We start from the raw sequence: 210,878 nt of genomic DNA, 5'->3' as shown, positions 1-210,878 counted from the left end.
AAAAAAACTAGATTAAACTACTAAGAATTCTAAAAAAGTTTAACCTTTAGCATCTGTTTATTATTCTCATTTTAGATTAACATTGAGCAAGGGAAATTGACTTGAATACATTAAGTTGGCTGAATGCAAGAGTTTTTTCATATATTTGTATGGAAATTTAGCTGTACTTTCATGGTTCATTGTAAAATTACAATTATAAATAGATAACATAGCTTTGCTTTATGGATTAAGAAAGGATAAATTAAAAAATATTTTGATAGAGAAAAAGACTACCAAATCTGAGTTAAATTTTCAGATTAATGGTTATTCAAATTATATGGTGCACATCGTTTGGTTGGTCTCTTACTTGATATAAAGAATTTGCATAAAATAATGTTTCAAAGAGAACCTAACAGAAAGCATATTTTAACTATTTCATATTAAGTTCTTAAAAGTCTTCAAGTTTTGGAAATAAGTATAGTTGATCTGTTACTTGACTGGAAGTATAGTAAAGGATTGGCCTAAATTAACGTTTCAAAGACAACCTACTAGAAAGCATGCCTGCTCTATATTAGGTACTCTCATTTTGTTACTGTGTATTTGTAAAAAGTGTACAATTCTTGAAAATAAATATTGTTGACTGACCTGTTATTTGGTTAGGTGTATTATTTGAAAGTGTTTGATATAAAATAATGTTTTAGAGATAACCTAATAGAGAGCACATTTTGCCTATTTTATGTTCGGATCTCAAAAAATGTACAAATCTTTAAAATAAATATGGTTGGCCTGTTACTTGGTTGGGTGTATAATAAAGGATTAGCATAATCTGTTGATCCAGAAAATATGAAATAACAAACTTTATATGGTGCCACTTACACCAGGGAGACAGAGATTAATCTACACACCTTGTTTCCCCCAAAAAATATTTAACCCAGTCAAGACAGAAGATTATATAACAGAATATGTGAATAGGTAAATATAAAGTCCATTGTCTTATCCCTGTGTTTTTGTTGTAAACAAGAATAAGCAAAAACATCCAGAAATATGGCCTAAAGCCGTCCCAAGATTTTAATTTAGAAATAAAATAGCCAGAAACCTCCCAAGACCCCCATACATTCGAAAAATAAACCCTATAATATAAAGTAGTAATGTTTTTTGTCTGTTTCTTAAAAGCGACCTGATTTTAGTACAATTGCTAATCAATCTAACTTTGGTATATAAATTAACCTATCATTTTTTTGTAATTTCACCTAATTTTATGTTCTATAATTACGTTTTAAAGATAGATTTTGTCAAGAAATACAATATACATATAATAGACGATAATATGATCTAAAATGCGTATGTAAAAATAAAAAGTATATAATACATACATTATTTGAAGGAGACATAAAAAAATCTAGAAACATAAATCAATTCAAAATTTTATCAACATGTTTTTAAAACTTGTTAAAGCTCCAAGTGCCAACCAATGCAAAGCTGTAGCATTCCAACAATTTCAGTGGTTAATGTCGACTGGCTGATATTTATCGACACAAAGTTTTCTAATCACACCATTGACTATCGTATATGTAAACTGCATGGTATGAAATAAAAGTTGCCATGGCTGATATATTATTAAAATACTAATGTTCTTATGTTTGTACATGTAACAAACTATTGAAAGGGTATAGAAACGCAATTTCATATGTAACTTACATAACTGTTGGCTAAGCTCCTTTTTTATAGTATTCCAAGAAATGTGGTCAACAAATAGCCTAAAACCAATTTCAATAAATAATAAAATAGCTAAATACCATCCCTGAGTCTTTCCCTAAAATGAAGAACTCAATCGGTTCAGGGGTTAGCGTGATCATAACGAACAAACTAAAAAAACCTTTATAATTATACAGCTGGATTGTCCCTTAACCATGGCTAGTTGCTCGCTGGTATAGTATTTATATTTCATGTATTTTACTTTAGAAGATTACATTGCACGCACTATAAAAAATTTAATTATGATTCATATTTCAACAAAATATATTAGTATTAGTAGTGGGTGTATTTAAAGATCTTGAAAAAGTAGCAATTTATCTGATCAACCCTTAGGTAACGAGTAACTTAATTAAAGATTTAAGGGTGTCTTAAAAGCGAAATGGATATACTGTATACATATGAGAAAATTAAGTAAGTTTTTTTATTGTTTTAAATCGCTTTGACCTCAATGTTCACAAAATTGATTAAAAAAGAACACTTTGAATTTAATAAAGCATTTGATAATAAGTAATAATATAATGTAAATGAAGGTAGGGGACATTGTACTGTAAATTATACTGGTTTACAAATTTTTATAAACATGCTCTCTCATTGGTTGGTTGGGTTTTGGCGTTTTTTCTAAATCTTGATAGGTTGGTTTCAAAACAGCAGTTTCTAAACTCTTCCATCAGTAATTTTAGATTATTAAAGGGGTTAATTTGTTCATTGTTATTGAGGTCAATATTCTAATGTCCATAATTGTATCCCCAATAAGTCCACAGGATTATTTGGGACAAGAAGAACCTGTTTGATTATAACCTGGAGGACTAAATTTTCCTATGACCGACAAATGTTTTTTAGAGGCTATAACATTTTGGACAATAAATGTATATCAGTATAGTGTTTTCGGCATTTTTTTTTAGCAAAATGGCTGTGTTGATATTTCCGACGCTATTGGCTAATATTCAATTAAAAGTCAGCACAGGGTCCTCACCCCGTTAACATACAGTTATTTAATCCCTGTTCCCTCTATTCTTTTACTTTTATCTTTGAACTAATATTCTAATGCTATTTTAAGAACTCTTGTTACATTCTGGCATATCTCATTTTGAGTAAAGTCATATGTTGATATGATAACAGCATCAAAATTCAACAGTTTTAAAAATATCTTTATCAGAACTTAGATTTATCTTTAAGAGTGCTCACTGTTAGTGTATATTTACACATAAACTGAAATAGTCAACTACACACACGCACACATACACATACACACAACCCAAATGTATGCTCTTTATATATTTCATTTCACATACACGTATGTTTTAGTATTATTTATCTATCTTTTGACGGACGAACGACATTCTGTTTTTCCACAGGTGGTAAAAAATTACCCTTGACGAAAATAAATTAGTGTAGAATTTTGGACAATGCTAGGTTGAACCAATCATTCACTTTTTTCGTCAAGAAGCTCACAGTGATTTTTATGAGGCGTAGTGACACTTTACAATAATTTCATAGTATGTAATCTTATTACATATTTTTTTGTCTATAGCTTAAAAGTTTTATAACCACTGAACCAATTCAGATTACCATTGCGTCCCTAGATGAATTTAGGCTATCAATTTAAGATTTGAGTCTTTTTATGGTTTTAGTCTATTATCTTCCCTCCTTACACCTTGGAACACAGAGCTTCTAGATGCTAGGGGAGCAACCTCTATTTTTTCTTAATTGTTGCTAATTTTTTTTTTTACAAAAAAGGTTAAGTGTTTGCAAAATTGTGAAAAATAAATGGGTCATTTTAACTGCAGAAAATATAATCACATAAATTTATGGTTTCATAAGCAATAATCCGCTGATACAAAAAATTTATTCTTTTCATGTTGGCTCTGTTAGGCCGATGGCCCGGGCCATCCAAAATTGATTTATAGATATTATTTTTCATCACGGTTCAGAACCAGTTTCTATCCAGCGGATAGGAATCGGATTTGTAGCCGTAGTTAACAAGTATATATTCCCTTTAGCAAACCATTTTGTATATTGTATATATATGCATAGTATATTATAATCAAGAATAATACCATGAGGACTTTTCATGTTATAAATCATTAATAAGGGTGTGCATTCATCCCAGCTAATAGTGTGACATCTACAAATTAGCAAACAATGCCAACACTGGGTATTATGTTGAAATTAATTGAATATAGTTTTTAAATGTCAGGGATAAAATTTTTTTTTCTCATTTCTCATAATTTTATTACTGCTGTCTCTTATTCTTTTATATAAAATAGTGAGGTTTTTGTCTGAATTTTAAGATTCCAATGAACTGATACTTCTTTCCTTTTTAGGGATGCTTCACATGGATCCCAGGATAGTTTTAGACTCTTACTCCATTTTACAGGAACCAGAGAGATAAGACTATGGACAATAAACTAATGTACATTCGTTGCGTAGATTTAAATTATTTATTGAAAAGTTTGAGCAACGCAAGTTTTAACTAACCAATCAATATTCTATAAAAGTATCTAGAATACAATTAACAACCCAATGTCTCCTCCCCCCTGGGGAAAGTACTAATATTAGGAACAAACATTTTTGCTTACATGTTAGAACACTCTAATGATAACCACTCTTACTATATTTATTATTCACTTTTTCTTACGTAGTAATCATTAGGGACTCAAAATATAAAGGCATTTTTCTCCAAAAGAAAAACATTTTCGCCTTTGTATAAAAGCATTTACAATTTACATTTCGTATTAAACAAATGCTATGTAATTTTGTCTCTAAAATGATAGGTAATTTTTTTACTTGCGAAAAGATTTCTGACAAAATATTTTTTTATGAAAATTTCCCTTTAAAATTAAAAGATTTAATTTATTTCTAATATTTTAAAATATTTTGACATGAATTTAATAATTTTAAAATTAATACTAAGAACAGATTTAGATATACAATAATGTTATTAGTTTTATTTAATGAACAATTGTTTTCAGAAATAGACTTTATTCATCTAAAGAAATTTTAGTTCTAAAAGTATTTATCATTTTAGGTTTATAAGTTTAGTTTTTAGGGTAAAAATATTCCGTTGCTTTTGAAAACAAAGAATATAATGTTTAGGGCTTAAAATTTTGTTGGCAGTAGAAACATAAATGGGCGATAGGAACTAATTCCCAGCTCCCCAAAACAAAGTATTTTGTACATTTTATAATCATAATAAATAATTAAAAATTCATATAAAGCTTCCTATAAATAGGAATTAGAAGATTAGTTGAATTAAAAAATCTCGAATTTATTTATGTTGACAAGGCGTTTAATGTTAACTAATAAATAAAAAGTCTAACAAATACCGAAAAATTATATTAATAGTAGTAAAAGTTCGCCCCGGGCCTCTAGGGAAGGCTGAAATAAGGAGGGTTCAGAAAAGTAACCTAAAGCCATACAAAGACATTTATATTATCGTTCTAATCACCTTTGTTTTACGATATTTCCTCCCCCATTATGTTGCTTGAAGGTTTAGTCCTCTTTTATCTTTAAATATATCGGAATATTTTCTATAAAACAAGGATGCATTTAAACATTTTGAAAAACTGCATAAAGACATACTTACATTTTCAGGATTTGATAATGGAGATGCTTCGCTTACAACATTGTACACAATGCCATCGAAGGTGATTTGACTTTTGTGTCAGAACCTGAATTGGGACATAGTGCATTTCATTACCCTAGGTTAGGTAACTTCATTTCACTTTACAATAAAATCTAAAATGCAGCCGTTTTTGCAGGAGGTACCATTTTCTGTGAATATTTTAGAGGAAAATTAAACAGTTTTTAGTTAATTTCTACTTCTATTTTCAACTGAAGAAAAAATCCTTTTGTCTATATACAGAATCATTGTTGTTACTTAATCTTATCAAAAAAAAAATTTAAAAACCAACCCATAAAAGCCGATTTTTCATTTTGTTCAATATGGGTAAAATAAAAATATTACCATCTCCAAAGGGTTAAAATCAAAATTTCAAAGCTCTAGAATGTTGTTCATCGAAAATAAATAGCAGTTTATAAGGACTTTTTGCATCCATCTTCTCATTTAACAGGGAAAAAAACCAAAAATAGAAGCTATTTTTTCAGTGTTGACATAAAAAAAGCATTTGATTAAAAATATAAATAAATTTTTTTTTAAAAAGTGCAAAAAAGTAATACAGACTATTCAGTCTTTACCTCTGACATTGAAATAGATGTAAAAAAAGGTCAATTTAGTATAGCAGCCAATTAAAATAAATTTTCTTATGGAAATTCTCATCAGAGCATTACTGATAAACCAAGGTCTTATTGGATAACATACTAAATGCTCCTTTAAGAATTTGTATTCTATGAGAAAATCATATTTTCAAGTGACTAGCTATTCCCAGAGTGAGAGATACCAATGTTTATTACACTAGTCCTTAAATTTTTACAATCATGTTTCTTATTCGTTGGTTTAACAACTTTGAGGACTTTTTTAATTTGTTAGTTTATTAGGTTGACTGTTCAAACGTTTCAACCACTAATCTTAAGCTCCAAAGAAGGTAGTTTTGTGTTTCAATATTGGGGATGTACATCAATTTATTGGCCTTTGTCTTATCCCTTTAGATCCATGAGTTGTTCTACCCTTTGACTTTAGGGCGATATTGATCTTGAAAATAGTCTAAAACCACACCAAAATAAAACTGAAACCAAGTTGGACCAGCGATTTCCGAGAATTTTGGATACAGACAAAAAAACCTTAGTACTGTATGTATATTAGAATGACAAGATTGAATGTTTAATGTCTATTTTATAGGTAAAATTGTCTTTTTAACTCACGCTCTCTTATACTCCCTCTCTCTCTCTTTGTTTCTCTGTCTCTTTCACTCTCTATTCAAGGGTGATAAAAGGGAAATGCAGTTTTTCATAAAATGTTGTTTCATGGGGTTGTATACATCCCCTTCTGCACGCTTATGATCCAAAATATTGCAGACTATATTGTAAAATACCCTTTTTCCAAAATGATCATGTTTATGGGTTGCACTTGTTTCTGAGAGAAGGCATTTCCCCTACTTTTACTATAAATACTACTCATCTGACATAGTAGCAGTAGGTCTTTATTTTGTCTTTAGTTATGAAATTTGATTCGTACCTTTCTCTACCATGTGCATGTGGATGTTGCATCAGATTTTCGTGTACTCTAATAAAGTAATTCTCACAGCCAGCTAAAGTTATAATACCCCTATCCACCCCCTGGATGAACAAACTATAATAAACGAGGTACATATTAGCTAGATAAATTGGCGACAAAGTTTCCCTTGTTAATATATACATGTATTCTATATACATTGCTAAAGTAAACCCGTTTAAAAAAAAAGATAAATGGACATTGGAATTATAGAGTAGCTTCACTACTAATAATGGATATATTATTATTTGGATTTCCATGTTCTCTAATAAGGCTAAATTAACATTTCCCCCTCTACCACATTTATGTCCTCCCCTCTTTCTGGATGAACAAACTGACCAATACATTGGTTTCATGTTAGCAAGCTTAATTGACGACAATTTCCCCCTGTCATAATATCCATGTATATTCTACATCCATTATTAAAATTTCTAAATTATGTTTATTTGGGATTAAGTCGGACAGAAAAACATTGTTTTTAATCATATTATGTAAAACTAGGGGATGCACTACTAGCATCTAGAAGCTTTTAATGCTTTTAATTCAAAGGGATGGGGAAATTCCTAAAATCATTCCAGGACCAGGTAAAAGCAGTTAGTGAAAGGTTAGTAGAATAAAACCTTCCATCACATTTTCTACCGAATCCAACTTTTGAAGAACATAGTTTAAATTAAGCGACACTTTTTAAGTTCGAAAGTATAAACAAGAATTATTTATAAAACAATCTACATTTCTAATTATATACTGCCATGCTAGTCATATATATGTCAAGATAAAATTCAAAAACTTTTTTATTCTTTATTTTAATTCTTTAAAGATTAAATAGATTCTACTTTTTAAAAGCTACTCTATAATTTGAAATGTCCATTTGAAAACATGATTTTCTTACAGAATACATTTATAGAATACAGAATACATAGAATCTTTTTACAAAGGAGCATTTAGTATGTTATCTAATAAATCCTTGGTTTATCAGTAATGCTTTGGTGAAAATTTTGTAAACAAATTATCATAATTGTCTGCTATAATAAATAGATTTTTTTACATCTAATTAAATGTCAGAGGTAAAGTTGAAAAGTCTGTATTACTTTTTTGCACTTTTTAAAAAAAAATTTATTTATATTTTTAATCAAATGCTTTTTTTATGTCAACACTGAAAAAATAGCTTCTATTTTTGGTTTTTTTCCCTGTTAAATGAGAAGATGGATGCAAAAAGTCCTTATAAACTGCTATTTATTTTCGATGAACAACATTCTAGAGCTTTGAAATTTTGATTTTAACCCTTTGGAGATGGTAATATTTTTATTTTACCCATATTGAACAAAATGAAAAATCGGCTTTTATGGATTAGTTTTAAAATTTTTTTTTTGATAAGATTAAGTAACAACAATGATTCTGTATATACACAAAAGGATTTTTTCTTCAGTTGAAAATAGAAGTAGAAATTAACTAAAAACTGTTTAATTTTCCTCTAAAATTTTCACAGAAAATGGTACCTCCTGCAAAAACGGCTGCATTTTAGATTTTATTGAAAAATGAAATGAAGTTACCTAACCTAGGGTAATGAAATGCACTATGTCCCAATTCAGGTTCTGACACAAAAGTCAAATCACCTTCGATGGCATTGTGTGTACCTTGTTGTATTAGGAATAAGTATTCTGGTAGCAATTATAGAGTTGCTACTCTTTCTAAATCCTACCAAACTGTTATAGGAATCGTCATGCAAAGTTTAAAGTCGATAGGACAATAGGACATCTCTAAATTAACAGAAAGAGCTCTCAGTTTCGGATGGACTTACATACCCTAATTATAGAAAAGCTTCGCTTTTAAAAATTATCATATTGTGAAAAGATGAAAAATAATAATATTCATCCTTTAAAACATATTTTCACCTGGGGCCATTTTCAGATAAATATTCTCTTCATCTTTAATAACAATAATAGGTAGAATCACTTACAAATATTACAGTGTAACTATCTTCAAAGTATGCTATATAGGTTAACCTATCTATTTAGATTTTTTAGTAGAACAGCTATCCTAAAAAACTAAATAGGAGGCTCTGTAATTTTATTTAAAAATTATAAATTGTCTATGAATTTTCATTACCAATGCCATTAGTTAATATTGATGCACTATAGTTATGAGTTTTTGTATAAACCACTTCCAACATAGATAAAGAAATGTACAGAAATAATAAAATATGGTTTAGAAATGATAAATTATAAAAAATGAGAGTGAAATATAAATAAAAGAGAGAAATGAATGAAGAGAGAGAAGCTAATGAATATTTGATCAGGCCTGTTGGAAACACATCAGATATAAAGTACAAGAAAGAGAACCACAACAGGACGTGGGCCGACTAAACTACAAAGCAGGGTAGGTGAGAGAATTACGAATTAACTGAGGCTATCTTCGCTAGAGGGCGGCTCAACCTGTTAACCCCACTGTTTCTGGTGGCAACTGAATGGTAAATGTCCCGCTCAGATATATATACAACCAACACTGTGGCTCTGGCTCCGGGACTTATCCCACAGAGAGAAATGTCTGGGACACTCTTTCTCTGAGCACTCACACACACACACACACACGCACACACACACAGAGACCAACATAACAATTTTAGAGAGAAAGAGACGTGTTGCTCTAACCACCATTTTCCCCTGGTTAAACACACCCACCTTTAACAATATTCAGGATAAACATATTTTTTTTACCGTTTACCAAAAACTATTTTCACCTTGGGGATAAGATTTTCACTTTGAGGAAGAAAGGGTGATAATTAACTCTCTAATATTTTTTATGGGGGATAAAAAAAATTTCGGATGGGAATTATCCTAAATTTACCTAATTCGTTTTGAACGCTTTGAACGATTTCCTTGGTGGGAAACAGTAGTTAAATTGTTTATGGGTAAAATTCTTATGGCAAATGAGAAAGAGGTAGGTAAAAACTTTTATAATTCCACTTAATTTGTGGTGAGTTACTTAACACATCCTTTGAACATCCCATAGCTGTGTGACCGGGTTATCCTATTATATAAAGTAGTAAGCGTTTTTTGTCTGTCCCAAAGGATCTCGCTAACCGCTGAACCGATATTGTTCTCCTTTACAGCGAAGCTTCTTATAGGTCCTGGGAAGGTTTTAAACTATTTTTGGATAGGGTGTCTTCACCCCCCTCCCCCCCCAAAAAATATATTTTTAACTCTATTTATATTAAGGTCGACTTTTTCTCCTCCTACCAGTGCCCCTAGAGGCTTTTAGGGGCGTAGCCGCTAGTCCTTATACTAAAGTAACAGGATGTCTGTGTGTGTGTTTGTGTGTCTCTACCGAAGGATCTCGCTAACCGATGAACCGATCGGGTTCTCCTTAACAGGGTACCTTCTCATAGTTCCCGGGAATGTTTTTAACTATTTTGGGGGAGGGTACCACCACCCTCCCAGAGAAATCACAATAAATCGAAATTTTTTTCTCTCAAATAGAGACTCCTACGTAACATTGCAAAATATTGTAGAATATTGATAGAGACTCCTTCAAAAAATTTTTTTTTAAATCAAACATTTAAAGTGCCACTAGAGGCCTCTAGGGGGCGTAGCCGCTAGTAAAATAATATTTCAGCTCTACCATAACATTTATTTTCAATGTAATTCCATATTGTTCCTGTTCAGTTTTAAAAGTCTTTTGAGTGATTGTAAGATAAAGTAATTAAAAGAAATTTCTTCATTTATTGGAAAAAAAGGGATTTTCTCTGTTAAAAAAACAAGAAGATTGAAAATAAATAAATATACAAATCAACATGTGGTTTCTTCAAAAAATTGTTGAGGCTTGGTGTGATTTTGACTGGGTGAGTGCTACACCCTCTCACCCACACCCACACCCACTGGTACATACACATCCACTCTTAATGATTCAACCGCCTTTTTTCTTTGCATCCTCACACACTCACTGGGCGTGTGTGTGTGTTTGTGTTGTAGGGCCGGGCCTCACACCTTACTCTAACCCATCACATACCTCTGGAACCCTACCTAGGGAAGGTTCTAGGAATTTTCTATCCTCTAGTATAACATTAAGATAACATATTAGGGACATCCACCAAATCAACAGTAATTCTACAGGTCCATATTCTCAAAATCAACTTAGATAAGGCCCTAGCTATCTGAAACCATATTCTACTCTTTCAATTCTCTCTGTTTATCTATCTATTTTTAGATTCAAATATTTTTCTCTCTTTCTAAGTATCTATCTATTTTGGAGAAACCAAAACTGTGATTCTCTCTCTCTCTCTCTCTCTCTCTCTCTCTCTCTCTCTCTTTCGTTTGCTCTGTTTGAAATGATCTCTGTTTTCTATGAAGCATATCTTGTAAAGTGTGAGGCAAATATGTATATATATATATACAGGGTGTATCTATGTAGTATATCTTGTAGAGTGTGAGGTAAATATGTATATATATATACATTCAGGGTGTATCTATGTAGTACACCTTGTAAAGTGTGAGGCAAATATGTATAAAAATACATACAGAGTGTTTCTATGTAGTACATCTTGTAAAGTGTGAGGCAAATATGTATATATATACAGGGTGTATCTATCTAGTATATCTTGTAAAGTATGAGGCAAATATATATATATATACATACAGGGTGTTTCTATGTAGTATATCTTGTAAAGTGTGAGGCAAATATGTATATATATACAGGGTGTATCTATCTAGTATATCTTGTAAAGTATGAGGCAAATATATATATATATATATATATATACATATAGGGTGTTTTTCTATCTAGTATATCTTGTAAAGTTTGAGGCATATATATATATATATATACATACAGGGTGTTTCTATCTAGTATATCTTGTAAAGTATGAGGCAAATATATATATACATACAGGGTGTTTCTATGTAGTATATCTTGTAAAGTATGAGGCAAATATGTATATATATACATACAGGGTGTTTCTATCTAGTATATCTTGTAAAGTATGAGGCAAATATATATATACCTACAGGGTGTTTCTATGTAGTATATCTTGTAAAGTTGAAGTTAATATAAATATATATACAAAGAAGTCCGGCAAAAATCTAAAAATAGTATAGAACCGAAACTATTTGGAACACCTCCTTTTTTTGACACACTGTTTCAGCAACAATAATATACATACATTTGCATCCCTACATGTACACACATACACACAGACAGAGTGTGGGTTCTCTTTATTATTATTTTCAAGAATATGTGTGTGTGTGTTTGTTTGGGACCCACGGATTTTAATATTTTGGCTTCCATACACAAACTGAATAATTGTCAAGGATGATATCCATAAGTAGCGAATCATGGAAGGAAAATGAAAGAAACAGAATAAGTAAAGCATGTGCTCAGTTGTCATAAAAAAAGAGAAAAATTACGAAACCTTTATAAAGATAACTATCTCTTTCTTTTGAAGCTTGACTGACAGACAGGTACAGAAAGTAAATTATATACTGAATATCATCACTAAAAGCACGAGAAAATCACTAGCGTAATGATTATGGGGCATTATAAAGTAGCTTTGCTACTAAATAAAGATATCCCTAAATTTAATCTAAAAACTCTAAGGGTTAACATGATATAAGGTCCGGTTTCAACACGACGAACTCCGTGGGTTCACTTGTGCGTGTGTTTCAAAATCTCTCTTTTTTTTCTATCTTTCTATATATACCTGAGAGAAACTAAGAGAGGTATAAAATATAAATAAAGTATTCTGTGTGTGTGAGTGTGTGTGTGTGTGTGTATGTAAGTGTGTGTTGAACAGGATAGAATCAGCAGGTGCCTACACCAAACCATCCAACAAGGGCGCACTACTCATCTTTACGAGTTGGCTGGGGGGAGGGGGGGGGGGGGGGTAAAAAATAATACTTTTTAAGGAGGGTAAAATTTTATCCAAAACGGTCATTTCGAAGAAAATTAATTGTTTTCTGTGAGTTGTATTTCTTATCAACAAAGAAATTGATATGATATTTTTTTAACTTTAGCTTTTATTTTTATTTGTTAAATGAGTTTCTCTGTCCTTAAGCATAAAAATATTATTTATGTTTGAAGCGAAAGATCTTGGAAACTATTGCTTTAATTTAGCTGTTCTTATCAGAAAAGCTTCACTGTTTTTTTGAATTGGTATTGGATTTACAATCAAAATAAATCTAGATCTATTATATATTTAATTGATTGATTGGTGTTTTCAGGTTATTTCATAGTTTTCATATTAACAGACTTTAATTAAAGAGTAGCTTATCTACTAAAAATGTGATATATTTCTTGGTTTTGTTCATTATACATATGTATGTATTGCTAAGACATGAATAATTAGGACATACTCATTAGTAGATTTATTGTGCTATGTAACAACACTAGAAAATATACAAACCTACTTTATTATCAACATTATAACAGCTGCGCCCTTAGCCTTCACAATCTTTACAGCATGAGGAAAGTGTTTTCCTTTAAATTTTTAAAGTTTAATTTTGAAATTCTTAATATCGAAGGGGAAAAGCGGTGAGTTTTTTTTCAGTTGTGGGGGAAATATAGGAAAGCTAAATAATAATGCAATTGCACCCTCATAAGATTATTAAATGTGCTATACATTTTCACTAATATATTAAGCTTCTCTGAAAAAGAAATTGTAATGAGCAATAAGTACATAGTCATTAGTGAATTTATTACCCTTACAAAACAAAACACACATACATTCAAAGGTAGTTATACAAATATTTCTTGTTTATACTTGCTGTGCCAATAACTTCTGTGATCTTCGTCAGTTTTAGTTTTCAATGAAAGAGAACTATAAAGATCCTTAAGTAGGAAAGCAAAAAAATATCACGGATGGACAAACGGAACGACAGACCATGAAATTTCACAGATCATAAAATAGTAATGTGATAGATCTTAAGAAACAGACACACATCCTAATTATAATTGTTTTTTATTATTATATTATTTTGATTTTCAAATCTTTACGTTAAACACAAAATAAAAAGAAATTAGCTATTTACAGATGTTTTGAATTTAACAAAGCATTTAATTGTAATAAATACTGTGCTTAGACTTAAAAGACTATTTCTAATATTTCTTCTGTTTTGTTAAGTATAATGATCAAATCAATTATTTTACTATGAAAGCAAGTTAGATATAGAAATTTATCGCGAGCCTGAAATCTTAAACCTAAAACTCGTTATTTTTAGTATGATTATAAAACTAAAAAATAATATTGTTTTAAGGATTCATATCAAAGTTTTTTTTCTAAAGAGCAATTAATAAAAGTAAGTATAAAAAAGACGTATCATTTTATTAGATATCTCATTTAAGAATCGCATTACTGATTTGAAAATACGTAAAGTGATGCTGCTTCCCACAAAATACCTCTTGAGAGTTAAAACCCAACCCCTGATTTATAAAATAATTGTCTTACCCAACCCTGCGGTGTCCTAACCATTTTGGATAACCCATATCCCAATATAACCTAACCTAATGTAATAAAGAAACAAACGAAAAACTACAATCCCCCTTATTCATATATTTTTTTTAAAAATGGGGTTGGGGTTTAGTGCTCAACAAGGCAAACCATTATAAGTATATAATGTAAGTTTCTTATGGATATTAATATGTTTAATGATTCCCAAGTGAATAATCCTTACATATACACTTTAATCAGAGTACACCACATACCAGGGAGGGAGGGGACATAGGGCTGTTTGTTACACTAGTCCCCATAGTTTTAGAACATTAGTTTCTTCTTCTTTAGCTTAACAACTTTGGGGACTTTAGTGAATTCTGATTTGTTGGTTCATTAAGTTGAGTGTCCAAAATTTCAACCATTAATTGTAATCTACGGTAGGTGTAATTTTGTTTGTCATTATTGGGGATGTATAATTAATTTATCGCCCTTTGGCTTATCTCTTAGATCTGGTCTACATACCCTGTTAATGTAGGGGCCATTCTTATGATACCATATTTGATTGGTTAATGTCGACAATATGGGAGATTATAAAGTGTTCATAATGGATCCTATAAGATATTTTTTTTGTATTAAGTCGAAGAGGGAGGGATAGTAAAATCGCCTTAAAAAATTCAATGAATTTGACTAATGTAACAGTAAAATGAAAAAAAAACCTTACTTTTTTTAATAGGACAAAATAATGATGTTATTGTAAGATATTAATAACACTAACGTTTAACAAATTAATATACAGGGTAAAATATAAAGCAATGATTTAAAATATCAACATTGAACGAAACATTAGCAGTGACCACTTTTACAAATGAAAGGGATCAAATTGGATAAGAAAATGGACGTTAAATTGATTTAATATTAGTGATTAAAGTTTTTCAGCCAACAAACGATAGAACGCTTTAAGCGAAACTTTGAATTTCAGTTTAAATCAGAGTTTAATCTTCTCCTCCCTACCTGGGCAAAATAGCTCTCAAAGCGGCAAGTCGATAATATATCAGCCGATAACACTTTGATTAAAGGTCATTTCACAAAAATAATGATTACAGGTATTAGAGGAATACTTATGGATCACCTTGTAGCAAACACAATATTTTAAAGTCCATTCTCTTATCCCTGCAGTCCCGTAAAAAACGTAATAATTCCAAGATTATATATTTTATATAAAATTATTAATTATCCTATATATTATTTTCTTACTATATGGAATAGCATTGGATAATAATATAAAAAATTACAATATTTTAATTGAAAGGCGAAGATTTTATACATTTGAACGACAGTAACGAATAGATCTATTCGTTAATTTTGGCATGTCGGAATTATCCCTTCCTTTCCAAACTTTAAAAGATGATTCCTGTAACAGTCAGGTCAAATTTTATAAAGATTAGCAACTCTACAATCATTATTAGCAAGTCCATTTTAAATGTGATGGTTAAAATATCTAAAAACATGTTTTTAGATATAAGCATGTCCATATACATTATCTTGTACTTTTATTTTTAAGCTAGATTATAATAATATTGATTATCAAACGAATTGTTAATCCATGTTTTCATAGATATAAAATGCTATATTGCTTTTGCTGCGCCTAATACGGACACAACTTTACTTGTTCATTCAGGTTCATATATTCAATATAAAAAGTACATACATACATAATTGTAAAGCAGCTTCGCTTCCAAGAAATCTGAGAAAGGTAGGGTTAAGATAGAGAAAAGATTGGAATACAAGAAGAATTGGGAAACCCCCATTTACTGACAGTGGAGGTTTAATCCCCCCCTCCCCCACCTTAAAATGATTTCTTATAGATTATTTGTAAAAAAGGTTAGGGAAATACCAGGGACAAATTAATGGACGATTATTTAATGTACTTTTCCAGTGATAAGAAACTTAATTACCCCTTCTGTAGAAGAAAATTACTTGTTGAAAATATTGGACACTGTTGCTTTGTATCAACCAATCATTAATTTAAAAGTATTTAGGACAGGTAATGATATAACGTACTTTGGGATCTAGTGTAAATTACAATCTAATGTCCCTCTCTTCATAGAAAGCTACTCATGGCTAGTAGGTTACTATGATTACATGTCATACTTTATCGTGCAGGAATCGGACAACATCCAGCAGATTGGGAAGTGATTGGTCCAGTGACTATTGAATGGATTGTTTCGAAGAATCAAATACACTCTTAACATTCCAGATATCCGATATTTACCAGAGAGTCAGATACAAAGCAAAATTAGGGATATATACACATAGATAAATATATTGGCATAGATAGATACATTGATAAATATAAGGTGTATAAAGAAAGAGCATTGTATATAACAGTAATAGAGTGACTATCAGTGTGTGTGTTTGTCTGTCTCTGTGAACCGAAGGATCTTGCTACTGCCAAACCGATATGGTTCTTCTTTACAATGTAGCTTCTCATACGGAAGGTTTCTAAATATTTAGGGGGAGGGTACCACCGCCCTTCTCAAGTGAAATTGCGTTGAGAAAAATATAACCACCCCCCCCCCCAAAAAAAAATGGAGGGGCGAGGGTGATATTCCCCCCTCAAGTGCCACTAGTATTTAAATAAGGTGGTATGACATTTAGGTTTGTTTACTAATGGGTTTACACTGATGTGAATTATACCAATATATTTTGATATCAAATTAGTTAAGAACAATGATTTTTATGTTTTCAGGGAAGGTTCTAATTTTATTTCAAAATGGTTCATAGGAAGGGTTTAAACTATATTTCTGCCCCATCCTACCCCCTTCAAATACTTAACCCCTATAGATGATATAGGCAAAGCAAATACATAACAAGTTTACAAGGACAATCTATTGATACATTAGAAAGGAAAGATGAAGAAATTAAATAATGTAAAAGAAAAAAAAGATATGTATATTGTACATTTATAGATAGAGAAAATAGAATTCGGCCAGTAAGGGAAATAGTAAAATATAAAATGAATTTGGTATGTAGATTGTAGATTGTAGATTGTAGATTGCAAATCTATCTTTATGTCCTTTCAAGGAAAAATTTACAAAAGTAAGGAAATTTACAATTTTGCAGGGCGGTTCCTGTAAAAAAAATAAGATACTTATTTCAAAAACCTCCTTTTCAAAATTTCAAAAGTAAAAGAGGTTATTTTATTGAAAAATGTATCATCACCCCAAAGTCAATTACAACAACAAAAATTCTCGTGAAGTTTAGTTATGTTTTTTTTAAAATTAGCTTCTTAGACCTAAAGTGTCATAGATTAACTCGTCTTTAAAAATCCTACCCTTCAATCAAACTGTGTACTCGTAGGCTTTAAGAACTGATTTCAAGATGGTTCAGACAAAGCATCCAGCTAATGTTGCCTAAATAACCCATCTTTAACATTAATTCCACAGTGTTGTTTACACTCCTGGGCCTTTTACTAGTCAATGGACACGACTTAAATTTCTTTAAAATTCTGAATCTACAATTATTCAAAATCTAAGAAATTTTAGATTATATAAGTAGATTATTGTCGCTTAATTAATTGTAAATTTACAGTTTATTACATCAGCTAACCTACAATTTGTTTGTACAAACTTTGTCTTTAAGTCCTCATAGAAAAAAGTTGTTGCTTGTTGGCCAAGATATTCGCTCTGGCTATTATCAGAATGCTATTGATATAATATTATCAGCAGAAAAAGAGATAAGATAATATTCAAAATGGCAGATTTTTTCCTTATAGCAGTCTCTGTTCCTGTGTTGGTGTAATTACGGTACAAATCCCTGAATTTCCTGTAAAAACAGGATACATACAATTTATACCAAAACAACCCAGGGACAAAGGATATACAAATATAGAGGATACATACAATTTATACCAATACAACCCAGGGACAAAGGATATACAAATATAGAGGATACACACAATTTATACCAATACAACCCAGGGACAAAGGATATACAAATATAGAGGATACACACAATTTATACCAATACAACCCAGGGACAAAGAATATACAAATATAGAGGATATACACAATTTATACCAATGCAACCCAGGGACAAAGGATATACAAATATAGAGGATACACACTATTTATACCAATACAACCCAGGGACAAAGGATATACAAATATAGAGGATACACACAATTTATACCAATGCAACCCAGGGACAAAAGATTTACAAAAACAGTTTAAACCTATCCCCTCGCCCTCTTTGAAGAAACTAACATTCATGAATTTGGTTGCAATACCAAATTCAAATAAAAATATTAGAAAAAATAATATTATACCTAACCTCCCCTACCTCAAATTCTTCCCCAGAAAAGGTAGAACCTCCTTGATATTGTAAAAGGAATTTTAGTTTTTGTTGGATAAAATTACCATATTCCTGAAAATATATTGCATGAACAAGTAAACAGAAATATTTGTTGTTGGGGTACATTTTTTTTATCTCAAATTGTTTAAACAAACACTACACTTTTTCTATAGAAAGTAAAGTTATTTATCGCATCGTATTATAGACAGCTTTCCACAGATATTAAATTAAAAATTATAAGATTGAAACCAATTTTGTAGACCCGAGGAGCCGAAGGACCATGCTATACCAAAACTGGTATAGTTACTCTATAATTGTTAATGTTCGTTTGTCCGAATGTTAAGATGTAAAGCTTTGCTTTATGGATGTTCTCATCCTTGAATTCCTTATAACAAGACACAACTTTAACAATTTCAGTATGTAAGTTTGAATAATGTGGGAGCCCTCAGCCCTCTGTCCCATAAAAATAATTGAATTATACTCTGTTGAGTCATATCAACTCATAAAATTCAAAATATTTCAACAAACTTTTCATAATCTTACCTCAAGCATTCTAGGGATCTAAAGGGATAAGACAATTGGTATATATCCCCAATGATGATACACAAAATTACCCCATTAAACTTAATGAAATAACCAAGGAATAAGAAAACGGCCCAACGTCCCCTCCCTCCCTGCAAGTATTCACTCTTACAAATTATATCCTTTTCTTCTATAATATAAAAGATTATTTGTCAGTTAAGATCTTGCTAACCACTGAACCAATATAGTTTTTCAATGATTGTAATTTTAAGATTGGTCCAAAGATCTGGTTTTGTTGAATATAAATTTATAAGTAATTTAAAACGAATATGATGCCATACATAAACACTTTTTAAAAGCGAAGCTTTTCTATAATTAGGGTCGGTCCGTCCTTCTGTCCGTACGTACGTCCGTCCGTAACGGATAGCTTTTTTCGTTAATTTAGGCATGTTAGAATTGTCCTATCGATTTCAAATTTTGCATGGTGATTCCTTTAGCAGTTAGGTACGATTTAGAAAGCGTAGCAACTCTATAATCATTACCAAAATGTCCGTACGTCCATTTTAAACATGATGATTTTTTTACTTTTTTAACATCAAATTTTTATGTGATCTAATTATCCGATTGATCTGATTTTTGGTATATTGATTCCTGGGACAACAAAGTATAATGTAATAAACGAAGCAACTCTATAATCAAGTCCTTAAAATGTAAGTATGTCCATAAACATTATCCTGTATCAAGCAGTTTTTTAACAAATTTACTCACAATTTTGCTTTGTCTCTTATACATTTATATTAGGATTATTCAGTTCTGAAACTATACAAGTGTTAACGTCCGTTTGTCCTACCGTTTCAGTGCTTCAATTTTATGGATGTTGTCATCCTTGTTATTTTAAGAATTATTAATTTCATTATGTAAAAGCACAAATACTTCCATGAACGTTATTTATAATAAAACAAAATTAGCAAAGTAAAAACCCACTGTACCAAAATATATTTGACATAAATACAAATTTGGTAAATATACTGTTTTTCTTTTCCTTTACCTAAAATTTCCAATTTTGTAAAGTTTGCCCTTTATTTATAGTTGTTGCAATATATTTTCAGGGGTGTATCATCATTTCCGCACTAAGTCAGAATAGTTACGCATTACTCCAAAAGCAAATGGTTGTAAATAATTCAATGTATCAAAAGTATATTATATTGACCGATAATCAGCACCCAAATATTTATACATAAAAGGTTCCTTATTTAAAAAAAATAAGGATGACACCATCCATAAAAGCAAAGCTCTGAAAAGGTAGGACAAACGAAATTTGTTACTAAAACGCGTAAGTACAGAATACTCACGGTTGGACCCTCAGATGTCAAAACTTTATTTTAGTGTTTGGCCAAAATGACTTTGCAATTGTATCTGTAAGTACGTCTAATAACACCCTTTGCTATTTTTAAAATCCTAGAAAATTTTTTTTGCAAGAAAATTGCATAAATTCGCAACCTTTTTTAGAACCACTACATAACTCGAGTTTTAAAACTTTTTATATAAAATCCTTTTTACAAAAAATATCAATAATTACTTAAAATTAAACCTGAAAGAAAAAAAATCTCATTACACGTGTTAATTTGCATGTTTTAGGTCTTTTTTTGAGGAAAGTATAACTTCCACATTTTTGACAATAATTATATTTTTTAACATTTCAAAGTAAAATATAATAAAACTTAAACGATTTTTCTTGAATTATCAGTTGAAAATTTCATCAAACATGCAATTTAAGTGATGAAAATTTAATAAAATCATTTTTTGAATGTTTAGAATTACCAATTTTCTACATTTAAAACAAAATGTTAACAAAATTTAAAAACATTTTAACATATAACTTCAAAAATCAATAACATTTTATAAAAAGATGTTTCAAAAAATAAATCATTAAAAGGTATTAAAATGCATTTCAAATTACTTAAAATTAAAACGAGAACATCTTTTTACACTGTATTCGGTGTAATAGAGTTTAAATGACATGATTAGTGAATGAAATATTTCCTAAACTCATTAAGCCTTTTTGTGACTATATTATAAATAATTTATTTTGCTTCATATTGTTTTTTTTATTCAAATATTTGACAAAATTTTCCCTACGTCAATAAAATAAAGTCAGTTTTTTACTGTTTCCAGGTTTTTCTTTATAATTATAACAATTAAATATAATATAAATCTTCATTATCTTTTATTTGAATTATCATACACATTAAAATGTAAAGTATAAGCTAGAATAGCACTTTTTTTAACGAATATTTTAATGACATTATATCAAAATAATTCCTCTTAAATATCACACAACATATGATTGGGAAGTATAGCCATTTCTTGGAGGTATAATATTTACAAAAATACCATTAATTCTGTTTTTATCAGAAGTTAAAAAAATTGAACAATTCTAAAACAATGGTTGGCTGTCTAGATATTGAATACACTAAGACTACGGCTCTGTTCTATTGAAATAACGTTGCAAAAAGAGGGGTTCTGAAAGTAATCTACCTAACTATTTTTAAAGAACCAACAAGTACTGTCAGTATCTTTTTTCTTGTAATCTAGCAGACAATCAAATCATAACACAATTTTCATGATAAAATATTCAGGTTTCTACTTCACATTTTAAAAAATATACTGATCAATAAAATGTTCAAAATTTTACTTTGTACTAATTGAAAAAATATGTTGTAATTCTTATTTTAAAGTTACATTTTTATCCCTGACAAAATCATAGACGACTTTTAAAGGCATCTTATCTAAACTTTTTGAAGAAAAACTTAAAAACGTTAATTAAGTATTAAAACTATTTTCTTCGATTTTTCTGAAGTTATTATCGCATTCTATGGGTTTTTTATTATCATTTACTTATATCGAAAGTGCCAAACATTGTACCCTAACTTATTCATTTAATAAAAAACCAAGCGTGTACTGTTTAAGAACATACCTACATTTTTAGGACTTGATTATAGAGATGCTTCGCTTATAACAATGTACCTTGTTGTAATACATAACATACCCAAACAAACGATGAGAGCTATCCGTTACAGACAGGTTGGACTGACCCTAATTTTAGAAAAGCTTTGTTTTTAAGAAGTTAAAACTTTAATATGTAGATGTTAGTTACTTTGTCATAATTATATATTAATACTTCGACATTTTGCCCAAACAAAATTTAGCTGCTGTAATTGTGACAGTACTGACAATTTGTACTTTTAAGATCTATGCGGAAATGAGATCACACCATTTCCAGGATACCTCAATTTACCTCAGTTTAACAGTTTTAGAAAAAAAGAAAAATTCTTTTATACACGTGTCTTTACACAAATACACATACATACACGAACATAAAAGAAATATGTAATACAACGAAAATTAATGGAAATTCAAATAATATATGATAGCGGCTACGACCCTAAAAGCCTATAGGGAACCTAACATTGGGAGGAGCAAAGTTCGACCTCTCCATTTCTCCTTTTTCAATTTGAGTTTTTTGTTTAAAGTAAAGAAATATTTTTTGGGGGGCATTTTTTATTTGGATGGTGGAGATGACCCTCCCCAAAATATTTCAAAAACATTTCAGCGGTTAGCGAAATCCATCCCTAAAGACAAAATAAGCTTATTACTTTATATGATAGGATACCAAATAAGAAAGAGAAGAGGATAAAAAAGGGATCTAAAGTTGCGTTGTGACCTTGAAAAGTATAATACTTACTTCTACGGCGTGTGTATATGGGAATGGGTAGATATGTTGTGGGTCCCGGAATATTTGCAGAAAGGGATTTCCTAATCCCTGGGAAATTTTTACGCGAAAATATCTTTTCAGGAGAGAGGGAAGGTCTAAATTGTGTTTATCTTGCTGACTTAAACCCATACCACCCACCCATAATAATTGTGCGCAACTTTAAATTAAAACCAGCATAACATGTTAGCTTTCTTTTGTTTTACATCCAGACAAAACTAAAGTTATGAAAAGATTAGATTTCTAAATGGACCATTGTACAATAGAATATGGGTAAAGTGATCAACTGAAAATTGATTGCTTATATCTTACCTAATTTCTGAAGTTGTACAGCAGATAACCCAAATATTGCAAAACTTATTTTCAGCTACTCTGGTCAAAGGGTAAAGCAAAATAAATAATGTATAAACGATTTATACATTATACATACAAAATTTTAATTCTTCAAGGTTTGATTTTTTTGGAAGTTTTAAGCTTTTTAAGCTAGTAGTAAATATTGAGATAGGATGAGGAAACTATGTACACAATCGGAAACTCAAATTAAGCTGACCGGCAAGGTAAAGTAAAACAATACTCATAATATATCTAGATAGCCCATCTGACTTTAAAATTCGTTCAACTTTAAAGGGGATTCTATATCAGACAAAAAACTTTGTTTATTTTTTGCATTTAAGTTATACAAGCGACGAAATTTTTCGAGGATATACATAATTTATTGTAGTGAAAAAATTATGCCCTTACCTATCAAAATCTGTACACAATTTTAACCTATGAGATGTCTGAAATGTACCTCAACTGTTATCCTATTGGCTAATTTAGATTGTCTCTAGATTATTTCTATTGATGAGACATAGATTTTGTTTTCTTTTATTATATTGAGTTTGAAATGATATAGTTAATTTATATTTAATACACAGGTATACCTGTTTCTGCAACAACAACAAAAAAACATGCTGCTGATGAATTTTGTTTTTTAAGGTGTCGGCATATGGTTCATTTTTTTATCAGGGATTATATGTCGTGGGAACATTTATAAATATTTTGGGGGGAAATCGCCAAGAGAACCCTCCCCCTCTAATTTTTTACTTGTCTTTAAAACTAAAAACACCCTTCCCCTTCCTTCAAAAGCCACCAGAGGCCTCTAGGTGTTGATATAATAAAGTACTAAAGTTTGACGGGGTAGTCAAGAAACAAAATGACTTTTTACTAGAATTCAGGTTAAAAATGAAATTTGCAGAGGAATAAATTGAGTTTAAGTGCACTAGAATACATATTACAAATGTGTTTTATGCTATCTATCTATGTAAGAATTTATTTCACTATATAAATATATATAAATGTTAAGTATGTCTAAAAAAATTTTCAGAAAAAGTTTTAGAAATAAATGTTTAAATAGTGTTTATAACTATAGCTTTTTTGTCAAACGCTTTATTAATATCTTAAAAACTACTTTTATTTTTCTTCTCTATATGCTAGTAGTATTAAAAAGTTACTTTTCTAAGCTCTTTGGATAGTTTTTACTTTTAATAAACATTTTTAGTGTTCACAGTGTACATGTATTCTCTAAATTGTCCAAATTTTCATTTCTTAGCCAATTATTTTATTCATCCTTATATTCAATGTATTTTTATTGTCCACCCTTTTTGGACTAAGTCTTATCTTTTACACTCAATTTTACAATTTTCACCCTATACATATTATTATATTTAACTTGGATACAGATCAAATTTTCATTTCCTAACCAATTTTTGTAAATTTTAGGTATGTGTTCTGAATATTTAATACCATTTATTTCCCAGTCAATTTTTGTTGTTCACCCTGTATACTTTATGTATTCCCTGTATATGGAGCAAATTTTCATTTCCTCAGCCCATTTGCAATCATGAAACAATGAATGTACAATTTCTTTAAATTAAACTTTACACTAGTAAAACTAAATGTTATTTTCAGCAATTTTTTACCTTTGGTTTATCATTTTTTTCAGTGACATACACATTGATTCACCAGGGGATTGCGAATCCTTTAGAGGGAGGGTAACATATTCAGATGCCATAATACAATAGAGGATTGACCTATCCCACCCAAAATAAATAAAAACCTGCTTAAATTATTTAAGATACTACTTTGGAAAGAAGAACCAAATTTTTGTAACAGACAAACAGGGACCTTACCACTTTTATATAATGATATAAGTTTTGTGTTTAGAGAATATCCTATATACAAAGTTCTGTACTTTGTTCAATTAAATTTTGCAAAATTGTTTTAGTTAAGACAAAAGGTAGCTGTCTACGCACACATTAACCTAATGAGATCTTTCTCCCAAGCATACTATTCAACAAAACTCCTGGGAAAAATGGATAGATATGTTTACTAAGTGTTGAACTACCTAATAAACTTTTTATGATTTTTGCTTCTAAAGAACAAGAGTCAAATGGTTTTAGTAAGACCAAAGCATCACTGTGCTGTTACAATGCCTTACTATTAGGTTCCGTTTTAAAAAGTGCAGTTGTTTCGAATCAGAGGCGTCAACAAGGGGGTTGAAGTGGGGTCTGTTTAAGGGGGATGTCAAAATCATAAAGAAGGTGTCAAAAATTTCAGGTGCACTTTACGCACCTCCCTGGCAAAATCCTCTGCACGCCGCTCTTTAAAATTATATTTATCTATAAACAAGGTCCATATGTAGTATAAAGACATTGAAATAATTAGTAAATTAACATTTTACCTATAACCTTTCCCTTGAAAACATACATATTACAACATTATACAAAATTCCTGCAATTCATATTTCATCCATACAAAATGTAAATACAACTTAAGAAAGTTTTTCTCTCACTAATATCCCAGTCATTCTATTATTAGGACTCAGAATTTTATTGGCTATCTTTAAGCACATCAGGGCAGCTTGTTTTCTGTCCTGTTTGTAAAATATTGTTTAAAATGTCCCCAAAAGGGTAACATTTAATATAGATTAGCAGTTGTAAAATTTAGATCGAAATGATTAGAAAGCGACAGGTTTTTAATGCATAATAATAAATTGATCTGGCATGGTTCAAGTTTCCTATTACCATGCAAATTACTTATGGAATATTTTTAACTAAAATACATACAGATAGATATTTCCAATTATAAAGTAGCCTCGTTATTACTAATGTTCAACATACCTACAACACAAAAAAGCCTCAGATCTCGTAACCGCTGAACCAATATTGTGATTTTTAGAGCATATACCTACTGTGGTGGTTTTAAGCTATTTTTTTGGAGAAGGGGATTGGAAAAACCCACTGAATAAAATTGCCTCCTTCAAATATTTGTTCTTTCAAAAAACAAAAAAAAACAATAGAAGGGGAAAAACCTCATTAACCTTTATGAACGAAGCAACTGGTAAATAGTAAAATAAATGCATAAAAAGCAAATTAGCATCATGATTGTGTAAATATATCTCGACTTAGTTACAGAAAACTCATTTGAAAACATAAATCAAAGCAAAGCAAAGTTTTCAGTCACAAATATTTCAACCTATTTGACGCACTAACTTTTTCTTTAGGGGCTCGTTTACAGCTTCTCTTTAATTATTTATTTTAGGAAGATGAAAATACCCATTTTGCGATTGGTAAACCTGTATCGAAACAGTTTACCTGCATTTTATCATACAATAAAAAATTATTGATTTTTTCGACGAGGTTTCGCAAATTGGTGGCTTTTTCACAATTTTCATTCTTAGGCTTAATGTAAATTTGCCTTGAAATGATTATTATTATCCTTGTTTTCATTTACGTTTTGTCTATACTTAAAATATCATAATTTAGTTTGTATTTTCGTAAATCAACTACAGTATATACATACTTTTACTTCGGCAAATAGACATCTAATTACTGCGTAGTAGAACGAAGGAAATAATTACAAACAATTTTACATTGGTGGAAAATGTAAAACAATATTCATTTTTTTAAGCAAAAAAATTTAAATCACAATTAGTATAAATTTTATTAAACGTTTTTTTATACAAAAATAACGACAGAGGGAAAATGTTACAAAGTTTTGGTACAATTATTATCGCAATTTTTTTTATGGAAATGGCACTTTTTTGTCTACATTAAGAAAAATTAGTTTTCAACAATTGGAATAAATTTTTTTACAAAATTAAGTTTGACTGAAATATTGTAAATACAAAAATCTCCTTACAAATGTGTGAAAGAGTATAAAAATAATCAAATTTAATTTTGTAAATTTGTTTTTTGTTAATAGTAAAATGAGCAAATAGTCATGAGATAAAATTCTATAATAAAAATTCAAAAAGTAAATTTAAAAATAATCATTGATATTAGCTGACTAATAAAGATGATAAGTTAAGATACTCCTAGAATATGATCAGAGACTCGAACTTGTGATGGTAGAAAATCTTGATTTTCGGCGGCTGGTACTATGGGCTGCTTCTAGCAGCTGACTGCTCTTTTTGTAGCAGCTACTTCTTTGACTATTTTACAGAACACAAGATCTTACAATGTTTTCAAATTTACTGTAAAATATTTTTTTTTAGAATTTTGCGTTTTTGTTACATTTTCTAATTTCAAATTAAATTGGACATTTTTTATAGAAGTAAAATTAAAGATATTAACATATGTACATCAATATCATTTTATAAGGCATTAATCATTTTTTTATTAAGCAGCTCTTGTCATTTTTTCCTTCATTGCTCTGCCCTCCTCAGCGGCCAAGGTGTTGAGCACATTGCTGGCGGCGGGGTTGAATTTCATCATCTTCTGTGCGATCAGAGGGTTCTCTCCACGCTCTGTCTGCAGCTTCTTGCGCTGCTCCACGAGGTCGGGGTTGGTCAGCATCTCGCGGTCCTCGGTCATCTCCTCGATGACAGCCTCGTCGTAGCACTAAACAGAGAAGATGACAGTTAGTCAATTGATTGGAAGGTTTAATTCAAAGAAAACACTGTGCGATTAAACTCCAATTTGGCGCATTTTCTGAATGTCATAACTAGAGACCATAGACGTCCAAGGGGGGGGGGAGGGTAATGGGGCGATTACCCCCCCCCCCAAATGAATTTTTTTCATTTAAAATTTACCACTACCCTGGGGGTGCCGTAGGCACCCCCAACCATAAATACTAAATCAATTAACAAGGCTAGTTATAATTGTTAACTAACTACAAGCTTTGTGGTCAAAACAATGTGACGTATTTTTTTGAGTAATTAAAAAGAAAATACTTGAAACAACAACAATTCTTTTTTATCTTGTTTGTCAGAAAATTTAGACACTCTAGTCTTTTGAGCTATTCAAAAATTTCACAGCAGCACTATTTTCTAACTTCATGAGATCAAAATAGTTATTATAGAATCGTTTCATAAAGGAGTTTCTGCGGATAATAAAATAAAAAATTAAGAGTTAATCCCTTCTTTGTTTGCCTCGAGTGAAATTTTCTATGTTTAAATCTAGCGGATTTAGAGTCATACTGGAAGGTAGAATTAATTTCTGTTATCTATACCTTTGATAATATATCATAAAAACAAAACTGTGATGTTTAACAAAACCTGTTATCAAAAGACTTGTACCTCAATGGGGCAGTTGTACTGGTTGATCTCAATGCCGAGCTTGCCGCAGGTGGTGAAGTTGTCAGGCTGGGGCAGGTGTCCCTTCAGACCATGGTTCTCCATAGCGTCAATGTAGTAATCCATGCCTACAAATATTTTTTTTTTATTAAAAGGTATTTTACTGGGTTCGGCACAGAAATACGGTATAGCCAACAAGAGAAATAAATCTAAAATAATAATTGGGAGGCAGGCAAAAAAGTCGTCAATCCTTAGAAGTGTTGCACCCCAACGACAGCTGAAAATCGATAATAGGTTTCGTGATTTTTTAGAATTAATTTCGTTGTTGGTATAAGCTGGTTTCGGCAGCCACGCCTTGAACCGACAGGATGCAACTCAGACTTGTACGGCTGAATTAAAATTAAATTAATGAAAAAAATTCGCTACTAAATGGTGTGTTAGCAATTAATGTCACTGTCGCGTTTATTCCAAAATAAATATAATTTTTTCAAAGGAAATAAATATTTTTTATCTGTTGGTCGTTCGGTTGGTCTGTAAGTTGTGCTTACCAATATTTCTGCCTCCCTTGTTGTTCTTTCCCTTGTTGCTGGGCCAAATCTCCTCAAAGTTGGGCACAATGTGGTCTCCTCTAGATAGATAGATAGATAGATAGATAGATAGATAGATAGATAGATAGATAGATAGATAGATAGATAGATAGATAGATAGATAGATAGATAGATAGATAGATAGATAGATAGATAGATAGATAGATAGATAGATAGATAGATAGATAGATAGATAGATAGATAGATAGATAGATAGATAGATAGATAGATAGATAGATAGATAGATAGATAGATAGATAGATAGATAGATAGATAGATAGATAGATAGATAGATAGATAGATAGATAGATAGATAGATAGATAGATAGATAGATAGATAGATAGATAGATAGATAGATAGATAGATAGATAGATAGATAGATAGATAGATAGATAGATAGATAGATAGATAGATAGATAGATAGATAGATAGATAGATAGATAGATAGATAGATAGATAGATAGATAGATAGATAGATAGATAGATAGATAGATAGATAGATAGATAGATAGATAGATAGATAGATAGATAGATAGATAGATAGATAGATAGATAGATAGATAGATAGATAGATAGATAGATAGATAGATAGATAGATAGATAGATAGATAGATAGATAGATAGATAGATAGATAGAAGGATTAATTAATAGACAAATAATATTTAGGTATTGTTATTTTACAGAATGGGTGTATAATCATAGAGCTAGAAAGATAAGACAAAACATAACTTGGTAGAAATGTAGATAGAAGGATATATTATATAAAACTTTATACTTGATTAATATTCCTACGTTTAAAAGTTTTAGGAAAAGATTAATTATGACGAAGGGATTTAAAACAATTTCTGAATTCATAGATAATATTTTTCTCTATCAAAATGACCTCAAGTAGCGGGGCTACTCTTTAATTGATGTGGTGTTCATGAGGTGGTATACTTATGTTGGTCTAACAGTAAAGAATTGATAGATGACAGATTTATCCTGACTTACATCCAATTCGTTAAAAAGCTTCGCTAATAAGTTCAGTAACATCCAAGTTGAATAAAACCATTATTTTCAAATATGTTTAAAAGAAATTCATTAATAAATTTTCTATCTTTTTAAATTCAATTTAAAAACCAAGCAATTTTAACAATAAATATAGGGATAAAACTATAGACGGTAATCTATTTCTACAAAAACAAAAACGTATGAATTCATTAAATTTTTATAGCAAGTAAATTAAGGATTCAAGACTAAGGCCTAACACACCTATAAGACCCAAACAAGTCCTAATGGTGTATCCGAGTTAAATATTTGGAAAGAAAGGGATGTAAATCAATTTATATTTAATGGCTATTCTAACTACCAAAATATGTTAAAATCAATATTGCTATCAAACCCTTTACTAAAATCAATAATACATTAATTTTAAAAAAATCAACCTAATTATTAAATTCCAAAATTTTTTAACATGTCAATTTCTTCAGAGGAAAACTCCTAAACCAATGGCTGTTAAAGAGGTCTCTAATTACAAAGTATGTTTTTATACATATATACTTCTGCTATAAAAGACATTTTTAAAAAGTTGTATGATAAAATAATTTTGTGTCAGGGTTGATCTAGATGGATGAGTTTCTTTTAAGTAGCAAAACAACCCAATTTTGAACCTTTGAACTAATGTTAATATCTGCGCTTATAGCCTCTACAAATTAAATAACATATTCCTAAATATATGCAATACAAAGGTTCCCTAAAATTTGTTTTAAGTTAAATAATTTCTTATATGAGCTACTCTACTTGCATGTGATAATAGAATAGCCTAAAACCCTCCAAGGAGCAAGAAGACACAAAAAGCTATTACGAAAAAGACAACTTTTAGTGTCACGGCGATTTGATGTCATTAATATAGATTTATTAAGCTACTTTTTTCTATGAATTCTTTCATACTTGTTCTCTATCTGTCCGTCTTTTCAATAAGACCCTGACGCCGCTCTCTCTCTCTCTCTCTCTCTCTCTCTCTCTCTCTCCCTCCTGCACACAAAGAGTCTTTTCTAGATGAATTATTTTCTTGTCCACATATGAAATACATTTTATATTTTCCATTTCATTTGATAAATTATAATACACAAAAAAAGGCTTCTATACCATCCGTCTAAATCATTCTTTTTTAGTAGTGAAGCTACTCCATAATTAACTTTGTCTGTCTGTCAACCATTTCATAACGCTATGGGAGATATGTGATTATCTCTGCAGATAAATTTTTTAGTGAAGATTCCCTGTACCAATGAGCATCTAATACATAATTTACTTGGCTCGGCAGTCTAATGGTCATACATTATACATAAATACTTATTTTCAAAAAGGATTCGAGATTCTAATCACATACGTATTCTTTTTTTTATGACAACTAAATATCTGCTATATAGTTCGTTGTCCGTTGGTCCATCCATATTTTTTGAGCTCAGCTACTTTTAGTCCTGGATGTTGTCATCCTTGTTTCTCTCCCTCTCTCTCTCTCTCTTTCTTTTCTTTGTCCATTTCCCTTTTCTATTTGTACATATATATACATCATAAGTAGCGCATCTACTTTGCAATTAGGATCTGCATGTATGCTATCATTGTTATTAATTGAGATAATAATATAAAGGTTATTAGGTATACAAATGCTTATTTTGTATGATGTAAAATAGTTTTCATTTGGAACTCGCGGCTACAATACTACTAAGGCATGTCTTTACGTGCGAGTTTGTTACGAAAAATTTCAATTTTATAATGGATTATTTGTCAAAAATAAAATAATTATTTATTTTCTTTATTCGTCCTAAGAAATATTAGAAGGTTCAATTTCACAGGAGGTTCCCTTAATTCGAGAACTCAATCGGTTCAGTAGTAATTAATATCTTAGGTTTTAGACAGAATAATTCTTTCTACTTTTTCCAAATTTTAATACTTTATATAAAAGGATATTATTAATTTTAAATAGTATTAAAAATATAAATATGAATGTTTGAAAAATTTGGATCTGTTCCAAAATGAAACTGTGCGGTCATAACAAAGGAATGATAATCAATTTAACGCCCATTTCAAATTTTTGTCCCAGGCTAAAGGGTAATAATCAGATATAGGACAATGGATGATAAATTAATCTTTCCTCAAATGAAATTTGTAAATACTGTGCTTAGTATGATTATGAGGGAGAAAGGGAAGCAATTTAATAACCATTTTGAAATTTTGTCCTAGGTTTAAGTGAATTATTGCGAGAATATGACAAAAGATGATAAATTAATCCTCCTCCTAATTCTTTTGCTTCTATATTGCCTTTGGAAGCTTAAAGTTACAAGGAGCAATCAAAATTTATAATCAGTGCAGTACATATTAATAAAATAAAGTAGTAGTATGCTTTTCTGTCAGTAGCCAAAAATCTCGGAAAATAAACTACAGAATGTAATTTACTTTTCAGGGAAGTTTTTTAAATGTCTTGGGGTGGTTTTATGCTATTTTCCTAGCCTCCTTAACCTTCCCCAAAATGCTGGGGTAGAAGCAAATAGTTTTAAATATGCTTACTAGAAAAATTAAAAGAAAATATACAGTGTAAATTATGTATTTTTATTTCTTTAGCAAACTACTGCCCTTTGTTTTTTTTATGTTTGGCCACTAAAATTTCTCTTGCTAGATTTGTTTTTCTAGACAGAGTCAAAATAAGGTGTTTTACTTTTTGAAAATCAATTTAAATTTTTTAATAATTTTTTTTTCTAAAAAATAATAGGAAGGTATTATGCAGTAGACAAAGAAATACTTCATTATTTTTACATCTTGGCATTGCATAAAAAATAAAGACTGAAAACCCTTTTATTTAACTATTACAAAACCTCACCTAACACACAGGCAGACAAACAAACATCCTTCATAATAGTATTATGATAAATTCTAATGCAAGTTATCTCAATAATTTCTTTCTGTTGTGTTAAAATTCTATTTTTCTTTTTTTTCCTGGCGGACGGCCAAATCAGCCTCTTACTATCCATCCACTCGCAATTTGGCAAAAATTCTTGCAGTAAACAAAAATGTTTGTCAATTTTTCAATGGCAAGTAAATGTGTTTTCTATAAACAAGAAAAATAGAACAGACAAGGCTCGGCAGTTGCGCGTCAGCCACCAGCAAGCCTCAGGGAAATCGACATTGTAATTTTGAAAATAAACTAGATATTCTTTGAAATAATCCCTCAATTTAGTAAAAAATCTGCTCGTACGGCTTGTTATAATAGTTTGATCCATTTCAAGTCTTGTATCTTAAATAAGATATCTTTAAGCTGTTTTAACACTGAATTTTCTTGGCATAATTACCTTACTTACTTAATTCATAAAAGTAATTCCCATAATTTTTAAGATCAAGTATCTTGTATTTTTGCAACTTACAACTTATCAATTAATTGCTTAGTCTTTGGCTTCATCGACCTTAAAACCGCTCCAACTCTATATATTTCAATGTTTCTTTATCCGTTTGTATTATTTGTTAAAATTTCATTAGATAAATACTGTCATCCTTGGAAATAAACGTTTTGTATTCAACAAAATTTTATTTAATCTTTGAAATTAAAAATGACATCACGAATGAGATAACAAGAGGTTTATAAACATTTTAACCTTCAAATTTGCATACAGGGGACAAAATATTAGCAAATAAATAGTAGACATAAACGTTGCAAATAAATCAAATAAGGTTAATTATGATTATTTGAGAAGCAGCTAATACTTGTTGGTAAAATCTGATAGAATTTTCATTCTTGGCATGTATTGTCAAATATAACATTTTCAGTTGAATATTACAGCTTTTCCTTCCTCGCTATATCTGTAACTATGTAACCATGCATTTATGTAATGCATATTTCACATTGTAAATTTATATATGTCGTTTAATTTTATCTTTTTTACATCTTAGCGTGTTATGATCGGTTTCAGTCTTGTTTTTAGGGACAAAGAAAAATTGCGCAAATAACTCTTAAATTATTATACCTATCTCTATCCCAACAATCTTGTTTTGTGAAAACAAAGTGTACATATTGAAAAATAAATTGATTTATTTCAATCTAAAGGAAAAATTGAAAAAGAGAAGACAAAAAAATTAAGTTCAAGGGTGCGTGGCTATAATTAGATTATGAGTCTTACAAACCCCTTAAGAGACCGATAGGCGCTTTAAGGTTGATTACTATGTATGTCTCCGACTTTATGATTGACACAGAAGCACCCTACTACTTATATGTACTTTAGTTAGAAAAGAATGCTTGTTTACTTTACTAGGTCAGCCCCTTAGGAAATTCTTTTATAACGAGGATAACAAATTTGAATAACATTCCCCAAACTCAAGGATTCGTATCCAGACCAGGTGAGTCACACTGGAAAAGTTTGTCTTGTAAGGGTTGAATTTCTTTAATTTTATACTTTCTCAGAAAATGACTAATATACAGTATGTTTGAATTACATAGATGGTATACAAAATAATAAGCTGAGAAATTTAGCAGTCGAGGAAGACTGTTAATTATAGATATGCTACGTATCAAAATTTACATGAACATTATTGTGTATTAATGGCCCGCCGCTAGCATATTTAGACGTTCTGTATTCAGATGAGAATTGAAATGGTGAAAAAAAGCCTCAAACCATCCAAAGACTCTTATTTGGAAATAATTTAGTCTAAAACCCTATTGGGATATGTGTTAGGCTTCCTTTTAAATAGTAGACTATTATTATTCAAAAGAAAGAAGTATCAAACAAAATACCTTACTACTTTTTACGATAAATATTTCATTTTAATAACATATTTGTAGTTTAGTGAAAATAATTAAACTATTTGCTGAATTAAAGTGTAAAATGAGAAATATTTGTGCCTAAAAGAAAGGGAAAGTATTGAAATGTATTTATATATTATTCAGGTGACATTTTTTCATTTCATATGTTTATAGGTCAACAATTTTACCAGGAATAAAGTAACAAGAAAACAAGCTTCCTTCAAATTTAAACAAATCTTTTTCGTTGATTTTTATTCTTAACATATTGTAAAAATTAACTTTAAATTCAATATAAATATATTTCAATAGATTTAAAAATAATATGCCCTAAAGTTATGATTTTTCTTTGTTGGTAACAATTAAATCATTATGTACAAATAAAATTAAAAAGAAGAAAAAAATATTTTGTCTTACTTTTGAGTTATTTTTGACTGACAGAAAAGGAGAAAAACAAATATTCTATCCATAAATCTCTAAAATTTTAACATTCTAATAACATTAACCATCCTTATGTCCCTGAATTGTCACCTTACTTACTTCTACTGGGGGAAATAATTCAATTATCTACTATTCAAAGTACAATCCTTTAATGATAATGACATTATACCTAACTACAGAAACAATTTACTTGTAGTTGTATCCTAATGTAAAAGCAGTAGGATGTTGTCTGTCTGTCTGTCTGTTAGCTAGGCAATGATAATAAAATTTTTCTTAAATAGTAAGAGAGGTAATGTCAACATGCTAATAGATTAATTAATTAATTACAAAATAAAGTAGGAGTTGATTAATTTACAGTCCAGTTTTTTTCTGCCATTTTAGTTCTATATTGTACTTAATAATCTAGACTTCTAACCTAATTCAAATATGTACATTAAAAGTTACACGGAAATTTGGCAACAATTTTCTGAATTTCAAATCTTAATCTTAGTATTAAGATTAGTTAAATCAAACATAAATATTAAACAAATTAAAATTGACACAGATATGTATCAATATGCAGGGATTTTACGGGATAGGACAATGGTAAATAGATAAATATACATTTCTAATGATGATAAACAAAATACCCCATATTTAGATCAAAATTAGTGATTGAAAAGTTTAGACACTACTAGTTTGGAACCATCCAATAAAATTCAGTAAAAGTCACCACGTTTTCAGCCAAGGAATGAGACACCGTTGTTATAAAACTTATAATTACCAGTCCAATATCCCCTCCCTACCTGGTGACTCTGTGTACTGGGTGTGTGTTTCAACACGAACATGGAGTGTATAATTAGAGAAAAAATCTACCCGAAAGAAAAAAATACCCAGAAGTTTTGTTAAATTACTTTAACTATTTTTAAGTAAAACTAAAAATCTATTTGTCTCCATGCTATCACTAGTCAACAATTTAGAAAGTATCAACTAAAGTACAAAATATAAAAAGTTTGATGTCAAATAGTTTTTCTTAAGGTGAAACCTCCCCCCTCCTTTTCATTTTTAATTTTCATATTCATAATCCTTGTTAGCTATTGAATTAGAATAAGGAATAGAACAGAAAGCTATAATTTTTAGGGGAAATATTTTCACAAATATAAGAAAGTAGAAATAAAGATTGGACTGATTAGCCTGAAAATAACTGGGTTCAAGTCATAGCTATAACAAATTTATCTTAAATCTGAAAAAACGCAGCAACTCTACATTTGCGTATAAGTCACAACATAATTACATCTTTTATGCATCACCTTTCTTATTCAAAAACATAAACATTAAAGAAAAAGATTTTATAAAAAAGCTATATTCAGGCATTGTGATTAGTTTAGTTTGTCCTCCCCTAATTACTCTGCTAAGAAAATGTTAATTAAAGTTGACTTGTTTAACCCCTTTGATCTGCACATTCTGGTTTCATCAACTCAAGGATACAGGGATATGACAATGGCTTGATTAACTTCTTTGATCTGTTTATTCTGGTTTCATCAATTCATGGATACAGGGTTAGAACAATAACTTGCTGGGTCCCTTTAATCTGTTTTAACAATAAGGTTTTAAATTTTGTTGCTTTAAAATTGCTAGATTTGAATTTTTCCATCTAATGATTATAAATTTTTACATTTTAAACCAAAGTAGGATTTATTCTAGGGTTGGGCCGGATATCCGGTGTGGCCGGATATCCGGCCATTTTCAATATCCGGCCGGATACCGGATATTGAAACTATCCGGCCGGATATCCGGCTCTATATTTTTTATACTTTACACCAAAAATCTCTGCTTTTTAAAATTTTAAATGGCTATAATTTTCTTATTATTGAAGCTAGAAGAACATTTTTTCTGAACAAGTTTACCTTTATGTAAATTTATATAAGATTTCTGAAGAAATTTTTTTTTGCTACTTTAGTATCTGGTAATTTGGCCGGTTATCCGGCCGGATATCCGGCCGGATATCCGGTAATTTGGCCGGATAACCGGACATTTGCCGGATATCCGGCGTTAGCCGGATATCCGGCCGGTTACCGGATATCCGGCGTTTGAAATCAGCCGGATATCCGGTATCCGGTATCCGGCCAAAAAAGTATCCGGCCCAACCCTAATTTATTCATCATCTATAGAGTAATCCCTTTATCCCTGACTACTAGTCAGAAGTACCAAACACAACATTTTGGCATTTCATCAATTTATTCAACCTCATTATAAACTTCTCAATATACATATGTATGTTGGTATATTAGATGTACTTAAATATCAAAATTTGATACATTTCAATCTTAAATTAAACCAAATTTTTTGTATAGTAAAGACAACTCTATAAAGAAACGCAATAAAAACTATTTTTTCATGAATAAATTTTATTTTGTCATCTCAAGACAATTGCCGGCATTCTTGATCATGTAAACAGAAAGACATACAGACAGACAGATACAGATCAACAAACAGACAGATACAGATCAACATACAGACAAATTGTTTACCTCTCAACAACCATCTCAATGGAGGTGCAGGCATTCTTGATCATGGAAACAGAAAGACATACAGACAGACAGAGACAGATCAACAAACAGACAGATACAGATCAACAAATAGACAGATACAGATCAACAAATAGACAGATACAAATCAACAAATAGACAGATACAGATCAACAAACAGACAGAGACAGATCAACAAACAGACAGATAAAGATTAACATACAGACATATTTGTTACCTCTCAACAACCATCTCAAGGGAGGTGCCGGCATTCTTGATCATGTAAACAGAAAGACATACAGACAGACAGAAACAGATCAACAAACAGACAGATACAGATCAACAAACAGACAAATTGTTTACCTCTCAACAACCATCTCAAGGGAGGTGCCGGCATTCTTGATCATGTAAACAGATAGACATACAGACAGACAGATACAGATCAACAAACAGACAGATACAGATCAACAAACAGACAAATTGTTTACCTCTCAACAACCATCTCAAGGGAGGTGCCGGCATTCTTGATCATGGAAACAATCTGGTTGTGGGACATTTCAAAAACCTCCTGGCCGTTGATGCTCCACACGTAATCCCATTCCTTAAAAGTTTATTTGTTAACCTCACATTTTTAAAACTCGAACTTGAGTGTCATTGCCACATTAGACACTTCATGGATTATCATCCTTATGGATCACTAGAGAGAAATAGGATGAGTCGACACTCAAATTTCTTAAGAAGCTGGAGGTTATAAATCTTCCATGTACCTGTAAGAAGCTTCAGTGAAAAGGAAAATTATATCAGTCGAGAGGTTAATATTAAGGTAAAGACACACAGCCAGTCATCCTGTTACTTTTACATAATGATAAGCCTTTTATGTAAAGTAGCTGAATGAATATTAGGTGTGTTTGTTTGGATATAAAAAACGACTGGACTAATCGTTAAACCGTTTTCAAGAAAATAACATTATATAGAGTTACTGCGCTTATAATATAATTATTACTAACCGTGCAACCAGCGGATTCAGCAGGGCTATAGGGCTTGATACAGCCGAGATTATAGAGTGGCTGAGATTATAATATAGTTGTTACTAATCTTGCAACCAGCAGATTCAGCAGGGCCGTAGGGCTTAGGGCTTAATACGGCCGAGTATAAAGAGTTACTAAGCTTATCATATAGTTGCTAATAACCTTACAACCAGCGGATTCAGCAATGCAGTAGCGCTTAATACATGCCAAGCAAGCTTATAGAGTTGCTACGCTTATAATATATTTGTTACTAACCTTGCAACCAGCGGATTCGGCGGGGCTGTAGGGCTTGATACGGCCGAGCTTAACTGTCAAGGACTAAAATATATGAAAAAATATTTTTTAATTTTATCTTTTCTTCCTCTTAGACAGCTTCGATGCTTTTAAACTTAATCGTCCTTGTCTTTCTTCCAAATATATTTTATATCTTATTTGTAAATAATAGACTTAAATCTATATTCACAATGAAAAGTAGAAATTTTAAACTTACTTTTACAAAAATATGCAATTTGTACAAATATGAGAAATTTTATTTTAGAGCATTATTTTCAATATTTCATTCAACTTTTTAACTTTTTGATTTTTGTTCTGTTTAAATATTACTAACACTTGAATAGGTTTGATATTTTGTTCAGTTAAAAAAATTGTTTAAATGTATAAAATAAGAAGCCTCCATATTAAAAGATTAAAAATAAAAAAGTTTTAAAAATTATATTTCGACTAAAACTTTACAGCAACTAAAAATTACTATTCCTTAACATTATAATACCAAATAAGTTTCTTTGATTCAAAATAAAAATTAGAATATAAAACCATGAATAAGTTGAATATGGCCATGAATCATGGTCCTCATCTTGTGGGTAAAGTTACATATAGGTCGCGCTCCCTCCATTCTTTTACTTTAATGGTTAATATTACTTTCGGAAAAGGTTTTTTTTAAATTGAACATCTTTGCAACAAAAAAGGGAAAAAGAAGAGTTCTAGGGATTTCAGGTTGTTCCGGGTTGTTCCAGGTTCCAGGTATAATAATAAGCTTACTTGGTCCTTGCCGCCGACGATGACAAATCCCCAGGGCTGGCCGCTGGCCCTGGACAGTCTCATTGTGATCATTTCCTTAGGCATCTTTACTCACTGAAAGGTGTTTTTTTTATAATTTTTGTTGGATTTCAACTGAAGCTTTTTGTAGTGCCTATAAAAATATCGCCATACTGGCCTACCATTGGTCAATTTAATTATATACTAGCCAGCCATTAGTAATTCAGTCTTAGGTCCAAACCCTAAGAAACTATGGCTAATCAAACAATCAAACAAATTCAGTCTGTGTATTGGCCTATCATTGGTGATTTTTATTAAATGGCGTAATTTCTGTATAGGCACTATAACAGCTTCTTTTCAACTGTGTAATTATCAGGTATTAGGGAACAATAAATTAATCTACAACTCTTTTCTCCCCCACAAAGTACGTAATATGACACTATGATTCAGGAATGTACGGGTTGTAAATTAATTAAAACGACCTCCTTCCTTATAAAAATTCTTAATATACAATTCAAGCAACAGTATTGGGGTATGTTCAATATCTTAATATTATGCATTAATCCTAAATTTCAGGAGATGTATCAAAGTTTGTTACGGTAAATCTACAATCCTTTCTCATCCACAAAATATTTTTTTATGGATAAAAGGCTTATCAATATATAGATCTACAAATAGAAATTTTTTTCACATTACAATGGTGCAAGGTTGCTATATCTTCCAGTTACCTATCTATGAACTATTGGTAAATCGAGAGAAGTTTTAAATTATTAAACACAATATTTTTGAAGTAAAATTATCAATATTGAAGTTAAATTTTTATTTAAATATACAAACAAATATCTTTTTCTGTAAGAAAGGGACTGAAAAATTTGTAAAATTAGTTTTAGTGTTGAACATATTTTACATTACACACCAACATACATTTCACACACAGAAAGTCACCCACACACACACACACACACACACACTCACAAAATTAAATTCAAAATACATTAAAACTCGTCCCCCAGATTTCATTCACTTCAAACATATTTTGTCAAAATGAAATTATTCATATTCGCACAATTTCATACTTTTTTTCTTTTTCTCATAATAGAATGAAATGAAAACTCTTTTGTATACCTATGTTCTGGGAAATGATAGTCTTGTATCTAAATACCAGCGGCTCCGCCTCTAGAGGCATTTAATGGCACTTAAAGTAGGGGAGGGAGAGAGATATACCCCCCCCCCACTTGATTTTAATTTTAAAAAGAAAAGTAATAATTTTTGAGGGGTTTTGGGTCATTTTTTCTAGGGTGTTGGTTCCCTCCCCCAAAATATCTTAAATCTTGCAATGACCTATGCGAAGCTACACTGTTGACATTAATGATAACAGTTAAAGATATCATTTTCTCTTTTTATTCACTGTTACAAAAAGATATTCTCTATAAATTATTTTGCTATTAGTGATATATGCGAATAATATTGCACAAGCAATGAAACACCCAGAAGATGTATTACCCTGAATATAATCTTTAGTTATTGTTGGTGAAAAATTAAACTAGATTGCAATCATTTATCTTGTAATTCTATGTGTATATGTGCGTAATAAGTATTTTTATCAGAGCTCGGCTGCCGCGACTAAGCCTCAAACCCGTTTGGAAGCTCTGAAAAATTTAAAATATGGGATTGTCATATTTGGGTCAGGTTTAGACTTCCAGCTGATTTTTAGAATTGGAAAAGGTTAATTTCCCTGAGGCTTATAGGTGGTTGGCGAGATCTGATTTTATGTACACTTTTATGTCTTTGCACGTCATAGTATAGGCCTATTAAAAGTTATATTGTTCATGTCGACTGTTGGCATAAAATAAAAGTTGTCATGGATGTCATATTTTTCACCTGCTATTAGCCTGTTATTTATTACCATCTATCATGTAAAAATACTTAAATACTGTAATTAAGATTACGTTTTGTTGATTTAATGACAGCAGTACAGTTACACAGGGAAGTTTTATAACAATCCCGCCGTAAATTTAAACTTAAAGGAGATGCCTTTTTAATTAAAAATCTAAATGGACATTATATATGTAACTATCTTTAGAAAGATTAATTTTTAACTAATAAGTTTACTTTAATTCTCATTAGTACATTTTATGGGTTTTTTTTACAGTATATGATCAGCTGCTTTTTCTCAGCTTCCCTTAACTTTAATCTTAACAGAAAGGTAGTAAATCTTAAAAAAGAATTATAAAGCCTTATAAAAAGTTTCAAGATTATTTAGTTTTAATTAAAGCATTTTGATTTTTACAAAGCATTTGATTTTTTTTAATGGAGGGTGATTTTTACATTCATACATAAATATTTAAAACTCTTTCATTTTGGTCCAGTTCGAAAAAAAGGGAAGTGATAAATTAAACTTCCCCAATGTAATTCTGTCTTTTGTAGCTTGTTATTAAATTGTAAGGAGGAAAGGCTTGTAGATTAATATAATGGACTCTAGTTCTCATTCTTCATATAAAGTTAAAATTACGTAGGATTAGGGAATACCACTTACAAATAAATTTTCACCATTTAAATAGTAAGTACATACATAGAATAGTTCATAAACACGTTAGATATCACAAAATATTTGTAAAACTCTGGTGGACACTCATCTGCAGACTTGTATAATCACTTGACCACATCATATGTGTACAAGAATACACACACACACACACATGTTGAGAGTGCGCGTTTATGAGCAGGGGCGCGGGTCAACTTACATTAACAGTTTCAGGTACACTGGGAAATATAGAGAATAGGAAATGGGGAGTTTTAAAATGGGGAAAAGAGATAATTACAAAGGTACTATAAGGCAGTGTGTGTGTGTGTGTAGACAGGACTGGGCTGACTAGAACTCCCATCAAGACTAGCCCACTACTCCCACTACTCCGGTCACACGCAAGGTTAGGGCTCAGGACACGACCTAGGGCCCTGGATTTTCTTATTTTTGTCCTTATCCTTACATTTACTTTAATTCCTAAAAGCTAAAAGTTAGTTACATTGTCATGAATATATTAACATTTCACTATTAAGAAGAAATAAATAACATTTCAAAAACTTATTTTTCTTACATTTTGATTGTGAAAATCCAGGGTTCAAAGAGAATGGCGGCTAAATACCAGGCATTCTTACTATCCTGGCCAAAGTTTTTATAAACAAGAAATTTAATTCTTTGTCCGTCCTGAGGTTTTAAAAATCTTTGTTCAGTTTTATAAAGAAAAAACAAGCAGAATAACAAGAGAAAGAAATTATATTTTTTTTTATAATTAGAAAAAAAATATATTGATTGCTTTGTAAAGTTGTGTTTTGCTCTTTTTTACGACCTTTGTAAGTGTCCTGTACAATCAGTTGAGAACTTGAATGTACTACTCTTTTCTTGAGTATATAATCTGCTTTATAATCGTTTATAGATCTTATCGAAAAGAAACATAGATCTTTTGATCCATGAGTAGCGAAGTGCGGAAATAAAAAAAGACAGCCGGATCAATTGAGTCACAGATCAGATTCTCATTGAAGATCCTATCTCACAAAGAAGTTGGGTAAATTAAATTTTTCCTATTCAAACCATATTTATGCCTGTTTTACTTAGCATTATATGGATATATTGTTATCTCTATTAGCAGCCAATCAAGTTTCATTTTTACATCAACAACAAACATGCCGTCAGAAAAATGAATGCTCATTTCATTTGCAAAATATTTAAAAAAAAATCACCTGTCTTGCTTGAATAATGCTAATATAAATGTGTCTCTTCCTTCAAGTACATTGCAGATAAGCCGGTCAATTTAACAATAGTCAATTCAAATAACATATTGTACAAATCCTTGCATTCACTCAATTCTAATTACAGCTTACACATACACACACACATACACACACATAACACACACACACACACACACACACACACAAACCCACATAAATTTACACAGACACACAACAACAAATATTTTCAACTACACAGAACGATCTTTTTACTTGTGAAAAAAACTTCTTTTATCCTGTGTTGTTAGAATAACAAATATGAAAGAAAACACTAAATAATTTATCATGGCTCTATAGCCGCTGCCTGCAACTGCTCTAACTGCAAATAGTTGTAAAAAGAAAACCAGTTACCCAGGACTTTTTAATAAATAAGGCAATGGACGATGAATTGATGTACATTCACATGTTAAAAAATACCATTTCTTTTGAATAAATTATTGGTATAAAAGTTCTGACACTGACAGTTTAAACCAACCGATCAAGAAATAATTAAAATATTTTTTTTTCTTCAAACTTTTGTTACCAGTGCAGTGTAATTTACAGTCCAATATCCCCTCCCTCCCATATCGAGTTACCTTACTAACTTAAGCAAATTTTAAATGTAATGAAGCTGCGGCTGGGACGGAAGTTGTGAAAACGTTTAACTGCTGCAACTGGAGTTGCCGAACCCTAGAACATATCTGCGGGAGGCCTAGTAGAGGCGTAGGTCTTGTTTTTGTCATGGGTAAAATGAAGCTGTTTTGTTTTTATGCTAAATTTAGGCTTGAGTAAGCTTTTTATAAATTAACATGGACTTGCTTCTTTTAGAGCAAAAACATATCTTACATAACTTCGAGTCATTAGGGTATCAAAAATAGTATTTGCTGATTTATATAGGATTTATTTAAATCTAAAACAAGTCTTTTTTTTAAAATTATCTATCAAACATAAGATATTATTATTAAAATAGAAAATAGAAACAATCATTTTTCGTAAATTTAGTTTTCCTTTTTTTTAATTAAGCGAAGATACTTTATAATTTCAGATGTCTATCTGTCCTAGTGCATCTATATAGACCGTGATTATCTTAGCTTTTATTTATAATAGATGTCTGAATTTTCGCTACAAATGTTGCATGCAACACCTCTTTAGCTTAATTTGACCGTCAATACAATTTTATATGGGAAACTGATTTTGTTTAATTTTTTGAGTGCTTTTGAATATATTTGAAATTTCTTGTTGATATTCCCTTGACTATTAGGATCGAATCAATGACTTTGCTATCCGACTATTTTAATGGGTGCTTTCCTTAAAACTATGAGCTTTGTTACCTACAGACATAATTATTCTTGTTTTTGCATATTTTCTTTGTCTGGGTATTTTGTTTGAAATTAAACAAGTTTACCATAACATCTAGTCTACTAAAAATATTCAAAGATTTTTTTGTTAAAAATATTTAGATCAATTTATTCGTATAAAGTATAAACTAAACTATAGTACATAGAAAATAAATTATAGAATAACAAAATGATTAAGTGTGAAAATCACAAAACCTTCTAATTTACCCTTGGGCTTGCTTTGCTGTTATTAAAAGGCCAAAGGTATATCAGCTTCGCACTATTTACAGTGTAGCTGTTCTGTTAAAATTGCATTTTATATATTAACTAGTTAATTCTAGTACTATACAAGGAAAAGGATATTACCCCAGAAAATAAAATATTGTAAAACTCTGAAGTGCTGATAAATGATGTATGCTGTGTTAGTATTTATATGATTGACGGTTTCATTTTTGTAAGAGATTCTTCGTAGAGAACATAAATATTTTTGCGTGTGCAATAAGCTGCAGAAAAATTGATACTACTTAGTTACACTTTAAATAAGTAAAAATAGTTTGCAAAGTAAGCAAATAAGACTTAAAAAGTGAGTTGCTGCTTAAAATCTTTCTTAAAGTCTTTATTTTCAGAAAATTTGCTTCTTTATAATTTACTGCGTCTGTTTGGCATCATGCTCATCTGTCCTTTCTGTAATTCAAAATTATTTGCTTATTCAATCAAAATACCTTGTTGAGCAATAACCCCCCTTCCCCCTTCATAATAAATTAAAAATAAGGTGGAAGTTCTTCTTTTGTTTGCATACTTTTTTTTGTCAGATTATGTTAGTTTAAATTGGGCTTTGAGTAGCCCCGCTTGTATAGGGCATCGCAGGTACAGCCTCCGATAACTATCTTGCTATCTTTCTCTTTGTTTTTTTTTCGTTATCGTTTTTGTATCCAGTTATAAGAAAATAAATATCCTAAATAAAAATACTTATTTTATCTTACTCAGGTAAATATCACCCCACCTAACACAAAATAGACTTACAAATAGATGTTAAGGGGAACACACATACTTACACCCACACACACACAGAGACACACATACATACACTAATATACACACACAGAGACACTCAAACACATCCACATGCACACACACACATTCAAATACACCCACATGCACACACACACACCCTTTAACCTGAAGAATTTACTTTGACAATGAAGGTCAGCATAGGACACAATTGCAGGGATAAAAGGATAGATCAAAATACAATAAATTCTTCTAAATTCTCAGAGAGAGAGAAAGTGGACAATGGGCTGTTTATTACACTAGTCCCCAAAGTTTTAAATTAACGCTTTCTTATTCGTTGGAATTTGTTTGGTTGTTTCATTAAGCTGAGTGTTCAAATGTTTCTACCAACAATTTTAATCTATAGAATTTTTGTGTTTCATCATTGGAATTGTACATATATTTATCGGTCATTGTCTTTTCCTTTTAGATTAATGTAAATTCTATCTTTGATTGATTGTAAATATTATGGTATATAAATAATGTAAGTTTATTTAAACGTCATTAGTTTCTCCCTCCCTGAAGTATGAACAAAGTTAGAAAGGATAATTTACAATAGATAAGCCAAGAAACAGGTACAAGCATAATGAATAGTTTTAAAGTAGTTAATCATTATTTTGTAAATTTATTCTTATTTAATAAAATTGACATTTAACTTTATGTTTTGAGACCCTAGAGACCTCCAGGGGCACCTGAGGCAACGGGGAGGTTATAATTTTGTTTTCGTATTTTCAGGCATTTTGAAGAGGGGGGGGGGGGTATGATTTTTGCAAGGTCGATTTCGCGTTAATACAGGTGTCGTGGAGAGGCTAAGAGCGCAGCCTGTGTTATTTAAAGTTTAAATAGTAGATAAAAAGGAGGAGACTTTTAGAGTTAACATTAGATAGAACGACAATAAATGCAAGGGATAAGTATTTTTCTAATAACTATATAATCGAAATCCTCAATTATACTTTAAGGTTAAAAAATTTGGATTAACTTGTGGATTTTTACCTTATGTTATATTTGCATTATTTAGTTAATATGTGAATCATTTGAAAAAGTATCGCCACCTTTTTTTTGCCTTAGCTTTCTTTATAGTATGGCCCATAGCCAATTTTTAGAATAATAGTAAACTACGTCTAAATCTGTCTTTAGAAATTCTTGAGAATGTCTAAATGACTATTTTAAAGGTAGTGAGTATTGAAACAAGGTTGACAACAATCTTAACATCGAAATGTTATATACTAAAGAATCTAGAAAAATGCAATTATAGGATATTTTGGTGAATTTTCCTTGTAAGGTTTAAAGTTGTCTGGGCCTTTTAAATTATCTAAATGATATTATCTAGTTCATTCATGATATATTTATTAGGTGTCAATAAATTTTTAAAAAATTGTAACACACTTACTATTGTTTAGTTTACTAATGTGACTTAATAACTGGGTAACCCCCTTAGCAATTTAAGGGAGTGTAATATAATATACAACCCCTCTAAATTGCATAAATTGGGCCGAAACTCCCCTCTTGCACATCCACGATTTGGATCTTTTGATAGATATATTTTTCGTTTTACCAATTAAGCATTTTTTAAGTTTTTTGCTATTCTGTACCTCGTGTAATATTGTAAAGGGCGCCGCTACATACCGAAGGATTAACCTTATTTTATAGTATCTATGACAATAGAAAGCTAGGGGAGATATTCAAGGACAGGACAAATGAATCTTATTTGCCTCTAACTTTGTAACCACTCAATAATTGTATTATTTTTATCATAGCTGTAATTTTATCCTATAGGAAACTTAGTTTTCTGCAAAATTAAGAGTGTTTTCAATGCAAATAATAAATACAAAAATATTTTCTCTGTGTTATACATCCCTGTCCACGGAAAAGAATTAAAGAAAGGGGAATTAAGATATTTAAATTATCCTCACATAATCAAGAATTACAAAGAGATTAGGATAAATAGGAAATGTTTTTATTGTTCATTTCATTTTAACTTGTTAGTCATAGAGAAGTTCTAATTTGACAAATTTTCCCCTATATTCTAATTTAAATATATTCAAATTTTAAAAAAGATGATTGATTGTTTTTTTAACAAATAGGTAAAAATCTTTCTTCTTGTATGTATAGTTATAAATGTTTTTGCAGAAAATGTAGTAATTTATTTTATTAACACCTCTTTATATTGAAAGTAGCCTGAAACCTGTCCAGTATCAATGTAAAAATATCAGATGTTACATTAATCACTCAATTTTAAAATCTAATACATTAAACAAATTCTTGCAGTTGCACCCCTAACATTTAATTAAAGATGTATTTAAAGATTAGATAGGGCAAAAATTAGCTTAAACCATCCCTAGGATAATTCTAGAAATAAATTGGCTTGAGAACATTTGAAGACCTATGTGAAGCTCTTCTAACTCAATCAGTTAGGCAGTTTTTGAAATCTTAAGCTTTAGACAAAAAAAAACTCATCACTTCATTTAATTGAGAAAATTCGGTTAGGTTGCGTGATTTTTCAATACATTTTGTTTTATTTAATTATACTTTTCGCCCCAAGGAGTAAGGGTAGTTCTCCCAGAGAGGGAGGGCTGTTATTTACACTAGTCCCCAAAGTTTTATGATAACATTTTCGTATTTGTTGGCTTAACAACTTTGAGGACTTTATTTGAATTTTGATTTGTTGGTTCATTAAGATTAGTGTCCAAACGTTTCAGCCACTAATTATTATCTGCAGAAGGGGTAATTTTTTTCTTATCAATGGGGTTTTACTTCAATCAATCAGCCATTGTATTATTCCTTTAGATCCCTGAGTATGCTTTTAGTTGGTCCATCTATTTCCGAGATAATTAGAATCATCCGGACAGACAGACTAAACTGCAGCGGCCACCTCATACGATAACTCCTTCTTTTAACTTTTAGTTTACATTATTTTGAGGGTTTACGAGTTTAATTTGGTTTTATGCTTCTAACTGAATCTAGTATTTTGTTGTCTTGGCATTTTATTATGCTTCGGGATAAACATGTTCATTTTGTGCATAAAAGGATAAAAGCTTTTATTTTTCATATTGTCTGTTATGCTTTGATCCGTTAAAATTGATGATTTGAAATTAGAGATTATTAGAATATTTAACGGGTATTTTCAAACTACGAACGTTATATGTAAATTTGTAAGGTTCGGTAGCCGCCTCTAAGACTAAGGGAATTCAAACATTTATGATTTTTAAAATCAGTTTGAAGTCCACACCTAACCCAAATATGCCAATCAACAACTAAGTTTAATCCACAGAAGTTGTAATTTGTGACATCATCATTGGGGATGTACATCGATTTATCCCTAAAGATCCCTGAATTTAAATAATAAAAATAGTTTTTATCAACAATTTATTTTCTTTGATTATATTTACAATCAATATCAATATCATCATTTTATATAAAATTAATGATATTTTATTAGATAATTGGAAATCATTGAGAAATATTAAGAAATTTTAATTTTTTTCATTGACTAAAATATGTTTTAAAATAATAATTTCAGAATGGAATAATAGATAAATAATATAAATTCTGCATTGATAAAGTGCATAAATTTTAACATATGAAATATGCAATCAAAATAGTTGATCATATATGCATAGATCAACTATCTTTAACCATAAACAAACTATAAACATACATCAGAATACATTTCTGATTTATAAATATTCTATTGCTTATGGCTGTAGCCTTGAATTGGCAGGTACAATATATATATATATAATGCATTATTAGGCGGCTTATTTAAATATCCACATCATATAACATATAAAACATATTAAATGACTACTAAATGTTTAATATTGTTACAGTCTGATGCATATTTGTAATGTCGTCTTGAGAAGGTTTGTGCTGGATTTAGACACAGTTATTTTCTTCGTAGGCCTCAACTTGTTTCAGGAAAGTTTCAGAGTTCACTTTTTCAATCTCAAATACCTTTAAAAATATATATATGTTATTACAAATCATAGAAAAAAACAAAGGGAATCAAAAAATCAAAGTTTTCCTAAAAAATTAATACGAGGGGGGGGGGGGGAGGGTATAGTTTTTCAATTGATTAGGTTGGGTTATATTGGTAAGGGAAAAACCTACTCCCCGAAGCAGCTTATAGTGCCTAATAACAAATTACGTCATACAATACAAATGACCAATGATTGGCCATTATACATTTATATTGATCAATGGTAAATGTATACTGGCCTCTTTATATATATTTGTCTTTTGTATTGCATGTAGGCAATTTTTATTAGGCACTATATGCTGCTTCCTAGTTCCCTATTTTCAATTTATTTCCAAAATTAGGAATGAGGGGGGGGGGATGGAGAGGGAGTAACCAGTGTCAAATGGCCACTTGAGGAAAAGCACCAAAACATCATCCCAAAATACAAATTATCATATCATTTATGTCAGTCAACAAAAAATTGGAGCAATTGCCAAGAAAACAAACAACAACTTACCGTTCCAAGTCTCTTATAGACAGGTAAACTCTTTCCATTAGCTCTTCCTTCATACACGGGTGTCAACACAATGTATACTTCACATTCTTTCTCGTCTCGCAAACTAAAATCAATCATAGAAAGTTAACATATTCATAGATGTTATATTTTTGCTTTTTCAACCCTAGCCTAGCGCATTTTAAAATATTTAATGTTTATAGAAATTAAATTAAAATCAAAACTTAAATTTTCATTGCCTGAACGTAAAGGTTTTTTTTTAGTGGTTACTAAAAGTACTTAATTTAATTTTTTATGGTAATTCCTTCCATCTATTCTAACCATTAACATTTAAGGTAATTCGATGACTTTCTATCCTCTTCTAGGGCTTAAAAGAAAGCCTTTAGGGGACGCATCAAAAACTTACTTGATGATTGGCTTCTCCAGGTTCAGATTTTTGGTTCCATTGTCTGTGAAAACAACAATCAAAGATTTGGGGTCAGCATTCTGCAGAGCAACCAACAACCCCTAAAAATATTGAAAAGCTGTTACTTTAATCTGTTGTTTAATATCAGGTCTGTAGTCACCCCAATTAAGGATAGTTGCATTTTAACATGGTTTCGTATTATAAACAGCTTTCCACTGATAGTAAAATTTGCCAGTTTTTTTACCCCAAGAGTCTGAAGGCCAGAGCTATCAAAACCTAATATTATGATTTTTATTATATTATAAATACGATACGATACAGGATTTTTCAGTATGGCTCAGAAACGATTTTTATATATTAATCGGTTTCGAAGCCACATTGGAAACAAATTTTAAGATATTAAAATGAAACCACCTATACACGTGGTTCAGTTTTATTTTATGTATGCGAAAATAAATTAATATTATTTCTCCAAAAAATTTCACTTTGATAAGATTATGGTAATGAATTGCATATCTAATTCAAATTTTCTAGGCTTATGCTAAATTTACAGTTTTAGAAACTGCTTCCCTATATCCAAATATACGTATGACATAATCGGCACTTTCTCTAAAATTGACTAAAACACAGAACCCCTCCCATTTTTCTTTTAAATAGATATAAAAAGGTTGGGGGGGGGGGGGGTTCTACATATTCTTAAATCCTAAAAAATAATGATTATACATTTTTTCTATGTTTTTCTTTTTTCCCCCCATCAAAGACTAGATTTATAGTCCTATGACTTATCTATGAATCTCTGGAATACTTCTATGCATCAGAACAGAGAGAGAAGGGTTTATCATCCATCTCTTTGTAATTAGTTTCTAAATTTAAATGTTAACATCTTAATCTTCTTCTCTTGTAAATGTACAGTTGCACTTTTGTTTGTAGTTTTGGGGTTGCGAAACATCTCTTTAACTTTCATTAATTTTCTTTTACATAGAGATAGATTACAACAAAGAGACCCAAGGGGGTGGAGGGCTACTGACTTTAAAACCCAATTTACCCCCTCAAAATTAAAAAAAAAATACATTTGATCACCCCACTGAAACCTTTGAAACCACTCATTTTACCCGCTTAAAAAAAAGCTTGGACGCCCATGGCTTTTAAAGTAATAAATTGATGTTCTTTATATTTTTAGGACTTAATTATGAATATAGAGTTGCTTCGCTTATTACATTATACTTTGTTGTCCCAGGAATCAATATACCAATATCCGATGATTAGATCACATAAAAATTTATTGTTAAAAAGTAAAAAAAATCAACATGTTTAAAATGGACGTACGGACATTTTGGTAATGGTTATAGAGTTGCTACGCTTTCTAAATCGTACCTAACTACTAAAGGAATCACCATGCAAAATTTAAAATCGATAGGACAATTTTAACATGCCTAAATTAACGGAAAAATCTATCCGTTAAGGACGTACGGACGGACGGACCGACCCTAATTATAGAAAAGCTTCGCTTTTAAAAATGTCAATTGATAACCCTCTCTCCTTACTCTTCTAGAGCCCAGCCCTAGGTAGTTAGAGGCGAAGTAATAACAGTTTAACAAGTGAGTTAAGTTTATTTCTTTTCGTTCGTGTAATGAAAATTATACGCTAAAACTGGGAGGCAAGTGATTTTTCTTTTGATGATATATCCCCCCTTGGTGACAAATGCTCAGACAGGAAAAACTGTGAACCCAACACCCCTAGCACGTGGGCAAAGAGGGTGGGTAACCCTTGCCCCCCCCCCCCCCCCCCAAAGCTGAGATGCTTCTAAGCACAAAACAAAAGCCACATCCGAAGATTAGGTGTTTAAACACATCCGACAAAATTTTTAGACCTTAAAGAAAATTAAAGTTTTAAATAAATAGTTTTGGAGCAGTAAAGGATATCTTTTCTGATAACATTTAGTTGTTCTAGTAATCATAATTTTTAGCTTTTCTATGATCATGATTGTCTTATCTTTACATCCGTCTAAACGTAACAGATAGCTCTTATTGTTAATTTAGGCATGTTAGAATTGTCCTATCGATTTCAAACTTTAAATTGAGATTCCTGTAACAGTTATGATATGTAATTTAAAAAGCGTAGAAAATCGAAAATTACTAGAAAGTCCTTACGTTCATTTAAAACATGCTATTTCTTAACTTTATTTACTATAATTTGAATTATCATATTCGTTTTTGGAACAAAGATTTTTTTAGAGCTTCGCTTTTATGGATGTTGTCATCCTTGTTGTTTCTATAAGGATTCTATTTTTTAAATAGGTGGTTTAAAATTCACACTATGATATTGAATTCTTGTAATATGGCCCGTTAGATTTTTCATTATTAATTTTTGTTGTTACTTAACACCTAGTTGACAGAAAATTTTAAATTTGTTCATTTAAAATTTAGGACATGTTTCTACAATTTTTTATACATATAATTTGAAGTAAAGAATTTTTATGAAAATAAAGATATGAAAAATGCCGACCTATTGGTTGTGCTTTTCAGAGATTAAATGGTTTTTTATGCTATTTATCTGAAATACAGCATTTTCCAATACCCTGCCTCTAGAGGCCTAAGAACGAAGCCGCTAGTCCACATTCTTATATCCAAAGTTTCATAAAGATGTTGCTTCGAAAAACATATTTCAATCGACCTAGCAAATTTTCGCTTTTAAATATTAACGTTCTCTAAATGTATAGTTATGTTAAATGTTTTGTAATTTAGAGCAATAACATAATTCTGGCTTTGAAAAAGGCCACAGTTTCTTTAGTAAGACCGCAATTAATAATAGGTGTTTGGTACTGCAGAAAGATATAAAGTTTAACATGACAAAAAGTGTATTTGATTATTTTTTTTTGTATTTGAAACTTTTCAAATTTCGCCAAAAAACTAGTTACTGTCATCTATAATACAAAGTAGAATGATGTCTGTCCGTCCGTCCGTCTGAAGCTTAAGATCTCGGTAACCACTGAACCGATTGGATTCTACTCTTCAGGGTATATACCAACTGGTCCTGTGGTGGTTTTAGGCTATTTTCTTGGGGGGTGGGACACCCCCAACCTCCCCATAAAACCAAAAAATTCCCCCCCCCCATATTTTTTGCATTAGATTTCCTTGGTCCTTTTTTTGCAGGAGATTTCCTTGGTCCTTTTACGAATTTCACCTAAATTTTTTTTTTCAGGAGATTTCCTTGGTCCTTTTACGAATTTCACCTTACATTTTTTTTGATCACCTCTTGGGTCATAACTCCTAGAGACTAGGGGCGAAGCCGCTAGTTTTCATTAAAGTACTTGGAGTAAAGGAGAAACCATTGTCAAACTGAATAAACCACAAGGAATAGAATCCCATTTACCTAACTCTTCCTCTCTGCTTATTTTCTTGTGTTGGTTAGTAATGCTATTCATGAAATTGAAATTATGGTCGTGTTTTTTCTAAGCGAGTCTTTTTACATTTAGAGTGTGTCTGACCGTTTGTTCATTTAAAAAGGTTAGAATAATCAAATCGATTAGGATCTCTTAAGTTTCAAATGCAGGTATGTCATATTTAGCAAGGGCATCTTCCGCTTGTAATGGGATGTAATACTCTAACGCCTAATGGTGGATATTATTTTAAGTAACACCCAATAGACAACCAAACCTTTGATTGCTCGACCTTTGTCTGAGACGTCTTAACAATGAATGGAAATGAGTTGCGCCTGTTTATGGACCAAGGCATTCCCTCTACTCTAACTATTGATGTCGCGCAACTGACATAACAGCAGTAGGAAAAATTTTTACGTCTTTAGTTATGACGCAGTGTAGGGCCGAGATTTGAACGTACCACCTCCCCGACGACGAGCGGATGCCTTTGCTTTCTTGGATGTTGTTACTCTTGTTATTGTTAACATCTTCATGAATTTTACAATGTTAAAGAATAATTAAACCTTACAGTTCTTTATCAACACAAATAAAGAGATTCAGAAATACAACAGTTATTTACAATTAAATAATATAAAGAAAATATTTAGTGGAACTGTAGTGGCGCCATGGTTTAAAGCCCTTAATTTTTATAAACAGGTAAATAATGTGTCACTTCCTCCCCCCCCCCCCAAACCTTAATTGAGATTGAATAACCCCTCAAAAATAAAATGCTCTGACGTTCTTGCTTAATGGGATATAATAACCCTCATTTGTTTTAATTTGATATTCGAAATGCCTTCATTCTTAGTGGGTCGGAAAAATTAAAAGAATGGATGGAGGCAAATTTACATACATACAAGGACGTCCAAGGGGGGGGGGTAAAGGGGTGATTACCCCCCCCCCTAATTTACCCCTACATTGGGGATAATTGGGGTAGGAAGGGGTAATTAACCCCCCCCCCAAACAATTTTGGGGGGTAAATACATTATTAAATTACCCCATCAAAAAAATTTTCCCCGGGGGTAAATTTATTTTTGGGGGGGGTAAAAAAAATTATCCCTGCCAACAGGTTTCAGGGGGGGTAATTACGCCCCCCCCCCCAAGCAAATTTTACCCCCGTGGTAAAAAATTTGGGGGGTTAAAAAAATTTATCTCCCCCCAAAACAAATTACCCCCTCCTTAAAAAAACTTCCCCCCCCCCCAAATAAAAAAGCTTGGACACCCCTGCATATATACATGGCGAATTTTTACCCAAACTATACCAAGGGATAGAACATTTGAAATTCTATTTTGCCACTAACAATATCAAATTATTGAAACAAAATGAATTGTTATTTCAAATGTTATTGCAAATAACATGCTGTATTTAATATTAATTTTAAAAATATTGCAATTTTTTAAACTGGCGAAAAGTTTTAATTAAGAATGGTAAAAAGAAAGTTAAAAAAAAGTTGATAGTTGAACAAACTAATTACAAAATGAATAGAAAGTTTTCCTCAGGTAAAATATCCCTTTTTCCTGAGTTGTGCCCTTTGCCACTTATATATTGTCTGTTTATAACACAAATTTTGTGGTTAGGTTTATTACTTTTTTCTTCAGTGTTTTGAGCCTTAGTCTGTCTAGTTATTTTTAAAGCGAAGCTTTTATATTGCTATGAACTGTACGTCAGTAGGTAAAGTAAAATTAGATCTGTTATTTATGATAGTACGTAATTAAGGTCTTATTCTAATTTGCAGACTGGATTAGATTCGTTTCTTAGACATACAAAAAAATTATGTATAGAATCGTATTACAGCCAATTGTATACGAATATTGACAAGAAAAATCATAAAATTTTAATCTTAGGAAGCTGTCTATTATGCGATGCGATAAATAAATATTAGTTGCTTTTTTTCTCTAAATAAAAAACAATTAAAAATTATACCAAAAATTGTTTTATATTTCGTTGAATATTATCAATTTTTGATGAAATAATTTTTTGTTAAATTTGTTTCATGCGCCAATAATCTAGTTAGTCATAAGGACATACTCGAAAAAAAATATCATTAATTTTGTAGAATAGATTGATCTGTATCATTTTGTATATGATGCCTTTAACTATATCGAACCATGTGTGTTTAACAAAATTACCCTTTAAAAATTAAGAAAAAGTTTGGACGCACCAAGTTTGTACATTTTAAGATTTAATAAAAGTCACAAAATATTTCAGCAAACGAATGAGAAAAACATACCCAACAAAGATCTTTTCGAGAACATTTTCCATAAACTATACAATACGTGTATGGATCATAACCAGTTTTATTTTAGTAGAAATTATTCGGGTTAAGGGCCATTCTGCAAATATTTATCCTATATAACAATTCACTGTTTTGCATAATATAATCAGCTTATCGTTGCTGCACTACTTATGGACAATTTCTTCTTTTTTTGTGTTTGTTTTAACTGAATAAATATTTTTTAGCAAAAAAACCTAATCATTTAATCAATTAATCCAATTTAGCTAGGCCTGAGTTACACTTTTTCTTTGATTTGAAAGAAATTCCCATCACTTTTGTTTTTGTCTCTTGAATGAATATGCGTATCTTTCCCACAAATGGCCTGTTAGGCACCCTCCCCACCCCTCCTTTTTTTATAAATTAAAAATAAGAAGAAGGGGGCATTTTATCCTATGCTTATCTATTATATGAAGAGCCTAATTTTGTGTGGTCCATACCTGCGGTGCTCTTACCCTGCGGGGTTACCCAGTATTCAATATAACCTAACCTAACCTGACCTGACCTAAAGTACAAACAATATAAAAAAACTGCACACCCACCACCTTATTTTAAATTGAATTCAAAATAAAATGGGGGGGGGGGGGATCAGTGCTAAGATGGTACTTTGTGGGATTGCTCCGAATATTATCATGAATGGTGTCAAAGAAATCACCATTTATACAGGGATAGGACAATGATTGATAAATAAATCTCCACAAAATAACATATGTTAAATTTAGGTATCATTGGTACATTGGTGGGGAATGGCAAGATTTAAAATATTATAAGCCATTGTACTCTCCATCCCTGCTATTTTATGGAGTACAAAGAGTAAAAATTAAGTAACTTAAAATCTCAAACAAATTTTATATCCTTAAAATTCATTTAAAGAGGAAGGGAGAGGGGGAGTTGTCCTTTGAAGAAAAACTACAATTTTCTAAATTGGCCCTTTTAAACATTAAACAAGTAAATTCGGGATTTAAAAGAAAAACGTATCTATCAAAGGCTAATAGAAAATCATTATACGCTTATCTATGTCTTCATATTTATATACCTAATTGCGTAGGACATCCCCAAAGAGTTCTTACCTGAGTAAGTCTTTCTTTGCTGTCACGTCCACCATCGTAGGATTCGAACTTGAGACCAGCTGTTACACGTCCAAACTCACGGACATCGTTGGTGTCTAACTAAAAATATATAACAGAATTAGTAACATACCAAAAACGATTTACCAATTCGAAAAGAAACCTAAAATTTGAAAAGAAACTTTGGATCATATGAAGGAAATGAAGTCATTCCTTAAAAGGACAGAAATTTCATTCCAAAAAGGGCAGAAATCATCTTCCTTTTTCTCAGATAAGTGAAATATGGAGAAAAATCACTCTCCTTTTTCTCACATATCTGAAAAAGAGAATAAAAATCACCTCCCTAAATCTCACTTAGTCTTCCTAATTCTAAGAAAATTAACCTAGTTCCTCCAAATTCTACCTTTTCATAACAAAGTCTACCTTTTCCTTACACATTCTCACTTATTCTCAGATAACCTACCTTATTCTAAGAAATTCTTCCTAAATCTAAGAAAATCTACCTGACTCTCCCAAATTCTTCCTTAGTCCCCCAAATTCTTCCTTATTCTAGGAAATTCTACCTTATTCTAAGAAATTCTTCCTTATTCTAAGAAAATCTACCTTATTCCCCCAAATTCTTCCTTATTCTTGGAAATTCTACGTTATTCTAAGAAATTCTTCCTTATTCTAAGAAAATCTTCCTAATTCTCCCAAATTCTTCCTTATTCTAAGAAAATCTACCTTATTCTAAGAAATTCTTCCTTATTCTAAGAATCTCTACCTTATTCTAACAAATTCTTACTTATTCTAAGAAAATCTACCTTATTCTAAGAAATTTTTCCTTATTCTAACAAATTCTACCTTATTCTAAGAAAATCTACCTTATTCTAAGAAATTCTACCTTATTCTAAGAAATTCTTCCTTATTCTAAGAAAATCTACCTTATTCTAAAAAATTCTTCCTTATTCTTAGAAATTCTACCTTATTCTAAGAAAATCTACCTTATTCTAAGAAATTCTTCCTTGTTCTAAAAAAATATACCTTATTCTAAGAAATTCTTCCTTATTCTAAGAAAATCTATATTATTCTCCCTAATTCTTTCTTATTCCCCCAAATTCTACCTTATTCTAAGAAAATCTACCTTATTCTAAGAAATTCTTTCTTATTCTAAGAAATTCTTTCTTATTCCAAGAAAATCTACCTTATTCTAAGAAATTCTTCCTTGTTCTAAATAAATCTACCTTATTCTAAGATATTCTTCCTTATTCTAAGAAAATCTATATTATTCTCCCTAATTCTTTCTTATTCCCCCAAATTCTACCTTATTCTAAGAAAATCTTTCTTATTCTAAGAAAATCTACCTTATTCTAAGAAATTCTTCCTTATTCTAAGAAAATCTACCTAATTCTCCCAAATTCTTCCTTATTCTAAGAAAATCTACCTTATTCTAACAAATTCTTCTTATTCTAAGAAAATCTACCTTATTCTAACAAATTCTTCCTTACTCTAAGAAAATCTACCTTATTGTAACAAATTCTTCCTTATTCTAAGAAATTCTACCTTATTCTAAGAAATTCTTGCAAACCATAGCAAAGCAATATTTAGGGGTCCCAAACTCGAAAACAAATTTTCAGCACGATCCGACCACCCGTTCTCAAGATACAGTGACCTGGTGTCCTTGGTACCGATGGTAAGATTTGGGAAATGGTTCGAATCCTTAATAAATTTTGCAGTAAAGGCCAAACATATTTTAGCACTTTTGAAGAAAAAATACCCAGGTGAACAAATAATTTTGGTCAAAAATTGAAAAGTGTCAAAATATTTTTGGACTTTGACCAAATTTACTTAGGATTCGAACCATTTCCCAAATCTTACCATCAGTACCAAGGACACCAGGTCACCATATCTTGAGAACGGGTGGTCGGATCGTGCTGAAAATTTGTTTTCGAGTTTGGGACCCCTATATATTGCTTTGCTATGGTTTGCAAGAATTTCTTAGAATAAGGTAGAATTTTCTAGAATAAGGAAGACTTTGTTACAATAAGGTAGATTTTCTTAGAGTAAGGAAGAATTTGTTAGAATAAGGTAGATTTTCTTATAATAAGAAGAATTTGTTAGAATAAGGTAGATTTTCTTAGAATAAGGAAGAATTTGGGAGAATTAGGTAGATTTTCTTAGAATAAGGAAGAATTTCTTAGAATAAGGTAGATTTTCTTAGAAAAAGGAAGATTTTCTTAGAATAAGGTAGAATTTGGGGGAATAAGAAAGAATTAGGGAGAATAATATAGATTTTCTTAGAATAAGGAAGAATTTCTTAGAATAAGGTAGATTTATTTAGAACAAGGAAGAATTTCTTAGAATAAGGTAGATTTTCTTAGAATAAGGTAGAATTTCTTAGAATAAGGAAGAATTTCTTAGAATAAGGTAGATTTTCTTAGAATAAGGTAGAATTTGGGGAAATAAGAAAGAATTAGGAAGAATAATATAGATTTTCTTAGAATAAGGAAGAATTTCTTAGAATAGGGTAGATTTTCTTAGAACAAGGAAGAATTTCTTAGAATAAGGTAGATTTTCTTAGAATAAGGTAGAATTTCTTAGAATAAGGAAGAATTTCTTAGAATAAGGTAGATTTTCTTAGAATAAGAAAGAATTTCTTAGAATAAGGAAGAATTTGGGGGAATAAGGCAGATTTTCTTAGAATAAGGAAGGATTTGGAAGAATAAGGTAGATTTTCTAAAATAAGGTAGAATTTCTTAGAATAAGGAAGAATTTCTTAAATTAAGGTAGATTTTCTTAGAATAAGGTAGAATTTCTTAGAATAAGGTAGATTTTCTTAGAATAAGGAAGATTTTCTTAGAATAAGGTAGAATTTGGGGGAATAAGGAATAATTAGGGAGAATAAGGTTGATTTTCTTAGAATAAGGAAGAATTTCTTAGAATAAGGTAGATTTTCTTAGAACAAGGAAGAATTTCTTAGAATAAGGAAGAATTTGAGAGAATAAGGTAGATTTTCTTAGAATAAGGTAGAATTTCTTAGAATAAGGTAGATTTTCTTAGAATAAGGTAGAATTTCTTATAACAAGGAAGAATTTCTTAGAATAAGGTAGATTTTCTTGAAATAAGGAAGAATTTCTTAGAATAAGGTAAGTTATCTGAGAATAAGGGAGAATTTGTGTAATTAAGGTAGAGTTTCTGAGAATAATGAAGAATTTGGTGAAATAAGGTAGATTAATTAAACATGGTTGTAATAGTGAGGAAAAGGAAGAATTTATAAGAACTAGGAAGAATTTGGAAGATGGTGGACAGAGGTCACCTTCCTTTAGTGATAATTTGTAAGATAGTGGACAGAAATCACCTTCCTTACTGAGAATTTGTAAGAAAAAGGAAAGAAAATAGCCTTCCTATACCTAAGGAAGGGGATTTCTGTCCTTTTTAGGAATGACTTCATTTCCTTCATATGATCCGAAACTTTTTTACTTATTCCTATTCAAACAAGAATTTTACTAACAAGGATGACAACATCTATAAAAGCTAAGCTCTGAAATTAAACGGTAGGACAAACGAATATTAACCCTTAATGTCAGACCTAAAAAATAAAAAATATAAATTCAACTGTCTAAACAATGTCTTCGCTTATAACAGTGTACCTTGTTGTCCTTAATTAATAAAATGATTAATAAAAACAGATAAATATTTATATGATATAAAAGTATCAACATGAACCTACGGACTTTCTTGTTACGATTTAAGAGTTACTATAATTGATAAATCGTAGTTAACTGTTACAGGAATCATCACTACAAATTTGAAATCCATATAACAGTTCTAACATATCCAAATCACCGAAAGACAGACTTGCGGACAAACGGACAAACCTTAATAAAAGAAAAGCTTTGAATTTAAAAAAGGTAATGATGTTTGAAGTATAATCATAATATACAAAATGTATTTATGTCATTCATACGGGGCAAATTCATTTTCTATGTAAATTTTTGTTTTATAAGGAAAAAATTTTCATTACGAAACAATTTGAAATTCTTAAAAAGGAAATAAAAAGATCTATTTTTTTGTAGAACAGCTACTCTATAGATTATTGTGTTCTTATTTTCATAAATATAAAGTATAGCTTAATGTAGCAAAAATCATTAACCCATGTTTCTAAATTCTTCAATGAAGCTTTGCAAAGAAAAACACCAAAAAATAAAATACACATTTTTAAGTTAAAGCTTATATTGTGTTTAAAACTTTAAAATATTAATCTTTCTAATTTGGAGCTACAATGAAAAGTCCCATCCATGTTAATTGATGCAAACACAACAAGCTTAGAATGAATTAAAACAAGTTAATTTATTCTGAAGAATATTCCTACCATGAAAAAGCATAAAGAAGAACATAACAAACATAATAGTCTTTTGTCTTAACTTATCTCTATTATATCTTCATAACTTCCCAGTAAACGAGTGAATTGAACCCCCAAAGAAGAAAATAACCCACCGTGGCCAAAGTATCAATCAAAATTACCCATCCAAATGCAATTTCAACGAATATGTATAACCCTAGGCTTTGCTTTAGGTTTTCCTGCAGGGTTAAGAATGCAAGACTAAAGTCCTTTAAGGTTAAGGGGGGGGGGGGGTGGCTATTAGAACTGCAACTGGAGTCCTGAGATTGGTTCTTAAAAAAGGTAATTCAGTGATTCGGTTGTAGGGTAACCACAAATAATTTGAAAAATCTTCTAAAAATGTAAAAAAAAAATATTCAAAACTTAGATTTTATTTTTCATTAACATCCCTTTTATAATATCAGGACATTCTTTAAAATTTAGATGGAGGGGGTTCTCAACATCTCAAATGGAATACTGGCTCATATCATAGAATTATCCAAGTGTTGGTGGAAAAAAAGTTTGTTTAAACCCAGTAGGTGTTAAAAGTTGCGCAAAAACTGCAATTAAAGCGGAAGAATAACATTTAATTAGATAATTTATCAAATCTCAACTTTTTTGACTCATCTTATAATCAAGAGGCCTTTTTATCAACTAGGGTTTTAAGGAATTTAATTATATATCTTTATAGACGTTAAAGCGTTAAACTTTTATATTATATTAACAAAACACTGTGTTATTAAAGATCAGGGTTGTTATTGTCTACAAGTCGACATGAGCCATTAAAATTTAAAAAAAAACATGTCATCATTCTTCAAGTTTTAACAGGGTATAACACTGAAGGAGTATTCGGGGAGGGAGAGGACATTGGACTGTAATATATACTGGTACCTACCACTTTTTGGCTTAATTTGTTTGATTATTTTGATAAACCTTTATTAGTTGGTTAAAATTAGTAGTGTCCAAACTTTTCACTTTTTTAATATAAAAGTAAGGTTTGTTTGTCATCATTGAGAAATTGCGTCAATGTTTCATTCATTGTCGTATCCCTTAAGATTAATATCAGCAATAACAATGCAAAAATTTTAATTGTAGTTTATCATAAATTTTGCATTTTTTAACTATAAAAAAAGAAACTAGCCTCATAACTCATAATTTTACATTTTATGGTTGATGGGAGGGCCAAGAGAATGTTAAAAGCCCATTTAACCAGCCCAAAGTCCATCCAATTACGTGTAAGTGCACAAAAATCGTGGCCAACACTAATTTTATTACAAATTAAGGTGAGAAAAAAGGAGGTAATAAATTTAGTGCCTAGCCTCTTCTTTCCAGATGTAAACTGTAGATCTAAGTAAATATTTTTGTTTAATTAGTAGATGTATAATTTGTTTTGATAAAGAATGTCGGTAATAAGTCAACTAAGTTTTGTTAACCACCACCGGCCGAAGGTCCTGTCTAACAAAACTGGTTTTAATTTTATGATTTTTATTTTAATATTCGTGTAAAATTGTTTGTTGTTTGTAATAAGATACAATACCTGATTTATCAGTGTGACTGAGAACCGGTTCTTATCCACCGGATATTAATCGGTTTCGAAGCCATACTGGAAAATATTTTTCATCATTTTTAAGAAGCCTAAAAGCTTAGCAATGTTTTATTTTTAAAAATCTTGAAAAGTAAAAAATGTTTGAACTGTGCAATTTTAAATTTACTCTTTTCATCTTCATTGCTGTAATTATATCAACGTATAAGACTTAACACCTAGATAGTTTTGGTTAAATATTTTTTAGAGTAAGCAACAATAAGTATAAGTTTACGACATATAAATTAAACTATTTTAGTATGGTCTGTCCGTGGCCTATGGCAGCCTGTAATAGGAAACTTTTTAAAACACTCAGCAAAAAACTAAAGTCATTTGAATATGCTAAAGTAAACACAATTTATAGCCAGCCCTGCCAGCCATTCAAGACCCGACAAACTTTTAGGCTGTACTTATATCATTATTCTAGTGGATCCCCCCCCCCTCATCTATTTTTGCTTTAAAAAAATAATTTTTGGCTTGTTGGGTACTTTTGGAGTAGTTTGGAAGGGTGGATGTCACACCTACAAGAAAATTTTTTTTAAACCATAGAGAAACCAGTAGTTATATTTTCTACAATTGGTCCAGCAGTTTAGTTTTAGACAAACAGACAGAAAGAGAGTTAAACAGTCGAACAAACATCATTCTACTTTGTATTATCTATTAATGTGGTTACGATCAGAAAGGTAGGAGTCACTGGGCTATTTATTACACTAGTCCCCAAAGTTTTATACTAACGTTTTCTCATTCGTTGCCTTAACAACTTTGGGGACTTTTATTCAATTATAATTGGTTTGTTCATTAAGGGGAGTGCCCAAACGTTTCAATAGATAAATATATTCTACTGAAGGAATATTTTTGGGTATCATCATTGAGGATGTAACAATTTATTAGCCATTATCTTATCCCTTTAGATTCTTGGATTAAAACTTAAGTATAAACTAAACAACAAGATATTGGCACTTGAGTCATTAAATAACTTTGAAAATAAAGCCTTTAATTTGTATGTAAATTTACCCAGAGTTTACAAGTGTATTGAAATAATGTTTTAATTAAACAGCAACAAATTTTTCCATAGGATAAAATTAAGATTATCATTACAGGTGTGGTTTAAGGAAAATGAGTTCATAAATAACTATGTGTATGTGGTATCCGCCGAGGATAAATGGCAGACACCGGAGTTCAATTAGATTACGGCAGTGTGACAGACGTGGACACCTTACTATAGAGAAGCTACGCTTCTCTAGCATTCACCAAATAATAATCAACATCTATTTCAGTTGTCACTTTATTGCAGGTCTAAAGGGTACTAAAGCTATATACAACAAACAATAACTACACAGATAGGAATAAATAATCATAACATAAAAGCATTATAATACATATACAATAGTCAGTTTGGGCAATAATGATCCCCCATCCCTGGAAAGGGTGGGGGGGAATTAACAATACAGTTAACCATAATAAACTTGGCAGATTCAATCATTAATTTTAGGCATAGGGAGGGGGTCGTCAGACCCCTTCCCCAGGACTCGGGGGAGGGCCATTGACCCTCCACCGAACCCCGGTCAGGGGTGCCATAGGCATGGCTCACGGTTGCCGAATACCACAACTCTCCCCTCGGAAGGCTGGGAGAGGGTTTCCCTACCAGACTTCCGACAGTGGTTGAGGCCTTCGGTCCGCTCCTTAGGGCTAAGATATATACAAACGATAATGATTCAATGGAATCCTAGTGGTGAGTGTTTCTCAGGGTTGATGGGCTCCCAACGTGGGATAGAAGGCAGAGGCTGGCTTTGGTTGGACACGTTGTTCAGCGCCGGCAGGTGTCAGGTTGGCGGGTGGCACAGTTGTTGCTGGGCCGGTCAGCAGTGGGGCATGCTGGTTGTTGTTGGCAGCGGCTGGGGCACTGGCTGCCAAGTTGACCGTCTGGGCGGCAGCCTGACCTCCCGAGGGGCCGCGGGGTCTTCCAGAGGGCGGTCCTGGCCTGCCTGGGCGGTCATGCCCGCTATCGGCTGATTGCATGGACACCATTTCCTCGGCTGCTTCCCGGCCGATGGGAATGGCATCCCAGTCTACTGAAAAGTCCCGGGACTTGGCATGGGTGAGCCGGGCTCTGGCCAAGGCCTTCCTGTACAAAGTTGGATGGTACAGGAACACTTGTGACATCGCATTCAGGGCTGCCCGTACACCTCCTTGTGCTGCTGCCAGAGAAATGATGGTCAGATCCCCCAGCAGTTTGAGGATTAACAACAGCAAGCACAGTATGGCTGCGCCATCTCCCCACTCGTGAATAGCTTGTCTGAACCCAGCCCAGACATCCAGGGCGGCCTCTCCTTCCTCCGCCAGTCGGTCGATGTTGTAGGACACTATCCCATGGTCACCTGTGGCCGAACAGCTACCTTGCTGAACGCATGAGCCATAGGACAGGCCGGTCAGCATGGCGCTTTTATATGCTGGGAACGCCAGCAGTTGCTGCCAGTCGTTCAACTCAGCCTGCGAATACAAGCCCCCTGAACTGAAGTCATCCAAGGGTTCTGTCAGCAGCTGCTTAGGCGTATCCAGCGGGGGTGGCCTCTTCTTAGGAGCGGGGGTTAACTCTATCCAGCCTTCCTCCGCGTGCACAGTCAGGGGGTATGTGGAGGAGCAGGGAATCTTGGTGGCGTGGCCGCTATACACTCGTGTCACGGCGTCTACAAACCCTGTGGGCTCTACTGGCACTTTGTCCCAACACTCCTTGTGTTCACGGACAACATATTTGTTGTGTTGGCAGGTCAGCTGGAGCAGGACATCTCCCCTCAGCACCGAGAACGTGCTCCCCTGGACACGCACCGGGTGGGCCGGGTCTAGTTGCTGGAGCTTCCAGCAGTTGGCCGCTACTTCTTCTGCTGCTGTGCTTTTCATGCGTGTCTCCAGAGTAAATCCAATATAACCTGCATGTATCTGGGCCTGCAGGGGGACATCAACATCCCTGGCCGATACTCTGGGTAGCGCTGCCGCGGCTGGGTCAGCTGCCACGAACAATGCTGGGTGGTTGGTGGCATGGGCCTCAAAGTCGCAGTTCACTATTGAGGTGGGGTTGGTCATGTTGATAAAAAACTGGGCCTGATGGTCAACCAGGAACGCATCCATCACTAGGCTGGGCTGGAGGCTGCGGATCAGCCTCAAGGGGCAATCTCTCCCCAGGTGGTCCCACACGTAGGTTGCTTCCCCAGTGATGCAAGACAGCTCTGAATGGGGACACTCCAAGGTCAGGTGGTCAGATTGGGACTCCACCCGTCCATCCTCTACTACGTAGGTCTCTTCCTTAACCAGCAGCCGTCGCTCCTGGAGCACTAATTCATTGCGGTACAGCTGGCCCTCGAAGTGGACGTCCTCCCCTTCACAACCCACCCCCTCGGGGCTGTTGACGAGGGCGCCCACCATATCGAGGGTGAAGAACAGGGGATGGTTCAGCTGGAACGTCAGTGGCTGGGTCTTGCCTGGCAGCGTGTAGACTCGGTTCCTGGCCAGGTCTCGGCACGTTTCTGGATCTATCTTGGTTGGCCTCATGAGGGTGGGGACCGAGGTCACTTTGAGGTGACCCCATACCCCACACCTGAATGTCCACTGGGACACAGTGAGCTGGCAACTGTATCCTGTTGTTTCCCTCACCTTGACTTGCTGCAGGACGTGTACTTCATGGCCCAGGGGCACCTCCTGGTGTAGAGGTTCCGTGTTGCACATCTTTTCTTTATTGTAGGCTGTGACGTGGGTGGGGTTGGCGCAGTCCCATCCCACCAGGACGTAGCTGGTTGTAGGCCACACGGCTGCCAGCAGGAGGCCCCACAGGACCATCCACCAGTGGGAGAAGCTTCCAGGCAGCCATCTACCTCGCACACGCGGCTGGGGATCTTCGGCTCGGGTCACGGCTGCTTCTTGGGGCTGGACACGGCTGGGCTGCTCCTGGCTAGATACAAGTTTCCATTGAGCGTTATCTTTGTGTGGCCGGGGCACCCCGATACCCTCCCCAATGACAGACTGGCAAGCGACTGGCACTTGCCTGGGTGTCGGCTCCCCTAGCCCCAAGTGGTCCCTTCCCTTGTCCAAGGCATGCCCAGTGGCATGGGGCTGAAGTGCGTGTGGCACAGACTCGCCCTTACTCACGTCCCTCCCCTGCCCTAGGAACTCAGGTGCATGTGGCACAGGCAAGTCCTTATTTTCCCAAATTTCAATCTCCCCAGCCTCTGGTGCAGGGGGCACAGGCAAGTCTGGGGTTTTACAATGGCTTGGATACAACACATTTATCAATCTGGAGCGACCTTCCCCATCTGGTGGAGACCTGGAGCCAAGGCGCCAATCTCCATTGGCTCCGACTCGTCATATTGGGGCAACTGGATGCTGGCCGATCCAGTGAGCCCGTCGGTAGAGTCCACTAGGCACACACCCTCCTTCAGCTGCTTGGTAATCATGGTGACGGTAAACATGGCTCTACGAGTGTACTCAGGTACACTCGTGATCTCATGACTCATCATTTCACGTTTCACATTAGCGTTACGAATGCCACGATTTAATTCGTCCACCAACAACTCGAGATCCTCATGGCTGTAGGCGTCCCTATACAAGGCACACTTGGTTGATATGTATGCTTGTATAGGTTCTGTCGAGTGTTGCTTGTAATCCCTAAACGCTTGTTTAAGCATTTGGGATTCAAAAGCAGGACGAAATAACATTTCACACTCGGCCTTGACCTGTTCGTAGGTCAAGGCTTGGCCTGCCTCGCCAAACAGATGGGACGCCATTTCCGCCGCTTGCCCTACTAGTGACAGTAAGAGGGCATTGCGGCGGTTGAGGGAGTCATGGGGTGGCACGCGGTAAGCCGCCCATGACATCTCGAGTCTGCGGATATGTGAACTCCAGGATTGCTTGGGCGGTCCTCTATACTCTGGCAGGTTACTCAGCATCAGCTTGCGGTACTCGGCTGGAGCCGGCTGAGGGTCATCCTGGAGCCATCCTGGGGCTTGATCGCCTCCTGGCGCTTGCGGCTGTTCCATCGGGTCAACGGTTCAACGGCGGGACACAAAGTTATAAAGCAATAGGATAATGATTTGTCACTTGAGGCTTTCTAGCCTAACAGCCAACACTGTTTTTATCACTAGGTTGGTAGTTTAGTTACAAAGATATAACTTAGCTGTACTTATCACTAGTTGGATTCTGAGGTTGTAGAGTAGGCTGGTAGGGGTAGATAGGTGTTGAGGGTCTGAACTGCTGTCAGGAACTGATTTGGTTTTCCTTTATCACACTATAGATAGGAGGAGGGAGCTTGTAATTCTTTATTTTCTAAAAATACCCCTGTTAGATGCTATGGAGTAGCTCCGCTCCGGTGTGTGTGTGTGCGTGAAATCTCCTGTCCTTGCAACGCGCTTACGCACCGTCAAATCCGCGCACACAGGTAAAACGCGCACTTATCCCTCAACTCGCTCTCTCATTGGTCTGCTTTGTCCGTTGAATTTTATGATATTTCCGCACTCCGTTGCGCTACCCGTGAATGGCGCTCTGTGTTCCCGGTCACTAGCTCCACACCGTGGACGGACTTAGTCTAGTGTGGGTAGGAGGGGGGGAAGCGCGTGAGGGGACGGGGGTAAATCCGTCCGTTCCCCCTGTGAGGAAGGGGGGAGTGCTGTGGGTTTGAGGTAACTGTGTGATGAGGTAATGGTGCCTTTTCTCCTTAATCCTAGGCTTATCTATTATATCACCTTGATTGTATTTCCTTCAGTGGAGAGTGGGCTCCTCCCTTTCCTCTGAAATAAGGGGTGTATTGTTGTTGTGCTGTAGGCTTGAGGTGATTAGATTGTGTATCAGGGCCTTTGGTATATTACATCTAGCTTCTATTTTTGTCCTTATCACAATTACATAACAGATTTGTTTACCAACCCTGTTCTATTTTTAGTTGTTATCACAATACACAATAAATCCAAGCCTGTTCTATTTTTAGTTTTATCACAACACAACAAATTGTTTGCCAATCTTTGCTCATAAATCTATTGTTTAGCCATCACACCAGGGTGGTAATCCCTGCAATGTGATATAATATCTGTTTTTCTAGATGGGTGGCTGCGCTGTAGCCTCTCAGGATACTTGGAGTTGACGTAGTTTTCTCTGTTTTGGTGCACTACACTCGTATGTTGGCTCGCAGCTCGCAGCTATGTGGCGTGTTTCAGCCTATCGGCGGCAGGGAATGTCCCGTCCTGCTAGCGCCGCTGATCCAAATCCGGCTGATGGCGGCAGGGAATGTCCCGTCCTGCTAGCGCCACTGGTTCGGATCCTGCTATCTCTTGCAGTAAAATTGGCCTATTTTCAGCCGTTTACACTTATTTGGCTTGTTTCAGCCGGTCCGCAGGCCTGTTTCAGCCCTTTGAGCGCTCAATTCTCCGTTAGATGTCGGCGCTTCTCGCGGTTCTTCGTCAAGTTTCGCTGTTTCACTTCCACAACTGCCGGATGCAGAGTTAGACCTTGCTGTCCAGGGTGGGTAATTCAGGTTGCTTGTGTCAGTTTTGCCAGTTTCACTGCTGGGAGTACCTTAGCCTCAGCTGCGCCTCTGCTCTACACTTGTGGTTTGCCGTAATCTCACACAGCTGTCACCAAAAGTTGTGGTATCCGCCGAGGATAAATGGCAGACACCGGAGTTCAATTAGATTACGGCAGTGTGACAGACGTGGACACCTTACTATAGAGAAGCTACGCTTCTCTAGCATTCACCAAATAATAATCAACATCTATTTCAGTTGTCACTTTATTGCAGGTCTAAAGGGTACTAAAGCTATATACAACAAACAATAACTACACAGATAGGAATAAATAATCATAACATAAAAGCATTATAATACATATACAATAGTCAGTTTGGGCAATAATGATCCCCCATCCCTGGAAAGGGTGGGGGGGAATTAACAATACAGTTAACCATAATAAACTTGGCAGATTCAATCATTAATTTTAGGCATAGGGAGGGGGTCGTCAGACCCCTTCCCCAGGACTCGGGGGAGGGCCATTGACCCTCCACCGAACCCCGGTCAGGGGTGCCATAGGCATGGCTCACGGTTGCCGAATACCACATGTATATGAAGTAGACATGTTCGACTAAAAAAAACTTGTTGATAAACAAAATAGTTACTTTACAGACTTGGCGCAGTAGGTACCATTTTGACGTCTCTAGTATAACGGGGCGGGTTTCAGACTCGAAATCGACACCTTCACGAGAGCAAGCAGACACTTTAATAAAACTTGAATTATTGAAATATTGGACAGGTCTAATATGAAGTTATATGCAAACATAAATAAAGATAATGGTTATTTGATATATAGAGTCTGTAGGTAAATTACGATATTCCTTTTTACTTTAAATGAACCACATTGCCCACCGCCTCCCCAATGTTTAATAAAAATATGAACTATAAACCAGGGCTAGGCAGCCTGAGTCACAATCGTTCACTGCCATCATAAGCAACAAGGTTTTTAGAAGCAGTAGCCAAAATGATGTAATCAGTTTTAATAAAGCGTCTGCCGAATCCGTAACAAACCGGCAGCTTAGAGAAAGCTAAGCAGCTTAAAGAGAAAGATCCAGCCGCAGCCACCAATATTCAAAAGAGCTACAATTTCAAATATAGCCGCGGCTGCTGACTACATCTATAAACTTTTTCTGAAAATCATATGCCTTTTTGATTCTAAGTTATAAAAAATAGGTATATAACTAATAATAACGTTTGAAACAAAAAGCTATTGAATAATTGATTGGGAAAAAAAGTTATTTATTCAATGTTGACCTCCAGACTACACCAAGAATAATGAAAAAAATTGCCTGTCGTTTTATCCACGCTACAACATAAACTTTTAGGCATATCTTCATTATCCTTTTATATTCAATTTGATCATTAAATAAACCACCTTACTTGTATAGAAGCTAATATTAGAATAAACAATGTAGTTAAATCAAATTTATCTTTACAAAACTGATCTTTTAACTAATTGATAAAAGAATGCCATAGGTAGCATCATAAATGCTAAATATACATAATAGACCCAGGGTTAAAAGTAAAACTAATACTTATATTTTAACATCAAACTACAAGGGTTTTTAAATATAATCTTTTAAAGTATCAATGCGTTCTATATTTTTAAAGTAATGTTTTAAAAGTATGAGAAAATCTGCATGCATAGATTTTATAAGAGCTAAAAAAAGGTTTATATTTACAGGTTAGATATTGTTTTAAATGACTGCACGTGTAGCTTAGATAAAGAAATTGCAATTATTATCAATGATCAATTATTGATTTTAGCATGGCAGATGCTTAATTTAGTCCCCAAGTCGTTTTTGCATATTTTTTGCATACTATAATGTAATTTTGCGATGAAAATGGGCACGGTCAAAATGGAAAATTTTACCATGCCTCGTAAAATCAGTGAAATGTCTAAAAAAAGATGGATGGGTCAGGGAGATAAAGCGATAGAGAGAGGGAGATAATGAGGGAGAGAGAGAGAGAGAGAGGGTGGGGGTGAGGGAGATGGAGAGAAAGATATCTTTGTTGGTCCTTTATGTTATGCAAATTATATAGTTCCAGGGTATTGTTTACCAATTATGGGGGAGAGGATGGAGATGAGTTAATTAGATGCACATTAACTTAATATAGGATTAGACAAGTGTAATTAATACTTCAACTAAAGCCTAAAGTAAATTTTAAGTTGTGCTTAATTGATTTGGGTAAAACAAAGATTTTAAATAAATAAATAAAAGTTTCTTTAATTTTAAAGCAATAGCAAATGATCGCAAAAAAATATGTAAAAATCATCTAAACTTAAAGTGTTGTTATAAAGCAATGACAATAAAAGTTTAAAGCCTAACCATATCCATAACTTCTTTTTTACTTCGACTGTAAACATTTATTTGAAGAGTTCTCTAAAATTGTCTACCTCATCACCCCATACCTCACCAAGTCTTGATGGGGTGGCAAAGTGCTGACGAGATTTGAAAGGAAGTAGACCACTGAACCGATTGAGTACTCCATCTTACAGAATCTTTACATACCGGTATTAATATAGTTCAATTTTTAATTCTTGCACTGGTTAATGCCTACCCCCTCCCATTCTCCTTTATTCAAATACAGATCCCAAGATGCTAGGGGTGTAACCACTAGTATTTCTTATAAGTATATAAATAGAACATTTAGTTGGCTGATGATTATACTTGGCACAATTATTTGACATATTTTGCAAACTTTAATATTGCATGCCTTCAATTGCAGGGTGGCCATTAAAATAGATTTGAATATATTTTAAAGATAACATGCTTCCCCCTATATTAATGTATTAATTCTTTTAAAATGAGATTACAAAAATGTCAAATCCTGAACTGATAAGGTAACTCTTTTGATGAATTAAAACTATTTTTAAACTCACTTAAAAACAACATATACTTCAAAGTTTTTGTAAGAAAAATAGGCAAATTTATTTAGATTTTTTTTGTGTTCACTAGGGTTGGGCCGGATACTTTTTTGGCCGGATACCGGATATCCGGCTGATTTCAAATGCCGGATATCCGGTAACCGGCAAATATCCGGTTATCCGGCCAAATTACCGGATATCCGGCCGGATAACCGGCCAAATTACCAGATATTAAAGTAGTAAAAAAAAATTTCTTCAGAAATCTTATATAAATTTACATAAAGTTAAACTTATTCAGAATAAATGTTCTTCTAGCTTCAATAATAAGAAAATTATAGCCATCTAAGATTTTAAAAAGCAGAGATTTTTGGTGTAAAGTATAAAAAATTATAGAGCCACACCGGATATCCGGCCCAATCCTAGTGTTCACCCTTAAAATTTTATTCACACACAAAAAAAAAACACTCTCAATCCAAATATACATGCGCAAAACTAAATATATGCCGCAGATATTTATGAATGGTAATGTTTTTGGCGCGCAGGCTACCACGCCCCACAAGTTTACACTATTTATTGCCCATGTGTTTTGGAAATTTTTAAATATGTACGTTTTAAGACTTTGTTATGATGTTTTATTTTGAATATAACAAGGACAATTATGTATGTTACAGGAGCAGCAATAAAAAAGGTTTAATTATGTAGCTGTTATACAGTAGTAATGGTATTACTGTTTTAGAGATCCTTGTGAACAGACACTTCAGCATAATTTTCTTACCTCAACAACAACGTTCTTAGTGATGTCAGGTCCAAAGTCGTTGAAAGAAACAAGCTGGTATCTGAATTAAAAATTTTATTTAGGATATTTTAAATTGATCTAAAATTTATAATTTATAAATCTCCTGCCTTTGTTGTTTAAAGACAACCTAAGCATTTTAATTAATATTGTTATTAGTTATTGCTGCAGAACTGGTAACTATAGAAGTAGAGTAAAACATATTTTAACCTGGGAATATTGATGTTGTCCTTCATAATGTTGCCAACAACCTTCATGGTCAGGTTGAAGATGGAGTCCTTGTCAGGTTTCACAGACTTGGTTGTGTCAATCACGAATACCAAAGGTGGGTTCAATACCTGGCATATAACATATGATGCATATCAAAATTGTACCATTGTTAAATATTTAAAAAGTTACCTAATTCATTCTTTCTGTTAGTCTGTCATTTAGTCTGTAATGCTCAAATATTTTGGCCATCCATTGAACATACTACTGTAAGAATTTCCTTTTTTCATTTTCATAATTAACTAGGAACTTCGCCCCTAGCATCTTTTGAATCTGTATTTCAGGTAAAGGATAGGACAGACAAATATCCTAAAACCATCCAAGGACCTATATTAAGATTCCCTGAAATGAACAACTCAATCACAAATGTTCATAATATCAACATAAATTGTATTACCTGTCCTCTAGTCATACTCTGTTCACAGGCTTGGCATGTGCATCCAACACACAAGAGTTCACCTGGACAACCAATACCAAGACTTTCATCACATGTACATCCTTCAGCCAGGGGACTGCCACATGAACAATCATCCTATATTGAAGATAAATTTGAGTTAATTTCACACATATTGAAAAGAATGACCCTAATGTTGCCTTATCACAATTTGATAAACAACTTTAGCACCATTACAAATATTATTGTCAATGATATTGTCATTGTCTTGGGTCAGGTTTAGGTCATTTATTTTGTCTTAGTCAAGTCATTAGTGAAGTCATGAAATCCTTGTTGTACCACAAGGAGGTATTGTTAGATGTTTTAATGATTTGTCACATGTTAAATGATTAATACCTGGTTGTTAAGATTAATATCTATCCAGAGACTAACTTCAAGCTGCCTTCATGCCAAACCACCATCTATTTTATTCAATGATGACTGACTAATCACCACTGAGTTTCACTAAGAAGCATAATAAAGCAGCCAATGTGTAGATTAGAAGAAATTTCAACATTAATACAACAGAAATCAAATGTTAGAGCAAAAACCTGAGGAACTGACCTTGCAGAACTGGCCAGCAGGACAAAAGCTATCTGGATCTGGAGCATTAGGATTACAAGAACAGCCAGGATGAAGAGGATAAGTACACATACAATCCTGATCAAACATTATGTTTTCAGAATTTTTTATTTTCCTACAAAACTTATTTAAAAATAAAATCTAAAAATGAATCCGGTTGATAATATTCACTGACCTGACAAACTTGTCCACTTGAACAATAACTATCTGGGTTTGGATCTCTAGGATCACAATCACACCCAGCTGGTAGTGGAGTTTGACACATACAATTCTATGCATCAATATTTTGTTAATTCAAAAGTAAAAAATTCAAGACTTTTTTATTACATCAGTAATAATGAAATATCATGTTGATATCAAAATATCAAATAGTTAATGATTACTTTAGGAAATTAGTTGCAAGTTATATTTCTAATTATCATATGAAAAGTTATTGCACCTTACACATGAGACCACGAGGACAGAAGCTATCAGGATTTGGAGCATAGGGGTCACAATCACAGCCAGGTGGCAAGGGAGTTGAACATTTACAGTCCTATGTACCAAAATAAAGTTATGATACACACCAAAAAATCTGATTGATTCACAATCAACATACTCAAAAGTCCCAATATCAACATTTGATTGGTGAATTGATGTGTGAAGAGTGCCATTTTTTTTTCACAAACCTAATTTTGCCAGGGGTGTTTTAACAAATTAACACCCTATTGCACTCATCTCAATGAAAAAATAGATAAATTTGAATGTAATTTTAAATTGCACCTTACAAACTTGACCGCCTTGACAGAAGCTATCAGGGTTAGGATCATAGGGGTCACAATCACATCCAGGTGGAAGAGGTTTTTTACACATACAATCCTAGTTTAAATATCAATTTAAAAAAAGACCAAACCATCCACAGTGTAAAACATCCAATTCATTTTTAATTTTTTTCTGCTTTTTCAAATTTACATAAATATGTTTAAAACACAACCTTACACATCTCTCCATGTTTACAGAAGCTATCAGGATTTTCAGCATAAGGATCACATTGACATCCAGGTGGTAGTGGAAGAACACACTTACAGTTCTTACAAGTAAAACACAAATAAGCAATAGACCAAACAAAACGAAGTAGGTTAAATTAACAAGGCGAAAAATGTCACAACTTTTGGCCAAAATATTCGAAATGACGTCATATTAGAAGGAAATAAGAAGTAAATTTAGGTCCTTTGGACAATGTCTTTTTATTTTGTCCCCTTTATGAGGAACTTTTACCAATATTTAACAAAAATAGATTTGTGGAATTTTAATTATAAACAAGAATGTGGAGTTAATAGCAACTATATCAACAGAAGTAATTGTTTAAAAACCTACCTCGCAAACCATGCCAGCCTGGCAGAAGCTGTCTGGATCCTTTGCATAAGGATCACAATCACAACCTCTGGGTAGTGCCTGACCACAGCTACAGTCGTCCTAAAGATGCTTCCAGGTCAGGCAGGTATACATGGATAGGATAAAGGACAATAAATTAAGCTTCCTCTAATTCAAGGTAGCTTGAAAAGGGGTATAGATTAATTTAATCGCCATTGTCCTTTATTTTCCATTCTACAGTTAGGGAGTTGAATCCATTTTTATAGAAGCAGAAATATAATCTATGATTATGATTTGGACCCTCTAAAACTGTAATCTACCCTTCCACTTTCCCCTCTCTTGGTGAAGATATCTCCAACGCCGATACGATTTTTGAAATATAAGATTCCACTTTTGTCTCTCTTGTTGGAGATATCTTCACCAAGAGAGGCAAAAGTGGAATCTTAAATTTCAAAAATCGTATCGGCGTTGAAGATATCTTCACGAAGAGGGGGGAAAGTGGAATCTTACATTTCAAAAATCGTATCGGCGTTGAAGATATCTTCACCAAGAGAAGGGGAAATAGAATCTTACATTTCAAAAATCGTATCGGCGTTGAAGATATCTTTACCAAGAGAGGGGAAAGTGGAAAGGTAGATTACAGTTTTAGAGGGTCCAAACCATAATCATAGATTATATTTCTGCTTCTATAAAAATGGATTCAACTCCCTAACTGTTCTAGTTGGACTGTTATGTTAGTCAGTAAGATTGTAGTTCAGTCAAATAAAAAAAATATACAAATGTTATTGAAGTAACACTTTATTTACACAGTTTTACCAGTTGTTGATGTTTTGAAGAATAATATTAAAGTGAGATATATCTATCTAAAAAAATAGATATACCTTTCTAAAAATTAATTTCTGAAATGAAGTATTATATTACACATGTACTGAAATCATATATATACATTATACAATTAGGTAGGTATACTTATACTTTACTATCATTAAAACGTTAAATTAAGTTTTCTAGGATGAAGTAATATGTTCTTTATTTGTAGCAAAGCTACTCTACTTTTATAAACTACAAGTGTCTATCTCGTGTTTGTCTTCAATAATGATAAAACCATAAAACCAAGCACAGGATACGGATGAACTTTTTAATTTCCTACTCTTTTACCCAACAACTTTTCATCCAACTAATTTCATTTCAAGTTGGCTTCTGTTGGATGTAATTTTCCCTATTTTACTAATTTTAACAGTCTTGTTTAAAAATTGAATAATGGAAACCTATACTTTACCTTACAGACTTCATCAATATCACAGAAAGTGTCGGCATCATTAGCAGCTGGGTCACACTCACATCCATCAAGTAAACACTGCACACACATTCACATTTAGTTCAATATTAATATTCCATTTTTACAGTTATTTATCATATTATAGACAGCTTTCGGCGGATATTAAAATGAAAAATTATAAGATTAAAACCAGTATAGATGATTTTTCAGTATACATGAGAATCATTTCTAATCTATTGGATTTTAATCGGTTTAGAAGCTATACATGAAAAAGAATTATTTGACTAGCTTCTAGAGGACGGCAGCAAAATCATCTAAACCCATGTCAAGATTATAATTTGTTGATAAGATATCGGTACCTATTTTAAGCTTCCCTAAAATGGATAACCCATGGAAAAAATTTAATTAAGAAATAAGCGTTTTTTACAACTTATTATTTCTGATGTTCAGGACAAATTTTTTAATATATCAAAGTCAACAACTAGTCATTAATTTTCTAAACTAAATGTAAGAGATATGCACACATCAATCTCAATGTTACCTTTACAAGGCTCGGCAGTCGTTACTGCATCTAAATATTTTACAGCAGCCCTCATTTGACTATCTATCAGCCAACAAAATTATTATTTAGAAGTGTTGTAAACTTGTAGTTTTTTGCTTTACCAATAATTTAAAATCAAACTGCAAAAAAAAACTGGCGGCTGTAAAGCCATTGAATTAATTATGTAAATGTTTAGGGTGTATTACTGCTTATTCTATTCAATTATCAACTATCAGTGATGCCGAATGTGCGCTCTGAATAATTAAAATGAAATCTTAGCTAGTCTATGATTTATTTCTATGACCAGTTCTACTAAATCCTAAATTCAAATCCTCTTTATGGATGTTATAAACCTATAATATCAGATTGCCAATTTGTCAATTTTAAATCCCACAAAATTTATTGCGAAGTTTCTAAAAAGTGGCAATATAGACACCAAAAAGCACTTTTACAATTAAATAAATCTTTATTTTTTTCCATTTTGCAGATTCCACTCCCTAACTTTTTGCAGATAAAAAGTAACTTTTTTTGGACTTGATAAGCAAAAACCAAAACAAATTTAGGTTGAATGCAATAAACATTTTCTTTTTTTAGCCAGTGAGGTTTATTTCAATTGTCAACATATTTCTATGTTTAAAAGTTTTATGGTTACTTGAAAATAAATTTGTAATCTATAACAATTATCTAGAATTAAAGAATTCGTCTTATAATCATATACAAATCTTTTAACAAACACAGGGCCCCATCCTAAAGGAATTATATCATGGTTTTAGTCTATTTGTCTTCTAGATGCCTGTTATAAAGCAAAAACTTTGAAAGTGACTTATTCAATTGGTTGGTTTTTCACTTAAACAGATATACAATATACATGTTTCTTTTTTTTGGCTTTTTTTGTGCCTTGTCTTTCTCCTAAAATAAACAAAAAGAGACCAAGAACAAAGTTGATTTTAGGAATATTACTATTAGCATAACTGAAGGATTCTTTGTCTAATTTTTTTTGTAAATTTTTTTTTTTAAAGATGAATTCTTCCTTTCTCTAATAAAACTCTTAAAGTATGTGATTGATATACAAAATTTCTAATATTTTTACTATTTTTTAACACATTGACTTTAAAAGTGAATTTCCTTGCAGTTTCTTTCTGAACAAGAAAATCCTTCATCACATCCGGTTCCAGATTCAACATCACACTCACAACCTAGCAATAAGGGTATAATAAACAGGAAGGGAGGGGACATTGATATGTAAATTACACTGGTACCCAAAGTGTTATAACCACAATATCTTAGCCGCTGACCCAAACATTTGGGTGCTTTAATTTAATTTAAATTGGTTGGCAAAATGACACTTTTTTTGTAAAATTTAAGAGTTGCTTTTCTTTTAAAATTGTATCCAGCTGTGTCCAGAATTATCATACAAAGTTTGAAATTAATAGAACGGTTTTAATAAACCAAACCATAAGGATGGCCTTGAAATATAAAAGACTTCGACTTTCAACATGTTCTGTTTAGTCTGAGGCTTTTGACCCTTTATTGTTTATTTTGAATCAGCTTATAGTGCCCAACTACAAATGACCAATGATAGGCCAGTATACGATCGGTTAATTACAATGTACACAGTCCTGTCGTTGGTCATTTGTATTGTATGACGTCATTTTTTCTATTATAGGCATTATAGACAGCTTCTTTATTTTTTTACCTGGTGGAATGGCTGGTGCACAACCGGCAGATGTTAAAGCCTCGGGGGGATTTGTAATACAAACCTAAAAAAATATAACTAAAATATTATCATAGATAGAATTTTTACCTAGTGGAAAAGCTGGTTCACTAATGCCAGATGTTAAAGCCCCAGGGGGATTTGTAATACAAACCTAAAAAAATGTTATATTTGTAACTAAGTATTATAGACAACATTAACCGTGTAAAAAAAGTATTAATATTTTTTCTGAAGCTACAAATCTCTGAAAATATTTATTTGAATTGCCTGTTCTTTTTTTAAAATGATTTTTTCTGGTTTTAGGCTATTATCGCGACATCCATGCTCTTTCATAGATACTATGGGCCAAGCAACTAGCGATATAAATTAGTTGTGTAAGTGTTTTTAAGAATGTTAAAACTTTATTAAACAAGGATGACAGCATCAGTTTAAGTAAAGCTTAACAAATTAGACTGCCAGAAAACGAGCATTAAGAAATGTAGAGTAACAACGTATTCTGAAATCTTAATGAAAATATATCCAATCACAAAATTATTTAATTACGGAATGTTTATTAAGGATGTACTTACATTTTGAGACCTAATTAAAGAGATGATTTGCTTATATTATTGTGCCTTATCACTGCGAGAATTATTATTCTTAGACGAAGACCAAAATACATAACTTTTGCACCACTTTTGACGTCATATTCTCCATCTCTTTTTTAGGGGTTTTATTTCCCACTTCTCCTCTCATCTTCCTCATTATATGACGTCACAGGAATCAAAAGTGACACAAATGTTATGTATTTTGGTCTTCGTCTTATTTTTAGTAGCGAAGCTACTCTATAATTCGAAATGTCCGTCCGTCTGTCCGTCCATCTGTCCGTCCGTCTGTCCGTCTGTCCGTCTGTCCGTCTGTCCGTCTGAGACAAATTGGGGGAAACGTGATTTTCTCGGCTCCTAGAAAAGATAGACAGCTGAAATTTTTAGTGAAGATTCTTACAACATATGCCCATCTAATCTATACATTATTTGTCCATCTGTCTGTTGTTTGGGGTGCTAGATTGATTCCTAGATTTTCATGTTTTTGTAATTTTCTTAACTCCTTTTTAAGATAATGGGCTTAAATTTTCAGGGATTGTTTAAATTTACATTCTACATGTTTTCTTCAAGTTTTATTACGGTTTTTCTATTAGTTGGGGTGCTAGATCGATTCCTAGATTTTTAGGTTTTCTATGGTTTTCTCGATTCCTATTCATAATTTGTGGCTGAAATTATCAGGAATTGCATATGCTTATATTCTACATATTCTTATCAAGTTTCATTAAGATTTGTCTATAAATTGCGATGCTAGATCGATTCCTAGATTTTAAAATTTTCGTGGTTTTTAAGGTTGCGTGATTTTTAAGGTTTCCTTATTTTCCTATTTTATCAACATTAATGTTTATTGTATGAAACTGCTTTATAGCATTTTTTTTGACATCCATTCATAATTTTTGAGCTTCGCTACTTATGGATGTTGTCATCCTTGATATCACGTATATTTCATATTCATATGTTTTGTTTCAAGAATAAAATATAATAAATCATGTTAAATATGTACACACTGACTTTCTGTTAATAATTATAGATTTGCTAAGCTTTCTATTTTGTACATTACTGTTAGAGGAATCATTATGCCCAGCCTAAAATCGATTTAACATTTTTAACGTGCCTAAATTAACGATGCGATCCGGTATGGAATTTAGAAAATGTAGAAAAGCTTCGCTTTAAAAAAATAAAATTGAAAAGTTATCCTAGCAATATAGGTTTGTACATTCGTTAAAGTCTTTCTATTTTAATAATAGTTAATACAAAAGTAATAATTGAACCAAAATATCTAAAACTAATATAAATAACAAACTAAAACTGAATGATTATAGGGTATACCCCAAATTTTTGTCTAAGCCATTGCAAAATTAAATACCTAATGAATTATGAATTCAAAAATAACTGTTACTGTCTGAATAAAGAAATTTAAATGCTGATATAAGCAGAACCTTAGGAAGTTTTAAGCTTTTCAAAAAAAAATTTAAGTGAATTTCATCTTTTTACATTATAACATTACAAAATAGGGAGGAATAAATTGCAACTGCAGTAAAACTTTTTGCACAATACTTTCCGCCATTTCAAAACACTACCTTTCAGAAAAGGGTATATTTTATATTATTCTGCAAGTTTTAAATTAAATCTCATATGTCAAAAATATATATATTAATTTATTAGTATTGCACACATTGCAAATTGTCCAGGAAAGAACCTTTTTAGATAAGGTTAGAATAGCCTCGCAGGGATAGTAACCCGTGGAGACCTCACAGGGGCTAGAAATACGTATTCTTCAAAAATTGAACTAAGGGGAAGGGGATTCAGTGGTCAAGAAATGGCCGGTTTGAGAAAAGCAACAGATTTTGATTTTAAATAAAAATAATTAGATACAAGTTAGAAATCCTTATCTTTTAAATTATGATGTAAAAGGTAATTATGGCTTTTATACTAATTTTTTTACCTATTCGTACAGCCCTGAGAAAAAACAGCCTCACTAAATCACAGCACTGAACAAACAGCACCAACAAAAAAGCATAAAAGTCAATGTTGGATATTTTTGAATAAATTCTTAATGATTTTCAGGGTGTGTTATGCATTTGACTACAGGGGTCATCACTAGACTAGAGTCTACTTAAGTGACTAAATAACTTTTTTCCTTGTTTAAGAACTAAAATTTGTTATTAAATGAAAAAATGAAAATGAATTTTCAATAAACACTCTTGAAAATTTATGAAAAAATAATTTCTTTTTACAATTCAATGAAAATCAAAACAAACGTCCATTTAAAAGTATAAAATGATAAATAATTTAAAAATCTTATAATTGACAATGACATTTTAATTTTCTTAATAAAGTGTCAAACTAAAACTTATAAAATCATTTGATTTTTAACTTTGGTAACCCTCAATTCACTCAAGTTCCATACTAGATGATTTTTGTTGAGGGGAGGCTTGTAAGTGTCTTGTGCCAAACTTTCTAAATTTGATCATTTACAAATTTTTAAGTAAATCAAAACTACAACAGTTACAATATATTTTACATATATTTTAGATTTAAAAAAACTATTTGGCTAAATCCTGTTTTATTTGGAAATAAGGAGTATATTTAGATTTATGTTTGAGTGTAAGTGTAAGTTTTTTTAATTGGTGAATGAAACGAAAGTTTTAAATTTTATTTCAGTGTAGCATCGCATTTTATCTAGAATATTTTTATTCATTAAACTAAGAGTATTTCTACTGCAAGTGTGTCTGTGCTATGAAATAGAGATTGTGTGTGCAAATGTTAACTGCTTATGTTAAGTAAACTGAGTTATAAATATATTATTAATGAATGACAAATGAAATATATACGTACGGAAATATTATTTAGAAAATAATCACTTCTTAAAATAATCAATTAGCAAAGAAAATATTGATTGTATCAGGGATGGAGGGACATTGATTTGTAAATAATATTGTGGCACCCAAAGTTTAAAAACACTTTACTTTTAAATTTAAACCTTGTTGAAACTTTTCCACCAATAATCTAAATTTATAGGAGGCAATTTTTATTATAATTGAAGGTATACACAAATTTATCTTCCATTTTCTTATGCCCTAAGATCCCTGGCATAATATACATGCATAGTACTATAATGAAAATCCAGGGCACCAAATTTTAATGCAGAAAATTTGTATATTTGTATTATACAAGCATCACTACAAGGGTGGAAGATATTATTTCAGTTTTGGAAATAACAAACATGTATAGTACATATCTTGTATCATAAGCAATTCTAATGCTAAATTTTGTCCTAAAAATTAGTATGGTATTCATATTTGTATGTATTTTTTCTGTAAGAATTAATAAAAAAATATTCAAACAAAAACAATTAATGCTGGACTTATTTTGATTAATTTTTAGTGCAATTTTTTTAGCCAGACGAAAATAAAAAAAAAATCCTAATGGTATCATTGATAATAATTTTGATAATTACACTTGTTACCAAAATAGTTTTTAGGGTTTCAGATCATTTAATTTTGTGGTTTTATACAATTAAATTTCTCTTTTCATTTTCTAGTAATGTAATTAATAATTCGTATATAGAAACAGTAGGATGTTTTTCAAAACCAAAAGGCGCTGGATATATTGGGTTCTTCTTTAAAGGGAATATCCCTTTAAATCATGATGTGAGCTTTAGCTTTTTGGAGGAAAGTAAGTTAAGCATTTAAAGGAAAATATTTTCCAGTATAGCTTTTAAACCGATTAATATGCTATGTTGAAAAGAATTATAAAACATCGTATTGCAGATAATTTTTTACGAATATTAAAATAAAAATCAAAAATTAGTACCAGTTTTATTAGCCCTTTGGCTCCTGGAGGCTAACAAGACTGGTTTAAATCTTATAATTTTCCATTTTAATATTCTGTAAAAGCTGTATAAAATAACTATTCGAAATTTATATTTTCTCTGAATATACTGAATAAAATATTAGACACCAGAGGCAAAGCCTCTATTATGATATCTAAGTAAAGACAATGGCTAAATCTGATCATTCGAGTAGTACAGCAATAACAAGATAATTAAATTACAAATAAGATAAAGTAGAAAAGGGAACAATTTATGCTTGAATTTTCAAATTCTTTCTATAAACCCAAAAATATAGACGCGCAACTGAAAAGGAAATTTAATGCATTTATTACAAAAACTTTTTGCTCATAAATTCTAAACATTTCATCTTTAATTTCAAATTAGTAATAAATCTTCAAAATGGGTGTTCAATAGATAAGCAAACGAACTTGTTTTTCTTTACATTATAAAAACATGATTTAGCAGATAAATATATATTAGTTTTCGAACTGCATACTTCCTACTTTAGCTGCAAAAATCCATATCTAAGCTTTGCTCTTATCAATCCTCAATCTTATTAAAAATAAAAATTATATGTAAACTAGCTAAACACTTTGGGAACTTTTATTAAATCTTGATTAGATTTAACAAACCTTCATTGTTCAAACTTTTTCACCAATAATTATCTTTTTTTTTTGTAATTGGTGGTTTGCATCAATTTAATGTCCAGTGTCTTTTTCCTTAAGATTCTAGTATACAATAATTAAGAATGTGTTTTTTGCAGAATAGCATTTTTGCAAGTATAGTAATTTTGCAGATAAGATAAAACATCCAAGAGGTGTGTCTTTGAAACTATTTAAAAGTCCAATATCAATTAATTGAAAGAAGAATTATTAGGCACCCGAATACTTAGTAGAATTGCTGAAATTAAAATAAATGATAAAATCTAAAGCGCATCCTAAATTGCATAGCGTAATGTTTTATTTCAATTTGGAAGTAGTTAATTGAAAATTGAAGTAAATTAAAAAATGTTAAATTCCACACAACCAGAAAGTTTAAATGTACATCATGAATTATTATGTTTACCATAATTAGGTAGTTACATGATCCATTATACATCGACTTATCCCCTAAGATCCCTGATTTTCAATGGAGTGATGCTATTTCTACTAAAATATAGCAAAAAAAATTATTGAAAAAAGTTGTTAAACCCGTTTATATTAAAAATGTCAATTTCAAAAATTTTACCGAATATTTTGATGACCAATTTTTATGTTTCAATATTTTGCGACTATGTTTATTGGCAATTTTGAACAGTTTGCGAGCGTGATGGAACACTGATAGTATGTTTGTTGCATTTTCTGAACATCAAGCATATTTCAAAGCAATGTCATCTTTATAGCCAATAATATGCACACTGTCAGTTTTTATTTCAATATATTTATAAATCAACAGGCATAAAGCTATATGCTGTCGAGTAACAAATTATTTGTCCGCGATGAAGGAATATTTGATGTTTAGATGTTTGTAAACAACGGAATGCCTACAACATTAATGGAAATTAAGAAAATGGATATAGGAAGGATATTATTTTTTTAAATAAGAAAGCTGTAGAAAATCCCCCCCCCCCCAAAAAAAAAAAAAATATTTTGCTTCAATCCTATCATATCAAAGAAGTGAATTTTTTGTTTGTTTGTCAGTAAAGATTTCACTAACAACAGAATCGATTGATTTCTTTACATTTGGGAAGTTTTGGGAAGGTTTCAGGCTATTTTTTGTGCCTTTCCCTAGGTACATGGGGCAAAACCGTTAGTATTATAAAAAAAAAATGAAAACTAATAAATTATAAACTAAAATTTTGCAATTCTATTTCAAAGATTCACTAAAAATAAGTTATGAAGTCCTTTTTTTTCTAAAATTATTATTTCCCTGTGCATGACTAAGTCCAAATGTGTATAAAACAAACACACAGAAGAAATAAAAGTCATAACTTAATGTTCATTTCATATTATGAATGATTGTATAAAGTTTTACGTCCAAAATAATTAAAAACAAGGACAATGTTGTTCATAAGTATCAATGCATCTATAAGTCAACTTAATAAACAGAAAAATGTTATACAGTTATATTTATTTATTGCATCATATCATTAACAGCTTTCTGCGGATAATAAATGAAAAATGATAAGATTAAAACCAATTTTGTTTGCCCTGATGGGCCGAATTTCTAGGATAATAAAACTCGCTAATTGTTCATGGAAAATTCTCTGTAATACAATGCTATACATGATTTTTCAGTATGGCTGAGAACCGGTTCTAATCCTGCGGTTACTAGTTGGTTTCAAAGCCAAACTAGAAAAATTAATATGATATTTGTACAACAATCAATTTAGTAATAAAATGTTTACAAATGTATCCTTCTGTATTTTACAGTTTAAAGTTTAAAAAAAAACTCGTTTGTACATATTTTGGAACACACATTTCTGACTGATTATGACGTAACAAAAAAATTAGCCAATGAGAGGCCACTATAAATTTTACCATTGGTCAATTGTAATTCATTCTTTATGACAATTTGGGCAGAATATCAATTCAAAATAACAAAATTATAAAACTTTCCATTGCGGTTTGGTTTAAGGAAAATTGTTTAAAAATACACGACGATATATGTTTCTATGGTTATTTTTTTCAGCGGTATCGCAGAATATTTCTTATTGGAAACTGTAGTGTTATCACAGTAAATAATCATTTTTTTAAACCGCTTAAAAAAGAAGATTCTATCCAAAAGTATGTCATGTTTTTATTTCATCTACAGGGATGGATGGAATGTTATATATCCATTCTTTAAACTAATAAAATAGGTTGTCCATCTGTCTCTATGTTCACTGAGATCTCGTTAGCCTACAGTAGGTTTTAATAACAGCCCATTCACCCCACCTATTCTAGCTTAAGATGAAGCTATTAAATGCTATTGCCGAAGTCATTAGTAACGAAAATAGCAGAAATTAAAAGAAAAATAATTAAGCAATCTATATCTAGCAAAAACGTCTTATAAGTTTTAGTTTTTACAGGCATTAATAGATAACTAAACATTACTTTTTTAGGCCGATTAGGTATACAATCTTAACAATCCATCAATAAACAGACAACCTTTTTGGCTCTGTTGTTAAGTAATTCAAATTATTTATCTCGTATTGTTCTATCCCCCTTTTCCCTGATTTTTCTAGATCACTCTTGTGATGCATAATTATTCGGGCCAATAATGTTGCACAAAAATAATGGTTGGGATACAATAATACCAATATTTATTCTGGACAATAATGTTGCATGAAAATAATAGTTGGGATACAATAATACCAATATTTATTCTGGACAATAATGTTGCATGAAAATAATAGTTGGGATACAATAATACCAATATTTATTCTGAAAAATAATGTTGCATGAAAATAATAGTTGGGATACAATAATACCAATATTTATTCTGGACAATAATGTTGCATGAAAATAATAGTTGGGATACAATAATACCAATATTTATTCTGGACAATAATGTTGCATGAAAATAATAGTTGGGATACAATAATACCAATATTTATTCTGAAAAATAATGTTGCACAAAAATAATAGTGAGGATACAATAAAACCAAAAATAATAGTAATGTTATAGAGTAGCTAGATAATTGTATCAAGTAGTAATGTTTGGATATTAAATTGTATTTAGAATCTACAAATTAGGAAAGAAATCAACATATCGATAGCTAGTCGTTGTTCATCATAAAATTTGAATACTATAGTTTAAAAACTTTGTTTTTAATCTTAAAAAATATTTCAACGTTGATATTATTTTTGGCTTACAATTTAAATGTGGTTTGCTTCAACTTTTTATATTTGAAAATGTACATAAAAATGTGTAACAACAGTTTTAGCATAAAGCCATGTTTTCTACACAACATGATTGATTAGATATTGCTGATTTTACTGTTTAGTGTTTCTATTTTACTTCAAAATATGAATTAAATAAACATCAGAAATAAATGAATACTCTACTGTGAGCATGTCATCCATGGGAGGCAGTGAAAAGCAAATTAGCTTAAACCCATTCCAATACTTAAATGTAAAAATCCTGGGACCGATGTTAAACTTCTTTTAAAGTATATAGCGACGGACAAAAAATAACTATTTCATACAATAGGATAATGAAATTGTTTAAAGCTGAAACATCTTCGAAATGCTGATTTAGAATTTAAAAATTTACAGATTTTTAAAAATTACATTCATTCACACTTTTTGTTTTATATTCTAGTCAGGAAGTAAACAAAAAAATAATTGATACTTTTTAGCGCAAATTTTAATAAACAACACGGATATTATTTTGATAAGTAAAAAATAGATTGCAGCGTTTTATATGAAAAAGGAAACAATTAACTGTTATACAGAACTAAATATGGTAAGAAAGCAATGATACAGGAATAAAGGTATAAACTCTCTATCTCTCACTCTCTCGCTCTCTCTCTCACTCTCTCTCTCTCTCTCTCTCTCTCTCTATTTTTCTCTATATCTTTTTCTATCTTTAGCTTTGGAAGGCTTAGGGAGCCGCTTTATTTTGTTTGTAATGTTATAATTTTTGCGTCCATTTGAAAAATAGTGACTTTTTCCTTGAAAAAATATTATAGTTCAACTTCTAAAAGTAACATATAGCCAAGTTAAAATTTTAATAAGAACGATTATTCACAAACAACCCTATTTTCCTACTCCTCCCTTTACTTAACAAATATGCTACTATTAAGTTAATTTTTCAAGCTTTTTCTTGTAAACTAAATATTCTCTGCAATTATCTTTATTGCATATCGTTTGTAAATGACACGGATGACATGTTCCAGTTAGGCGAAGCTCAACAAATAATACAGTCGGACTAACAAACAATAAAACATTTTGAATTTAGCGTTGAATAAAAAAAATTCGAATTCGATCTGTCGTAAAATATAGACATAATTGCAGAGATCATACATGTTTTGTTCCTAATCGTTTAAGGATTTATCAGTGGATAGGTCATTATTTCTTATCCAAAAAAAAGAAAAAAGAACACAGGTTTATAGCAAAATTAAATTGTAGTCCGAAAATTCTAGTGGCAATTGCAAAGTTAAAACAATTAACCTAATTATTACCGGAATCTCATGCAAGGTTTGAAATCTTAACAGCCTAAATTAACAAGCTCTCGACAAACTGTACAAAATTCCGCCATATTTAAATTCTTTAGCTTTCATCAAAAACAGGGGACATGCTTGGCCTATAAGCAGGTGCATTTTTATATCTAATTAAGACAAAGTCTTAATTCAAGTGAATTACATGAGCATTGGATTAGAACGATATGGCTGTACAATATACAGGGTGGGGCAAATAAGACCGGACAAACTTTAAACGGCCATAGGGCCAAAACTACTTGACCAATCAGGACGTTTGACCCCACTATAAAAAGCTTAGGTAATTACCTTTTAGCAAAAAAATCTTTGGACGAAGATGGGCTCGTACTCCGAGCTGGCCGCGCTTATGTTCAACAAGGCAGATTCCAAATGCGCCGGTGGAATAATCTGGATCCTTGACTAGGGCCCACTAAATCGAATCTCAGCCCATCTGTAGATGAGGTAAAGTTATGCAACTTGCTGGGGATACTGTTAGATACATAAATAAGACACTAGAAAAGACTAGAGCTCTCTATCTAAAGTGGTTTGGCTGTAGTATTCCGGCAAAGTGAAACGTGGCAGATTTTAAGATGTCAAAAATTGTGTGAAATCGTGAAAATTTCTCGGTTCTCGACGTTAGAGACCCATATGGAACTTAAAAACTCATTTTAGACTATGGATTGCGCTGACAACCCTAGCTGAATCTTCATGCCATTTCCAAAAAGGTATAGAACGTCGTTCCAGCTCAACTGTGGTCTAAATAAGAGCCTCCGTGTCAAAGGGTAGCGTTAAAGTTGGGTGAATTTGGATCCTGCGGTTACTCACGTTCCTAAGGAAATGGGGCCTCCCAGCAGCCCGATCTTAATTCAATGGACTTTTGGGCCTGGGGCTACTTTGAAGCATACACCAATAGACGTGCCTATACAACAAAGACCTCCCTCATTGCCACCATCAAGGAGAAATTCGCCAGCTTGGACATGGACATGGTGACCAGGGCCTGCGGGCGGTTTAGGGGGCGGGTGAAGGCGGTGATTGAGGCTGTCGGCGATTTTATTGAATAATCTAATAGTTATATTCCTATTTTGCTTGCCAGTTTTTAAAATTCAATAAAATCTTTAAAATTGACGATTTTATGTTCATTTGTTTAGAAGTTAGAATTTGTCCGGTCTTATTTGCCCCACCCTGTATATATACAACCATTTTGGCATGCATTTGTAAATATACTTCAGTAATAGTTGGAATTATATAAAAGCCATACCTATCTAAATACTAAGATAGGCTACCCTAGGCTTAGCTTTATGTTTAATAACATATATCTTATCCATGTAGTCTAGAATTAGGGTTCCATAAGCCTTACTTTATTGTAAAGGGCTATTTCAGACTCAGGGAACCCTAACTCTTAGTTTAGACTAAGAAACTTTAAAGAATTTACAATATAGATAGGTATACCTAACTTTTATATTATTTCGTCTAAAACTTAAAAGTATATAATATATAAGCAGAAAATCCTCAGGACAAAAGCAAATAATAAAAGTTAGTTAACCTTTATATCTGACTCGGTGTGAGTATTACAAGCAAACAAGGAATCGCTAGGAGGATTGGTAGGAATTATCTAAAAATAAGACAAAACATCATAGGAAAGGAGATTTTTATGGAGTGGCGTCACTCCTTATATTTTACAGGAAAATCTATTTCAGATATTTAGAATTTAAGGTATTTTCATTAAATATTATTTGGAATACATAAGTGATTCTAAAATCATTTTTAAATCAGTAAAAAACGTCTCTAAAAAGTACAAATAATAGCGTCAAGACATTTCAGAATTTTTTATGCCTTTAAGGCAATAACCAAAGTTATCTATCTTACGGTACTGTTTCTTGTAGGTAAGGTGACGATCCACCTGTAAAAATAGTTTAAAACATACCCCTATCCAATACAATAGTTTAATCTTATAGTTTTTATTTGAAACAAAGACATTCACACATTCTACTGCTTTGTTACTAGTTAGTCAGGTTTTAAATTCTTCTGGTGAAAGATTCTTTTTATATATAATGATTAAACTTCGCTTGCTTCAAAAAGCCGCATCCTTGTTTAAAAAGACAAAGATAGAGCATGCAAAAAGTTAGCCTTGAATGTTATCTGTGTGGGTAGGGAAGGGAATTGGAATAGTTTTTATCGATTGTAAGCCACACTAAAAAACCATGTATCGTATCGTATTATAAACAGCTTTCAGCGGATATTAAAATGTACAATCTAATATCAAAACCAGTTTTGTTAGTCTGTGACTTCGGCACCTCGGGGCTAACAAAACTAGTTTTAATCTGGAAAAAATATTTCTAACACATTCATTGAATAGATATACCTATCAACCACAGGACACACAGCATTCTAACTTGCCGATAATCCTGTTATTGTTGCGCTACTTGCGGATAAAATTACCTCTTTTAGGTTCTAATTTTATTTGATAAAACATATTCCTATTCCGAGGGCAATAAGTATCCCGAAGAATTTATGCAAAGCATATAAATGTTATTATCTTATTAATTACGTCTGGAATTACACTCACATCTTTAAACACAAAAAGCCACCAAGATAAAAATGATAAAAGAATAACATCATAAAAATCCTTATGCTAAAGATCTCTGTCTGTGTTTCTGTCTGACCGAGGAATCTCTCTAACCACTGAACCGATAGGGTTCTCCTTTACAGGGTAGCTTCTCATAGGTTCTGGGAAGGTTTATAACTATTTTGAGAAGGGTAACACGCCCCTCCAAAGAGAAATTGCCACCAGAAAAAAATGACCCCTCGAAAAAAATTTCCACTTTTCTTTTGAAAACCACAATTGAAAGTGTGGGAGTCGACTTCCCCCAGCCACAATTGCCCCTAGAGGCCTCTAGGAGCGCAGTCGCTAGTAGAAATATAAAGACATACAAAAAAGAGGGTAAACTGAAACTTTTAAAAGCTATAAGTAAATATCTGGTATCTAAAAAAAAACTTGTTACCACATAAAAATCCTCGTTTACAAAACGTGCCAATTGTCCAAAAGGTCATAAAAATGGCAGAGTGAAAAAGGGCAATGGGTAAAATGACAACCATTACCAAAGTCAGCTCGCTATATCCCTTCACGTTCAAAGTTAATTGTATTGGGCTTTGTATAGAGGATAAAATAAAAGATTAAAAGAGGTACTTACTCATAATGTCCATTAAAATCATTAAACTCAACTACTAGTTTCAAACTAGCCTATCAAAATATGAGTAACCAAAATATGAGAGTCAGAAAATAAAATAACGTTGCAACAGTTACATTTACAGTACAATGTACCCTCTCTCTCTGATATTCTTTCTTCAATATTTTTAGGTTAACAAAGGTAGAATATTTTACGTCTTATCCCCTATATCCCTGAATCGACTGCAAATGATTTGTCCTGTTTATAAATTCCAAATTAGGGCATCAAATCTGAGATCACACCAAGATAAATCCACAATAAGTTTTCTGTAAATTCTAACAAGGAAACATACATTCATAAGTAGCGCAGCAACATTAAACTTACATAACTAAGGAAGGAACAGTACATTTTAACAAACTAATAATTACATATCTTATGACATATTTAGTAAATTTATGGTTAGAAAAATGTTGTGTATTACAAAATTCTATAAATAGCGCCATATACATCAGAAGGTCAGATGCAACTGTGTTTCAGTTTCTTTAATTTGTGTTAAAGAGGGGAGCAATCTTGAAACCTTTAAGTGACCGACGGACAGTCAAACATTTTGCATAACAAACCTAGACATAGAGTAGTTGTGCTACTTAGAAAAATGGTTGAAGATCATCTTTTATAGATTTATAAGGCTGGAGTGACCAAATTTGAAATCATAATACAAAATCAAGGATAAAAAAGGGGAATTAAACAAGAATTGAATTATACAAAGTAGGGAAATTATAAAATATGTTGTTAAGACTAATTGCTTTGCCTAAACGTTTAGAATAATGGACTGACAAGGATGGTCAGAGAAAAAAAACCTAAAACCACCCGTAGACATATATAAAGCTACTCTGTAGAGTACAACCAATTCGGACTAGCATGTTTCTAGATTTTTAGCTTCAGATACAGAGAGGGGATAATAACAATACCAAATTTATGCAAGTTAGGGTACAGATTGGATAGGATTATTTGTAAATGCTTATCATCAATGATATCAGGCAAAAATTTCCAAATTTTGTTAAACAATGCCATTTTGTTTCAATGTCTTTATGTAAGTTCAAGTATCAACACTTAGATATATGCTATTTATGGATATACAAAGTTGGTTTTCTAGATTTTAAATTTGTTTAGGTAATTTTCTTTAAAAATCAAACCATCAAATCGTAAATTTGGATTAAAAAAGAAACGTATCGGTTCTGCGGTTAGCAAGATCCTTCGGTACACACAGACATACACACACACAAATGCAGATATTCTGTTACTTTTATATAAGGATAATATTATTTGCAGATTTAAGATAGAATAAAAATATGTGCATGGCATTAAAATATTATTTTAATATTTAGATATTATCATTTGAATACGCCGTTTGTCTTAACATGCGTTTTTTTATTGTTTGTGTGTATGTATTAGAGTTTTCTGTAGATTTCAAAAACCAATAATAGAGCTAAACTTTTTTATGTTATCAGGTTCTACTGAACGTTCCTTATCATTTAAAAGATTGGAATAAATATTACAGTTTGGCTTCGAAACCGATTTATTTCCGTTGGATTAGAACCAGTTCTCAGCTATACTGAAAAATCATGTGTAGCATCGTATTATAGACAATTTTACACAGATATAAAAATAAATATCATACAAATAATACCATTTTTGTTAGCCCGATCTTTGGTCCCTCGGGGTTAACAATACTGATTTTGATCTTATAATTTTCAATTTTATTTTCTGTGGAAAGCTGTCTATAATACGATGCGATAAATAACTATTATTTACATATAAATATTGGTAAGATCTATAGAATTATCTAAAACAAAAAGTTTGGGTACATGCAGATGCTCAAATGTTAAAGCTTTTATAATCTTAACTTAAATATGTTTATGATTCTTTATCTCAGGAAGTAAAGGTTACTTCATTTTAGAATAATCTATAGAATAATTTTTTATGAAACAGCATGAACTCGGTATCTTCAGCCAGCCGAACTATCATAATAATCAGCTATCGAAACTTTTCAAAATCCTAAGCAGCACTGTATTTAAGAAATCAGCAGACGCAGCCGACACAATTGCAGCTGTGAACAAATGTAGAACATTTATTTGGCGATTTTGCATAGACCCTTTCCCCCTGAACTGATCCTTATGATAATCACAGGGACAAAGTGGATATTGGACTGTAAATTATTCTAGTCCCAAAATTTTATAAAAATTATCTCTCATTCGATGACTCAAAACATTGGGTACATTTGTTAAAAATTGATTGGATGGTTAAAACAATGTAAACACTTTTGAACCAATAAATTTCATTTTTTTACAAGTAATTTTGTTCATCATCGGTAATATCTAACAATTTATAGTCTATTGTCTTATCCCTTAAGATCCCTGGATAATCAGCATGTATTGTATGCGTATAAAATATTGTTTAGGTGTATATTTGGGTTCCAGTGAATTTTGACGTGACAGAGTACAGAAACTGGATATTAGATACCCTGAAAAATAGTAAAAAAGCAAACCTTACAAAAAAATAAAAAATCAAGTAATAAAAAAATCTTTGAATGTTAGATTTTATCTCCTGTCAATAACTTTCCAAAGATTTTAAACCCTGATTCATAACACTTCTTTTTAAATAAAGAGATGCATTTGTACATAATGAGATTTGGTTGAACGTGTTCCCTAAAGCCAATTTAGCGTTTCTTTTTTAAGAAGACACCTCTAATTAGAATCTTGTTGCAAAAGGGTTCCTATACTGTTTTATTAATTGTCTGGATTCTAAATTCCATAACAGTAAAATCTGTGGATCCCCGAGTACACGTTTGCCTTACACAATACAATATACATTATGTCTGCATTTATTACTATCTATATTATTTACAAATAATCACTTGGTCTGTCTGTATATTTTTATGTCTGCTTTACCTAGTCTATATTTTTGTCTGTTTCTGTCTAGTTAAGTCTACAAATGCTTTTGTGTATTTTTCCTCCTTACAATACACATCTATAATACAAAGTAGCTTGATGTCTGTCTGTCCGTCCGTCCGTCCGTCTGAAGCTTAAGATCTCGGTAACCACTGAACCGATCGGATTCTACTCTTCAGGGTATATACCTATTGGTCCTGTGGTGATTTTAAGCTATTTTCTTGGGGGGTGGGACACCCCCAACCCCCCAAAAATGAAAATATCCCCCTCATTTTCTTTTTTTTTCTTTTTTTTTGATGAAGTATAATTATATAGTATGAAGAAGATGAGGATCCTAATTTTTTTTTTTATTTGATGATGTATAATTATAATATGATGAAGATGAAGTGAAGATCCACCACATGTACTACATTTTTTTTAAATTACCTCTTGGGGCAAAGCCCCTAGAGGCTAGGGGCGAATCCGCTAGTTTCAATTAAAATTATAAGTAGGAATATCTTTAAGAAATCTAATTTGTGAACCAATCACAAGTTTTCTCATGATAATACTAGAGTATTATTAAATGATATTTCTTAGACTCAAAGTAGTGTCATTTTCTAAAAAAAATATCACTTTATACTGACGTGCGGCTGTGGCTGAATTTAAATTTTGTAGTTACTTTTAAAAGTCAATAAATGTAGCTTAATTAGGGTAAGTAAGACTAAAGATGGCTGAATTAAAATTTGATGGTTGTCCCATCCCTCTAGATTAGAAATACAACCTAATTATCCAGTTTTAGATTTAACTAGAGATCGTTTAAGCCATTTTTATGAGGTAAACAAAATAGGAAAGGTTAAGCAAAACAAAAAGTTGCTTTAAATGCCGGAATCAAGGGTTGATAAACGTGCCAAAAATAGCATTAATATTGCTGGACTTGATTTTATGAAACCTAATAATTCACGCACAATTGGTTCAATATTATCGAAGAATAAGTTCGACTAATAAATTTTGTTATTTAATATGAAATCATATCTTTATATTCCTGTTAAGCATCGCACGCATCTCTTACATACAGAAAGAATCGGGGATATAACATCTGAAAATAAATACCACAAACTACAATTTTTCAAAACATCTATATCAATTTGACAAGCTTTCTTTTTCCAAACAAACAATCATTATTGACTTAAAATACCTCTTTTTTCTACACAAAATAATTTCTTATATGATATATAAGAAGAAAATAATGGAAGACAAAATAGTTTTCTTGGGATTTCATGTGCCTTTTAGCTCTGATTACATATCTCACAGACGAATTAGTTTTTTTGGTCGACCAGAATTATTTTTAATATTTGTCCTTTATAAAAAATTAAAGGTATAGTTTTGCGATAAGGCTTATTAAGTCAAAAAAAAAATAATCTTTCTTATTCTAATAAGTCTTTATGGCAAAATAACATAGAGAAACATCGCTGTTAAAACAGCATATCATTGAAAGAAATCGTACAAAAAGTATAAACGTTGAAAAAAATCTACTAACACGTAGGGATCGTATTAGTTTTTGTGTTAGGTAAGGTTTGAGACACCATCACGAATGGTCACAGGAAACACAACTTGAAAGGAGTTTATTTAAAATGGATAATTTCTTTAATATCATTACTTTTATAATTTTAGTAATAACTTAAAAATAGGAGAAAGGGACCTCTTTGTTAATGCCTAGCCTCTGCTGGGCCTATACCTGCAATGTCCTAACCTCACCTAAAGGAAAAATACATACGAATTATTTTAAAGTTAAAGGGATGTTTCTGTCAAACTTCTAGATAATCATTATGCCTAATCCATACAGAACTCTCTATTACAAGATAACAATCGATGCTGCGTTATACATAAAATATACATGTAAGCAAATAAACACTAATATATCTGATAAATAAAGCATGAAATATATAATAAAGAATATTTAAACATGTAAGTTTGTATGATAATAAATAGTTTATAAGTAACACTTATATAATACACACTCATCCTTATTTCTTTTCTCTCCCATATCTCTATATCTCTCTTTCTTGTATCCATCTCTCTCTCTCTCTCTCTCTCTCTCTCTCTCTCTCTCTATCTCTCTATCTCTCTCTCTCTCTCTCTCTCTCTCTCTCTCTCTCTCTCTCTCTCTCTCTCTCTTTTAATTTTAACCACTTTTCTCTACCGTTTCTTTATTCTTTTTTATCTTTCTAAATCATTTTTACGATGGCTTTCTATCTTTCGTTAAAGTCGTGCTTATTATTTATCCTATATATTAAAGTAACAGGATATCTAAATGTCTTTTTATTTGCTCAAAAGATCTCATAAACAAGAAAAATGACGTCCTGGCTAATTTTGCTTTTTCTTACTAGAAAAAAACTGCATTTTTGATTTATAGGGCTAAACAATAAACCAAGTTAGATAATTTAAGAGCTGATGCTTATTTTAATATTATACTTTGACCTCATTAGAAGACTATTCAGATGGGGGAGGGGAGGGATTAATTATAACAAACAAAACACTCCTAGTAGTAAGAATATGGATAGGAAGCAGCAAGTACTGCTGCTGCTATTTTCAACACAAGCCGCAGTTGTCTCTCAGTTTAAGACAATCTGCAGCCATTAAAAGTCAAAGTACCCAATGCAGCCGTGAGCCAAAATAGATACGGTATTTTTATTTACCCGACTGAATAAGATATTTTAAAGTTTACGTCTTTAAAAAAGGAAACATTTCTAATAGCAATCGGATCGAACTAAAAATAGGCGGTTGTAGACTCGTAGAGCCCTAATGAAAACCTATGTACTTTTTACCATTACACTAAGGATCATACTATCCTAAAAAGTATAATGAAATAAATTTATGTAGTTCAGCAACATGAATTTAACATAAGATAAAAAAACAGGCTTTTAGTATAAAGAATTTGCCAAAATAAATACTTTTTAATAAAAATTATTCTCTTATATAAAAAGAAAGATTTATGTTTTAAAATATATGTTATTTTTATTTGTATTCATTAATTTATTAAGCATTAAAATGATATATTATAGTTGTAATTTTTAATACTAAAAATATGTAATTCAACTTAGTAAACAAATCTCGTCTAATTCCAAAAAAAACAAGACAAAATATATCCATAAGAATCGCAGCAAAAACAAGTTAATAGTTTTATGAAAATAGAGAAATAAAACCAAAGGACACAATTTAACAAACAATTATTAAATTCATAAACAAGAAAGTCCTCTCAAAGAAATTGTAAAGGGCATTTGGGCACATAGGCTCTAGTTTTAGAGTAGCTACAATTCTAAATCTTAATATCGAGTTCTGTTGTACGAGTTCAGTTGTACGAGAATGTACGCAAGTTAAAAAGTACAAGGAAAAATAAACACGAATTTATACTGCTTTTAAACGTTTAATTGATATTTTTTTTATAAAAATCTCTATGTTTTAAGACATATTAAAAAAAAGTATCAAAAACCTACAAAAAAATTTATCGAAAAAAACTCATATTTACATATTATAAACTGTACAAAATCAAACCCTAAATTTTGCTGTCATCAAAGACGGAAACAGCCTAAATCCAAGAATAATACTTTACATAGTAATTAAATGTGTCACCGGAAAATGATTTAAAACAAATATAAATTGGTTATCATGCAGAGAACGACAAGGGTAGGTGTGTTCATTAATAGCGCAGCAAAAATTCACTTTAGTAAAACAAGGATGACAACATCCAAAAAAGCGAAGCACTGAAACGGTAGGACAAACGGACATTAACATGTGTAAAGTGTCAGAACTGAATAATCAGAATATAAATGTATAAGAGTCGAACCGAAATTGTAAGTAAATTTGTTTAATGATAATGTCTATGGACATACTTACATTTTTAGGACTTGATTATAGAGTTGCTTCGCTTATAACATTATACTTTGTTGTCACAGGAATTAATATACCCAAAAATCAGATCAATCGGATGATTAGATCACATGAAAATTTGTAAAAAAAATCGACATGTTTAAAATGGACGTACGGACATTCTGGTAATGATTATAGAGTTACTACGCTTTCTAAATCGTACCTAACTACTCAATAATCGCCATGCAAAGTTTGAAATCGATAGGCCAATTCTAACATGCCTAAATCAACGAAAAAAGCTATCCGTTACGGACGGAAGGACGGACCGGCCCTAATAATAGAAAATCTTCGCTTTAAAAAATGTTATAGTACTTTACAATAGATATCAAAAATTATAAGTAAAATTGTGTATTATATTTTAATGATAAATGTTTATAAATTTTTCAAAATCCATCATATCAATATACGAATAATTAAAAACCTTATTACGTAACTTCTAACGTACGTATTTAAATACCAACAATACAAGTCATAAAGTAGCTGCTCTATAAAAAGATGACTTGATAGTCCAATTAAATTAAATATTGCAAATGGTTTAATTAGTATTTATGCAAAAGGGTTCATTACAATTGAAAAAAAAGTAGAAAACTCTACGTCTACATAATCGCATTTAATCGTAACCGCAATTATAGTTATACTTTCTATTTATAAAGGGGTCACGCGCCCTAAATAGCAATTCAAAACGAGTTTTGACAAAAAAATTTGTACTACAATTTTGGCTTAACAGCTGGAACACTGCACTGGTTTAAAAAGATGATGCTCTTAAAAAGTAAGACGTGAATGCTTAATTAAACCATGTACTACCATTAGCTTTTAAACAACAAAGTACACTACTATACATATTCTTAAACTTATTATATATAGAATTAATTTTTAAAAACGTACCAAAATATCTAAATACGTTATTTTTAAAAGTACTTGGTTTTATAAACTTGTATGCAACCTATAATTATCATTATAAGTAGCAAATCTACTTTATAAATGCATGTGTCTACCTATCTGTCTTTATGTCTGTCAGTTGATTGTGATAGCCAGTCTTGAATTCTATTAGAAGCGCAGATAGTTTAATTTTTTAAAGCGAAGCTTTTCTATAATTAGGGTCGGTCCGTCTTTACGTCCGTCCGTACGTCCGTAACGGATACCTTTTTTCGTTAATTTTGGCATGTTAGAATTGTCCTATCGATTTCAAATTTTGCATGGTGATTCCTTTAGTAGTTAGGTACGATTTAGAAAGCATAGCAACTCTATAATCATCACCAAAATGTTCGTACGTCCATTTTAAACATGTTGATTTTTTTACTTTTTTAACAACAAATTTTTATGTGATCTTATCATCCGATTGATCTGATTTTTGGTATATTAATTCCTGGGACAACAAAGTATAATTTAATAAGCGAAGCAACTCTATAATCAAGAAGTCCTAAAAATGTAAGTATGTCCATAAACATTATCCTGAATCAAGCAGTTTTTCAACAAATTTACTTACAATTTTGCTTTGACTCTTATACATTTATATTATGATTATTCTGTTATGACACTATACAAGTGTTAATGTCCGTTTGTCCTACCGTTTCAGTGCTTCGCTTTTATGGATGTTGTCATCCTTGTTCCTTGTTAAAATAACTTAATATAATATGTGAACATTATGATATTAGTACAATAATATATTGTACATAGCATCCAAGAATGAGTTCAATACTATCATACACATCATTTATATAGAATTTAATTCGCCAATTTTTAATGCCATTTATATTAACAAACAAGATCAAGAATGTCAGTGCAAAGCGCAGCTTCGACAAGTGAACAAGCCAGGGAGCTTTTAAAATATATACTTGGTTTTTAGGCTGGCACCTTTGACCTCCAGTTTAAAAAAATTAAGAATGTTTGTCGCAACTTAATTTACACTCTTTTAAAAGGGAAGAGACTGCTTATTATGCTCATAAACGCTCATAGGAGCGCAAATTACTTATTTAGAGTAGCTACGTTATTTAAAATTCGGATCTACTGCAGTTCACGGTAAAATATTGCTGGTAACGATATTGATGCACAGGGAAAGCTTCACTGAAGAAAAAAACGCGTAAAATAGGCCTTTTTCGCGCATTTCTCTGCACTGCGAGATAATTATGCATTATTGATTTTTGGCTATTCCAGATTATTTGTAGGCCTTGTTATGCCGCTTAAAACAGTGTGCATGCATGATCTTTACGTTCAGCCGTTTGGCAGCTAGCAGCCTTTAAATTTATAGATTTTTGGCAATATTCGTTACCAGCAATATTTTACCGCCAACTGCTGTAGATCCAAAAATTCTTATTTACTATGTTTAATCGAGACCGCCTATTTTGTCCCTTTTTTAAAAGCGAAGCTTTTCTATAATTAGGGTCGGTCCGTCCGTCCGTCCGTCCGTACGTCCGTACGTCCGTACGTCCGTACGTCCGTAACGGATAGCTTTTTTCGTTAATTTAGACATGTTAGAATTGTCCTATCGATTTCAAATTTTGCATGGTGATTCCTTTAGAAGTTAGGTACGATTTAGAAAGCGTAGCAACTCTATAATCATTACCAAAATGTCCGTACGTCCATTTTTAACATATTGATTTTTTTACTTTTTAAAATAGCTTTTTTCGTTAATTAAGGCATGTTAGAATTGTCCTATCGATTTCAAATTTTGCATGGTGATTCCTGTAATAGTTAGGTACGAGTTAGAAAGCGTAGCAACTCTATAATCATTACCAGAATGTCCGTACGTCCATTTTAAACATGTTGATTTTTTTACATTTTTAACAACAAATTTGTATGTGACCTAATTATCCGATTGGTCTGATTTTTGGTATACTGATTCCTGGGACAACAAAGTACAATTTTATAAGCGAAGCAACTCTATAATCAAGTCCTAAAAATGTAAGTATGTCCATAAACATTATCCTGTATCAAGCAGTTTTTCAACAAATTTACTTACAATTTTGCTTTGACTCTTATACATTCGCATTCTGATTATTCAGTTCTGACATTATACAAGTGTTAATGTCCGTTTGTCCTACCGTTTCAGAGCTTCGCTTTTATGGATGTTGTCATCCTTGTTGTATCTCTTTTGAAAAGTGCGACACCCTGTGACGTCAATGAAATAGGAAGAGTTGATCGTAATAAAATTAACAACTTTTTTTAAAATAACTATTTTTAATGCTTAAAAAAAATATTAAAAATCTTAAAAACAATACATAATTTCTATAAAACGTATTTGCTTCTTTTTTTTGTAACAAAATTAGTTTTTTTGCTACTTTTTAAATAAATTCAATCTTCAATGTTCATCACATCAGCTGATTTCTATTTTTTATTATTGTTTTGATTGTTATTAGAGGCGTGTTATAATTTTCATAACAATTTTAAAATTTGTTGAAAATATTAAAATTATAGAAATATAGAATAAAATATAGAAAGTGATGGTACTTTATAATCATTAATAGGTCCGTTATAAACATTTATTGTTACTTAATGCATACAAAATATAATTAAAGGAATAATATTGCCAGCTTTAAATTATTATAAGAGCTAATTTAGTACAAACCAAAACTGAAGAAAACTTTTAAAAATACCATTTGTATTGCATCTAGACAACAAATGATGCTCAGTTTAGGTTATGTTTGATTAAGTAGATGTAAGAGAAGGGTTTATTTATTCATCTTTAAATTATACTTTTGACAGTAATTGTCGGTTTTTATGGATGGGGTCGAATGGGGTACGGACGGAGGGGGGAATGAGCGGCGAAGGGGTCATCGGGGGGGGGGGGGAGGGAAGACTCAGCATTAGAACTTTATATTATTTGATGAAATTTATTTTAATTGATGACGTTGGGGCCAGCTTCTTTGGCAAGGACCCAGGCCAGCTAGGCTATCCTATCCCTTGATCATATATGTAAAGTTGTGGAGGACCCAAAAGATTCCATCTGAAAAGGGAAAGTCTCTCATCCTAGGCACTGTGTAGAATTTGGGGGGGCCCCAGCGACACGGAAGCTGGAATCGCCAGAAGGGGGAGAGAGGTACTCTCTCCAGTGTACCAGGGAAGGTCAAATGGTTGTAGCAGAAGAAATTCTATGGTTTCTTGGATATCTTGAAACCGGTTTATGATAATAACAATAATAAAATGGAAATCTCATAATTCGCTCTTTTTTTAAGTTCAACTACAAATCCTAGCGATTTTAAAAGACTAAAAATGATTAAAAGATTTTAGAATAAAATAAGCATAATATTTGAATTGTAAACCTAGATATTTAATTACATCCAAGAAAAGCCACAAGGCAAATAAATTAAAGAGTAACTGCACTGTTGATCAACAACTTTTGGGCTGGAAATCCATAGTTTGAAAATTATAGGACAACTCTAACATGCTTAAATTAATCAATTTATCGCCTCATATTATAGACAGCTTTCCACGGTTATTTAGAATGAAAACATATACAAATAAAACCAGTTTTGTGGGCCCTGAGGTGTCTAAGGCCCGTGGTAAAAAAATTAGCATTAATTTTATGATTTTTATTTTAATAATTGTGGAAATTTGACTGTAATACCAAGTTAAACATTATTTTTCAGTATTGCATAGAGCCGGTTCTAATCCAGCGGATATAAATCGGTTTGGAAGCCATACTGGAATAGGTATTTATCGCATTGTATTATAGACAGCTTTCCACAGTTATTTAGAATAAAAAAATATACAAATAAAACCAGTTTTGTTTGCCCTGAGGTGCCTGAGACCAATGCTAAAAAATTAAACATTATTTTATGATTTCTATTTTAATAATTGGAAATTTGACTGTAAAACAAAGCTAAACATGATTTTTCAGTATTGCTTAGAGCCAGTTCTAATCCATCTTATATAAATCGGTTTGAAGCTATACTGGAATATATATTTATCGCATTGTATTATAGACAGCTTTCCACAGTTATTTATAATGAAAAAATATACAAATAAAACCATTTTTGTGGGCCCTGATGTGCCTAAGGCCTGTGGTAAAAAATTAACATTAATTTTATGATTTTTATTTTAATAATTGTGGAAATTTGACTGTAATACGAAGATAAACATGATTTTTCAGTATTGCTTAGAGCCAGTTCTAATCCATCGGATATAAATCAGTTTGAAGCCATACTGGACTAGTTATTTATTGCATTGTATTATAGACAGCTGTCTGCGGATACTAAAATGGAAAATTATAAGATTAAAACCAGTTTTGTGATAAAGGCCTGTGATATAAAAACTGACATATTATTTATGATTTTTATTTTAGTAATTGTGGGAAAATGTGGAAATTTGACTGTAATATGAAGCTAAACATGATTTTTCAGTATGGCTTAGAACCGGTTCTTATTCAGCGGATATAAATTGGTTTGGAAGTCATACTGGAATAGTTATTTATTGCATTGTATTATAGAAAGCTGTCCACGGATATTAAAATGGAAAATTAAACTGTTTTTAAACTATTTTTGAAAGGTATATAAAAAACATACTGTGACACCTGTAGAATCATACTGCAAAGCCAAAAATAAGAACAATTGCCCACGTCGATTTTTATTAGGATTTTAAAGTTTATTTTTTACTATGGATTCAATAAATTTTACTGAATCATGATGTTTCTTTCCTTTGTGGGTAAAATACTCAGCTTTTAGAGTGTCTTGCGTCATAAATATTGTATGCTAGTATACAGTAAAGTTACATGTTTTGATTTTATCAATCAAAACTAATTAAAAATTAATTCTTTATAATATATCAATGAATTAACATAAAAATGTTTCATGTCTATAAACAAGTCCTAAAAATTTAAGTATGTCCTTAAACAGTATTATCTATTTATGCAGTTTTGCAACAAATTTACTTACAATATTGTTTGTACTGATGCATTAATATTCTGCTAATTCAGTTCTGACAATCTACAAGTGTTAATGTTCGTTTGTCCTTCCATTTCAGAGCTTCGCTTTTATGGATGTTGTCATCCTTGTTTAATTTTATTTAAAAGGGGGCCATTTATAAGTTTATTTTATTATATCCATTTGTTTTATCTGATACTTTCCAAAATATGTTTTATTAAGACTTTATCAATAAAAAGTAAATTTTTTGTAACTAGACCAAATATAATTAAGAATTAGAACCATAAATCTAAATACAAAACTAAAAATATCCTTGAGACATTCTATTCTGCAACCTTTTTTATTCATAAACATTTTTAATCAAGTTAATTTGTTTATACCTAGTGTATATAACTGTGTAGGTACGTCGTATACAAGCACTTTAAATTTTAAACTGACAAATTTTTTAGATTTTAAAAAGTTAATCTAATGGATTTTATTTTTATTTATTATTTTGTTGTAATTAAATCAGGGTAGCCCCTTTCGTGACAACACCCCTTAAGGGGAGTTTCTTTGTATTTTCACAGTAGCTTTTCTCCTATTTCTAGCCCCAAGCAATTTTGAAAATACGACGAATCGCCACTTAAGGGGCGTTGCCATGAATGGGACTATACCCATAAATCATTTTTAATTCAATTGTTTTATATTTATATATGTATTATTTAAGTAGAATTTGTTGTTATTTTAATAATTTTTAATACAATTGTTTTAACTGATTCTTGTTTATTATTTATTACGATTTAGAAACCATAGAATCCGTACGTCCATTTATAATATGCTGATACACATATAGTAATCTGCGCTAATATCCAATAAAAAGTAGTAAGCTTTGTTCATATATAGCTTAAGAATTTGGTTACCGATCCGATTAAGTTCTACATTTTAGGGAAGATGCATAAAGGTTCTAAAATCCTTTTAGACCGTTTTCATCATTAAAATCTGAAGATGGTTTTATGCTATTTTTCTACGCTAAATTCTAAAACTAATATTCTTTAGTAAATGAATTGCTACCAAGTTCTTTATCTTGATAATCAGAGGCTTTTAGTAAAGTAGCGTTTGGGGGATGGTGCATTTTGAATTAAAATTAATTAAAAAATGAAAAAAATTCCAATAAAAGTTGCACTATCAGAAATACTCGTTTTATCTGGAATTATCTGGTTTTTCAACCTTACAGTGTCACAACTATAAAATTGAATTAATTGCCCATTGTCCCCTCCCTTCCTCCCTGCCTAAGGCCTGTGCTAAAAAAAACTGACATTATTCTTTAGGATTTTTATTTTAGTAATCGTGGGAAATGTCTGTAATACAATGCTATACATGACTTTTTCAGTATGGCTTAGAACAGGTTCTTATCCAGCGGATATAAATTGGTTTGGAAGCCATACTGGAATAGTTATTTATCACATCGTATTATAGACAGCTGTCCGCAGATATTAAAATAAAAATACAAGAGTTAAAAACTTAAAAACGAAGTGAAAAACGTTATTCTATATCCATTATATTTATCGGTTGCAAAGCTGTACTGAAAAAATAAAAGATCCCTCATTCATTGAAATATTTACAAGGTAGAACATGTTGTATAGTTAGGTTGCTAATATGGACCTCATTTATTTGTAAGTGGTAAGGGGTTGGGGGCAGACCCACAGGGCAGGATTTATGCTAGTTTTCATTTAGTAGGTTTAAATTTCGGATCAATTATTTTTTTCCTGTAACAAAATTTACATTAACTTTTCGTGCAAAAATAAACCACTAAAAATAAAGAAAGGAGTCTGAAATTTTTTGTGTAGATTCTTTAGACAAATGAGAATCGCAGTTCTTTTATGCTTCATGATCCATTTTTATGTTTAAATCCCTTTAATTATGCAAACTTTGTCCGTAGGTACTACATTTAAAAAAGTCTTTTTTTATACTATTAAATAAAAAATGTTGATTGTCTTTCAGTGTCGTTAATTCGTTGGCCTTTCAATGTAGATCGATGACATTTTAAACATAGCTAGTTAAAGTAATTGGTAGTCTCTAAATAAAATTTCATTAATATCACATGAATACAAATAAACTTATTACAATCATAAAAAACGACACTAAAAACCATAAACCCCAAATGAATATGAAAAAATATTTTTAAAATAAATTATTTAAGACTGTTCACGTTATCATCAGCTAAGGGGTTAATATGAGCCCACTTATTGAAACCATTTTTAAGATTTTTCATGAAAGCAAAAGTGTTCCCCATTTTCGGGCCATAAAGGGGGAGAGGGAAATGGTCACAAACCGGTTTCAAGATATCCAAGAATCCATAGAATTTCTTTATACACAACCGGTCAAATAAGCAGAGGGTCGGGGGAGGGGGTAAGTGGAAGCCTCTTCCTCTATTGGCCGGTTAGACTTGAGCAATACATTTCATTCAAAAATAAAGGGTGGAGCATCGCATGAGAGGGGATGACTTTTCCTCCTGGTTGAAAGGATGAAAGGGAAGGGGGATTCCCATTACATGCCTGATGTACAGAGTTAGGCACCTGACTGGCTTGAATTTAAACATAAGTCTTTAATAAGACCAAACAAGAGTTGGATTAAAAAATTTTTAAAAAATGTGAATTTGTTGTGCTAGTGGTAAAAAATCTGAATTTAAAATTTTTTTACACAATGTTAAAATACTTATTATCTTAAAGTAATATTTTTAGTAAGTTGAAGGATAGAATAAGGTATTTTGTAATGAGAATATTCACATTAAGCCAAATTATGTCAAAATTTAACCCCCCCCCCCCCCTTTGGTTTGCTAAAATCAGGCATTCCCGGAACTTCCTTTGGGGTGTTTTTTTCTGACCATGGTCCCGTTTTAGCGTTTTAGCGGTCTTGGGCATATGATATCTTAATTGATTCAGATATTTTATAACCGGTTTATGCCCATTTCCCTTTTCCCCTTAATGGGCTGAAAATTGGGAACACTTTTGGTTTCTTTAAAAATCTTAAAAATGGTTGGAAGTCGTAAAGTGTATTTAGGCAGGAACAACAGTATCAGCATAAAATATTTTATTTCAGAACTTAGAACTATGGGTAAAAATTCATGGACAAACAAATTAAAGGAGTTGAAAAGAAGAGAGGAAGAAGGAAACTTACTCTTCATGGTATGTTAGGATTAAAGGAGGGGGGGGGGGTGGGTTAATGCAACCATCTCGTAATCAATGATTGAATAACACTTAGAATTCGAATTTTGATCTTAAATTTTGCATGAATAATCCTTGGTAGGTCTATTTTCCCTAATTCGAACAAAAAGAACACATATTACTTTTTTTGGCTCAAAAATCTTATTTAAGTTCTAGCCGGTTGCTGTTGGTACTAGAAACTTAAAAAATGGCTATTGCTATCATTTTACATGAATTAAACAAAAAAATATGTTTTTAAAAGTTGATTCCTACGTAATTAATGATGAATTTGCCCTGAAAATAGGCAAAACGCGGGTAAATGGCTGAGCCGCCAGCCGTTACTTTTCCAACTTTTTGTTCGATTTAGGGAAAATAGACCTACCAAGGATTACCCATGAAAAATTTCAGTTCAATTTAATCACTGATTACGAGATGGTTGCATTAAACCCCCCCCCCCCCCCCCTTAAACTTTTTAAAAATCTTCCAAGATAATAGCCTTAACTTATGTTCAAACATATTAATAATTTTAAAATAATACTTATGAACAGTGACATGCTAACTGATTGAGTGAGGATCACTGTTTTGGCTGCATTTCACCATATCATTAATGTTAATTACCTATCTAGGACCGCGGACGGCAGTCTGGCAGCAGTTCTCATGACCAGCAGCCGTCGACCAGTCCCAGAGATTCCACTGGACCTCCCCCTAATCAGCATGACAGGAATGGGTTTTCATACATTTGATTTAATGATTCAACAATAATCTGTGAATTATGATTTCTTCAAATGTACCAAATTCTGTTTTTTAAAAATACCTATTGCTAACCCCTGCGGGGCAAATAGATTCAGTGCCCTAAAGAATTAGAAAAAAATTATTCGCCCCCTTCCCTTGCTTTCAATTTATTTCATACACAATAGTATGGGAGTATTTGAAGTAAACATTAAACAAGGCACTTTGAGATAAAAATTAAGCGACGTTTCTTTAATTATAGATAGGTATGATTTACACAAAATTTCTCATGAAATAAAAATGTTTGAAAATCACAAATGAATACAGGAACAGTCCCCGTAATAGCATGGCTACCAGCCCGCCCCCAGAAATGGGAGGACCCCCCACGGATGGCGGAATAATGAGTGGAGCCAACACCCCAAAACCACCTTCTACCCCTAACCAGGTAAAAAATCTCAATATGAAAATGTAAATCAAAACTACAGAGTAAAACACTAGAGGGGGAAGGGGTTAGATAACTGTTATGTGCCGACCTTCAATTGGGTCTTTAAAAATCAACCTATATTGTCGGGAATATTAACACAGCCAAGTAACAGAAAAAATAATTTGCTAGCAGACAAAAAGGTTCTTGGAAAAGGGGGGCAGGTAGTTATCTGTATACAATATACATCTATACTTATTATAATACTAATTAAAATAACTCTTCTATTATGTATAAAAAAATCTTAAAATTTTAATATTAATTTAGAATAAGGTATAAGAAAAGTATCTTAATGAGTTTTAAAGGTGAAATGCTTTTTAGCTCCTCACAAAAGCATTTTTAAGAAACTGCAATTTGTCATTTTTTCACATTTCTTGACTGTGATGCATTTGCAGTAAAAGAATCTTCTTTAATAACGTAGGTTATAGTAAAAAGAAAAAAAACTCCTTCTTATTTGACAAAAAAATCTCTAAAGACAATATCCGGTATCCGGCCGGATATTGAAAATGGCCGGATATCCGGCCACACCGGATATCCGGCCCAACCCTAGTTAATATTATAGGGCATAATTTTTAAGTTAAAAGCGTCTTATTTTAGGACAGAAAAAAATGTCAGGGAAGACAGTTAATAACTTAATTTATTAGTTTGTTGAAACTTCACTGATTAGGACATTTTTAATTTTTATTACTTAAAAAATATTGAATGCATGTATTTTATTTTCATAAATGTACACACACGAATGTTTTGTGCTTCGCCACTGGAGGATGTTGTCACCCTAGTTAATTATTAATGATCAAATATTACTTAAGGTACATACAAGAATGATGTTGTTAATACAAGTTTTCAAAATCTGAATGGCAATCAATGGAATCAAATTAAGGTGAATATTTATTGTTGTGATAAAGAGTTTATCTGTAATGTTTAGTTTCCTTCATTCTTCTTATTTAATATTTGTATAAAATTCAATCTGTTTTTATATAACTAAAGGTTTAAAATCCAGCGAAAATAAGCTCATTATAGTTGTTTTATTTTTAATTAGTCGTTGTCTCCCCATTCATTTTTTAGCAGAGATAATAAAACATAAATGTACAACAAATACTTCTTCCCGAAGGTGAGATTGACTTCGCCACATAATTTTAGGGATAATAAAATTAGATTGGAGATTTTTAGGATTTATTTGATCTTGGGAGGGTAGACGTGACCTTTTATTAATAGTTTAAAACCCTTCAGGGACCTAAAGAGAATATAAACACATACACACTCTTGCACTTTCATACCGAAAATGGCAGACCTTTTATTAGGATTACACTTTACAATCATCTTTATTATACATTGTTGTTTTTAGGTTAAAGATATTGAGAAGGATAGTGATATGTTCAATATGAACCTGGCTACTGAAATGAACAGAAATCTTTATCTCGACGTTGTCAAGGTAAACAAATTGATTTTTCTTGAGTCTGTGATCATCTCATCATAGCTATTATTTACCTATTTCTGTTCATGTGGCTTTGAGCGATTATGTTCTATTAGGTTATTTGGGTGTTACTTCTATACTTTATAGGTTGGGCTGTTTTATTTTCCTTTCAGTCCTCAAAATAGCTTTAAGCCCTATATTGACCAATGGAATTAAAATTCTTTGAAATTTTGAGATCTTTTACTTCAGCCATTCATAACGAATACATATTCCTGTAATGTTAAGTTGAATGGAAAACGCTTTAATTAAAAATATTAAAACGCTACCTTTTTGTTTATTCGTTGAAGTCGCTACTGGAAGTAGCTTGGCTCAAAAAATTTCTATCTGTTCTTTAAATACATTTCCTAGTTTGTTTTTATTTTCCTTCTTGAGATTTTTAAAACTAAAAGGGGGGGGGGGCGAAAGTGACACTTTTTGAAACCAAAACTAAAAGTCAACAAAGGAACTCCACTAAAAAAGGAGTTACAGGTCTGAGATTTTGCATGGCAGTTGCTTTATAGGGGTAAAATATGGAACTGTGAAGAAACGGCGGCGCAACCGCCGTTTCCCGCCTAATTTTTTTTGCCTTTTCTCGGCGGTTTTCAGCGGTTGCGACGCCGTTTCTTCACAGTTCCATATTGTACCCCTATAAAGCAACTGCCATGCAAAATGTCAGATCTGTAACTCTTTAATTAGTTGAGTTCCTTTGACTTTTAGTTTTGGTTTCAAAAAGTGTCACTTTCGCCCCCTCCCCCCCCCTTTAAATAATTAATTTCTGTCCAGGTTAAAGATAGCCGGCCAGTTCCTCATCCTGAGGATAATCACATTCCAGTCTCCAATAACCTGCCATTCAATCCACCTATTAATGGCCAGTACAGGTACTTAGAGGTCCGGGAAAATTGTTTTTTTTTACACTAGTCCCAAAAGTTTTATAAGAAAATGTTTTTGGCTTGTTGGCTTGACAACTTGGTGACTCTTAATAGATTTTGATATGTTGGTTTATTTTCAAGTTTCAACCACTAATTGTAATCTGCAGTAGGAGTAATTTTGTGCATAAACATTGATGAGTTAACATTAGTTATATAATATTTTCATTTATACGGTCAGATGAAAGTCAGAAAGTCAAAAATCATATTTACTAAAATCACTAGAACCCAAAGTATAACAACCACGCTATTGTAGTTATTGTATTCGTTGGCTTAAAACATTCAATACTTTAATTTAATTTTGATTGGTTGGTTCTAAACCTGAAGTGTAAAAACTTTTCAACAAATAATTTTAAAGCTCTTTATTATTTTTTTGTTATTTAAAGAAATGTTTTAAGATATTTTTGTCGTGAAAATAAATTTTTTTTTGTTTTAGGAGACCAGCAGTCCAAGACAGCTAGCCTTTGTCCGCGTGTTCTCGGCCCTAGCGCGCATTGCGTAGTACCTAAAAGCAGCCTGGCGGCCGCTCACATAGACACAACCACCAAACCTGCCATTATTTTCAGGTATAAACTTTTATTTTAAGGTTTATTAAGATTCGTTGCTATCATCATAAGTGAAATTACTCAAATTACTTTTTTAAGTGAAGCCACTCTAAAATTTTCTTCTGTCTGTCCGTCATTCAATCCGTAACGATATAGGATGAATATGATTTTGAATTGTTTCATTGTTTTATTCATCAGTCTGTCATTTCATGACATGACAACGAAATGATGTCACGAAATTTTTGTATTCGTAGGTGATATTACCTTTTTTTAAAATTGCTTAGGAAGAAATAGAGTTTATGCATGGTTATTCATTCATATACACCATTAAAAGTTGCAAGAATGTACTTCGAAAACTACCTAAAAAAAATTAATGAAAAGTGCTAACCGTTAATGAAGGACAAAGCGAACCTTTAAGTTATCTTTTAAAAATTGAAGTCATTTCATCTATTATAAATCTTTGTATTAAATATCATTTTTTGTTCAGATGCTAACAGCCCTGCAGAAAACTGGTTTCTAATCGCAACCTACATCACAATAAAAAACAGACTTTTTATATCTGTAAAATTTTAGTTAACATAACAGTCATTTCGGTTTGTCATTAAGCTATAATTGAAAGCTTATTAATATTTGTACGGGTCATACAGAAAACTATAATTATTACAAGATTTATAAATGCAAGGTTGTAATCAATGATTATTTATCTATCCTTATATAATTTTGTTTATCAAAACTTGAAACTACAGTTTTTCAGTCTTCATTTTTTAATCTATTAAGTCATAATTAATAATTTGGCATAAAAAACGTGTTATACTTAGTGAAACTACATTTAACACATCTTTTTTCAGAACATTATCTAATGTATTTTCTTAAGAATCTAGACATGTAAGAAAAAAATACAGGGGGCGATATTTAATCCAATGAAAAACTCTTTATAATCAAACTTTTTCGTTAGTTATAATCTAAAACAATAGTGTACAGTAGTCTACGCTATTTTGCTAAAAATGATAATTTCAAATAGTTAAATTGTTTTTCTTCGGGTAAATTTTTCTCTCTCAGTAAAAACTATTTTGTTAAAATAATATTGTTCATAGTTTGTAAGTAGGTAAGAACAAGTTTAAATTTAAATATTAATTCTTTCATTTCTTCCATGCATTTGTAACTTAAAATTAAGGATTTTTTATTAAATAATTTTTTAATTTAGAAAATAATGAATTTTACAAACAAAATATATTGAAATTATAAAATTTAAGGTCACTAAAAATTTTGTGAAACTGTTGAATTATAATTATATTTACTATATACTATGTAATATCAAAATGTTACTTGTTGTATATTTAAAGGGTTAGTTGCACGAAATGCATTTATTTATGAAATTAGTGAACTGCATATATTTTCTTTTTAAATGGTTTAAGCTATATTTATAGGGCATATATTTAAAAAGATTTTAATTTTGTACATGTAGTTTTAAAAATATCAATTGAAATTGTTTTTCTGAAATGCACTTCATGCAACTATCCCTTTATGTAAAAGCTGTGGTAATATCCTCTTAGGAATATTTTATTTAATTTTGAAAATTCCCCCCCCCTCTCCCCCCCTTGACAGAACTATGAACTCTGGCCGCGGCGCTCGGCACCCTTGCCTACCTAATCGCAGCGCTCGGCTCCCTATTCTAAAACCTAACCTAACCTAAAATAGTTGTTTTGTCAGGGGGGAAGGGGGAGGGTATAAAAATTTTCAAAATTGAAAAAAAATATTTCTAAGAGGAGAATGCCAAAACTGTTCCTAAATGCCATTAATCACAATCCATTTTAATTTAAAATATAAAACATTTTTGAAAGATTTACTTGTTTTTGTGATGTTTAGCCTTTACTAGCGTGGCTACTCTAAGATTAGAAATGTTTGTCTGTTAGCTATGTTTAGGGGAAAACAAAAATTGGAGACTAAACTTAATTTCCGTAAGAAAAATGAATTTTTTTCAGCTGGTTTTACAAATGATTGTTTAGGTGAAGATTATAATATCTGCGTTTACTATACAACCCACTTGGTCAGCCAGTCTGTAGTGCGCTAGAAAACATGATATCAACAAAGCGGAAATTTTTTTTCCCTGCAATGTAATACAGATGTCTGATTTTTAAACCTTTTCTATAATTAGGGTCTGTCCTTACGTATGCCCATCCGTCGGAACAGTTAGCTGATGATTCCTATAATAGTTAGGTATAACTTTGAAAGCATAGCCACTCTATAAATGTTACCAGAATGCCCGTACGCCCATTTGAAACATTATCAACTTTTTTACCACTAAATATTAAAGCAAAGCTTTCTATAATTAGGGTGTGTCTGTCTGGAAAGGATATCTTTTTCGTTAATTTGGGCATGTTAGAATTGTCCTCTTGATTTCAACCTTTGCATAGTGATACCTGTAGTAGTTGGTAGGATTTAGAAAGCGTAGCAACTCAATAATTGTTACTAGAATGTCCGTACTTCCATTTTAGACATGTTTATTTTTATATTTTTAACAACAATTTTTATATGATGTATTAATCCTATTGATCTTATTGTTAGAATACTGATTCCTATGGCAACAAAGTGTTATGTTATAAGCAAATTATTTCTATAATCAGTTCTAAAAATGTAAGTATTATCCTGTATTTAAGCATTTTTTCAAGAAATTTACTTATAATGTTTTGTCGACTTTTGTACATTTATATTCTGATAATTCAGTTCTTACACTCTACAAGTGTTAATGTTTGTTTGTTCTACCACTTCAGAGCTTCCCTTTTATGGATATTGTCATCCTTATGGTTCATCTGATTTTTGGAATACAGATTCCTAGAACAAGAAAGTTATAATGCTATTGGCGAATCATCTCTATAATCAAGTCCCAAAAATGTAAGAATGTCCTTAAACATTATCCTGTATATAGACAGTTATTCAACTAATTTACTTTCAATTTTGTTTTGACTATTAAACATTTATATTCCGATTATTCAGTTCTGAAACTCTACAAGTGTAAATGTACTTTTATCCTACTGTTAGAGCTTTACTTTTATGGATGTGGTTATCCTTGTATTATGAAAATTATGCAAACAACACAACTACTTATCTATAGCCTTCAAAGGGGGAGGGAGGGTGTGACACTTAAAGATACCAAAAGTAAAAGGAACTCAACTAAAAAATAGTTACAACACTAAAATTTGGCATGGCGGTTAATATTAAGAGGTATAGTGTGTAACTATGAAGAATTAAGTTAAGGTTAGATTTGCCCCGCAGGGTTAAATTAGGTTCTTGCAGGGTAAGAGTCGAACGCAGGTTAGGATATGGCCCTGTAGGGGCAATAAACCAGCAAAATACGAGATTATCCCTAAATCATTTCCAAGCTGGATGAATTTAAAAGTTAATTAATTTCTAGAAAGTACAAATTAATTTCTCTATGGAAAGGCAACATAAAGTAGAATTACAAAGAGCATAGCAAATATTGCAGTTTGCACTCGTTGCATCTTTATATATGATTTTTTTTTGTCTAATCGACTCAGCCTATTATAGTAAGAAAGCCCCCTTTTCTCCCATCTCTTTTGAAGAGATTTTCTTCCCCTCTTCCCTTTCTCTTTCCCAAAAGGTTGATGACGTCATAGGGTGTCGCACTTTTCAAAATGATACAAAAAAGGGACAAAATGGGATGTCTCCGATTTATAAACATTTTTGACAGTTCAGGGTGATCAACTTTTAAATTAACAGAAAAATAAATTTTTAATGTCGACCTGAAAAATAAATTTTAGTTTTAAAAAGAAACTTTTGGAGGTCGCGAGGGGGATAATCATTATCATGGAGGCGTTTTCTATCTGTAAAGTGAAGTTACCCCCCTCCCCTAATAGATTAAAGCCATCCCAAGACCAATAAGAAGTTTCCATATGAATAAAAACAACAATATTACATCGTGTCTATTTTAGGAACCCCCTAAAGACATTTGCAATAAAAATACTAACAATTTTGATAATTTCAGCCTATTAAGCAAGGCAGAAAATCTTGAAAAGGAAATATAATGATTTATGTAAGCTGTTTAAAGGGTTGTTGAATTGCCCAAACATAGACTAAACACTTCAATTATATGTATTCATATATATAAACAACAGGGAATATTTTGTTCATAGGAAGCGCAGCAATAACAAACAAAAGCAACATTTTTAAAACAATTTTAACAATAAAGACTTGATTAGTTATAGAGTAGCTTTCTATCAAATATTTAACATTTTTATTCAAAGACGTCCAATGGATGGGGGGGGGGGGTGGTTGATTATCCTCCACAAAATTCTGAATTTTGACCGTTTATCTCCCCCCCCCCAAAAAAAAAAAAAAATATTACAAAGCTTGACGTGAAGCTAGTAAAAGTGGCTGACTAACATTATGACGTCAAAAAAATTAACCAATGAGAGGCCAGTATACACTGTAATTGACCAATGCGGTAAAATTTATAGTGGCCTCTCATTGGATAATTTTTTTGACGTCATAATCTGAGTCAGCCACTTTTACTAGCTTCCTTGACGTCCTTGCCTATATGATTACCGCCTCCCAAAAAAGTTTAGATTTTTAAAATTTTTACCCCCCCTCCTCCTCAAATAAAAAAGCTTGGACGCCCTTGTTTATATTATTATTTTTAAAATCCATCAACAATTACAAAAGTTATATCTAGGTAACATCAAACTATAGGAGGAACATACTTATAGACTTGCTTAGTTATAGAGTAGCTTTACTCCTCAAAGTATGTGCTGTGTGTTTTTGTACACTATAAATTATTCTATCAAATAAATATGGGATGGATATATAATCTCAAGAAAAGCCTTAAACTTTTCCACAAGTCAGATTTAACGGTTCCTTAAATATATGAGATATTAATATTAATAGAAGTGTACCAGAATGGGTTAAGGGTGGACTAAGGATCATTGGAGTTGCTTTTAGATAATTTATTAAAACTAATTTAAATAAAGAATCGGGTTCATTACTTTAATTATACCAATCATTATTCAAATATTTTTTGGGAAGATTTCAATGAGCTATGAGCAGCGAACACCTTTTTCTAAAAGTCATTTTCTCTGTCTGTGCACCTTTCATCCCATTAGATGTTTTTTTACTCAAAGTGCCATTTTGAGCTCGGAAACCCCCGCTCCCTATTTTTCGTTTATATTTAGTTTTCATATTTGGATTGGGTTAAATTATATTAGGTACTGGGTAGCCCATTGGAAAGCCCCCCCCCCTTCCCCATCCCTCTTTTAAAAATACATTAAAAAATCAAGAATCGACAAGCACTTTGTGGTAAAGCAACTATTAGGCTAACAAATCCAAGAAGAAATAGAATAGCTATTAACTTAAGTGAACAGTAATCCACTCACATTACACATTCTTATACCGTAATTGAACCAGACCTTACTAACTAATTATAAGAAGAGTAATCAAATAATCATTAGCTCAGGTGTGATCATTAATTCATCAGTAACTTATGATTTTATAAGGATAAACAAACAATTTTATAAAACATAATTTGTATTGTATTGAATCTATAAATTACAAGTTTTATAAAATCTATACTTGAAGTATCAAAAATAATAAATTATAAGTATGTGAAATAATGGATTAAAATATACGTGGATAATATGACATGGGAGAAAGTGTTGTCAATTTAGGTATCTTTTTCCCCTGCCATTCATTGGTCAATTCGTTTATCCATTAGGAGGTGAGGATATCGTTATTTTAGCCAGCTACAAAAGTTCCCTTTATTATAAAACTTGATAATCTGCTGTAAAATCCAAGTATTAATAAATCCATTTGTGAAATATAACAAATGAACAAAAAAAAAGTTTAGGAAATTGAGACACTCGCATCCTTTTGATTATAAAACTTAATTGTTATTTTAATTAATGGATTTTTTTAGCGTTAAAAACATATTGATAATAAATACATTATTTTTTGTGTCTAAAAGTTCTCATAAGACTATTCGCCGTATTGACTAATTGTAGAAATAAAAATTATTAAATTTAATCAAAAATACTAAAAAAAACATATTTATTCGTTGGTAAGATACTTGATATGTTGGTTCAAACTTAATCTATAATTTATTTTTTCTGTCATAATTTATTTATACAATGTACATTAATTTATCACCAATTGTCTTATCCCTTAAGATCCCTGGAATTAACCCATAAGGCACACAGCTACTGAATTACATTTGAGGAGAGTGTTTATGTGAAACCACATATTTTAATAGACGCAGCAGCTTTTCTTTAATTAGGATATGTCATTGTCAAAAATATCATAACACTTTTTTCAGTATGGAATCGAAACCAATTAATATCTGCAGGATTAGAACCGGTTCTCAGTCATACTAAAATCATTTATTGTTCTGCATCGTATTACAGACAACTTTCAACGAATATTAAAATAAAAAATATAATATTGATACCAGTTTTGTTAGCCCAGCCTTCAGCCCTTCGGGCTAACAAAACTGATGTTAATTTTTTATTTTGATAACCTCGGATAGCTGTCTACAAAATGATTCGATAAATAACTATTATCTGGCAGGAGTTCATAGTTTTTTAAATCATTTTATTTTGAAATCAATTTCTTAAGCTAATTTGAAGAAAGACCTGAAAAATATCCTCCCCCCGCTGAGTGGGATAATTTATCAACAATTTTGTTCAATCTTTATTATCATCCTTAATAATAAAAGTTAATAATATCTTACAGTTGCATTGCACGCAGATAATTATATTTACAGATGACATCAAAATTATGCAATGAACATAAAAATATGTTTAATGCATCATTAAAAAGCTTTTAGCTTGATATTGCTGCACTACTTTTGTCCATAATTATATTTAATAAATGTGTATATCATAATTTATATGGCATTTGTCCTGTCAATCCATTCATTCCCAGGTTCTAATTAATACCATAAAAACACCTAGGTTTTACCACTTTTATGGTAAAATTTTACCAGCCTATACGATTTAAAAGGTGGTAAAATTTTACCGTAACCGTGGTAAAAACACTTTTTGTGGTACTCTCTAACGCTTTTTACCAGCGATTTTTACCACAATTATCGGTAAAATTTTACCAGATTTCCGGTAAAATATTACCATTTTAGGACGCAAATTTATACCAGATTTTGACCAATTTTTACCACTTTTTTGGTAAAATCTTACCGCAAATTTCTGTAAGATTTTACCGAAAAAGTGGTAAAACTGTTCAACACCTGGTAATATTTTTGCCCTAAATTGGTAAAATTTTACCAGAAATAGGGTAAATATGGTAAAAATTTACCAAAAATTGTGGTAAAAACGGGTGGTAAAAATCACGAGAAAGTGGTAAAAAACGACCTTAATTATAGAAAAACATCGCTTGTAGGTATAAATCGCAAAAATAAAAAAAAATTGTTTTCATTTTTATCTTTATTGATTGAAACAACACTTAAACATATTTTTCTTGATTCTACTGCTCTGGCCGCGAAAACTGTTGCGCAACCTCCTGGATTTGCTGGGCACCGGCCCCATTCGACCTCGTATCACTGATATTCAACCTGGAATAAAATTGCTCATTAGTTAATTAGATAATTACAGGGATATAAAGGGATAAGACAATGGCTGATAAATTGATGTTCATCTCTAATGATGATACACATCGTTACCCCTTCTGTAGATTACAATAAGTGATTGAAATGTTAGGACACTCAACTTAATGAACCAACCAATAAAAAAATCAATAAAAGTACCCAAGGTTGTTAGGCCAAAGAATAAGAAAATGTTATTTGAAAACTTTGGGGGCTAGTGTAATTTACAGCCCAATGTCCCATCCCTCCCTACTAAATATCTAATCTATAATACAAAGTAGAACGATGTCTGTCCGTCCATCCGTCCGTCCGTCCGTCCCAAAGATAAAGCCTATACTCGCTGTTTACGCAAATGTGTCAGAACTTCCCCCCCCCCTTACTCTCACACCTAAATTTTTTCTTTTGAAAGCAAAAATAAAAGTGTGTAGGTTCGACTCCCCCTCTCCCCCCTCATTCATTTCCTACAGGCATCTTGACACGTGGCAAAAAAATCAGCAAACTTATCTAACTAAACATCTTTGAAAACGCAGAACGAGAAAAAATAAAGGGAAAGCTTACCTGGAAAACATAAGCAGTAACAACATCCCTGGCTAACAAGAACATGCTGTGTCCATACTACTCGGCATTACTGATTATATGCTTCACGTGGCGTATGGAGTCGTGGAACGCGGGGTCCTAAGTTATGGAGGATTAAATGAAGGAAGGAAGTGGACTGTTTATTACACTAGTCCCCAAAGCTTTATTTTCTTCTTCGTTACTTTAACAACTCTAGGGACTTTTATTGAATTTTGAATGGTTGATTAATCAAGTTAAGTGTCTAAAGCTTTCAACAACTAATTATACTCCACAGGGGTAATTTTGTGTATCATCATTGCTGATGTACATCAATTTATCCGCCATTGTCTTGTCCCTTTAGATCCCTGTCCCAAACAAGTACTAATATTAGATAAATTTAGACCTAAACCCCAGGCAGGGAGGGTAAAATATGGTGTAAATATCATAATGGTATCCAAAGTTTCAGAAACAAGTTTACTTATTCGTCAACTCAAAAACTTTGAGTACCTAATTTTTATTAGGTAAATCTTGATTTAATTTCAATACTTCGTCTTTTGTCCTATCCCATAAGAACCATGTTTCCCGTTGTGTCTACAGAAACGTAAATTATTTTAGTACAATCTTTTTTTAAACTTAAACAATATTTTACTTCGTCTTAAATCATTTAATAACCCATTCCTGAATAGCCTTGGTCCCTGGTCCACGTCTACCCGGGGAGGGTGGAGGTCCCCTGCGTCCTGGAGAATAGTCACCTGGTGGCCCTTTGGATGGGGGTGGTGACATGTACCTTGAATATTCAGATTAGTTTATAATAAGTAAATGTTATGTCGTTATCTATTAAAAATAACATATATCATCAAAATTCTAAAAAATACCTATTAAAAATCAAATTAGGTAAAAAAACTAGGTACTTTATGTCATTATTGAGAGGAGACAATGAACTGTTAATTTCATCAGTCCCAAAAGTTTTATTATAACGTTTTCTTATTCATTGGCTTAGGTAACTACTTTGGGGAGTTAATTAAATTTTGATTTATTGTTTCAATAAGTTGAGTGTTCAAACGTTTTTTAACCACTAATTTTATGTATCATCGATGTTGATGTTCATCAGTTTATCGGCCATTGACTTATCCCTTTACATCCCTGATATAAATTTGATTTTACCTTGGGGGTGGCCGACCTCTTGGTTCAGGTGAGTAATCCCTGGGTGGTGGGCCCCTACCGGGAGGTCCCCTCCTGGGTGACGGGGAATATTCTCTGTGGTGGGGGGGAGGAGGTCCGCGGGGGGGTCCTCGTGGCGACATATCCCTCATTGGCGGTGGGGGGCCTCTGTAACGTTGTTGTGGAGGGGAGTAGTCGCCCCTGGGGTGTGCCTCCCTTGTGAAGTAATGTGAGGGGGGTCCGTAGCCATCTCTCCTCTCATACCTGAAAAAATAAAAATAATTTACTTAAAAAGTTAAAATTCATTAAAAAAAAGGTTTTTAAAATTTTTTGATTGGTAGAAAAGGGAAGAACTAATAAAAAAGAGCATATCTAGGTAGGAAAGTTATTGTAATTTTAGAAAATCTTTAATAAAGCAATAAAAGAGATGGTAGGCATTTAAAGTTAGCAAATTTGGAAATTACACTAATATATTTTGTTTATATACTAAATTGTTTAAAGTAAAAAGGTTCTTTGTCTTTAGCTTAAGATTTCGATAACTACTAAACCGATTGAGTTCTCCTTTATAGGTAGGAAAGCTTCTCATATGACACGGAATGGTTTTAGACTATATTTCTGTCCCCTATCTATCCTTTTTAATACAGAGCCCCTAAATGCTAGGGCCGCAGCCGCTAGCAATATCTAAACTAATCTTAAAATTTAAAATTTTACCTTGGTGGAGGGGATCTACCACCCCCTCTGCCACCACGTCCTCTGAAACCACCCCTGTCCCCTCCACGGCCTCTGCCTCTAAAGCCACCCTTATCACCTCCCCTTCCTCTAGAGCCACCTCTGTTATTTTTAAATGTTTTCATTTTGAAAAAAAAAATTCGATGATTTTTAGTAAGTATTTTGGAAGATTAATTTTAAATTTTTTTATCTTAGGTACTGCTGTTTTATTAGCGCAGCAACTTTATAACAAAACTGTACGTCAGTCCATGGCGAAATTACAAAAAATGCATTGCTTTTAAACGTTACATTTAATAAATAAGCCTACCTAAAGATTTTCTAACTTTTACTTTTTAAAACAAAAACTTTCCTAGAGTAATGTGGGGGGCTGCGTCTTTCATACCTATCCCCGCCCCCAACCCGGCCTCTACCTCTGTAAGAACTGCGCCCCCTATCACCTCCGCGTCCTCTATCACCGCCTCCACGTCCCCTGCCTCGTCCCCGGGATATTTCCACTCTCAGCCGTTCACCGGCATATAATGTACCGTTCATTTCCTTAAAAAATAAAGTGAAGTAAAAATAACTTCAAGACCTGAAGTTTGTTTAATAACAATAAGGTAAAAATAAATCAAAACAATTCCCTATAACTTAAAAATACCTCCTACCCTTGTGGAATATTCTAAACCCTTCTTGATCTCCCTAAACCTAACTAAAAGCAGTAGTGAAAGTTTCAAACAAAAAATTCAAGTAATGAAAAGGTGAAGGCAAGCCTTGACTTTTAAGGGGGTGGCAACACCCAGCCATTTTGTTGTAAAGAAACCAAAATATTGTTTGTATTATTATACAGATCTACAAAGATAAATATAAGCTGCGAAACTTTTCTGTAACTTACTTCTTCAACTGCCCCCTATGTTTCAAATGCTGATCTGAGGTCTTGTTTCTTTACAATCTAAATAAAAGAATTTGTTATAATCAAAAACTATAGGTATGAAACTAAAAAAATACGACAAAAGTAGAAACCTTATACTTTTTAGCTAGACCAAAATAATCAGTAGGTAACAAGTTTGAAATAGATAGGACAATTCCTACATGCTTGAATTAATGATAATAGCTATGAGTTTCGTCCATACAGACCGGCCATCCAACACTAATTATAGAAAAGCTTCGCGTTTACAAAAAACATAATTCCCTTCCACAAAATAACAATGATAACGTTTATGAGAGTAAAGCTCTCAAATAAGACAGTGGGACAAACGGAATTTTGTTGGTAAAACTTCAAGGATTTAAAGGGATAAGGCAATCCCCGATAAATTGATCCACATCATTAATGATTATTAACAAAATTACATCTTTATAATTATAATTTTTTTTTCAATTTTTTTCAATTTTGTACCCCCCCCCCCCCCCCCCCCCCCCGACTACCGACGAACCACTATTTTAGGTTAGGTTAGGTTTTAGGCTAGGGAGCCGAGCGCTGCGGCTAGGCAGGCAAGTGGGCCGAGCGCTGCGGCTAGGCAGGCAAGGGGGCCGAGCGCTGCGGCTAGGCAGGCTAGGGAGCCGAGCGCTACATTTCTAAAAGGATAATACCACCTACTCTAATGAATGTAGAATATACGTGGATATTACGACAGGGGGAAAAAATTGTCGTTATTTTAGCTTGCTAACATGAAATTCGTTTATTGGTCAGTTTGTTCAACCAGTAGTAGGGTAAGGATTGGGTTTAAAGAAGGGGGGTATCTTTATTTTAGCCAGCTGTGAGCATCTCCTTATCAGAGTAAATGAAAATGTGGTACAACATCCCAGTAATAATATATAGATTATTTTTATAAACTTTAATGGAAAAAACATTAAAAAAATAATATACCTGTCTAGCTAACACTCTGGTAAGGGTTTCCATAGTCTTAAACCACTCCCGGATTAATTCTTCCCATAAAGTTAGTCCACTCAAAACCTAAAACAAACGAACTTATTTTGACAAGTAGAAAAGTTGGTGGAAAAATAATTCATCTAAATTAATGAAGCAAAAATTCGTCCCAAACTTCATTTTTAATTCTTGATACAGATTTTAAAGGGTGGGGCTTAAAGGGTGTTAACTCCACTCAACCCGTAAAACCCCTTATTTGTTTCCCTTCAAAATTAAAAAAAAAATATATTAGATTACCAACCTCAAACCTTTGAAATCCCTCATTTTATCCCTCTTAAAATTAAAAGCTTGACGTACAATCAACCATTGGTTGTCTTTAGGACGATTGGCAAATAGATCTGATTCCTGTACTGTAGAACAAATAAAACATTATGGAATGGATATAGAATATATGTGGATATTGATGACAGTGGAAAAATTGAAGTCAATTTAGGTTGCTAACATGAAACTCATTCAATGGTCAGTTTGTTTATCCAGTAGGACGGGACGGAATGGAGTAAAGGGGGCGAATTAGGGTTATCGTCATTTTAGCCCACTGGGAGTTTTACTTTATTAGAGAAAATAAAAATCTAGTGTAACATCCAAGTAATAAAATATCTATTTCTGCAGGTTATCTTAATTATAGTATAGCTAACATTACCTCTAGAAACTGATCCCAAAGTTCACAGGACACAACAACATAGAGATTAGCCTTGATCCATGTGACAATGAGGGTCTGGAAGATGGCCTGGGTCAACCTTCCTCCAAGGGTGTCCTCCCTGATAAGCATAGATAACTATTAACTAAAGATCCAAGAACAAATTAAATATAAATAGGCTATTTTTATTTAAGTGTGTAGGTAGGTATAAAGTATACTTTTTATCTAAAAATGGTATTTTTGTCTCTGATTTTATTTATCGCGTCGTATTATAGACAGCTTTCCGCGACTGGTAAAATGAGAAATTTTCAGATCAATAGCAATTTTGTTAGCCCCGAGGGGCCAAAGGACTGGCCTAACAAAGCTGGTATTGATAATATAATTTCTAGACTATTGTTCATAGAAAATTGTCTGTAATACGTAATTTTTCAGTATGGCCCAGAACCATTTTTAATCCAGGGGATATTTATCGGTTTCAAAGCCATACTGGAAACTCTTTGTTTAGGTCAAAACTACATTAATATCAATTTTTCTTTATTTTAGATTTAGTGTGCTGACTAAACAAACTAATTTCATTACTTCTTCTTTACAAGCAAAATGCTAGTGAATTTGTTCTTAAATACTTAAAGAAAATCGTAACTTCTCTATAATAATTATCTATGTGCCTGCGTCTTGGTGGTGTTTCTGTGAGGGTGAGTTGAGTTATCTGCAGCAAGATAAAGAGTAACTGCTCCCATGTTCGCCCGTCCATCTTTACATTCATTACCATAAACCTGACCAAAATAAAATTATTGTTAGATTAGGAATATCTATTTCTTAAATAAAATTAACAGGATGTCTTTCTGTACCATGTGAAAAAGTTTAATTTTAGCTATAATGGGAGAAAAAATCGGCGTTATCCTCTTAGAAATTTTTTTTTCAATTTTTTTCAATTTTGTACCCCACCCCCCCCCCCGACTACCGACGAACAACTATTTTAGGTTAGGTTAGGTTTTAGGCTAGGGAGCCGAGCGCTGCGGCCAGAGTTCATAGTTCGCTGTCGGGGGGGGGGGGGGGGGGGGGTACTCAAATTTTCAATATTGAAAAAAAAATTTCTAAGAGGATAATACCAAAAAATCAATTTAATGGACATTTTATATAATACGGAAAATTTCTTCCTTTCCCTGTACCTTATAAAAATCGTCGGAAAAAGCCGTTTTTTAAGCAAACAAAAGCGCGTTTTGCTCTATCTGTGAGATATTATGAATAAGATAATGTTAAGATTTGATATTAAGATGAGAAAAATTTACGTTCACAGTCCCTTTAAAGACACAATACCTGTAATAATAATGTACAAACTTTTCAACCACTAATAATACCCTGGCCTTTCTAATTATAAGCCTAGGCAGAGCCATGCTGGTGATGCTAGCTCAAGCGTGTACCGTGGTTTCTGTAGAACTGTACTTCTGAAGCCAATACAGGGTTACGAAAGTTTAAATTGATGTTTTTTTTTTAATGTTAATATTAAATGTAATATAGTTTTGTAATGACATATAAAATATATATTCGATAGAATATAAAAAAATATAGTGCATTCAATATTAAAAAAAAATATTTAAATATATATATAGTTGTTAACCATATATGAACATATAATGAATCTATTTCCGGCCGGGTTCTTAAAAGATATTGCCGCGTTTTTTCGACATTTTTTACGCTATGAATAACAAGCGCGACATTCGCGAAATCTAAAAGAGTATACAATGATTTATTTAATTATTTCGCTTTTGATGGTACGGCCTTCATAGAAAAAAAAAGATTATCTTCAATCCATTTTTGCTGCATATTAATTAATGCATCTTTTTAGAGCTGTGTTAGACATTAGAAAAATTGCTAAAAAAATAATTTAAAATTCAGTATTTTTATGTTATATACTCTGTTTGAAATTCTATCGTCAACGTTCAATCAATCAATGTCTAAAAAACGCCGAAAAAATGTGGCATTCATCTTTTAAAAACCCATCTCGGTGGTATTTCCGGTTGGCAAAGACAACATAAATATAGAAATCATGAAACATTGTTGTTCCACAATTTTGCCACATTTTTAAACATCTTGCTTAAAAAAAATCTTCCTTGTAAATTCTACAAATTTAAATATTTAGAGAAAATTGAGTAGTAATTTACTTCTTGATTCAAAATATTTGATTAAATTGAATCAAAACTAATAATTATTTTTGGCACTCTATATTCAAATAATCATAAGCTTATCAATAGTGCGCATGCGCGCACAGAGGTGCCATAAATTTCAAAACTTAAAAATATAAGTTTTGTAGCGAAATTACTCTATAATTCGAAATCTCTGTCTTTCTTTTAGAAACATTCAGGGGAATATACGAAAGCTTATATTTATATTAAAGATGAAAAATCGATAAATTCAAATGCACACGGCACATCTGCGTAAACACACCCTGGATTTTTTTTCTTTTAATTTTAATTCGTATGAAGCTAGCTCAAATAAGTAAATATTAAATTTGATATATTTTTGATGATGCGGGAGGATGTTTTAAAAGAAATGATGAAATAATTTTCAAGGTTTTAAAAAAAAGTTGGCTTCTTTTATGCGAAAAAATTCAATAAAAAGTAAAAATTTTTACCAAAAAGTTGGTCAAATTTTACCAAGTTTTTTTTTTTGTTAAAGTCCAAAAATCTGGACTTAGCCTAAAAATTTACCTTGTCAATTTTTACCAAAAAGTTGGTCAAATTTTACCAAGTTTTTTTTTTTGGCAAAGTCCAAAAATCTGGACTTAGCCTAAAAATTTACCTTGTCAATTTTTACCAAAAAGTTGGTCAAATTTTACCAAGTTTTTTTTTTTGGCAAAGTCCAAAAATCTGGACTTAGCCTAAAAATTTACCTTGTCAATTTTTACCAAAAAGTTGGTCAAATTTTACCAAGTTCATTTTTTTTGTCAGAGTCCAAAAATCTGGACTTAGCCTAAAAAAATACCTTGTCAAATTTTACTAACTTTTTGGTAAAAATTGACCAAATTGCGTTTTTTTGTCTAAGTCCGAAAATTCGGACTTAACCTGAAAAATAGAGTTGTAAAATTGACCACATTTTTGGTAAAACTTCCAAAAGTGGTAAAATTAAAAAAAAAAAAAAAATTTAAATTTAGGCTTCATTGTATAGAAGTCATTATTTTAAAGTACTACAACTGATTATGAAGAGCTGTTTTTAATTTAAAACACAAAAAACGGGTTTTTTTGTTTCGTCAAATTTTACAAAAAAAATGGTAAAATTTGACTAATTTTTTGGCTAAAATTTTTGCTGGTAAAATTTACCACGAAACTGGTATATTTTACCAGGTTGACCAGCTTTACCACTTTTCTGGTAAAACGATTTTTTTTTCTGGTATTTCGTAGAACCTGGGTTCCCAACTTTTGCAATGTGTCTGATATAGTGGTAATATTATCAAAAAGTATAAATGACTCAGGCAATTTACTATAAATTGTACATTCATATAATTTAAGTTTAATTTGCAGTTTAATGTCCCCTCCCTCCCTGAGTAAGAATGCTTTATCCTAATTAATTTATGGCTGGCATAATGATTTTGAATCAATTATCGTCCACACTTATTGAATTTAACCAACTAAAGAATTTTTTATCCAATCTTAACCAGACAAATGCCATCTAGCTAAAAAAGATGCGTAGATTTCATTTCTGGCAACCAGAAAATCCGCATAAATCGAATTAATGAGATCCAAAAAAGTTTCATTAAAAAAAACCTTGCACCAAAAATAACAAACAATAATTATAACGACGACTTAGTTTCTTTTTCCTGTTTAATTCGAATATTGAAACTAATTTTCAGGCATGCATGTTTGTTGGTATAGTACTTTTTTTAAAGAAACCAAAATACAGACATATTTAAAACTACGAAATTGTATATTAGTTACTAGAAAGATTATATTTTTTTCTTGCTTTAAAACAACTTTTTGTACATAAAAACCCGTAATGTCTTCATTATTGACACAAACATGCATGCTGTATAGTTTTAAAAAATTTAGTCAAATAAAATACCTGATTAGAATACAAAGCAAGAAATAAAGGTTATCAACTCCCTATGAGCTTTTAGTGTTAAATAGAATTATTAATAAGAATAAAAGAGTTTCAAAAAATAGTAAAATAACAAAATGTTAGGGGAATTGTTAATATTAAATCAATCAAAAAATGTTTTACATTCTTATAATTAATTTCAATAAAACATATATATGCTCAAGAAAGGTTATTTATAATTATGAATTCTACCAGACTAAAATATAAAAGGGGAAATAGTTTAGGAAGACGACACAAAATGATTTTAAAAATTACTTATTTTTATCTTTTTATTAATCTTTAACAATTTTAATGTTTTTATTATGTAAATATATAAAGTATTATTCAAACTTAAAGGATTTAATCTTTTTCTTTGTAATTTATATGTCTAAACAGTGTAAAAATGAAGTTCTTAATTACGAATTTTCAAATCATTTGATTTTAATACAGTTTATTATAGAAATAAAGAATAATTTCAACAACAAAAATTGCTACAAAAAGGCTTACTGTATTATTAAACTGACTTAATTGTATAATTGCATTCATTTTGTTTATTTACCTTGAAAAATGAGTGTTTAAGTGCTGCATTGGTTAAAATCAAACCTAAAAGTGCTCTTTATTAAGTAACAGAGTGAAAAAAATATATACCTTGTTTTATAGTTTTTAATCTCTTTTTTTATATATTTTTATCTGATATGTATATCAATATTTAAAAGTATCTATTTCATTAGATATTCATACTTTGCTAAAACGTCTTGGTTACTTTTTGCACTATATTTGCTCTAAAAAGGATTCTTTATCTGACTTCTACATTTAAAATGAAAGATTTTATCCCAATTATTATGTTGACTGTAGAAAAAAAAAGTCCTAAACTCATAGATAATAAACTTTCATAAAAGATTTATTTCAGAATATGTCATTTAGGGCATAAAATTAATTTTGCAAATTAACATTGCAAATGTTTGCCAATAACTTTTAAAAATGATTTCTGCGGATTTTCTAATTTACATGGGTGTTTTCTACACATTTTCCCCTTTCTAAAAATACCTTCCTCTTAAAGATTGGCTTCCGGAAAGTATATACTTTCCAAATATGATATGTGCGTCTAAACCCAAATTTTGATAAAAAAAAAGTAATTATGATGCTTATTGGTAGACACACGTAATTTGCAAGGGTATTTCCTTTCCAACATTTACAAGAATTTATTATTTATTTCTAAGAAATTCACTAAAACACTATCATAAAAAAAATATTTGAACGTAAGAATTCACTGGAAACCACAACCAATCTTAATTATTCGTAAAAAGCAGTTTCTAGTTTACCCATAAAGATTTCTAGCCCCGTGGGGCGCTAGCCTTTAGGGACTGTTTTAAAATTATCCTACTTAACCCATCCTAGCCAAATTAAAAAAGGCACCACAAATACTTTTTTTAATCATGATTTTTGGCTTTATGTCAAATGAATTTAAGACAAGCGAAGCTTTATGTAAAATGATCCATTATGAAAAATTTATTTATGAAATATGTATACGACGACAAAAATAGATATGAAACAAATACAAATGATTTTTTTCAAAGTAGTTATGATTTTTTGAATTTATTTTATGAAAATTTTTTATTTAACATGAAATTAAATTATGATGAGAAATCAAATAAGATTGGTATGAAGTGATACAAATATAACTTAATTTATGTCATTAAAAGATATGAAAAATGATTTATGACAAGTGTGAATGATATAGCAGTTTTTAGGAGGTACGGAAAGTGTCATAATTGACATCATTAAAATATGTCTAAATCCATCTCTTTTTCAAGGGTTTCCTTTCCCACTTCTCTTTTCATTCTATCTTTTTATACGTATTTTTATGACGTCACACATGACACTTACCATATCTCACAGTTCTTACCTTCTGTACGACACAATAATTGCCCGTCTCTGCGTCAAGAGTTGCTTTGGATAGGTCTATGTTGAGCTGTGCCTGAGCAAGGGAAGCTAAGCACCCAAACATCACCATCATAACCCTGACACCAGACATCTGAAAACAAAAATAGCAATTTTATCTAACATTATATAACATTGGTCTATTTATTAAAACAATTTATATTTTATAATAATGTTTTCATATTAATTGGCTTAATAACTTTGGGGACTTTTATTGAGTTTTGGTTGGTTGGGTCATTTAGTTGAGTATCTTATTCTTCACGTTTCAACCACCGATTGTAATTTATAGAAGAGGTAATTTTGTGTAGCATCATTGAGTATTTACATCAATTTATCGGCAATTGTCTTATCCCTTTAGATCCCTGTATTATATTCTGCTTATAAGTCCATTACAAGGCCTAATTTGTTCTTTTCTACGAGGAAGCTTTTTTAAGTGTAGAGGGATGGTTTATATCTATTTGTTTGAATGTTAGGTCAACGAATTAAGAAATGGAGTTTTATAAAATTAAAACTCCCTTTAATTTTTTTAAGAATTTAAATACGGGGGAAGGGATATGTCCCTCTTAAGGCGTTTACCCTAAATGTGAAAGATGGTGGTTCAAAAAACATAACAACAGTAATATATAAAAACATAGTTTTAATATTAGGTTTCGGGTTAAAATTTATAAAATGCTTAATGCATTTTTATTTACCATTAAAATATCTTTTTACAATCTAAGATGCTAAAAAAAAATTTTTGGCCCTCCCTAATTCTTTGTTTAGTTGTGAAAAAAAAAGTTTCTTTATTAACCCTAATTACAAATTCAGTTTTATTATCTAGAAGAGTTTTTAAAACTGCATAATTGGCATCTGTAGAAGAATATTTGTATAATTGTCCAAATAATATTGTAGCTATTTCACTTTTAAAGCCTAAACAATGCAACCCAGCCCTAAAAGTATGTTTATACAAAGACAATAATTTGAAAGTTTTAAAAACTTAAAGTCAGCTTTTTTGTCCATATAAAGCACAGCAATTTTTAAATACAAACATTTCTTATTAGAAATAAAGAGTAAAATTTTAAACATAAAAAAGAAAAATCTACAATATTTTGCGTGTTATTGTTAATAAATCTTTAAATATGAATATTTATAAGGCAGTAATTTATTTGAAATATATGTAATTTCTTTCTTAATTTTCATGCAAAGAAACAATAAATTAGTAGTTTTTTGCCAACTTTATCAGTCAGACGTAAATAAACCTTATTTCTAGAGTAGCTAGCTTTAAATTTTACAACAATACAACTATGTTTCTGCTAAATTGTTGCAACACAGTCAAAAGAATTAAAGTTAATATTGAATCCCCCCCCCCCAAAAAAAAAGAGACACAAAGCAAAGTAAATCATTTTTGGTTCATTTGTCAATTTTTAAACGCGCCTTCAGATTTGTGTGATGTTTACTTTTTCAAAGCGAGGCTTTTCTTCTGTCTGTTAATCCTTATGTCTGTAGTTAGCGTAAAGCTCTTTTCGTTAATTTAGGCATGGTGTAATTGTCATATTGATTTCAAACTTTGCATGGTGTTTCTGTAACAGTTAGGTAAGATTTAGATAACGTAGCAACTCTGTAGTAGTTACCAGAAGGTCCGTAAATAAATAAACAATGCTGATTTATTATTTTTTTGTGTGATTTGATTTTCCCATTTATCTGATTTTATGAATAATGATTCCTAGAATTACAAAGTATAATGTGTACAGAGTGTCATCTTCATAATAAAGTCCTAAAAATGTGAGTAAGTATAGTCAAAAACAAATTTTAGCAATTTAGCAACAATTTATTTTAGACTATTTTTTGATATTCTGCTTATTCAGTTGGAACAAAATACAAGTTCGTGGTAATTTTCGTTTGTTCAATCGTCTAATTTTAAAGCTTTATTTTTTGGAAATTATAATCCTCGTTTTAAATTAAAAGAAATGGTATTTTTAATCTTTAGAAACTGCTAATATAAAGGCTAACATGGATAATTTTGTTCAAGAGCAGCGAAAAGATAACCAATTTACATTCTTAGATAAAAGTAACATGATCTGTATATGTTTGTCTGTCTGTACAAAGGGATCTACTAAACGGATATGGTTCTTCCAGTGCAGCTTTTCAACTATATGGGGGAGGGAACCACCACCGTCCCACAAGAAATTGTCTCTAGAAAAAATTACATCTTCCCAAAATATATTTTTCTTTTAATACAAAAATTGAAAGTTGGGGGACAAAAGGGTAAACTTTCCCTTCAACTATCCCAAGTACCCCAAGAGGCCTCTAGAAGGGTAGGTATAAGTTTAAGATAAAAAGACTAATGTACATAGCTTAGATAAAAAAATCAAATTAATTTCAATAATTTTTTTTTGTATGATTAACTAGAATGTCTTTACTGGCAATTGATTTATATGGATGTGTTTATTTGTTTATTTATATGCTTTGACTATAGAGATAAAAAAAGATGATCCCACATTACCAAGGTGGTCCGTGTTAAGGTGTAATACAAATCATATAATGATAAGAATCTGTTTATGAGCCAATAATCTCTTTCTAAAGTGGAGTTTTACCTATAGTGTAACATTGATTATGACACTAAGTTTTCATGCTATTCAATTGTTATTATTGATGTTTGTGGGCCCAGGCTATATTTATGATCTCGTTACAAAGTCAATCACAAGTCACAAATGTTAATATCAGTGCAAGAAGTATAACACTTGCCTCATAGTTTAGTCATATAAGTCTTAAAAGTAACCAAGCGACGCAATAATTATTATGATTCTTATTTTAATGATATCTATAATCACATTTTGTGTAAATATCCGAAATATCTGATGAACATCCACTTCACAATCTTAAAAAACAAAATTATTTCTTTTGTAGATTATAATTATTAGTTGAAAATTTTAAACACTAATGGTTCTACACCAAATAATCAAGACTAATCAAAGCTTCCAAAGTTCAAATCCAATAAATGACAGAACGTACATTTGAAACATTGGGGACGAGTAAAATTTACAGTCCAATGTCCCCTCCCTCACTTTATATTAGCGCGACTCTAGTTGATAGATTTTGATATTTGTTGGGAAGAGACATAAACGTGAGCCTCTTGTATGTTTATCACATGCCATTTACTCATTATTCACGGCCAAGAACTTGGGTATATGGCAGTTTTCTAGAGCGAATATTGTATTATTTCATTCTATGTATTGGTTTTGTTTGTATAAGATCCCCAAATATACGATTTTAGACTTAATGAACTCTTACTATTACTGCCTAGTTAATTAAAAAGTAAATAAAGTAAATGTTTATTTGAAAGTAATAAGATATGTGTCTGTCTGTCTGTGTACCAAAGAAACTGTGGACCACTGACCCGATATGGTTCTGCTTTATATAATGAAGCTTCTCATAGGTCCTGGAAGGTTTATATCTATATTGAGGGAGGGAACCACAACACGCAAGAGAAAGAATATTGGGAAGAATATTTTAAAAACTGCATTGATAAACAGTATTGCACTTAAATAATTCGCTGATACGCACATGTTGGTATTTATATTCTACTTATAGGCAATACATAACTATCATTATTATATACCTTTCATAAAGCAACATAGACAAACATCCTTTAAAAGATTTTAACTACAAAATTTTGTCTTATTTGTTTTAAAATAAATTTTTTGTAAATCTTTCCAAACATTACATTAATACAGAATGCTTGTATAAGGCATACAAAGCTTCGTTTATAATAAAAACATAAAAATTTTAATCTTATTAATGATTTTTTTTGTTTTCAGAACGCTTTTCCCTAATTTTGAAATATTTAAACCTATTAATGGGGAGGGTGAGATAATTTATAAAAGGATATAGCACTACATTTGTTTGTATTATGTACTATTTGGTTTTACTTATAATGCTATTATTCATCGCGATAAAACTAATTTGCTTTTATTTAGTTTAATAATATATAACTTACTAGCGGTTGCGCCCCTAGCATCTAGGGTATCTGAATTCAAAAGGGGAAAGCAGAAAAGGCCTTAAACCTTCTCAAGACTCAAAAATGAAAATAAATAGCCCAAAACCATCCCTGAAGCGACTTACAGCCCTATCTATGTATAATATTTGAAGTACCCTACACCCTTAAGTATCATATTTGAAGTACCCTACACCCCTATGAATAAGATTTGAAGTACCTTACACCCCTATGCATAAGATTTGAAGTACCCTACATCCCTATGCATAAGATTTAAAATACCCTACATCCCAATGCATAAGATTTGAAGTACCCTACAAAACTATGTATTATATTTGAAGTACCCTACACTGCTTTGATCCACTGATCGTCGTGTCGTTTAGAATGTTTCTTTTATTTGTCCACGCCTAGTTTTTTTTCTTTATAATGTTTAAATACCTTTATAGGATAAAGGGATTATGAATTATTTTTCGCCCAGTAAAAAAAACTAATGAAAGGGGGCGATATGTCCATCTGTCTGTCTGTACCAATATATGTATTTCGCTACCCACAGAACCGAGTTGGTTTTTTCTTCTCTGGAAAGCTTAGCAGGTTTTTGACTATTTTGGAGTAGGATATGTCAAATTGCCAATTAAAATAACCCTTCACAAAAAAATCAAATAATATCTATGTCAGTATAATATGAACACAGAGAAACTTTATTTAAAATTCAAAAAATAAATGATGCAAAATATCCCTGAAAACCCTGAACGATATTATGATAGTCTCTTCTCCGCGTGTGTTACGGTACATTTTATCCAGGAATCTTAAGAGATAAGACAATAATACAACGCAAACTGATAAACAAATACTCTGTAGATTAAAATTATTGGTTCAAAAGTTTGGATACGTATATTATGAGCCAACTAATTAAATAACGTGATTATTAAACTTTGGGTACATTCGGGTACATTTTAGTTGAATGTCCCCTCCCTCCCTGGCTTTATCTTTATGTTGTCCCAATATTCAAATATTATGTCGAACTTTTATCTTTACATTTCTAACTCTTTTAACAAGTTAGGTATGTCGCGCAGCTACTCTTTCATTCTTTTATCCTTTGTAGGTCAGTAATAATTACGTCAGACTAGTTAAGAATGAATGGTAGATACAAGTTTCTAGTAGTAAAGATTTAGAAATGTACGTGCTTTCACTTTAAACTAACTTTAGACCAACTTTACGGCATCTCCCCTCCATATTTCAAAATTATTAAAGAAATAGTATACATCTCACTCATTATGGCTATTAAAACCTTTACTTAACCTAACCTAACCTAACAAAAATAAGAATCAAAACACGTTTCGTTGTTTGAAGTCCATATACAATGTGAAGGAAACTTTCAATGCCATTATTAGACTATCGTTATGCTAGAATGCCAATAAAATGTCAGTCATGTGATTTAAAGTACAAAATACCAATGGTTGAAACTATGAACGTGCAGAATGGGGTGCCCTGGGGGCATGTACAAACCCACGCCCCCCTTAAAACAAGATTTTAGAAAGCACCAGTCCCCTAAGTTTCTTGGTAAAACCCTGTTCATGCCACTGGTTGAACATTGGTAATTTTAAAAGTGCTCATTCTTGTTATTAAAATATCAAAAACTTTATCTACAAATCTACAATCCAAGATAGAAACAAAAACATCTTTTGTTTTACATTCTTCAATCCTTTTTTTTGTATATTTAGTTTAATTTTCTAATTTTAGGTTCAGTTATGTTTGATAGGACTAAAAATTACAAAAATACACACAATTAAAAAGCGGGTTGATATTGAAATATTTGTAAATAAAGACAGATATTAACAAGGATGATTTTGTCTGAAAGCAGTGCAGCCAACCAAACAATAGTTTTCATAAAAAGAAATAATAAAGGATTTTTTTGAAAGTTTATTTAGGTACTTGTATACGTTTAAAGGGGAATTTAATTGATTTAATTAAGAAATAAACAGCTAGCTTAAAACCATTTTGATACAATTTTAAGAATGCTTCCTTTTAAGTCTTAAGAAGAATCAACACTAAATTATTAATTTAAAAAGCTGTGAAGATCGCATTAATTAACATACTATGAGATACGGACATACCCTAGTTACAGAGTAGCTGCGCCACTAAAAAGCGGGCTGATCTTGAGATGTGCGCCTACAAAGACATACATTAAAATGCAGGATTAAATACCTAACTGGGGCTATAATTAAACTCCAATTCATATGTGACACTCATTATTAGGCGCACATCTACTCTATAACTAATCGTTTGTCCAACGGACTTCTGTTTGTAATTTTCATGTTATTGACGCATTTTAAAAATTTAGAATTTCGAATCATTGCTGAAATAAAACATGAATATCTAACGAAAATGTATATTTGGTGCTTTTTTGACAATACCTTTCAAAAAACAGACGGACGGGCAGACGGACAGACATTATTGATGAAAATCATAAGGAGGATAAGCCACAAAAAAAATCAGAATAAAAATCTAGCATTTTGTTGCACTATTTTCATCTAATTATGCTTCCTATGGATATAATTATCATTGTCTTAACATGTGCCTCTACTAAAGTAGAAATAGTAATTTGTATTCATTTAGGTGACAGTTCTTTAGTTGAACTAAATCAGTTATGTAACATCAGAGTTTAAGGCTACAAAAGACACAATTTACTGTGATTTAATTAAAGAGCCACCTATTATCCTAAAACCACACACGCTAACATAATGGTTGATATACTTATATTTAAATCTTTTTGGGGGGTTCGGTTTCTAAAATATTTATATGAAATAAAATTAGGAGTTTATACTATTTTTCCTAGCCTAAAACCTGTCCATCACTATAATAAATCTTCCCTTCAATTAAATGTTTATAAAAAGTTTAAAGATAACTATTTTTCAGATGAGTTAATACTGAGCCCATGACCTCTATACTTTACAGGAGACCCTTACATTATCATAGTTATGTGATGTGTCTTTTCTTCCACACATGTGTTACATTATTATTAACTAGTTGCTTGGCCCCAAACCTCTAGAGGAGAGAGAAAGATATCGAAAAAAAAGACTAAAACCACCAAAAGACATGAAGCTCTCCAACCAATTATGTCCAAAGGTTCTGAGATCTTTAGTTCAGACTAAAATTTATAATACTTCATAATATAGGATTATGCAGAATAATACAAAAGTAAAAAAACTGCTTCTACCCATTTTAAATAAAAATAAACACCATCTTTAATTAATTTACAATGTGTTTTTTAGCAACTTTAAACCCCTATGCGGATGTGATAATGTGTGGAAGTGAATCCACACTGAGTTATGATGGTCTATTTGTTTAATCATATCCCCTCCGCCCCGCTCCCCTTCCCCTTTACCTCTGGTATATTTTTAAGTGCAGCCCTTTATAATGAGGGCACGTCCGTAAGTTCGTTGGTCCGTTCGTTCTAGGTTACTCAAAGATTTTATGGAAAGCAATGAGATTGTTTATTAATACTTTCTTGGGAGGGCGGAGGTAACCTTCCCTTAAATTGTTGAAAACCTTTCCATGACCTAGAAGAAGCTTAACTGTAAAGTAGAACCACAACGCGTCGGTCCAACGGTTAGCGTAATCTTAGGGTATAAACAAATAGACAACCTATTACTTATCTCTAAGGTTTGTTTAACAGTAACTATTGGGTTGTATGTATATAATATAATTATCCTTGTTAACTAATAATAAACCTTCTCTTTTTAACCTTTCTCATTTTTAAAACATAAAGCAACGTCGTATCTTAGTTATTTTGAGTAAAGTAGTTTTTATGCGTGCATTTTTGCCTTTTAAACAAATAGTAAATTTAACAAGAACAGTTAAGCAAAAAAAAGAATTTCAGTTAAAGATAAATTTAACATTAAATTTAAAGGAGGGGAGGGGCAAAAAATAAGTTTACTCTTTACATACTTAAGGAACACGATTTAAAAGACATATTTTAATTATAGAGAAACGATGTACTTAATACATATTTAACCATTAAAAGCTAAAATACAATTGTGTTATTTAAATGTAAAAAGACAAATTCGCTATTCAAAATTAAATAAACGATGCGATGCTAAATTTTGTTATTCACACTTTGTTGATATAAATAAAACCACATTATCAATAAATCTTTGTTTGAGGCTTTCCCTCAAATAAAATCTTAAGCATTGAAAACACCCCCAATCAACTTATTTTTTTTTAAATTGAAAATATGTAAGGGAGATTTTATATTTTTTGCCAGTTTAGCGTTTTAGAACAAAAAAGAGATAAGCTAAGATTATCTAAAAACTTTTTTTCTTGGTGCATGATTAACTTACAAATTGACGGACATACCCAAAGTATAGAACAGCAACGCTACTAAAAATGTTCCTTTAAACCTCATAAAAATGCAATTATGCTTTGTAAAGGCATGTTTGAACACATGTATATATGAAAATATATGCCTTCCGAAATCTGCTCATATTTCACTCTTTTTAAAGCCTTTACTTATACACATCCTTTGTTTGTATAAGTGGCGCTATTCTTCAAGTAGGGACATTTGTAGGTAAAGCCGCTAATCATCTTATGCTATAAGAATGTCTACATATATGTAAACTTCAGATAAATTAGCTATTAAAACAAAATAATGATACAAATGTATCTATGACTTCTTTTTAACAATGGTTTATAGAAAAATAGCTGAAAACCTGCCTAGAACCTATATAAGGCTTTCCTTGTCATGGTGTATTTAGTGAATTCAGTCATAAGCGAGATTTTAGAGATCACAAAAACATATTCGTACTGTTTTGTATTCTAGGATTCTAAATAAATAGTCGACATCCAATGTGAAAATTATATACCAACTCGATGCATTATAAATTTAGTAAGGATTTCTATGGATTTTAGTTTTCTTGGTTTTTTTCTGTCATGAGCTTAATTTGGTTGTAAAGTAGGCTTGGATGGTAATAGGACATGGAAACATGTTTTAAATGCATCTAGTGTTCTTCATTGCTTAGATTAATTAATTACTTTCCTCAGCTACAATTATGTCAACAAAAGACTAAGTAATTATTGTAGTAGCGTTATATGGCAGAAAAGGTAAATGGAGAAAATTACTAAAAATTCAAACATGTGATGTCATAAAAATGAGGGAGATGAGAGGAGAAGTGGGAAAGAAAACCCCTAAAAAAGAGTTGGATAATCACTCATTTTTATGACGTCACACGTCTGATTTTTGAGTGACTTTCTCCATTTATTTTTTATTTGTCCGTTAAGATCTCGTTAACCACTAAAAACGAAAGGTTCAACATTTTGGGGAAACTATATATTGATACCAGAATGGTTTTATGCTATTAAATTGTTGAATCTAAATCATATAATAGTTATTTTACTCCCCTCCCTCTCCTAAATGCTAGCAGCGAAGCTGCTAGTTTAAATACTATTATTGTTGATTAAACTGTCCTTGTTTTAAGAAAGATTTAAAAAGGCAAGTAAAACTAACTGCACAAATAATAAACAATGCTTTATTTATGGAATGTATTATCATGGAGTGTATTTTCACAAATTACATAGTTAACAAAATCTCAACAAGGGTGACAACATCCATAAAAGCGAAGCTTTGATACGGTAGGACAAATGAACTTTAACTCTTGTAGAGTCTTAGAACTGAATAAGCAAAATATAAATGTATAAATTTTCACAAAACTTAAAAAATGTTATCACATAAAAATTTTTTTAAATAAAGTTAAAAATCAAACTGTTATAGGAATCATCCTGCTAATATTGAAATCGTTAGGACGGCGGGACCTATAGAAAAGCATCGCCTTTAGAACGGATAATTAAGTTCATACAAACGAAAATGTTTAAATTTAGTTCAGGGCTCGGCAGACGCACAGCCACTTCTTAAGCCTAAGCTGTTTACAGCCTCCCTATTTGTAATCTAAAAATCTAGCTGTGCATTTTTATTATCCATATTCGCAGCCAGCTATCTTAGACCACTGAAGAAAAAAACAACAGCCGATTATAAGACATTTAAATATGGAAAATATATAAACAGCCGATATTTTAAGCAAACCGCCTTAAATATTTTGGTTCGACCATAGCCAAAACTTCAGCCGTTTTTAATAAGCAATACAACAACCTACGGTTACAACAAACCTGATAATTTTTTTTAAAGAACACCAAAGCACTCACACCACAAAAAAGATTTCTAGAATTAAGATGTAATTTTTGTTAAAATAAGTTGAATATGTAATGTCTTTATAAGCATGATACTATCAAATTAGCGGTCTTTTATTCATCTCTTGACCCCTTGGAGTTATAATTCGTCGCGTACAGCGTAAAAAGAGTTTTTATCCATTTTCTCACAGATAAAGAAATGGGCAAATTAACATTTTTTGTCCCATAATTGAAAGTAGAAAGATTTCGTTTGAAGTTTAAGATCTTAAAGATGTTCATGCCAAGTGAGATTTGGTTTTCCTAGTAACCTTTTATAATTTAATGAAGTAGTTTTATGCTTGCAACCCCTAAGAGGCTAGGGTCTGTGTAGCTGTTAATAAATTGCATTGTGCAATTAAATTTCTTTTTTTACTGTTAACATTAATGGTCATTGCTATAATATACTATTGACAAGCTGCTATAACAGCTGTTAGCCTAATATTTATATCAACAATATGTTTTTTTTTTATGCTAGTACTCTTTTAACTAAATTTAAATTTTAAATATCTTCAAAAACCTTGACTTATTTAACACTTTAATTTTTTACTTGAAACAAAAATATTTTCGCACCTTCTCAACTACATTTACTTTCCTTGAATTTTTGGATTCCATGTCAAATTGACCAAGACCTTTAAAATATAATTAAAGAGCCATAGAATTGTATTTTATATTTGTATGTTTTTTTTATACATTTAAACAAGAATGACCGCATTCAGAAAAGCTAACCTCTCTACATAGTAATTATACTTATAACCCACTCTCTGCAGCCTCAAATTAAAAAAGAGGGATTGCCATATCTAGATCAGATTTAGACTTTCAGCTGATTTTTTAAATAAAAGGTCGATTCTTCTCAGACTTACAAGCACAAGCAGCTGCTTGGTACAAGTTTAGCTTTTAAGAGACCCTGTTGTTATTGATATGCAAGTTTTTGGGATGTTTAGTATACTAACCTAACTATAGAATTACTTTTCTTAGAGTCATACCTAATTTTCAAAGGAATAAATATACATTTATAAAATTAAATGTAAGGGCTGAAATATGTTATTTATAAAGCTGCCCAGTTTACCAAGATATACTTTCTTGTTTCAAGAATCTTTTTTGTAAGGCTTGCAATCGCTTTACAAATCTTTATATGCAAGGATTAAAACATAAATAAATGCATAACAAAAACGCAAATTGATTATATACACACATACTCACAGGATGTTAAATTAATTCATAACCTTAGTCACTTTTTACTATTCAATGAGTTCATGAATACATGGATAGTACAATAGAGGATAATCTAATCTGCCCCATTGTTTAGTTAATCTTATTTGATAGTAAAATTGAATTAGGATTTGAAGTGGTAGTCTGGTAGTAACTGAGTTCCAACTTCTCCACCAATAATCTAAACCTTGTATTAAAGGGTTATTATGGTTTAATTGGATTATAAATCTATCGTCACTTGTCCTATCCCTGTATCCTTTTCATATAAGATGGGGGAAAACTATCAGCTATTGTCCTCTCCCTTTCTGAAAGAATGCAATTATAAAAACATTAATGGCATCAATCCGTCTAGATATGTCAGTGGTGCAATGGTGGTCCTTCATTCAAGTGACATAATTGCAAATTATTAATGTAATAATCGCAAATATCATATTAGCAAACAGTAAAACCTCCCAATAACATAATAATATTTCTGAGAGGTGATGGGGAGGCTTAAGGTAAAAGCAAGGATTATTTTGTTGTTTTGTTGCTGTGGAAACAATTTTGTGGTTCTTATAGAATTCCGCTGACGTGATTAAATACGACTCGATGTTATTTGCATTGATCTTAATTGTATTCGAATTGAAACATCAGTAGATACAGGGTGGGGCAAATAAGACCGGACAAACTTTAAACGGCCATAGCGCCAAAACTACTTGACCAATCAGGACGTTTGACCACACTATAAAACGCTTAGGTAATGACCTTTTAGCACAAAAAAAAATTTGGACGGAGATAGACGTGTACACCGAGCTGGCCGCGCATATGTTCAACAAGGCAGATTCCAAATGCGCCGGTGGTTAATGCGCAAAATCATATAACGTAGGGTCCGATAGGGAAGGAGTTGGAATCTTGACCCCAAATTTTGTGGGTGTCTTAGGCTCATTGAGACACACATTTTGCCGTGTTTAAATCCATTTTAGCTCAATCCTAGCCGAAATGAGATCGATTTTTCAAGATTTTGAGCCTTAAGAAATCACAAACAGTAGGGCCCGACAGGGAAGGAGTTGGAAATTTGACCCAATAATTTTTGTGTGTCTTAAGCTCATCGAGACACGCATTTTGAATACTTAAAGTCCACTGTAGCTAAATCCTAGCCCAAATGAGAGCAAAAACATGGATTTTGTCAATTTGGCGGTTACTCATGTTCCTAAGGAAATGTGGCCTCCCAGCAGCCCGATCCTAATTCAATGGACTTTTGGGCTTAGGGCTACTTTGAAGCATGCACCAATAGACGTTCCCATACCACAAAGACCTCCCTCATTGCCACTATCAAGGAGAACTACGCCAGCTTGGACAGGTACATTTTGACCTGGACCTGCCGGCGGTTGAGGAGGCCGGTAGAGGCGGTGATTGAGGCTGGCGGCGATTTTGTTGAATTATCTACTAGTCATATACCTATTTTGCTTGCCAGTTTTTAAAATTCAATAAAATCTTTAAAATTGACGATTTTATGTTTATTTGTTTAGAAGTTAGAATTTGTCCGGTCTTATTTGCCCCACCCTGTATATATATATATGTACAGGGTGTTTTTTTAATAGGACAAAAGTATTGCTTAATATAACCCACTTGCCATTGACAGAAATTAATAATCTATATCTTAATTTCTTCATTGGGTTTGGACATTTTGTATAAAAAAATATATTTAGCGATTTTTAACGAATTATGCCTTAAAAACCGGTTTTTTCAAAGTATCTATTTTTGGAAGATTTTTGGATCATGCCCAATTTAAAGAGTGTGCAAAAATGCGTGCATTTTAAAAATCTAATTGCGCGGCTTGTGTTAATAGTAGAAAAATGTTACGCATACCGTTAGAATTGTCATAAACTCTAGTGTTTGGAAATATATGTATCATATTCATGCTATTTGTAGTGTAGAAGCTACGTTGGAAAATGTAAGAAAGGTTGAAAAGTTTTTAGTAAGTTAGTACATTTCATCAAATAGCTCGTATACTATACGTAGCACAGGAATATTTCTTAAACACCCAAAAACTAGAGTTTATAACGATTCTAACGATATGCATAACATTTTTCTACTATTAACATAAGCCGCGCAATTTGAATTTTAAAAATGCACGCATTTTTGCACACTCTTTAAATTGGTCATGATCCAAAATAGGTACTGGAATGGAAAAACCGGTTTTTAAAGCATAATTTGTTGAAAATTGCTAAATATTTTTTCTTATACAAAATGTCCCAACCCAATGAAGAAACTAAGATATAGATTATTAATTTCTGTCAATGGCAAGTGGGTTATATTAAGCAATACTTTTGTCCTATTAAATAAAAACACCCTGTATATATATATAATATATAAGTATTTTTAAAACAGACTGAAGTACAAAGTAAGTTACAGAGTAGATGTCATAGAAATCTTTACTTAAGATATTAAAATCACATATGAAAATGCAGTCAATTAACTATTTTTCCTCCGAGAGACTGGCTAGTAATTGATATCTTAGTGCAACTTAAACAGATAAATAGGTGTTCCTATCTATCTTAACGAATTGTGGTAGTTATATTTGATAATTGATTTTTCTTAAAACTCGAAGAAATAAAAATTTAATTTTGGGGTAAAAAATTAATTTGTACTACAAAAATAAAAGCTCTATTTTACCAAAACTAATTTTAACGGGTCGGTATTAATTAAAAGAAGTGGTGTGGGTGGGATAAAAACTAAACGGATGAATGGATCATTTAATTTGGCAAGACATGGATAGGTTTTAAAATTCATGTTATTAATAATTAGATACTTGTCAGGGAAAAAGAATAAAACTAATTTTTTAAACAATATTTTATTGACCAAAATTACCAAAAAAAAAATTTTGAAAAATAAAATTTGTATAAAAAGTTGATTTGTTGTATGTTTGTCTGTGTTTCTACTTTCATTAATAAACCAAATTGCTATAAAACAATAAGGAAATGTAACACAGAACTATGATATTTATATTTATCCCCTGATCTCTGATGGAACCCACGCCAGACTTAGTTTAGCCTAACCTCCAAACAATAGGTAATCAATGATAATAAGGTCACGACAATATAATCACAAATTAATTCTAATAAAGAAGCATCAACTGTTAATGGCTAATTAAGACCTTTTAGGAGGAAAAATAAATAAACTTTTTTAAATTTGCCCTTTTTTGGTGGTTGATTTAAACTATTTGTTTGCTGTTATTATATCAATGCAATTCCATTTTTATAATAGAGCTAAAAGTTAGAAAAAAAGGTTTTGTAAATAATAGTTTTTTTAGTTTTATCCTTAATGCTAACATAAATATTAGATAAATTAGCTTTCATATTTGTTACAAATAGTAAAAAAGATTTCTATAAGAAGTAGGATGTATGTATGTCTGCATGTTAAAACAGAAACTGATATCGTTATTTCAAACTAGTAAGGTTTTTTGTTTGAAGCAAAGGATCTCAGAAATGGCTGGTTGAATTGCTCTTCAAATTTCAGAGTTGCACCAAACATATGTAAGAGTGGTTTTAGGCTATTGTAGAGCCTCTTTAAGCTAGGGTTCTGCCAATAGTAAGATATAAACTAAATAAAAAATGTATTGAACTTTACAAAAGTACATATGATAATCATATTTAAATTATGAATCTAAAAGTATGAATACTATTAGTGAATGATATACATAACCAAAAAAAATGTTGTTAAATTCACAAACAATGGGCCATTTTTGTGTATATTATTTCTAGTTTAGCACTCCCTATAAATTAATTAGAATCCATTTCTACAATTTTAATAATAAATTATCATTATTTTCTTTGCCATTTTCCACCAACCCTTTTTTAATTTGCTTTGCATTCTATTTCAAATATTTTTCCTGACCCTTTAAAATACTTTTAAATATAGATGGGGGTATATTCTAAAATATTTTTAAAAATTCAATAATTTTGGCTTAATGGGGTTATTTTTATGTCGATAATAGAACCATAATATTGGGCTAGCAAGTGAGAAAAAAATGAATAATCTAAACTAAAGCTATGAAAATTACTATGACTAAAACTATTATTAAATATCCATTGGATTTTTTTTAGAATTAGAATCCAGTCCATGCTTGCAAAAAGAAAAGGCCGAGACGAACAAAAGGCCCACAAATTAGAAAATGATGACAACATTCATAAGTGGCAAAGCACAAAATATTTATGAAGGGACGAACGGATAAAGGATATGTAGAAAACAAAAAGAAAGAAAGATAATATGCAATAAATCATAAAAATCATGAAGCGTACCCTTTAAAAAGGATTTATGTCTTTAGATGAATTGCATAACCTACAGACTGACGGACCAGGTAAATTATATACTGTATGCTAATTGATACAGATAATTTCGACAAAACATTTTAGCTCTCTAACTTAAATACTAGCCGAAAAAATCGCATTCCTCTCATAGAGTTACGTATGGACTGAGAGACAAAGTGAATTATTTGGTGTAACTACTCTATAAAATGATATGTAAATGAAAGTGGTGTCATAATTTGTAGAGAGATTAGTTGGGGGCGCGGAATAGCTATTTACTGCCATAAATCTCAGCAGGGCGCATAATACTTTGGATTTTTTATTATTATTTTTGCAGCACGGCTACTCTAGAACTAGGCTATATCAATATTCAAAGTTTATAGTCCGGAAGGAGAGGGGACAATTAATTGTTTATAACACTAGTCCCTAAAGTTATATAATAACGTTTTCTTATTAGTTGGACTTTAGTGAATTTTGTTTGGTTGATTCATTCAGTTGAGTGTTCAAACGTTACAACCACTAAGTTTAATCTAAGGATGGGTATTTAATTTTATCGGCCATTGTCTTATAACTTTAGCTCCCTGCTCTTGTTTCTTGTTTTTATATTTGTTTTGATTTTTGTATTTGTTTTTTGTTTGTCAAAAACGTTGCCTTGAACATAATTTTCCTTGTTTCATATTTTTTCCTATTATCCAAGGGCGTGGAGGGTATAAATAACGAGATACTATAATCAAAAAGTGCAATATTTTTTCAATAATAACAAAGGAGTTATTCAGCTTGCAATTGTATTTGTAATGAGAATAATAATTAATTTTAAAAATCTTCTTAATCTTGAAAGATTATTAATCTCATAGGATTGATAGAATTATGCTCAGCTTATAAAATGTATTTAAGAATTTTTGATAGCATTTAAAATACATTAATGCGGCAAATTAAAACTTATCCTTCTTATAAGGTCAGTAAAGGTTTAAAACTATTTTGGGGGAGGGTACCGGCCTACACCTTCTCAACAGAATTGATACTAGGAAAAAAGGTATTCAATGAAATAATGTAATCTAAAGGAATAAAAAATTTCTATCAACAGGAATAAAGTAACGAGATGTTTGTCCGACTGTAATGTAGTTATTCAAAATAAGTAAATCAATATTCTTATTGTTAGTGTAAAGATAAGATAAACCGACGTTATGTTAAATCCGCGAAATTAACATTGTTTTTGCAAATTACCATATATGCAAATTGTTACCTATTCGCAAAAAAAGCTGTAAGATTAGTCGGTTTGTTCATTTGTAAACTTCAGTTGTTACAAATCGTTGTTGAAATAAACTTGCTAATTTTAAAAATAAGTTTTTTTTGTGGACTATTATTGAATAACAATAAGGGCAAGTCTATCGTATTAACCTCTCTGGTTGATAAATGCATTAAAGATCAAATTCAATGGTCGTTTAGACCAACTAGATAGAAGCATGCTTTCATATATATGCTGTTTAAATACATATGATAATACAATAACTACATTGCCTTAAACTTTTCGACCGTGCTTGTTGTTTCTTTTAGATATAGTATGATTTCATTGTTGATAATAAGTGGTAAAGTTTGTTGTCTGTTAAGATCTCTCTAACCTCAAAATCCATTGAGTTCCCATTTAAGGTTAGCTTCACATAGGTCCTGGGATGGTATTTGGCGGTTATATTTTTAGATGAAAATATTGGCCCTCCCTCCCCTAATTGCAAGAATATACAGTATGACCCTCGAAAAAGTATTTTTAAACATCTGCAGCCCTTATTTCTCAATGAATTATTAAAAAAATGCATATGTCCTTGTTCTCCATAGTATTCCACGTAAGTAGATATAAAAATATTTTTTTTACCTCCATTAACACCGGAGATTTTTAGTGCTAAAGTTTTGAAAAAGTGACTGAGGAAAAAGTAACTTTTAACATGAAACGACTTTTTTAGCAAAATTAAGCTAGAAATCCTTTTATTTTTGTTACTAGCAGAAACTTTATACAAAAATGAAATAAAAAATTTAGTTTTTGAGTAAAAAGCATTTTTTTACACATATTTTTTGAGTCTTTTTAGTTTAATGATATTTTGAAAAACTTACTTATTAGGCAAAATTGTTTAAGATTAAAAAACCAAATAAATCTCTATGAATATAGCAGGAAAATTGTTTTTGTTTCACAATTCTAACTTTAATAACAAAAAAGTTATAAAGAAAATAAAAATAAAACATAATGATTTTTTAGTCTAAAAAGCTTAATTTACCCCCTATTAAATAATTGAGATGTCAGAAAAGTAGGCGGAGCAACTGTCAAAATTAATCCTTTTCTATAAATAAGGGTTGATGAATAACCTAAAATTTGCAAATAATCAATTCATTCAGTAGTATTTTTTTGCCATTAACAATTTATATTTTTTGGTGGAATAAAAAAGAAATATTTAGTTAACTTGTTTTTCTTTGTGTCTCATTATTCAGTTGCCAGAAAAACATAATATAACCATCCAAAAAATAAGAAAAACAAAAAAAATTCTTTTTCTCAGTCACTTTTTCAAAACTTTAGCTTTAAAAATCTCCGGTGTTAATGGAGGTAAAAAAAATATTTTTATATCTACTTACGTGGAATACTATGGAGAACAAGGACATATGCATTTTTAAATAATTCATTGAGAAATAAGGGCTGCAGATGCTTAAAAATACTTTTTCGAGGGTCATACTGTAGTCTTAGGCAAAAGTAATTTCTATACCAACACAACCGAAAAAATTGAAGACATATTTCTTGAGAAAAGGGACCTATTAATAATACACATATCATAATTTACACACAAAAAAAAGAATAAATATCATTCATGAATAACTTTTTTATGGTTGTTCCAAACAAAATCTTGAATTAAATTTTTGATGCATTTTGATAATTTAATCGGTTAAATCCTTTTTTGACAGAAAGGTGATGGGATGTATTTCAGGGTTGGGACAATTGAATGAAATAAATATTTTGTTTTTTAGGGGAAAGAAATGAGTAAATTTAATTGTTTTGGGTACTTTAGCAGTTCTTTTTCATTTTTTCTTTTTCGACATTTGAGCCGTGGCAAGCTAAACAAAAAAATTAAATAAATTGTCCATAGACATGTCTCTGCATCTGTGAAAATTTATAAATAGGATTTATCAAAATTTAATTTGAAACTGTTTTGACATTTGAAACTGTTATTATGCTAGGGTCAACAGGGGTGTTAAATGGAAGTGCATTTGAAAGAAGATTTTTAAGTACTCTTATACACTTGGGTCTGTTTGTCTGTTTTCTAAAAGAATGTTTAGTTCAATCTTATTGTTGGAATGAGAATTTATCAAAACTTTGCTAAACGAAATTGAACAATATGGTAAAATATTTGTTGATATTAACATTAATGGCAGGATTACCACGGATCTAATGGGATAAGACAATGGCCATTAAATTTATGTGCATCCCCAAATTGGGATCCCAATAATGATACATAAAATTTTCCCATTCTGGATATTACAATGAGTGGTTGAAACGTTTGGACACTGAACCTATGGATCCAACATATCAAAATTCAAGTCCCCAAAGTTATTAAGCTAACGAATAAAAACATCAATATAAAACTTTAGGGACTAGTGTAATAAACATCCCAAGTCTCCTCCCTCCCCTGCAGTATTCGACTAGTTTTGACTGTATGATTAATCTACATTATCTTAATGCGAAATTCTGCCTTTGGTTACTCAATGTTAATGGGGTTGGGGGGTAAATTAATATTTCATCTGTTCATTTTTACGGTAGTTTGATGTATTTTACGAAGCTTTAAATTGTCGTCATATTTATGCAAAATATAAATTTTCTTGTAAAGTAATTTTTCTCTTTACTATATGGGCCAAAAAGATATTTTCAAAATTTAGGCTTTCACTGGGTCATTTGCATTTTATTAAACTTTTTTTGTAAGAAAGCAGAATCGAAATAAAATTTTCAGTAAAAAGTGCATAAATTTTCCACAAAAAAAAAACTATTTCAAGTAAAATACAACATACTTTAAAGAAACATGTCACAATTATTTCTTAGGTGAAATGAACTGTCATATTTTTATTATTTATTTGAAATAATTATCTTATTTACCTAAGTAGCTTATGGGAGGTTTTAGATTATTTTACTTGTGCAACTACTCTATGGCTAAGGTATGATCGTGTGTTCATCCGACGACCATTTATTAAATGAAATGTGGGTAAGAATTAGAACCAATTATTCTATCCCTACAAAAAAATAAGCCTCATTTCAAGCTTGCTTCTTGACAGAATATTTTCTCGTATCAAATGTATATCACTTAGCGGCTGTTACCCTAGCATTGCTTCGCTTCTTATGAAATACTTGTTCTTTTTTTCCTATTTACTTAAGCTCATGGGTGGTTTAAAATTGCAATACTTTAATTCTTTGCGACATATAGCATTTTTATAAAGGAAGCAATTATTATTATACAAGAGACAAGAGATAGGAATAAAAGTTCTTAAAATTTAATAAAAATTACATTTGTAGCAAATTAGAAAAGTTTTTTATGTTTGAGAATTAACAATAGATTCTATAAAGACCAGGAATGTTAGGAGATAATACGATTGACGACAAATTTATATTCGTTTAGAAAATTACCGCTACTTTCCCCTTTTTCATCCCCTATTGGTTTTACACACCCCTGGTACACGTCACTAGTTACAAATAGTTTCTCGAGTGGTCACGAAATCAAAAGATTTGCTTTAAATACTTACTAATACTTCTTTACAGCTAGTTTTAAGAAATTTTACTGACTTTATCAGAAAAGGTGTTCCTTTCTTAGAGTTTTAAACTCAGTGTAACAATTAGACACATAGAGGGGAGAAAGGGTATAATGGGTAGAGAGGGCATTTTAGTAGGTTTGACTTTAATAGGACACTCCATCATCGTGCTACACTAATGCCTGCTTTTCATAGGTATCATCACCATTTAAAAATTAAATTGATATTATAGCTGAAAATCATCATTGTTAAAATAAACCATCAGATTTTCTGGTAAAAAGGCTTTGTCTTTAAAAATGAATAAATATAAAGAACCCTTTTTTATTATTGATAGAAAAAATGCGGGAAAAAATGAAAAGAAAAGAAAAATATGTAGTGTACTTTTAAAGAGGTGAGGGGATTATCACAATTGAGGTGACATTACTCTGCACTGGGACACACGGGATGAATGGATATTATCAGAGATACAGAGATAGGACAATATGGTGATATTACCCTGGGACACACGGGATGAATAGATATTATCAGGGATACAGAGATAGGACAATATGGTGATATTACCCTGGGACACACGGGATGAATGGATATTATCAGAGATACAGAGATAGGACAATATGGTGATATTACCCTGGGACACACGGGATGAATGGATATTATCAGAGATACAGAGATAGGACAATATGGTGATATTACCCTGGGACACACGGGATGAATGGATATTATCAGGGATACAGAGATAGGACAATACCCAGGTTCTAATTAATACCATAAAAACACCTAGGTTTTACCACTTTTATGGTAAAATTTTACCAGCCTATACGATTTAAAAGGTGGTAAAATTTTACCGTAACCGTGGTAAAAACACTTTTTGTGGTACTCCGAGACGCTTTTTACCAGCGATTTTTACCACAATTATCGGTAAAATTTTACCAGATTTCCGGTAAAATATTACCATTTTAGGACGCAAATTTATACCAGATTTTGACCAATTTTTACCACTTTTTTGGTAAAATCTTACCGCAAATTTCTGTAAGATTTTACCGAAAAAGTGGTAAAACTGTTCAACACCTGGTAATATTTTTGCCCTAAATTGGTAAAATTTTACCAGAAATAGGGTAAATATGGTAAAAATTTACCAAAAATTGTGGTAAAAACGGGTGGTAAAAATCACGAGAAAGTGGTAAAAAACGACCTTAATTATAGAAAAACATCGCTTGTAGGTATAAATCGCAAAAATAAAAAAAAATTGTTTTCATTTTTATCTTTATTGATTGAAACAACACTTAAACATATTTTTCTTGATTCTACTGCTCTGGCCGCGAAAACTGTTGCGCAACCTCCTGGATTTGCTGGGCACCGGCCCCATTCGACCTCGTATCACTGATATTCAACCTGGAATAAAATTGCTCATTAGTTAATTAGATAATTACAGGGATATAAAGGGATAAGACAATGGCTGATAAATTGATGTTCATCTCTAATGATGATACACATCGTTACCCCTTCTGTAGATTACAATAAGTGATTGAAATGTTAGGACACTCAACTTAATGAACCAACCAATAAAAAATCAATAAAAGTACCCAAGGTTGTTAGGCCAAAGAATAAGAAAATGTTATTTGAAAACTTTGGGGGCTAGTGTAATTTACAGCCCAATGTCCCATCCCTCCCTACTAAATATCTAATCTATAATACAAAGTAGAACGATGTCTGTCCGTCCGTCCGTCCGTCCCAAAGATAAAGCCTATACTCGCTGTTTACGCAAATGTGTCAGAACTTCCCCCCCCCCCTTACTCTCACACCTAAATTTTTTCTTTTGAAAGCAAAAATAAAAGTGTGTAGGTTCGACTCCCCCTCTCCCCCCTCATTCATTTCCTACAGGCATCTTGACACGTGGCAAAAAAATCAGCAAACTTATCTAACTAAACATCTTTGAAAACGCAGAACGAGAAAAAATAAAGGGAAAGCTTACCTGGAAAACATAAGCAGTAACAACATCCCTGGCTAACAAGAACATGCTGTGTCCATACTACTCGGCATTACTGATTATATGCTTCACGTGGCGTACGGAGTCGTGGAACGCGGGGTCCTAAGTTATGGAGGATTAAATGAAGGAAGGAAGTGGACTGTTTATTACACTAGTCCCCAAAGCTTTATTTTCTTCTTCGTTGCTTTAACAACTCTAGGGACTTTTATTGAATTTTGAATGGTTGATTAATCAAGTTAAGTGTCTAAAGCTTTCAACAACTAATTATACTCCACAGAAGGGGTAATTTTGTGTATCATCATTGCTGATGTACATCAATTTATCCGCCATTGTCTTGTCCCTTTAGATCCCTGTCCCAAACAAGTACTAATATTAGATAAATTTAGACCTAAACCCCAGGCAGGGAGGGTAAAATATGGTGTAAATATCATAATGGTATCCAAAGTTTCAGAAACAAGTTTACTTATTCGTCAACTCAAAAACTTTGAGTACCTAATTTTTATTAGGTAAATCTTGATTTAATTTCAATACTTCGTCTTTTGTCCTATCCCATAAGAACCATGTTTCCCGTTGTGTCTACAGAAACGTAAATTATTTTAGTACAATCTTTTTTTAAACTTAAACAATATTTTACTTCGTCTTAAATCATTTAATAACCCATTCCTGAATAGCCTTGGTCCCTGGTCCACGTCTACCCGGGGAGGGTGGAGGTCCCCTGCGTCCTGGAGAATAGTCACCTGGGGGCCCTTTGGATGGGGGTGGTGACATGTACCTTGAATATTCAGATTAGTTTATAATAAGTAAATGTTATGTCGTTATCTATTAAAAATAACATATATCATCAAAATTCTAAAAAATACCTATTAAAAATCAAATTAGGTAAAAAAACTAGGTACTTTATGTCATTATTGAGAGGAGACAATGAACTGTTAATTTCATCAGTCCCAAAAGTTTTATTATAACGTTTTCTTATTCATTGGCTTAGGTAACTACTTTGGGGAGTTAATTAAATTTTGATTTATTGTTTCAATAAGTTGAGTGTTCAAACGTTTTTTAACCACTAATTTTATGTATCATCGATGTTGATGTTCATCAGTTTATCAGCCATTGACTTATCCCTTTACATCCCTGATATAAATTTGATTTTACCTTGGGGGTGGCCGACCTCTTGGTTCAGGTGAGTAATCCCTGGGTGGTGGGCCCCTACCGGGAGGTCCCCTCCTGGGTGACGGGGAATATTCTCTGTGGTGGGGGGGAGGAGGTCCGCGGGGGGGTCCTCGTGGCGACATATCCCTCATTGGCGGTGGGGGGCCTCTGTAACGTTGTTGTGGAGGGGAGTAGTCGCCCCTGGGGTGTGCCTCCCTTGTGAAGTAATGTGAGGGGGGTCCGTAGCCATCTCTCCTCTCATACCTGAAAAAATAAAAATAATTTACTTAAAAAGTTAAAATTCATTAAAAAAAAGGTTTTTAAAATTTTTTGATTGGTAGAAAAGGGAAGAACTAATAAAAAAGAGCATATCTAGGTAGGAAAGTTATTGTAATTTTAGAAAATCTTTAATAAAGCAATAAAAGAGATGGTAGGCATTTAAAGTTAGCAAATTTGGAAATTACACTAATATATTTTGTTTATATACTAAATTGTTTAAAGTAAAAAGGTTCTTTGTCTTTAGCTTAAGATTTCGATAACTACTAAACCGATTGAGTTCTCCTTTATAGGTAGGAAAGCTTCTCATATGACACGGAATGGTTTTAGACTATATTTCTGTCCCCTATCTATCCTTTTTAATACAGAGCCCCTAAATGCTAGGGCCGCAGCCGCTAGGCAGGCAAGGGGGCCGAGCGCTGCGGCTAGGCAGGCTAGGGAGCCGAGCGCTACATTTCTAAAAGGATAATACCACCTACTCTAATGAATGTAGAATATACGTGGATATTACGACAGGGGGAAAAAATTGTCGTTATTTTAGCTTGCTAACATGAAATTCGTTTATTGGTCAGTTTGTTCAACCAGTAGTAGGGTAAGGATTGGGTTTAAAGAAGGGGGGTATCTTTATTTTAGCCAGCTGTGAGCATCTCCTTATCAGAGTAAATGAAAATGTGGTACAACATCCCAGTAATAATATATCGATTATTTTTATAAACTTTAATGGAAAAAACATTAAAAAAATAATATACCTGTCTAGCTAACACTCTGGTAAGGGTTTCCATAGTCTTAAACCACTCCCGGATTAATTCTTCCCATAAAGTTAGTCCACTCAAAACCTAAAACAAACGAACTTATTTTGACAAGTAGAAAAGTTGGTGGAAAAATAATTCATCTAAATTAATGAAGCAAAAATTCGTCCCCAAACTTCATTTTTAATTCTTGATACAGATTTTAAAGGGTGGGGCTTAAAGGGTGTTAACTCCACTCAACCCGTAAAACCCCTTATTTGTTTCCCTTCAAAATTAAAAAAAAAATATATTAGATTACCAACCTCAAACCTTTGAAATCCCTCATTTTATCCCTCTTAAAATTAAAAGCTTGACATACAATCAACCATTGGTTGTCTTTAGGACGATTGGCAAATAGATCTGATTCCTGTACTGTAGAACAAATAAAACATTATGGAATGGATATAGAATATACGTGGATATTGATGACAGTGGAAAAATTGAAGTCAATTTAGGTTGCTAACATGAAACTCATTCAATGGTCAGTTTGTTTATCCAGTAGGACGGGACGGAATGGAGTAAAGGGGGCGAATTAGGGTTATCGTCATTTTAGCCCACTGGGAGTTTTACTTTATTAGAGAAAATAAAAATCTAGTGTAACATCCAAGTAATAAAATATCTATTTCTGCAGGTTATCTTAATTATAGTATAGCTAACATTACCTCTAGAAACTGATCCCAAAGTTCACAGGACACAACAACATAGAGATTAGCCTTGATCCATGTGACAATGAGGGTCTGGAAGATGGCCTGGGTCAACCTTCCTCCAAGGGTGTCCTCCCTGATAAGCATAGATAACTATTAACTAAAGATCCAAGAACAAATTAAATATAAATAGGCTATTTTTATTTAAGTGTGTAGGTAGGTATAAAGTATACTTTTTATCTAAAAATGGTATTTTTGTCTCTGATTTTATTTATCGCGTCGTATTATAGACAGCTTTCCGCGACTGGTAAAATGAGAAATTTTCAGATCAATAGCAATTTTGTTAGCCCCGAGGGGCCAAAGGACTGGCCTAACAAAGCTGGTATTGATAATATAATTTCTAGACTATTGTTCATAGAAAATTGTCTGTAATACGTAATTTTTCAGTATGGCCCAGAACCATTTTTAATCCAGGGGATATTTATCGGTTTCAAAGCCATACTGGAAACTCTTTGTTTAGGTCAAAACTACATTAATATCAATTTTTCTTTATTTTAGATTTAGTGTGCTGACTAAACAAACTAATTTCATTACTTCTTCTTTACAAGCAAAATGCTAGTGAATTTGTTCTTAAATACTTAAAGAAAATCGTAACTTCTCTATAATAATTATCTATGTGCCTGCGTCTTGGTGGTGTTTCTGTGAGGGTGAGTTGAGTTATCTGCAGCAAGATAAAGAGTAACTGCTCCCATGTTCGCCCGTCCATCTTTACATTCATTACCATAAACCTGACCAAAATAAAATTATTGTTAGATTAGGAATATCTATTTCTTAAATAAAATTAACAGGATGTCTTTCTGTACCATGTGAAAAAGTTTAATTTTAGCTATAATGGGAGAAAAAATCGGCGTTATCCTCTTAGAAATTTTTTTTTCAATTTTTTTCAATTTTGTACCCCCACACCCCCCCCCCCCCCCCCCCCGACTACCGACGAACAACTATTTTAGGTTAGGTTAGGTTTTAGGCTAGGGAGCCGAGCGCTGCGGCTAGGCAGGCAAGGGGGCAGAGCGCTGCGGCTAGGCAGGCTAGGGAGCCGAGCGCTGCGGCCAGAGTTCATAGTTCGCTGTCGGGGGGGGGGGGGGGGGGGGGGGTACTCAAATTTTCAATATTGAAAAAAAAATTTCTAAGAGGATAATACCAAAAAATCAATTTAATGGACATTTTATATAATACGGAAAATTTCTTCCTTTCCCTGTACCTTATAAAAATCGTCGGAAAAAGCCGTTTTTTAAGCAAACAAAAGCGCGTTTTGCTCTATCTGTGAGATATTATGAATAAGATAATGTTAAGATTTGATATTAAGATGAGAAAAATTTACGTTCACAGTCCCTTTAAAGACACAATACCTGTAATAATAATGTACAAACTTTTCAACCACTAATAATACCCTGGCCTTTCTAATTATAAGCCTAGGCAGAGCCATGCTGGTGATGCTAGCTCAGGCGTGTACCGTGATTTCTGTAGAACTGTACTTCTGAAGCCAATACAGGGTTACGAAAGTTTAAATTGATGTTTTTTTTTTAATGTTAATATTAAATGTAATATAGTTTTGTAATGACATATAAAATATATATTCGATAGAATATAAAAAAATATAGTGCATTCAATATTAAAAAAAAATATTTAAATATATATATAGTTGTTAACCATATATGAACATATATGAATCTATTTCCGGCCGGGTTCTTAAAAGATATTGCCGCGTTTTTTCGACATTTTTTACGCTATGAATAACAAGCGCGACATTCGCGAAATCTAAAAGAGTATACAATGATTTATTTAATTATTTCGCTTTTGATGGTACGGCCTTCATAGAAAAAAAAAGATTATCTTCAATCCATTTTTGCTGCATATTAATTAATGCATCTTTTTAGAGCTGTGTTAGACATTAGAAAAATTGCTAAAAAAATAATTTAAAATTCAGTATTTTTATGTTATATACTCTGTTTGAAATTCTATCGTCAACGTTCAATCGAAATCAATGTCTAAAAAACGCCGAAAAAATGTGGCATTCATCTTTTAAAAACCCATCTCGGTGGTATTTCCGGTTGGCAAAGACAACATAAATATAGAAATCATGAAACATTGTTGTTCCACAATTTTGCCACATTTTTAAACATCTTGCTTAAAAAAAATCTTCCTTGTAAATTCTACAAATTTAAATATTTAGAGAAAATTGAGTAGTAATTTACTTCTTGATTCAAAATATTTGATTAAATTGAATCAAAACTAATAATTATTTTTGGCACTCTATATTCAAATAATCATAAGCTTATCAATAGTGCGCATGCGCGCACAGAGGTGCCATAAATTTCAAAACTTAAAAATATAAGTTTTGTAGCGAAATTACTCTATAATTCGAAATCTCTGTCTTTCTTTTAGAAACATTCAGGGGAATATACGAAAGCTTATATTTATATTAAAGATGAAAAATCGATAAATTCAAATGCACACGGCACATCTGCATAAACACACCCTGGATTTTTTTTCTTTTAATTTTAATTCGTATGAAGCTAGCTCAAATAAGTAAATATTAAATTTGATATATTTTTGACGATGCGGGAGGATGTTTTAAAAGAAATGATGAAATAATTTTCAAGGTTTTAAAAAAAAGTTAGCTTCTTTTATGCGAAAAAATTCAATAAAAAGTAAAAATTTTTACCAAAAAGTTGGTCAAATTTTACCAAGTTTTTTTTTTGGCAAAGTCCAAAAATCTGGACTTAGCCTAAAAATTTACCTTGTCAATTTTTACCAAAAAGTTGGTCAAATTTTACCAAGTTTTTTTTTTTGGCAAAGTCCAAAAATCTGGACTTAGCCTAAAAATTTACCTTGTCAATTTTTACCAAAAAGTTGGTCAAATTTTACCAAGTTTTTTTTTTTGGCAAAGTCCAAAAATCTGGACTTAGCCTAAAAATTTACCTTGTCAATTTTTACCAAAAAGTTGGTCAAATTTTACCAAGTTCATTTTTTTTGTCAGAGTCCAAAAATCTGGACTTAGCCTAAAAAAATACCTTGTCAAATTTTACTAACTTTTTGGTAAAAATTGACCAAATTGCGTTTTTTTGTCTAAGTCCGAAAATTCGGACTTAACCTGAAAAATAGAGTTGTAAAATTGACCACATTTTTGGTAAAACTTCCAAAAGTGGTAAAATTAAAAAAAAAAAAAAAAAATTTAAATTTAGGCTTCATTGTATAGAAGTCATTATTAAGTACTACAACTGATTATGAAGAGCTGTTTTTAATTTAAAACACAAAAAACGGGTTTTTTTGTTTCGTCAAATTTTACAAAAAAAATGGTAAAATTTGACTAATTTTTTGGCTAAAATTTTTGCTGGTAAAATTTACCACGAAACTGGTATATTTTACCAGGTTGACCAGCTTTACCACTTTTCTGGTAAAACGATTTTTTTTTCTGGTATTTCGTAGAACCTGGGTATGGTGATATTACCCTGGGACACACGGGATGAATGGATATTATCAGAGATACAGAGATAGGACAATATGGTGATATTACCCTGGGACACACGGGATGAATGGATATTATCAGGGATACAGAGACAGGACAATATGGCGATATTACCCTGGGACACACGGGATGAATGGATATTATCAGGGATACAGAGATAGGACAATATGGTGATATTACCCTGGGACACACGGGATGAATAGATATTATCAGGGATACAGAGATAGGACAATATGGTGATATTACCCTGGGACACACGGGATGAATGGATATTACCAGGGATACAGAGATAGGACAATATGGTGATATTACCCTGGGACACACGGGATGAATGGATATTATCAGGGATACAGAGATAGGACAATATGGTGATATTACCCTGGGACACATGGGATGAATGGATATTATCAGGGATACAGAGATAGGACAATATGGTGATATTACCCTGGGACACACGGGATGAATGGATATTATCAGGGATACAGAGATAGGACAATATGGCGATAATACTCTGGGACACACGGGATGAATGGATATTATCAGGGTTACAGAGACAGGACAATATGGCGATATTACTCTGGGACACACGGGATGAATGGATATTATCAGGGATACAGAGACAAGACAATATGGTAATATTACCCTGGGACACACGGGATGAATGGATATTATCAGGGATACAGAGATAGGACAATATGGCGATATTACCCTGGGACACACAGGATGAATGGATATTATCAGGGATACAGAGACAGGACAATATGGCAATATTACCCTGGGACACACGGGATGAATGGATATTATCAGGGATACAGAGACAGGACAATATGGCGATATTACTCTGGGACACACGGGATGAATGGATATTATCAGGGATACAGAGACAGGACAATATGGTGATATTACCCTGGGACACACGGGATGAATGGATATTATCAGGGATACAGAGACAGGACAATATGGCGATATTACCCTGGGACACACGGGATGAATGGATATTATCAGGGATACAGAGATAGGACAATATGGTGATATTACCCTGGGACACACGGGATGAATGGATATTATCAGGGATACAGAGATGGACAATATGGTTATATTACCCTGGGACACACGGGATGAATGGATATTATCAGGGATACAGAGATAGGACAATATGGTGATATTACTCTGGGACACACGGGATGAATGGATATTATCAGGGATACAGAGACAGGACAATATGGCGATATTACCCTGGGACACACGGGATGAATGGATATTATCAGGGATACAGAGACAGGACAATATGGCAATATTACCCTGGGACACACGGGATGAATGGATATTATCAGGGATACAGAGACAGGACAATATGGCGATATTACTCTGGGACACACGGGATGAATGGATATTATCAGGGATACAGAGATAGGACAATATGGTGATATTACCCTGGGACACACGGGATGAATGGATATTATCAGGGATACAGAGACAGGACAATATGGTTATATTACCCTGGGACACACGGGATGAATGGATATTATCAGGGATACAGAGATAGGACAATATGGTGATATTACCCTGGGACACACGGGATGAATGGATATTATCAGGGATACAGAGATAGGACAATATGGTGATATTACCCTGGGACACACGGGATGAATGGATATTATCAGGGATACAGAGATGGACAATATGGGTATATTACCCTGGGACACACGGGATGAATGGATATTATCAGGGATACAGAGACAGGACAATATGGCGATATTACCCTGGGACACACGGGATGAATGGATATTATCAGGGATACAGAGACAGGACAATATGGCGATATTACTCTGGGACACACGGGATGAATGGATATTATCAGGGATACAGAGACAGGACAATATGGTAATATTACCCTGGGACACACGGGATGAATGGATATTATCAGGGATACAGAGATAGGACAATATGGTGATATTACCCTGGGACACACGGGATGAATGGATATTATCAGGGATACAGAGACAGGACAATATGGTTATATTACCCTGGGACACACGGGATGAATGGATATTATCAGGGATACAGAGATAGGACAATATGGTGATATTACCCTGGGACACACGGGATGAATGGATATTATCAGGGATACAGAGATAGGACAATATGGTGATATTACCCTGGGACACACGGGATGAATGGATATTATCAGGGATACAGAGATGGACAATATGGGTATATTACCCTGGGACACACGGGATGAATGGATATTATCAGGGATACAGAGACAGGACAATATGGCGATATTACCCTGGGACACACGGGATGAATGGATATTATCAGGGATACAGAGACAGGACAATATGGCGATATTACTCTGGGACACACGGGATGAATGGATATTATCAGGGATACAGAGACAGGACAATATGGTAATATTACCCTGGGACACACGGGATGAATGGATATTATCAGAGATACAGAGATAGGACAATATGGTGATATTATTTTAAGGTTCACAACAATTTAGAAATCACGCTTTTTTAAAATATACATATTGCAGTTGCTCTAGCGTTTTACTTCTATTGGTAGTTGTTTTGTTAAAATTGCTATTATCAGGGATACAGAGACAGGACAATATGGCGATATTACTCTGGGACACACGGGATGAATGGATATTATCAGGGATACAGAGATAGGACAATATGGCAATATTACCCTGGGACACACGGGATGAATGGATATTATCAGGGATACAGAGACAGGACAATATGGCGATATTACCCTGGGACACACGGGATGAATGGATATTATCAGGGATACAGAGATAGGACAATATGGTGATATTACCCTGGGACACACGGGATGAATGAATATTATCAGGGATACAGAGACAGGACAATATGGTGATATTACCCTGGGACACACGGGATGAATGGATATTATCAGGGATACAGAGATAGGACAATATGGTGATATTACCCTGGGACACACGGGATGAATGGATATTATCAGGGATACAGAGATAGGACAATATGGCGATATTACCCTGGGACACACGGGATGAATGGATATTATCAGGGATACAGAGATGGACAATATGGTTATATTACCCTGGGACACACGGGATGAATGGATATTATCAGGGATACAGAGATAGGACAATATGGTGATATTACTCTGGGACACACGGGATGAATGGATATTATCAGGGATACAGAGACAGGACAATATGGCGATATTACCCTGGGACACACGGGATGAATGGATATTATCAGGGATACAGAGACAGGACAATATGGCGATATTACCCTGGGACACACGGGATGAATGGATATTATCAGGGATACAGAGACAGGACAATATGGCGATATTACTCTGTTACACACGGGATGAATGGATATTATCAGGGATACAGAGACAGGACAATATGGTAATATTACCCTGGGACACACGGGATGAATGGATATTATCAGAGATACAGAGATAGGACAATATGGTGATATTATTTTAAGGTTCACAACAATTTAGAAATCTCGCTTTTTTAAAATATACATATTGCAGTTGCTCTAGCGTTTTACTTCTATTGGTAGTTATTTTGTTAAAATTGCTTGCAAGCAAGTTCAAATAAATTTGCCAAATTATTTCTTTTTCAAATTATTTCCCCTCCCACCCACACACAGAAAGCAAGGTTATTTATTTTCAAGATAAAATTTAAAAATGTTAGTTAAAAAACTTTTTCACAAAGTACTTTTATACCGAAGGTTCTTTTTAATTAGAGTCGATTCTTACATATATAGCTATTATTGTTAATTTAGGAATATAGTAATATTTGAATTGTTCTATCAATTTCAAACATGGCATGATTATTTCTACAAAAGTCAGGTACAATTTAAAACCATTGCAATTTCTGATTCGCTTTTTTGAAAGTTGTCATCCTTGTCTTTAAATTATAGCCACATTTTAAAGGGTTAAAAATTGTAAATAGTCTTTTGATTTTTCTTTTAACTTATGCCAAAATAGTTTTTAAAATCAATTGCAAGCAATCAATGGAATATTATATACAACTGTTTTGCTACACAACTTTTCCCCAGTCACACAAAAGTCCCTTTAATAAAGTCACTTCATAATAATTATGATTTAATCCTACAGGGTGTTTTTTTTTGATAAGTTAAAAGTATTGCTTAATTTAACCCACTTGCCATTGACAGAAATTAATAATCTATATCTTAATTTCTCCATTGATGTGGGGCATTTTGTATGAGAAAAAAATATTTGGCGATTTTCAACAAATTGAGATATACATTATTAATTTTTGTCAATGGCAAGTGGGTTAAATAAAGCAATACTTTTAACTTATTAAAAAAAACATCCTGTATTATATAAAGTAATACAGTTTTTTGAAAGTAGCATAAGTTTCAATAACTACTTAACCGATTGAAACCTCCATATAAGGGATACTTTTTATAAGTTCTAGGTGGCTTTCGGCTATTTTATTTTTGTATTTCAGTTCTGGGATGTTTTTAAAACAATTTATCTGATAGTACCTTCCCTTCGAATACAGTGCCCCTAGATGCTAGAGGCGCAACCGTTGGTATACTCTAAATTTGTTATATAACTTGAATATAGTTTTCTAGATTTCTAAAATTCTTGAAAAGGGAACGGCATGGCCAATTTTTTACTTTCTCTCTCCATCTAATTAAGTTTTCTCTAAAGATTAATGGATTATTTTTGCTTAATGGTTATTCATAAAGATCAGTTTTTGATTACAGACCTTTTTTGATTGATTAAACATAAAAATGGTGCATTTTTTACTCCTATATTATAAATATTCTTTAAAAGTTTACCATTAAAATAATTTTTGGTATGATTATTTTAAGAATGGAAAAAATCTTTAAAAATTTAAAAGTTTTTTATTACTCCAATTAAATCTTTAAATCTAAAAATGAAATAGCCTGGGACCATCTTGGGACCTATGCGAAGCTTTATCAAAAAAGAAAACTCAATCATTTCAATAGTTATTGGGATCTTAAGCTTTAGGCAAAAACAACCTTACTACTTAAGATGGTAAGTTTTGAAAAACACACTAAAAGGCGATAATTGAAGTTACTAGCATAAACTCTAAATGCGCATATTTATTATTTTAGCACAGTTTTGCATTGCTAATATGATTATTCTCAAGTTTACATTCTAAAATTGCGGATCAATTGCAGTTCACGATAAAAATTTCTATAAAAAATGTAGAACTTTGAAGGCTAAAAGTGTTAAACTACTGGACGAACAATTTACGTTAAGCTGTTTGGCCGCTAGCAGCCATGAAAATGTTTTCTTTCATTAACATTTTACCATAAACTGTTCTAGATAAAAAATGCATTTTTAAAATAATACAACGCCCTGATACAATTGAAATATGTATAACCTAATTTAAAATTAAAATTGAAAAAGTTTAGATTTTGAATGTAAATATTTCAAAAGCATTTTATACTATAGAAAAGAAATAAAACTAAAGTCAATGAGTTTGCTTGCTATATTTAGTTGATATAAATATGAAGGTAAAATAGTTTCTTTACAGATGAATTATTCTTCCGGCTGCTTTTTTCATGTGCATTTGCTTGTTTTAAAAAGTTCGCTCTGTATGTAAATTTGTAAAATTGACCTAACCATTATTTGCCTATGTGATTGTTTGCCAATTTAGAAACGTGATGCAACTTCCCTGTTCTCGTCTTTGAACCTATACCCCCCCCCCCCCACCCTATGGATTAGTTTAAAATACGAAGCTTTTCTACATTAGAAGTTTTCTGTTTATTTTAATGGATGATATGATTACTCTAACAATAAGGTTTCGCGTAATAATTACTTGGAAGTCTATATGCACACATTTTTGGCAAGTTAGTCAACGGAAGTATTGATTTCCCCTAGGAGACTAGAAATAAGTTTATGAAAATTGTTGAGTGGGGGTTTAAGGGTTCATTTGCATATTAAAGGGATAATATGAAAACGTGCTAAGACAATATACGCTTAGAAATTGGTTTTATACGCAAACTATCATTTTCAACTTCCTATTTTAAAGCGTTTTTATTCTTGGCTTTTTAAGGGAAGAAGATATAGTAAAACAAAAACAAATTGCTTTTGAGGACAGACAAAAAAATATTAACATAAAAGTAAATTGTAAAGGACTAACCGCCAAGCAGGACGAATATAACTAACTATAAAAAAAATAAGGATGACAACATCCACAATAGCGAAGTTTAGCATAACATCACAGACTAACGAACATTATCAAATATAGAGTATAAAAATCCGTGTTAATTTATACCAAAATTACGTAAATACAGGATGATTAATACATTATGGACTGGACGTATTTACATTTCAAGACTTAATTATAGGTTTCCTAAGTTCCCAATTAATCTTAGGAAGCTCCTAAATCAAGTAAATTGGTATATAATCTTATTTTAAACATCGCTTTTTTTTAAACCTAAATATTACCATGTTTAAAATGGACATTCGGACTTTCTGGTGACAATTATGGGGTTGTGACGCTTTCTAAATCATACCTTACTGTTACAGGAATCAACATGCAAAGTTTAAAATCGATAGGACAATTCTAAAATGCCTTGATTAGCATAAGAGCTATTAGTTACGGACGGAAGTATGTACCCACTCTCATTATAGAAAAGCTTTGCTTTAAAAAAAAACATACTTTAGTGCTAAGTAAATTAAATCTTGCTGTATTCTTTACACCACAAAAATGCGCTGAAATTCAATATATTTGTTTTTCTCTTAGGTTTCATTACCAGCTACTTTTAATATTCAAATTTAATGTTTTAGAATTTTAAAAGAGAAACTTTCCCAATAAAGATTATGTCCGTCGTGTCTAAGTTTTTAAAGTAAAACGTCTAGTGTGCAATACTTTTACTTTTAGAAGGTATAATACGGTGGATAATTCATCTTTAGGGTTCTATTCGATTGCACCCCCTAAATTCAACGGACGCCACTAAAACCCCTGCAGGGGATCTGAACCTTGCGGAAGTCCAACTACTACTTGAAGCCATCCTAAATAACTATGATAAACCTTACGCAACACAACTTAACTTAACCTGACCTAAAGCATCTGCTGGCTGGTTTGGGTGCAATTACACAATCATGTTAGTAGATACGTAACTCTTCTCTTACTTATTTCAAAAACTAATACTTTTTCAGAAATCTTAAGCGAACAAATGGTAGAATGGGTTATTAAAATTATTAGTCCAGATCTCTCTTTATTCCAGTATCTTTTTGTAGCAAAGCTAGTCTATAATTCGAAATGTCCGTGTGTCCGTTTTAATCCATGATTTTTTAGTGCTTCGCTACTTATGGATGTTGTAATCCTTGTTACATCATAATGCGCTTCTGTAATACACGGTCAAGTCAAACATACAGTTTAAAAGATCTTAATTAACATACAGGTGGAAAGATTTCAACCTCATTTTATAAAATTAATACTTGATTGAAGCTATTTTCTAATTGGTTCTACATAGTGTATCCTATAAAATAAATATACTCCAAATATAACTGAAACAATCGTTTTTCATTTTAAGTTTTCCCATAAAACATTAGGTATGGTTTTTATTATTGTAAACATTTTTTAAAAGGGGTACATTTTTCAGGTATTATTATTTGATTCTTTATTTGTCTTAATTAGATGCATATTATTAATATTTTTTGCAAGCATATATAGAAAATTGTAATAGAAACCCACCTTTGTGAATATTAGCACTTTATCTCTAAATAATATTGGGGCGGGGGTAGTGGGGGGCTATCACACTCCTTCCTTCACCGTCTAATCTTCACTAACAAAATTTTGTTAAATTCGACTCATTTTTATCATTTGTAGCCGCAACATCTCACATACACAAAATCTAATCTCTAGGGGCATGGGGGAGGGTCAGAGAGATGTGGAGTTAAAGAGAAAAGAGATATAATGTTTAGCATCATCGGAGAAGGGAGAGGGGTATATAGAATCACAGTGTAAAACTTATTTCAACCATTAAAGAGAATAAAAAAAATGAAGCCTAAATTGTTTTTGTATTAATAAATTTTTATTCGAGAAAAATCTAGATGTAATTTCCTACTTTTTGACCTACTTAAAGAAAAATATATTTGCTATTATTATAAACTCGATAATTAGAAGCAGCTTATAGTGACATCATACAATACAAATGACCAATAATAGGCAAGTATACATTGTAATTGACCAATGGTAAACTGCTTCTGATAATTTTGGAGAAATAAAAGATAATTTTAAGTTTTTATGCTTAAAGAAAAAAATTATTTAAATTAATTTTAATTAAATTTTACAAATATGTTTTTGAAATTTCAAAATTTTGACAAAATTTCCACTGTGTGGGGTTGAGGAAAAATGTATGAAATTTGAAGATGCACAACAGCTGTTGAGAGGGGGGGCGAGAAACACAACACTACGCAACAACAACCATAGTGCACCAGTAATCTGACGCAGAAAGGGCGTCAGAGTGCGACGCGCACTAGGCCCATATAAAACAATCAGTGCGTTGTAGCTTAAAAGGCGGCCAACATGCAATAGTTTTTGTGCGTTTGATGTATGAGCTGTATTTAAATAAAAGTAACCTATTTGTCAAGTATAACTAATTAATATCGCTTCTTTTATCATGGCTATAGATTACAGAGCAATATATTTACAACAAAAAGTATAATATTAGATTGTATTGTTTATGTTACATGTATATTTCGTGCAACGCATACAGTGTGTTATGTAAGATCTCATGAACGGCAACCATTTATTGATCAGTTTTCAGAAAAGCAGGGACAGGTTTGACGCTATTTTTGGTTTAGGGGAGGGGGGCGTAGAAAGATGTATGTCTACCACGTAGGGAAAAAAATGAATTCCCTCTCCCAAATAAGGCTTTGATTTGGAATTTCTAACTCTAATGAGCTAGGGTCGCAACCCAGAAAAAGGGGGAACATTGGGCTAATTATTAACTAATCACACAAGTCCCCAAAGTTTTATGAAAACATTTTCTTATTCGTTGGCTTTACATCTTTGGGGAGTTGTAATGAATTTTGATTGGTTGGTTTGTTAAATTGAGTGTTCATACGTTTAAACCACTAATTGTAATCTACAAAAGAGGTAAATTTTTGTATTACCATTGGAGATGTACATCAATTAGTCGTCCATTGTCTTATCCCTTTAGATCCCTGGTCGCAAACTAAGTTTTGAATAAAAGAATAGAATATTTGTTAAAAATTGATTACTTGTAAAAAAGGACTTAACATTGAAATGTCTGGCCTTTGATAACTAAAATATCTTGACATAAAAACATGAAGTTATCCTTGCAGTGTTTTAGGTGCTAGAATACTATGTTGGTAAATTGAGTTGTCAACAAAAAATACGCAACTTTATTATTTAATCTTATAAACTGAATTTTTTCAATTTAGATTTTATTTTAAGGGATGCCTTATGTTTGTTATGTGCATGTTCTAAGTCAACGAAGAGTCATAGAGAACAACCTTCTTGAATATGAATATAAATATAAAAAAAAATAGTTTTTAGATTTTTTCTCAAATTTATTACTGTTACTTGCCTTTTTTTTGCATATTTCCTGGTGGTGAGTGAGATTTTTAAAAAGTCTACTTGCTATACTTACTTTGAGCCCCTGAGATCAAAGAAAATGATAGTTATGTTACTATGTATGTTGGGATTAAAAGTAAGAGTTTTTTGTTTTTGTTAATTTAGACGATTTCGTCCAACAATAATCTGATTAAAATATCCACAACCATTTAGAGAGGTAGCTAAGGAAAGTAAAGAGGCATAAAAAAAGAGGACAAGTGTTAATATACGTTTGTCCTTTTGTCCGTTTGTCCTACTGTCTGATTCAGGAGCTACGCTATTATAGATGTTGTCATCCTTGTTAATATGAAAAGATATGTTATTTTCGAATTATTTTAACACAATATCCACAATTTTTTAAACTTAATTTTATTTTGTTTATCTAACTATTTATCAAAAAAAATATTTAAAAACCTTCCTTCAGTTGGGCGATACATTAAATTTGTATAAAAGATATGTCCACTGTTTCAACTCTACCAGTTGGGTCCTCGAAACCAACTTTGTAGTTTAAACATTAAAACATCCAGAAAAGTAAAGCTCTAAAATCAGACGGAAGAGTAAATTTATAAGTCTAAACAAAGTTGTATGTTAGTTTGATGCATACATGCTGTTAAATGACATGCCTAAATTATTTGGACTTGATTATAGAGATTCCTAACCTGTAACAATGTTTTAATATTTTCCCCATATTCTGAGTGTGTATGTTTTTAAGTAACTCTGATTGTTAAACTAACAATGTTAGAATTGTCCAAACGAGACCAAACTTTGCAGAAAGTTCGTATAACAATAAGGTATAATCTGGAAAGTGTTGTTACTATTCCCATCCGCGTAAAAAATGTTTAATGTCTGTTTTTGGTTCTATTTTCTATGGATATATACATTCTTTTTAGTTATATTTTCTACTAAAAAGTTGGTTTCATGTACCGAACTGTGTAAGTAACTGAAAATTATGATCATGTTAGCGACTCAACCATTCCTTTCATTATTGTTATGGCGGAGAGGTGCAAACTATAGATGTTCCCAAAAACAGGCAAAAAAATAAGTCCAAAACTTTGGGAGACCAACCATTATAAAAATGTCTTACTAATAAAAACTCTGCAATAAATATTGATTGGTTGGTATAAACTAGAAATATGCAAAGAATTCCATAAATCTTACTTTACATGATGGATAATTTTGATAATCATAATTGGGAGCGTACCCGATATATCTATTGTCTTTGTTTTACCCAATAAATGATAGTTATTTATCTCATCGTATTATAGACAGCTTTCCGCAGATATTAAAATGAAAAAATATAAGATTAAAACCAGTTTCGTTATTCCCGAGAGGCCGAATTCTTGAAAAATTGTCTTTAATACGTAATACGAGGCTATAAATGATTATTCAGCATGGCTGAGAACAAGTTAGTGCAGTACCACTACAACATGACATGTCTACATACGTTTAAAATGAAGGTATGATGAACATTTCTTAGTTATAGAGTGGCTGCGATATTAAAGCGACTTCAAGGTAATGATATCCAAATTAGACACATGCATCAGAATAATTAAATTTTTTAACAAAGTGGGCGAATTATTCCAGTCGAGATTTTTTTATCTTATTATGCTGTTAGCGTTAAAATTATCTTTCGTAAATGTATGACTATCAGAGAACTCAAAACTCATTTAAGATAGCCATAGTTTAACTATAAAAGAGTATAAAGGCATATGGAGATTTAGCCATGAATGTTAAAGTAAACAAAAATAACAACATCCATAAACAAGTGAAGCACAAAAATATCGATGGAAAAAAGTGAATGAAAAGATAAATATTTGAAAATCACAAAACCTCTACATATATATATTAAATATAGATATGCCTTTTGTAAGTCCAGGAAATATTCACAAAAAATAGTTAAAAGCGACATTTTGGGGCTTGAAATGTAAAAAGTTATCTGATATGTACAAAACTAGAGCCTTTTGAATATGGTGCAAGGAGTAAAAAACATTTTGAAAGTTTTTTTTGTGTTTGGTGGGGGGGGGGGGTGATTAATATAACCCCTCCCTATAAAATTAGGGAGAATTCATGAGGGATATTAGCCCTTTTATGAAACCTCTTGGTCATTATGTACTACTTATTACTCTATGAGACAAGACTAAACTGTTATATCTATACAGTATAGAATTTATTTGCCATGAGGACCTACAAAGTGTGAATGTTTCAGTGTGGAATTTGATTGAAAAACTGTTTGCTTAAGCGGATAATCTTTATCATTTCCATGTAGCTTTAAAAGAAAAAAAAATAAAGAAAAAGTTAGGGGGGAAAGATGAAATTCTTTCAAGATGGTAGCATTTCCCCAGAAAAAAATAAAACTACAGGTTCAGTAGGTATATTCCCTGAGAAGAATACCCTTGTCGGTTGAGAGGTTACCGAGATGTCATGCTTCAGAAATGCATAAGGACAGATTGACATATTTCTTCTTTGTATTTTACAAATCAAAGAAACAAAGATAGAATTTTTGGTTGATTTTCCTGTGACTTGGTTGACACTTACCCAGCATATACTTTTATCGCATTATTTTAAGAAACATGTCGTATTAATACGTCCTTAATGACGTAACTTTTTTATTACTATACAAATGACGTTTCATATTTTTTTTAAAGACGTATTGTGTACCAAAAATACGTCGTTATCTTTAAAAAAACGTCACAAAAAAAATGTCTTAGATAACGGCGCATTAAAACGTCAATTTTTCCTTTAAAACGTCCTGAAAAACAAGATGGCCGCCAAACTAACAATATAATTTAAATATTAATTAAAAAATAATAATATTTTATTAAATGACATATTATTTTAAATAAAGACATATCAAAACGTCATTTTTTTACTGTAAAACGTCAAAAAAAACAATATGGCCGCCAAAATTGGTATTTTATGTGTATCAATAAAATATTAGATTTAATATTAAACAATTATTATATTGAATTAAATAAATATTTTTTGAATTAAATCATTAGAATTAATAAATAATTAGAAATTGATTTGAGTTAAATAAAAATGGATTATTTTAATAAAATTGCAATTAATCTAGATGCTTGAATATGAGAAATGTACACAGGAAAAAAATAAGACCTCACTCTTAATAAGGAAACGAGAAAATCTTTTTTTTATACAGTATGACCCTCGAAAAAGTATTTTTAAGCATCTGCAGCCCTTATTTCTCAATGAATTATTAAAAAATGCATATGTCCTTGTTCTCCATAGTATTCCACGTAAGTAGATATAAAAATATTTTTTTTACCTCCATTAACACCGGAGATTTTTAGAGCTAAAGTTTTGAAAAAGTGACTGAGAAAAAGAATTTTTTTTTGTTTCTCTTATTTTTTGGATGGTTATATTATGTTTTTCTGGCAACTGAATAATGAGACACAAAGAAAAACAAGTTAACTAAATATTTCTTTTTTATTCCACAAAAAAATATAAATTTTTAATGGCAAAAAATACTACTGAATGAATTGATTATTTGCAAATTTTAAGTTATTTATTAACCCTTATTTATAGAAAAGGATTAATTATGACAGTTGCTCCGCCTACTTTTCTGACATCTCAATTACTTAATAGGGGGTAAATTAAGCTTTTTAGACTAAAAAATCATTATGTTTTATTTTTATTTTCTTTATAACTTTTTTGTTATTAAAGTTAGGATTGTGAAACAAAAACAATTTTCCTGCTATATTCATAGAGATTTATTTGTTTTTTTAATCTTAAACAATTTTGCCTAATAAGTAGGGTTTTCAAAATATCATTAAACTAAAAAGACTCAAAAAATATGTGTAAAAAAATGCTTTTTACTCAAAAACTAAATTTTTTATTTTTTTTTGTATAAAGTTTCTGCTAGTAACAAAAATAAAAGGATTTCTAGCTTAATTTTGCTAAAAAAATCGTTTCATGTTAAAAGTTACTTTTTCCTCAGTCACTTTTTCAAAACTTTAGCACTAAAAATCTCTGGTGTTAATGGAGGTAAAAAAAATATTTTTATATCTACTTACGTGGAATACTATGGAGAACAAGGACATATGCATTTTTTAATAATTCATTGAGAAATAAGGGCTGCAGATGCTTAAAAATACTTTTTCGAGGGTCATACTGTATATTTCTAAATTTCTGCCTTTTATTGCCTAACCAACCGACCAACAGACAAAATATCATGGAACAGATTGGTTAGAAGCCTCTAGGGGCACTGGTAGGAGGGGGAAAAGTTGACCTAATCCCATTTTAAATTTGAGTTTCAAAAGACTTTTAAAAAATATTTTTTTTGGGGGGAGGGGGGTGTAGAATCCTTCCAAAAGATAGTTAAAAACCTTCCCAGGACCTATAAGAAGCTTCACTGTTAAAGAGAACAATATCGGTTCAGCGGTTAGCGAGATCCTGTGGGACAGACAAAAAACGTTTACTAATTAATATAATAGGATTGATATAAAATAGAACTCTTACCTTTAAAGTTATAAAACCAATTGAAATTCACTAAAGTCCCCAAAGTTGTTTAAAGCTAACTTCTTACCTCAACATTGTAAAACTTATATTCATGATTTGTCGTCGATTATGATCTCCATTCGAAATTATGCAACAAGAGAAGGAAAAATGTTTTTAAAATTCATTTAACTCATTCTCTCATCACATTTACGAACGAAGTTCTATTGTAAATCTTATACTTCACACAAATTAAATTACTCATTAATTGTAATGTTTGTTTGTAGGGTTGAACTATAACTAAATACTCATAATATTTATATGGGGATCATAGTTCAGAAAATTTTTTTGCCTTTTAATAAGAAAAATTTAACTTCAAAAATAAAAATAATAGATTTCTTGATTTTATTTTTATGTTACAAACTTTTAGTTTTTAAGAAGAAAAAAATATCTAAAAATAATTATGTCAGAATTTTTTCTGAACTCTTCCTTATTTCCTAAAGTGTCTTGAAAATTATTTAATTAATCAAGATGACACATTACACAATAAGGACGTTTTGATTCTACATTATTTATTTTATTTACTGCAGAATTAATGTGTAATTTTACAACATATATTAATATGTGGAAAAAATACAAAATGACGCATTGAAACAACCATAATTTTTATATTTAATCAGGTATTAATTTGTAATTCCTTTTTTTAGAAAAATAATGGCAAATAAAAAACAGTTAAGGCCACATTAATAAGTCATTTTCTTTAAATACGTCACAAAAAAGACGTATTGAAAGTTAACGACATATCAATGCAACCTTTCTAAAGAAACAAAACCACTTTAGTGGATGCTGGGTAAAGTTTATAGCTTAAAAGCAACACAGGACCGATAGTAACCTTTCCTTGAAATTAGAATTAGCCGGCTCAGTAATTTTTGTCATAAAATCACTTGTCATAAATACACTTGTCATAAATATATTTGTCATAATTACATTTGTCATAAAGGTACACTTGCCATAAAAACATTTGTCATAAAGGTACGTTTGTCATAAAAACATTTGTCATAAAGGTACGTTTGTCATAAAGGTACATTTGTCATAAAATACATTTGTCATAAAGGTACGTTTGTCATAAAATACATTTGTCATTAAGGTACGTTTGTCATAAAATTTTTTTTTAATTTTGAAAATTTGAGTACCCCCCCCTTCCCCCCCCCGACAGAAAACAACTATTTTAGGTTAGGTTAGGTTATAGGCTAGGGAGCCGAGCGCTGCAGCTAGGCAGGCAAGGGGGCCGAGCGCTGCGGCTAGGCAGGCTAGGGAGCCGAGCGCTGTAGCTAGGCAGGCCAGGGAGCCGAGCGTTGCGGCAAGAGTTCATAGTTCTGTCGGGGGGGGGGGGGGGGGGTACTCAAATTTTCAAAATTGAAAAAAATATTTCTAAGAGGATATAACCAAACTTTGGGTACCAGTAATTTATGACAAACGTACCTTTATGACAAATGTCTTTTATGACAAATGTCTTTTATGACAAATGTCTTTTATGACAAATGTCTTTTATGACAAATGTACCTTTATGACAAACGTACCTTTATGACAAATATTTTTATGACAAACGTACCTTTATGACAAATGTACCTTTATGACAAATGTTCCTTTATGACAAATGTTTTTTATGACAAATGTACCTTTATGACAAACGTACCTTTATGACAAATGTTTTTATGACAAACGTACCTTTATGACAAATGTTTTTATGACAAGTGTACTTTTATGAAAAATATATTTATGACAAGTGTACTTATGACAAGTGAATTTATGACAAAAATTACTGAGCCAAGATATTTGTTCGGACGAAACCTTACATTGACTGCTGAAGTAAACAATAGTGCAGCCACTACCCCCACTGTTTCACAGAAGGGTCTTGGAATATTAATCACCGAAAATGAAAATAACAAAGAAATTAAAAACTACCAGAAAATATTAACCTTTTTATCTTATCTCAAATCAGTTTTTGTATAGTGTTCATTAAGTTGTTACGACACTGTACAACACCTAAAAAGAAAATTTAAACGACTTATGAGTAATTCATCTGGGATGGTTGATATATTTTTCCCGATTGTTAAAGACCTCTTTGGTTGCAGGTCATTTACTGTCAATACCAGCGCTACTGTCAATTAGCTTTTCCTTTTGTTATCTTTAGATGTTCAAAGATTCATGACGATAATAGGATACCAGCAACATGAACAGTCAGCTGCCTTGGATGCGTTGAATTATTTAGAACTATTATTCAGACTAAGAAGCAACGTCCCTACACAATTGATTTTGTTTTCTCGGGGTGAATGGGCATTTGTTTCAAGACAGGGGGGTGGTCCTCCAACCAATAAATATCTTAAACCATAACATGATCAGAAAACTATATTCCCTAAAGAGTAGAGCTCAAACGGTGTAGCAGTTACCAAGATCTTACAGTTAGGGAGTTGAATCCATTTTTATAGAAGCAGAAATATAATCTATGATTATGGTTTGGACCCTCTAAAACTGTAATCTACCTTTCCACTTTCCCCTCTCTTGGTGAAGATATCTTCAACGCCGATACGATTTTTGAAATATAAGATTCTACTTTCCCTTCTCTTGGTGAAGATATCTTCAACGCCGATACGATTTTTGAAATGTAAGATTCCACTTTTGCCTCTCTTGGTGAAGATATCTTCAACAAGAGAGACAAAAGTGGAATCTTATATTTCAAAAATCGTATCGGCGTTGAAGATATCTTCACCAAGAGAGGGGAAAGTGGAAAGGTAGATTACTGTTTTAGAGGGTCCAAACCATAATCATAGATTATATTTCTGCTTCTATAAAAATGGATTCAACTCCCTAACTGTCTTAAGCCTCAGACAGATATTGTTTTCCTTTTAGGATAGAAATTAGAATAAATTGAAATTTCAATGGAAAGGTTTATACAAAATTTAAAAAGAATATCCCTAAATTCAAAGAAGTAAGTTTTTTGGCTACAGTAACAATCTCGAAATTGCTAATCTGATTGGTTTCCTTCCGCCTGTTAGAGAAAATTCACGAGTGTTTTGGGGTGAATTTAAAATACTAGGAACTCTCCACTTTTTAGATAAATCTCCTAATAGAGAGAGGTCATACCTAAACCTATAAATAAATTATTACAAATTGAAATATACTGGAATAGTTATTTCTCGCATCGTATTATAAACGGCTTTCCGCGGATATATATGTAGAATGTACAATTATAAGATTAAAACTAGTTTTTTTAGCCCCGAGGTGCCGGAGGCACAGGCTAAAAAAACTGGTTTAAATCTTATGATTGTACATTTTTATATTCGTAGAAAGCTGGATATAATACGATGCTAGACATAGTTTTTTCGTATGGATGAGAGCCGGTTCCTATCCACCGAATTCGAATGAATACGAGAATAGTTATTTCTCGTATCGTATTATAAACGGCTTTCCGCGGATATAGAATGTACAATTATAAGATTAAAACTAGTTTTTTTAGCCCCGTGGTGCCGAAGGCACCGGCTAAAAAAAATAGTTTTAATCTTATGATTGTACATTTCTATATTCGTAGAAAACTGGATATAATACGATGCTAGACATAGTTTTTTCGTATTCATGAGAACCGGTTCCTATCCACCGGATTCGAATGAATACGAGAATAGTTATTTCTCGCATCGTATTATAAACGGCTTTCCGCGGATATAGAATGTACAATTATAATGGTTTTAATCTTATGATTGTACATTTTTATATTCGTAGAAAGCTGTATATAATACGATGCTAGACATAGTTTTTTCGTATGGATGAGAACCGGTTCCTATCCACCGGATTCGAATAAATACGAGAAAAATCTTTAAAATTCTTATTTTCTTTGTCACTTTTTCAACTCTTGTTAACTAACTCAATCTTTCTATATTTCTTTATCTGTATTTTGTATGATGGCAGAATCTTTTTTGTTGGCTTTTAGACCACCTCCCAACCTCTCGAAATAAAAGAAATAGTTGTACTAAGCATAATCATAATGTCATAATAGGAATGCCTTAATCTGTTAATTTCAAGTTTAATTGTAGTTTTTATCCTAAAACAATTAGTCATGATGTTGACGCAAATATTAGGCAAATTAGCTCTTAATTTAAAATGTCAAAGTATTATAGCAATCGTGAAATTTTGTGTAACTACCATCAAAATGTTTAAGAACAGCGTTCTGTCAAAAGAATTTTAGCCAAAACCACTTTTAACTTATGCATTAAAGTCAACTAGTGGCTGCATCCCTGGAATCTAGAAGCTCTATATTCAAAGATTAAATCCTTTCCTGCATTTCGGTCTTGCGGTTAGTGAGATCTTAAGCTATAGACATACAGACCGACAGGTAGACTTCCAGTTACTTTTATATAAGGATATGATATAGTCCATAATGTTCTTTTTTTTATACATTTGTTAGGTTAGTCACTGAGTCAGTACCACCTTTATTTATGGAAAGATATTCTGAGGGAAATGCACGATCCACTAATGATATAATGGATATTCCTTGTATAATAAATAATGAATAATTATGTATTGTAAATAGAAAATGAAATTGTTGAAGCTGTTTTTGCTCTTTATGCTCTTTCTTTGTAGGGAGGGGCATTGTCACGAGTTTAGGGATGCTTAATATTGTAATGTATCAGTTAGGGAGGGGACATTAGATTTTAATTATGGTATAATCGATAATTATTTCTTGAATAATGCACTAGGTTTTCATGTTCTCAGATAAAGTGATGCTCGCAGCTGGCTAAAATAACGATACCCTCCTTCTACCCCCTTTCTATGATTTCCATGTTAGCAAGCTAAATTGGACGACAATTTTTACCCTTTCAATATAACCACGTATAACCTACATCCAATACTGGTATTTATCACTTTATTTTTTTCAGTGGCTTAAATCTTTGTGACCTGGGGACTTGATTGGTTGGTTCAAACAAGCTGTATTCATATTTTTCAACCAATAATTTCAGTCTAATTTTGTTTGTCATCATTGAAGAAGAAATATACCTGAATTCATCATAAATTCTCTTATATCTTAAGATCCCTGATTATTCGCCTTTTTAAAAAAGTAATACATACTTATTAAAATATTAAAGAATAATTTTATTGTGAATTTTTCTTTTATAGTTATTGCCTTTATTCTTGTATTTTTGACAAGGTGAGTATCTTATGACCAGAAACAAGGCAAATCATTCTTGAAAAAAAGAATAAAAATTTGTTCTTTACTTAAAGACCACCACGAAAAAGCTTTGAAATAATATTGCTAAATTACTTTTTTATTAAGGGTCACACAACCTTACACTTCTTGTGTATTAAATTTGACTAAACTCCTCCATACTTTCAATATAAATTGAAAACTAGCCGGAATAGTTTTGTTCTATGCTTAACCGCTACGGGGCCTATACATGTATAAACAAAGAAACAAATAATAACTTTATTTTCAAAAAAAAATATGGGGGGACGGTGGTACAGTGCTCAACAGCAGTTTAAGGAAAACTACACAAGACTGTTTTAGTTTACAGAATATATATGCCCATCCAAGCTGAAAGAAGGAAAAATGTAAATGCGCGAAGATAGTTTATTTTGACCAGGCCCTTTGGAAGAAAATTATTTATTTGAAATATTTAACATTTAAGAATATTTTTTTGCTGTTTCCCTCAATCCGTATTCGGACCGAATGCGGACTTTTAAAAAGAAATATTTGATATAGTTAAAGGACTGCCACAAGCACTGCCACAAGTAGATCCAATACCCCAAATTTGAAGACTTAAGCTTTAATGACAAAAAAGTTGTAGGCATTTTAAAATGAAAATTTTACAAAGAAAATTTTAAAAGATTTTCATTGATTATGTTAAAATTTTTGATATAAAACTATGTAGCCTAGAAACAAAATTATAAGCTTATTTATTTGAAATATTTAACATTTAAGAATATTTTCTGCTGTTTCCCTCAATCCGTATTCGGACCGAATGTGGACTTGTTAAAAGAAAGATTTTAAATAATTGTGTACTGGTTAAAAAAGCTTCGCAAGGTTAGACCTTATCTTCCCTCCTTTTGTTATCAACAAACTTTTCATTCAATATATGAGTCCGCAATTGTAAGAGCAGCTCAGTCTGATATAGTAGCTATCAAAGTGAAGCAATAATGCAACTAAGATGTGTCTTTATATGCTTTTAGTATAGCAAATAATTGAAATAATTCATTAATTAATCAACTGAGCAACTATCTGAAAACCAGCGGCTGCGGATTTATCCAAAAAGCCTGGGGTTACTGTAACAAAGCATAAATAAAGGATTGTACATTATTATGTCAGCTGAACATTTTTTGCACAAACGTGACAAACTTATGGTTTGTTATAATACAAAATCTTTTATCCTAAACGTTAGGAAATGTAGTCCCAATTATAAAGAACACACTTTCTTGGGGGAATGAATATAGAAAACTATAGAATAGAATATGAAAACTGTTCATAAAATAAAGGAGTAAGGCTGACCTTTGTTTAATTTGAGATTTAAATAATTCTATCAAGTAACATTTCTTTAGTTACTTTTATCAATCTTTATTGGTTGGTTTAAACTAGCAGTGCCCTAACTTTTCATGCAAAAATTTAAATCTACAGAAGGCTAGCTTTTTTATTGTGATTGGATATTTAAGTATAATACATCAATTTATCTTCCATTGTCTGATCTTCTTATCCCTCAAGATCCCTTCATTTCTTTCTTCCACACTGTAAAGATTCGCCTTATTTTAAAAATTTGGTTAAAAATTCAATTTGCACGATTATTATTTTCTTAATTATATACACTATCAAATTATAGAGTAGGTTCTGTCAAAAATGGAATAAATTTTACATGTTTGTGAGTAAGGTTTCGTGATTTTGTAAGTTTTAACTATGAATTAAACCTTTTAATGTTCAACACTGACCTGAACTTCGCTTATATTGGTGTTGACATTCTTGCTTTAATCGATAAATAGAGTTAAAATAAACCTTTATTTCCAAGCAATAATATATTTTTGCCTTTTAATATAACAAATTTATATTTTTAATGTCAGAGAATTGTTATAAATAATTAATGAAGCAAATATATTGTTTCTAAATATAGGATATTGTTTTATTTTATGATAAAATCAGTGGTGTGCATAGGTTTTTGTAAAGGGATAAAAATCTTAGTAGGTGGCTCCGACTTAGTGCAGTGGATACCTCCTCCAAGCCACCTATAAGAATCTTCGCTATAAAGTATAAATATAATAATTCTACGGTTAGTGAGATCTTCAGGTACAAACAGACACTTAACCTGCCACTTCTATAAAAGGACACTTCAGTACGAAAAATGTTATGATATTTTATTTTCATCAGTAAATCAAAGCTACAATTGATTAGCATAGTAAGAGCAAAATCTTTAAAGATATGCGATGAGCATTATTTTATTATTATTATTTAATACTGAAATAATGTTTTAAAAACTTATTTGTTGGCTTCAGCAAGTTTTTGCTTTAGTTTCTCCGGTGACATTTTCTTCTGTTTTCCTATTATCTATAATTATTATATATTAAGTCAAACTAACTAGTTAGTTATTTCAAATAGATTTATTACCCTAGAAAGTTAATAAGACACAATGATCTGTTAACTTAAAATTTCTAGCATGTAATAAAGTCCGCTAATGAAGGTAACACAAATAATTTTCTTCTATATTATATTTCAGTGTAATCTGTTTTATGTTTAATTATGTCCTACATTTTTCAGTGAGAGGAGTTGATTTTTTATAATTTTTAACTTATCGCTAACTTTCTCAACATTGTAATATCTTAGACTTGTATCTATAAATTTTGGTGTGAAATCATCACAATTATAATACTTTGACGAGTTATATTTATTTTCCAATGTTTGTATTTTACCAATTTTTGATAATTGTTTAATAACATTTTGTTTCATTTTTTGTTTTTCTGCTTGATTTGATACTAAATATTCCTCTAATAGTTCCACAGCTTCGGTTGCATGGGTCAACGAGAGTCCCGCAGGGCTAGAATCCCTGTTTTCCGCAGATCTATATACTGTTTTAGCCTCAAATTTTTCTCCTCTAGCCGGTTTTCGTTTTAAATATTTTATTTCCATATTTAGATTATCAATTTTCTTTTGTAAATCTTCCATATATTTTTTATTTAAATAAGAATCTCTATTTTCTTGAAAACTATCTTTTCTAGATTGTCTAGAATTTCTTTCATTTCTTTCAAAATATCTTTCATTTTTTGGATATCTTTGTTCTTGTCTATAATTAAAACCTCTAAATTCACCCCACTGATTTTGATGTTGATTATTATCATGATCATTTGTGTTAAAATTTTCTCTATCAAAATTAAATTGATTAGAATTATCTCTATGTTGATTAAAATTTCTTCTTTCAAAGTTCATTTCTCTATCCCTTTCATCCCTGAGATTTCCGAGTGAAACATCATCAGTAAGCTCTGTAAAATTTGTTACATAACTTTCTGCTTCTCTGTTGCGCAATAAATCCATTGTTTCTGTATTAAAATCTACATGGTTTTCACGTATACTTTTGTAATTTTCTCCATTTGAATTTTCCAAGTTATCTTTATACTTTTGTAGCCTTTCTAGATATTTTTCCTTATTTTTAACAAACCAATTGCTAAATTTCCTTCGTCTGGCACCTGCAAAGTAAGGATCATTTTGTTGTTCTGTGTCCGACATTTTTTATTTTCTTTACCTTTATGTTTTAAGGAAAATGTTTTTACAGTGTAGTATAAACTTGATTACCGTTGAAAGTTTTTATTTTGATTGATACCTTTTTTATTTTTAGCTTACCAAATTATATTTCATGAACAATTTTCTTGGTGGAGATTATCTTTATTTTAGATTTCAATGAAATTTGAACAGGAACAATGTTTTGATGACTTTCCAGATAAATCAGGTAGAGTTATTTTTCAAAATTATTTTTACCAATTTTTAGATTAACAAGTAGAATTATCTTTTAAAATTACCTTTATCTAAAAATTTTACAATGCTTGTTTGAACTTAATTCTTATAATAGTTATAGAACCAAGAGTAATTTGACAGCTTCGAATTTTTTCAGTCCAATTTTGCCCTCTAATTTCAGAACATAGAATTCTTAATTTCCATAAACCAAGAATATTTAAACAAAATTTTATCATTTAATTGCTTTAACAATAATTATTAGCTTTATAAATTGAACTTTTCTTTTGTGTTCAATATATAAAACTTTTATTTTACCTTTTTTTTTTTTAATTATCTTTATATTTAGTTTTATAATTTAGACTTTTCTTTTGTGTCTAAAGTACAAAACTATAATATTATTTTCTTAACAATTTAAAAATGTTAGGTAATTAAAAAATTTTCAACTTCCCAACTTTTTAATGAAATGATATAATTACTATAATTACAGTGTATGTCCGGTGAAAACACTTGTTTTTTAAATATTTACACTTTCATACAACAATTTTCATAAATTTTCCAATATTTTAATATTTTGATGACGTATATTTTTAAAACTTTATTCTGAATCAGAATGATAGATATTATCAATTTGACTGTTTCCAATTATTATCGTTCCACCTAAATATCTTCTAAACTCAGGAAACCTGTCTAAAGTTCTATTTATTCCAAAATGACTAAATGTGAAAGGACCTGCTGTTTCTTGATCTACTTCTTGTCTATTGTATGATGAATTATTATCCAGATTCTCCGCTGTACCTCTATCTCCTATACCTGTATTACCTTGTCTTATTAAATTATATCTATCTTGAATTAATCTTTTAACTGCATAATATATAATTTTCAAATTTTCCCCAACTTTAAATGAGAAATTTGCTTCATAAACATAAAAATTATTATCTTGATTTATTGATTGATTAAAGGTTTTCTTTTTTACATCAAATTTAATAATAACTAGTTCAAAAATGTTGATTATCAACCTTAGGACGTAATGGAGCATAAATTCAATTTTTGTTGCCCCCTATTTTTAGTAGACAAACTTTGTTTTTACTATCTTTTAGTCCTTATCAGACCAAATTATCTTTTTTTTGTATATTACCGTAATTAGATTTTATCTTTTTGCCTCTATTTTTAGTAGACAAAACTTTATTTTAATTATCTTTTTGCCTTTATCAGACAATATTATCGTTAAAAAAAAAAAAAGGAATTAGATTTTTATTCACAAATTTTATTTGTAACCAACTAGATATCTTTTGAAATTATAAATTAGATTTACTTTAATTAAAAGTTACCATTCATCCGACTAAGAAATTTTGAAAAAAATAAAATTTTACCAAGTCCAAAAGCAATTTTCCTTGATTCTTGACCGATGTGGTTGCCAATCTGTAATAAAGTCCGCTAATGAAGGTAACACAAATAATTTTCTTCTATATTATATTTCAGTGTAATCTGTTTTATGGTTATAATCCAACTCCACAAATACAAAAATATTACAATAATACATCACATAACTACAAGTGTGGTAATATCTATTATGTACGTCATAGAGATTAAAATTTATTTAGTTCACATCAATTATCTATAATTTTAATACTTAAATTTTATTACTTTTACTTAAAAGGTGTTACAAGCAGACAAAGAATTTCGTTTATTATTGTTTATTACATTTTATTACATATAGATGAAGCAGCTTATAGTGCCCATAAAAATGACGTCATACAATACAAATAACTAATGATAGGCCAGTATCCATTTTAATTGACCAATGGTAAAATGTGTACTGGCCTATCATTGATCATCTGTATTGTAAGACGTCATATTTTATAGGCACTGTAAGCTGCTTCGACTTAAAAATTCATACGACCTTGTTTGTTTGCAAAAGAAATTATATAAAAGAATTAACCTGAACAAGTCTCCACGCATTTTGTCTTGACACATTTTTATTCCCATGCTCTTTTCCATAAATACGAGCTATGTCAAGTGTTGTTACCTATATTTTAATATATTCTTGTAGGTGTAAGAAATCTATAACACGGGAATGTCCGACCAACAGATTGCAACTAACAAAGTTTTTTTTCTCACCCTTTTAACATTTTCACCTATCTGCACTAAAATTTGAATAGCCTAAAACCAACCCAGAACCGATGTGAAGCTACCTAAATTGGAGAACTCGAACGTTTCAGGTGTTCGAAATCTTACTTAAAAGATAAAAAAAAACCATATTTATTTGAAATAAAAAACACTCTTTGTATGTTAAAAGTCAGGCTTACCTTCTTATCAATTATGCCAGCATTTTTTAACCATTTGGTAAACTGTCGCTGACTCAAACTATCTACATTGTCCTAAAAAATAACAAGAGTGGAAGTACCCCTCCTCATAATAGTTATAAACCTTTTCTCGGGTTAAATTAAGTTTGAGACATCTAGGGGCTTTTAAGTGAAAGGGTGGGAGGGTGTTAGTAGAACCGCCACATTCAATTTTAGTTTTGAAAAGAAATTTTACAGGGGAGGCGATTTCTCTAGGGAGATTGTAGGTACCCTCCCTTCCCTGGACCTGAAGGAGCCTGTCATATCGGTTCTGAGGTTAGCGTAATCCATTATTAAATGCACACACAGACACAGACTAACATCCTGTTACTTTTATATAAGGATAAATCCTACAAACCTGATTACCCCATTTAGAGTAATAATCAAACATTGTATCAAATGTAGGTTCTGAACTCTTTGGGCCTTCCTCAGTTACAGCAATGTGGACTGAAAAAAAACCGATATTCTACGTATATAAAATTTTAGAAATAAAAGAATGAAATTCAACCAAAATATGATAAGTTTAGTTTCAATAATTAAAAATTTTATTGTCCTACGTAGCATTGGGACATTAAAATCACTTTAAAAATTCCAGATTACCCTTAAGTTTTTCTTTATGAGAATATCACATTTTTTTCGTCGACTATTTGTTCAATTATGCATGAAAATATATAAAATTCATAACGTAAAAAAAAGAAATTTCCACTACATAGAATTATATGTTTAATAATAATAAATATACATATATAGTTTACCTTTTTCTTTTTCCTCTTTAAATCTAAATTCATTGATGCTAGTCAAGGAGGAGCTTCGACTTAACAAACATATCATACTATATTAAATTTTTTTGGCGTTTTTTCAAGGGGGTGTAGTCCCTGGTAAGAGGATAACAGCTAAGGGGGGTCTATCCAATCCCTTAAATTGTCTGTGGGGTTGATTTTACCCCATTTTTGCTCGCCTCTAATTTGGGTGTTGCACGCCATGCCACCAGAGTCTCTCTCTGTGTTGGAATCTTGCTACCTGCTGGACCGATATGATTGATCCTCTTTTCAGTGATGCTCATGAAAGGTCCTGGAAGGCACCATATAATATTGGGTAGGGTTTCTCTTCCCTCACGTGATAAATTGCATAAACTAAAAACTAAAATCCTAACCCCCCCCCCCCCCCTCCCCCCACCGAACAAAATTTCTCGCCTTTTTAATTTAAAGTGCCCCTAGATACTTTGGGGGCGTAGCAATTAGTGTTTAATATTTGAAATATTTGAAATTTGAGTAGACCGTTCATTAAGTCCAACATTATAAATCAAAACAAATTTAGAATAGTTATACCTTGTTTTATCATGAGCATCCAAGTAGATATTCTGCACTGAATTATCCCTAAAAATTGAGATATGGAATGTGTTGTTTTAATAATTCTACTTATGCCATAAAAAAATAATTTTTTACCAAATGAAAATAAATACATAACAACGTTTCTTTGAACTTAGAAAAGTATTAACTAACGAAAAAGTGTTTTTAATTTCAACTTTTTAAATATTAAATCTTAGATTATTATATTTTGATTACTTACAACCCCAACCATGGTAAACAATAATCATTTAACCTGCCAGCTTGGATAATATGAATAATGTTGCTCCACTTCTGCCTTACTTTATGATTTTCAATGCCTCCAACACCCTGCCAACTTGGATAGTATAGAAATTGTTGCTGCACATATTATAAACATAATTACCCTTATAATACGAACAAATACTTGCCTTAGTCTGTGATTTTTGATTCCTCCAACACCCTGCCAACTTGGATAATCAAATGAGTACAATGAACTACAATATTATAAAAATGTTAGGTTTTGTACCTGTATCAAATACAATTATTTGAACAGGAATTTTAGATACTTATTTAGGTAGAGTTACCTACCTATCTTTTAGACTTTTAAATTAGGAATGGAAATGGCATAAAAATGTTTTTTTTCTTAGGTTAGTGATGTTTACAATTTTAACAAAAAAAATATGTGATTGCTTTACCTCGCACGAGAAAAGCCTTTCTTTTTCTTCTTATCTTTTACTCTGAAAATAGATAAAAATTAATTGGATCATTAAAAAGGAAAACATCTTAAACTAAAGTATTTAAATGCTTACTTCTCAATGTTATCCGTTTTAGACGATGTCGCATCTTCTTTTTCCTTAATTAATGTGCAATTTTCTGTTTTGGTGTCTTCAGTTTCAGATGGATTTTGTGCTTGTTCATTTAAGCTCTCCATTCTTCTAACATCCTTATAAAAATATTATTGTTAGAGGACTGACTGGTCAGGTTTTAGTTTGTTTTTAGAATATACTATGACATAAATAAAACATCTTTAACTTATCTAACTGATTCTAATAAATTTACTAGCTCTTTTTTTTTGCTGTAGACTGAGGCTGAATATGAATAGTTGTGCTGAAGCAAAAAATGATTATAGTTTGAAATCAAACCTATATGTAATAAATCACACTGGCAGTAAAGTCAAACAGGGAAGTGATACCTGAGAAGATCCAATCAGACTATGGGATGGGCTTCGATGAGGTGAAGCAATAAGTTCTCTTAACATAGAAAAATAAAATAAAAATTAAGTACCTTTTTGCTTCTCTAACATGAGGATATGTTTATCTTATCAAATAGCTCTAGTCAATATTTAGAAATGTTAAAATCGTACTGCCAATTTTGAACTTTTGCTCTAACAATTAGGTTTAATAGGAAAGCTTAAAATCGCCATATAATATTTATTTAAATCCGTTTATATTGTACCTATTTTGGAAATACTTATTTAGAGCTAGAAATTGGATTTCTTTGGATTAGTAGGAATAAAGTTATAATCTATCATATCTATAAATTGTCTCATATGTAAGTAGGTCTTGTCTATGATAATTTTCCTTAATTATAAGAAATTTTATACCTTCAATTATAAATCTATTAAAGAATCAAAATTATATCTCTCAATATTAAAAGCATCAATTATTGTATATTATATGGCGTGTTGAGCTTCGTTTTTATGGATGGTGTCATTCTTGTTTTAATTTGAAAGAGCATAGAACATGAAAGATACAAGAATTAAGTTAAAACAAGTAAGATAAACAAAACTTACTTTAGAGAGTTAACTCTTTTTCTCATTCCATTAATTAGTACTCGCTCTGCCTCTATGCAATATAAGTAATTTAATTTAATTTTGCTTTTATTACAAGCAAATATTTTTTATCATTAGGTCTGTTAAGTCATTACGGTTGTATGTTTTGTAAAATTAATTTTATAGCACTGATCTCCACTCTTTATTTTGAAATAAATAAAAATAAGGAGAGTTGGGGGTGGGGGGGAGAGAGAGTTTCTTGTTTGTTTGTTTATTAAATTATGTCAGATTAAGTTAGGTTGTAGTGGGTGCTTGGTAGCCCCAAAGACATAAACCCATCTGTGAATAGACATATCGAAAAAATACCTTATTTTCAATTTTTAAAACAATCATATGAATTATTTCAATTTAAAAATTAGAAACAAATTGCTTCACTATTTTAGGTTGTTATATTTGGGTTTCGGAAGAAACAGTGGATCAGCTTTTTTGCTTTCAAAATCAGACACTATCAGCCGTGCGGATTATGATATCCTTTTGTTGATTTAATTACCTAAACCAGTTAAGTATTCACCACTTTTTGAGTTAGAATTCCAGGCTGTAACTAAAAGATAGATTTTATTTGGTGTCAAAGTTTAGTTAGAAAAATAAGATTTTTTGTGTTTGAATAGCACATCAACTTTTGACAATTGGTATGTTTGTTTTTCTATCTGTTGACAAGATATACAAAAACGCACCTTCATTACGTGTCTTCTTATTGTCTAAAATAAGACTAAGTTTTCATAGTTTGTCATTGCTGTGATATTTAGTCATTTATATTATATCCAAATACCTTTTAGGGACGATGTTTCAGCTCGGTAATCTTCTAAATTCTAAAAACCAAAAATAGCTTTTAGAGGATAAACAATACAATAATCATTCATCCTCAACTACAATCAGCCAATACAAGAGTGTCCCAGCTGAAGCCAGCTACAGACACACTAAAAAACTTTAGCCCCGTTACACCTAAGCCACACTTAAACGCATCCACACAAAACCTCACTCATATCCACCCTCAGCCGGGCGGTGTTGTGAATGCTTTGCCTGCAACAAACTAAATACAAGGATTCTGAGTGGCTTGAAGGAAGATTCAGCTACTTAGACTAGGCCGACCTTAGCCACAATCACACCCTCAGTCCCCGCCACTCTAAGCCAAACTTAGTTGTAGCAGCCTCAAAATGTAAATTTTGTTTAAATATAGAATACCTGATTTTTATTGAAACTTCTTGTATCTGGATTAAGATACCTGTCCACGTCAATTCGCCTAAAAATAACAAGTTTCTGTTAAATTAAACTATCTATCTATCAATCTTTTTAAATATTTGTGAATCTATCTATATCCCTAAATTTCTATATTAATGTGTAAAACATTCTGTTTTTTATATCAATCTATCTACCTGTCTACATTTTTATCTATCTATCTACCTGTCTACATTTATATCTATCTATCTACCTAGGGGAATGCCAGGGTTGTGGAGAGTATCCGGAACGTATTTCATCATCTGAGGAATATTCTTCCTCCATTTTTTATTTTTCTAACAGAACATTGTTTTATTTAACCACGTCACTAGAGTATTGGGAATAGGGGGAGACGACGCGAAAGGTAAAAAACATGTTTTGGAGGTGGAGGAATCATTCTTTCTAGAGGTGAATTCTTTTGGTAGGATAGAGATACCTTCCCCAAAAATATTTATAAACCTTCACTGAACCTAGGAGAACCATATCAGTTCAGTGTTTAGCGAGATCTTTTGCTTCAGAAAAAAAGCTTGTTAATTTGAATAATAGGATTAAATTATATAGCAGCACACAAACACATTGTATAGAGAATCTGCGCTATCAGACAGAAAATAAATACTTCCTTTTACAGATAGCTGTCTCTGAAAAATAGATTTATATTTCTTTAGTCAAATTTCTGGGTAAAAAAATTTCTTCTCAGTAAATCCAAATCTAATTTGCAACTTATATTCCTTGTAATTTACAGTTAGGGCTTTAATGCAAACTTTAATGCTAAATAATAGTGAAATTATATAAAAGTCTTTTAAGCTAAAGTTCACAATCAAACAATGCAGACTAGCTATAATTAAATGTAAATCAGTGCTGAAGATGCTATATAGCAGGATGCTTAATATGAACATACTTGCATCTATACACTTTAGGGATCATCCTAGGAATCACCATTGCAAAAATCAATAATAGGTTAACTCTAGTATACAATAGTTTGTGCAAAATAACATAAAATTTTTAATAGGATGTTTTAGTGTCATTTTGCCAATATTGGAGTGCAAATCAAGTATCTTAAATTAACACAATCATAGCCTAAAACGTGGAATTATAGTGTTATGTTTAAAAAAACAGATTTTGTTTTGTGTCCCCAACTGATGTAGGCCAAAGAATATTATAAATCTCAAGTCAGCAAGAGATTTCATAATAACTTTCTTATAATTTGGATCAAAGGATTCAAATTTTTAAAAATAAAGATTTCCTTTTAACTTTTTAGTATTTTTATAATTCAATTTTCAAACAGATATTTGCTTTTATTTATAAATCAAGAAATGCTGAGCTGGATCTTTAAATCGTTTTTATGGTGCGCTGAATCGGGGCGATTCAGAGGTGAACCGTAGGTGCGCTGGTGGTGAGCCACAGCGCACCTATAAAACATTGATTTTTAAAAGATTTACGGCGCGGTGTTTTTAGATCGCTTGCGCACTCACTAAAATATCGATCCACGCCAGTACAACTTTATTACTTAAGGCGTGTCAGTAAGGTATTTTATATAAAATTCCGTGTCAGTATGGTATTTTATATAAAACATTAATATATAATTTATTTTAAAAATAACTATTAAAATGTTTTCTCAATAGTTTTGCAATAAAATATTAAAGTAATTAAAAAAATATTCATTTATTACATATGATTCACCCCGATTTGAACCGCCAATGCCACTCGGTGAGTGGCATTGGCGCGCCGGTACCGCGCCACTGCCCGATCCAAATCGCCCATGCAAATTCGATTTAAAGATTGGTATTTAATAATTTGATGGTGCGCTGAATGAATCGCCCCGGTTTAAATCACCTATAAACGATTTAAAGATCAAGCTCTGGACATATAAAGTTAGAAAGTTAGAGTCTAGTTGGTTTGGAGAATAAGAATCGATGAATTAGTTAACGCGATTTTAACAAACAAACAAAAACCTTGCTACTCATAAAATAGGATACAAAAAGAATGATAGGATCAAATCGTTCTAGAACAGGGCATAATAAAAGAAAAATATGTTAAAAGAAGTATAATTTCATTGTTTAATGGTAATAAATAAACTAATCAACTATTTTGTATGATTATTATAAAAATATCTTTTCCAATAATTGAAAGCTAACAGCAGGTGTTAATTAGTTATAAGCAAAACTATTCAAAATGCCCCTCCGTCTGTAAGGAACATGGCAAATATCTTCTTTAAATTTAAAATGCAAGTTAAAAGCGTAGCATCTTTATATGTATGTATATAAGCACGCTAGTTTATATTACACTGCTATGCATTTAAGCAAATGTACGACAGATTCATATAATATTATTGTTTTTTTTTTCAATTTTTTTTCGTAATGCAATTTTCTGACTCTTTGTGCTTTGCTTTTATGGAAATTTACATCCTTGTTTGACATTGAGAATCTGATATAATTGAAGGTTAAAAACTAATGTACTATGTCTGTCTATCTACGTATCTTTTTGGGAGGGGGTGGAGGGGGGATTTACAAAAGAATATTTATTTTTAAAAGAGTCTTAGGATCTACTGCAGTTCACTGTAAAATAATGCTGGTAACGCAATTTTCCAAAAATCTATGAATTTTAAAGGCTGCTAGCTGCCAAATGGCTGAACGTACAGATCATACCCGCACACCATTTTAAACGGCATAAGAAGGCCTACAAATAATCTGGAATAGCCAAGATCCAATGGTGCACAGGGAAAGCTTCACTGAAGAAAAAACGCATAAAATAGGCCTTTTTCGCGCATTTCTCTGCACTGCGAGACAATTATGCATTATTGATTTATGGCTATTCCAGATTATTTGTAGGCCTTCTTATTCCGCTTTAAACAGTGTGCGGGCATGATCTGTACGTTCAGCCGTTTGGCAGCTAGCAGCCTTTAAAATTCATAGATTTTTGAAAAATTGCGTTACCAGCAATATTTTACCGTGAACTTCAGTAGATCCGAGTTTCAAATGTTACATCAATCAGAGTAAATTTCCGTGACGTGGTACGTAGAACCAAAACCTAAAAACGAGGAGAGAATTAAAGACAACAAATAGTTTTAAAATCACGCAACCTTTACCTTCAGAACATGAATGAAATAATGTTTCCACTACTATAAAAACAAGGATCACAACATCCATAAAAGCGAAGCACTAAAACGGTATGACAAACGGACATTAACACTTATATAGTGTCAGAATTAAATAATCAGAATAAAAATATATAAGAGTCGAAGCAAAATTGTAAACAAATTTGATGAAATACTGCTTGATACAGGATAATGGTTATGGATATACTTACATTTTTAGGACTCGATTATAGAGTTGCTTTGCTTATAACATTATACTTTGTTGTCCCAGGAATCAATATACCAAAAATTAGATCAATTGGATGATTAGATCACATAAAAATTTGTTGTTAAAAAGAAAAAAAATCAACAAGTTTAAAATGGACGTACGGATATTTTGGTAATAATTATAGAGTTGCTACGCTTTCTAAATCGTACCTAACTACTCAAAGAATCTTCATGCAAAGTTTGAAATCGATAGGACAATTCTAAAATGCTTAAATTAACGAAAGAAGCTATCCGTTACGGACGTACGGACAGACCGACCCTAATTATAGAAAAGCTTCGCTTTTAAAAATGTAGACAGGTAGATAGATTGATATAAAAAAACAGAATATTTTACACATTAATATAGAAATTTAGGGATATAGATAGATTCACAAATATTTAAAAAGATTGATAGATAGATAGTTTAATTTAGCAGAAACTTGTTATTTTTAGGCGAATTGACGTGGACAGATATCTTAATCCAGATACAAAAAGTTTCAATAAAAATCAGGTATTCTATATTTAGACAAAATTTACATTTTGAGGCAAGAATCTTAAGACAATTAGATTTTAGAACACAAAATTAAAACGCGACCATTGTAAGCCGCGCGTTAGCCGAACCTGACTAAAATGTGTTATTTAACTGTTTCTCACTAAATATTAGATTATTATGACAAATTAAATTTGATGCCAAATACTTGAACCCAAATTATTTGCCGTCACAAAAAAAAGAAAAATATGTGCCAGTTTTCAAATAAATTGATAAGGATATCTAATAATTTTTCTTAGGGTAAGGGGGGAAAGTTTTGTTCTTTTAACCTTCAGAATAAAAGGAAAGATTATTCAAATTTAATATTTTTTTATTTTGTTGATTTTAATTTTGCAATGAAAATTTATCATAATAAAATTGTTATTTGATCATAATGTTTGTTAAAAACTGTTATAATGTTGAGTAAGAAAGTAATATTGAATAATGGGTTGTTTGTCTAAAGGTAAAAGCCGTGACCAAAACTGCTATACAATATACAGTATACTTACATATATATAACAATAAAGGCTTATTATTAGCAGCGCAGCTACTCTGTAATCCGTACTTTTTTCGATATCAATAATTTACTTTCATAACTACAACAAAACTATATTGCTTATTAATGGATTTGAAAATTGTTTACTATTGTTTAACAACTAGTTTTACAGTAGCTTTTTTCTGTTTCACTGTACAAAATTTTAGTTTTCATTTTACCTAGCAGAATGATTTAGCAAGTTTCTGCTGTGCTGCTAATGGAGATAATTACCTTTTCTTATAAAAGAAATGTATTGTACTTGTACTGTATATTATACAAAGGTCTCAATTAGTTTTATAAATATTTAAACATTCTAAGTTTTAGCTAGTTGTAAATATAATTGAGATGTAGTTGCTTGTGTCCGGTAATATCACACAAATGGATTGGCAGATTAATACATAGTTTTCACCAGATTATGTTTCAGGCTTACTAATCAGGGTGCGAGTCACCATCCTAGGAGGTGCCCAGGGTTCTACAAGGGGGTTAGGATGGCAGGTTTCCCAGTTTAAATTTTAAGAGGGATGTTGACAACTCCGTTCTGCAAATTTATGATACAAACACACAGAAAATTCATTAGTTTGGTAAATATTATAACATCTAGGTATAGAAGAGACAGCGTCTATTTATAGTTTTACCTAAAATGTATATATGTGAACAAGAATGCTAACTATCACGAACAAAGACCAATAAAAAGGTACAGATAAATTAATACCATGAATCTATATTCTAGAAATATAACAAAGAATCTTGGCGGTGACCCATAAGAACCCCCGCTTTAATTTTAAAATAAATTGAAAATAAGGGGGGAGATGTAGTTTTTCGTGTGTTAGCTGTTAGGCTAGGTTGGGATAGAAAATATTTTGTACTGGTTAGACCCTTAGGTATAGGCACCACAATGTTTAAGTAGCGGTTAGGCATAACAAAAAACTAAACAAACCATCCGTTTACATATGGAATATAATTATATAAGAAAAAACCTAACTCTTCATCGTTTACATATATGTACTACAATTGTAAAGAAGATTCGCTTTTAATAAAGAATTGTATCTAATGTATCTTGTATGTTTAGTATGTTCGGTTTAGTACATTTATTAATGTTTGTTGTTATGTTATTTGTAAAATTATTTATTTTTAGAAATGAACCATCAATAACCCCCCCCCCCCTCTCCCATTATTTTTTATTTCTAGAAGAATATATTTAATTCAGTAGCTTTGTCAGTTATGTTAAATTACAGATCTATAATAAAGAATGACATATGTTAGATAGATGTTAGTTCTATAATAAAGAGTTAATCAATTCAAAACATATAAAAAAAATAGAATTTAAACAATTATATTTCCATGAAGGTGGGTCTTTTATTTTCTATCCTGTTTAAACTGATAACAATTAGATTGATCTGATGAATCAAATAACAATATATAATTTAAATAGTTGACGAAAAATGACTGTATGGACAGAAATTAGCTGGGCGGTTAGGATGTGGAGGGTCCAAAAACCATTTAAAGGGATTTGCCATGTTATTTGCTTACTGACCAGCCTCACCACAATTTATATAAACATCATTCTTAATTTACTATAACCAGGGTCACATCCTATACATATTGTTAGGTTTTGTTCAACAAGGTTTGTCTTAATTCATTTTTATTTTAGCTAAAATTAGGTGGAAAAATGTCATAATAATAAATGTAATGTTATTGGTTTGATTTTTTGCCTGGGCTCGGCAGCCATGCATAAGCATCAAATTTAAACCAGCTAGTGTTAAAAAAAATCGATAAGATGGATTATTTGTTTAGGGACAGGTTTAGACATCAAGCTGAATTTTAAAGTTATAATATAACTGATTTTAGTGAGGCAAAAGTTTTAATAGGAATTCGCCTCTGGTTTTTACAGAACTAATTGTTCTATCTATTTCATTTTTTCTATCTTTACAAACAAGAAATAGCACACGTGTATCTTATAAAGCAGCCAAGTAAATAACTTAAATTAACTCGAGAAACAAATCCACACAGACGTATGTAAGTCAAATACAGAAAGAAATATCTTTAATCTTTTTTTATATTTACCTTTTTTATTATTTTCCATATTAGTTATTATTCATTTTTCCCTCTCATTTAGGTATGTGTTTTTTTTCATCTTTTTTCAGTAGAAATATTAAGATCTTCAACAAGCAGTCACAGCTGAACTTAGCCGCTCATTAAACAACACTATTGCTACGCATGCAAGCAACAGTAAAACAACACTCAATAGCGATGAAGCCTGGGATCTAAAGGGATAAGACAATGACCAAAATTTATGTGCATCTCAAATGAGCACAAATACTCATTATCTAGATTACAATTAGTGATTGAAACGTGGACACTCAACTTAATACACCAACCAATCAAAATTCAATAAAATTCCCCAAAGTTATTAAGGCAACTGATAAGAAAATGTTATTATAACACTTTGAGGACTAGTATTATAAACAGCCCAATATTCCCTTCCTCCCTGCACGTAGCACTATTTTTGGATTATGTGTAGCCGCAGCTGCAAAACATGTTGAGTTGTCAGAGTGTTGATAATTGCTGATAAATTAACCGCAGTCACAATCGAGCCGTCTGGCGAAAGTTTTGCAGCTAGCAACCCTAGATAAATATCTCCCGATAGCATCATATATTTCTCCTATTTCCCCCAAAGTCACTAATTTCATTCCCAATTGTCTCTTTTTTTATTTGTCAGCACTTTTTTGTCTCTCGGAGTCTTATATTTGCGTTTCTCATAAATTTAGACCTCTACTTATTACAATTCCAGAATTGTACCTTTACATGTTTTGTATTTCATTTCTAAGCTACTCTATACCTAAGGTATTTCTTACGTTCGTGTGAGCGTTCCTTCGTATGTAATAGCAACCCTGCATCTATTTTTCTTTCTACACTCCGTAGTTACATGCTCCCATCAATATATGTACATGTTGCCAGCAAATCAGTATTATAACTGTATTCCTTTTTCTTTTCCTCTAGTTGATGTGATAGTTAAGCCGTCATTATTTTGCTTCCAATTTCATTTTTTTAACTACTTGATAAGCCCCCAGAGGTCTCTAGCATCTCTTTTGGGAAGTCACAGACATATAGACATTCTGTTACTTTTATGTAAGGACAATTTTACTTTCGACATTACATTCTAAAATCTCACTCTCCTATAAATGTTTTTATATATCTCTATCACTTTCTATCTCGCCTTGATATTTTAAAACATTTCCTTTAATTAAATCAAATAAAACACTACTTTCAGACAGACATTCTTAAAGTTCGGAAATTATTGATAAAGTGCTTTACGCTTACAATATCTCAGAAAAAAAGTGCTGTATAAACAAAAGATCTTTTTATTGCTAATCTGTTTTGCCTATCCTACACTTTTTAGCTTGAAAGTCCTACATCTTTGATTCGAGAAATTCCGAGATTTTTCACAAAATTCTTGGATACAATAATTCATTTTTTCAATTTAAAATTGAAGCATCTTAAAATTTTAAATCCAGTTTATTCTTATAATGTTGATCAGAATCATTTTTTTAAAATATTATTATTATGTGCTTTCTTAATAATAACATGCTATTAATAACCAAACACCTTTAATCATAATGATATCATGACACATTGATTTCAACAATGCATTTGATTAATATATTAATATTAGTTTCTTCTTTTCAATTTTGTTAATATTATTATTGTAATTTACGAATATTTTTGAAAGATAAATTTAGTTAGTTTTTTGTATCAAAAAGTTGAAACCATTTACCAGGAAATAGATAGTTGGAAATAAAATAGAAAGATGAATGTTTCTACATATGTTTGGATGTATTTGGTAAATTTGGTAATAGGGCATCCGAATATAAATGTATTTATATTTAAAATATGCTAAAATCTGTAAACAGAGCGTCATGAATAGGGGGCGGAAAAGATTATTTATTATGCATTACTTTTCGTTTTTAGGTGCATTTTTCTGTGGAGAGTAAAGGTACCCTCGCCAAAATAATTATAAACCCTCTCTAAACCTATAAGAAGCTTCATTGTGGAGGAAAACAATATCAGTTCACAACTTAGCGAGTTCCTTAAAAAAAGATACAAGACTTTTATATGCTTACTAGTTGCTTCGTCCATGGCCGTGGGGGTCATAAAAATAGCATAAAAATAACCCAAGACAACTATAAAGTACCTCTCAAAAATATAACCAATTCGGACCAGCATTTTCCGATCTTTAGATTTATATTTACGGCGTAAATAATAAACTTAAAAATCTACCCTCATAATTTGTTGGACACCCTGTATGTATAAATTCCCTACTTTTTACTGTATCTATCAATCATGATAACTACAAACAGATAAAGCTTCTGTTATTTTTACATTATCTCTCTATCTATCTATCTATAGGTTTTATTATCTTTCTATGAATAATGATAGTAAAGTAAAGAAAAGTTTCTATTATTTTTTCATTATCTATCTATCTTAAATTAGCTGCCTATTTTATTATCTGTGAATTGTATATCCTACGATATAAAGTAGTAAATTTATTTGTTTGAAACAAAAGATCTCGAAAATTTATTCTCAAGTAATCTTTATAAATATGTTAGGGGATGGTTCAAGCTATTTTCCAGACTTCTCCTTCTTTAGTGGCTAGATGTGAAGTAGTATACAATGATACAGACAGAAAATACTAGCATACTTTAAAAATTTTAATTTATAGACACACTAATAATACCTTATAACGAGGGGAAATTCAATTTTTAAACTATTTACTAATCCTAAAAATTTTGAGAATCGGATAAAAAAAAAAAGCAAAAATATGTAATAAATGTCAAATGATTGGTTAATGTTTGTTTGTCTGACTTTTATTTTTTAATTTATGGATGTTGTCTTCTTTGATTTTAAATGTTTGTTTTGGTCTGACCCCCGCATAAAATATTATAACTTCTATAGAAATAAAGCAAGATTTGTATTTTGTAAATAATAAGCAAATCGAGAAGTTAAGAATAGTAGAAAAAAATGGTGCAATATGGCTGCGTCAACAATTTTATAGAAGTGCGACTTCAAATTCTAGTTGTCAGCAATAAGTAGCAACCAACATACAACACTATGGGGGAAAAAACAAGAAAAATAACATTCATAAGTTGCGAAGCCTTTGAATATAAGAAAAAGAACATCAAAGGAGAAAGGAAATAAGGTGCATAACAGCCAGACGTATAAAATATTTAATAAAGATGCTCAGTTATCATACGAATCTTTGCACAAAATTTCAGAAGTTTACAGCTGACAAGTGTATTTTAGGACCGTTAGACCGATGGACAATATGATACAATTAAAATTGGAAAATCTTACCCCCCCCCCCCCCATGATCCATTTAAGGTCTAGAAGCTTCTGACAAAATCCTGTGCCGGCAATGCCTTAAAATTTAAAATGATTTTTAGATATTAGGCATTTTTAGAAGAAAAAAAACTATGATATTTCGAGGATAATTAAACGTTGTCTTTAGGTCAAGATAACATAAATTAAAATTTTTTTAAGATATCAAAATTTCTTCATATTTTTTCTATGATTTTTTTCATTTCAAAGTTTAAAATTCTACATATTTTTCATTGTGTGCTTATTGAATAGATTCTCCTTACATTAGCATAATATAAAATTATGAAATTGTATCTGCGACAGAGTTCCACATTTATAGTCTGCAGATTAACAGGCTTTTTAACTTAAGGTAGAAAAATCCCTGATATATAAGTTTAACCTACTGCTGCAATGTGAGGTACATGACATTAAGCAGCTTATAGTGTCAAATGGAAAATGACGTCATACAATACAAATGACCAATGACAGGCCAATATATATTTTACTATTGGTCAATTAAAATGTATCATTGTCTATCATTGGTCATTTGTATTGTATGACGTCATTTTTATTAGGCACTATAAGCTGCTTTTTATGACATTTTTTGTACTAGTAGAGAGGAATGCATTGGCTATAAATAGGCGTACTTCATACCTTGTACAGTTTAGACTTTTCAGAGAACTTCCTGACAATGCCGTGCGATCACAGGGTTGGTTGTCTTCATTAGTTGGAATGTGAAATTTAACAATTATTGATTAATCAATGTGTTTAGTTTTTCTCTATATTATTACTGTTTTTTAATTGACTTCTTTTTTAATAATGATACCAAGTTGTTATTGCGATACATTTATATAAAATTATCCTTGTGGTATGACCAAGGGGAAAATTGTTTATAATTGTTTACTTAGTCCATTACTGCATGGTATGGTTATATTTTTTAATTGATACAGCAAAACTATGGAATGGGATCAATGGCGCTTTCACATAAGGTACATTTTTTGAAAACTAATACCCCTCTTTATTTTGTATTACATTGAAATTAAGGAGGAGAGGAAGTTGTTGTTAGTTTATTACTTTGGGAAAGGTTATATTAGGTTATATTGGGTACTGGATAGCCCCGAAGGGTTAGGGCACCGCTCAAATATGCTCCGGATGAGAAAAAAATAACCTCAATATATTTAGAGAATAAGTGGGGAGGGGTGGGTATCAGTGCTGTACAGAAACTTTGAAATTATGAAAGTAAGTGAAACTTTAATAACCAAAGGCATGTAGGTATAAATATATTTTTATTTAAACCCCGTAAAAAAAACAAGTAATATAACATATTTAGGGAAAGCCTAACCAGAAAATAATATTTTAGTTTCTTTGTTTAAAAAGCACTAAATTAATTGATTCTTACTATACAATTACATACAACACCTAATAGAAGCATATCATACATACGTGTTTTTGCCTACGAGTGGGGGTTATCAATATACACTTTAAAAAAGAAGGATTAAACCTAGAAATGAAAAACTTTGTAATGTTTTACTGCATTCATCTATTTTTATGCATACACAATACACATTCTTATAAATTCGACTAAAACAAAACTAATTAATTACACAGCAAAATTTTATCGTTTTGCTTGCGGTGGTTTTTCACTAAGTACGACAGCCAATTAAATCTAGTCTACTGATGAAAAAATAATCCGCGAAGCTGCGACTACAAAGATACCTAAGAGGTGGCCTTTAAATCCCTTCAACAATATGCGGCTGCGGCTGTTGATGCGCTTGCCGCGTCTTGGTCTATTCATTCTGGTTTTTATCTGTCTTGTTTTCTTCCTTAAAATTAATGTTTTCCTTAATTGTCTGTTCTAAGTAACATGTCTACCTTACAATAATGTTTTATCTTCTTTTTAGAAATTTTTAAATATTCATTTTCTTAAAGATTAAGATGATTAAACAAATTGATATGAATATACCTGGATGTTAAGACAGGGGAAAAATTGTCGTTAATTTAGGTTGCTATCATGGACTTTATTTATTGATCAGTTCGTTCTTTCAATAAGAGGGGTGGAGATGGAGTTAGAGGGTGGATAAAGGGGATGGGGGGGGGGGTCGTTATTTTAGTCAGTTAAAAGTTTCACTATATTAGAGTAATGTGGTGTAAGATCCAAGTAATAATAAATCCAAACTGTGATATTCAGCCAGTTGTAGATCTAATAGAATAATGGAATGGGGGAGGGGGGGGGGGGTTGTGATTAATTTATAATCTTATTTATTTTACTTTTCACTAAATAAAAGAAAGTATGATGAAAATAGAAATAAAGCAAAATGTTATATAATTTAAATATTTTGAAAAACATTTGTTGCAGCTTTAAAATGCAAAATATAAATTTTGAAATTTGCATAATATTATCAAAATAGGCAGATTTAAAACAGGGTTCGGTAGCCGCATTATTGACCACTTCAGCATTAAATAATCTAAAGCCACAGCTGCAAGTTAGTATATAACCCACAGCTGTAGCCAAGGAAAATTAGTAATCCCATTATCGGCGCCGTTAATATTAATGTCAAAAAAAATATAAAAACCACGGCCAATAGAAATTAATCTGGACAAAAACCTGTTTGATGTACAAGAAATTTTACTTTATATGATATTTAGTAGATTTAATTACCTAAATAAAAGTAATTCAGAGTCAACTTAATAAAACAACTCCTTTCCATTAAAACCTTGGGAATGGCAAAGCTAAGCCACCCGTTTTTTAACAATATGCAAATTCTTTCTTTCTCCGTTTAATCTGTATCAGCTGCTAAGCAACCCTTGAATGTACTACTGTCGATCCTTTTTTTAAAATTTGTTTTACATTTCTTATATTAAAAGGCTTGAAAAAATGTTTTATTCTTTATCTATTTATTCTTATTTTCATTATCCGATAGACAATGCTACTCAATAACTCATAAAAAGAAGGTTGGTAATTTCGGCAAGGCACCATAGCGTTACAGACAATAGGATAGTCACAAACACTTAGATTAGCTTCGCTTCATAAAACGTGTTTTTTTATTTATTTGATTCCTGTTTTCCTTTTGGCCGTTTTTGTTGTTGAAATTTATTCTTCCTCTAGTTGCTTCAAATTCTTATGTACTATATTCTTATCAATTTTTCATTATAAGTCCCATCAGCCATGCATTTAAGAATAGGTAAAGAAGGTATAAAAATTATTAAATTTGATTTAGTAGCAATCTAAAAGTATTTAAAGAAAATTATATCATATTTGAAAAGACTGTTATTCTTTACTTGTGAAACCCAGTTGTAGGCAAAATAGCTATACATCAACGTAATTTTTATTGAGAGAAAGTTAAAGTAAACGAAATAGAGAAAGAGTTAGAAAGAAAGAATGAGGAAATAGATAATAGGTAGATAGATCATCCATGTAACGTCATAAAAATGACTATCCGTCTCTTTTTTAGGGGTTTTCTTTACCACTTATCCTCTAATTTTCCTCATTTTAATGACTTCACATGTATCATTTTTGACACAATTTTGCAGCAATTTGGTCTTTGTTTCTCTACTTATATTACAAGTTTTTGTACTCTCCCTTTCTCTCTGTCCCTGTATAATGTGTGAGCTGCTATTGTATCAACATAATTCCGTCTACATACAAAGAAGTCATAGGACATTGGATTGTAAAATATACTGGTACCCAAAGTTTGATAACCAACATCTCTCATTCATTGCTTTAAAACTTTGGATTCTTTTATAAAATCTTTTATTTTTGGTTTATTCAATAATTTAGATCTATGAAAGAGTTAATTTGTTTATCATCATTGGAGACTACATCAATTTATTTTCAATTTTCTTATCCCTTAAGGCCCCTGATATATAATTTAATTACACGAATAGAAAGTCGTCAAGCAGTTAAACTATTGTCATATCGATTTTAAGTCAGCCCTTGAAATTTTCAATAAAGCTATATAGTCGACATAAAAACAATGACACAGTATGTCAACACGCCGCTGCCTAGCTTAATATGTTATTAGCCAGATGATTTAAGAAATGTTAAGTTGAATGTGAAATAAATTGTTATAGATAAGAAAAGAATGCTTCGCGGGGTCAAACTATGGGTCAAAATAAAATTTTTAGTGCATAATTTAATATATTCTGTTGGAAATGGAAACACATTTGAATACAAAATAGCGACTGTGTCCCTAGCTTTGTATTCAATGAGGTAGGAAAGGGACAGAACAATAGCCTAAAACAAACCCAAGACTTAATTTCCAAATAAAATAGTCTAGAAGTAAAACCCTCTCTAGACCTAACTCATTCCGGAGTTCTTAAGGGACAAAACAATGGACCATAACAGGGATAATGTTCCTTATTATCATACAAAAATTACCCCTTCTGAAGATTAAGATTATTGGATTTTAAAAATCGAAAATTTTGATTGCTTAAATGCCACATCAAGTTATTGTTTCAATACATGAATAATATGCAATTATATTATGTCAGGTGACATTGTGTCGTCAAATTAGGTAGCACCTTTGTTTTTATTGTTTTTTTTTTTAAAAAAAACATAAACAGTAATATTATATTTAAACACTTTTTAATACTTTTTTCCATGTCAAAGTTTGTGTACAATAGTATTTAGCTGTGAGGAATTCTTTTAAAATTCCAATGACAGCACGCAGTGATCAATATTCTACTAATTTCAATTCTAAAAACAAGGATAATTATGCCATAAGAAATGCAGCCTATATCAAGATTACAAAACGTTAAATGAAATAAGAAAATAAAAATTTTGTCAGTCAGATGTTAAGTAGAATTAATCTAAAATATCTTGATTTTAAAGAAAAGGAGAAATGAAAATTGAGACGGGTGGGTTGATTGGAGCATACAGCAAAACAGAATCATTTTGACAAAAATGAAAATCATATTTTTGTCTCTTTGGGCGACTATAGACTGACAGGTCCCTATTCCATCGGGTTGTTATCCCAACAGGACGTTTTAACCATTTGCTGGTCCTATCATAGGACATCTACATTCTGTAATATGACTTCTGAACCAAACTAAAAAACGTAATTTTTTATTTAAGATGCTATGGTACCCTTCTAGGTCGCTAAGCTTTTGTTTAAGCTTAAGTCAACACGCTACTAGTATTTTCCATTGTTGTGAAAATTATTCAAAAAAAAACAGACAATTAAATATTGATAACTGTTAATGTGCTTAATTAGGAGAACATTAAATATTCAAGATGAAAACAAAGTTTATTATTTGTTTTCACTTTCTTAAGTGGAATATCTTGTAAATGTGTATATTTATCTTCCTTATATAAAAGTAACAGGATGTCTATGTGTATCTGTCTATATGCACCGAAGAATCTCGCTCTCCTTTACAATTAAGGATCTCATTCATAGGTCCTGGGAAGGTTAAAGGTTTATAGCTATTTTGGAGTAGGGTACCACCACCCTTTCAAGAGAAATCGTCCCATTTTTTTTACTTTTAACCTTTATATGCCCCACGAGGCCTTCTAGGGGTATAACCGCTATTATTGTATAAAGTATTAAGGTTTTCTGTTTATCCATTAGCCACTTAAATAATTAAAGTCAACAAAAGTTGCATGTTTATCTTTTGTACCTTGTTGTCTTGGGAATCCTTATTCCAAATATCAGATGAATAGTATTTCAATATCATTTAAAATATTGTTGTCAAAATAAATACAATTCAAATGGACCTACAGACTTTATAGTAACAATTATAGAGTTGCTTTATAAGTCATACCTAACTGTTACAGGAATCATATTGCAAAGTTTAAAATCGATAGGACAATGATAACAGGCTAAAGTTAACTATAATAGCACAGACGTACAGACGTACGGAAGTTTGCAATTACCAACTGGACGATCCTATTTTCTGAAAAGTTTCACTTTTAGTAGTATCAGCCTTTAAAAGTAAAAAATAAAACAACAACAAACAATATGAATATTGGGTGATCTGAAGTAAATATTTTGTACAGTACAATATAAAGTTTTCTTCTTCTTTATTCTCCAAGGAGACCTAATTCTCTCTTTTCTTCTCTTTTCATGGAAATTTTCTCATATGTAAATGACATTATCTTTTATCATATAAATTGACATACTATTAATGTGCAAAACATTTTATTTTAGGTTAAAGGGGCTTTGCCTATACAGTTTTTGGGGTTTCCAGGAAGGTTAATCCAACCGTCTTGGTACCTTTAAGAAAATTAACAGATGGGACGAATTTTTGATAGTCAATAGTCCTATCCCTAATATTTAAAATTGTTTGGTTTTGTTTATACGACGGATCTTTAGGATATGACAATGAACGATAAATTGATATACAAATGATAAACAAAATTTTCTTTCTGTAAATTATAATAATTAGTTTAAAAGTTTAAAAAACAACTGATAACAAATCAATGAAAGCACCCAAAGTTTTTGAACCAATGAAGAAGATAACGTGGTTATAAAACTTTGGGTACTAGAGTAATTTAGAGTCCAATGTGCTCTCCCTCCCTGAATGATATTGAAATATATTCATGTCTGTATGAATATTTATATGGTTTGTATGTGTATATGTTTGTTAGTCTGTACGTAAGTCTATATACCTTGTTAACCTTGGTTGCTGTTATTATGTCAATATAAGACTATAATAACATCTTTGAGTTCACGCAACTAGCGGTAATTAAGGTGGAGGAGGAGGGTGGAGGTTAAGTCGACCCCTGCATATTTTTAATTTTCGTTGAAAAAAATTGGGTGGGGTAATTTTTTCTGAGGACGATTTATTTTAGGAGGGTGGTCGTACCCTCCCAAAAAATCGTTATTCACCTTCCCTGGACCTATGAGAAGCTACATTGTAAAGGAGAACATTATTGTTTCAGTGGTTAGTGTGATCCTTCGGTACAGACACACAGATATACATCCTGTTAATTTTAATAAAGAATAACAAAATATCGTTAATTATGTTAACATAATGTATCTAGGTCTAACAGGATGTTCAAGTCTTCTGATCTGTAAAAGGTCTATAGATGTTTTGTTCCATTATGTTGAAGATAACAATATAAAAGCTTCTATCTTTTCTATCTGGTCTTTTTAGTCTATCATTGGTGTTCCATCACAACTGCGAAAGTTTAAAAGTGGAAAAATTCTGTAAATATCACTATAGAAAAATATACATAACCACAAAAAATGGCAAAAAGATAGTTGGGCCATTTGCTTTTGTAGTAAGAAATGTGAAATCTCAAAAGCTCTTTTGACTCAATTTATCAATTCAAAGTTTTGCTAATATGAAAAGGAGGCCTTTTTGTAGATTTGGTGGTACACTCTCATTCATAAGCATTCCTTTTATATATTAGATTAGAAATTGGTATAGATATGGTATTGGTTGAAAAAGTAGGACAATTATGTTTATTCAATGACTAGATAACATATGTCATATACATTTCAATCTAAACTTTGAAAATTGTAAAGAAATTATTTACTTAAAGAAGAAGATCCTTTCGAGTTCAAACACATTATGCATTTTTTATAAAAATTGTTAGTTATGCTTTAGGATTGCGTAGATCTTTATAATAATCATTTCACTGTTCAGATATTACATAAGAGAATTATCCTGTGAGTTTAATATTTGAAGTGATGATTCCTGAACCTATTAGGCTTATTTTTATAAGCGTAGCAAATTTGTAATTACGACTATAAAAGTAAATATATTCCTTATTAATATCTTCGAAGTATAGTTCTTTAGAGCAAAGGTTTTCAGTAATTAGGGTCGGTCCGTTCCGATTAATAAAACAAAGCCACTCTATAACCGTTACAAAAAAAATAAAACATCTATTCAAAACATGCTAAAATTTAACTTTTAACTTTAACTTGTATGATATAATTATTCTATTCATCTATTTTTTTTTGAATTTGTCACTTTTGGGTTGATAAAGATTTATAACTGAATAGTTTTTCACTTTAGTAATAATGTTCGATGATTCTACCGTTTGTTCAAAGCTTTGCTTTAATGGATGTTGTCATCCTTGTTTCCTTAAAAATCTAAAGAAACAAGGATGACAACAGTCATAAAAGCGAAGCACTTAAACAGTAGGACAAATGCACATTAACACTTATTTAGTGTCAGAACTGAATAATCATAATATAAATTTATAAGAGTCAAAGCAAAATTGTAAGTAAAATGTGTTGAAAAACTGCTTGATTCAGGATAATGTTTATGGACATACTTACATTTCTAGGACTTGATTATAGAGTTGCTTCGCTTATTACATTATACTTTGTTGTCCCAGGAATCAATATACCAAAAATCAGATCAATCGGATGATTAGATCACATAAAAATTTGTTGTTAAAAAAGTAAAAAAATCAACATGTTTAAAATGAACGTACGGACATTTTGGTGATGATTATAGAGTTGCTACGCTTTCTAAATCGTACCTAACTATTAAAGGAATCACCATGCAAAATTTGAAATCGATAGGACAATTCTAACATGCCTAAATTAACGAAAAAAGCTATCCGTTACGGACGTACGGACCGACCCTAATTATAGAAAAGCTTCGCTTTTAAAAATGATAAGATAAAAACATGAATAAAAAATGTAAAAAGATTTTTTTTGAGTTTATTCCCCATCACGTTCTAACAATATTTTATTTCTTGATTTATTATTCCCCGATATTTTGATAGAATATACATTATTCACTTTATATCAATCTTCACCGTGCAGAAAGTTTTATTTTTTGTTCAATATTACAAATTAAAATCTGGAGGGGGGGGGGGGAGTAGCTTAACTTAATATCTTTGAAAATGAGTTATGAAAAGAAAAAGGATGACAACATCCATAAAAGCGAAGCACTGAAACGGTATTACAAACGGACATTAACACTTGTCTAGTGTCTGAACTGAATAATCAGAATATAAAAGTATCGAAAGAGTCGAATCAAAATTGTAAGTAAATTTGTTGAAAAACTGCTTGATACAGGATAATGTTTTGGACATACTTACATTTTTAGGACTTGATTATAGAGTTGCTTTGCTTATACTATTGTTCTTTGTTGTCCCAGGAATCAATATAACAAAAATCAGATCAAACGGATAATTAGATCACATAAAAATTTGTTGTTAAAAAAGTAGAAAAATCAACATGTTTAAAATGTACTTACGGACATTCTAGTAATGATTATAGAGTTGCTACGCTTTCTAAATCGTACCTAACTACTACAGGAATCATCATGCAAAGTTTGGAATCGATAGGACAATTCTAACATGCCTAAATTAACAAATAAAAGCTATCTATCTCGGACGGACGTACGGACCGACCCTAATTATAGAAAAGCTTCGCTTTTAAAAAGTTAAAAAGATTTTATTATTAGAGTTGAAAGATATTTCTCTTTTAAGGGGGAAGGTTCTCTTTCTTATATAAAATGGTTAAAACCTTCTGGGGACCATAACTGTAAAAGAGGAACACAGTAATAGTGTTTGACTGATTATGACGTAACAAAAAAAATTAGCCAATGAGAGGCCGTTATTGACCAATGGTAAAATTTATAGTGGCCTCTCATTGGCTAATTTTTTTTGTTACGTCATAATCAGTCAGACACTATTACTGTGTTCGTAAAGGAGAACCCCAAAGAGACAGACAGAGGAACATTCTTCAACTTTAGATGAACAAGGACGGTTACATCCAATATTAGTCAGATTGCTAAGTAGCGAAATATCTAGAAATAATTTTGAGTTACAAAAGACAGATCCTTTAAATTAAAGAAAGTTTGGTCCGCAAAAGAGGGGACATTGAATCTACCAAAGGGATAATTTTATGTATCATCATAGGGTACTTAGATCAAAGTCCCTGTAGAGTATATAAAAATTTTTAAAAATCATCAGATAGAATATTATTTTCCTGCCTTTCCTGAATTTTTAAGGATATGCTTAGTTTTATCTTTATTGTCCTTGTACTTCTAAAATCAACATAACTTCTAAGTATTTCATTACTGCAGTGTGTTTTTGGCATAACGTAAGATCAAAATACAATGTACTTCAATAACAATTAAGTATAAGATTTCTAAAAGAGAAAACCAATACAAATTTTAAACATTTGTGGTATTATATTTTGTACAATAGAAAGAGCTTTCTTAATGTTTTTGAAAGGGTTCTAAGTAAAAATGAAAAATGATTGTGTTTTTTTTAAACTCCTATGATCCTATCTTCATGATTATACTGCAATTAAGAAGAAGATATAAGTTTAAATGTTTCAATGCTTGGTTTTGAAGGTTAAATCAAACTAATAATTCTATGTTTACAATTTGTAGCAAGGATAATTATGTCCAGGCAAAGCTTTTCAAACCTTACTAAGGTTTTCTCAGAATACAGATTCCTTTTTTTAAAAAAGATTTTTTTTTAAATACTGTTGAATCTGGAAAGCTTCTATCATATTTTTCTAAAAAGTAAATAATTATTTTGATTTTAAAATTTTATGAAAGTGCAAAGCTGTTTCTAGAACCTCTAAAAATGACGTCCTACTGGCCTACAATTAAACAAATAAAATTTATACTGGCTTGCCATTGGTAATTTAGTCTATGTATGGGCCTATCATTGGTCATTATTAATGTAAGACGTCATTTTTTATAGGCACCATAAGCTACTTCATGAAAGTATCAAAACCAAAATCCATAAAATGCATTCATATACGAAGGAGGAAATACTTAAAAGTGCTTTAATTTTAGAGTTGCTTTGCTTCAATCTTACGTACTTAAATATTAAACCTGAACTTGAGATTAGTGCATTGTTTTGCTTTATGTAACTAATTATTTTGCTGCAGTAAAATATGTTAATTCTTCTTCAGACAAAAATCAAATACAAACAGTTTTTTTTTAAATTTAGACCTACTCTTTATTTTACATGCAGTTTTCTCGCAACGCGATGCAAGAAAAAGAAAAGCTCGAAAAAGGCCTTCCTATATGTTTTTATTTTCTTTGGCATTATTAGGTATTATTAGAGTTATTACAGTTTTTATTTTTGGAGGACTTTTTTGAATAATTATAAATAACGATGCACAGCTAAAATATATTACGTTATTGGCCTCTTATGGTCTTGGTTTTTAGGAAGGTTTAGATTACAGCAATGGTATGATGCAGTACATATAGGTTTGTAACTTAAAATAAGTTTTTATTTTAAAAGTATGTT

The 210,878-nt window shown here is 31.5% G+C and overlaps 6 protein-coding genes and 2 long non-coding RNA genes across 14 annotated transcripts; 2 read left to right on the top strand and 6 right to left on the bottom strand.

Annotated features, from left to right (window-relative positions):
- Positions 1–26,936: 26,936 nt before the first annotated feature.
- Positions 26,937–40,052, bottom strand: LOC145322261 (PDZ and LIM domain protein 1-like). 2 transcript variants are annotated; one of them, XM_080164135.1, is made up of 7 exons: positions 39,896–40,052; positions 39,113–39,175; positions 38,318–38,430; positions 29,077–29,156; positions 28,532–28,656; positions 27,659–27,854; positions 26,937–27,447 (listed from the first exon to the last, which is right to left on the bottom strand). In XM_080164135.1, the coding sequence occupies exons 1-7, from the start codon at positions 39,977–39,979 to the stop codon at positions 27,434–27,436; spliced, it is 675 nt and encodes a 224-aa protein (XP_080020261.1). In that variant the 5' UTR covers positions 39,980–40,052; the 3' UTR covers positions 26,937–27,433. The 2 variants fall into 2 exon arrangements, with proteins under 2 accessions (XP_080020261.1, XP_080020260.1); XM_080164134.1 differs by having other exon boundaries at positions 26,937–27,854.
- Positions 40,053–49,399: 9,347 nt separating this feature from the next.
- Positions 49,400–168,048, bottom strand: LOC145322286 (uncharacterized). 2 transcript variants are annotated; one of them, XM_080164175.1, is made up of 19 exons: positions 167,912–168,048; positions 131,333–131,461; positions 91,119–91,187; positions 79,981–80,044; positions 79,412–79,480; positions 77,744–77,823; positions 76,468–76,566; positions 76,085–76,180; positions 75,874–75,969; positions 75,551–75,646; positions 75,287–75,382; positions 75,094–75,189; positions 74,494–74,628; positions 74,040–74,167; positions 73,812–73,872; positions 57,687–57,785; positions 50,926–51,026; positions 50,523–50,625; positions 49,400–50,001 (listed from the first exon to the last, which is right to left on the bottom strand). In XM_080164175.1, exons 2-19 carry the CDS (start codon positions 131,459–131,461, stop codon positions 49,924–49,926), a joined length of 1,695 nt encoding a protein of 564 aa, XP_080020301.1. In that variant the 5' UTR covers positions 167,912–168,048; the 3' UTR covers positions 49,400–49,923. The 2 variants fall into 2 exon arrangements, with proteins under 2 accessions (XP_080020301.1, XP_080020302.1); XM_080164176.1 differs by lacking the exon at positions 91,119–91,187.
- LOC145322290 (uncharacterized) lies at positions 107,636–110,303 on the top strand. Its single transcript, XM_080164181.1, has 3 exons — positions 107,636–108,618; positions 109,263–109,363; positions 109,699–110,303. Exons 1-3 carry the CDS (start codon positions 108,466–108,468, stop codon positions 109,835–109,837), a joined length of 393 nt encoding a protein of 130 aa, XP_080020307.1. The 5' UTR covers positions 107,636–108,465; the 3' UTR covers positions 109,838–110,303.
- On the top strand, positions 110,480–114,612 carry LOC145322292 (uncharacterized). Of its 3 annotated transcripts, XR_013880619.1 has the most exons (7): positions 110,480–110,726; positions 111,192–111,278; positions 112,083–112,187; positions 112,662–112,791; positions 113,258–113,875; positions 113,975–114,308; positions 114,535–114,612. It is a non-coding gene; the product is annotated as an uncharacterized LOC145322292 (long non-coding RNA). The 3 variants fall into 3 exon arrangements; XR_013880620.1 differs by lacking the exons at positions 113,975–114,308; positions 114,535–114,612 and having other exon boundaries at positions 113,258–113,452; positions 113,619–113,875; XR_013880621.1 differs by lacking the exons at positions 113,975–114,308; positions 114,535–114,612 and having other exon boundaries at positions 110,571–110,726; positions 112,083–112,177.
- Positions 120,198–126,806, bottom strand: LOC145322288 (ral GTPase-activating protein subunit alpha-1-like). Of its 2 annotated transcripts, XM_080164177.1 has the most exons (8): positions 124,659–124,740; positions 123,687–123,743; positions 123,167–123,349; positions 122,798–122,919; positions 122,090–122,350; positions 121,606–121,712; positions 120,929–121,047; positions 120,198–120,340 (listed from the first exon to the last, which is right to left on the bottom strand). In XM_080164177.1, the coding sequence occupies exons 3-7, from the start codon at positions 123,344–123,346 to the stop codon at positions 120,986–120,988; spliced, it is 732 nt and encodes a 243-aa protein (XP_080020303.1). In that variant the 5' UTR covers positions 123,347–123,349; positions 123,687–123,743; positions 124,659–124,740; the 3' UTR covers positions 120,198–120,340; positions 120,929–120,985. The 2 variants fall into 2 exon arrangements, with proteins under 2 accessions (XP_080020303.1, XP_080020304.1); XM_080164178.1 differs by lacking the exons at positions 120,198–120,340; positions 120,929–121,047; positions 121,606–121,712; positions 122,090–122,350; positions 122,798–122,919 and adding exons at positions 125,359–125,476; positions 126,021–126,128; positions 126,673–126,806 and having other exon boundaries at positions 123,304–123,349; positions 124,659–124,745.
- Positions 153,074–155,619, bottom strand: LOC145322291 (uncharacterized). 2 transcript variants are annotated; one of them, XR_013880618.1, is made up of 2 exons: positions 154,961–155,619; positions 153,074–153,216 (listed from the first exon to the last, which is right to left on the bottom strand). It is a non-coding gene; the product is annotated as an uncharacterized LOC145322291 (long non-coding RNA). The 2 variants fall into 2 exon arrangements; XR_013880617.1 differs by lacking the exon at positions 153,074–153,216 and adding an exon at positions 154,457–154,583.
- LOC145322289 (ral GTPase-activating protein subunit alpha-1-like) lies at positions 155,638–158,192 on the bottom strand. Its single transcript, XM_080164179.1, has 4 exons — positions 158,072–158,192; positions 157,346–157,453; positions 156,684–156,801; positions 155,638–156,069 (listed from the first exon to the last, which is right to left on the bottom strand). Exons 1-4 carry the CDS (start codon positions 158,146–158,148, stop codon positions 155,863–155,865), a joined length of 510 nt encoding a protein of 169 aa, XP_080020305.1. The 5' UTR covers positions 158,149–158,192; the 3' UTR covers positions 155,638–155,862.
- Positions 168,049–181,757: 13,709 nt separating the features above from the next.
- On the bottom strand, positions 181,758–189,530 carry LOC145323045 (uncharacterized). Its single transcript, XM_080165430.1, has 13 exons — positions 189,495–189,530; positions 189,216–189,266; positions 188,687–188,738; positions 188,087–188,144; positions 187,704–187,837; positions 187,590–187,631; positions 187,323–187,388; positions 186,895–186,942; positions 186,322–186,380; positions 185,925–186,013; positions 185,531–185,602; positions 185,164–185,250; positions 181,758–181,826 (listed from the first exon to the last, which is right to left on the bottom strand). The coding sequence occupies exons 3-13, from the start codon at positions 188,710–188,712 to the stop codon at positions 181,758–181,760; spliced, it is 750 nt and encodes a 249-aa protein (XP_080021556.1). The 5' UTR covers positions 188,713–188,738; positions 189,216–189,266; positions 189,495–189,530.
- Between the last annotated feature and the right edge of the window lie 21,348 nt (positions 189,531–210,878).

Source organism: Acartia tonsa, chromosome 6 (genome assembly GCF_053477335.1).
Source record: "Acartia tonsa isolate MP-2025a chromosome 6, ASM5347733v1, whole genome shotgun sequence".
In the NCBI taxonomy this organism is placed as follows: domain Eukaryota; kingdom Metazoa; phylum Arthropoda; class Copepoda; order Calanoida; family Acartiidae; genus Acartia; species Acartia tonsa.
The sequence above is the reverse complement of the archived record's forward strand: the minus strand, read 5'-3'. Positions and strand labels throughout refer to the sequence as shown.

Coding starts and splice junctions, on each gene's coding strand:
- LOC145322289 (XM_080164179.1), bottom strand. CDS start 158,148: ATGGCTCTGCCTAGGCTTATAATTAGAAAGGCCAGGGTATTATTAGTG. Junction 157,454..158,071: donor TTTGTACATTATTATTACAG/GTATTGTGTCTT, acceptor TATTTTGGTCAG/GTTTATGGTAATGAATGTAA. Junction 156,802..157,345: donor GAAACACCACCAAGACGCAG/GCACATAGATAA, acceptor TATGCTTATCAG/GGAGGACACCCTTGGAGGAA.
- LOC145322286 (XM_080164175.1), bottom strand. CDS start 131,461: ATGTCTGGTGTCAGGGTTATGATGGTGATGTTTGGGTGCTTAGCTTCC. Junction 76,567..77,743: donor ATATTGATGAAGTCTGTAAG/GTAAAGTATAGG, acceptor AAGCATCTTTAG/GACGACTGTAGCTGTGGTCA. Junction 73,873..74,039: donor GACAACATCAATATTCCCAG/GTTAAAATATGT, acceptor TTTTTAATTCAG/ATACCAGCTTGTTTCTTTCA.
- LOC145322290 (XM_080164181.1), top strand. CDS start 108,466: ATGGTTGGAAGTCGTAAAGTGTATTTAGGCAGGAACAACAGTATCAGC. Junction 108,619..109,262: donor AAGGAAACTTACTCTTCATG/GTATGTTAGGAT, acceptor TTACCTATCTAG/GACCGCGGACGGCAGTCTGG. Junction 109,364..109,698: donor AATCAGCATGACAGGAATGG/GTTTTCATACAT, acceptor ATACAGGAACAG/TCCCCGTAATAGCATGGCTA.
- LOC145322288 (XM_080164177.1), bottom strand. CDS start 123,346: ATGAACGGTACATTATATGCCGGTGAACGGCTGAGAGTGGAAATATCC. Junction 121,713..122,089: donor AGAGGTCGGCCACCCCCAAG/GTAAAATCAAAT, acceptor TGAATATTCAAG/GTACATGTCACCACCCCCAT. Junction 121,048..121,605: donor ACCAGGGACCAAGGCTATTC/AGGAATGGGTTA, acceptor CCTCCATAACTT/AGGACCCCGCGTTCCACGAC.
- LOC145323045 (XM_080165430.1), bottom strand. CDS start 188,712: ATGAGAAAAAGAGTTAACTCTCTAAA. Junction 188,145..188,686: donor AAAAGAGTTAACTCTCTAAA/GTAAGTTTTGTT, acceptor TTCTATGTTAAG/AGAACTTATTGCTTCACCTC. Junction 181,827..185,163: donor ATGCGTGGAGACTTGTTCAG/GTTAATTCTTTT, acceptor TAATAATTATAG/ATAATAGGAAAACAGAAGAA.
- LOC145322261 (XM_080164134.1), bottom strand. CDS start 39,979: ATGCCTAAGGAAATGATCACAATGAGACTGTCCAGGGCCAGCGGCCAG. Junction 29,157..38,317: donor CTTGAGATGGTTGTTGAGAG/GTAAACAATTTG, acceptor CTATCTATCTAG/AGGAGACCACATTGTGCCCA. Junction 27,855..28,531: donor AGTACAACTGCCCCATTGAG/GTACAAGTCTTT, acceptor TTCTCTGTTTAG/TGCTACGACGAGGCTGTCAT.